This window comes from Diospyros lotus, chromosome 7 (genome assembly GCF_014633365.1).
Source record: "Diospyros lotus cultivar Yz01 chromosome 7, ASM1463336v1, whole genome shotgun sequence".
NCBI classification, from domain to species: Eukaryota; Viridiplantae; Streptophyta; class Magnoliopsida; order Ericales; family Ebenaceae; genus Diospyros; species Diospyros lotus.
Window position 1 is genome coordinate 27,094,378 of NC_068344.1, and position 230,576 is coordinate 27,324,953.

Below are 230,576 nucleotides of genomic sequence, written 5' to 3' on the forward strand. Positions count from 1 at the left end.
AAATATAAAATTAATTTATAAAATGTAAAATATTAAAATATTAATTTATAAAATATAAATTTTTATTTATAGATATAGAAATTAAATTCTAAACATATAAATTCATATATTTTATGTGCATAAAATATAAAATAAAGTATATATACATGTAAACTAATATATATATAAATTTATAAATTATCAAAAAATTTATTCATTCAATAATAAAAAAATAAATTTAGCCATGGCAAAATTTTAGAAAATGTATTAAAAAATTAAAAATATATATTAACTCTTCTTTTTATTTTTTAATCAATTAATTTATTCCATTATTTTTTTATTTATTATTAAAATTTTAATTTAATTTTTTAAATAATAACCCACACAATTGGTAATAAAGAACCACTACAAATGTTATATAATAATTAACTATAAGATCGAGACTAATAAATTTTGTAATATTTTTTCCATCACAATAATAAAATATGAATAAAACTTTAAAAATTTGACTTTTGTTTAATATTAAGATATTTTGTCATAAAATATTAATGCCAAATTTTTGGTGTCAATATTGATTGGAAATATTGAAAAATAATAAAATAATATTTATTTTTTGGTAATTTTAAATTTTAATTAAAAATATTATTTTTAAAAATTTTAATAAAATAATATTTTTAATTATTATTAAAAAATTTAGAATTAAGATAAAAAATTAAAATAACCTTAATATTACAATCCCAGCTGAGCTATATATAGCTAGGGTGAGCAAATAAATAAATTTGTATATTAAACCAATTTATATATTAAAATTTTAAGTTATTATTATATTAATTAAGTTTACAAATCTACGAAGGTGGCCATCACATGTTACTTTTTAATTAATTTAATAAATTTTAAATATTAATTAATAAATATAAACTTTTAAAATAAATATTAAATATAGAATATTATTAATTTTTTAAAATAAATACAAATCTTCTTTTTATTTTTAATCAATTAATTGATTTCAAAATTTTTAAAAATATATATTTATTTCAGTTTAACTAGAATGACAAAAAAACAATGATTGCAGCTCATCTATCAGAATTATATGCTAACTTTTCTAACCATATATCCAAAGTTATACAACATCTAAGAAAATAATTATAGAATATTCAAGGGGTACAACTTCCTTACAGAATCTACAAATCAATAATTTAATTCACTCACGTTAATAACTTTAGATTTCGTCGATGCTCAGTATTAATGATGGTTGTCGAATACAATGTATCCAAGTTCATCGATATCATCTAGGAATGACCACTGACTGCTCCTAGTTTCGACTGGGTAAAGTTGTGAACTAGTTTCTTAAAAATAAGGGAACGACACATTTTCTTCTTGGATGACTGGGTTTTGGGTAGATCTAGGTGGATTTAGCTAGATCTGGGTACTGGGTAGATCTAGGTACTAGGCAGATCTGGGTGGCGGGGTGGATCTGGGTGGTTGTCAACGTGGATATGGGTGGCGGGTGCGGATCTAGAAGTTGGTGGATCTGGAAGGCGAGCAGATGCGAGTCTGGGTGGTTGTCGACACGGGTCTGGGCGATACCAATGAATAACTGCAAAACCAGGAAAATATAGAAACTCACCGTGATCTGGAAGACGGAGCCGGTGGATTTGGAAACCAGTGGCGGGTGAGGATCTGGGTGGCCGCAGACACGGGTCTGGGCAGCACCAACGACGGTGGCGGGTGTAGATCTGGAAGGCAGTGACGACAAAGAGACAGATTTGAAGGCAGCGATGGATCTGGAAGATGGATCTAAAGGCATATTTGCAGCTCGAGCAGGCTTGAAGGTAATGCAGATCTAGAAGATGGTGCTGCACGATTTGGAAGGGCACAATAAATCAAAATTAGAAACTCACACAATTGGTAATAAAAAAACACTACATTGCAAAATTAGATAGTTGAAGGGCACAATAAATCAAAATTAGAGTTAAAAAAGGTGTCACATAGCTAAAATGACAAAGTTCATAAGTATTTTTATGCTTTAAACAAAAAAAATAAATAAAAAAACATATACATTGTAAAATTATTAACTAAAAAACAATGATATGCAAAAAAAAAAATGTTATGCAAAAAATATATTGGTGTAAAATATTTTTGTTATATATATATATGCATATGTATGTATCTAAACATATTGGTGTAAAATATTTTAATTGTAAAGATAGTGGAGATGAATATTGAATGGGACCGGCCATGGTGATTAACCAGAATATTTTGTTATTAGGGGTGTATAATATTTTGTCACAATATTTAATTATATAAGATGTAATTACAAAATTTATTTATTTAATAATAAAAAATATATATTAATGCTAGGGACCACTGAAAAAATACAATTAGAATAATATAGAATGGATATATGTATATAATAATAATAACAATAATAATGTGTATTAATATTCTTAATTATCGCCAAATTTATTTATTTAATAATAAAAAAAATAAATTTAGCCTTGGCAAAATTTTAGAAAATGTATAAAAAAAATTAAAAATATATATTAACTCTTCTTTTTAATTTTTAATCAATTAATTTATTTCAATTAATAAACAAACACTACAAATGTTCATATATAATTATAGTAAACCATGAGTTGTAGGAGTACTTAAAAACCCATAAACTTAAAACACTCCCTTAAACTGATATGACTAGAGAACAAGTTAACAAACACTACAAATGTTTATCCTTGGGTCAGTCGATTCAAATTGGATAGGACAAAAAAGAATAAAAAAAAGATATATTTATTATTTATTATTCATTTATTATTTATTTATTTAAATTAAAGATTATATATTATTTTCTTTAAAATCCGAATAACTTTTCGGATTTTCCTCAGCACGTCTCCAAACAGCTTTCTGAAATTTGCTACGTGAGTTTAGATGCTATCGCGGAATTGCTGCACACAACCAGATGCTTTACTTTTGGTTGTCTCTCTCTCTCAATCTATTACTTGTGTAATTTCATCTCCAGCGTCTCTTAGGCTCGTTCCAACCCTCGCTCTGTCTCTCCCGTTTGTCGCTTGCAAGTATTACTCCGATCTACAAAAAGGTAAGTCTCGCACCCATCTATGATGTATTCATATATATGTATTATTTGGTTTGACTGAAATTTTAAGCTTAGATCGATGAAGATTCATATATATGTATTATTTAGGTTTGACTGAAATTTTTATCCTTTCTCATTTTCTTTAGAAACAACTAGAAGATCATGTCAAGAATCGGTTTTCCATGCGGTGCTTGCAAGTACTTGAGAAGAAGATGTATCGAAGGGTGCATCTTTGCCCCTTATTTCTACAATGAAACAAGAAATACTGATTTTGAAGTTATCCACAAAGTTTTTGGTTCCAAAAATGCCTTCAATCTCCTGAGCCATCTTCTAGTAAAAGATCGCAATGAGGCTGTTGCTACAATGATATATGAGGCTCAAGCTAGGATTTAAGATCCAACTTACGACTGTGTATCTGAAATTCTTATCCTCCAACAGTAGGTATGATGAACCCTAAATCCTTAATCTTTTTGAGTTCTGGACTTAATTTGCTAATTATGTATTTTTTTTTTAGGTTATCAATCTGCAAATTTATCGAGCATTTTTGAAGGAGTTTGTAGACTCTTATGCAAACTTTCAACATGTTCAAAATCAAATTCCCCCAGAAACCAATCCTATTCCAGAACTGGATCCGAGCATCGCCGAAGATATTGATGAACTTGGACCAGTTGTGTTCGACAGACATCAGCATTGAGCATTATGAAGATAAATTAGATTTGAGGATTATATAATGATATTGTACCCTTTGAATATTTTATAATTTCTTTCTCAGATGATATGTAATATTGGATCTATGGTCGGATTGATTAACGAGTACATATCTTACGAATGTGTTGCAATTTAAGTATTTTGAGAGATAATTGATATTAGGCATTTTTCTATCCTAGTTGATATTAAGTATCTTGAAGGAGAGAAGACAAAGGATGAAGGAGAGAAAAAGTAGAAGAAATTTATCAAATTAAATATGGTCATGTTATTAATCAATCTAAAATTTAAATATATTATTTTTATTTAATTGATAATAATTTATCAATTGAATATATATATAATATATTTACTTTCGTTGTTTACAAGTTTTGCCTCGTTAATTTGAAATATAATAATTTAAATTATTCTATTATCACATTTTAAATGATCACAATAAGTTATTATTTAAATTATTTAATAAATATCATAATTTAAATTATATATGTCAAGGCCTCTTTTAATATATATATATATGTGTGTGTGTGTAGAATCATCCTCGCTTAGTGAGACAAAAAAATAATAAAAAGAATTATTATAATTAGTGATATAAAAATAATAAAAAGAATCATCCTCACTTATTTTTAATATTTTTAATTAATATTATTATATATTATATATATGTATAGAGACGAATTTTTCGAAATTACTTTTTATATTATTACTTTTTATTTTTTTTTATTATGGAGGATTGCACAATCACTTGGCCCCATCCACTCATTCCTTTTTGAGCATGGCATTGGATGTTCCAACATCAAGTGTACGTTTGCATCTTACTAGGCATAAAAAATAATAATATAATAAAATAATAATTGCATATTACTAGGCATAAAAAATAATAATATAATAAAATAATAATTGCATCTTACTAGACATAAAAAATAATAATATAATAAAATAATAATTAGACTTTATCAAAAAGAGGCAAAGACACTGCAACAAGGACATCATTGCCAAACTTAAACCCATTCATTTTTGTAATAAAATAATATCTAACTAAGTTGTGGCGGGAGAGAATATTTAGTTTAGGGTTTTCTACCCCCTTTATCTTTCTCCTTCTCTCTCTTTCTCTGAACTCACTCTCGTCCATCTGCCTTTGCCTCTGTTTGCAACGCCCCATTTTTCGAGCGCGTTATAACTCAGGACAATTCTGGGATAATTTTTTTTTTATACTACTAAAACTAAGACTAAACCATATCATTGCTCTTATACATCCTAAAATTTTCATTCATTTATCTCCAAGAAGAATTATTATAAACATTAAATGCGAAAGCTAGAATCGAACCTAATATCATAACATTAATAAAAAATCAGCTCTTACATCATGAGAACATAAATTTCTCAACATGACTTAATCATAAGTTCTCAACTAACATTAATTCTAAATAAGGTTTTACATCATCAGTTCTCAAATATTTAAAATTCGAAGTAGCAGAACTTAAATACATGAGCAACATAACATACGTTCAACTGATCATACAACTCATCATGCACTTTGCTAAGTGCCATTACATGCCTCATTTATCTTCGTTTCTGCTACTATTTTCATCTGAAACTTTTGAATATTTCAGGGGTAAATCCTAAGTTAGATGATGAATCATCTAAGTAAGGATACAAAACATTTAATGCTCATGTATGTATGCAATGCATATAACATCATAACTCTCATGTTTAGGTCGACTGCACCATAAAATTACCTGCCATTTTTCCAGTCTCCCTGCCAGATCGAGGTGTATGGGTGCACCCTTGGCAAAGTAACAGAGCCAGTACCTAATCCTAAACCCATGCAATGTATGACCGTGAATCTCATCATGCTCATATGCATATTTCATAAATCAAACATGTAAATGCAATCTATATGACATACTCACATCAAGGCACAACAACATGATAAAATCATTTACGTAAAATCAGGTCTTGGATCGAACCACTTACAAACCAAGTATTTTCATAAAACTAAATTCAGTTGGGAAGTACCACTTACAAATTATTTTCATAAACTAAATCCAGTTGAATAGTATCACTTACCATGCAAAAAGATAATTTTTCCCCTAGCGTAATTTTGCCTCAAAATTTGCGTTGGACTTCCAATTGTACTCAATTATGAACCTTGGCGTACCTTGGGCATCATAATTATTTAAAAAAAAAAATCAGATTTCTAATTTTCTTCAATTTTTTTAATTTCTCCCATTTCCTCCTATTATTTCCTCAAGATTATGAAATAAATACTTTCTCATAAAATTTTCTCAATAATTCCTAAAACAATATTCCTAAGCCCCATAAATTTCCTCATAATTTTCAGAATCCACGTTCTATTTATTTCTTATTTTCTCTTTGATTTTCAAATATCTATTGTCTCAAAAATCCATAATAAATACTAATCATGCATTTCTCTTCCAATTTCATCATTAAAAATTCTAAAATATCATTCTCATATTTCTGAAATTTTTTAAGATAACTCACATTCCCGCGGAGCGATTCGGTATTATTTTATATTGCGATGAAGTCTCGATTTGCGCATCCAACAATGTCTTCTACTACAAATTTTAACACAAACTACTAAATCCAGCCTATAGGATTTTTCTAGGAATTTTTTGGTATTTCTCTCTCTCTATTTTTTTTTCTTTCTCTTTTTCAAATCTCTTTCTTACTCTCAAATCTTTCTTTCAATCTTTCTTCTTCTAATTTAACTCCTCAAATCTTTCAAGTTTCCTCTATTTATAGGAGGTTGAATTAAGTTTAACATAATTGTAGTGACCCATTATCTTTAATTATTTTGTCACATTTCTTAATTATTTTTCACTAAAAATCCTTAATTATTTATCCACACCTTATTTTGTCTTCCACATTTTTTAATTATTTCACCCATTATTTTTGATTAATTGTCCACACTTTACTTTGTCTCCCACATTTCTCAATTATTTCACTTATCATTTTTAATTATTTTGTCATCTTTCTTAATTATTTTCCACTAAATCTCACTCATAATCTTTAATTATTTGTCCACACCTTACTTTGTTTCCAACATTTCTTAATTATTTCACTCATTATCTTTGATTATTTGTCCACATCTTAATTTGTCTCCCACATTTCTCAATTATTTCACCCATCATCTTTAATTATTTTGTCATATTTCTTAATTATTTTTCACTAAATCTCACTCATAATCTTTAATTATTTGTCCACACCCTACTTTGTCTCCAACATTTCTTAATTATTTCACTCATTATCTTTGATTATTTGTCCACACCTTAATTTGTTTCCAACATTTCTCAATTATTTCACCTACTATCTTTAATTATTTTGTCACCTTAATTATTTTTCACTAAATCTTCTTCTAAATAGATTATTCTTTTATTTAATTCATTAATTTTAAACCTATTTTCCTAGCCTACTAATTAGCCCATTTACTTAGCCTTTTATTTTTTTCAACTTAGCCCACTAACTCTAAGCCCATTTACTTAATCTTTATTTTTTCAATTTAACCCACTAACTCTAAACCCATTTACTTAGTCTTTATTTTTCCAACTTAGCCCACTAACTCTAAACCCATTAATTTTTTTTTTCAATTATAATCTCTAATTGATGTTAAAAATATTTTAAATACAAAATTAATTATTATTATTCTCAAAATGCTAGGATATTACACTGTTCTTCTTCCTTCAACTTTGTTAACCAATTTCAGGTATTCTTCTATTTTCCTATCTTTTATGTATTTTAATATTGTTTGCAAGCCATGAGATTATATACCTAATGCTCTGATAATGGTTCTAAAGTAGATTATGAGATTAGATCTCTAAGCCTCTGATTATTCGGAGTTGAATTTTATTTTTTTCTTGTGTATTATGCCAACCATTGAAGCTCATTTATCTGCTTTTATTTTGATGTTTTAGAAAGTCACGACTTATATAATTTCACTATAATTTCATTACTCTACATTTTAGTTTCTAAAATTCTGCATTAGATCATGCTTGTGAAAAAAATCTTAATGTTGTCAAGTCATGTATATATTCTACAACGATTATTTGATGATGATGAAGTTTAATATTTAACTAATAAATATTATTACTCTGAGCTAAATAATTGGTGAGCTACCCATTAAGACTTTATATTCTTGTACTCATGCTTTCTGCCCAAGTCTTCAATTCGCCCCTGAATTTGGGATAAACCATATTAAATTAAAATTTAGAACATTACCTTTTCACAGTGACAAACATATTGTCTCTCTCCATGGATGTGCAAGTGCTTCCTTAGAGTTTAACTTTTTGGACTTGATTCCATTAAATTTAAATTAAGTGACCCTGTCTATCTGCTAGTCGTGCAGGCTGGGTATAAAAGTGGAATAAAATATTAAATTTTAATGTAGATGATATGAGCGTTATGATGGGGGTGGCTAGATCCAAGAGTGCATTTATAAAATTGATATTATTTAGTCATTTAATTTGAAGGAATAAAACATTATTTCTTTATATATTTTTATTTTTTATATATTGACATATTACTAAATTTATATAATTAACTCTAATTAAAATAAGCTAACTTTTCATTTGGAAATAGGCATTGCTGAGAATCTTCTCGCCAGGGCCATGGCATTAATATATTTTAATATTAATAACAATGAGAACATTAATAGAATTGATAATTTAATATTAAAAGAATTGAAAAAAGAATGAAAAAGGCTAGTGAGGGGATGGGCTTAGACTTATGATCATTACCATACAAAATTGAGCTTGTGATTCTTACTATACAAAAGAATTATGATCTTGTGATCATTACCATATAAAATTAAAAGAAATAATAAACTAAAGGTGTGATAGGGGCTAAATGCATGCTGGCTCTCAAATAACGAATGAATATCTACTAACATCCACTAACACATGTTAAATTAATTAAATATTTAAATCATAAAATTAAATAATAATATATTTATAATACATGTTCTCTGTTAGTGATATTAAATTTTTGTAACTTAATAAATTAAATTATTCGATCAATGTTCATCATTTAATGCTATGTTTTACTGTATTATTTTAAAACAGATAAATTACATATTTGAAAAAAATAAATTTTAAGTTTTCATTAACATTTTTTTCACTCCATTACTAATTGAATTATAAACCCAAAGTGTTGTAATTCTCAAGACTACAGCCAATGAAGGAGAAAAATCAATAATTAACAAAGAACATGTATTATAAATATATTATTATTTAGTTTTATGATCTAAATATTTAATTAATTTGATGTGTTTAATTAATGAGATAGATAGGGAGTGCTCGTGAGAGCAAGACAGGGAAATGTTGGTTGAACTAATAACTAAATCAACACAAGTAATTATTTTGGCTTCTAAGATAAGTTGGCCACATTAACCATAGGGGTTGAGAGTTTCGATGAGGGCTAAGAATTTATGCGAATCTATTGCAGATCATGGATGTACGTGAGCAACGGGCATGGATGTATAACAGAGTGGCACCTAATCGCCGAAGGCTAACAAATGAGTTCATATGTGGAGTTAAGAGTTTCATACATTATATATGTGCCCGATCACAGTTCACGCGGGATAATGAGACCTTAAGGTGTCGATGTAGAAAATTCCTAAGTGTGGATGATGTGACATTGCATCGTTATCAGAAGGGATTCATAGCCCATTACTATTATTGGACATGCCATGGGGAAGAAGAGCCCCCCATGGAATCCCAAGTGCGAACGGAGGTTAGTGCATATAATGAAGTATAAGGGGTTTCTGAGGATAATCCAAATGCATATGATGCAATGGTGATGGATGCTGCAGGTCCTTCTGTTAGATCCCATATTTTGGAGAACGAAGAAGAAAAGCCCAATATAGATGCGCAAGACTTCTATGAAATGTTGGATAATGCAAGAACACCTATATATGATGGTTGCACTACTCACACCGAACTTTCTACAGCGATGAGGATGCTTAGCATTAAGGCTGATTTCAACTTACCTGAGCAATGCTATAATGCTTGGGTGCAACTAATAAATGAGTTGATGCCCGAAGGCAACCGAATGCCCAAGGACTTTTACAGACAAGGAAGATGGTTTCTAAGTTGGGCCTCGGGTTCCAAAAGATCGATTGTTGTGTTAATATGTGTATGCTCTATTTCAAGGATGATACTGATGCAATCAAGTGCAAGTTTTGTCATATCCCACGATATACAAGCCACAAGGTAGGACCTGGGAGGCGAAAGGATGTTCCAATTAAACGGATGTGGTATTTACCTATAACACCCAGGCTTCAAAGGCTTTACGCATCGAAGACAACAGCTAGGGAGATGAGATGTGTAACATCCCGTTCGAGCGATAGGTAGATCCGGAACAACTTACCCTAATGGGCCTACACGAACTTCCCAGGGGGGTCACCCATCCCTGGATTACCCCAGGTCAAGCACGCTTAACTTGGGAGTTCTTTGCCAACATTCAGCCCAAAAGGTATCCAGCTGGTGTTGTTTCCTTTCTTACACTATCCTCGATATATATTAACTTCTCTGGGCTCTCGGGGTATTACATTCTCCCCCCCTTAAGCACATGACGTCCCCGTCATGCGACCTTACAACCGGTCCCAGATCTCTCCCCCCTTGCATGGCCGATGTGGGATTCGCCTAAGGTGCCTACATGCACCCCCCATAGGGGCCTCACGCCCCCCTCGGGACTCAGCCTCCTCGCTGAGGTTTGCCCCACCACCGCGCTCAGAGGCTCGAGGGTCGGCTCTGATACCATTTGTAACATCCCGCATCGAGCGATAGGAAGGACCGGAACAACTTACCCTGATGGGCCTACATGAACTTCCCAGGGGGGTCACCCATCATTGGATTGCCCCAGGTCAAGCACGCTTAACTTGGGAGTTCTTTGCCAACATTCAGCCCAAAAGGTATCCAGCTGGTGTTGTTTCCTTTCTTACACTATCCTCGATATATACTAACTTCTCTGGGCTCTCGGGGTATTATAAGATGGCACTATGAAAACCCACGGGAGCCAGGAGTGTTGTCTCACCCATCTGATGGAGAAGCATGGAAACACTTCGATAATGTGCATCCTAATTTTGCTTGTGAACCACGCAATGTCAGGCTTGGGTTGTGTGCTGATGGCTTTACACCTTTTGGTCAATCTGAAAAAACCTATTCATGTTGGCCTGTGATTGTCACTCTTTATAATCTTCCTCCATGGATGTGCATGCGACAAGAGTATTTGTTTCTTACAATAATCATCCCTGGTCCTCACAATCCAAAATAAAAAATAGATGTGTTCTTACAACCTCTCATAGACAAGTTAAAAATGTTATGGGATATTGGCATGCCAACATATGATATTTCACTAAAACAAAACTTTCAGATGAGGGTTACATTGATGTGGACTATTAATGACTTTCTCACCTATAACATGTTATCAGGTTGGATGACTGCAGGTAAGTTAGCATGCCCGTATTGCATGGAGAATTCAAAAGCATTCACACTAAAGCATGGTCGGAAGACATCATTTTTTGATTGTCATCGAATATTTTTGCCCATGAATTAGCTGTTTCGAAGGAACCGAGATGCTTTTGTTAAGAATAAGGTTGAGAAGGGTGGGCCTCCACCACGTTTGAGCGGTGATGACATGTGGGGTCGAGTTTGGGCATTGCTAGAAATAATTGAAACAGGTCTAATTCGCACCCAAGGCTACGGGACATACCACAATTAGACAAGGAAAAGCATTTTTTGGGAGTTGTCATATTGAAAACAAATCTCATTCACCACAATTTGGATGTAATGCATATTGAGAAGAACGCATTTGATAATGTTTTTAATATCGTGATGGTTGTCAAGGGCAAGACAAAGGACAACATTAAGGCTATGATGGACATAAAAGAGTATTGTCGACGTAGGGAACTTGAGTTAGTGGCACAAGGCAATGGCAAGTACTTAAAGCCAAAGGCCATATATGCTCTTAACGTGGAACAAATGAGAGCAGTGTGCGAATGGGTATATCAATTAAAACTTCCTGATGGGTATGCATTTGATTTGGCTCGTTGTGTAGACATGCAAGAAGCAAAGTTGCATGGCATGAAAAGCCATGATTGTCATGTTTTCATGGAACGCCTCCTCCCAATTGCACTAAGAGCACTCCCAGACCCTATATGGAAGCCTCTAGCAGAGTTGAGTCAATTCTTTACGGAATTGTGTTCTTCAAGTCTTAGGATCGATAAGCTGGAAATAATGGAGGAAAACATTAAGATAACCATTTGCAAGCTGGAGCAAATTTTTCCACCCGGGTTCTTTAACTCAATGGAGCACTTACCTATACATCTAGCTTATGAGGTACGTGTTGGTGGTCCAGTGCACTATCTTTGCATGTATCCATTTGAGAGGTAATTACATTAACAACATTACACAATATTATTTTTATGTGACCTATAAACTTGAGTTTATGTATTTTTATTTACCCAATAGGTTTTTACACACATTAAAGCGTAAAGTTAAAAATAAGGCACGTGTGGAGAGTTCCATTTGGAGGCATACATCATAGAAGATACCTCTACTTTTTGTTCACATTACTTTGGACTTGATGTACAATCAAGGATCAGACGAGGTCCACGAAATGATTATGGTATTGACCTATTGCCAGATCATTCAATTTTTTCCATCTTCAATCATTCTGGTCAACCATCAGGTGCATATAAAGATCGATTATTGGATGATCGAGAAATAGATCGCGCCACATTGTATGTTCTTCTAAACTGTGACGAGGTCCAGCCATACATTAAGTAAGTAATCACTCATATCCTTGGTATTACAAACTTTAGGTTCCTCATTTGCATGTATGATTAACATGGCCTCTATAAACATAGTTTATTTGTGGATTCTATTAAAGCAGATGCACCACACATGACTGAAATTGATGTAGATAAAAGGATAGAGATTGATTTCTCCAAATGGTTCAAGGAATACGTAAGTCTATCTTAAATTACTAAACGTATTGTCATTGCAAATATAAGAATTATGCCATGTATTTCATATGCACAGGTGCATGATCCAACTAATGAGATTAATGATTAACAAATACGTGACATGTCATGGGGGCCCTTGAGAATGGTGCGCACATGGCCTATGTATATCATTAATGGGTACAAGTTTCACACAGATTCATGGAGTCAAGGCAAGTCAACAAGAAACAACGGAGTTTGCACTAGAGGGTCAGTATACGGACAACCCGAAGATGACTATTATGGTATACTTCAAGAGGTAATCCAATTGGAATACCCAAGATTACCAATCAAATAAGTGGTATTGTTTAATTGCACATGGTTTGACCCGACCCCTAGACGTGGGACTCGAATACATCATCAATATGGAATAGTTGAGGTTCGAGCTAACAGGAGGTACAATCGGTATGATCCTTTTATACTTGCCTCTCAAGCGCATCAGGTATATTATGCTCCATATCCATCCCAACAATGAAATTTGGTAGACTGGTGGGTGGTCATTCGAGTTAAGGCTAGGAGCACAGTTCACGCCCCAACTATCGAGAGATCAAGGGATGCATATCAGGCAAATGAGGAAATGCCAGTGCAGCCGACTGTAGTTGGAGACGAACAACTTGACACCCTTAGAAATGAAGTTGGTGAATTTGAATGGGTGGATGAGTACTCCTTCAATCAGAACCTTGTTGCGGGTGATGAACAACTAAATGATGAAGAAGTCGAAGATGAGAACGAAGTTGAGGATGAAGATGAAGACGAAGAGGAAGAGGAGTATAACGATGAGCAGTCAGAGGACACAGAATAGCTACATAAGTGATAGTGAAAAACTGCAATCTTATCCTTACATTTAATCTATTAATTCAAAAACATAATTTTAAAAACGAGTTCATGGATATAATATAAACCATTGTTCTACATGATAAATCATATTTTATTTTGAAAGTATTTAAAAGTTGTTATCACATACCTACTAACTGTTCTTTGCCTTATATGATAGAATATGACATACAGAGGCCAGTCTATGCAATGTCACCAGTTCAGACACAGTGATGGCGAGGACCACATTGGTACATCCTTCACCCTATCTTTAGCTTATTTATTACTTTGCATGTCGAACTTTTCACAATCACTTTTTTTTTTTTACAGGAGGACATTCATCTCCGTCGACAAAGATGAGATTTGATTCCCCTAGCCCACAGACACCCCACCCCAGCTATGACGGGCCTTCTTCCACGCCCACGGCTACCCCTCAAAACCGTCACATGATATGTCTGTTGGGTTCCTCGTAAGTATTCCTTATTTTACTAATAAATTTTTACTTTAACAAAGAAATTTTCATTTTAGCACATGAGTTCACAAACATGTCTTTTAACAGATTTGATAACAATTTGTGCAAACGAGATATTTCCCGAATAATCCAAAGTAAGTTTGAGGGGCCGTACCCAAGTTGGAAAAGACAAACCTTGAGGTTAGAGAAATGTGGTTTAGCGAATTTAAAGTAATGTGTTGCTTTAGTACATGAGTTCACAAATATGGTTTGCTTTATTAATGTCTAAATTTAATTTGGTTTGGAATCAAGTGAATGATATGGTTATGGCTTGTAAAAAAGTTATTCATATTCACAATAAAACAACACTCTTGTCATTAGTAGTATAGATTTAATAATATATCTTCATACTGTTGGTAGTATGCAATATTTGAATATTTTTTTATTATCTGTATCTATGTTTTTTCTAATTCTTATATCCATTTTTTTATGCCTGACTGTTTCAGTGCTTAGAAACATATTCTATTCAAGAATTTTTCTTAGCATGTGTATTATATGAGTGAATTGGAACATTAATTTTTTTTAGCACATATTCTTGCTTTAATTTTGTTTTTTTTTTTTTTTTGTAACTTCTATTTTATCTTAACATTACAGAAGAACTGGTCCTGGGATAGTGAATTGGAACATCAAATCAGGATTAATTTTGAAAAGACTGCTTCCGACCGTATGACGGACATATTATTTCGTATTCGTAAAGATTTGACTAAAAAATCAGGTTGGATGTGTCCGTCTGTATTTGAAGCCCTAAAAGAGTATTGAAATTTTGCAGAATTTAAAGACAAGTCTAAAAAGGCAAAGAAAAATCGAGCTTCAGATGTCGGGGGCAGTATGCATACTTGTGGTTCCATTCCTATGTCGGAGCATAAGAAAAGACTGGTACTATTTGATATTTTTTATTATTTTTATTTTACTTAATTATTTTTTAAGAAACAACATTTTTTGCATAAACACATTTTTTTTCCTTTATAGTCTAAATAATTTGGTCGCCCACCCACACAGACTGAGTTGTTTCTCACAACACATAGAAAGAGAGATAGTTCAGGATTTGTTGATAGGAGGTTCAAGAATACTTATGTAAGTATACATTATTTGTGTCTTTTTATATTCTTCTATTATGGTTAACTGACCTTTTGATAATAAAACTTTTTTCATATATCTATGATGCTTGCAGGCTGACTTCCAAACGCGACAACAAGAAGCATTATCACAAGCATCGACATTTGGCCAACAAGAAGATAATGACGCTATCCAGCCCTCGCATCCAGTTATTAATGAGAGATCAATATGGTTGGAGGTTGAGGGTGGCAAGAAAAAGGGTCGCATCTATGGGATGGGGTTAGAAGCGTATGCCATTCCTGGTTCTTACTACCTACCACCACCACTACCGCCATCGCCGTCATCGAGCTCATTGGCAGAACAAATTCAAGAAGCTGTTAGGATAGCTATTGAACCCTTGAAGGTAGGTTGCCTCCCCTGCCGCCGTCTTCATCATCACCGCCCCCGGATCCTTCGAATCATTAAAAAGATCCGTTATTTGTATAGATGATAGAATTTATTATGTTTTTTATTATTTATGGATGTGTTATTAGTATGGATGATAGATTTTATGATGTATTTTTAATATTTATGGATAATGTGTATTACTCTATAGATTTATTGTATGGTATGAATGACTTTTTTTAGTTCGTACATGTGTTTATCATGTTGAATTTTAAATTTTTTTAAAAGAAAATTAAATTATTATTTTTTAATTATATTTAAATTTGACCCAAATTTAGAGACGGAAAAATCAATATCAAAATCCCTTTTAAAAATCGACAGAATGGAAAAATCCGTCTCAAATTTGAGAAGGATTTTTCCATCTCTAAATTCCTCTTAAAAATCGACAGAATGGAAAAATTCGTCTCAAATTTGAGAGGAATTTTTTCGTCTCTAAATTTCTCTTAAAAATCGACAGAATGGAAAAATCCATCTCAAATTTGAGAGGGATTTTTTCGTCTCTAAATTCCAGATAGATTTAGAGATGAAAAAATCTATCTCACAACCCCTCTCAAAATTGAGACGGATTTCGAGACAAAAAAATTGGTCTCAAATTTGAAACAAAACAAATCCATCTCAAATTTGAGATGAAAAATCTGTCTAAAAATCCTCTCAAATTTGAGACGGATTTCAAGACTGAAAAATATGTCTCAAATTTGAGATTGGAAAATCCATCTCAAAATCTCTTTCAAATTTGAGACAGATTTCAAGACGAAAAAATCCATCTCAAATTTGAGATGAAAAAATTCATCTCTAAATCTGTGTCAAATTTGAGATAGAAAATCCGTCTCATATCCCTCTAAAATTTTAGACGGAAAAAATCCGTCTCTAAATCCTTTTCAAATTTGAGATGAAAATGGTAGTCTTAAAATCCTTCTCAAATTTGAGACGAAAAAATCTGTCTCAAATCAATCTCAAAATTTGTGAGAAGCATTTTTGCGATAGACCAAAATCCGTTTCAAACCAAAAATTCATCTCAAAATTCGTCTCTAAACAACTGTTTTCTTATAGTGATAGTGGCAATTGAACAAGCATTTAGTGTGTGAAAGAGTATTAATCTCCTAAATCGATTGAGACACAAGTTTATGTGGATGATTGGATCAAAGTAAAACTTAGACAATAAGAGATAATTGATAATAATAATAATAAAGATTTATATGATATTACAAATGAAAATACAATAACCGATATTTTTGAAAATAATTCTAATTAAGATAAGGCAGTTACAAATTCAAATGATAAGTGACTTACGTGAGTTTAAATTCTTTTAAATCTCAAAAGATACATAAATAACTTAATTTATATAAATTAAATGACTTGATTTATATAAATTAAGTCCATATCCTTTTTTATTTTTTTCTATTAAAAACTAAAGAATTTGATATATAATATGTTATAATATATTATAATTTCGATTTAAATCAACTTGAATCAGAACTGAAATCACTGGAAAACTGAAACCGAACCGTTCACTGTCTATTTAGTTTTGGTTCCAGAATTATGGTTAGGACTACTAATGTTTTTAAAAAGGGACTATAATAATAAAAGAAAGAAAGTCAATGCATTCTCCAAGAGAGGCCAACGCGGATCATTGCAGCTAATTTGAGGGATTTTAACACCACACTAGTGGTGGTGTTTATGTGTGGGATATATAACTATATAACAACCAAGTATACTAAGACACACATGACCTAAATCACTTAAGAGCTTGTTTGGCTTATTCCTTTTTTCAGTAGCTTTTAAGTTGTTGACTTTTTAAATTATGTAAAGCTTAAAAATTAAGTAACGTTTAAAGTGATAATGTATTTAGATAAATATGTTTTTAAGTTATTAGTTAATAGTTATGTGTTCGGTTTGAAATAACTAATAAGATATCAGAATTTAATAAAAAGACGAAATAAATATGTTAAATAATACAAATAAAATTAATATTAATATAAATATATATGTTAACATATATATATAATGAATGGAATCATAGAGGGATGAAGAAGACGACGACGAGAGGAGGTGGCAATAGAGACAATAGACGGCGGGCTGAGGTGACAGCTGGGGCGAAGGGGTTAGCGATGGCGATGGCAACGGACGACGGTGCGACGAGAGATGGGTCTGGAGGCAGCGTGATTTGAGAAATAACAGAGGGATGAAAAATGATATAAGTTGAAAATATGTATTTTGTTTGAGGGTAAATGCGCAATTTAATCCTTCAACGCAATAAACTCCTAGTAGCCTTTTTGGAAAAATTGAGGGAAGCTTTTGCCAAACATTGGTGAATGAGCTTTTAATCTATATAGCGTTTAAGGGGTTGGATGTTATTAAATATTTCAAAAAATAAGTTATATAGCTTATAAATTAAATTAAGCTTATAAGCGATCAAATTGGTAAGCCAAAGACCCTCTTATCTCAGAAGAAGAGATTAGAATAAATTCTAATTTTACATTGATTTTAATTAAGGGATACAATTGGATCAGGTGGGTTCTCATATGACATATGGTATCTTGGTGGAAAGTAAATATCACAATCAAATATGCCTCCTTAACCACGTGTAAAAGAGGGCGTGATAATAGTTCCATCTCCTCCCTTTGTCCTTCCCGATCTCTCCCTCCTCTCTTGTCATGCGTCGTCTCACTATTATCTAATATCTCCTCTCTCTTTTTTGCATCTTCCAAACCAACAAATAAAATCAAAGGAAGAACATCATTCAAGTGTCCAAATCAACATAAGCAAAGCTACTCTGAGCCATGATCAATATCAATATGCTCCTACATTATCAAAATATTTCTTGTATAAATATTTCAGAATAAGCCTAAAGAAATAATTGTGGAATCAACCCACCAAAAAGTGAGAGAACTGCAACTCTAACGTAGGATACACATGTGAAAGCAACAAATTTATCACACTCACTGTTGGCGAGCAAGCGGGGTAAAATCACATAACAAAGTATATCATAATAAATGAGCATTAATGAAGAACACAAGTAAAATAAAACACACCTTGCAGTTAATAAACTGGTGTTGCAATATATGCATGGTCCTTCTGGGGAAGAAATAAGGCGGACCTAACACAAGTTACACACCTCAATAGTTTGACCTGATTTATGCTAACTGGTGTCTAATTTATGGCATTTGAAAGGAGACCAAACTCATACAAGTACCATCTTCTACTTTCCTGTCGAACGTCATTTAAAGCAACTCCATGTGAGAATTAAGGAACAAGATCCATGCAGTCAGTCCAACAAAATGTGTATCTCTATGAAAAGGTTGATTTGTTGAATCATCTTGAATATGCAGGTGAATGAGGTTCTAAGAAAGGAGTGACAATCCCATAAACCAACGAGAAGATTTTTTTTTCTTTTTCTTGGTTAAGTCAAGTAAGAAGATTTTTCGACACTACATGCTTGATGGAAAGAAACAATATGAAAGGTCATGAATGATGTTTGGGCAAGCAGATTGTATACACTATTCATGATATATAATCAAAATAGATTTTTGGCATGCACTCAAGAAAAAACAAATACTATATATTGACAACAAAATGGCCTAAAGATAAACACAAAGATATGTTTTCAAAATGCACTCGTATCCCAAAATGAACTGTCTTCTTCTATTGTCATTGTCAAGCAATAAACATAAAGATCCCTGCATCCATGACCAAAATTGACAACCAAACGGCATTCATCCAATAAAATAAAAACAAAGTAAATTATGATAAAAGTCATTGTATACTTATTTCAAATACTAATCTGAGAATTGACCTCTCCAAGGATTTGTTTTCAAATACTAATTTGAGACCAAAAACGTAGAACTACAATGTCTGGTTTATTAGAAACTTATAATTTAAGAAAATTCCTTTTATGGTTTCATTCATTGTAATATATGCATATCAGTACATGTCTAATCCACTCACCATATTTTGAAACAATAGGTACCACATTCTGGTATCCAAGCAATTTGTGCTCCACACAGCAGAGACAAGAGTGCCAACCCCAACTTTAAAACATAATACGAACTTATGAAATCATGTATGGATTAACATATTTTCACATAACTTATATAATCCTTCTGTGGTCTTCTCGGTGTTTGATCTGATGAAGAAAGCTAAAGTAGTCCACAAACATAAATAGAAATAATTAAGTAAATAAAAAATCTTATTAATCAAAAGAATTCAGATGACAAATATCACACAGTAAAATGATACGAGTGGCTAGGATGTATAGTTTTACCGTCCCAGAAGAAAGGACGTGGGTAACACCGTGTGCGGTGACGGCAACCCTTTGACTGCGAGACACCCACCCCTCGTCAAAATAGAGTTATAGGATAGGGAGGGAGGAGGGAGACAGAGGCATAGAGAGAGATAGAGAGAGACTTACCAGGAGACACGTCAACAACGAGAAGATCTCAGCAGACACGCCAACAGCGAGAAGATCTCAGCAGACACGTCAACAGTGAGAAGATCTCTTGGTCATCTGACCGAGCAGACGGGAGAAGGGTCGTTCTACACGAGAGAAGGTAAGCATGGCAAGTAGTAGTAGTAGTAGCTAAAGGCAAGGCGCGCATATCGACTCTTCGATTGAAACGACATCGTTTTCGTCAAATTCCCGGTGTTTTCCTTTCCAATGCCGGTGACGGCGTTTACAAAGCACCAGCAATCGACAATGTTTAACTTCTGTAGCGGGCGTTTAAAAATGTCGTTAACTACGGAAACCACGTCGTTTTACTTCCCGTGTTAATGTGTGTCCATGACCAAAAAAGGTGTCATTTTGGTCATCGCAATCAGCAGCATTTTTCTCGTATTTCCACAACAATTGTAAACATTTTACCTTAAGCTCCAAGATTGAGTATTTTAAAGTCAAGATTAGGAATTTCGTTTCACACGAAAATTTTAAAGTCAAGATTGGAAAATTTTTCCTATTTGTGATGGATAATATAAAATTTATTTGATGCAGCAAATTGAGAGAGGCATGGCCCTATTAAGGGGACCCACACACCCACCCCGTAAACTCACGTCTAACATGGATAACATAATATTATTTCATATTACTAATTTATATTTCTTTCACTTACATAAATATATTTGTCTTGTCTTTAAATAAAATACTTTATGGGCTATAGATTAAGGTGGACTATTATGATATTTCAAGTTTTATTAAAATTAAAATTATTCTTTATTTTTAATTTTAATTTATTTTGAAATTAATTTTTTATTTATAAATTTCATCATTAGTCAATCCCAAAATGAAAGAAAGAAAAAATTTAATCTCACCTAGTGTGTTGCATCTATTCCTTTAAATTGCAACTAAAATCAAATTATAATTGGATTGTAATTTGACTTCGAAAGCAACAACCCTTTTTGTTTAATTTGGATTGTTCTTCGAATTAAGGTCTTCAGTTTCATAAAAAGGCCAAGGGGGATCAACACCTTTTGGATTTAATTTAAAAGGGAACAATTATTTTTGTCTTTTAGCAAATTTTCTTCATCTCCTATCTTAAAAGAGCAAAATCAATATTGTTATTGTAATCTCCTTATTTTAAGTGTATAATAATTAAGGAGACGAGATTATTGAATATTAGAAGGTGAAGTTGTCAAACTTCTTATACTAAGATATTATCTCTAAGAGACAGAAATTACTCTTAAGCACAATTCTATGCGACCAAATGATTTATAATACCTTGCTTTTCTGGGCATGCCATAAACTTGGTAATTCGAGCTTCTTTTTTGTTAATTACACTTTTAACTTGAAGGTTTCTCAAAATTCTCCTTTTTACTCACTTAAAATAACAATATTAGATAAACAAGATGAAGACAAATAATTAAAGTCTAGCACGAAATGTAGTCTACTTCGAGGCTATGACTTCTCAGTTCGAGATAATCACTACAACAAAAACAAGCATTAACGACAAAAAATTAGCGACAACATTAGTTTTGGTCGTTAATGTAGTATTATTAACGACTAAATATAAATCCCGTCGTTATTAGATAACTTTTAACGACAGGCAAAATAAGTTGTCGTTAATATACCATTTTCCCGTCGTTAATAACTAAAATTTTTAATTTGAACTATAAAATAATAATAAAAAATTACTAAAATTTAACTAAAACTTATATAAGCATTTCTTAATATAATTATATTTTTCTATAAATGCATAAATATAATTATTAAACTATAATAATTGAGCATTAGTTATTTATTGATAATATTATATATTAAAAAAATATGAACATATTAAAAAGAATACAATTTATCAAACTAATTTATTATAATTATTATATTTATTTATAATATAATTTTATTTTTAAATAATTATTAATTTAATACAATCATTTAAATTATTTGATCAATTATCATAATCTTAAATTATTTTATTTTTATCAATCAAATAATTATTAATATTATTTTTATAAATTATTATAATTTTTATTAATTAACAATTCAATATTTAAAAAAAAATAAAACAAAATATTTGGCAGAAATTGCCCTGCCTTTTCCCCCTGCGCATTCCCAAATCTCTTTCCCCCCAATCCCTAATTCCCAAATCTCTTTCCCCTACACTCCCCCCGCCTCCCTCTATTGCTTCTGCTACCTCAACGCCTCCGCCTCCGTCTCCAACTCCATCGAGGGCTCTTCTCCGCTGCCTCCGCTTCCTCAGCGCACTCGTCTCTCCAGGTTTCTCTCTCTCTCTCTCTCTCTCACCCTGTATATATATATATATATGTAGATGTATCTATGCGCCCCATCATTATGCACATATATGTATTATATATATAATCTTAATATTATACCAGATCTTCTGTTTCGCTGCACTACTTACTGTCTACTGAAGTAAACAAACAAACAAAAGATCAAAGTGGCTTCGTGCATGAAACTCTTCAGTCTCCATCCTCATCAGAGCTCAGGGAACCCAAAGAAAAGATGCAAAAATAATAGATGCTAATTCTCCATCACTAAAATTAATGCTTAACGAGCGGTCCTCATGTTAGGAAAATCGCATTCTAACGGAATTCTTATACTAATATTATTATCACCATACTTCTATGGTAAATTCCTTCTTCATTTGATTACTAATTATGAGCCATTTCCTCTCTCTGTTCTACATCAATTTGCATTATATTAGCCAATTGACTCCAGTAGATACGTTGTGTCCCTTGGTTACTCAAGTAGCAAATATCTATATATATATGTATCATTCTTAAGTCTCTTTGAAATTTTTGGATAAAGAATTAACTTTATTTTTTTTATTAATCATGTTTGATTGATCTTCATAGAATAATTGATTCAAATACTATATTAAATTATTAATCACCATCTTAATTAAAAATTAATTTATTAAATAAAAAATTAACTTAATTTTTATATTATTAATTTTACTCTATTCATATATTAACATATGAAAGTATTATTTTCTATACAAATTCAGAAAATGTAAAATTGAATGCCAATACTATAGATATGCTAGTCACAAAAAGACTCTTGTGGATTATTATTCTAAAGGGCATGCAGAAAAAGGAAGTAATGTTTGATTGGAAAAATGGATGCTCTCAACACACACACACGTATATGCTTTATATTTGATTTGGCTGTGCAAAGAATGCAGGCTTAGTCACTTAGCTATCAGACATTCTCTGTGAGGTCATGAGTTTCACAAGTTAAATGATATATATAATTTAACATAAAAAAAATTATATATAAATAAAATAATAAGTTTAATTGTCCACTGTTAAACAACTTTGCTGACTGTTTCAAATATATATATATATATATATGGGGGTAAATGTAATGAATAAGGAATAAAAATTTTGCATGATAGCATCCTTCAATTATTTAATCCTTTAATATTTTTACTTAATGCAGACGTAAACAAATATATGCATATATATGTAGGTATATAAGTCAGTGAACTGCCAATATTGAAGTTCAAATATACTGATGCCTCTCGATTTATTCTTTTTAAATGAAAACTAAACCTAAGACAAGTTGCATGCAGTGATTGTCTGGACACATGGACAGATTGTGGCCTTTATTCTCGTTTTATAGAAATGATCATGAGTGAAAGCACTCTTTGGTTAGAAACTTACTATTGTTGTAATTTGTTGGAGGTTTTATTTTACTTTTAGTTGTTGCAATTCATTTTTTTTCTTCCCCTGTTGCTGTTCCTTTACTGCTCAGAATTGAAACCTAAATGCCTTGATAGTTTTACAGTTCATGGAATTGACCTTAATTTGATCATCACCATGTTCACTTGAACTGTCCTCAGTTCGTCAGCTTTAGTGAGTTTAGCTGTTCCAAAGTTTTTAAGTCGACTTCTATCCCAACCTCAACGTTGGTTTGCCATTCCGTGTGAGAACTTAATTCCCAAACCAAAATTGTTTTGAAAGATAGCTCCCCGAACCATGCTGTTTATTGAAGTATTGTTTCCCAAACACAGTTTCGACCTGGACACGGGTTTGAAAGATCAAATGCATTTGGCTGATGAGTTAAAAGTAACTGAGCTTAGGAAACAAATTTTCAAACCAAAAATCCCTTCTAAAACATTTGCTATTTTTATCATGGTGGAGGATATGAGAAGGTGTACCTTGTCGTACTAGATAAAATATATTTTGTGTAAGCTTCCATGCTTCCTTTTTCTCGTCTTTAAACTTCTAGTGTGTCCCCCTATGTCTCTCATTTTATATTTTTTCATCATGTTTAGCTTTGTCCTAACACGACACATGTTTCAACTAGGTTGTTCTAGATGTTGTCCTTGTTAAGGTACTTGTTTTGAAACTGGTGACTTTTCCTCAGTTTAGGCAAGACAAGTTCTTGGGTCTGTTACTGTTTACTACACCACATGCCTTTTTAGAAATCATCAAGAGAGACATACTTGGAATCATCTAGGATAATAGTATGCCAACAAATTTAACTGTCTATTCTTATGCTAACAAATGAATTATTATTCTTAATCTTCATATTTATATCTGAAATTTATTTTATCGGCAATCCTAAAGCATAATGCCATGTTTACTTATTTGTCTGCATAATTATCTGGCATCTTAAGTTGTTTTAGATTTGCATGAGAAAAAGTTTGCAAGAATCTGTATTGCAAAAAGAAATCTCTGGGCCTTTTGCTTTAAGTATCCTAAATTTAAGAGTAGTGGGTGGTACACATTAGGAGTTTCACTTAGGATTTGTTATTCTGTATTTAGACCTTTCATCTACTTTGCCAGCTTAGAAAACGGATGTTTATACTTACTAAGCTGATATATCATTGCATTTCAAGTTAATCGTCTGTCTTTTTCTTTGGTAGTTGATAAGTATCATTATTATCTAAAGGTAAAGGAATTCCCTGCTCATACTGCTAGTGTTAATTATCTTTGCTTTGACACAGGAGGTGAATATGTTGGAAGCTGTTCAGACAATGGATTTGTTATAAGAAACAACCTTTACACTGATGAGAGGATAAAATTTGAATATAATCATCCAATAAAGGCAATTGCTTTAGATCCACAGATTATGCAAAAAAAAATCTTCTAGAGGATTTGAAGAATTGAATTGGCTACCGTGACCAGGTTTTTTCTAAATGCCTAGTTTGTCTCTCATTTAGAAGGATCCAATTAAAAGTTCTTTCTAAATTTTTTGGTTCCTGACTTGATAAATTTATTTGGTCTCCAGGTTCTACACTCTGGTGAAGGCCCAGTTCATGCAGTGAAGTGGCAAACAAATCTCATTGTATATTTTTGAATAGTATATATAATTGTCAAAGTGTTATTTTTAGTTGAACATATTTTTTGGTGTAATTTGTTGGCAATTAACATTTATATATATACTACTTTTGGTGTATAAATGCTAATTGATAATGATTACTTTGGTGTTATTTGAATGGCATGTTTAATTTTATGAGTTTTATTCCAATTTGATATGGATAATGATATATAGGTTTGGTGGTTTATATCAAAACAAGATATTTTTATCATTGATGACTAGTAATTGTTTTCATATTATTAAAAAAATTAAAAAATAATAATAATAATTTTTTAACGATAGGAATCATCTCGTCGCTAATTGTTTACATTATTAACGAGAGGAAATTTTGTCATTATTGGTTTGTGTTTTGATAATTAAAAAGTTATTTTTAACGACAGGAATTATACGGTCGTTAATTGTTTAGACTATTAACGACGGGAAATATTGTCGTTATTAGGTTATAATTTGGTAGTTAATAATTATTTTTAACGACGGGAATCATATGGTCGTTAATACAATTAACGACGGGTTTATCATTCCCGTCGTGAAAGACTTTTATCCTCGGAGGCAATAACAACAACCGACGACAGGAAAATTCTCGTCGTTAATACTTTTTAACGACCAGAAATCAACTTTTAACGACTGATTTTCCCGTCGTTAAAACCCGTTTTTCTTGTAGTGAATAGATATGGGCTTTATGTCTTTATAAGAATTGAGGTGAACTAGACAAACGAAGGCATATTTATTTCACAAAAGAAATATGTGAGATATTTTGAAGAAATTTAAGATGGAGGCATGCAAACCAATTTTAACACTAGTTGAAGAAAGGTTGAAACTTATGAAATATGGTAGTAGTGAATTGGTTGATGTAACCAATTTTAGAATGCTTGTTGAAAGCTTGAGGTATTTAATGGCAACGAGGCCTGACATTGTTTACAAAGTCGGAATTATAAGCAGATTTATGGATTCACCACGACAATCTCATTGGCAAGCTGCAAAATGTATCTTGAGATATATTAAAGGTACACTTGATGGGATTTTCTACTCAAATATTAACAAAGTGGAACTTGTTAGGTATATAAATAGTGATTCGGCATGTAACATTAAAAATCGAAAGAGAACTTTAGGTTGCGTTCTCTTTACTGTTTTCAAGTTATTTTTAATTTTTAATTTTTTAAAATAATGAAAACATGTTCTCTTTATTATTTTTAAAAATATATTTTTGAAAATAAAAAAAAATCTATTGTCAAACAATAGACATAAAGATCCCTGCATCCATGACCAAAATTGACAACCAAATGGCATTCATCCAATTAAATAAAATAAAAAGTAAATTATGATAAAGATGAATGGATGGTTATTTCAAATACTAATCTTAGAATTGGCCTCTCCAAGGATTTGTTTTCAAATACTAATTTGAGACCAAAAACGTACGTAGAACTATATACAATGTCTGGTTCATTAGAAACTTATATAATTTAAGAAAATTCCTTTATGGTTTCATTCATTGTAATATGCATATCAGTACTACATGTCTAATCCACTCACCATTTTTGAAATAATGGGTACCACATTCTGGTATCCAAGCAATTTGTGCTCCACGTATATAGCAGAGACAAGAGTGCCAAACCCCAACTTTAAAACATATTATGAACATATGAAATCATGTATATATGGATTAACATTTTGTCACATAACTTAATTATATAATCCTTTTGTGGTCTTCTCGGTGTTTGATCTGATGAAGAAAACTGAAGTAGTCCACAAACATAAATAGAATTAACTAAGTACATAAAAAATCCTATATATTAACCAAAAGAATTCAGATAACAAGTATCACACAGTAAAATGATACGAGTGGCTAGGATGTATATATAGTCTTACCGTCCCAGAACAAAAGACTGCGAGACACAAATAGAGTTATAGGATAGGGAGGGAGACAGAGGCATAGAGAGAGAGAGAGAGACTCGCCAGGAGACACATCAACAGCGAGAAGATCTCAGCAGACACGTCAACAGCGAGACACATCAACAGGGAGAGGATCTCAGCAGACGCGTCAACTGCGAGAAGATCTCTTGGTCGTTTGACCGAGCGGACGGGGGGGGAGGGTCGTTCTACACGGGAGAAGTCAAGCATGGCAAGTAGCAGTAGTAGTAATTAACGGCAAGGCGTGCAAATCGACTCTAAGATTGAAACGACGCCGTTTTCTTCAAATTCCCGGTGTTTTCCTTTCCAGTGCCGGCGGCGGCGTTTACAAAGGCCGGGAAATGGACAACGTTTAACTTCTGTAGCGGGCGTTTAAAAATGTCGTTAACTACGGAAACCACGTCGTTTTACTTCCCGTGTTAATGTATGTCCATGACCAAAAAAGGTGTCATTTTGGTCATCGCAATCAGCAGCGTTTTTCTCGTATTTCCACAACAATTGTAAACATTTTACCTTAAGCTCCAAGATTGAGTATTTTAAAGTCAAGATTAGGAATTTCGTTTCACACGAAAATTTTCTATTTATTTGTGTCGGTAATATAAAATTTATCTGACACAAATAAATTGACTCCCACGACAAACTCTCGTCCAGTAACATACTGTTGCTCGACACGAACAAAATAACAACTCTATTATTTTACATAAATAACTTATATTTATCATCTTTAAATAAAATATTTTATGGGTATAAATTAAGGTGGACTATTATGATACTTCAAATGTTATTAAAATTAAAATTATTTTTTATTTTTAATTTTAATTTGTTGTGAAATTAATTTTTTATTTATAAATTTCATCATTAGTCAATCCCAAAATAAAAAAAAAATAAAAATTTAATCTCACCAAGTGTGTTGCGTCTATTCCTCTAAATTGCAACTGAAATCAAATTATAATTGGATTGTAATTTGACTTCAAAAGCAACAACCCTTCTTATTTAATTTGGATTGTTCTTCTAATTAAATAGTCTTCAGTTTCATAAAAAGGCCAACGGAAGCAACTCCTTTCGGCTTTAATTTAATAGGGAACAATTGTTTTTGTCTTTTAGTAATTTTTCTTCATCTTCTATCTTAAAAGAGTAAAGTCAATATTATTACTGTAATCTTATTACTTTTACATATATAATTAAGGAGACGAGATTATTGAATATTAGAAAGTGAAGTTGTTAAATTTCTTGTAGTGAGATATTATCTCCAAGAGACTGAAATCACTCTTAAGCACAATTCAATACACATCTCGACCAAATGATTTATAATGCCTTATTTTTCTAGACATGTCATAAACTTGGTAATTGGAGCTTTTTTTTTTTGTTAATTACACTTTAACCTGAAGGTTTCTCAAAATTCTCCTGTTAACTAACTTAAAATAACAATATTAGATAAACAAGATAAAGACAAATAATCAAAATCTAGCACGAAATGTAGTCTACTTTGAGTCTAATATAAAATACAAACTCTTAATATATATATATATATCTCATTGCTGACTTCAAATAACACTATAAATTTGTATAAGATACAATAAAAAAAATAGTACAAATTTAAAAAAACGAAATTATAAACATGCAATTGATATGAAACTCAAGAAGCAAATTGTAATCTTCATGTTTTGTTCATTAGTTAATACCTTCATTTGCAAATTATCAGTCACATTTACACACACACACACATATATATATATTTTGTAGAAGAAAATACATTTAACAATTGATAATATGTTTTTTTTTTTCTTTTTTATTTCCTTTTCCCTGCATGTGGACCCACGCATGGGTCGGTTGGCACATCGGCTACATGGGCCCAACAACCCCCTCCTTTGGTTATCTTTTTTGATGTACTCTTCATTATAGCGATTTATAATAATCAATCGATTTTTGATGTCTTATTCTTAATTAATTACCTATTTTTAAGAACATCATGATTATATGATAGGTGCAATATTACTCGGTGTTTTTCACTACAAAACATTGATGCTTATAACAATAACATCTCACTAATTCTTGTAGTGGTCTTACTTTAGAGTTTATAATTTAGTGATTTTACTTCCAATTCCCTACTCTTTTAGAGTTAATATTAGTAATAGATTGATTTGCCCAATTGGCAAAGAAAATTTTAATATATCAATTTCTAAAATTCAGCATTCCCTCACCGCACAGCATCAAGAATTAATTCTTAACACTTCAGAAATCAGAAAAAACAAAAAGGAAAAGAAAAGAAAAGAATGAAACTTTGTAAATCTCTATATACACTTTAATACAGTACTTTTCTTTCTTTCTTTCTATAGTAATATTAGTCTATGCTCTCTTGTGTCTCTGCTGTAAAGCCGTTTCCGAATAAACAGCCTTCGATTTCGGCGATCTCTCCCGGTGCCGGTGGACGTCGTGAAGGCTGCCGCCTGCCGGTTTCTGGTGCGAGCCCTCTTTCTTAGACCCCTTCTGCCCTTCATGAAGAGGCGGCGTGACGACCGTGTAAACAAACGGTCCGAAAGGGAAGTCCTCGAGGTCCTTGAGAGGCTCCAACGTCTCGATGACGGAGCTCATCGTCGGTCGGAACTTCGGGCGGTGGCTAAGGCACTGGTAGGCCAGCGCTGCCGCCATCTGCGCCCCCGGTCTCAGAGTACTGGCCTTCCAGTCTCGGGTCCATTATTCTGGCGAGCTTCCTTGGATCCTTCAGCTGAGACCGCGCCCACTCCGCCAGGTTTTGCTCTCTGTGCGGCCGGCTTTTGTCCACCGACCGCCGGCCGGTTAGAAGCTCCAACAGCACCACTCCAAAGCTGTATACGTCGCTCGCAGCTGTCAAGTGACCTGCAAAATGATGCATAATGTCAAGTTGGCATTCACGAACTCCAATTCTTTGAGGAGACAGGGGTAGCATAGAGGGGTTATAGCTTCAACTAATAACTGTTCAAAAACTATATCTTGTTAAGATTTCTAGTTTTGTTCATCTTTTTGTTGATCCGATATTAAAAATTTAGAATGCAAAATTAAAGAGCTTACCAGTCATGATGTATTCAGGAGCAGCGTAGCCTTGGGTGCCCATGATTCGGGTAGAAACATGAGTGTCGTCGCCCTCCGGGCCGTCCGTAGCCAACCCGAAATCCGACAATTTGGCAGTGTAATCCTGGACACAATCAAAACAACCATAATCTCAGCAAGTATACGTAATATTGAAGCTAGTTCGTAATCATAGATAGAGATAATCAGGAATATGTATCTGATGAGAACAGAAGCTAGCTAATTACCGAGTCCAGCAGGATGTTTGAAGCTTTAAAATCTCTGAATATAACGGGCTTTTCGGCCTCGTGAAGGAAGGCCAGGCCTTGGGCAGCTCCCAGAGCTATTTTGATCCTTGTTGACCATGGAAGCGACGCTGTAAATCCTGTAAAAAGAAAGAGACAAATATGAGTTTATATGAAGATTTTTCGAGAATTTAATTAAAAAGTATATAAATTTATTCAATATATCTATGTATATATATATTATAATTATTATAAAGATATATAGCGATTTTGATATTTATTGGTAAAAAGAAAATAAATTATTTGAATACCGTTAGGTCACGGAAGAGTGGCGCAGTTGGATACCACTGGCTACCCAACACAACTCGTGGGGTGGAAAAGAATTAAGATCCTTTCCAGGTTTACTAATATTATATTATTTATTCTGACACTTGTACTTTAATTACAGATTAATTCCAACTAATTAAAGTTCTTTCAGCCTAAAACTGGGCTGACCCAGTTGTGTGAATGATCCGAAAAGAGAATTGGTGTTCGTGTGAAAATTATTGACTACAGGAGTTTATAATTAAAAATATATTGGAGAGTTAATTCTTGCTTCTAATCTAATTAATTAATCCATGAATGTTCACCGAGCACATAAATTTTATATGAATACTTTTGGATTGAATTTTGATTGCATACCACTAACATCAATAAAATAATATTTCTTATAAACCACTCCACTTTCATAACCAAAAAAAGAAAAAGTTAAAAGATGGTGATAGCAATTTTAGAATATTATAATTAAGCCAGCATACTAAATATTGTTTTTCTTTACTTTTATCAATAAAAAATCATTACTAGGTACTATTTTTCTAGCCCATATTAGATGAATTTACCATGTTAAATGGTCAAGGAAGCCCAATTTCATGAGGTGACAGGACGCCAAATGGGTAAAATTCGGGCAAATTAGGAAAATTTTCACGCGGGACTGATTACACAATATACTTTAACTAGAACTCACAAATTAAGGGCATATGTGAATGTGAATGAAAGACACAACTCAACTTACTTCTAAAGAGTTGATTTTCCAAGCTCCCTCGAGGCATGTATTCATAGACCAGAAGTCTGTGTTCATCCTCACAACAATATCCAATTAGCTTCACCAGATGCTGATGCCTCAGTTGCCCAAGAAATATCACCTCTGTCTGTTGAAAATTCGACCACTTTTAAGGTTTGAAGATTTTCCATGAAAATTAAGAAAGAAGTAAGAAAGTTCAAGCCAAACAGTAGCTACGTACCAGCCATTCCCGGTGGCCCTGAGAGCCGCCCAAGTCCAAGAGCTTGACGGCGACGGGCTGAGCCTTGAGACCGTGTCGGAGCTTGTCATCAATGAACCCCTTGTGGACCGGCCCGAACCCGCCTTCACCGATAAAATTACTCGACGAGAAGTTCTGGGTTATGACCCGCAGCTCCGCCATGGTAAACGAATAAAGGTTCGATCCGACCAGGGAGTTGGACAGCTCCTCCGACAGCGTCGTCGACGTGCTACTCAAATCCGACATCGACAGCCTCTGGAAAGACGTCTGCTTGGACACGGGCGCCGACTTCTTCCGCTTGGCAGAGCGGTTCTCCACCATGCAGCAGCTCGGCATGATCGCCCTCCATCTCATCAGATTCTGCACCGTCATTTCCTATGTTCCCTTTGATTTCTGTGTGCGATGTTTGTGCTTAGGAGAGACACCCTTCGGGACACTTAAATATGGAATGGGATGGGAAAGAAGAAGAAGAAGAAGAAGTCTTCCAGAAGGCATAGAAAGAGGTCTGCAACTCCTCCTACTAAGACTTCGTAGCCAAGGCCTTTTTAAATTGCATTGCCGTGTTTCCGTCCGAACAGCATCGTCTTCTTTTTAAAATTATTATTAATTTAATCCGAAATATGGATTAGTGGGTAAATGGGCTTTTTAAGTCTACAAATTTAGTTGAATTGGAAAATGACTTGTCTACCCTCCCTCTTGACTTTGATTTTAAAATTTGGGAAAACAAATGTTGTTGTTTCCATACCTTCTCTAGACTTTTCGACACGTCCAGGCGGCCGCAACCCGGAAAGCATATGGCTGTTTTCCGGGCTATTAAAACCTTTTGACGGCCAGCCAGTCCGCCCGCCTCCAGATTTTCCAATCTGCTTACCTATTTCCCGGAAACTGATCATTTTCCCGAGAAAATTATTAGCCTACTTGATGACGCTCGCGCACGGAGAGAGCTAGCTGTAAAATATACGAAAGACCCATCCGTAAACGTTTTTTTACTTCAAAATCATGCAATAAAATTTGATTTTATTCATGGACCAGACCCTACAAGATAGTGGTTATTGTCCCCAGCGTGTCTTGAGGCGATGAAATTATAATTTTATCCTTATTTATTATGCAATTGACATAAATATATTATTATAATTTCACCTTGTTGAGTTGCCAAAATTCGGGTCATTTTTAATTCGATTTTGGTTAAAAAGGATTAATCTGGGCAACGTGTCTTGGATTTGTTAATGGGAGTGGAAAACGAGAGGAAACCCGGTTTGGTTTTTTCTGTTTAGGATAGAGTCAGAGGGCGATTTGGTCAAATTAACTTTACACTAGTTAAGGAAGGGGTTGGCTGGCTCGCAATAAATACAGATTCGCATTTAGCTTCTAGAAGATGTTGAGCTCACCCAATAGCAAATTGAGAAAAAATAATTAATTAAATAACGATCATCTACCAACCCCCCCAATATATATATTATTATTACTCTAAATTCTAAATGTGGGCCGATTCACTATCATCATGGTCCTGGTGCATCTAAGGCCGGACAATCGGAACGGTCCGTGTGACACCATCATCCGACGTGGGAATCTCATGGTTCCATGAATACCTCTACTTTGGGGTATGTATCCTAACTCGTTCACTGGATCCCAAGTTACACGTGAGACTATATATAATTAATTTGGGTTATTTTAATAAAACTTTTTGTGTTTTAAAAACATTTTTCATTTTTTTGTTGGTTTGTTCGTTTTTTTTATAGGAATAAGAATCTCTTCAGCTACTAATGTTGTTAAAAAAATATAAATAAGTTAGCATTTAAATTTTATGTGAGTTGAATGGTGAATCTTACTCGCTAAATCTCGACACTCAGCCCACGGTCCAATCTTGGTCTGACCCTAATCTTGACCTTGCATTAACTTGCAACAACATCATTATCGCTACACGCTGGGTATCCTACGCCCGCTTTAAATCCCATCATTAATGGAGATCTCATTTTTATTAATGACAAATCTCATTTATATTTAATAAGGTCCTATTGGCACCATGCTACCTTCAAGAAGTCTTATCGACGTCAAATATTCAGTCTCATTACCCTATAACGCACGATGCACACATGTATGAGGGCATCTCATCATTTTATATAAATCAGTTCTTTTTAAGAGCTAATGTATATTTTTTTTTAACCTATCGATACTCTACTAATTTACTTTTTTACTTACTTGAGCGTTAGACTACTTGCAAGTGCTAATCATCCCTCAGAGTCCATTTCTTACCGTCGCAAGGTCACATCCAACCACCCTCCTTGGGCCAAAAGGAACAAAAGGGGTCTCATTACAAATTATCCAAATCATAGTCAGTTTGATTATAACTTATCTTACTCTTTTAAGATCTTATTAATTACTAATGCAAACATTAAAGGTACACTTTTAGATTATATGAAGTATCCTTACAAATAACCCAAGACGTGAAGAAAGGTCTGCAATTTATTCTATTTAGGAGTACAAATAACTAATGAGTAGTAATCCTCTATTATACTTATGGACCCCCTCACATCATAAAATTTAGGAATTTAAATTCAACAATTTAGCGACCACTTAGGTGCTGGCTTCTGGAAGCCATGGCCACGACATTTTTTAGTCTTGAGTGTTAGTTTTTTGATAATTCAGTCGAGTTTAGCTTCTAATGGAATTTATCTAGAAACCAAGTTATTATAACATATAAAGAAAGAAAAAGAGATTAATTAAGTAGTGGTATGGGGATATTTTTGTCAAAGAAGGAGTAGTAAGGTAGGTTGGGTGGAGCCACATCTGAGGAGAGGAAATGTCAACGGGGTTGCATCGTCATTTGTCATTGACATTAGGGACAAAGGCAGGACGGTTTCAAACAACATACATACAGAGATACAGTCATGAATATTTTCGATTTCTTGGTGCCAAAGGAAATCATTAATTAGTTGTTTATTAGTATTAGAATTAGAGTTTTCCATTAAGTATACATACATATATATTAGTTAATCCCTTCACCCCCCCCAACACACAGCCAAGTCAAATGATTGAGTGTTGTCGATTACTTGTTCACAAAACAGGGGAGTGATTATTATTAGATCCGTATCCTATTTTTATTTTTAAACCATATAAAGAGATGAAATAGTCCTCCTGAACCAGCAAGAGGTATTATATTCACATTTGCTATTATCAATAGATATATATGTGTGTGTAAAAAGATATTTTATGTTGAAAAGAGGGTCAGCACTGTAATGTTAATTTGACAATATTTCACGTGTGATTGCTTGTCAAAATAGTACTGTTTAAAGTTTGGCACTGCCAATTTTTTAAAAATGTTTTAATTTTTAACACCGTGACAAAATTCGAGTAACTGAGTTTTTCACGTTTCAGTAACAGCAGCAGTTAACTAGCCATTATTATCGTTCGTTGGGGTGTACATTGAATACATTTATGAATATGGGCTAAGTTAGGGAAAGACCTATTTAGCCATTAGGAGTAGGTGGATGATGTATCTTGGTCTTTGGGGAACAGCAGCCGGAGGGGGCTGCTAGCTGCTGCTGCTGCTGCTGCTGCTAACCCCAGGCTTGAAATTGAAATGATCAACCAGGGCAGTTAGCGATGCCACAGCCATCGTCTTTCACCAACAACTCTGATCTATTTTAAACTTCGAGAGCACGTTTAATTACAACGTCTGTCGGCTTCCCTTCTGTCGTTTTGTTACCTTAAAGTCATCAAACCCAAACAAATGATAGGTTGAGTGATCATTAGGACAGTCAAATCAACTTATCAATTTGATTAACGAAGTTCCCAGAAGCCCAGTATTGTCTACACGTCTGCTAAATTTGGTCACAAACTGTGTATTGGAGCTCAAACCAAGTTAAATTATTCGGCTACTAGGAATGTTTTATTCCAATTTAAAACATAAATAAGTTGTAATTTATTGACAATTTAATCTTTAACTCTTTCAAGCTCAACCTTGCACTCTTATATTGTTTGCCAATTTTTTTTTCCCTTCAATTTGGCTTTTATTTATTTATTTATTTATTCAAGGTATTCAAGCTTCGCTTGGCTAATTATGATAAGAGCGACATTCTCCCTTAGTTCATCTTCTGGATAAATTCAGATGCGATCACAATTTATACACACTAAGATTTGACTTTCTCGTGGACCCCACCTTTATATCGTGTGAATGAGTTATATGGCACACCATAACTCTATCTTCATGTGAACACTACAAATATTTGAACTTCCAATTTTTTGTTATTCTCCTTATACTTTACTACTGTGCCATATCCGTAGGAGCAAATTTACTACTTCTTCATTCCCTTGTTACGTGCTCTAAAGGTACAAAATAAGAAAATCTTGATAATTTCTTATATATGCTAAGTTTTTCAATTAATTTTTTCATCAAATTTATTTAAACTCCTTTTATTGTATACTGTATTTTCAATCAATCAAGATGACGCGTAATTGAGTTGTATTTAATTAATGTATTGATTAGAGTAATATTAGAAATCGTGATTGATGATGTGTGTCGCATCTTCATTGAAAGAAGTACTAGACAAATAAAATAATTATACATAATTTTTATATTCTCCTTCAATGAGGAGACGCCACTAACTAATAACACTGTATCAATCGTGACTCCTAACATTATTTTACTAATTAAGATACTTAAATACATGACGAAAAGTAGAGGATAATCAATATATATCAATAAATAAATTAAGAATACGTGTTTGAACCTTAATAAATGTCATTTTTAATTTCACAAAAAAAAAAAAAAAAAAAGGTAAAGCCATTTGGCTTGACTTCAGATACTTTCCAGATTAAATTAACGCGGGAGGCAAAGAAAACCATTAGCATTTTGCATTTGAAGGGTCAAAGATATTGGATGAACAAACTTCCATCAAACAACAACTACCTCACCTTCCCGCGTTCGAATTCTACCAAACACCTAGAAAATTTTGAAGGGACTTTGGTGTTTGGATTGACACGCGGAGCTCCGTTGCCCAATGCTCAGTATCTAACCTTAACAACACTGCCAATATGGCAATATCCCTTTTTTTAATTTTTTTATTTTTATTAATCTAAGCTTACACTCAATTAATTCTTATACACATTCAGAATAGACGTTGGAGAAGCAACTGCCCTTCCCATGGACTCCCATTTACATCACACGGTCAGAATCCCTGAAAAGGCAACAAGATGTGTTATGACCTTATTTTCACAAGAATTTAAACCCACAATGCCCTTATTAACAATAAGGATATTGTTCGGGAAGCGACAATATCTTTATTATTATTATTATTATTATTATTGTTTGGTTCATGAGAAAATGAGAGAGATGGGGCGACAGTATCAATGTTTGATAAAAAAAAAATCCTTTTACGTGAAGATAAAAAAAAAAAAAAGATTCCCGGCTGCACTAATTTGTAATTTTTACGAGGCCTCCTATTTCGTCGGCAAACTGCACGTGTTTGATAATTTGGATGGTGCGAGGAAGAATGAATCTCTTACTATTATTGTCTCTGGGTAGTGTACTGTAGGCATATATATATATATATATATATATGCTCTATTTATGGACGGAAAAAGAATTTTACAATGCCAAGTTTGACTGCCCCAGTAAAAAGTGTGAAGAAGTTGACCGATTAAAATTAAGGAGGAATTTTAATTATTTTATTTTTTTAAAAATTATATTGATCAGTCCAGTGTTTCTTTTTTTTAAAAAAATATCAATGACTTTTCTTGAAATTAATTATCACGTGGTATATAACTACTAACGGCAATTAATTTTTTTAAAAAAAAATAAAATATTTTTTTCTTCTCTCTTAAAAAAATAAAAATGAATTTAAAAAATTAATAGTTGACGGCCAACATTAGGAACCTAGATTAGATCCAAGAGCTTCGAGGAACCCAGATCAAATATGGGCTCCAAAGTAATAGGAGAATGAGATATAATACACTTATTATCAATGAAGGATTATTGTTATTACTATCGTCATCGTCAGTGTTATTCTAAATTAATAGAGAATAAAGATACAGTTACAAAAAAAGAGAGAGAAATTAGTTCAAACTCTAGAATTGTGGCTTACCAATGTAGCTGGAGGAAAGAGAGACAAAGAGAGTTATAATTTGAGTCCATTAAAACTTAGAGATCTAGATTTAATTCAAACTTAAATCACGCACAAAAAGAGAGAAAGTTATTGCGTTAACAACAACGACGACCACCAACATCAATGGTAGTGACGAAGATGAGGGCAACTTTTTTCTTCTTTTATCGATCTCCTTTGAATCTACAATTTGGATTCCAAAGAACCTATTTGGCCACGATGGTTAAAGGGTGTGGTGGTTGATAATGAAAGGTTAAACCAGAATAGTAATAAGAGGATAACAAAGCAAAATGAAATGGAGATGAGAAAAGAAGAGAGAGCAATATTTTATATATAAATATCAAGTTAATGTACTCTTTAACGGTGAAGAATGTCAGCTTTATTTATTTATTTATTTATTTGATAACTTAAGTTTTGAGTTTCACCCGACTAGTTCTAGAGACGGGTAACCTTCCCCCAAGTTCATCCGTAGAATAAACTTGAACGTGGTCACAATTTATATACATATAGTGCAGAATATTCAGTTCACACATTCAAACGAGACAATGTCACCACAAAAATTTGATTTTTAATATTGCTCGTGAAATTTCACATGCTTTACTGCTAAATCATATCTATCGGGACAAGTCAGTATTATTTTAAAAATACAAGAATTGATAATATAATTTAAACAGTTCTCAAAAATAATTTATGAAATTTAGCTTTCTTCTTATCATTGCTCCTCTCATGCCTCCTCATCACCACTGAGATTATAATCAGTAAAAAGTCAAATCATCAAAAATTTTAAAATACAAAAATAACCTAATGATATTGAGGTGGCAACACAAAAACAGTAAAACAAAATGAGTATTTTATAAAAGGTGTGATTAACGTTCCTCCAAGTCAAATGAATGGTGTGCATGTGCCCCCACCCCCACACCATGCATCATTCATGAGTTTTCCTACTGATCTTTCATTGAGTTCATTTTATTGAGTTTTAATCCACCTACACATCAATTATATTTAGTGAATATATCATAAAAATATATTTACTTTTATGTGAAATGAGGATTTACAATTTATAATTTTATAGATAATAATTTAAAATTATAAATTATACTGTTCAACACAAACAATAATAATTACACCCCTTGTGTCAGAATTACGTTGTCCGACGCGAGCAATATAATATTTCTATTAATTCTTATTTTAATTAGTGTAAAAAAAGTTAAATTAAAAAAAAACATATTCTATACATATTGAATTGAACCTATATTGGAGTCGTGAACGAGTTTATTTTTATACGAGTCTAGATTAATGATATGGGAGGCCGAGCTCAATTTATTTATTAAACTAAGTCTAAAATAAAACTCAATTTTATTTATTTAACTAAATGAATGAGTAATTGTTGGAACCTTAAAATCATTGTCGCAAAAGTATATATGTTTGCCATAAATATAGATCAAAATAGTAAGAATTTTATAACCCATGTGAAACATCAAACATCACTAAATTACCTGAGCTGATGCCAACACGAATCTTCTTTAATTTTCAAGGGGAAAATGGGGGGTGCATGTACGTAGAGACATATGAATCAATCATTCTTTTGGAAACTTCAGCATAAAGGCAATTGTATCCATGTGCATGCATTTAGATTTAGTTGCATCGGCGACAAATTTCAAATATTTGGGGTCCCCCACCTTTGATCTTTGGGTCAATAGTCACCTGTACCCACGAAGGGTGTTCTGGTGGCCCAATCACTCCTCTCTATGCCAACCAGCAAGAATTTAACATTTCAATCTAAAATTCCAACATAAATATCTTCCCTGACGAGACCCACCAACCGTGTGTTTGCATCATTCAAAGAAGCTGAGAGAAAAAGAACAAAAAACTTCACACGTAATTCTCAAAAATTGTGGTAAACCACGAATACAGTTTATTCATGGTTTAGTTATTTAATATGAAATAAACTTTATCCTATAAAAGCGGTGACAAATATTTAAAAAATTATGTTTTTAATATGAGATAAATTGTGTTATCGGTTTATTTAGGATGAAATAAAATCCACCTTAATTTGTAAAAATGGTAACAAATTTCGAATAAATCGAAGGCATAATTTGAAAAAAATCATTCTAAAGCCATTTGTTCCTGATTCTCCTATAAAATGGAACAAAACAAAGCATTAAAAAGATAAAGTTTACTAATAATAAGTAACTTTTCATTTTACAAATATGTGTTGAATTATGTTCAGTTTTATATAAAATCAAATTTTCTTATCTTTTGAGATGCAAGGAAAAGAAAATAATGAAAACAAAAAGAACAAGAGCATATGATAATAGGTATTGCTTTTGATTGAAAGTTCGACTGAGAGATTTTTTTTAGGATTGCAGTTGAAAGATTTACAATAAAAAATAAACTTATAGTCTTAAAATCTATGAGATTTTCAAGAAGAAACGATAAAAATTGAGAAGAACAAAATTAGAAATAATGGAAAGAGAAAACGTAAAAATTGAAATAATGGAAATAGATAATGTAAAAATTAGGAAGAGAAAATGTAAAATTGAGAACAATAGTAAGAGAGAATGTAAAAATTGGAAAAACAAAATGTTATAAATTAATTGTTAGACAAATTAATTCTTGAGTTGAGTGTCCGTGTATCTGTGTTAAATTTGGATTGAAAGTTAGATTTTATTTTGGATTCAAATTTTTTTAATACAATATTTATTATTAAATATATATATATATTTTAAAATTTTGGGACCTGCATAAATGCGAGGCCTTAGGCGGCCGCCTAGATGACTTCATAGTTGAGTTGGCCTAGATGACTTCATAGTTGAGTTGGCTCTCTTTATATGAGTTATATGTATTTTCAGCTCACATGAAACAAGCTGGACTCGACCCTGCAAGCCAGCTTAATCACCTGAAGCTCAACAGACCCATGGTTAAGATAGTCAGTTCCAGGTCACACGTCGCCTAACTTCGAGCTCAGATCGCAGGACTAAGCAGGTTTTAAATGAGCTCCCAGCGACGCTCTTAGTTCGCAAATCGAGACCAATCATCTCGTAGACCGCAGGACCAATCGGCTCATAAACCGGCCATTCAGCTCGCATAAGCGAGAAGATCATGGAATAATGATGAGCTAGACATCATTCTAGATAGACCGTTCGGGCCCAATCTGGTCTTTCTCTCAGCCCATGACGGTCTCATCCTGACCCTATACCAGCCTGCAACAACATTATTGCAGCTCTACTAGGTATTCGTGCACCCGCCTCAGATCCCATCCACATTAATGAGGGATCAGTCAACGCTATGCTGCCACCTGGGAAACCTCATAGGTGCCGGTATACAGTCTCATCACCTACAAAAGCACAAGACATGTGGAGATGACATCTCCTCTTTCTATATTTAGCTGGTTCTCTTCAGAGCCAAGGTACGCCCTTACTCTTTGACTGGCTAATACTCAGCTTAACCTCTTACTTATTGGGGCGTCAGAGTGCTTGCAAGGGCCGGCCACCGGAGCTTTGACCGAACCATCCACATCCACTTGGTAGGTCATCTCTTTTCCCTTTTTGCATTCATTTCTCAAAACGGGCAAAACGAATCACGGTCGACCAAATCCAAAAGTCGACATTTTGGCGCTTGAAGGAGGGCGGCCCGTTCTGATCGATAGCGATGCCGAGAGGAAGAAACACCAAAAGTTCTGAAGTGGTAACCAATTAACTTGGAAACCATGTTAATCAACTTCCGGAAGTTCTGCCAGTTGGGAGCGCAGTCACGACTGCTGCAACTACTTATGTACCCCCACTGGTTGGAGCCGCCCCTGCCATTCCCGTGTGGGTTCCCAGTCAATCTGCAGGCCCCTACCCCAGAACGGAGGTGATACAGGCCTATTAAGAGCGTCAAGAAGTGCTAGAGGGTATAGTCATGTAGCTTATTGATACCGTTAAGACGTTGGCCCAAACGCAAGTTCGCGTAGCCCAAATGCAGGTAGAGGCCACGCTACCCCGGCAATGTGGGAATCCACCTCGAGGAGAAAGCTCGGTCAGGGTTAGCCCAGGTTGTGCCACATATCAACTTGTGAGACCCTAAGAATAGGAGGCGCCGTATGACACGAGATCGCTATTCGCCAGAGCAAACCAGCATACGGGAGAAGCGATCTCGTATTGGGCAATCTATGGATCAGGACCCCACCGTGGAAGAACTACTGCAGAGGGTCCAACAGCTGGAGGCAAGATACGAGATTCATGATCAGAGGGAAGGTCGCGAAGAGAGGACCCCACTCTCTAGGGAAATTGAATTGGAGCCTCTTCCTCGCAAATTCAAGACCCCCAAAGTCCCTCAATACAACGGGGATGGCGATCCATATGACCACCTGGATGCTTTCAACATCCAGATGGATCTTCAGACTTCAAGTTCACTGGTAAAGTGCCGCGTCTTCCCTGCGACCTTGGGAGATATACCTCGGACCTGGCTAAGGAGTCTCCGTCCTCGCAGCATCTGTAGCTGGGAGGAGTGTTAGAGAAAGTTTATAAGTCAATACAGGTCGCTTAGGAGGCAGCTTGCCCCGACTTGTCATCTCGCTACAGTGTTCCAGCGGCCAAGTGAATCCTTGAAGGATTACATTGAGAGGTTCAGGCATGAAGTCAATACTGTTGATAACCCATCGGATGAAAGTACTTTGATTGCGATATCTGCGAGGCTCCGAAAGGATGGGAAGCTCTATGAGAGCATCTACAGATCCCCCGTGAGGGACCTGGGCGAGTTCTATGAACGAGTTATGAATGAGGTCAGATGGGAGGAGACCTTTTGCTCAAGGAATTTGGATGACCAAAAGAATGAGATTGGAAGCACCACCCATAGCAAGAAGAGTGACAATGGCAATGATGATCAAGTCGCTGAGAACTTGGGGAACGAGCCAGGTTACGAGCGACCTGCACACCAAGGTCGCTATGAGAACTATAGTATCTTGTCCAATACTTAGGATAAGATCTTCGCTACTGAAAAGGACGAGGAGGATTCTGGGAGGTCTAATCCCATAAGGATGCAATCGGGGTTTACCATAACGAAGTGGGTCACAACACCTCCGAGTGTTGGGCATTGAAGGACGCAATTGGGGACTTGATCAGGAGAGGTCGCTTGCATGATTATGTGGTGTGACCAGAAAACTAGAAGCCTCAGCAATCGGCTCAACCAGAGCCCCATCGAGCTCCCGAGCAGGATTGAGCACCTGCGATCACATGAGGGTGGCTACCATCAACAGCGGGTTACGAAGATTACAACAGGAGGATTTGAGTTCGATGCTATAACGTCAGTGATACCGAGCCGCGCCTTATCCTTCATGGAGCTCAAAAGGCCAGCAACCGAACACTAGGTCCGAACTGCAAAAGCCTCCATATTATCAAACAAAGCCTAGGAAACGGAGCGTATCGCTTGGCAAATATGGATAGGCCTATTCATCCACTTACTTGGAATGCGAAGCACCTCTGTCTTTACTCCCAATGAGCGTAACTGATTCTTACTTATGCTCCAAACTTCTTGTTGCAGTTAATTTTCATAATTCTGATTGGAATCTATGAATTTTCATTCATTGCACCTTATTCTTATTGGAATTCGATTGAATATCTTTGAACATGGGGGCTGAGAGACCATGGTTTGCGAGCTGAAGCCCATTCCTCTTAGCCTCCGTGCTATGGTTTGCGGCTTATCTGAGCATTCATTTTGGTCCTCCCCCATGTCGTGGTGTGCGAGCTGAGAACAATTCATGTTGAATTAAAGTCATGGTTTGGAACCTACTGAGAAACCACCTCCATTAATAAATCTCGAGTTAAGGGTTCACTAGCTGGGGTCCTTTCATCTTGACTCAAGTCATGGTTTGCAAGCTACTTGGGTGTTTCCTCTCGACTCATTAAACTTTCAGAAAGCCATGGTATGTTAGTTGGGATCACAGCATGATCTACTTGGACATATAGCTTGGCGACGCAAGTCCAAGCATGATATGTTAGTTGGGATCACAGCATGATCTGCCTGGACATATAGCTTGGCAATGCAGATTAATTTTAACAGAATACAACTCTATCAAGTTCTCTACAGAGCCATGGTATGTTAGCTAAGTTCGCGATGCGATCTATCTGGACATATATCTTAGCAAGGTCTTCAATATGATCCATATGTTATTTCATCATGTTATGCTCTTGCTCATCACAAAGTTATAGTCCACAATCTGCTGGACGTGTAGCACGAGATGGCATGATCTGTAGCTATTGGGCAGAAGTCGGGTAGATCGAGAAATCGCATAACCCGCTTCAACCAACATGCATCACCTCTCAGTCCGCAAATCGCACTAAGAGCTGAGGGGGCAATGTTATATGTATTTTCTACTAGCATGAAGCGGGTTGGACTTGACCCTGGAAGCTGGCCCAATCACCCGAAGCCCAACAGGCCCATGGTCGAGGTCATCAATTCTAGGTCGCACGTCACCTAACTTCGAGCTCAGATTACAGGACCAAGTAGGCTTTAAAAGAGCTCTCAGCGATGCTCTCAATTCGCATATTGAGACCAATCATCTTGCAGACCGCAGAACCAATCTGCTAGTAGACCAGCTATTCAGCTCGCATGAGTGAGAAGAGCACGGAATAATAATGGGCTAGACATCATTATGGTTGGACCGTCTGGGCCTAATCTGGCATCTCTCCTGGCCCATCTCTTAGCCCATGACGATCTCATCCTAGCCCTATATACCAGCCTGCAACAACATTATTGCAGCCTCTACTGAGTATTCGTGCGTCCGTCTCAGATTCCATCCACATTAATGAAGGATCAATCAACGCTATGTTGCCACCTGGGAAACCTCACTGGCACCAGTATATAGTCCCATCACCTGCAAAAGCACAAGATATGTGGAGATGACATCTCCTCCTCCTATATTTAGTTGGCCGGCAGAGCTTTGACCGAACCATCCATATCCACTTGGTGCGTTCTCTCTTTTCCCTTTTCGTATTCATTTCTCAGAATGGGCAAAACGAATAACGGTTGACCAAATTTAAACATCGACAATATGATTTTTAATTTTTACTTTATTTATTAATTTAAAAATATCTCTAAAAGATGTGTCGGGAGCAAAAAAATACCTAAGCAACTAAGTCATTCAAAAATATTTTTAAATTATAAGAATTTAAAAATATGTTTGAATGAGACATTCAAACAAAGAAAAATAAAAGAGGAGCCAAAGAACTTTCTAAAACATTTTAAGCCACAAATTGCCAAACCTTGAGGTTAGGATGTAATTTACATAAAAGAAAATTATTCATTAAGGTGATTATAAAAAGGGAAAAAAATTGCATTTTGTTAGGCCGTTAATAAGTCATTGGCCGTACGTTTGCTTGCTACCCGCCAATTAATGACCTCATTTCTTGCTCATTACTGCTACTAGAGCATTCGAGAACATGCATGCTTTTCAAAAATAGAACAATGCTAGCTACTGTCATTCAAACAAAGTGTATATATTGAGAAGCCACCCTTTTGATTGGTTTAATATACTATATACATTAAAAAATAATTAATTACTAAATGTTCCACGATAATTAATAGTCAGTAAATGCATGCTTTTAGAAATTAGAAATAAATTCAAAAGAGGAGTCCGCAGTCAGCAAGGGATGCTTATGCTTGCACGGAAGCGAGGGAGGTGGTGAGGTGACTGATGGATGGATAGTGACGAGCTCGTAAACAAAAAAAAGTATGAAGAAATGTAACCACCAAACCAAACCATCCCATCCCATCCCATCACAGCTCACGCCGCGCGTCACTTTGACAATTACGTACGAGTATTCCAAAATCCGTGGGGCTCAATTTAACCGCGCTCTAAATTGACTTTTCAAGTTCACGACTACTGGTTGGAAGCCTCCTGCCATATTTTCCAAATTTATTATATTCGATACTTCTTCTTATTATTTGAATATAATAATAATTTTATTTAATTAAAAATATTATTACCAAGGTGATAAGGAAACAATCAAATGGTGTGAGAAAATTTCTATATAAACACTCTGATGTTTAATTCAAATACTAAAAATGATAAAAATTATATTAAAATAAATATTAGATACGTACTTTTCTTAATTTGATTGGAATTAAGATTATGTTAAAATAAAAATTATATTAAAATAAAAATTATATTAAATATAAGATTTTTATCAATAACGTTTATCCTTATTTTTCTTAATTTGATTGGAATTAAGATTATGACATTTTGAAATCTACTAGGATTAGAATTTTTTATGGATAATAACTTGTTCTTTTCTTAGTTATTCGAAGAAATCTTTGAATGTTAAAATTATTTAGTTTGTGCGTTTGTATATACCCATTACGTATGAAAAATTTACGTCTTTTAGTTTAAAAAGTTATTTTGAGCTTTTGGACTTTTTTGATATTTTAATGGACTTTTGCCTATGAATAACACTTATAATGTTTCTAAAAATAATTTATTCTTTTTACAAATTTGTTTATATTGTGTTAAAATTTATTAAGAATCAATTAAAGTTTATGAGACTTGAATTTAAAATTTTTAGCTCGTCTATTTTACCATTTCCTCCTTAGGTGTACAACTTATTAATTTTTATGGACATTAACATTTACGATCTTCTTTTTAATGTTTAAGATTTAGAGTTTAAAATTTAGTAGTTATACCCATAGTCTTTATATTTAGTTTATAAAAAATCTCCTATAATTTAATCTTTCAATTTAGATTTAATATTTGACATTTAAAAAAAATTGTAATTTTGACATCATAAATATTAATTTAAAATCATATAAAATGATCCACGTAGATTATACTCAAAATTAAATCAAGCTCACTAAATCACTTTTATTTTTAATTTTATCTAAACCCATCACTACCTTTAACAAGACGCAACGTATCTTGGTTGAAAAAATATATTGGGTTTATAAACCCAAAGAACTAACGGTAATGTGACAACTTGTGATTAATTGCTAAAAATTAAAATTAAAATATTAAAAATATTTACTAAATTGAATAAAATTCGGAAGCAAGCGGGTTAGTTCAACTTTTTCCAAGGAGGCAACGCCAAAATGGAAATGAACGACTTTGATTAAGCCTCTCAAGATAAAAGTGAATAAATTATATATTTTGAGGTGTGTAAATAGTTAGTTTAATTATTAAATTGATCGAAATTTATTAATTAATTAAACTTAATTGAAGAGAAAAACAGAATTAATTGATTAATTTGAAAAATCGAATCCAAACTATATGAGTATAACTGAATCGATTAAATTAAAAAAATATATAAAATTAAATAAAAAATTTTATTTTATAAATATCAAAATAATATCATTTTAAAATTTGTTTGAATCAGTTAGTTCAAATTTTTTTAATTAAAAAATATAAAACTAAATTTTTAAAAAAATTTAACTAAATTAAATTGGTATAAAAAAAATCAAAATGAACCAACGAATTTAATCAATTTAATTTAAGTAGTTCGGATAAACTAAATTTTTGCCCGCCCTTGCGTACACCACACAAAAATTGGGAATCTCCATGCCGGGGACCCACCAAACCCGATTCTGTTATATAAAAACGCAATCTTCTCTCCCCCCCGTTCTCTCAACTCAGGCCCACACACGGAGAGAGAGAGAGTGAATCATTATCAGATGGATCGCAATTTCTTCCTCGGCCTGTTACTCGTCCTCTTCATCGCCGTCCGATCATCGGCGTCGACCTTCGACGACGAGAATCCCATTCGGACAGTCGTATCGGACGCTTTTCGCGACTTCGAGTCCTCTGTGCTCGAAGTCGTCGGCCAGAGCCGTCGCGCTCTCGCCTTTGCTCGCTTCGCCCACAGGTGAAGATCCGTTTTCCGCCGTCCGATCAACTTGATTTTCCATCTGATCGCTCTCACTCTGAACCTTTTTCAGGTATGGGAAGAGGTATGAGACGGCCGAAGAAACCAAACTGCGGTTCGGGATTTTCTCAGAGAACTTGAAGCTCATCAGATCGCACAACAAAAAAGGCCTTTCCTACACTCTTGGAGTCAACGGTAAGTCACTTTCTGCCTTTTTTGCCTATCCAAGTACATCTATACATAAACAAAGTATATGCATCTTTTGCGTACTTGCTTGTTGGTTGCTGGAATTGAGTATCTGCTCTTGTGGCTTAAAAGCTTTTTAATTGAAGTTTTCTGTTAGTTTGTCCGTCTGACCTTTGCTTTTTTCGGAGTATGATCAATGAAAGCTTTAGCTCTTTAATTTTAAAAAAAATAAGTATGTCAATTTTTGGAAATGAGTTGGTTCCGAATTCTGGAACAAGTTATAAATTAGCCTAAGCTTCTTGGAAGTTGGTTGTGATGATTTTCCAAAAAAATTTTGTAGGACGGTAATTCATCCTTTGATGGATCCTCTTAGATTAGTTGTTAAGCCTTTTCTTCATTTGCTAATTGGCCCAATTGAGCGTTAGACTATCTCATATTTTTATATTTTTTTCAATTCTTTCCATCTGTTGTTTTATTTTTTCGATCCATTTGTAAGTGAAGAGACCTGACGTAATCTTATGAATTTGGTTCACATGTTCCAGGTTCATATTAAGAAAGAAATATAAACACATCAGTATTAACAGAAGGATACAAATAAGCTTTTGTGCATATGTACACGTTTCCTGTTTGAGGATATACGGTAATTTTCTTTAAGCATGACCTGTTTAGTAACCTTAAAGAAGACATGGCTATAGATAGAGATGATTGATGAGATAGATTCCATGTGGCTAATCCCACCTTGTAGGATTAAGGCTTAATATGTTGTCAGTTGTTTTCCATGATATAAATGTCTCACATGTTCTAAATTACCATTAAAATTTAAAAAAATAAAATAACATAAAGAACACATTAACAGGCAAAGTATATCTAAATTTTAAAAATTAAACATCATAGGCTCAAACTTGGTAGTGAGGAGGAGGATATCTAAAGATTAAACAATTATTTTAGACAGAAAATCCCATACCTAAACAGGTAAAATAGGATTGTATGCAAGTATAATAACTTGATTATCACGTTAATGGTGAAAAATCAGCTTTTGAAGGGTTCATAGATGTATATGTGGCATGTAACTTGATGGCAAATTATGCACGTTAGGTTGCTTTTTTACTTTTGCATAAGAAGTTGTTTTATGGAAATTTAAGTTGCAGAAGTATGTTGCTTTGTCAATTACAGAAGAGAGTTAAGTGACCACGTGTTTTCAAGAGGGTTGGGGGGAGAAAGATTTGTGGTAGGCATTTTCCATGTTAGGTCTAGCCCTATACTTTTTTTCTAAATTTGGCTTAAAAGGTATAGATGAGAGCACAAAGACCTATCTAAGTGATTGAGGTATAAAGCAAACCAAATCCAATTTAAAATTGTAGAAGGAATTGATGTTTGATTAGCTGTCGTACAATATTCTTTGTTATGATGTTATTGTATTGAATTAATGTAACTATTATAGTTGTGTTTCTGTTATAGTTGTTATAAGCAGCGTTAAAGTTGTTAGGCAGTTAGTCGCATTTGTTGTTCAAGTTAGCTAAGCTACAATTCATTTCATGTATTGATTCATTTTTCTAAGGCAATAAAGATTTAGTGAGGTTCTCTTTCATCTCTCGCGTTTTCCGTCTTTGTTCATCGTGAAGCTCTTGCTTCATGGTATCAGAGTTCTAGAATTGCGTTGATGGCCTCTAATCCTAAATTCAGTTCTTCTTCCTCTCTGTCATCGGCCCCACAGTCCGACTTCTCAGTAGTGGCGAAAGCATTTAACTTCATACCGATCAAGCTAGATTTTGGCAACTACCTATTCTGGAAGGCACAGATCTTGGCCACAATTAGGGCTTTTGATCTTCTGCCTTTCATCAACAAGTTTCTACCACCTTCGAAGTACGTCTCTAATCTAGCCACCTCCAATTCTGAGTCTCAGGTAGTCAATCCTGAGTACCTCAATTGGATTAGGTCAGATCGATTGTTGCTAGGTTAGCTATTTTCTACGATAGAGAAAGAAGTTCTTGTACAACTGATTCATTGTGAATCATTTGTCGAGGTATGGAATGTTCTTGAAAATCTTTATTCTCAACAAACTGTTGCTAAGTCATTTCAATTAAAGCAACAATTAAGATCTATAAAGATGAAGATCTTTCTGTCAATGATTATGTTTTGAAAATTAAGACCATAGGACATGCCCTAGCGGTTATTGGAGAACCTCTAAACAATAAAGATTTGTTGATGGCTATTCTCAACAGGTTAGACAATGATTATGAGACTGTCATTAGTCTCATTACTTATTAGATGGATGAAATAAACATAGAGAAGGTGCAATATCTTTTATTGATGCATGAACAAAGACTTGCTACAAAGAATATGTCTAGTTCGTCTGTGCTTAATTTCGATTCTGGTTCATTGTCGTCTATGCATGTTAATGTTGCCTCTCAGTGGTCTAGAAATGGAAATGGCTCTAATAGAGGAGGTTTTGTTTCATGTGGAGGTGGTTATATGCATAGAGGAAGAAGAGGTCATGGCAGGTCTATGGGTAGGAGAATCTATTGTTAGTTGTGTGGTAAGCCTGATCATTTTGTGGACAAATGCTATCATAGGTTTGATGGACATTTTCCATGTACTTCAAATCAACAAGCAGAGGTGGTAACATGTTGCAGTTTGATCCACAGGCCTTTATAGCTACTCCCAATGAGTCTAATGAAGCTTTCTTGATTGAAATAGGGTCTGTACCAGGGGCTCACTATGGCTATTTGCCCCAACCTTCAGAAACACAATCTCAATCCTCTTCCTTCTTGTCCTATCATGGGGAACTTTCTTGGTTTGTAGATTCAGGAGCCACAAACCACATTACTTCCAGCCTTAGCAACCTTTCTCTTCACTCTCCATACAATGGCAGTGACAAAGTTGCCATGGGTAATGGTAAGAAACTTTCTATCTCTAATGTTGGACTTAGTCAATTGTATACCCAAATGACTCCCACTTCCATCATTTCTTTACCTAACGTTCTTCATATTCCTAATATGAAGAAAAATCTTATTAGTGTTTCTCAGTTTACTAGGGATCATAATGTGATTGCTGAGTTTCATTCTGATTCTTGTTTGATTAAGGACAAGGATTTAAGGTTGGTGCTACTTTAAGGAATTCTTAAAGATGGGTTCTACCAGTTGGCTCCAGCATTTGCTCATGCTGTATCCAAGGCTGTTTCCTCTGCCAAGCCCAAAACTTTTGCTATTATTGTCCCTACCTCTTTGAATAAATGTAAAGGACATAGTCTGTCCTCTTCTAATATGTCTTCTAGTATAAATGTAGCCCATGTTAGTAGTGTGTGTTAGCAATGGCATGTCAGATTAGGGCATCTTTCTTTTCATATACTTTAGTTCATTTTGAATAAAATCAAAATTCCTTGTTCCACTTCTAGTCTTTCCTTTTGTGATTTTTGCAAAATGGGAAAATTACATTAGCTACCTTTTGCTAATTGTAAAATCACAGCAAAGAAGCCTTTAGAGTTGGTTTATTCAAATTTGTGGAGTCCTTCTCCTGTCATTTCTACTGAGGGGTATTGATATTATATTATTTTTGTTGATGCTTACACTAGGTATACATAGCTATATCCCTTGAAACTAAAATTTGATGCCTTGACCCATTTTAAAACCTTCCACAAATTCGCTGAATTACAGTATCAATCCAAACTTAAGGCTCTACAAACTGATAATGGTGAAGAATTTAAAGCCTTTTTCCCATATTTTCATACCTATGGCATTCAGCCTTGGTTACTTGCCCTTATACACACCAACAAAATGGTGTAGTTGAAAGAAAATATCGACATGTAGCTGAGATGTGTCTTACATTATTAGCTTATGCTCATATGTCCTTGAAATGTTGGGTAGAAGCATTTCAAACTACTGTCTATACCATAAACCTATTGCTCGCCTCACCTCTTAAGTTTTAGTCCCCTTTTGAACTTCTTTACTACTAACAACCCAATTATCTGCAACTTCAGCCCTTTGGATGTGCTTGTTTTCCTTATCTTAGACTCTATAACAAGCACAAATTCAATTTTCATTCTACCAAGTGTGTGTTTCTTGGTCATAGCCATGTTCAAGCTGGATATAAGTGTTTGTATCCATCGGGAAGAGTCTATGTGTCTAGACATGTGCAGTTTAATCCAGAGGAGGACCCCTTTCCTCTTTTGTTGTTTCCAACTCTTGCTTTTCTTGTCACTCCCAGACAACATCTAACATTCCTTCCACTATGTTTCTTTATTCTCTTCCTTCCTTCTCTTCTACTTCTTCTTTTCCTCAAGTAGCACAACCCTCTATCCCCACCTTATCTCCTTCTATTTCTGCTGATTTTTCTTCTTTTACTTATCCCTTGCCTACTAACTCTGATCAACAACCAATTCCACCCAAGTTACCCAAACATAAAGCAGCACCAGCTCCTTCCATTCATCCTATGGTCACCAGATCCAAATCTAAGTAGCTTGTTGTCACCTCTTCTCATGCCTTAGTGAGTTCCCTAGAACCCAATTTTGTTCATGAAGCTCTCTTAGATTTTAATTGGGTTAGAGCTATGGAAGAGGAATTTTCTGCATTGCAACATAATCATATATGGGAACTTGTTCCCTTTTCTTCAGATATGAATCTAATTGGATGTAAGTGGGTGTTTAGAGTTAAGTATAATTTTGATGGGTCAATTCTCAAGCATAAGGCTCGGTTAGTAGCTATGGGTTTCCTTCAAACTCCTAGGATTGACTATGTAGAAACATTTAGTCCTGTTATCAAGGCTCCTACTATTCAGGTATTGTTTTTCGTGGTTGTTACTTTTGGCTGGGATATTCAGCAAGTTGATGTTAACAATGCTTTTCTTAATGGTGATGTAACTGAAAAGGTGTTCATGTCACAGCCTGAAGGCTTTGTGAGTTCCCAATTTCCTTCTCATGTTTGTAGATTGAAAAAGTCCCTTTATGGTCGGTCTTAAACAAGCTCCTCGAGCTTGGTACACAAAACTAAGGCCTGCCTGCCTTGCAAGATTAGGGCTTCATAAGAGTTGTTTTTGATGCTTCTCTATTTATTAAAAGAACCTCCAAGTATGTGTTATTTATTTTGGTGTATATGGATGATATTCTTGTTACAGGGTTTGATTCTATAGCTCTTCAAGCATGTATTCAGGATTTGGATACTCGTTTTGCCCTCAAGACTCTAGGATCTGTCAATTACTTCCTAGGATTTAAAGCTTATAGAGACTCCACTGGTATATATCTCACTCAATCCAAATAGACTTTGGATTTATTGAAAAAGGTAGCAATGTAAGATTGCAAGCCCTATGCTACCCTAATGTATCTGGGCGTTTCATTGACTGATGAGGGTGATTTATTTTCTGAGCCATCTCTTTATAGAACCATCATTGGTTCTCTTCAGTATTTGATATATACTCGGCCATATATAGCATTTGTGGTGAATAAGTTGAGTCAATTTTTGTCCTCTCTAAAATTGCAACATTGGTTAGCTTGCAAACGGTTGCTTCGGTATCTTAAGGGGACTGTTGGTCTAGGTCTGTTGTTTGCTCCTTCCCCTAGTGATTTGTCTTTTAACTGTTTATACTGATTCTGATCATGCGGGCTGTAAGGTCATTAAAAGGTCTACCAATGGGTTATGTGCCTTTCTTGGCAAGAACTTATTAGTTTGGGGGTCAAGAAAACAATCTGTGGTGGACAGATTTGTTGGCGAAGCTGAATATAGGGCTATAGCACAGGGGTGATTGAGGTTTTGTGGCTCAAGTCTTTTTTTTTTGAGTTAGGTTATTCATGTGCTCATACTCCAATTCTATGGTGTAATAACCTAACAGCCAAAAGTATAACTGAGAATCCAGTTTTTCATTCTCGTACCAAGTACATTGAGATTGATGTGCGTTTTGTTCGGGAGAAAGTAGAGAATGGTGATGTTGAAAATAGATATGTTCCTACTCTTCATCAAGTGACTGACATTTTTATTAAAGGATTGTCAAAGGACAGATTTTTGTTCCTATGTAACAAGCTTGGTCTCAAGCTGTCACCTATGTATCACAGCCATGTTGCCACTCCAGACAAGCTAGAGATCAATTATTTTCCATCTGCCATGGAGCCTTATTTGAGGGGGAATGTAGAAGGAATTGATGTTTAATCAGCTGAAGTACAGTATTCTTTGTTATGCTGTTATTGTATTAAATCAATGTAACTGTTATAGTTGTGTTTCTGTTATAGTTGTTATAAGCAGTGTTAAAGTTGTTAGGCGGTTAGTCGCATTTGTTGTTCAAGTTAAGCTAAGTATAAATACTTAGCTACACTTCATTTCCTGTATTGGTTCATTTTTCTGAGGCGATAAAGATTTAGCGAGGTTCTCTTTCATCTCTTGTGTTTTCCTTCTTTGTTTATCGTGAAGCTTTTGCTTCAAAAATTGCTCTATGCATTTATGAGAAAATGAATAAACCACAAACCACTAGTATGAGTGAAATTGATGCTCAACAGATAGCAAAATTTTGTAACAGAAAAATAATTGGGATTTTCTGTTAGATATTTTGAGTTTATTGATCTCAGAAATCATTGTCATCATTATCCTATGGATCATTGTGTTGTAATTTTTACCCAACGTACTCAACACAAAAAATCACATATATGTTGGTGCATCCATGGGTTTATGATATTTACTTGCTCATTACAAAGAATCATAATACATTTATAGACCACTTGTAAAACCCCACTAAGACATTGGGCTATAGATACAGACCAGTTGTTTTAGTGCTGCTGATGTTATTAGTTATGGTTCCTTCTTATTGATTGATTCTTTATATCTTGTCAAATAGAATTTGCTGATTGGACCTGGGAAGAGTTTCGCAAACATAGGTTAGGTGCTGCACAAAACTGTTCTGCCACAACGAAGGGCAATCACAAGCTGACTGATGAAGTCCTTCCTGAAACGGTACTATTTGTCTTCTCCTCCTCCTGGGAGAATTCTTCCGGTGTGGTGCTTGGTGCATTTGGTACAAAGTTGTGTTATGCATTGAATCAGGCTATTGAAAAATGTAATCAGATTACTACAACTTTCAACCAAGAAACCCTTAATATTTTAGCTGCAATGATTTATAATTTCCCAACTTCTACAAAGATTCATGTGCGAAATGTTCATTTATTTACAAGAAGTACAATTTGAACTCCTCCTATACAAAGTTGTTGCACGTGCATAAAACATTACTCAGGACAAATATATATAGATACAGGACATCAATAACAGTCTAAATATTTACCTTTGAAGCAGCTAAAAAAAAAGTTTATTCTTCTTTCTTTTATTTAAAAAAAGAAAATAAAACAAATCTATTTATTATTGCTTATATTTAATTATTTATCTTACTTGAACCAAATATACTATTTATTGAAGAATATTGTTTGGGGATCTGTAAACATCTGTAAGTCAGAATTATAATTTATTTCTTGATTATTATGGCACGATTCTACAACATAACCAATATCTTATATGTGTTTCTGATTATAGAAAGACTGGAGAGAGACCGGAATAGTCAGCCCAGTCAAGAATCAAGGTCATTGCGGATCATGCTGGACATTCAGGTTGGAAGAAAGATCAGAATAATCAAATTTGCAGTGAAAAGAAACAATTTGTAACCTTTACTATGGCCCAACTAATTGCTCTTTTGCAGCACTACTGGCTCTCTAGAGGCAGCATACAAGCAGTCATTTGGAAAGGGAATCTCTCTATCCGAGCAGCAGCTTGTGGACTGTGCAGGTGCTTTTAATAACTTTGGCTGCAATGGTGGGTTGCCATCCCAGGCCTTTGAGTACATCAAATACAATGGGGGCCTTGACACTGAGGAAGCATACCCTTACTCTGGAAAAGATGGTGAATGCAAATTTTCTTCTGAAAATGTTGGTGTCCAAGTTCTTGATTCTGTCAACATTACCCTGGTAAGATTATGTCTATTTTTTCTTCAATTTGAAAGTAACTTGGCATTACAAGAAATTTGTTGATGTCTATAAGTAGAGTTGATCAAACTTGATTTCTGTAGATTTTGCATGTGGCCTTATTATTGCTTGTTCTGACTTGTTGAGATGGATCTAAACCCATTCAATATGACTATGCCTGTCTGACCAATGCCAGCTTGACCTTCCTGTTTAAGCCCAATGGCTCGGTTCCTTTGCTAATATAATGATGAATTTTGGTTCATTGACCTATCACCAACTATTTCTCGGTATAACTTAGCATCTTTAGATTGTGGACCTTATCATCAATTACTGAATCTGCTGAAGCACATGGTATTGACCTTCCAGTGTAGCACTTTAAATTCCCAAGCTGAGATGACTTCAAAAATTTTGTGCAGGGCGCTGAAGATGAACTAAAACATGCTGTAGCTTTTGTAAGGCCCGTAAGTGTTGCATTTGAGGTTGTGAGTGGTTTCCGCTTATACAAGAGTGGAGTTTACACCAGCAACAAATGTGGCAGTTCTCCCATGGTTAGTGTTTTATTTCTAATATAATATGCTTCATTATGTGGATGAGAGATGAATGAAGATTTCTCAAAATACTAAAGTTATAGTGAAAACATCTTGGTAAAGTCCCTTGATGGCATGCTACTAAGGGCTTAACTTCACCAACCTCTATTAGACCTTAAAAACTAAAATTAGGGATAAAAAATGGTTCAAAGACCACAAATAAGAAAAGAAAAGAAAGAAGGGATAGAGACGAGAGGCCATGACCAGATTATTATCTAAACATTTAGTATATTAGTGGTTATTTTTTAGAGTAACAATAATTTATGCGACTGCAAGAGAAATAGGGATTTGGCAAATCCTGAAAGGCATTTATCATCAAGAAGTTTATGTATTAATGGGCCAAAAGGAGCTTATTTATGTTTTTTGATAGTTATACATTTCCTCTTGTCCTCATGGATATAATTTGCCATGAACTTTTCCAGGGAATCTACCTCCTAATTGGCTAAATCCACTGTCATCCAACCTTTTCTCTGTTCAAGTGGGATCTTAAATTGTTATGTTAATTTATGCAATTAAGGTTCATACAAGCACATATTGTTATGCTCATATTTTCATAATGCAAGTCATCATGCATGGGCATGGCAACCAGAAGCATACACTCCTACGTTGCCAAAGCGGTTCTCTGCCATTAATTCAATTTACGATGCCTTGGCAGGACGTGAACCATGCCGTGGTTGCTGTCGGGTATGGAGTTGAAAATGGCATATCGTATTGGCTTATTAAGAATTCATGGGGAGCAGACTGGGGTGACAATGGCTACTTCAAAATGGAGATGGGCAAAAACATGTGTGGTAAGTTTCGATGCTAATTTTGGACTGTCTCTTTGTTATGCACATTTTAGAATCAGCCCAGTCTGTCCTCATTTTTTTTTTTGGCCATCAATGAGAACCCGCACTAACACCCTTTGGGTGTGCACTGGGTAAACTCTTGCGTAATAGCTCACATATAGAAATCTGTGTGTGGGCTCGTTACCAGAGAGGTTTGAACATGGTCGCAGAAGAGACCACTCTAGCCTTTTAATTATGACCAGTTCAACCCTTAGATCTATATTTGGCATTTTGTGGGTTAATAAATGACTCATAAATTACAAAGAAATTAGTTTCTGTTGAAAACTTGATGAATGCCCTTTTCCTTTTACTTAAGAGGTGAATGAGAAAGTAGCAATTTAACATGGTCTCAAGTCCTGCCCGCAATGCCCTAGTTAGTAATACTGAAAATTGATTGCAGGTGTTGCAACTTGTGCATCGTACCCCATTGTTGCCTAGCTAAAGAATGGAGCTCTTCTTACGTTGAAAGATTTCTGGTATAAATCGTCTGGCTTTATCTAGGATATAGTAGGTAATCATCCATGTATCAGAAGGGTCAGGTTACAGTGATTGAAGTTCAGCTGGCTTGATGTAGAAAATAAGAACCTAGCAACTATTCCTTGAACTGGTAAACTTTATTGTATACAGATGACCCTCTTGTAAAATTCCTATGTGAATGCTTTATGCTGAATAAATTGTCAATCCAACACTGGACCAGTGGGGTTCATAAGTTTATATATGGTGGAGATCAAGCGTTTCAATTATTTGACAACCTTTGTTTATTTGTTTTTGATAATAGAAGAAAATAATTTGGAATGACAAAGTTGAGCAATAAAGTAGTAATATATGCAAAATATAGACTTAACATACTTAAGAATGTCATGACAGATGTGTGAATATGCAGGAAAATACAAAATAGAAATATGTTTTTTATATATATAATTATTGGATTATGTGAAACAAGAGTTAATTTATGAAGTGAAAAGTGATTTTTATTGGAGATATGGATTATGAGACATGATTAAAATAATTTAATTATATAAAAAAAGATTAATATAGACTCAAGTCTATAATGAAAAGAAAAGGTGGAAATTTTTTAAATATGATACCAGTTATAAGAGTTTTATAAAAAAATAAAATTGTAAATGGAAATAAAGATAAATTAAAATTTATATAATTAAACCTGCAATTAAGACTTTATATTAGTATAATGAAAGAGAATTAACTATGCGAAGGCACTGGAATAATTTTAATAAAAAATTAATATAGTTTCAAAGGGGGAACCCGAACCGCTGCTTTATCAAGATTCTGGAATATGAGCTTCCTAGAGTGTTGCTTCTATTTATTTATTTATTGTTGACTTTTATATATTTCATTGGATTTAAAAGAGCTGAGAGCATGGTTTGAGTTTTGATGCGAAAGGAAAGGAAATGAAATCTTACACCTTTTAAGGTTTTTTGCTTATACGCCCCTTAAACTTTTATTTTTGCTAGATTAATCTCTAAATTCTTTTAAAATGACAAAATGACCAAGAACCGACATTAACTAAACTAAATTAAGTTAAAATTTATCCCGAATATCTATTTAAATTAAGTGAAATTTAATATAAAATTGAAACTAAAATATTAAAAAATATTAGCTATGGTTGATTGAAATTCATAGTCCATGGTTGGCCCCCTTCCATCTTTCTCTCACTTACTATGTTTAAGGGTATTTCAAAAAATAAAAACTTTAATTCATTCAATCCAAACATAACATAGCGTAATAATTAATAAAGAAAGCGGAGGTTTGGTGGAGAATGAGGGGAAGGCAATTGAGAGGCAGAAAAGGCATAGTAATAAATAGTATGTGTATTTAAAAATGAAAGCGGCTTAAACGCCACAACAACTACAAGTGAGAAACCAAGAAGCCGCCACAACTACCAAGTGCGTTGCGCATAGTGTAATGCCCAAATTAATCAATAATTAATTAAGGGGGGCGGGGGGTGGTGTCTAGTGGTGGTGGTGGAGCATGACAACAGTGCGACACCGTCAACTTAATTACCTAAGGATGCTAAATACAAACGACGTCATTGCACCCCACTAATTGAGGCACTCTGGTGGATCTCGGGTTGGTGGGTTTAGGGCTGAGCAAAACATCGATTTAATCGATTAAATCGAACTGAATCAGCCGATTCAGTCAATTTGGTTTGATTATTAGTGGTGGGTGGTTCGGGTTCGGTTAGTGTTAAGGAAATTTTTTGAATAATCGGTTCGGTTCGATTATTTGGGAAAAGATATTCGAAAAATCGAACCGACCCGAGCTACCTAATAGGCTCCAAGAAAATTAACCTCTGTGTGCTGCTACCCCCCCCCCCCCCATCTAGGGGTGTGCATTCCTTTCTTCTTCCTTTTTGGCATCACTCACACTCACCCGATACCGATAGCCCGCTCGAGCCGAGAGAGACCGCCTCACCCGTCGTCAACCTTCACCTCGCCCTCACCGTCGGAGCCGCCGAATGCATTCGTCGTCGTCGGTTTCTCCCTCACCCAACACCCAGCCAGTCCCCCCTCACTCGTTGTCGAAACATCAACCCTAGCCCTAGGTCATTGGCGGCCAACCCTCAGCTCACCATCGTCGTTAGACCCAAACGCCTTCAAGCCCCTTCACCGTCGGCTTCTTCAATCTTCCCCACCCAACACCCAGCCCCTCCACTTGATAACCTGATACACAGCCACCCCCCCGATCGTCGAAGCATTGACCCTAGCCCTAGGTCACCGGCTAACCTTCACCTCGCCCTCGCCGTCAGACCCAAACACCTTCACCTGATAGTCCGAGACCCAGCCCACCCCCCATCCTATTGGACACGATAGCAAACCCTAAGCCCATTTCACCCTCATCAGTCCTCACCTCCTCATTATCAAGGACTCAAGGCGTCAACAATCTAGTTGGTTTCGGGCTTTCGACAACTTAGGAGTGAACAATCTTGCGGGTATCGCCGTCATAGATTTGAGAAGGTAATATGATTTCAGTAACTTAATCGTCGTGTGGTTTTGATTTTAATGTTCGATCTGGTTGGTTTCCCTTGTTGTTTGTTTACTCTTTCGATACTTTGATTTGGCTTTGCGAATTCGTTGTTTCTCTTTGGTGATTTGGTTCGTTGTTTTTGTTTTGTGTTTTATGTTTTGATTTCATCATTTCAAATTTGGTTCTGTTTTGTGATTTGCTATTTGTTTAACCTATAGATACATTCCATGTAATAGCTATTGGTTTTCTTCTATTTTTTGCAATCAGAACAGAAAAACCCAAAAAAGGGAAAATATAACTGGGTATTGTTATTTTTAAGCATTGTTCTTTGATTGTGACTATGACGCTACGTTTTCTTTTTCTAATATTATTGATTGTAATGTAACAGGATACTATGACTTCATTCAAAATGGCGTCAACATCCTCATCTTGCAATGTAAGTAAATCAAATCATATAAAATTCCCATATGATTTGATTTTCTACAAGTTTGATTGGCAAACTGTAGTTTTTTAAAATGAAATTAAAGGCTGAAAGAGAATGTTACTTAATTGTTAAGATCTTACTTAGATTATCATATATGTTTTATTTATGATTGTGTTGTGTTTATTGTTTGGATGTGTTTAAATTAGATTTGGATTTAAGACGAATTTGTTAGGTTTAACGACGCCTTAGATTCCTTTTCCAACTATGTGTCATCATTCTTTAAATACAAATTAATTACTTACAATTGTATTAAATTTAGATGGCTAGAGAAGAAGACAACGGTCCCACCACAAACATCCCTATGAATGATGATGATAGTTCAAGGCCTACACCAATAGTATCATCAAGCCAACCTCAAGATGATAGAGGTGCAACATCACTAGGAAAGTCTAAGAGAAAAGTAATAAGATCTAGGTTAGATGTATGGGATCACTTTACCAAATTTGTAAGTGATGAGGGTCAGATTAAAGGAAAATGCAACTATTGTTCTAGGGAGTTCAACTGTGATAAAAAAAAAAATGGGATAACAACTTTAAGGAATCATATGGAAACTTGTAAGAAACACCCTCATGCTATAGAATCTCGTCAAATGAAATTACATTTGCAATCATCTACAACCGGGGGGGGGGTGAGAGAGAGGGTGGTGATAATATTGGTGTAGTGGTGAATTGAAAATTTGATCAAGTGCTCGCAAGAAAGGCTTTAGGTCATATGCTGATAGTAGATGAGTTGCCTTTCAAGTTTGTTGAGTGTGAGGGGTTTCAACACTTCGTGAATGTTATTTGTCCAAAATTTCGGTTTCCTTCACGTTGGACTATAGCTTGTGATTGTTTTGAGTTATTCAATGAAGAGAGGTTGAACATGATGAATGAGTTAAAAAATTCTTGTCAAAGAGTCTGCTTAATCATTGACACGTGGACCTCCATTCAAAGGATGAATTATATGTGCTTAACGACACACTATATTGACAATACTTGGACGTTAAAGAAAAAAATCATAAACTTTTGTCCAATATGTAGTCATAAGGGTGATGCCATTGCTAAGGCAATTGAGAGATGTTTGATGGGATGAAAACTCAATAGAGTTTTTACTTTGACAATGGATAATGCTAGTTCAAATGATGTTGTTGCGGGTAATTTCAAGAAAAAAATGGCAAAATGGGATGCTAGAATTATGAATGGACAATTTTTGCATATGAGGTGTGTGGCTCACATAATAAATCTAGTTGTACAACATGGGTTGAAAGATCTAAATGATTCAATAACAAGGGTTAGGGATGCGGTGAGATATGTTAGACAATCCCCAGCAAGATTGAGAAAATTCAAACAATGTGCTGAACTGAAAAAAATTGAATATAAGGGCTTGTTATCATTGGATGTTACAACTAGATGGAATTTCACTTACTTGATGTTAGAAATTGCTCAAAAGTTTGAGAGGGCTTTTGAGAGATTTGATGAGGAAGATCCTTGTTTTTAACTTGATCTTAATACAAGTAATTGGAATAATGATTTGCATCAAGTTATTATTATATATGGGAGACTTAAGGCAGAAGATTGGACAAATGTCAGAATGTTTGTCAAAGTGTTGAAACATTTTTATGAGCTAACTTTGCGAGTATCGAGTAACAAATATGTCACCTTCAACACATTTTTCCATGAGTTTAGTAAAATGCATTGTCTCTTACAAGGGTGGCTGGAGAGTGACGATTTTGAAATGGTGGAAATGGCTATAAAAATAAAGGAAAAATTCAATAAATATTGGGGGGATCCGCACAAAACAAGTCACCTAATTTACATTGTTGTGGTGCTTGATCCTAGGTACAAGTTAGAGTATATGGAATATGTACTAAAAGAGATGTATCCGGGTGAGAGAGGTGCAGGTGTAATTTTGTTATTAAAAAATGCCCTACAAGCTTTGTACGAGGAATATAAAAAAAAGTTAGGATCTCAAGGTGATGATGGAGAGTCATCTGGAGTGTCTACTCCAATTGTTGGGGCGGATGATGAGGACGACTCAGAAAATTTATTTTTTTCTCGCTTCAAAAAACACAAATGTAGCAGTGGTAGTGGTTCTATAAATATGCCTTTAGAATTAGATAAGTATTTTAGTGAAATGTGTGAGCCTCTAAGTAAAGACTTTAATATCTTGAAATGGTGGAAAGCAAATTGTCATCGATTTCCTATTTTATCTTCTATGGCTCGGGATGTATTGGCAATTCCAGTTTCTACTGTTGCATTCGAGTCTGCATTCAGTACTGGAGGTCGAATACTTGATCCATTTAGAAGTTCTCTATCTCTTAAAGTGGTTGAAAGTTTGATTTGTACGCAAGATTGGCTTCGATCGTCTACCATGCCAATGAGTGTTGAAGAAGATTTGGATCATGTTGATCAACTTGAAGAAAGTAAAATAAGTTGAGTTTTACTCTTTTTTTAAATTTACTTAAATTTTAGTTCAATACTTTGAAATTAACTAATTCATTTTGCGTATTGATTTTAGAATTGACAAGATTACCTTAGACAACAACAGTAGCACGACTTTCAAATCCAATATGGAAATATAGATTTTTGAAGATCTCGTGCATTTGTAAGTAATAAGTATATATATTTTCTACTATCTAGTTTATGTTTTCAAATATCTAATTGTTTATGTTTTCAATTATTGTTTATGTTATTTTGCATTTTGGTCTGAATTATTGGATTGGATTCTTGTTTCAGCAGCACTATATCTTGGCGATGGGCTTCTAGTTTTAGGCTTCAACACTACATCTTGGCATTGTGGTCGGAATGTCTGGTTTGGATTCTTGTTTGGCACTATATCTTTTATTTTTGTATTGCTTTAACTATGAATGAATGCATATTGATATTTCAGCTGAATTGTGCAGCTATGCGGTGAATGAATGAATGAATGCATGGTGATGTTTTTGCTGTACTGGAGTAAGTGAGTGAATGAATGAATGAATGAATGCGGTACTGAATTGTTAATTTGTTTTGTTGTGTAGCTCTAACTATGAGTGAATGCATGGTGATGTTTTTGTTGGTGTTATCTTTATTTGCTAGAATTTTTGTTCATGAATTGGTGTTAGCCTTTGTTGGTGTTAATTTGCTGGAATTTTCCTTCATGAATCATTATCAGGTGAAAGTTTTTTCTAGAGTGTTATAATGTGAAACTATCTATTAAATATTTCTGGGGTGTTATTATTTTTTCTGGAGTGTTAGCCTTGATAACTATATTGAATATCTTTTATTTCTGGAGTGTTTTTTTCTAGATTTAATTTTGGAGACTGGATACTGGAGTGTTTTTTCTTGAATCCAATTCCAATGGTTTTGTTATAATGTGAAATAGAACTATAGTAAACTTTAGAGAGTGTTGTTTTTCATGAATCCAATTTTTGGAGTGATTTATTGAATATTTCTGGAGTGTTATTGTTTTGTTATAATGAATTTGGTTAGTTTTGTTATAATGAATATGTTCCCAAGTATTTGTTAATTCAAATCTTATATTAGAAATATTTGTGTGTCATCTCCTAATCCATTGCCTTGTTAGTGTCATGCGGACAATAGAAGTTATCGCCTAACCTCAATCAAGTTGTATTCAGTTCAATTTTTGTATTGTTTTTCAGTTTAATCATTGGTTCGATTAGTCGGTTAATTCGATTTGATTTTTGAGTTGTTTTATCGGTTCGGTTAGTTAAAAGTCTAAATCAATTAATTCGATTTCGATTATTTTAGTTAGTATATTTAGGCGGTTTGGTTCGATTCAATTAATTTTATATAGACAGTTTGGTTCGATTATATCCTAATGCACACCTCTAAGTGGGTTGGTTGACGGTGGACCCGGACTGAGACACCCATTAGAAGGTTAATTTGTCCACGTGGTCTGTATACACTTGATTATTACTAATTATTACAAGACACGCAGTTCATGTTCATGAACCACAGTCAGTCGAGTCAGCGGTCAAAGTGCTCATCCGTTTCAAACATTTCGCCTGTCATTGTCAGTCAAAGGATCCACAATCAACTTTTCTTTTTCCTGCCCAAACACCTGTAAAAAAATAAAAATAAAATAACTTAGTAATAATATAGTGGAAATATAGATGTCTGTCGTTAGTTACTGCTTTCTGGGATGTGTCGTTTAGGCCGGCCAAGTTTCATTAGTATTGTTTAATTTAGGTGGTCTTTAGAATGGCAGGTAAGCTCAATTAAGGTTAGATATGGCATGTATAATTTCGTAATTGTAAAATAGGTACTCCATGTTACACTTTGGTAGTCCGCGTCAAAGGTGGAACCTGATAAATATAAATATTGTTATAAGGGCTCAATAATTAACACACACACACATATATATATATGCCTAATGGAAAAAACTGAAAGTTAAAAGGGGAGACATGGGGGCTATTATACATGCCCAATGCTTCAATGGTCACGCATGCGTCCACCCCACTAACCAAAGTCTTCTAAATTTTGCTCTTGAGCTAGCTCTGTGAACTTGATTTGATGTGAAATTATCAATAGCAAGCCCGATCCCATGCTTTCTTTCCACTGTTTTATATCTCCATCACTGTCGATATGGGATCATCATCTAATTATATTAATTAATTACCTCAAAATATCATATATATATATATATAATCGAGTGAAACCCTAATGGTTGATGATTTATTTCGTGAATTCATGTAATTGCACTACAAGAATTTTGACTTTTAGTGGCGGCCAAAATCGTCGCTAAAAGCATAAAAACTCATCACTAAAACTAATCGTCGCTAAAAGCATAAAAACTCATCACTAAAAGTTTTAGTGGCCACTGAATTGATCACCACAAGCTATCATTAAAAAGTCTGTCACAAATAGTATTAGTGGCGATTATTAGCTGGCCGTCACTAAAAATACATTTTTAGTGGCAACCGAATGTGACGGTCCCAAAAAAATTTTTAGTCCACCACTAATGTCATTTTTTGTAACAGTTATGGCCGTCACAAGTAATCACTCTTTAGTGACGGTCACAAGTGACGGTCATTGTTAATTATCTTTTATGAGGGCCATTGTTGTTACAAGTAATGAATTTTTTGTGACGGCTTTGCTGGTTGTCACAAATGATAAGATTTTAGTGATAATTTTGGCCGCACAAAATGAACGTTTTTTAGTGACCACATTATATTGGTTGTCACAAAAAATGTTTGACAAATATTTTTAGTGAGAGTCATAGTTGCCACAAAAAGTGATTTTTATAAAATTTTCCCACAACCCACAACTTGTTTTTTATATTTTAAACCATTTACATTGTCATAAAAAAAAATCTAACAATTTACATTCACATTGTCATAAAAAAAAAGACATCTAGCATTTTACATTTACATTTAAGTATATATCTAGTCAAACAATTAAGTCTAGTCAATTGTTATTTCTAATCCTTCTTGTCCTAACATTTTCCATAAAAGTTTCAAAAATTGATTGGCTTTCTTTGACTTGGTTCAATTCTGTCGACAACACTTCATTTTTCTCTTTCAAAAGTTGTATTTCATTTTTCAAACCATTATTATATTGTCGCATTTTTTGTAATGAGCTCACGACGAGATGAAATATTTCCAAGGACAGAAGAAGGAGTTGGTCCGAGTCCATACCCACAAATACGTCTATATCTTTCTCTTCCTATTACTTTAGAGAAAATTTCATTTTCATCAATAGCTTGAGAATGTTCTTTCTCAGCTCTTTGGGTTACTAATTACTAAAGATTGAATTTTGTCCTGAAATTTGATAATAAATAAAATTGATATGTTATAATATAATACTAAAATATATATCACAATAACAACATAAACTGCTAAAAAAAAATTTATCACTATTTCTTTTGACGTGGAATCAACCATTGACCCTTTTTTTTTTTTTTGTGTCATCTTAAACATTTCCCATGCAGGCGGTTTGTGTCCTAATATTTCAGCTTGTATTAAATAGACAAGTTAATCAATAAAAAAAAAAATTGTTAATGAGAAAGATGTATAAATGACTTAAATTATACTGTTCAGCTCTAACTTGAGTAAAACTCCTAGTGCCTGTAGTTTTAATTATTGTTTGTTTTGATCGATTAGACTTATTATGAGCACAAACAACCTATATGTAAGACCAAATACAATAATCATGTTTTAATTTAAATAATTAAAATGACTTATGCATAAAAAAATAAAGAGTATAGAATACCTGAAACTCATGTGAGCTCAACCAAGTGACAAATTATCTCCATTGTTCTTGGTCGATTGTTGTTGAAGCAAGCTTAATTCGATCATCATTATTGTCATATGTATCATAATAGTCAGCCTTCAACCTATATCTATGGTTTGCAAAAACCCTTCCCATCTTTCCCGTGGTAGTACCAATTAACGTAATTCTTAACTATTCCATACCTAACTAGATGAAACTTGACATCATCTTGATAAAAAAAATATGTATTGTTGCATTGCACACAAGAATACCGAATTTTTCCATCTATGCGTGGGTTTCTGAACGCGAATTCAAGGAAATCATTAACTCCATTTAAGTATTGGTCACAAAGTCAATCATCCAACTCTTATCCATCACACTAATTAAATATAAATATTAATAAAAGAATTAATATTCCTATTCAAAAAACTAATAAAGGAAACTACAACAAATGTAAGGTACAAGCTTAATGTAAAATTTATAAAAGTTGTTAAACATCCATTAGACAATCTAAACATAATGGACAAATAAATACATAAATTAAGGTAATCTCCCATCACCTGGAGGGAGTGATAAAATCCCCATCACTCACAGGATATATACATACACAATGTTAATGTACATATATATATATTCATTGTTCTATATTTATAAATAATTAGGGTGATCTCTCACCACTCGGAGGGAGTGATAAAATCCTCATCATTCACGAAATATGTACATACACAATATTAATATACATATATATATATATTCACTATTCCATATCTATATATATAAAAGTTGTTAAGCATGCAGGTCCCACATTTTTAGTGGCCCACATGATCGGTTGTCACAATTATACCATCTTTAGTGGCCATAAATTGTAATCGTCACAAATAAAAAGATTTTGAGTGGCCAATTTTTTCGACCGCTACTAAATAAGTCTTTTCAATGACATAAGTTTTTTGGCCACCACTAATAGTTATATTTGTGACGAATATCTTCTGACCGTCACTAAAAATAGCCATTAATTAAAAGTCACTTTTCTTGCCGTGTTGGTTTCTTTTGATGATCAACAAAGGGCAAGTTAGGCGTGCTCATTCTAGTCCCAAATCTGGCAAACAAAACTCCAACCCAAAGACACGTATAGGCAGAAATTAGTTTAGTCTCATTTGTGGCTTTGGCTATATATATATATATATATATATATATATATGACACTCAATAAAAAAATTGTCTTTTACAGAGAGATTGCGATCGGAGGTAATATACAGTATTTTTGGCTTTAAAGTGTTTGTCTAGTTAAAGAAAATAATAAAAAAAAAAGAACCAAGTATTTTGGCCTTTATAACATGTATATATATAGTCACTACACTAGCTAGGTATAATAATAATAATATTATTATTATTATTATTATCTGGTTCTAAATCATTTAACTTTTTGTAAGACTAGTTTGATGATAGATTAGAACATCATCGACCGTGGGAGAACAACGATGTTACAGAAGAATCCAACAGCTACGTACTGGTTCTTGATTGATTGCAACCTGACTAAATAAAATCATAAATCATCACATGTAGAATGACAAAGACACCACAAACAAGACAAAGCTCGTTAGTGGATGAATGAGTGAAGAAGGTGGAGTCTAAATTGTGTCCATTTTCGTCAACCCCAACATCGCACCGAATGGTAGGACCATCATTTCGGGCCGGTAGGCCCGCCGGCGTGAGAACAACCCGCACGTTCGTCGACCGGACCCACAAACTAGCTAATTGTATAAATACCCACAAACTTGGATTGGAACCCATTCATATATATCAGAGCCACCCACCGGAAGATTCAGTTCAATGGCCGCCCCCTGTATTTCCATCATCCTCTTCTTCTTCTTCTTCTTCTTCTTGTTCTTCTCCACCGGCGCATCTCCGGTGTCCACGTTCTACGACGTCAGCAGCATCGTCGGTACCAGTCCTCATGCCCTGTCCTTCGCCCGCTTCGTTCACAAGTAACCTTTTCTTTTTTTGGTCTCTAGCCTCACTTATTGCACGGAGAGTTCACTTCAAAATTATTTAAGATAAATTAATGCACCAAAGTTTTCATTTACTTATTACTCTTGTATGAACGTTTTCTGCTATTTTTTATGCTCCTACTCTTAATTACGTTAAGGAAGTTAAATCGTAGATTAAGTTTTCGACTCTTGCGTAGGGTGAGAATCGAACTCACAACTCACCGAATTGACATCTACATATTGTTTATCCGACTGTTCAACTGATATCCCGAGAGCTTTATTTAATACTCTTACTTCTTGATAAGGAGAGTGCTGTAATTAATTAATTTTATAAATTTTAAGAACTAAATATATAAGTAAAATTTAAAATTTAAAAATGTTGAAGCTTAATAATCAAAATTCAAAGAATACATAGTGAATTTACTCAAATACGTAGGAAGGTCTCAAGCAGTTACCTTTTTTTAATTCCCTAGATATTTTTAATCTGGCAAAGAGATGTCTAAGAAAAAGAAGTAAATAATTATTTTAAAATAATAGAATGCTGGCAAAGTTACGAAGCTCTCTCTCACCGGCCGGCGGCTTTGGAAAATTTTCAGGCACGGAAAAGGCTACAAGACGGCGGAGGAAACGAAGCTGCGGTTCTCCATTTTCTCGGAGAACTTGAAGCTCATCTCATCACACAACAAAAAGGGACTCCCTTACATTCTTGACGTCAATAGTAAGTCCATGCACTGGCGGACAGTGCATGGAGGTCACCACTTTTCTTGAACTATATTATTATATATGTTCCGCCTATCATATAATTATTGAAACCAATAATTAATTAATTAATTAAAACAGGGTTTGCCGACTGGACCTGGGAAGAGTTCCAGAAAAACAAGCTGGGAGCTGCTCAAACCTTTTCTGCCACCGTTAAAGGCAACCACAAGCTCCAAACTGATGATCAAGATCTTCCTGAAACGGTAATTTTCCTGTTTTCTTTGTTCTTTTTAACTTCGATTCATTTATTAATATTATTGCATCTATATATATTCGAAAAAAAAAACACCAAACAAAATAGCTACCTTACCTGCTAGCTGCTTTTTAACTACAGAAAGACTGGAGAGAAGAAGGAATCGTGAGCCCAGTGAAAGATCAAGGCTCCTGTGGATCTTGCTGGACTTTCAGGTGATCAGATATAAATCATAAAATCGAACCAAAATTAGAAGATTCAATTATTTAAATAAATATATCATGTTCAGAACACTGCGTCTTCTGTATTTTTTATTTTTCCTTAAAAGTAAGATCCATCATTATACCATTGAGAAACATATAGAGTAGGAGCAACAACGTAGACTCACTCAAAAAATTTTAAATTTTAAGATTCGGAGTTATAAGCAGCGACTGTGATGGTTAATTGATCTGTTAATATTTTTAAGCAAATGAATAATAAGATTATATGTATATATGTGTGTGTGTGTATGTATTGGGCACAGTTCAACAGGGGCTCTGGAGGCAGCATACAAGCAGGCACATGGGAAGGACGTGTCCCTATCGGAGCAGCAGCTAGTGGACTGCGCCGGAGCATTCGACAACGCCGGCTGCGACGGTGGCTTGCCGTCGCATGCTTTTGAGTACATAAAATACAACGGCGGCCTGGAAACTTCGGAAGCTTACCCTTACACAGGAGCGAGTGGTGGCTCATGCAAATTTTCCTCCGAGAATGTTGCTGTCAAAGTCATCGATTCTGTCAACATTGCTCAGGTCCCAACCCAAACCCACCTCTTTCGGATTAGAAATTAATAATAATAATAATAAGAGAGTAATTAAATGCCTTGCCAAACAAAAATAAAATAAAAGGTTAATTTTATTAATACGGGGATTAGTTGATATTTTAAAAATAACATTAATCTTTCTTACACACTTTTAAAAAATTAGCATTCTCTTTGTTTTTCAATTTTCAATTTTGAATTTTGAATTCATTTTCAGTTTTCTGTTTTAATAATCTGTTTTTAGAAAATTGAAAACGCGTTCTCTTTGTCATTTTGAAAAACTATTTTTCAAAATAAAAAATTAGAAAACGCGTTCTTTTTGAAATTTTGAAAATATTTTTTTAATGATATTTTATTCAATAAATTTGATTATTAAGTAAATTATAAATATTTAATGTTAATATATTATTAAAAAAATATATACATTTTAAAGTTAATGAATTTTGTAATATTTTTTTCCATTACAATAATAAAATATAAATAAATAAATAAATAGATGTATTTTGAGTTTAGAGTTTGTTTTGAATGAAAACACTCAAAACAACTTTTTGTTATTTTGAGTTTTCTTTACAATTTTTTTTTTTTGTTTTCAAAAATGCATTTTTAAAAACAGTAAAGAGAACGTGTTTTCATTATTTTAGAAAACTGAAAACTAAAAATGACTTGAAAACAGCAAAGAGAATTCTCTTTATTGTTTTCAAGTTATTTTTAGTTTTCAATTTTTTAAAATAATGAAAACGTGTTCTCTTTATTGTTTTTAAAAATATATTTTTGAAAACAAAAAAAAAATTATAAAGAAAACTCAAAACAGCAAAAAGTTGTTTTGAGTGTTTTCATCCAAAACAAACTCAAAACTTAAAACACATTTATTTATTCATATTTTATTATTATAATAAAAAAATTACAAAATTCATTAATTTTAAAATGTAGATATTTTTTTAATAATGTATAAATATTAAATATTTTTAATTTACTGAATAATCAAATTTATTGAATAAAATATCATTAAAAATTATTTTCAAAATTTCAAAGAGAACGCGTTTTCTAATTTTCTGTTTTAAAAAATAGTTTTTTAAAATGACAAAAAGAATGCATTTTCAATTTTCTAAAAACAGACTACCAAAATAGAAAATTAAAAATTGAAAAGTAAAGAAAACGCAGCCTAAGTCTTGCTTTTTGTCTCCTCTCACTACTATCCTCTTTAATATTTATATTATAATCTAAACATATTGCATAGTTTTAAAAATATTTTTGAGTTATGGTGGCCAGGGTCATGCCTTCCATAGATAGGGGTTGGGTTCGCTCATGGTGGTGGTTAAAAATAAAGGGTTACATCACTATAACTTGAATCCATTCCCAATGCAATGCAATATTGCTAGCTCCATCTCTCACGATAAACCCCAACATCACTGCAGAAATTTAAGGAGAGAGTAAATGAAGGGTAATTTAGATGTTCTTATTTTAAAATAACTTAATATTAAATAATTATACGTATTTAGTTAGATCAAATATTATGCAATAATTAAATAGATGAGATCATCATAGTTAATAAATCAACACCTAACATTTATGCACAATTTTTGAATTTTGTCATTGAATCTCTCTCAAACAACATATGTGTCTCTATCACTAATAACTTTTAGGGACAAACATATGCTGTCATAATAAATAACGTTTTAGTGACATCAAATAGTAATAATTCGATCGGTCTCTTGGACACAAATTTTCTATTATGAAGTTTGATCCCATGCAATTGAAAGTTCTAGATGACGAAAGATTTTGTCAGCAAAGAGAGAGTTGATCATCAAGAAAGGAAAGGATTTTAGGGATGGAGTGTTTGTGCGTGTGTGTATATATATATATATATATATGATATTATGGTAGCTTTCTGATGAGTTCTCGAGCTGAGAGTTTGAGAAAATTAATTAATTAATTAATGCATGGGATGCTGAGCGCAGGGAGATGAAAATGAGCTAAAGCATGCCGTAGCATTTGTTCGGCCGGTGACCGTCCTGTTTCAGGTTGTCGAGGATTTTCGATTCCTCGGCGATGGAGTTTACACCAGTAATAAGTGCGGCAAAACTTCTCAGGTGAGCTTGTTCGCTTTTGCGTAATAATAATATTAACTATTATTTTTAAAAATGATAGTTAAAATGCAATGCAATGAATATATATCTTATTTTAAGATAATGATATATATATATTTACTATATTTTATTTATTTATAATATCTAAATACTCTTATTAATTAGTAATAAAGCTTGGCGGATATTAATTAATTGGGGGTGTGCATATTATTGGGTGCGTAGGATGTGAACCATGCAGTTCTGGCAGTGGGGTATGGAGTGAAGGACAATATGCCCTATTGGCTCATTAAGAACTCATGGGGAGTAGATTGGGGAGACAAGGGCTACTTCAAAATGGAGATGGGCAAAAACATGTGTGGTATATCTCTCTCTCTCTCTCTCTCTCTCTCTCTCTCCTATATTATATATAACAATAACTTGCCTCTTGTTTTGCATTATTTGAATAAAATGATATTTACCATCTATACACATGGTGAAATGTGAAAAAAAATATAAGATAAATTGGACCATAAACCATACTTATCCAACAATGCAAATGAAAAGGCTAATGATATTTAGGCCCCACTTGATAATAACATCACTTGGTAACTGTTATACGTATTTTTCGAATTACTTCTTATGGACTAGGCTCAACCCTACAGGCTGGCCTATTCGCCTAAGGCCCAGTAGGCTCCAAGCTAAGTTTGTTGGAGCAGGCTTAAGCATCACTGAAACCCGAGCTCGAATCGCGGGGCCAAGCAAGTCCCAGGCGATGCTTCCAACAAGCTTCCAATGACTCTTCCAATTCACTAGCTTAACTGATCAGCTCGCATAACAAGAAGACCACAAACCAGATAACAGTGGTAGACTAGGTGTTGTCCCAGCTGGGCCATCCAGGCCCAACCTGTTCCCATCTTCTCGACCCATTTGTTTGGCCCATGACGGTCCCATCCTGGCCCTTGCAATAACATCATTGTAACCACTTCTGAATTTTTGCACGCCTACCTCAAATCCTATCCTCATTCATGACGGATCCCATTCACATTAATAAGGGTCCTATCAGCACCTTGCTGTCGCCTGGGTGCCTCCGCCAACGCCAGATATTTTATCCCATCACCTGCAGACGTATGACACATGTAGGAGGATATCTCATCCACCTATATATCGGCCATCTCTCTTGAGAACCACGGTATGCTCTCTCTGCCAACTTGCTGTACTCTGCATCTTTTTACTCGCTTACTTACTTGAGCGTCGGAGTATTTTGCAGGGGCCAATCGGCCGACGAATCAATAAACCAAATCACACCATATACCATTCTCTCTTTCGGATTGATTACATCAGTGCGGGCTAACGAATCACGGTCGACCAATCCCGAATGTCGATATTTTGGCGCTAGAGGAAGGGCGCTCTGATCAGTACCAATGCCGATGGCGAGAAACACAAGAAATTTTGAAGTGATGACTAACCATACCAATCAACCACAGGAAGTTCTGCCAGGGGGGCATAGTTGTATCTACTTTTGTACCCTCGTTGGTCGGATCCATCCCTGGAGTTCCCGCACGGTTTCCCTGCTAATCTGTGGTCCCTACCCTTGGGTTAGAGGCAATGCAGGACTAGCAACAACATCAAGAAGCATTGGAAGGTACCGTCATGCAGCTCGCTGATGCGGTCAAGGCACTGGCCCAAACACAAGTGTAAGAAGCCTAGATGCAAGCAGAAGCCATGCCATTTGCAGGTGCCCCTCAGGCTTTGTGTGGAAGGCTTCCCCCAGACGGAAGAGAAGCCAGAAAAAAGCTGCGACGGGCTAGATCATCCCGTTCCTCCAACTTGCAATCTCAAAGATTGGAAGAACGTCGATGCTATATCAACGAATAGGAAGTGCACCTTACTAACCGGGGAATAAGGGTGAATCCTTACGGAGGTCACCATGAAAAGGACTATGAAGGAAGCTGATGACGCGGATACCTACATCGAGGGGATGTCTCTGTCAGAGTCAACCCGAGTAGAGCCACCCACCACAGCTCGCCAGGTTATGAAAATAAGAGGCGACCTCCTCCACGAGCTTGCTATTTCCTGGAGCCTGATCCCGCATGGGAGAGGCGATCTCTTGTAGGACCATCCATAAACCAAAACCCCACGGTGGAGGAACTATTACGGAGGATCCAACAATTGGAAATAAGACATAAGACACATGATCAAAGAGAGGGTCGTTAAGAGAGGGCCCTATTCTCTAGAGAAATTGAGCTAGAGCCTCTCCTTTTCAGGTTCAAGGTCCCCAGCGTCCCTCAGTACAATGGGGATAGCGACCCATATGACTACTTGGATTCTTTCAACGTCCAGATGGACTTGCAAACTTTTAGCTCGTTGGCAAATGCCGATCCTTCCGATCCTTCCCTGCTACCTTGGGAGACATATCTTGGGCATGGTTAAGAAGGCTTCATCCTCGCAGTATCTGTAGTTGGTAGGAGTGTTAGAGGAAATTCATCAACCAATACAGATCGCTCCGGAGGCAGCTCGCCCCAACATGTCACTTTGCTACGATGTTCCAGCGGTCTAGTGAATCCTTGAAAGACTACATAGAGAGATTCAGACGTGAAGTCAATAATGTGGAAAACCCCTCGGACGAGAGTATCTTGACCGCAATCTCTGCCGGACTTCGAAAGAATGGAAAGCTCTATGAGAGCATCTATAAGTCCCCCGTAGGGGACCTGGGCGAGTTTTACGAGCAAGCTGCGAGGGAGGTTATATGGGAGAAAGCTTTTGGCTCGAAAAAACCCAGCAATCAAAGAAAATGGGGAGAAGGCACCAGTCAGAACAAGAAAAGAAGTAATGGCGACTATCATAAAGAAGACCAAAGGCAGAATACCAATGATCAGGTCGCCAAAAAGGCCAGGAATGAGTAAGGAAGGGAGCGATCTCCATGCTGAGGTTGATATGAGGATTATAATGTCCTATCTGACTCTTAGGATAGGATTTTCGCCACTGAAAGGAATAAGGAGGACTTTGGGAGACCTAACCCCATAAGGACTCCCAACAAGTTCAGAAACAAGGATAAATTCTGCGCCTACCACAATGAGACGGGGCACATCACCTCCAAATGTTGGGCATTGAAGGACACGATTAAAGAACTAATCAAAAGGGGTCGGGTGCATGACTATGTGGTGTGGACAAAAGACTAGCAGCCCTAGCAATCAGCCCAACTAAGTCCTCGTCAAGCTCCTAAGCCATACCAAACACCTACAATAAGAACTATTTTCACCATTCATGGAGGGCCTCATATTGCAAGGACTTCTAACAGGTCCCACGAACGTTATGTTTTAGAGGCCGGTCACCTTATGCTCGCTAGATATGGTGAACAAGGAGGACCATCCAAGAAAGCCAGGATAGACTCAGACGATATTGCCCAAGGAAAATTTTAAAGACGTGCACTAGCCACATAATGATGCCTTAGTGGTTCGAACTCGAATTGGTAATGTGGAGGTACGAAGGATTATGGTAGACATGGGTAGTTTAGTAAACGTTATGTATAGGGGATGTTTTGACTAGATGGAATTGGGGTCAAATCAGCTGATAGCATCCCTGGAGCCGCTCTATGGTTTCACTGGCGACGTAGTAATACCAATAGGACGTATCAAACTCCCCTTCACGGTTGGGGATTCAGATTTTCAGGCCACAGCAATGGTAGACTTCCTTGTCATCAATAGCCCCTCCACATACAACGTCGTCATGAGGAGGCTTGCCTTGAATGACTAGAATCTGTTTGTTTCAACTAGAGTCTTGGCAATCAAGTTCCTAACTCCGAATGGGACTGGATGTGTAAGGGGCAAGCAGTATTCGGCAAGACGTTGCTATGAGGAGGCATTGAAAATAGGGCTCAATGGAAAGAAAATCAATATAGTCTCTAGAAGGGAGGTGCGGATCACCAGTTGTAATACCCCATATTACAAAGTGTCAAGTAAGTTCGAGGAAGTAAAAATCAATTTGAGAATTTAGTTAAGTAATTGTCGAATCGATGGAAGGGAGTACCCTAAAATGTAAATATCTAAAGAAAAATGTATGTTATTGACGAGTGTCTTGAGACAAGATTTAGAACACTGAAAGCAATCGGAATAGAGACAATTTCTCGGTATAACTAATGTTAGCCTGAAAAATTGAATGATCATAAGGGATGTAATACTTGAGATTTTTAGATTCAGATACTTGAGAAAATAGGATATTTCAAGGGATTGTGGATGTTTGGAGACAAGTTCAATTTCTAAGTCAGGGGCAAAATCGTAATTTTTGAGATTCGGGTAAAAGTGTAATTTACCTAAAAATCAGGGATATTAGCGTAATTAACCCTTTATCCAGTGACTAAAATGCAATTAAAAATTAGCCTGGGACCATGTTGAAAAGGGTCTAATTGCAATTACCCAAAAAGTTTGGGCCAAAGTGTAACTCTTGAAACTTTTTTTCTATGGGCATTTGAGAGATTCAGGAAAAGTCTCATAATGACGCTAAAGATAAGATAAAGACCCATGATGATGTTAGAGAAAAGATGAAGGCTCATAATGACTTTAGAAATAAGATAAAGACTCATGATGAAGTTAGAGATAAGATAAGATTTGAAACAATTACAGAAAATCTTAGAAGATTTACAATGATTGCAAAAGATCTTATAAGATTTTGGAATGATTATATAATATCTTAGAAGATTTGGAATGATTGCAGAAGATTTGGAATTATTGTAGAAGATCTTAGAAGATTTGAAATGATTGAAAAAGATTTTGGAAGATTTGAAATAATTAAGGAATATTGTATTATAATGTGACTGACTTGGTGGCCTATAAATAGGGTGTTCATGGTTAGGATTCTCTCATTCGAAATCGTGACAAATTCGAGCTAGACGAAAGTGTTTCGGGTTTAGTGGATAAAGGGCTTTTAAAGCATACGCAAGGCATCACAAGCGTAGAGCATTTGGGCAGCGCGTGAGGGCTCGTAAGGAAGTGGTTTGGTCAAAAGACTTGAGGAGTTGCACGAAAATCGAGGTTGGGCACACGATTCGAGGTGTTTTGAGTTTCGTTCAAGGTGAGTGTTCACCCTAAAAACTTGGTGTTTGTGTTACTTAAATGTGTTGTGATTTCATGTAAAATGGTTTTGTTGCATGCAAACGGTAACCGGTGACTGTTGGTTTTATGAGGGAGGTTCGTCCCTAAATGTTTTATATTTGTGCATTGCATTTTATAAAATGTTGTTTATATGATCCATTGATTTGTGAAATGTGGTATAGTTTTGTGTTTTATGTTGTTCATATGGAATGTCAACCTAAATGTTGTCTGGATAGTGTAGGCATAATTCTCCAAGGGTGTGACAGAATAATAGGGGTATCTTGTGTTGGTGTGCATGCCTGGATAGTCATCTTGGTTTTCGTGCCAAGCCGTTTGGTCAGGGAAGTTGCACTAGGATGATTAGGTGGTCCATATGCGATTTGAGTTGGGACTGGGTAATGGTTTCTAGATGCTTAGAGTGGGAACGTAATCTCCGACGTAAATGTGGCGAGCTGGGTTCTGCGTTGATGTGACCCTCCTAGGTCGGGAGTGGTAACGATTGTTCCTGAGATATTGGGGAGATGCGTTGACCTTTCCCCTCTTAAGCTAGAACCGCATCGTGTCGATGTGTCGGTATGGTGGTAGGGTTAAGTGTTGTGGGATTCTCTTGGGCTAGGGATTGCCGAGATGTGTTGGTTTAATTGATGTCTTGCATACATTCATGAAAATGTGTTTTTGAACTCTCACTTAGATGATTCATCATCTAATATGGACTTTGTCCCTGTAATATTCAAATGTTCCAGATGAAGGCAACGGTGCGAAGGGAAAAGGGATTGCTGAGGAGTGACGGCAATTAGTGGATAGTATATCATATGTCGTTTTCAATTATGTTGTTTATTTTGATGACGTCATGTAAAATGTTGGTTCGGTTTTATGATATAAAGTGATTTCGGTTATGTTCAATTGAGGTTTCGATCTAGCTTCCGCATTTGAGGTGATTTACCTGTCTTAGTTTATTAATGTTTCTAAGTTAATATACTGAGAAGGTATAATGGGGTCTTCGAAGAATCAGTTTTTGAGTTGAGTTTTCGTTGGAAAAAAATATTTTCCTGGAATCTTACGTTACCTAACGCTCTGGGAGAGTGGGGTGTTACACCAGTGACAAAGGGCTCAGTCACGACCTGGACCCGCGCGAGGTGGACTGTGACCGAGCTGTCAGCCCGGCAGATAAGCTGGAAGACATTGTGGTCCCTCAAGGTAAAGTCTCAACTGATTGATTTTCTTAAAGCTAATTTAGACTTATTCGCCTAGAACCATAAAGATATAGTGGGAATAAACCAAAACGTGATGCTATATCGACTCAATATTGATTCCAACCGTAAGCCAATTCGCCAGAAGAGGAGACCTATGACGGCTAAGCGTCACATGACCTTGAAAGAAGTGGTAAACAAACTCTTGGACAACAAATTTATCAGGGAGGCCCATTATTTGACTTGGGTGGCGAACCCGGTCCTTGTGAAGAAAAAGAATGAAAAATGGAGGACATGCGTCGACTTCACAGATTTGAACAAGGCCTCCCCAGAATTAACCAGTTTGTGGATGCAACGACTGGCCACCAGTTTTTCAGCTTCATAGATGCCTATTCGGAGTACAACCAGATTCCTATGAACCCCGAAGAGGAGGAGCATACATCATTTGTCACGGACCGAGGGCTATACTGCTACAAGGTGATTCCCTTTGGACTAAGTAATGTAGGAGTAACATACTAGCGGCTAGTTAATATGATGTTCGGAGATCTAATTAGAAAAATCATGGAGATATACGTGGATGATATGTTGGTAAAGTCGGGGAAGGTTGCCAACCACCTCTGCGACCTAGAGGAGGCATTCCAAGTTCTGAGGAAGTACTAGATGAAATTGAATCCGCTCAAATGCTCATTCGATGTAGCTTTTGAGACATTTTTGGGCTTCATGGTGAATGAAAGAGGGATCGAAGCCAACCCCGAGAAGATTCGATCTTTGCTTGACATGCTATCACCTACCAAGATAAAGGAAGTGCAAAGCCTTAACGACCAGATCGTTGCCCTCAGCAGGTTTGTCTCCAAAGCCTCTGATAAGTCCATTCCATTCTTTAATGTCTTGAAGCAGATGAAGAATTTTCGATGGATGGAGGAATGTGAAAATGCTTTCCAGCAACTAAAGGAATATATGGGACATGCTCCCCTCATGTTAAAACCAAAGGAAGGAGAGGAGTTGATCGTCTACTTAGGAGTGTCTAAGTACCCTATCAGCGTGGCACTAGTGCGAGAAAAAGACCGGGTGTAGTACCCAGTGTATTATGTGAGTCACTGACTACTAGATTCTGAAACAAGGTACACCCTCATGGAGAGGCTCGCCTATTCCTTAGTGGTCGCTTCAATGAAGCTACGCTCCTATTTCCAAGCCCATCAGATTAGCATATTGATCAAGTACCCACTGAAGTAGATATTGTAGAATCCCGACTCGTACGGTCGTTTACTCAAGTGGGCTATTGAGCTCGCTCAGTTCGACATAGAATACAAACCAAGGTCGGCCATCAAAGGGCAAGTGCTGGTAGATTTCATTGAGGAGTTCGTGGGCCCAGTGGAGGAGGAGCCCTTCTCTTCAGTGATTTCGGTTTGGGGGTTATTTGTGGATGGGTCCTCCAGTGAGCACGGATTTAGTGCTGGTATACTTTTGATAAGCCCGGAGGGACACAAGATCCCTTTTGCGTTAAGATTTGGGTTCAAGGCAACCAACAATGAGGTTGAGTATGAGGCGTTGTTGGTAGGTTTACGTTTGGCAAGAGAAGTGAAGGCAGAACGGTTAGTAGTTTTCAGCGATTCCCAGCTTGTAGTCTATTAAATACAAGGGGAATATCAAGCAAAGGGCCCAAAGATGGTAGCCTACCTCTAGAAAGTTCAGGGACTAATTTGCCTCTTTGAGGAGTTCAAGTTGAATCAAGTGCCAAGAAGTCAGAACTCTCATGCCGATGCCCTCGCTCGCTCGGCATCAGTAGGAGATGCAGACTCCTTGGGAGCTATTCCCGTGGAGTTCCTGGCAGTGCTGAGCATGGAAGGACAAGGTGAGATGTTAGCAATCGAGCTGAGGTCGGATTCATGGATGAAACCCATTGTTAACTATTTGCAAGAAGAAAAATTACCAGGTGACAAGTTAGAAGCACGACGTACAAGAGCTAGAAAAGCCAGATACTGTGTTCACAATGACATGCTTTACAAAATGGGGGTCTTACCCCCATTGTTGAGATGCATTGATGAGCTTGATTGTCGGGCAGTTCTCATAGAAATCCACGCAGGTCACTACGGCAATCATGCTGAGGGGGTATCATTGGCTCAAAAGGCACTTCACCAAGGATTTTACTAGCCTACCATGAAACAAGACGCTAAAAATCTAGTGAAGAGGTGCGACACATGCCAAAGATTTGCAAAGATACCACGAGTTCCACGCACCTATCTGCAACAGATGAGTAGCTCATGGCCTTTCGCTATGTGGGGTATCGACTTGATCGGGCCATTTCCTACAGCTCGTGATGGATGCAAGCATGCCATAGTCGCTGTTGATTACTTCACCAAATGGGCGGAAGCAAAGGAGCTAGCGCAGATATCCACGACAAAGGTAGAAAAGTTTGTGTGGAGCAATATTACTTGCAGGTTTGGAGTCCCCCAACAGATAGTCAAGGACAATGGTGTAGTACCCTAAGAGCCCAGATAAGTTAGTATATATCGAGAATAGTGTAAGAAAGGAAACAACACCAGCTGAATGCTTTTTGGGCTGAATGTAGGCAAAGAACTTCCAAGTTAAGCATGCTTGACCTGGGGTAATCCAAGGATGGGTGACCCCCCTGGGAAGTTCGCGTAGGCTCATCAGGGTAAGTTGTCTTGGACCTTCCTATCGCTCGATGAGGGATGTTATAGGTGGTATCAGAGCCTACTCTTGGCAAAGGCGATCCGATGAGGGCGGGGAGTGGCGCCGGGGTTCGAGGGCCTGTACAAGGAGCGGCTTCTGGCAAGCTTCTAGGATGGCAGCCCCCAAGGGGAGAAAATCTGGGACCAATTGTAAGGTCGCATGACGAGGACGTCATGTGTTCAAGGGGGGGAGAATGTAGTACCCCAAGAGCCCAGATAAGTTAGTATATATCGAGAATAGTGTAAGAAATGAAACAACACCAACTGAATACCTTTTGGGCTGAATGTAGGCAAAGAACTCCCAAGTTAAGCGTGCTTGACCTGGGGTAATCCAAGGATGGGTGACCCCCCTGGGAAGTTCGTGTAGGCCCATCATGGTAAGTTGTCCCGGACCTTCCTATCGCTCGATACGGGATGTTACAAATGGTACCCAGTTTACCAGCGAACAGTTTGTCAAGTTCTGTAAATCGTTGGAGATCTGAAAGAGCTTCACGGCCGTGGATTACCCCCAAGCCAACAAACAAGTTGAGGCTGTCAACAAAATAATCAAACATATATTGAAGATAAAGTTGGAAACCAGAAAAGGCGTCTTGGTGAACCAGTTGCAAACAGTGCTGTGGGCCTATTAAACCACAGCTCGCATAACTACAGGAGAAACTTCTTTCTGTATGGTTTATGGGTCTGAAGCAATGATCCTGATGGAGAATGAAGTAATTAGTCAGCATAGAGCCACCTTTGACCCTGAGGACAACGATTAGCTATTGGCCACAAACCTCGATTTGCTTGAGGAGGCAAGGGAGCTAGCTCGTATAAGAATGACGACCTATCAATAGTGGGTAGCAAGATATTACAACAGGAGAGTTCGAGTTTGGTGCTACAAAGTCGGTGACTTTGTGCTACGCCTTGTTCTTCTTGGAGCTCGCAAGGCCAGCGACGGGACATTAGGCCCAAACTGGGAAGGCCCCTATATTATCAAAGAAAACCCTAGCAACGGAGCATACCACTTGGCCGGCATGGATGGAGCTATTCTCCCAAGAGCTTGGAACGCAGAACACTTCAGACCGTGTTTCCTATAAGTGAACATCCTCTCTTTCATGTGATATCGACTATTGTTTGATGTCTTATTTCCGCTCACATTACTTCATTAATGAATTTAGTATATTAATGTCTTATTTACTATTGAAATTTTATTACATCCATATTTTTGTTTGTTAAAAATAAGAGGCAAGAAGTAAATCTGGGTACAAGTGCTATAGTTTGCGAGTTGGGGCCCATTCAACTTGACCTACGCGCCATGGTTTGAGGCTTATTTGAGCATTCACCTTAGTCCTAGCCTTAGGCCATGGTTTACGAGTTGAGAACCATTCATCTTAACTTAATGTCATGGTTTGGAACTTATTGAGCAACCATTTCTATAAAATTACTACGAGCCAGGTTTCACTAGCTGGGGTCCTTTTATCTTGACTTAAGTCATGGTCTACAACCCACCTAGGTGTTTTTCCCTTCTCAGTTCATTTAAAACTTATAAAATCCATGGTATGTTAGCTGAGATCGCAAGACGATTTACCTATACGTATACCTTGACGAAGCCTTAAAAAGGATCCAGATATTATCCTCTCAAAATAAGTTACCTAAGGTTTGTCTTAATTTGCCTAAAGTAGGGAAGATCACATCTTACTGGATACGCATTTATGGTTATTATGTCCATTATCAATGACCTATTTTAAACTTGTTTATCTGCGAATTGGGAATTCTTTGGATCTATCTGGACTTATCACTCTCAAATCATATTCTTGAAGACTTATTCTAAGTTATACCTTCGAGATTATACAGATGCACAAAAACTTCCTTAAGCTCATTTCAAATTATATCGTGAAGATTGGTTCATTTATCTTTCCAAGACTTTGACAAAAGGCAAGATTGATTGTCTTAAGTTTGTGAGGAAATTTAAAGCAAAAGACATGGGTTCAGAAAAATATTCCATTGAATGTGCATTTGTGTTTACAAAGCAATGCGAAAAAAAAAAAACAAAACAAAAAAGGCCTAGCTAAGGGGAGCAGCAGCTTCAGCAGGTTGGACTTCGAAAGCTTCGACTTCAGCGACAGCTTCTGTGGCTTCAACGGACTGAACCTCGGTGTTGGCAACTGGTGGAACGGCCGCAATTAAATCCAGCAGGGTGGACACCTCGACATTTTCAGAAGCTTCAGCCACATATTTTTCACCTCCTTGATGGCTTGCTCCCCGAAGAAGGAGATATCAATCTCGAGATGGTTCAACCAGAGAGTGTAAAGGAACGTCGAGCATGTGTCAGACTTGGTTCCTTGCATATTGAATCTATCCAAGCTTCCACCTCCGCCTTGATATCATTGATGGACCTATTCACGATCTGTTAGCATCAGTCAGCTTGATCGTTGGCATGTTTTCGCTCGTCTTTGACTTTCTCCAGCTTCGCCTTGACCGATTTCAACCTTTTAACACACATTTTTGTAACACCCGCATCGAGCGACAGGAAGGACAGGGACAACTTACCCTGATGGCCTATGCGAACTTCCCAGGGGGGTCACCCATCCTTGAATTACCCCAGGTCAAGATCGCTTAACTTGGGATTTCTTTGTCTGCATTCAGTCTAAAAGATATCCAGTCGGTGTTGTTTCCTTCCTTAATTATTCTCGATATATACTACCCTTCTCTGGGCTCTTGGGGTATTACACACATCGTGTTATCATTATGGGGCCCATAGCTGTGGGTCAGCTCTCTACTATCGCTCTTCAACGACCAGCAGCCCCACCGCAGCTGAGAGCTGACTAGTAGCTGTGGGCCCCATGATGATGACATGATGTGTGTAATACCCCAAAAGCTCATAGAATGGTAGTATATATCGAGAATAAGTAAAGAATGAAATAACACTAGCTAAATACCTTTTGAGCTGAATGCAGGCAAAAAACTCTCAAGTTAAGCGTGCTTAACCTGGGGTAATCCAATGATAGGTGACCCCCCTGGGAAGTTTGTGTAAGCCTATCAGGGTAAGTTGTCCCAGTCCTTACTATTGCTCGATACGGGGTGTTACAAAAATGTGTGTCAACATTTGGCACCGTCTGTGGGAAAACCCTGGGCCCTAGCCCTAAAAACCACCCTCTATCACCCCTGAGATGGTCCGCACCCACTAGCGCCACCACACTTAGGGGAGGGAGGGTTGGAGGTGGTGCTGTAAGTATCGGTTCTCGATCCCACTCTAGGCAACCATTGAGGGGCTCATAAGTGCGGTGGGGCTCCTGGTCATTAAAGAGCAATAGTTGAGAGCTGACCAGCAACTGTGGGCCCCATGATGATGACATGATGTGTGTAATACCCTAAGAGCCCAGAGAATGATAGTATATATTGAGAATAAGTAAGGAAGGAAACAACACCAGCTGTATATCTTTTGGGCTGAATGCAAGCAAAAAACTCCCAAATTAAGCGTGCTTGACCTAGGGTAATCCAAGGATGGGTGACCCCTCTAGGAAGTTCATGTAGGCCCAATAGGGTAAGTTGTCCTGGTCTTTTCTATCGCTTGATGCGGGGTGTTACAAAAATGTGTGTCAACATTTGGTGTCATTTGTGAGAAAAGCCTGGGCCCTGGCCCTAAAAACCACCCTCTGTCAACCCTGAGATGGTCCTCGCCCACGAGCGCCACCACACTTAAGGGGGGAGGGTTGGAGGTGGTGTTGTAAGCATCGGTTCTCGATCCCATATCAGGTTGCCCAGAGGACAACCACTGAGGGGCTCATAAGTGTGGTATGGCTCCTGGTTGTTGAAGAGCGATAGTTGAGAGTTGACCCGCAGCTGCGGGCCCCATGATGATGACACGATGTGTATAATACCCCAAGAACCCAGAGAAGGGTAGTATATATCGAAAATAAGTAAGGAATGAAACAACACCAGCTGAATACCTTTTGGGCTGAATGTAGGTAAATAACTCTCAAGTTAAGCATGCTTGACCTGAGGTAATCCAAGGATGGGTGACCCCCTTAGGAAGTTCGCGTAGGCTCATCAGGGTAAGTTGTTCCGATTCTTCCTATCGCTCGATGCAGGGTGTTACAAAAATGTGTGTTAACACAACCTGTCTGGGGCCCTCCTCAGCTCCTCCTTAGCCTTATTTAGCTCGCTAGTAAGCTTGGAGTTGGCAAATTCCCACATGTTCTTCTCCCGACGGAGCTCTTCCTCATAGTCTTTATTTCTCTGTTGCGCATTGCGCAGATCCGCTTCAAGGCCTTCCACGACCTTTCGGAGCTCGACAAGCTGGGACTCCTTCTCTTTCTCAAGTTTTTGTACCTCGCTCTTGAAGGAAACGGATGCTGCCTGGATCCGCCCCTCGTAATCCTGCTCCAGTTTCCCGGCCTTCAAAGTAGCAAGAGAAGTCTGCAAGACACAAAGGGTTAACTCGATAGAAGTAACGAAGCCAGGGAATAAAATGGGACTTACAAAGAAATTATGGAGAGCTATGTAGCCGAATAGAGCGGTCCCTTTCACCTCATCTCGATCCAAGGTTCGGGTGTACGTGCCTATGAGTTCGGGCATTTCGTCCATGAGGGTATGAAAGTAAACTGATCTAGGGGACAAGAGCTCTCTGTTCCTGTTGGGATCGTTGCTCTTGTCGTGACTGTTGTTGCCATTGGGGTTTCTGTTGTTGGTGGTGGTGTTGAGGAGGGTGCAAGTTTGGCTATTGTTATTCTGACCTCTCGCCTCGCGAGCTTGAGCTCAGAATCACGGACAAAGCAACGCCCGATCTGGTCCCGAATCTCTTTGGCATGGTAAGGTTGAGATCCACCATATCTTCGACTTGACTTTCTTCCCCCCTGTTGCTACTCAACTCAAGGAATTTCGCACCCAGAACCCCGATGTGATTCCCTTTATGATCTCGACGTTGAGAGGGGGCACAAGATCATGTTCTCTGAGCAGCTCGTCTGTAAGCTCGAGATCATCTGAACCTAACCCCGCAACAACAATCTTGTTAAGGATGCCGATCTCGTTGGTTGACAAAATTGGCCTCTCGTTCCCAAAATCTACATCACAGGATGAGGACGTCAAGGCATATATATATGAAAAGTAAAAGAGCCCCATTTGAGCTGATATGCTCTTACCTGGGGTCAATGCAAAGGTGAGGCTTTTGAGTGACGAAAGAGAAGGCCAAGAAGCGAAGAACCAACTGGACTTATAGTCGCCCATGTTGGATTTTTCCTTCGCTCTGACCTGAGGAATGATGGCCTTGTATTGAGAAAGACGAGCTTCTAGATAGTACAAGCTGTCCTTGGCATTTTTAAAAGAAAAAAGAAACTTTACTAGTTTTGGTGATGAGGGAGGAAGTTTGTTCCTAAGAAATAAGACGGTTAGGGAAATGAGTTGGGTATACGAATTTGGTGTCAATTGAAAAGGTGCGAGCTTGACCTCTTTCAAGAGGTTAAGAAGGTATGGAGCTACGGGGAACCTAAACCCAGACTCAAGGTGTTGGGGGCTAATAGCTATGAAGCCAGGTGGTGGATAGACTGCGTGAGAGCTCAGGGCGGGGATATACACTCAGCAGTTGATTGGAAAACGAAACTGCTAAGTACAAGTCCCCACCTCAGGGAACTTGGCTTTGGAGGGGAATCTTTTAAAAACCTCTCGTCCTTTGCTCTCTTCGGCGACCTCCATAGCTCGAGAGCTCGCTCCCTTAATGTTTTGTATCTCCATCACAAGACAATCTTCAAAATTCGAAGTATCGTCCTCTCCTATGATATGTTTGTTGCGCTTTTGACCCGAGTTCTCTTAAATAGTGTCGAACATCTACAAAAGAGGAAAAGAACAGTTAGGCTGCAACTTGCGAGCCAAACCAAAAAAAAAAAAAAAAAAAACCTAAAGATGCTTCATGTTGAGAAAGTCATGCGCTGTGCAATGAGGTGTCGCTTAAGGCGACGGGGGCTGCGACTACAAGCCCGACATTTCCATGGAAGACTAACCCTAAGGACATTGAGCCCAAAGGCCTAGAGATCACCTAACGAGCCAATCCTGATCGGTCCCCCAGAGAATAGAGGCAATACTGACAAAATTGAAAAAAGCCGATGAAACATTGACGGCCAACCGACGATAGACGACCTAACGAAAGAAGGAGACGAAGGTCATAACAAACTTACCAATCACCGAATCTCCAGCCGATGTGAAAGCTTGGGGCAGACTTGCACCTGAGCGGCTATGACCGGAAGAAGCTTCGAAAGTTTAGAAATGAGGATGGAAACAAAAGCAAGAAAATTCGAAATGACGTGAAGAGGGAAATAGTAAGCGTTTTCCCTGCCATTTATACCTTTAGCTCGATCAATCCCAGCCATCGGATCAAAATGGCTCATGGTATGCTCTGCATCCACCAACCGCACAATAGCTCACAAGTCTCGCAGGTATAATCATGCACAGTAATGGGGGAATGTGCGCATTAAATGCGCCACAGACAAGACGTGCTATATAAAACGACGTGATTTGAAGCGATTCGGCAAAAGCCTGAAAGGTAGATTAACAGCTAGAATAGCTAGCACATGTCAACTCCCAGTCTGAAGATCGTATTGCGAGCTGGGGGGTTTTTGTTATACGTATTTTCTGAATTACTTCTTATGGACTGGGCTCAACCTTACAGGCCAGCCAAATCACCTAAGGCCCAGTAGGCTCCAAGCTGAGCTCGTCGAAGCAGGCTTACGCATCACTGAAACCCGAGGTTGAATCGCGGGGCCAAGCGAGCTCCAGGCAATGCTTCCAGCGAGCTCCCAGCGACTCTTCCAGTTTGCTAGCCTAACTGATAAGCTCGCATAACAAGAAGACCACAAACCAGAGAACAGTGGTGGACTAGGTGTTGTCCCATCTAGGTCATCCAGGCCCAACCTGTTCCCATCTTCTCGGCCTATTTGTTTGGCCCATGCTGGTCCTATCCTGGCCCTTGCAACAACATCATTACAACCACTTCTAGATTTATGTGCGCCCACCTCAAATTCCATCCTCATTAATGGCGGATCCCATCCATATTAATGAGGGTCCTGTCGGCACCTTACCGCACTTGGGCGTCTCCGCCGGCACCAGATATTTTATCCCATCACTTGCAGACGTAAAATGCATGCAGGAGGATATCTCCTCCTCCTATATATCAGCTAGCTTTCTTGAGAACCATGGTATGCTCTCTCTGCCAACTTGCTGATACTCTGCATATTTTTACTCGCTTACTTACTTGAGCATCGGAGTATTTTGTAGGGGCCAATCGACTGACAGATCAATAAACCAAATCACACCATATACCATTCTCCCTTTCAGATTGATTACATCAATGCGGGCTAACGAATCATGGTCGACCAATTTTGAATGTCGACAATAACATAACATTACAATAAATTTCAAAGATTAAAAGTTCAAAATAAATTTGAAATAAAAAGAAAAAGAAAAATTGTTAATACTTTTCAAGTCATTCATCTTTCTTTTTGTTTTTTTCTTGTTAATCCAAAATCCTCGAACCTAATTAATTAATCTGCCTTTATATTGATTGCAGGCGTTGCAACGTGTGCATCATACCCCATGGTTGCTTAATGATCCTTCATGACAAAATAATCACTACAGCTATTGGTACCCCCCCCCCCCAAAAAAAAAAAAAGGATGACTTTATAGCAAAGTATCGCCTTTGCTTGTTTGAACCTCTTCTTATTATCTCACGTTGTACTAATGCTTGATTTACTAATAAAAATCAAGCGTCTACTTTACCATTAGCTTTTCCTATAATAATAATAGCTAAAGTTTACAATAGTTTCGCTATTGCTCGCATGGTCTTTCTATAATATATATACATATATATGCCATACGGTTCATTTATTTAACTGCAGACAGATGAAACTAATCAAAGATTGTCCTTGAAAAAGGTAGGTGTTTTAAGGAATATGCTTAAACTGGTCCCTTAGTGTTTACCACATATTCACCATCATTAAGACTTCCTCGCCACTTGCCTTCATACCATTCTGTCAAAACTTACACATCATATCTCTAAGCGAAAGCCACACAAGACAAACTACTTAAAAAACATCTTTTGCATCAAGAAGCCTCTGATCTAGAGAAACAAAAACGCTGATTGAATGATACAAAACAAGAAGGCTTATTGAGAACTTAAGCTGGTTAACCCTCTTCCCATATATCGTCCTCCTCGTCTCTTGATGCATCAGCTTGAACATTTAGGTCACTCACCTTGTAACTTTCACCCGTGTTGCCTGTAGTAACCAAGCCAAACATTGAACGGTTAATGGTCAATTGAAGCTTTAAAAAGCACAAGATGCCATAACAAAAATAGGGCTACATCCATGTTCAGCTCAAGAAGAAAGAGCTCACTGCACTATTTCGTGTAGGGTTACAATCACAATACTTACAAACTATACGTCAATGGTTCCTCTAACAAAAATGGCCTCAGAATCATCAAATACAGATTAGAAGAAAACCCTAAGAACCACAGATTACAACAAGAACATAAAGCTACAAGAATGAAAGCTTTGCTGACCACTACGAAAAACCCTTCTCTGATTGTTCTCCCTCTTTCTCTTCCTTTCTCTGATTTTCCTTCTACTTAACATCCTGAGGCACTGTAGAATATATATGAGGTTTGAGCAGTTGAGATTTGATCCGATAAAGGCAACATCGACAGCCATGAAGAGATCGTATAACACGATTAACAGAAATACCAAAGGACAAAGAAAAATGACATCGGGCAGAGGTGTTATCCTGATGGTTTCCAAGTGGCCATCCATTAGCCATCCAAAATGAGCAATTGAGGTTGCCAACTTTACCCTCCATCAAGATGTCGCCGTTTTTTATGCTTCAGTCACAACACTCCTGTTGTCTCTTGGTAGCTTCCTCTTGCTCCCGTTGCCTCTAAAGTAAAGCGACATAATATGCTTTAACATATTCATCTTGTACACAATCAGAGTGAAAACAAAATCAGAAACCCACTTGACTTCAATGGATACCAAAAAAGGAACTAAAGAATTTATCTCTGGGAATGAGCCTATATATTCTTCACATAATATTTTTCAATTATCAACTTTTTTTCATCTGATAACTGTAGAGATGCTGAAGTCCCCACCATCTTCATCTCCTCCTTGGCCTCCCCACGCTGCTCTCTTGTAAGGTTCATCCCTTACTTGATCATCCAATGAGGCAAAACTTTCATGGAAGAACTTGCGTTCTCGGATTTAATGTCTCCTTTTTCATCAACACCAGAAAATGCAACTTCAACCTGCCAAGAAACAATCACAAATGTATACTTTTTCCAAATAATCTAATTAATACTAAATACTTGTATTTTTTTTTCATTGTCACTAAAAACTAATGGCATGAATTTCTAATTGTAATTGAAAAGCCTCAATTTATCCTCCACTAGTCCTAAACCATGCATTTCAACTTGAAAATACACGTCCTTAACAACCTGTATATATGCTTCACCGACTCCATTGTTTCTCCATCATCTTTCACAAGATTTCTATAGACTTCGACATACATTTTTGCAATTCAATAAAATATCGTACACAAATCTTTGTTTATCTATAAACCTTTCCATTGGACATCTTAGGAAGTAGATAGCTCACTTGTCAAAAAGTATCTTCAGCCAAGTATTCACAATTTGTAAAGACTGCATCTAAGCAGAGCACTTCATAATGTGAAAAAGGCTAAAATTGCATTCGCATGATTGGGCCTAATGTGAGTGATTTTTTATTGCAAGTGACCTTTTTAAGTTCTGTAACATAAGAACCTTTTAAGAGTGAATCAACCATGTTCTTGCAAGATGTAAATCAAGCACCTTTAATCAAGCATTCTCTCATCAAAATAGCCTTGGTCTACAAGAACCTAAAAAGCGGAGCAATAACTAATCTCCACCATCAAACACATTAACAAGTCCAAAGAGTATGGACATAGTCAAATGCTAGTATCTTCAATCCCATTTCACACATTAATGACGTGAATACCAGAAAATTGGAGGCTAGTACTACATGCTTGCTTACATAAAAGTACAAGTAGTAGACTGCTTGCAGATTTAGTCCAGGTCCTAACTGAGATGCAGACTAAAGAAGATGCAAGTCCTAGCTATGACATCCACAAGAAACCCATAATTTATTAATAAGAAGTTTTACACTTTGGATGGCAAGTAAAGAACAATAAAAAAAATCAAATAGTAGTGATGACAACAAATGATATTATAAGATGCCCATGTTACCATGACAGGGTACAAAGGAACTTTTGTAAACCAGTCCGCCCCTTTTCCCCATCGGAAAAAAAAAAGAAAAACAAAAAAATGAAATAAGAAATAAAAAATAAGGTAAAAACTTAAGGGCCTATTCAATTATAGAAAACATTTTCTAATTTTTAACTCCAATTATAGATAACTTACGGAGAATTGTCTGGAGGCATGATGCTAATTCCAATGTTGTTCAGTGATCAAATAGCCCATCGCAACAATTGAGGGGCTACCACAACCAATAAAGCAATTGTGGGGTGAGAAAGAAGGGAAGAGAAAATAGAAAGGAAATTGTATTCTCAAATTCTAAAATGAGATCTCAAAATTATACAATGAGGTCTGTTGAGTTTATATACTACTCAACAGAAACTCATAACAAGCTAAGAAGCAACTGATGTTTGTTATAACATAACAGAACTAACAAGTCTTGCAGAGATCTGAAAGTAGAACTGTTAACTATTAAAAACAATAGTACAGTTTATCTTCTTTTCTTCTCCTCTTATTTGTACACAACAAGAACTAGGATTATCCTTAACATTCCCCCTCAATGACACCTAGTTGCTTGTGTAAAAGCATTTTGCTCTGCTTGCTCTTGTGTCATAGAATTCTTTAAAAGAAATTGAGAAGTCTTCAAACACAATTTGTTAGGAGAGAGAAAAATCTCTCTCTAGATGAACCCTTTGTGAAAATATCAGTTGTACGATGCTCAGAGTGCTCGTATTTGAAATCAACATCACCATTCTCCATCTTTTCTTTGACAAATTGGATATCAATGTCAATATGTTTGGTCTGAGAATGAAAAATAGGATTTTCAGCTATACTCTTAACTGTTGTATCACTAAATAACTAGTAAAGTGGAAAAAGAATATCCAAGCTCAGTAAATAAGGTCTTCAACCATAAGACTTCTATAACCACTTGAGCTAAAGCTCTGTATTCAGCTTTCCCAACTGACTTGGCTATTACTGACTATTTCTTAGAACTCCAAACAAGAAGATTATTACCCAAATAGACACACAACCCATTGGTAGACTTTTGGTGACTTTACAACCAGCATAATTTGCATCTGTAAATATCGCAATAGTCAAAGAAGGTGGAGTGAATCCAAGACCAAACCAAACGTGCCTTCTAGATATCTTAGGAGTCTTTTACAAGCCTACCAGTGTTGCTATTTTGGAGCCACAAGAAATTAAGCCTGCTCACTGTAAAAAGTAAAGTCTGGAGTGAACCAGTCAGCTTTCTGTACAAGGCAGGACTAGGGAAAAATCATCATCATCGGTAAATTGAGAACCAAGGGTAAAAGATGTAGGACAAGGTTTACAATTTTCCATGCCAGCTGTGAGTAATAAATTAGTGGTATTCTTGGCTTGAGTGAGATACAAGCCTATAGAGTCATGAAAAGCTTCAAATCCCAAGAAATAGTTGGCTGAACCAATATTTTTTAAAGCAAAGGAAGTATCAAGATCATGAACAAAGGACTGGAGAATTTTAGGATCTAACCCAGTAATCAGAATATCATCCACATAGACTAAAAGAAGTAATACTTTTGACTGCACCCTTTTAATGAATAGAGAAGCATTAGATATTGCATTATGAAAACCCTAAAACTTGAGAGTTGTCTTAAATTTGGTAGTCCACGCCCTGGGGGCTTGTTTGAGACCATAAAGTGACGACATAAGCCTACACACATAAGAAGAATACTTAGATCTTCAAACCCCTCAGGTTGTGACATATAGACCTTTTCTGTTACATCTCCATTAAGAAAAGCATTGTTAACTGTAAAGAATTTAATAAATTTTTCATCTATGTCATATATGTACAATGTGAGTCCTCTTATAAAGGAGAAGAATACAATCTAGGAAACATAGATCATACACAATAGGAAAGATACATATATATAGATCTTGGGAAAGTTTCTAAGTTTGATTTAGGTAAGGAATATCCTAAACAGATTTGGGAAGCTTCTAATCATTCACACGCCATCTATCTCCATAACTCACAGGAAACTAACACTCCCCTTCAAGCTGGAGAATGTATATTTAACATTCACAGCTTGCTTAATAAATCCTCAAACCCTTTAGTCAGCATATCATCCACTTGCTCCTCAAAATGAAACACAGGGTAAATGAATTAGACCAGCCTCCAACTTCTCCTTTATGAAGTTCCGGTCTATTTGTCTCTGTGTTTTGTCTTGTCATGCTGGACAAGATTGTGGGTAATGCTAATAGCAGATTGGTTATCACACCATAACCTAATTGAACCCTTTACTTTGATCCTTAAATCTTCTAGGATAATTTTCTAAATTCTACCTCTGCACTTGATCTTGCTACAACACTATTTTTTGCTCCTCCTAGACACCAAATTTCCACCTAGGAAGATACAATAGCCACTTGTTGATCTCCGATCTGAAATAGATCTCGCATAGTCTACATCTAAAAAACCTTTGATATCCAACTCATTCCATCATTTCTTTACCTAATGTTCTTCATATTCCTAATATGAAGAAAAATCTTATTAGTGTTTCTTACCTTACTAGGGATCATAATGTGATTGCTGAGTTTCATTCTAGTTCTTGTTTGATTAAGGATAAGGATTCAGGGCTGTTGCTACTTCAAGGAATTCTTAAAGATGGGCTCTACCAGCTAGCTCCAACATTTGCTCATGCTATATCCAAGGTTATTTCCTCTACCAAGCCTAAAACTTTTGCTGCTAGTGTCCCTTCCTCTTTGAATAAATGTAAAAGACATAGTTTGTCCTTTTATAATGTCTTCTAGCATAAATATAGCCCATGTTAACTAGGAGTGTTCAAAAAAATCGTTGCACTGCGGAAACCAGCCAAACCGAACCAAACCAAATCGAATCGATCGATTTTTTTTTGGCGGTCGAAAACGGTTTGGATCCTATCCAAACCGCGCGATTTGCGGTTTGGACAGTTGGCGGTTCGGTTTTAAACTGAACCGCCCAAGAAAATTATAAAAAAATTATTATTATAAAAATCTAATAATTGGCAGCCACATCCTATTTAGTTTTTACACTATTTTGTCTTTATTTTTTGCTCTTATTTATTTACATTTAATTGTCTTTATTTATCAATATTTGTGTCTTTATTTACCATTTTTAAATATCTTTTTTAGTGATTTTAAGTAGCATTTCAAACCGCGGTAAACCGCACCAAACCAGACCGCATTTGCGGTCTGGTTTGGTGCAGTTTGGTCGAACCCAAACCAGATCGCGGTCTGGTTTGGTTGAAAAACCGCACTACCAGTTTAGCGTGCTAAAATGACCGGTCAAACCGCACCGTGAACACCCCTAATGTTAACAGTGTGTGTCAGTAATGGCATGCCAGATTAGGGCATCCTTCTTTTCATGTACTTTAGTTCGTTTTGAATAGAATCAAAATTCCTTGTTCTAGTTCTAGTCTTTCCTTTTTGTGATTCTTGCAAAGTGGGAAAATTACATCAGCTACCTTTTGCTAATTGTAAAATCACAAAAATGAAGCCTTTAGAGTTGGTTTATTCAGATTTATGGGGTCCTTCTCCTATCATTTCTACTGAGGGGTATCGGTATCGATATTATATTATTTTTGTTAATGCTTAAACCAGGTATACATGGCTATATCCCTTGAAACTAAAATTTGATGCCTTGACCATTTTTAAAACCTTCCACAAATTCGCAGAATTACAGTATCAATCCAAACTTAAGGCTCTACAAACTGATAACGGTGAAGAATTTAAATCTTTTTTGCCTTATCTTCATACCTATGGCATTCAGCCTCGATTTACTTGCCCTTATACACACTAACAAAATGGTGTAGCTAAAAGAAAACATCGACATATAACTGACTCATGCTCATATGCCCTTGAAATGTTGGGTAGAAGCATTGTCTACACCATAAACCTATTGCCAGACTCACCTCTTAAGTTTCAGTCCCCTTTTGAACTTCTTTACCACAAACAACCCAATTATCTGCAACTGCAGCCCTTTGGATGTGTTTGCTTTCTTTATCTTAGACCCTATAACAAGCATAAATTCAATTTTCATTCTACCAAGTGTGTATTTCTTAGTTATAGCCATGTTCAAGTTGGATATAAGTGTTTGTATCCATCGGGAAGAGTCTATATGTTTAGACATGTGCAGTTGAATCTAGAGGAGGACCCTTTTCCTCTTTTGTTTCCAACTCCTGCTTCTTCTTGTCACTCCCAGAAAACATCTAGCAGTCCTTCCACTATGTTTCTTTATTCTCTTCCTTCTTTATCTTCTACTTCTTCTTATTTTCCTCAAGTAACACAACCCTCTATCCTCATCGTATCTCCTCTTATTTCTGCTGATTCTTCTTCTTTTTCTTATCCCTTGCCTACTAACTCTGATCAGCAGCCAATTCCACATAAGTTACCTAAACATAAAGCTGCACCAGCTCCTTCCATTCATCCTATGGTCACCAGATCCAAGTCTAAGCAGCTAGTTGTCACCTCGTCTCATGCCTTAGTGAGTTCCCTAGAACCCAATTTTGTCCATGAAGCTCTCTTATATTTTAATTGGGTTAGAGCTATGGAAGAGGAATTTTCTGCATTGCAATGTAATCATACATAGGAACTTATTTCCTTTTCTTTAGATATGAATCTAATTGGATGCAAGTGGGTGTTTAGAGTTAAGTATAATTCTTATGAATCAATTCAAAAGCATAAGGCTCGGTTAGTAGCTAAGGGTTTCCTCCAAACTCGTAGTATTGACTATGCAGAAACATTTAGTCCTGCTATCAAGGCTCCTACTATTTGGGTATTGTTTTTCGTGGTTGCTACTTTTGGCTGGGATATTTAGCAAGTTGATATTAACAATGCTCTTCTTAATGGTGATCTAAATGAAGAGGTGTTCATGTCACAGCCTAAAGGCTTTGTGAGTTGCCAATTTCCTTCTCATGTTTGTAGATTGAAAAAGTCCCTTTATGGTCGGTCTTAAACAAACTCCTCGAACTTGGTACATAAAACTAAGGTTTGCCTTGCAAGATTAGGGCTTCAAAAGAGCTGTTTTTTATGCTTCTCTATTTATTAAAAGAACCTCCAAGTATGTGTTGTTTATTTTGGTGTATGTGGATGATATTCTTATTACGGGGTTTGATTCTATAGCTCTTCAAGCATGTATTCAGGATTTGGATACTTGTTTTGACCTCAAGACTCTAGGATCTGTCAATTACTTCCTAGGATTTGAAGCTTATAGAGACTCCACTGGTATATATCTCACTCAAACCAAATAGACTTTGGATTTATTGAAAAAGGCAGCAATGTAAGATTGCAAGCCCTCTGCCACCCCAATGAATTTGGGTGTTTCATTAACTAATGAGGGTGATTTATTTTCTGAGCCATCTCTCTATAGAACCATCATTGGTTCGCTTCAGTATTTGATTTATACTTGGCCATATATAACATTTGTGTTGAATAAGTTGAGTTAATTTTTGTCCTCTCCAAAATTGCAACATTGGTTAGCTTGCAAACAGTTGCTTCAGTATCTTAAGGGGATTGTTGGTCTAGGCTTGTTGTTTGCTCCTTCCTCTAGTGATTTGTCTTTAACTGTTTATACTGATGATGCTAATCATGCGGGCTGTAAGGTCATTAAAAGGTCTACCAATGGGTTATGTGTCTTTCTTGGCAAGAATTGATTGGTTTGGGGGGTCAAGGAAACAATCTGTGGTGGTCAGATTTGTTGGCAAAGTTGAATATAGGGTTGTAGCACGGGGGGTGACTGAGGTTTTGTGGCTCAAGTCTCTGTTTTCTGAGTTAGGTTATCCATGTGCTCGTACTCTAATTCTATGGTGTGATAACCTAGCAGCCAAAAGTATAATTGAGAATCCGATTTTTCATTCTTGTACCAAGCACATTGACATTGATGTGCATTTTGTTCGGGAGAAGTAGAAAATGGTGATGTTGAAATTAGATATGTTCCTACTCTTCATCAAGTGATTGATATTTTTATTAAAGGATTGTCAAAGGACAGATTTTTGTTCCTATGTAACAAGCTTGGTCTCAAGTTGTCACCTATATGCATCACAATCATGTTGCCACTCCAGACAAGCTAAAGATCAATTCTTTGTCATTTGCCATGGAGCCTGATTTGAGGGGGAATGTAGAAGGAATTGATGTTTGATCAACTGCCGTACAGTATTCTTTGTTATGCTGTTATTGTATTGAATCAATGTAACTGCTATAGTTGTGTTTCTGTTATAGTTGTTATAAGCAGTCTTAAAGTTGTTAGGTGGTTAGTTGCATTTGTTGTTCAAGTTAGCTAAGTATAAATACTTAGCTATCCTTCATTTCCTATATTGGTTCATTTTTATGAGGCAATAAAGATTTAGCGAGGTTCTCTTCCATCTCTCGTGTTTTCCTTCTTTGTTTATCGTGAAACTCTTCTATGCATTTATGAGAAGATGAAAAAACCACAAACCACTAGTATGAGAGAAATTGATGCTCGACAGATAGCAAAATTTTGTAACAGAAAAATAATTGGGATTTTCTTTTAGATATTTGGAGTCTATTGATCTCAGAAATCATAGTCATCATTATCCTATGGATCATTGTGTTGTAATTTTTACCCAACACACTCAACACAAAAAATCACATATATGTTGGTGCATCCATGGGTTTATGATATTTACTTTGCTCATTACAAAGAATCATAATACATTTATAGACCACTTGTAAAACCACACTAAGACATTGGGCTATAGATACAGACCAGTTGTTTTAGTGCTGCTGATGTTATTAGTTATGGTTCCTTCTTATTGATTGATTATTTATATATTGTCAAATAGAATTTTCTGATTGGACCTGGGAAGAGTTTGGCAAACATAGGTTAGGTGCTGCACAAAGATTCATGCACGAAATGTTCATTTCTTTACAAGAAGTACAATTTGAACTCCTCCTATACAAAGTTGTTGCACGTGTATAAAACATTACTTAGGACAAATATATAAAGATACAGGACATCAATAACAGTCTAATTATTTACCTTTGAAGCAGCTAAAAAAAAGGTTTATACTTCTTTCTTTTATTTAAAAACAGAAAAGAAAACAAATCTATTTATTATTGCTTATATTTAATTATTTATCTTACCTGAACCAAATATACTATTTAATGAAGAATATTGTTTGGGGATCTGTAAACATCTGTAAGTCACAATTATAATTTATTTCTTGATTATTATGGCACGATTCTACAACATAGCCAATATCTTATATGTGTTTCTGATTATAGAAAGACTGGAGAGAGACCGGAATGGTCAGCCCAGTCAAGAATCAAGGTCATTGTGGATCATGCTGGACATTCAGGTTGGAAGAAAGATCAGAACAATCAAATTTGCAGTGAAAAGAAACAATTTGTAACCATTACTATGGCCCAACTAATTGCTCTTTTGCAGCACTACTGGCGCTCTAGAGGCAGCATACAAGCAGGCATTTGGAAAGGGAATCTCTCTATCCGAGCAGCAGCTTGTGGACTGTGCAGGTGCTTTTAACAACTTTGGCTGCAATGGGGGGTTGCCATCCCAAGCCTTTGAGTACATCAAATACAATGGGGGCCTTGACACTGAGGAAGCATACCCTGACACTGGAAAAGATGGTGAATGCAAATTTTCTTCTGAAAATGTTGGTGTTCAAGTTCTTGATTCTGTCAACATTACCCTGGTAAGATTTATGTATATTTTTTCTTCAATTTGAAAGTAACTTGGCATTACAAGAAATTTGTTGGTGTCTATAAGTAGAGTTGATCAAACTTGATTTCTGTAGATTTTGCATGTGGCCTTATTATTGCTTGTTCTGACTTGTTGAGATGGATCTAAACCCGTTCAATATGACTATGCCTGTCTAACCAATGCCAGCTTGACCTTCCTGTTTAAACCCAATGGCTCGGGTCCTTTGCTAATATAATGATCAATTTTGGTTCATTGACCTATCACCAACTATTTCTCTGTATAACTTAGCATCTTTAGATTGTGGACCTTATCACCAATTACTGAATCTGCTGAAGCACATGGTATTGACCTTCCAGTGTAGCACTTTAAATTCCCAAGCTGAGATGACTTCAAAAATTTTGTGCAGGGCGCTGAAGATGAACTAAAACATGCTGTAGTTTTTGTAAGGCCCGTAAGTGTTGCATTTGAGGCGGTGAGTGGTTTCCGCTTATACAAGAGTGGAGTTTACACCAGCAACAAATGTGGCAGTTCTCCCATGGTTAGTATTTTATTTCTAATATAATATGCTTCATTATGTGGATGAGAGATGAATGAAGATTTCTCAAAATACTAAAGTTATAGTGAAAACATCTTGGTAAAGTCCCTTGACGGCATGCTACTAAGGGCTTAACTTCATCAACCTCTATTTGACCTTAAAAACTAAAATTAGGGATAAAAAATGGTTCAAAGACCACAAATTGGAAAAGAAAAGAAAGAAGGGATAGAGACGAGAGGCTATGACCAGATTATTATCTAAACATTTTGTATATTAGTGGTTATTTTTTAGAGTAACAATAATTATGCGACTGCAAGAGAAATACGGATTTGACAAATCCTGAAAGGCATTTATCATCAACAATTTTATGTATTAATGGGCCAAAAGGAGCTTATTTATGTTTTTTGATAGTTATACATTTCCTCTTGTCCTCATGGATATAATTTGCCATGAACTTTTCCAGGGAATCTACCTCCTAATTGGCTAAATCCACTGTCATCCAACCTTTTCTCTGTTCAAGTGGGATCTTAAATTGTTATGTTAATTTATGCAATTAAGGTTCATACAAGCACATATTCTTATGCTCATATTTTCATAATACAAGTCATCATGCATGGGCATGGCACCCAGAAGCATACACTCCTACGTTGCCAAAGTGGTTCTCTGCCATTATTTCAATTTACCATACCTTGGCAGGATGTGAACCATGCTGTGGTTGCTGTCGGGTATGGAATTGAAAATGGCATGTCGTATTGGCTTATTAAGAATTCATGGGGAGCAGACTGGGGTGACAATGGCTACTTCAAAATGGAGATGGGCAAAAACATGTGTGGTAAGTTTCTATGCTAATTTTGGACTGTCTCTTTGTTATGCACATTTTAGAATCAGCCCAGTCTGTCCTCACTTTTTTTTTGGCCATCAATGGGAACCCGCACTAACACCCTTTGGGTGTGCACTGGGTAAACTCTTGCATAATAGCTCACATATAGAAATCTGTGTGTGGGCTCGTTACCAGAGAGGTTTGAACATGGTCGCAGAAGAGACCACTCTAGCCTTTTATGACCAGTTCAACCCTTAGATCTATATTTGGCATTTTCTGGGTTAATAAATGACTCATAAATTACAAGGAAATTGTTTCTGTCGAAAACTTGGATAAATGTCCTTTTCCTTTTACTTAAGAGGTGAATGAGAAAGTAGCAATTTAACATGGTCTCAAGTCCTGCCCGCAATGCCCTAGTTAGTAATACTGAAAATTGATTGCAGGTGTTGCAACTTGCGCATCGTACCCCATTGTGGCCTAAAGAGCTGAGAGCATGGATTTATATATTTCATTGGATTTAAAAGAGCTGAGAGCATGGTTTGGAGTTTTGATGCGAAAGGAAAGGAAAGGAAAGGAATGCAATTTGGAATGTTAGTTTATTTTTATATGAACTTGGTTTATTTATGTAAAGCAGATTAATATATATTACAATAATTTGGGTTGGGTAATACATGAAATCTAACTACAGATTTATTTAATCATATAATAATAATATAAGAAAAGGAGATAACAGTTGTATTTTAATGTCTCAAAACATTTACACTTGCAGAGGGTTCATTGTGAATTCTAAGTGCCTTCCCATTTTACACAGCTACCTGGTCCAAGTTTTTCTACTGAATAACAGAGTCCAATATGCTATAGAATATAGATACAAGATAGACAAAAAGGATTAAATTCTTTTTTTTTCCCTGATAAATTGACGGAACTTTACTTATTTTATTTCCAACACTTTTTTGAATTTTAAAATTCACCAATCACTCTTTAAATTTTTCAAAATTAGACACAACACTCCATCCATTATTATTGTCATTAAGTGAATTAATCTTGCACCTTTTAACTTTAGGTCTTTTGCTTATTTTCAAAATGTTGGTTCTTTTATTTTTATTAGATTAATCTCAAAATTCTTTTCAAATGACAAAAGGACCCCTGTATAAGAACCGACATTAACTAAACTAAATTAAGTTAAAATTCACCCCGAATATCTATTTAAATTAAGTGAAATTTAATATAAAATCAAAACCAAAATATTAAAAAATATTAGCTATGGTTGATTTAAATTCATAGTCCATGGTTGGCCTCCTTCCATCTTTCTCTCACTTATTATGTTCAAGGGTATTTTAAAAAATAAAACTTTAAATAGTATGTGTATTTAAAAAAGAAAGCGGCTTAAACGCCACAACAACTACAAGTGAGAAACCAAGAAGCCGCCGCCACAAACTACCAAGTGCGTTGCGCATAATGTCAGTAATGCCCAAATTAATCAATAATTAATTAAGGGGGGGCGGGGGGTGGTGTCTAGTGGTGGTGGTGGAGCATGACAACAGTGTGACACCGTCAACTTAATTACCTAAGGATGCTAAATTCAAACGACGTCATTGCACCCCACTAATTGAGGCACTCTGGTGGGTTGGTCGACGGTAGGCTCGGACTGAGACACCCATTAGAAGGTTAATTTGTCCACGTGGTCTGTATACACTTGATTATTACTAATTATTACAAGACACGCAGTTCATGTTCATGAACCACAGTCAGTCAGTCAGCGGTCAAAGTGCTCATCCGTTTCAAACATTTCGCCTCCTGGCATTCTCAGTCAAAGGATCCACAATCAACTTTTCTTTTTCCTGCCCAAACACGTGTAAAAAATAAAAAATAAAATAACTTAGTAATAATATAGTGCAAATATGGATGTCTGTCGTTAGTTACTGCTTTCTGGGCTGTGTTTTTTAGGTCGGCCAAGTTTCATTAGTATTGTTTAATTTAGGTGGTCTTTAGAATGGCAGGCAAGCTCAATTAAGGTTAGATATGGCATGTATAATTTCGTAATTGTTAAATAGGTACTCCATGTTACACTTTGGTAGTCCGCGTCAAAGGTGGAACCTGATAAATATAAATATTGTTATAAGGGCTCAATAATTAACACACATATATATATGCCTAACGCCTAATGGAAAAAACTGAAAGTTAAAAGGGGAGACATGGGGCTATTATATATGCCCAATGGTTCAATGGTCACGCATGCGTCCACCCCACTAACCAAAGTCTTCTAAATTTTGCTCTTTAGCTCTGTGAACTTTGATGTGAAATTATCAATAGCAAGCCCGATCCCATGCTTTCTTTCCACTGTTTCATATCTCCATCACTGCCGATATGGGAACATCATCTAATTATATTACCTCAAAATATCATATATATATATATATATAATCGAGTGAAACCCTAATGGTTGATGATTATACATGTAATTGGTTTCTTTTGATGACCAACAAAGAGCAAGTTAGGCGTGCTCATTCTAGTCCCAAATCTGGCAAACAAAACTCCAACCCAAACACACGTATAGGCAGAAATTAGTTTAGCCTTATTTGTGGCTTTGGCTATATATATATATATATATATGACACTCAATAAAGAAATTGTCTTTTACAGAGAGATTGCTATCGGAGGTAATATACAATATTTTTGGCTTTAAAGTGTTGGCTAGTTAAAGAAAAAAAAAAACAAAAGATCCAAGTATTTTTGCCTTTATAACATGTATATAGTCACTTCACTAGGTATAATAATAATAATAATAATATCTGGCTCTTAAATCATTTAACTTTTTGTAAGACTAGTTTGATGATAGATTAGATCATCATCGATCGTGGGAGAACAACGATGTTACGGAAGAATCCAACAGCTACTGGTCCTTGATTGATTGCACACTGGCTAAATAAAATCATAAATCACATGCAATCCTCCGAGCACAACAAATATATAAATATATATATATATATATATATATAGAGAGAGAGAGAGAGAGAGAATTTTAACCTTAAAAAACCGATCCTAACCGGGACAGAGATGGAGAGTGACAAAGACGCCACAAACAAGACAAAGCTCGTTAGTGGATGAATGAGTGAAGAAGGTGGAGTCTAAATTGTGTTTATTTTCGTCAACCCCAACATCGCACCAAATCGGAATATGGCACCATCATTTCGGGCCGGTAGGCCCGCCGGCGTGAGAACAACCCGCACGCTCGTCGACCGGACCCACAAACTAATTGTATAAATACCCACAAACTTGGATTGGAACCCATTCATATATATCAGAGCCACCCACCAGAAGATTCAGTTCAATGGCCGCCCCCTGTATTTCCATCGTCCTCTTCCTCTTCTTCTTCTTCTTCTTCTTCTCTACCGGCGCATCTCCGGCGTCCACGTTCTACGACGTCAGGAGCATTGTCGGTACCAGTCCTCATGCCCTCTCCTTCGCCCGCTTCGTTTACAAGTAACCTTTTTCTTTTTTTTGGTCTCTAGCCTCATTTATTGCACGGAGAGTTCACTTACTTTAAAAATATTTAAGATAAATTAATGTATCAAAGTTTTCATTTATTTAATACTCTTGGTATGACTGTTTTCATGCAATTTCTGGTGTTCGTACTCTCGTTTATATTAAAAAAATTAAATTGTAAGTTGAACCTTTTATCCTTACACTAAACAATGATCGAACTCACAACCCATCAAATTGGTACTGACATATTACTCATCTAATTGCTAAACTTATGCCCAAAGACTTTATTTAATGTTCTTAGTTCTTGATAAGGAGAGTGTCGTGACTAATTAATTTTATAAATTTTAAAAATTAAATATATAAGTAAAATTTAAAATTTAAAAATGTTGAAGCTTAATAATCAAAATTCAAAGAATAGATAGTGAATTTACTCAAATACGTAGGATGGTCTCAAGCAGTTACCTTTTTTTAATTCCCTAGATATTTTTAATCTGGCAAAGAGATGTCTAAGAAAAAGAAGTAAATAATTATTTTAAAATAATAGAGTGCTGGCAAAGTCACGAAGCTCTCTCTCACCGGCCGGCGGCTTTGGAAAATTTTCAGGCACGGAAAAGGCTACGAGACGGCGGAGGAAACGAAGCTGCGGTTCTCCATTTTCTCGGAGAACTTGAAGCTCATCTCATCGCACAACAAAAAGGGCCTCCCTTACACTCTTGCCGTCAATCGTAAGTCCAACTAAGCACCTTTGTGATTAATAGAGATGGATGATTCCAGCTCTAGTAATTTGATGGACCAGTGATTCGCACTAATTTGATTGTACTGGCGGACAGTGCATGGAGGTCACCACTTTTCTTGAACTATATTATTATATATATATATATATATATATATGTTCTGCCTATCATATAATTATTGAAACCAATAATTAATTAATTAATTAAAACAGGGTTTGCCGACTGGACCTGGGAAGAGTTCCAGAAAAACAAGCTGGGAGCTGCTCAAACCTGTTCTGCCACCGTTAAAGGCAACCACAAGCTCCAAACTGATGATCAAGATCTTCCTGAAACGGTAATTTTCATGTTTTCTTTGTTCTTTTTAACTTCGATTCATTTATTAATATTATTGCATCTATATATATTCGAAAAAAAAAACACCAAACAAAATAGCTACCTTACCTGCTAGCTGCTTTTTAACAACAGAAAGACTGGAGAGAAGAAGGAATCGTGAGCCCAGTGAAAGATCAAGGCTCCTGTGGATCTTGCTGGACTTTCAGGTGATCAGATATAAATCATAAAATCGAACCAAAATTAGAAGATTCAATTATTTAAATAAATATATCATGTTCAGAACACTGCGTCTTCCGTATTTTTTGTGTTTCCTTAAAAGTAAGATCCATCATTATACCATTGAGAAACATATAGAGTAGGAGCAACAACGTAGACTCACTCAAAAAATTAAATTTTAAGATTCGGAGTTATAACCAGGCGACTGTGATGGTTAATTTATCTGTTAATATTTTTAAGCAAATGAATAATAAGATTATATGTATATGTGTGTGTGTGTATGTATTGGGCACAGTTCAACAGGGGCTCTGGAGGCAGCATACAAGCAGGCACATGGGAAGGACGTGTCCCTATCGGAGCAGCAACTAGTGGACTGCGCCGGAGCATTCGACAACGCCGGCTGCGATGGTGGCTTGCCGTCGCATGCTTTTGAGTACATAAAATACAACGGCGGCCTGGAAACTTCGGAAGCTTACCCTTACACAGGAGCGAGTGGTGGCTCATGCAAATTTTCCTCCGAGAATGTTGCTGTCAAAGTCATCGATTCTGTCAACATTACTCAGGTCCCAACCCAAACCCACCTCTTTCGGATTAGAAATTAATAATAATAATAATAATAATAATAATAAGAGAGGAATTAAATGCCTTTGCCAAACAAAAATAAAATAAAAAGGTAAATTTTATTAATATGGGGATTAGTTAGTTGATATTTTAAAAATAACATTAATCTTTCTTACACACTTTTGAAAAATTAAGTCTTGCGTTTTGTCTCCTCTCACTACTATCCTCTTTAATATTTATATTATATATAATCTAAACATACAAGTACAATGTATCACTAATAACTTTTAGGGACAAACATATGTTGTTTATTTGTTTAGGGATAAACATATTTATTTATCACTAATAAATAACGTTTTAGTGCCATCAAATAGTAATAACTAGATCGGTCTCTTGGAAACAAATTTTCTATTATAAAGTTTGATCTCATGCAATTGAAAGTTCTAGACGACGAAAGATTTTGCTTGCAAAGAGAGAGTTGATCATCAAGAAAGGAAGAGATTTTAGGGATGGAGAGTTTGTATATATATACATATATATGATATGATGGCAGCTTTCTAATGAGTTCTCGAGCTAAGAGTTTGAGAAAATTAACTAATTAATTAATATATAGGATGCTGCACGCAGGGAGATGAAAATGAGTTAAAGCATGCCGTAGCATTTGTCCGGCCGGTGACCGTCGCGTTTCAGGTTGCCGACGATTTCCGATTCCTCAGCGACGGAGTTTACACTAGCAATAAGTGCGGCAAAACTTCTCAGGTAAGCTTGTTCGCTTTTGCGTAATAATAATATTACCTATTATTTTTAAAAATGATGGTTAAAATGCAATGCAATGAATATATATCTTATTTTAAGATAGTTATATATATATTTACTATATTTTATTTATTTATAATATCTAAATACTCTTATTAATTAGTAATAGAGCTTGGCGGATATTAATTAATTGGGGGTGTGCATATTATTGGGTGCATAGGATGTGAACCATGCAGTTCTGGCAGTGGGGTATGGAGTGAAGAACAATATGCCCTATTGGCTCATTAAGAACTCATGGGGAGCAGATTGGGGAGACAAGGGCTACTTCAGAATGGAGATGGGCAAAAACATGTGCGGTATGTGTCTCTCTCTCTCTCTCTCCCCCCCTATATTATATATAACAATAACTTGCCTCTTGTTTTGCATTATTTGAATAAAATGATATTTACCATCTGTACACATGGTGAAATGTGAAAAAAAAAATATAAGATAAATTGGACCATAAACCATACTTATCAAACAGTGCAAATGAAAAGGCTAATGGTATTTAGGCCCCACTTGATAGCATAACACTACAATAAATTTCAAAGATTAAGACTTCAAAATAAATTTGAAATAGAAAGAAAAAATAAATTGTTAATACTTTTTCAAGTCATTCATCTTTCTTTTGGTTTTTTCCTTTGTTAATCCAAAATCCTCCAACCTAATTAATTAAACTGCCTTTATATTGATTACAGGTGTTGCGACGTGTGCATCATACCCCGTGGTTGCTTAATGATCCTTCATGACAAAACAATTACTACAGCTGTTAGTACCCAAAAAAAAAAAAAAAAAAAAAGAGAAGACTTCATATCAGAGTATCGCCTTTGCTTGTTTGAACCTCCTATTATCTCACGTTGTACTAATGCTTGATTTATTAATAACAATCAAGCGCCTACTTTACCATTAGCTTTTCCTATAGTAATATAATAATAATAGCTAAAGTTTACAATAGTTTCGCTGTTACTCTCATGGTCTTTCTATAATATATATATATATATATGCCATACAGTTCATTCATTAAACTGCAGACAGATGAAACTAATCAAAGATTGTCCTTGAAAAAGGTAAGTGTTTAAAGGAACATGCTTAAACTGCTCCCTTAGTGTTTACCACATATACACCATCCTTAAGACTTCCTCGCCACTTGCCTTCATACCATTCTGTCAAGACTTACACATCATATCTCTAAGCGAAAGCCACACAAGACGAACTACTTAAAACATCTTTTGCATCAAGAAGCCTCCGATCTAGAGAAACAAAAACGCTGATTGAATGATACAAAACAAGAAGGCTCGCTGAGAACTTTAGCTGGTCAACCCTCTTCCCATATATCGTCCTCCTCGTCTCCTGATGCATCAGCTTGAACATTTAGGTCGCTCACCTTGTAACTTTCACCCGTATTGCCTGTAAGTAACCAAGCCAAACACTGAACGGTTAATGATCAATTGAAGCTCTAAATTGCACAGGATGCCATAACAAAAATTTGCTCAGGGGCTTCAAGGAGCTTGCAAATAATCAGAAAAGGCATGTTCCCAGATTTTCAAACATATTTAGCATCAATCACAAACGTTTTCAATGCACATTTCATAAGTCATGAAACAATAATGGTTAGTCAATAACGAGAGCTTACTGAGCCAAGAAAAAAAAAAAAAAAAAGAGCTGACATATAAAAAGATGAGAAAAATATTGCGGTAATTGTATTTTCCAAAACCAGATTTAAGATGCTCAGGCAACATTTTCCAAATGCTAATTAAATATACAAAGCAGAGCAATAAGCGTTGAAATCTACCTGCAGGGGCAGCCTCCTCCCAAATATCTTCATCTCCCTCATTTTCATCACGTTTGGACTTCATGCCAACTTGACGCTCAGAGGTGCCGTAAACGCCATTCAAAATGTCATTGTTTGAAAACTCCTGTTGTCTCTTGGCAGCTTCATCTTGCTCCCGTTGCCTCTGAAGTAAAGCGGCATAATAGGCTTTAACATATTCATCCTGTGCAATATCAGGGGGTGAAAACAAAATCAGAAACACACCCGACTTCAATGGATACCAAAAAAGGAACTAAAGAATTTATCTCTGGGAACGAGCCTGTATATTCTTCACATCATCTTTTTCAGTTATCGACTTTTTTTCATCTGATAACTGTAGAGATGCTGAAGTCCCCACCATCTTCATCTCCTCCTTGGCCTCCCCACGCTGCTCTCTTGTAAGGTTCATCCCTTGCTTAATCATCCAAGGAGGCAAAACTTTCATGGGAGAACTTGCGTTCTCAGATTTAATATCTCCTTTTTCATCAACACCAGAAAACGCAACTTCAACCTGCCAAGAAACAATCACAAATGTATACTTTTTCCAAATAATCTAATTAATACTAAATACTTGTATTTTTTTTTTCATTGTCACTAAAAACTAATGGCAGGAATTTCTAATTGTAATTGAAAAGCCTCAACTTATCCTCCACTAGTCCTAAACCATGCATTTCAACTTGAAAATGCATGTCCTTAACAACCTGTATATATGCATCACCCACTCCGTTGTTTCTCCATCATCTTCCACAAGATTTCTATAGACTTCGACATACATTTTTGCAATTCCATAAAATATCATACACAAATCTTTGTTTATCTATAAACCTTTCCATTGGACATCTCAAGAAGTAGATAGCTCACGTGTCAAAAAGTATATTCAGCCAAGAATTCACAATTTGTAAAGATTGCATCTCAACAGAGCACTTCATAATGTGAAAAAGGCTAAAATAGCATCCGTATGATTGGGCCTAATGTGAGTGGTTTTTTTATTGCAGGTGACCTTTTTAAGTTCTGTAACATAAGAACCTTTTAAGAGTGAATCAACCCTGTTCTTGCAAGATGTAAATCAAGCACTTTTAATCAAGCATTCTCTCATCAAAATAGCCTTGGTCTACAAGAACCTATAAAGCGGAGCAATAACTAATCTCCACCATCAAACACATTAACAAGTACAAAAGAGTATGGACATAGTCAAATGCTAGTATCTTCAATCCCATTTCACACATTAATGACGTGCATGCCAGAAAATTGGAGGCTACTACATGCTTGCTTGCATAAAAGTACAAGCAGTAGACAGTTTGCAGAGTTAGTCCAGATCCTAACTGAGATGCAGACTAGAGAAGATGCAAGTCCTAGCTATGACATCCAGAAGAAACCCATAATTTATTAATGAGAAGTTTTACGATGGCAAGTAAAGAACAATAAACAAAATCAAATAGTAGTGATGACAACAAATGATATTATAAGATGCCCGTGTTGCCATGACAGGGTACAGAGGAATTTTTGTAAACCCAGTCCTCCCCCCCCCCCCCCCACCCCCCCCAAAAAAAATGAAAAACAAAAAAAAGAAATAAGAAATAAAAAAACAAGGTAAAAACTTAAGGGCCTATTGAATTATAGAAAACATTTTCTAATTTTTAACTCCAATTAGAAAATAGAAAACTCAATTTTCTAATTTTTTTAACTTTAAAAACATAAAAAAAATATATTTTCTTAATTTTCTAAAAATGAATGGTATTACCATTTGTAAAATGTTAGAGCATGTTTAGTTGCAAAATTGGAGTTGAAAATTAAAAAATGTTTTCTAGAACTGAGCAGGACCTAACATTCTTTCAATTTTTCTCCCTCTCTTAACAACAGAAGGGAAATAAAAGAGTTACCTTTGTCTCCCCAACAAATGGCATGGGTGTTCCAAAGCCAAGACCATGAGAAGATTTAGAGGAATCATTAGCACTAGAATCGCCACCAGTAGCACGTCCAGCAGCATTGGCTCGAAGTTCCCAAGCATGGAGATTTCCAAATTCAGGAACTGGTAAATCTCTCACTCTGTTTAGTTGATCCATTAGTGGTTTAAGCTGTTCCTGCATTCATCAAAAATGTGCTAGGGACTTAAATGTGAAGTTCCACTCACTTAAATCAAGACAACATGACAATAAAGCAGTATACTTCTAAATTTAATAACCTTTTGATTTGAGATAGGTTACTGGTTAAAATAAATCTTATAAGAGATGAGATGGGAGTGGTTCATTTATATAATCCTGAGGATGCTCGACAATATGCCTTAATACCCAAGAAGAGAATTTTACGCTATGGTGAAAGGAGAATTGTCTGGAAGCATGATGCTAATTCCAATGTTGTTTGGTGATCAAATAGCCCATCGCAGCAGTCAAGGGGCAACCACAACCAATAAAGCAATTGTGGGGTGAGAAAGAAGGGAAAAGAAAATAGAAAGGAAATTGTATTCTCAAATTCTGAAATGAGATCTCAAAATTATACAATGAGGTCTGTTGAGTTTATATACTACTCAACAGAAACTCATAACAAACTAAGAAGCAACTGCTGTTTGTTATAACAGAATAGAACTAACAAGTCTTGCAGAGATCTGAAAGTAGAACTGTTGACTATTAAAAACAATAGTACAGTTTCTCTTCTTTTCTTCTCCTCTTATTTGTACACAGCAAGAACTAGGATTATCCTTAACATTCCCCCTCAATGACACCTAGTTGCTTGAGTAGAAGCATTTTGCTCTGCTTGCTCTTGTGTCACAGAATTCTTTAAAAGAAATTGAGAAGTCTTCAAACACAATTTGTTAGGAGAGAGAAAAATCTCTCTCTAGATGAAACCTTTGTGAAAATATCAGTTGTACGATGCTCAGAGTGCTCGTATCTGAAATCAACATCACCATTCTCCACCTTTTCTCTGACAAATTGGATATCAATGTCAATATGTTTGGTCTGAGAATGAAAAATAGGATTTTCAGCTATACTCTTAGCTGCTGTATCACTAAAGAACTAGTGAACTGGAAAAAGAATATCCAAGCTCAGTAAATAAAGACTTCAGCCATAAGATTTCTATAACCACTTGAGCTAAAGCTCTGTATTCAGCTTTCCCAACTGACCTGGCTACTACTGACTATTTCTTAGAACTCCAAACAAGCAGATTATTACCCAAATACACACAACCCACTGGTAGATTTCTGGTGACTTTTTACAACCAGCATGATCTACATCTGTAAATACAGCAACAGTCAAAGAAGTGGAATGAATACAAGACCCAAACCAAGCGTGCCTTCTAGTTATCTTAGGAGTCTTTTACAAGCCTGCCAGTGTTGCTATTTTGGAGCCACAAGAAACTAAGCCTGCTCACTGTAAAAGTAAAGTCTGAAGTGAACCAATCAGCTTTCTGTAAAAGGCAGGACTAGGGAAAAAATCATCATCAGTAAATTGAGAACCAAGGGTAAAAGGTGTAGGACAAGGTTTACAATTTTCCATGCCAGCTTTGAGTAATAAATCAGTGGTATTCTTGGCTCAAGTGAGATATGAGCCTGTAGAGTCAAGAAAAGCTTCAAATCCCAAGAAATAGTTGGCTGAATCAAGAGTTTTTAAAGCAAAGGAAGTATCAAGATCATGAACGAAGGACTGGAGAATTTTAGGATCTGACCCAGTAATCAAAATATCATCCACATAGACTAAAAGAAGTAATACTTCTGACTGCACCCTTTTAATGAACAGAGAAGTATCAGATACTGCATTATGAAAACCCTAAGACATGAGAGTTGTCTTAAATTTGGTATTCCATGCCCTAGGGGCTTGTTTGAGACCATAAAGTGACGAAATAAGCCTACACACATAAGAAGAATACTTAGATCTTCAAACCCCTCAGGTTGTGACATATAGACCTTTTTTGTTACATCTCCATTAAGAAAAGCATTGTTTACTGTAAAGAATTGAATAAATTTTTCATCTATGTCATATGTACACTGTGAGTCCTCTTATAGAGGAGGAGAATACAATCTAGGAAACATAAATCATACATAATAGGAAAGATACATATATACAAATCTTAGCAGTGTTCAAAAATGCGCTAGGCGCTAGTCGGGCGCCAGGTTGAGGCCTAGGTGGCACCTAGAAAAAATGATTTAAAAAAAAAAAATATTTTGATGTAATTTGATATTATTTTTAGGTAAATCAAAGTTGAAAACACAAATGAAATAATTTGACTTTCTGTTTTCTTCTATTTTTTTTTTCTTGAGTATTGGATAATTGACATTGAAATTAAATTAAAAATTTAAAACAAACAACTAAGAATTGAAATTGCATGTTGCAAGCAGCAAGTAGCAATGCAAGCTTGCTGCTCCTAGCTGCATGCTGCAGCAAGCAGCAAGCAGAGAGAGAAAACGACCCGAGACAAACAAGTGCAGCAGAAGAACAGCCAAGAGATGAGATTGGCGGTGACGAGAAAGAACCAAGAGACGAGATCAGCGGCGACGGCGAGAGAGAGAGAGAGAAACGACCTGAGACGAACAACCAGAGAGAGAAAGGGTAAAGGAAAATAGAGAAGGGAAAGGGGAAATAGAGAAGGGAAAGGCCGCGCACGACCTAGGCGGCTAGGCGTCGTTGTGGCCCAATTAATCGGGCCCAGCGCCTAGGGATGCCGAGCAGCCCTTAATTGCGGCGGCCACTAGGCCGCATTTTCGAACACTGGATCTTAGGAAAGTTTCCAAGTCTGATTTAGGCAAGGAATATCCTAAACAGATTTGGGAAGCTTCTAATCATTCACACCCCATCCATCTCCATAACTCAGGAGAAGCTAACACTCCCCCTCAAACAGGAGAACGTATATCTAACATTCCCAGCTTGCTTGATAAATCCTCAAACCCTTTAGTTAGCACATAATCCACTTGCTCCTCAAATGAAACATAGGGTAAATGAATTAGACCAGCCTCCAACTTCTCCTCTTCTCTATGTCTTGTCCTGTCATGCTGGACAGAATTGTGGGCAATGCTAATAGCAAATTGATTATCACACCATAGCCCAATTGAACCCTTTACTTTGATCCTTAAATCTTCTAGGATAATTCTCAGCCACTATACCTCACATAGGCCAAGAGTCATAGCTCTAAATTCTGTCTCTGCACTTAATTCTACTACAACACTATTTCTTGCTCCTCTAATATACCAAATTTCTACCTAGGAAGACACAATAGCCACTTGTTGATCTCCTATCTGAAATAGATCCCGCATAGTCTGTATCTGAAAAACCTTTGTTATCCAACTCATTCCTTGTTTTGAATAAAATTCCCTTACTCGGAGTAGCCTTTAAATAGCTTAAGATCTTCCCCACTGCTTGCATGTGCTCCTAAGTTGGGCAGTGCATAAATTGGCTCACTAGGCTAATTGCAAAAATAATGCCAGGTCTAGTGTAGGAAAGATATATTAGCCGGCCAACTAACCGTTGGTATCTTCCCTTGTCCATTGGTTTGCTACCCGAGTTGTCCCATTGCTGCTTGTTCGGTTCAATTGGGATCTTGGACCCTTTTCCACCAGCTAACCATGTTTCAGCCAATAAATCCAACACATATTTCCTTTGAGAGAGAAATATCCCAACTTTAGAATAGGCCACTTCAATTCCTGGAAAATACTTGAGGATACTGAGGTCTTTGATCTCAAATTCTTTAGCTAATCTTTCCTTGAGACTCCTCTACTCTTCTTCATAATTTCCTACGACAATTATGTCATCCACATACACCAAAAGAGTTGTCATTTTCTTTCCCCTTGAGTGTCTTATGAAAAAGGTGTGATCTCCTATGCTTTGTCTATAGCCCATGACTTTCATAGCTTTAGAGAACCTACCAAACCAGGCTCTCGAGGACTGCTCAAGTCCATATAAAGCCTTCTTGAGTCTGCAAACCTTCCATGCATCTCCTTGAAATCCTGGTAGCAACTCCATAAAAACTTCCTCCTCCAAGTCCCCATGGAGGAATGCATTCTTTACATCCAGCTACTGTAGATTCCATCCAAAGTAGGCTGCCAATGAGAGAAGAATCCACACAGTAGTCATCTTTGCCACAAGGGCAAATATCTCAAGATAGTCAATACCATAGGATTGAATGTAGCCCTTGGCTACCAATCTGGCCTTGTACCTATCTAGCGTCCCATCCGCCTTATACTTCACATTAAAAACCCACCTGCAACCAACAGGAGTGATTCCCTTAGGTCTAGGCACTAGATCCCAAGTATGGTTCTTCTTTAATGCCCTCATCTTCTCCAACATAGCTTGCCTCCAATTATGATCTTTAGGGCCTCATTGGTTGTATTAGGAATCACAATTGAATTTAAAGATATCAGGAAACTTTTGTGCTGTTGAGAGAGTCGATGGTAGGACAGAAAATTGGTTAAGGGGTGTTGGGTGCAACTTCTAACCCCCTTTCTAACTGCAATAGGTAGGTTTAAGTCATCGAAAATAGGTTTAACTGAAGCTGGGGTTATAGGATATGTGAGGCTCATACCTTGAATAGGACCTGATGTTGGTGCATGCTGAGTTTCCTGATTGGGCTGCCTTCTTTTGAATACATAAGGGGAGCCCTTATATCTTACTGGAGATGGGAGCCTTTGTGTGGTTGCTTGGGGTAGGTTAAGAGGAGGTTGAGGAAGAGGGTTGGAACAAGGAATGGAACATGGTTGCTGATTAGTTCTTGAAGGAGAAGAAGGAGAAGAACGAGATGGCTCTAGGTTAGGGAAGAGGATGTCATCATTACTGTGGTCACCATAGAGGATCTCCCCTTGGTGACCAGGCTGGGAGGAACCAAAAAAAGGGGTAGATTCAACAAAAGTGACATCCTTAGGCCCATACACCTTCGTGTGGAAGGACGGTAACACTTATACCCTTTTTTAGTAGAAAAATACCCAAGAAACACACACTTGACTACCCTAGGATCAAGCTTATCTCGGTGTTGTTTAGAAATGTGTACAAATGAGAGACAACCAAACACTCTAAGGGGCAAAGGAGTGTGTAACCCGAAATCAAGGAAGTGAGCTAAGAGGCATTGAATTGGGCTCTGCTGATGTAGCACTTTAGGGGGCACTCAGTTAATGAGGTAAGCTGCTATAAGAACAGCTTCTCCCTAGAAGGTTTTAGGCACGTGATGGTGATGAAGTAGGGCACGAGCCACATTGAGGAGATGTCTCATATTCCTTTCAACTACTCCATTTTGTTGAGGAATATCTATATAAGAAGATTCATGGACAATCCCCTCTTGTTGAAAGAACTGAAGCAAGTGATTATTGAAGTAATCTCTTGCATTATCAGTTCTCAACCTCTGGATAAGGGAACCAAATTGGTTAGCAATCATTTTGCAAAAAGTTGGTAGGACTGTTCCAATAGCTGCTTTATCTTTTAACAAGGAAACCCAAGTCATGCGGGTACAATCATCGATGAATGAGATAAACCAATGAGCCCCAAAATAATTAAGAATTTTGCAAGATCCCCACACATCAGAGTAAATTAAGGAAAAAGGTATAGAATGAATATTATTGCTAAGTGGGTAGGAAACACGATATTGTTTAGAAAGAACACATACATCGCAGTGAAACTCACTAGGATCTTTAGTACTAAACATAGTAGGAAACATGGTTTATAAAAGAGTAAACGAATGATGACCAAAACGGAAGTGATGCATCTAGATGTCCTTATGAGCTAAGGTAGCATGTGATGAGCAACTTGCAGCTGGTCCCCATTAGGATAATAGCCCTCCCTCATCAGATAGGCTAGGAATGACATGAGCTGAAACTCACACATATTAGGGGAAAAAACAGCATGACAATTCAAGTCTTTAGTGAGCTAATGGATAGAGATGAGATTGGCTGATAAATTAGGTACATGCAACGCTAGTTTAACAGGAAGATTAGGGCTAAGGATAACACTGCCATGACCAGTGATAGGTACTGAGGTTCCATTAGCAATTGTAATTCGTTTAGAGGTTTCAAGAGGCTGATAGGTGGTAAAAACATGGGGGTTAGGTGTCATATGATTTGTTGTTCCTGAATCTAATATCCAAATGTCATTCCTAGCACCTTTTGAGGTAGTAAAGAATGCGGAGTGTAGGCAATTACCTAGAGTTCCTTGATGCACGAGTGAGCAGGCCCCATCCTGTATAGTCTTTAGGAAAGACTTGAGTTTGTGAATCTTATCAGCATTCAGTTGAGTAAAATCAAAGCTTGTGATGGACTCTGTCTTATCAATTGATCCCCCCTTCCTCCTATCCCTTGTGAGATAGATAGACCTGGTTCTTTGTGGCCAGGTTCTTGAAGCTTCCACTTCAACTTGGGACTGCTTCCTTCCCATGAAGTTTGAAACAAGTATCTCAGCAAACCCTTCGGAGGTAGACTCACTAAGCATAGCTACCCTCCGATTGTCTTCACTTCTAACCATTGCAAACACCTCATTAAAGGAAGGAACTAAGCATAGCCTGGTTCCTTCTCCTTTATTTTTGCTTTCTACTACACCATTCTGAGCAGGGGTATCAACACACTGGTTCGATGTATGATCCCTTGATTCGGGAGATAGTCTTGGAAAGCAGCATCCTTATACTCTAAGCCATTATCACTTCTAAGGACTTGAATTTTTGTATTAAATTGAGTAGTTACCATCTTGTAAAAGGACTTGAAATAGTGACCAATGTCACAACTCATGGGTAGTTAGAAGGGCATTATTGTAATAAGGTTGTAGTAGTTAGTAGGAGGTATTTTGTGAGTTGTTAGGAGCACATGGGTGCTATTTTTCAGATTTCATTTACTATTGAATAGCTTATAAATAGGCCCTAAAATGTAAAGAAAGGCATGTTGATGAAAGAGTAGATTCTTATCTCCCCTCTCTCTCTCTCTCTCTCTCTCTCTCTCTCTCTTGATTTCTCTCCCCCTCCTTTAATTCTATCATTCAGTTTCTCTCCCTAATTCCAATCACAACCCTAGTTAACCCTAGGAATGTGACAAATGGTATCAGAGCTAGTTCTTCCTCGGCTATGATTTTTGATAAATTCGTATCAGCTTGGTTCGAAATCAAGAAGAAGCAAGCAGATCTTAGCTTGAACTTGTAGGTGGAGTCCATTGTGAGAAGCAGATTCCTCCGATTCCTTTGCTCGTTGATTTCCGAACCTTAGGCGGTAGAAATCGATCAATTGTTAGGCAATCCTTAGCGGCAACGGAATTAATTGAACTTTTAAGAGCCGATTCCAGAAATAGCAGAGAGTTGACAGAGCAAGGATCCGACTTGGTTATTGATCTCCAACGGTGACTGATGTTGGCGATTAGGTGAAGCAATTCCAGTAAATTACGAAATCGAGCCATTGGTCGCGAACCATGGTCAGTGATTGGGTGAGAAGGAGGAGTTAGGGGAAGCGATTGTTGAATCTGCAACAATTGTGAGCAAAGCCAATTCCGGCCAGCGGCAACAGAGATGGTGGTGTTCGACGGTGCTTTCGGAGACGCCTAGAGTAGCTCCGGTTGATTGGAACTTGCAGGCAAATTAAACTTCCTTAATTCCAACAGGCCTGGTGATTGTCGGTACTTCAGGTGAGCAAAATTCAGTGGATAATTGAAGTAGAGGTGACTGAGGCGAAAAGGAACAGCACCGACGATTCTTGGCAAGTTGTGAAGACTGTCAGTGATTGGGCAAGAAGAACGAATCGAAGCAGATCTAAATCTGAGTGGATTCAATGAGGTGAAGTAGGAGGTGAAGCGGAATTCAGATCGAAAAACGGATTGGAGCGAACAGCCCGAATTTGGAAGGTGAATTCAGAGCCATTGATTGGAGACGGAAGAGAACAAGCAAGGCCGGGACAATCATGCATTTGTAGCAATCGTGGCCAGTTGCAAGCAACTCCAGCAATCGGCAATTGCTATAGAACTTGGAACGAATTGAACTCAGGTCAATTCAGTTCCAGCGATTACGACAGAGAATTGCCTCTTGGCTTGAAAATCTAGAAGGTATTGATCGGTCAAGGAAAGTGTGCATGTGACCAAGTCTACGATGGGCGATTACTAGCAGTGTTTCCGATCTAAGCTTAAAGGAATTCTGGATCAGATTATTAGCAACGACAGGCGCAACATACTTTGGCTACTGCAGTTGCAGTTCAAGAAGGCGATTCCCCTTAATTGCAACACAGTAGCTGAGAACTAGAATCAAAGCACGTCTAAAGCAGCTGACCCAAGAGGCGAATTCCTTTTATCAGTTATATACTCAGAATTGTGACGCAGCGGAGGCGTGGTGGTTTAGGCGATACAGGCTTAAGTGGATCTTGAGTAGGGCGAGAAGTGCTGCCACTGTATGTGACTGAGTTGCGACGACAGGTGCAATCAAAAACAGTCTAGAGGAGAATTCTGCAAGCAGCGATTCTCAATTGACTTGATTTCAATTGTGATTCTCAACTCAGATTGGGAAGTGGTGAGAAGTGAAACTGCGCAATTAGAGCCATTGCAATCACTATCGGAATTTGGAGAATTTGATTTAGAGCATGTTCAGCAGCAAGAATTGAGGTTGCTGAACTAAAAGCAACCATTGCAGGGCTAAATTAGATTTCGGGGATTAAGGATTGCTGAATTTTAATACAAGGAGGAGTTTCCGAATGGATCCTTAGAGGTTGATCGAGAGGCTGTTACAGAGTGCAATTTCAAGAAATTGAACTGAAGAGATGGTCGAAGGACTAATTGCTGCAACAAAGGAAATTAAGGACCTCCGTAGGCAGCTAGACCATTTGTTGATCCTATGTTCACATAAATTTCAGACTACTAACCGGACTTTATCAACCTCAATTCCAAATGTTGGTTTGCCTACTATTGTTCCATTGGCTATTTCGGTGTTTGATAAGGATAGGCCAAAATGGTGGATCCAACAATGTGAACGGGTGTTCTACCAACACCAAGTAGCTAAAAAGGAGAAGGTAAAAATGGCTACAGCTAATCTAAGTGGAATTCCATACGTGTGGTTCCAGAATTGGAGCTGGGGAAGGGTGGAATTGAGCTGGTCGCAGTTTGTAATTGGCTTGTGTAACCGGTTTGGAGAAAGGACCAAAACCTATATTACCAATGGAGCTTCTAAGGCTGTTAAGCTGAAGATGCAAGAAGCTGATGAGGAAGAAAAAGAAGCAGAAGAAGGGATTGAAGAATTGGGGGATGGCAGTCCAACAATGGGCAACATCTCAAGCACCCCCGCTAGTACTGAGAATTCAGATGCTAAAACCCTCAATATGACACCGTTGGAGAAGGTAACTGTTGAGGATGAAGCTAAGATGTTTGCTAGCAATCCGGGAGCCAAAGATCTTGGAGTGGAAACGACCACAACAACCTTAGATTGTGGAGATCTTAAATCTATTTCTCTTGAAGGAATAGGAATGGAAGGAGTTGCTAAATTACCTACTATGGATCAAGTAACTCCAACTGAGAAATCAATCAATTGGGAGGAAACTTGTGCCTTAATCGAAGTGGATAACCAATGGAGGACAATTCAAGAATGGTTAGAGGTTAAGGGAGGATGCTTGCATAAAATTGATTACACTAAAACCTTCTAGCAGTATGTTTCTGATTTTGAGCAATAGAGGATGCAGAAGGATAAAGTGAAACAAGATGAAAGGAAGAAAAGGAAGGGATTCTTTGTTGAAGGGACCGAGACCCTTGTTGTTTTGCTTACTCATGTTTCCATTGGTGTGGCAGCAAGACATACTGTTGTTGCTGTTGAGGAGAAATAAAAAAGAAAGCAAAAGAGAAGGGAAAAACAAGATAAAAAGAAGGAAAAGCGAAGAAGAAACTAATGGGTAAAGACGGGCATTGGATGAAGAAACAATGGCTTGGTTGTAATAAGTTTCTTGGGGACAAGAAACCTTTCAAGGGAAGGGGAATGTCACAACTCATGGGTAGTTAGAAGGGCATTATTGTAATAAGGTTGTAGTAGTTAGTAGGAGGTATTTTGTGAGTTGTTAGGAGCACATGGGTGCTATTTTCCAGATTTCATTTACTATTGAATAGCTTATAAATAGGGCTTAAAATGTAGAGAAAAACATGTTGATGAAGGAGTAGATTCTTATCTCCCTAATTCTCTCTCCCTCTCGTTTCCTCTCTAATCTCTCTCTTTTGATTTCTCTCTCCCTCCTTTAATTATATCATTCAGTTTCTCTCCCTAATTCCAATCACAACCCTAGTTAACCCTAGGAATGTGAACCAACTTCACTTTTATGTGTCATAAAGTAAACCCAAGTTGTTCAACTAAAGCAATCTATAAAGGTCATAAACCACCTATATCCAGTGAGTGTTTTAACCCTACTAGGTCCCCAAACATCTAAATAGACAATCATGAAAGGCTTAGTGTTAGAAGACGAGCAGTTCTCTTACTTTCCTAATATGCAGATTTCCTAATAGTGTTGGTTTCATAATGGTGTTTGTATTTATAGTCTGATTTGATTGTATTAGCAGCTGTGTAATTTGTTTCTTTTTCTGCAAATATTTCCTAATCTAGTTTAGAAAACTATCTAATTAGAAACCTTCCTAATTACGCTTAGGAAACTGCCTATACGAAAGATAGGGGGGGGGGGGGGGGGGGGGGGTGTGTGTGTGTGTGTGTGTTACTGTAACTTCATTAGAATGAATAAGATTGGTTTTTCATTCTTCTTGACACTTAGTACTCCTCCTTTTATTGATTGTAGAGTAAGTACTTCTTGTGTGTTTACCAAACTCACAAGCTTAACAAAATACACTGGTATTACTACATTGTTTACTCAAACTAGGAATAATCTTCCCTATCACTGAAAAAGAAGGATAACCTAATCTTTGATGCCACTGCATTAGCTCCTTCTCAGCTGAGGTCAGTTGGTTAACTTTTAGGGCTTGGTTTTCAGGCTAAGAGAATGATTTATTGTCCAGCAAGTACAAGCCATCAACCAGTCTACCAAAGCCAATCATTTTCCGTGTGCTCACTGTCAGATCCTCAGATTTGACAACGGATCAATCAGGAAGGATTAAGAGTTAAGAGAGAATTTTGGAGGGAGAGTTCAGATGGAAGGGAGGGAGACAGCAAGAAAGAGGGAGAATGTTTGAGGGAAAGGGAGAGAAAGATAATAGAAAGTGAGAGAGAGATAACAGAAAAGATTCAATTCATTTCTCAACATGTCATTCCTCCTCTAGCTATGACTTATTTATAGCCTAGCAATAAATCTGTCCAGAATGTACAATCCGGTAAAGCACAACCACTTAACAACAAAGTACAAGCAATACAAGTAGCAAGCATAAGAAAAGAAATACAATGACTCTGACTCTTCTGCCCCTAGGGATGTGAAAACACAATGGGTAGGGAGAAAAGTAATTTTACAATTTAGGGAATTTGTGATAGAACTTACAGATAACAAGTTATTTGAAAAATTAGGAACATGAAGACTAGATGACAGTTTGAGGTTTTTGTTGCAGTTAATAGTCCCTTTTTCCAAAAACAGGAGAGAGTAACATGTGCAATTCTAACATTTTCCCTGCCCAAACATGGGGTATAGGTCAAGTAGGGATTAGATAATCCAGTCATATGCGTTAAAGCCCCAAAATCTATGATCCAGGTCGGTTGTTCTACAAAATTTGAGGAATAGAATGATGTAACAATAACTTGAGTAGGAGCGCTACCAACTGTACCTGCTTGGGTATAGTGTGATGTAGAAGTGATGCTTGAGTCCATCTTCATCTTAGTCATCAACTGCTTTATGAAAACAAGTTCTTCTCTTTAGAGACTAGTTTTTTCAGGTTATGATTGTGGATCCCCTTCAGTTTGGACAATTTTTGACATATGAACTTGATGATGTCCCTCTTGCCTTTTTTCCTTTCCCTTAGTAGGTCTGCCATGTAAAGACCAACAAGTATCCTTTGTATGCCTAGGTTTTCCACAATATTCACACCTCAGTAGATTCATACTAATACTCCGGTGGTAGGTAGAGGTTCTGTCAAGTGATGGATTCACCATCATGACTGATCTATTTGTTTCAGCAGGCTGGAGCATAACACTCCTCTTGCTCTCTTCTTGGTGAACATAAGAATAAGCCTGCTTCAAGGTGGGAAAAGGCTCTCTACCTAAGATCTAAACCTTTATTTGGTCAAACTCTATGTTGAGTTGTATATAATGGCGGCTGCTATGTTTGTTATATTACTCCTAGGGTTAGCTTTAAGTCAGGTCCCGAGGCCTGTTTAGTATTTGTATATATAGGTATACCATCTATTAGTTCAATACACTGAAATTTTCTCCCACAAGGGTTCTCTCTCTCTCTCTCTCACACACACACACACAGAGACACACACAGTTCACATGGTATCAGAGCCTCTGGGAGAAAAAAACCTAAATTTTTCCTATTTTCTCTCTCTCCTCCCTCTCTTTCTCTCTCCTCATTGGCGCCGTTTTGAGATCAATTGACAATTATAAATACATATATATATATATACATATTGAGATCATGTTGAGATCAATTGGGATGAGGATTGCAAGTAGAACGGGCTGGGAATCCTCATCCCATATTGATCTCATCATCGCTCTCTTGTCAATCCTCATCCAAAAATGCAAAAAACATACATATATATATATATATATATATTGTTTTGGATAACTAGTGGGCCAAACACTAGACACTGCCAACCACTAAGGAAACTCTTTGAAATTCAATGAATCCAAAAAATGCAACCAAAAAGTGGTATGACTAGTGGGACCAAACACCAGACACTACCAACCACTACGGAAACTCAAAATCAATCTTAAATAAGGACATTGTATGGATAGTATGGGCAATGATGACGTGTTTGCTGGTATAGAGTATATATGTAGTGGGATGAATATGGCTAATGGGAATTGGAATTATAAGATGCCCATGGGCAAATACGGTTAAATTTGTGGAAATAGGTGTACAAAAAAACCTAAGAACAAGAGTAAATTAACACAAGGTTTTACACCCTCTATGGTTCAAGCAAATGAACCATGGGTTCACTTCAAACATGAATTTTGTCTTGGGACTTCTTAAAATTGCGAGAAAAAGTTTGATTCCATTTTGTTGCTGGGGGATCCACTCTCAAATAAGTCATACTTCATCCCATGTTCAAAAACTTTGGATGTGACACATTGCTAAGATGTTCTTCAAAGAAACGGTGAGATTGCATGGAGTTTCAACTCCTATTGTTTCTAGTAGAGAAGAAAAATGTGGGGCAACTTTGGAGAATTTTGTGGAGGAAATTGGAAACTCAACTGAAACATTCCCACACTTGTCATCCACAAACAGATGGTCATATACAAAAGCAATCAACGGAAGTTGGTGAAACATGCTGAGATGTCTTGCTGGAGAAAATGTGGAAATGAGGGATTTTGTTGTACCACAAGCTGAATTTTCTGATAATATTTCAGTCAAAGTTAAACCTCAACATGTCCTTGACTGAGTGCCAGTGTTATTAAAGGCGCGCCTAGGCGCAAGGCGCACCCTTGATGCCTGGAATGCTCCTGCTCGGGCGCAGACCAGCCAGGCACCTAGGCCCTCAGGCACAGCCTTGGGCTTAAAAGCGCCTGGCTTTTTTAACTATTTTTTATTGTTTAAGTGTATTGCTGTAATTTTTAATAGAATTCTAATAGAAAAGGAAACTCTTCAAATTCCAATTCTAGTTACAACTAAATACTAATTGGAATTGGTATTTAGTTATTGGAATTGATACTTTGTTTATTGCTGTAATTTTTAATAGAATCCTAATAGGAAAAGGGAACTTTTCATATTCCAATTCCAATTATAACTAAATACTAATTAGAATTGGTATTTTGTTTATTACTGTAATTTTTAATAGAATCCTAATAGGAAAAAAAAACTTTTCAGATTCCAATTCCAATTATTACTAAATAAAAAATAAATCAAAAGAAAAAAAAATAACAGCTGAAATTTACAGGTATGTAACTTGTTTTAATTTTTTTCTAGTTAGTATATGTTGAATTTTTTAATTTTCTTGATAATATACTTGTGAATATATTATTAGAAGTCAAGATTTATTGTATGTCTTATTCTTCAACTAGGACATATTTTTTTTAGTTAGTAAGCGCCTAATTCCACCAGGCGTGCGCCTCATCTTGCGCCTTGCACCCCAGGCTACAACACCCTTGTGCACCTTAGTGCCCATTGGGCCTTTAATAACACTGATGAGTGATGAGTGCTTTACAACACGAAGCTAAAGTGATGGCAGGGAGGCTCTTGCTGAACATGGTCAGCAGATCCACAAAGAGGTTAGAGCAACTTTAATTGACAGTAATGATGCTTATTCTTCAATTGCCCAATCAGTGCCATTAAGTGGAGGAATTTGATGAGGGAGATATTCGACTTGAGCATTTGAGATAAAAAAAGGTTTTCCAAAGGTCCTTATCACATACTGAAGTTATATAAATTGGGGCCATGTAAGGTAAAGAAGAAAATCAGCTCTAATGCCTATCTAATAGAGTTGCCATCTGATTTACAAATCAGCCCAATTTTAATTGTAATGCTTCTGACTTGTTCGCTTGTATGGGATTTTATGATGATGTGACTAAAATCAAAGATCAAGTGCAACAGTTACCAAAACAACATACGTTAAATAACCCAGATTATTTATAATAATCTCAATTCAACATTAGATAGGCATTGAAGAACAACCTAAGACAAGCCTTTTGACAGCCATTGAATTTCATGTTAAAAGAACAACATACGTTTCCTCAAGCTTAGTTTAAATAACCCTGCTTATTGAATCCATATACAAAACCATCCCCATACCATTACATTTGTTTGTACACATTAACTACACAAAATTATAGAAGATACAACAGGTCCTAATAGTAAGGTAGTATGATAGGATTTGCATACTTAATCTCCAAGATAATGAAATTGTCCATCCTAGTACGAAAGATTAAAAAAATGGGAGAAGTAGTAGGAGGGAAAAAAAAAAAGAACAGACCTCCATCTTCTGAAGCATGTCCTTCAGCTTTTCACGACGGCGCCTCCTTGCATTGTCATCTCCATCTCCCATTTCTTGGGCAGCTAATTTGTCACTCTCCGCCACGAGCTCCCCATTGCAATGCTCGCAATGGAAGTTTTCATCATCAAAAGAAACTAGTCGTAGTGCATCCAACGCATTATATCTGGACATTTAACATTGGGAGACTCCTCAAGATTTTATCTAAAGCATATAAATATGAAAACTTCAAAACCAGTAGCAGCAACAAGAAAACCTTTTGCCACAGTTAGGACATATATATTCCTGAACCGTGTTCTTGTTCTCCAGTTCATCTTTTAGCTTTTTCTTCATCCGTTGCGCTCTGTATCTCACAACATCGTAAATCTGGCAAGCATATGCAAACCAGGTTATTGATTGGTTAAGTAATGATGGGCAGTGAGGTTCATTTAAGGTTAAGATCATCAACTTCATAATTGTATTCATAATGTTAAATACTATATACATATATATGCAAAAAGAAAAGGCACCCTTATGATCTAGGAACAACAGGGTTAAATTTTACACATTTATCATCTTAATTTTGCATGCAGTATAAAATAATGAAATTCAACAAAGAGCTGAAGGAAGGGTTTAAATTAGATATGACTATCTAAAATAAAAGGGCATAACTAAACAGATAAAGTAGCACAAATCTAGATATATTCATGTCATGGATATGAAGGACAAACCTGTGCATAATCTAGACAACAATAAGAGTGCGTGTGGAGCTTAATCTTCTCTTCTCCCTCACGTCCGTTCTGCTGACCATCAGCTGTGGCAGCGATTGCAGCACTATATATTTTTGCACCTTTTGCAGTCTGGACAAAAATAACATATAATAAATAACATAATGAATTCAAAAATTAGGTTTTCTCACCTGTTCTAAATTCCAATCTCAACTCAGCAGTAATAATAAGAAAATCAGATTTTAACAAAAAAAAGTCAGAATAACATAATGAATCCTCACAACTGTACATTAATGAGACTGAATTGAGAACTGAAAAACATTGGTAATGAATTTATGGAATTGTTTGAAAATAACATTCACTTCAGACTTTTCTTTCATTGGGTAAACCTAACAAACCCAAGTATGGTCATCTACAAAAGTGACGAACCATCGTCCTCCAATTAAATTAGGTACTCTAGATGGGTCCCATACATCGCTATGTATAAGATGAAAGGGAGTAGGTGGTTTATAGGGGTGAGGAGGAGGATGTGTTCTAGGTCGCTTTGCCAAAACACAACGTTCAGAATAAGACAAAGGAGGATCTTTATTGATGAATAACTGAGGATACAAATGTTTCTATCAAGAATGATTGGAGAATCAATTCAATCTTATTTCCCTTGAAGGGATCACTGAATTTATGTACAAGACTGCCTATCAAACAAGGAAGTTTCCAAATCAGAATAGGAAGTTTCCCAATTCAGAATTGGAAACCTATACAAATTAGGATACAATCAATTTAGAATAGAATCACAGCAATCTACCTTCTAGAAGATATAAAATACATCTTTTGGAAAGAAAAAACTAATCATGTGATGTCTTGTCCGAGAACAAGGACAAGATATGTTACTTATCTTTGACACTCGCCCTCAAGATTGTGAATGAATGTCATGCATTCCAATCTAGCTTATCAACCCTTGACACACAGCTACAAGCAAACCCTTAGTCAACACATCTGCCAATTGATCACTTGAGGATATATATGGGGTACAAATTAGGCTACTATCCAATTTTTCTTTAATGAAATGCCTATCCACTTCAACATGTTTTGTTCGGTCATGTTGAACAGGATTGTGAGCAATACTTATACCTGATTTATTGTTACAGTAGAGTGTCATAGGAGTTGTCCATTTTATTCTAAGATCATCCAATAATATTTTAAGCCATAATAACTCACACATCCCTAGAGCCATTGATCTGAACTCTGCTTCAGCACTTGACCGAGCCACCATATTTTGATTTCTGCTTCTCCAAGTCACAAGATTACCCCTTAGAAATGTGCAATAACTGGATGCAGACCTCTTATCCACCATAGATCCAACATAATCAGTATCTGTGTAAGTCTCAAGAAACATAGTTTCTCCTTTCTTAAATAGAATACCTTTTCCAGGGGTTCCCTTCAAATAGTGTAAAATCCTACACACTGCCTTTAGATGAGTTTCTTTTAGGTTGTGCATGAATTGCCTAACCACACTTATTGTAGGCAATGTCTAGTCGAGTATGAGCTAGATAAATGAGCCTCCCAACCAATCTTTGATATGATCCTTTATCTACTACACCATCTTCCGACAACTCCCCTAACCAGTGATTAGGTTCAATTGGAGTGCCAACTGCCTTACTTCCCAACATTCCTATTTTAGCAAGTGGGTTTAATATGTACTTTTGTTGGGAGATAAAGATTCCTTCCTTAGAATGAGCCACTTCTATGCCAAAAAAAACTTTAATCTTCCCAATTCTTTAATTAGACATTCTCTCAATTTTCTCATGCTACCTTCATCATTTCTAGTGACTACAATGTCATCTACATATACTAACAACACTGTCACTCCTCTTGTAGCCGAGTGGTGAACGAACAAGGTATGATCCCCTTGGCTTTGGCTGTATCCCATACCAAGCATCACCTTTGTAAAACGGCCAAACTAGGCTCTTGGGGACTGTTTCAATCCATATAGGGCCTTTTTTAATTTGCACACTACTTTTTCCTTGGTTGGTAAACCAAAACCAGGTGGTAAGTCCATATAAATCTCCTTTTCCAAATGCCCATATAAATGCGACTAATTATCTCCTAAACTATGGAAACATATTTATAAGTTTGAATTAAGAGATTTGCTGGAGTTATCTTCTTCACACTGCTTTATCTCTTTATCCTCTAATCAACCTTATGACTTATCTCCTTGAATTTCTCTTATCTCTTTTATCTCCTTATTTTCAACATAAGAGATAAACCTGATCCTCTATTTTAGTCATCCCAATAAGAGGTAACTTCAACCAGTATCTTCAAGGAATAGACGAGCACAAAAATTCAATGGATTTGCATGTCTAACCAACTAGCAGAACCAATACAAAATGATGCACTCACAGGTAGAAAGCAACAAAAACACAAACTAAACATTAAGTATGACATTTTTTATGCTTTTATTGGTAACAAATTTGAGAAAATAATTTGATGTTGTTTGAACAGAGTTTACAAATAAGAACTTTAAATAGAATCAATGTTGAAAATTCCAAATACGCCGAGTATCAGCATATATATATATATATCCCTTAGGTTCCTTGCTCCCTATGTGCTATTGACAGGGAAAGAAGAACATGCAATAGAAGGAAGGGTGATATGCCTTACAAACAACAGAAAATTTGGATATGGACCAAACCCAAGTGGCGAATCCAAGTCAGATTTATAAATAGAGCACTTGGGTTAAAATGCATACCGAAGTGGGTGAAAATGCACAACCCAAAAGCAAAACCAACAAAGGAAGAATAAAATAAAAAGAGCAAGGCAATGACCGAGTGGCCACTTGGTCAAGAAGGACAAAGTGCACGTGCAACATCCAAATTAACTAATTCCAATTGCCATGTTTCAACTCACTTGCATTATTTTATTCTTCCAACTTCACTTGCGTCACTTGAATCTTCCAAATTCACTTGGATTATAAAATTCCAATTAATTAATTGAAGTTGTAGAGCTTGGAGATCAATTAATTAATGAGAAGCTTGGCAATTGAAGTTGTACAGCTTAGAAATCAATTAATTAATTGTAGTGGAGCTTGGAGATCAATTGAAGACTTGGAATCACTTAAGTGGCCGACAAGAGTGCAATCCATGAAGTGCAAGTCCAATTTACCACTCAGTCACAAATGCCTCCACACCTAGAAGCCTCCCTCATAGCCAACAGACCTTCTCAGGGCGTTCCTCAAACCGAATATGCTAAGAATATTCCAAGATTATGCGGAATATGCCCAAAATATGCCACCTGGGAAACCCGAGATGGCTGACATGTGTCCCCCTCACCCTTCTCTATAAATAGGAGGCCCGCCTCTTCGCTCAAGTACACTCACTTTGATACTCAAAATCCATTTTTGCGCTCAAGCACTCAAAAACTAACTTAAGCATCAAAGGATTTGCGCGAGAACAACCTCCCGCGCCACTAACTATTTGTTCGTCTTGGCAGGTCTCTCGGTCATCCAGAGCCTCTCAATCATTTAGTACCTCTCGATCATCAAAGGCCTCTCGTTCATCAGCAAGTCATCCTTTCTCCAGGCCACTTGATCAGTTGGCCTCCTAATCATTCGCCTCAAAGTCTCCTGATCATTCTTGCACACGGACATCAAAATCACCTTTCCCATGTTACAAATTCATTGTTGTATTGTGGCAACAACAAAGAGATACCGATGAAACATAACCCTAAATAGCATATGAAAAACAAGAACCAGTACATCCAAGAAATCACCAATGTGTTCAATAGACAAGCCACCTCCACAAAAAAATCACTTCAGATACACGGAGTTCTATTATCATGTTTAACATATTTCTACACTACTATACTAAATGTTCCCATAATCACCCCAACAAATCTCTTTTTTGAGCAAAATAGATAACAAGAAGAACCATACCAATGATTCTATTTAATGTTTCAATTGTCATCAAATGATAAAATTGAATTGTTGCATAGATTTGATATCATTAACTCTCCCATGGTAAGCCAAGGAAGGAGAAGAAATAAAGAGATAGCAATATCAGGGAAAAGCCTTTGCACTACCTAACAAAAGAAAGGAGATCCTTATTTAAGTAACATTAAGTTCAGGGGACCATCCTAAGTCCTATCTTAGCGATCAAGATGTCATCGGAAGATACTCCTAAGTAAAATATCAGAAATAGGCCAGGTGCATAAAACAGAGGGCTAAAGAATCATTAGAAATGGAAGAGAACATTCGAGATTCAAATTAGACAATAGTGAAAAAACTAATGAACAAGATGCCAATATTGTCCAGAGAACCAACAATTGTAACATGATAGTAAAGATGTGAACCAACTGTTATGGTCTATTGCAAGGCATGGGACTTGTCCCACATTGAAAGTTCAGTCTTCTGGTGTGGGATTTATAATCTCTTGGGCACCCTCCCCTTAACAACTAACTTTTGAGGGTGAGGTCTACCCGAGAGTTGTAACACCAACATGGGAAGAAAAAGGGGGTGGAACACAGAGATTATTTAAACAAGTTTATTTTCCAAATAACTTATTAGAAAACACCACCACCACTTGGGTACATGAATTCTAAATCTCCAGCCATCTCTATCCATGGTTGGATATTCTATATGGCCATTATATCATATGTCATGTCTAAGGGTTTCCCATTAAATTTTCTTTGGTCTTCCTCTCCCTTTTTAGATACAAATTTCCTCAATTTCATCCACTCAACTCACAGGTGCTTCTATCAATCTTCTTCACACGTCTAGATCAATGTAATTGTGGCTCTCACATCTTACCTTCAATAAGCGTCACTCCAATCTTATTATGTATCATCTCATTTTTTATTTTGTCTTTTCTTATATGATCCTACATTCACTATAACATATATTGCATATGTTAGCATTTAATTGCCCAACATTTTGAGCTATTCAACAAAGATGGCTTATATTTGCCTGGTAAAACTTCCATTTTAGATTTTGAGAAATTTTATGATCGCATAAAGGATTGGATGCATTTCTCCACTTTAACAATCATGTCTTAATTATCGGAGTAACAAACTCTATGATCCCCCTTTCTTTTTGAACAACTTATCCAAGATATCAAAATTTATCTTTTTTCAAGATAACTTCATCTCCAAGTCTAAAAATAACATGATCCACACTTCTATTTTTACTAATTCACATTTCACATTACACATACTCAATTTTGACCTACTTAATTTAAACCTATCAGCTCCCTAAGGATCTGACGAGCAATTCTTGATCAATAGGTTGATCGAGGAAGGAAGTGAGAGGGAATCGAGAGAGAAATTAGGGGGGGAGAGACAGAAATGAGGGAGAGAGAGAGAGAGAATAGAGAGAGAATATTCAGATAATTTGTTATGGATTTTCATATTTGTCCGTGCAGAGGGATCAGCTATATATATAGCTGGATCCTAACCTCCCATGTGTAGGTAACCACTTACAAGACTGGGAATGTACAAGTTGCCAAAGTAACAACAAACTTTGTACAACTCCCTATAGCATATTCTACTAATTTGCTACTTTTCCTTCCTATTACATTTAATTACTATATCGCCCCCCTACCATGCGAATACATGACAAAACCTTTCAATTCTCTAATGTTTCTCCATACTTCAAGTTCATTATACATGCATATTTTTGTCTCAACCACTCAAACAATACTCCTTCCATTTCTCCTCCATCACCTCCTCATTTTTAGGATCTTGTGATTGTGTTACGCATTTCACTTGGCTGAAATCCCTTATCTTTCTTCCCTTCATTTAGTCAACATAAATTTTCATGACCTCCTCATTTTTAGGATCTTGTGATTTTGTGTTACGCATTTCACTTGGCTGAAATCCCTTATCTTTCTTCCCTTCGTTTAGTCAACATAAATTTTCATGACCTCCTCATTTTTAGGATCTTGTGATTTTGTGTTATGTATTTCACTTGGCTAAAATCCCTTATCTTTCTTCCCCTTGCTTATTCAACATAAATTTCCATGACCTTTTGACTTTCCTTTACTAACTTGTAACACCCCTACCCATTCTAACCATGTACAAGCTAGACAACAATCATGATTTTTAATACTATTTGAAATTCAGATGAACCACGTTGGGGGGTGGGGGCCATTGACCAACTAGATAAAGCCCAGGCTTGCTTACGAAAAGTCAAAATGGAAGCAAATCAATTTAGAGTGAATGGGTACTCTGAGATAGAGTGAGAAAAATTGAATTTGATTAATTCAACTTATAAGACTTCGTAATATTTAGAAAATTACAAAAAAGAAACCATTCATTTCGAACAACAAATTGCAATTAGTCCGAGTATAATTATAATTGTGGCCACCGATTATGCTCTTTTAAAAATAAAGAGAATAATCATAGCCACCAACACCTAAGAGATAGACCCAAGGAACATAGTCAAAGTATTTTTCTTCTAGGCCTATGTGAGTATCTAGTAGGCATTCAATGCCACTTGGGTAGGAAGGTTAGGGTCCTTCTCGACATTTCCTAAGATTTCCAAGTTGGAAAGAGCACTCCCCTTGTAAGTTTTCCTCATTTTTTGCATAACTGATGTTCATTCCCTCTGTTACTTGACCGCAACAGCGAACGGTGTGAGACTTTCGATCAACTAGGTAAAACTCCAAGGAGCAGACATGTAAGTTCCTAGTGGTCCAAACTTTCTAATTATATTGATAAAAAGCACGCAATACACTTATGATAAGCATCTGACAAGTTTGTCATGCATGAACCTTCAAAGGTCAAATGGAGAATGAAATTGGGTTCTATGTTGACTACAAAAGAAATTATTTACTTAGAGCACAAAGAGAAACCTAAATTGACAACTAGCAACTGATATGCAGAAAAAGAGTGGATACAATTATGATTCACCAAATAACATGACCCCAATGACCTTAAAGAAAACTGCAAACTTTTGATGTCTTAATGTGATTAAGCCTGAAATTTGCACTATATGAATGTTTTATGGGGTATTAGAATCAAATATGTGAAGTATAAATATGAACAAAATATATAACTGACCTCTTTCCTGTGGTCCCTGGTGACTAGCTTTTCTTCTTCAAAAAAGCGCAAAGTCCGACGAAGTTGTTTTGAATGCAGCTTCAAGTCCTTTGCCAAATCATCCTCTCTGACCCACTGACGCCTAAATCCAATTAAATAAATTTATCTTAAATCCTTAACCAATAAATCAAAAGGGAAAAAGTACATTCTATCCCCCCCCCCCCCCCAAAAAAAAAAAAAAAAAACACCATGAAACACACATTAGAAAAATAAAGCAATTATTGGCTGAGGTTTTCGTATCCTTTGGGTGTGTCTGTGTGTGTGAAGATGGGGAGCAACATCTACAATAAGGAACATGATCCAAAACTTCCTAGACTCCTCCAGATTATGATATCATCATACTTTTCAGAAAACGTTAGGAGTTTAAACTTGCTCATTGCATCAGAGCAGATGGCTTGATGCAACATTCTCACACCAATAATTAACAAAAGGAATCCAATCCAAAGTAGGTTCAAATAAATAAATACATTGAGCCTTATGGCTTCAACTAAGTCTAGGAAAAGAAAAAAATAATAAGTTGAGGCAAAGAAAAAATAACAATATGCTCTTAACTTGAAACAATAAATTATAGGTCAAACATATATAACTGGCTGTTGTGGAAAAAGCCTTTCCCTATGATTGCATTAACTAGTTTTAACAATTCGTAACTATTACCCTATATTAGATTAAAAAGAGATATCAGAGGAATCAAGTCACCAACTCCAATCCTGCCCCCCACCTCTACACCTAGCCTTATTCTCCTCCATCTTCATTTGGTTTGTTGGCGAAACCCCCCCAACTACCCATATCCCAAACTTCTTTATTTTTCTTCATCCTTGTGTATCCATGTTCTATGGGTTGATTTCAGAATATCAACTATGTGATGGAACAGAATCATATCGATTAACTTCATTCAATGCCATTCCATGAAACTTTTCCATATGAAGATGGTGTTGGAACTTAACAAGGGCATTTAGTGTGAAATTTTGCCACATTGTTCTTTTGCATGAATTTGTAGTCAATATGAGCTCTAAAAGTCAATTTGTATTATGAATGCTATGGCACTAACCCCAACTTAGTTAGGATAAAGTGAAAGTATGATCATGATGATGTAGAAAATCATCAGCCAAGCCAGATCTAGCTTTGCTGATAGCTTCTTCTTCTTCAACTAGCTTCACAAAAGATGAAGAAAATCTAGTTTCTGAGTGAGCCAGTGAACTCTCAGCCATAAGAAGAATAAGAAAGGTGATAAAAAAAACCAATTTTTTTCTATGTTAGGGCATTTTTTTGCAATATCAACTAAATTATTATACATTCAGTGTTTAAAAAACTGGACCAGGCAAAGCCAGACACAAGATGGAAGGTTTGCGGGGAGCCAAAATTTTAATATTCGAAAAATCATGCCTTAGGATAGTCTTGTCAGGACCCTAGGTTTCAAATCTAGGGTTTCTAGTTCGCAATCATGGAAGAAGAAGAAGAAGAAGAGAAAGAGAGAGAGAGAGAGAGAGAGAGAGAGAGAGAAATAGAAAATGGATAGAGAGAAAATGAGAGAACTTGAGACAATTCATCCATAATGTCTTGGTACAAAGTGGCAGAGCCTTATATATTGCTATCCATAACAGTTAATTAGTTACATTGTAATAGATTCTTCTAACAGCTTATTACAATTGTAACATATTCTACTAACAGCTTATTACAGTTGCAGTAGTTTGTTACAACTATTGTAATTGTAACAATTGCAGTTAAAACAAGTTCAACTGCTTTCTGCTACTCCTATCTCCTAATTCTGTTGATCATGACATTTCCCTTCCCTTCAAAATTTTCTTGTCCTCAAGAAAATCAAAGAAGATAAGCAACTCGAGGAAATTGACCTAGAAGACCAGGCAGATATTCCCAAGTATTGTTATCCGGATGCAAATGGGACCATTGAACGAGTACTTGAATAAGTGAAACTTGGTTTCAGCAGATGCATCTAGAATATGGCATCCACTATTAATTCTTGTAGTTTCACCTTTTCTGCACCCTGTTTAACTGTTGCAGGTCGTAACATCTTCACTGTTGGCCTAAGTTCTTCACTAAGGCCAATTATAAAACTCAAAACAAAATATGCTTATGAAAGAGAGGGGTTGGTAATGATCATTAGTGATTTCAGTTCTTCAAACCTGATTTGATATTCCAAAAACATTCCAACCTGTCTCAACTTGTTAAATTCTTCTATAACATCAGTCATATTTCTATCACCACAACAAAAATCCTCCACAAAACCTGTCCATTAACAATCATCTCGTAATCTGATCCATCCTTGAAACCAAGTATCCTCAACATCATTCAAATAAGTAAAGGCTAAAGTAATTCTCTGTTGATCCGGAATATTATACAAGGTAAAGAGCATATGACATCACCTAATCTACTAGCTAGGGTCTTAACAATCAAACATTGGTATTTCTAGCTTTGGCAATGGAAAGTAAGGTTGATTAGATGTAGCCTGTACCTCCTACCTCCTTTCTACCGCTCTTTCAACTACATTTTCTCCAATTACAGCAGGTTCAATTTCTAGCTCCAAAGAACCAGCTGCCCTAGGAATTGTTCCATTTCCTTGTAGGATTGGATCAGATTGTTCCTTAGGAGGAAAATCATTTGGAAGACACATCCAAAGCAGTTTGGAGAACATATGCATGAAGCCATCCAGTCTTCTTGCTAATCCATCCTTGAAAGCCTCAAATTTCCTATCCAACACAAGGATCGCATCATGATTTTGGTTAGATCCAGATTCCAGCGAGTCTACTCATGCTTGGAGATCAGAAACAGTTGCATTCACTTGTTGCAGTTGAGCCTCGAATTGCTTAATCCAAGTTCCATCTGCCATGGCGATTTTCTAAGAGAGACTGAATCAGTGGTCTAGGACTTTCTCTGATACCAAATTGTCAGGGCCCTAGGTTTTGAATCTAGGGTTTCTAGTTGGCAGTCGTGGAAGAAGAGAGAGAGAGAAATTAGGGAAAAAATAGAGAGGGAAACAGAGAATGGATAAAAAGAACATGAGAGAACTTGAAATCAATTCATTTATAATGTCTTGGTACAAAGTGGCATAACCTTATATATTACTATCTACAACAATTAATTGGACATTGTAACAAAATCTACTAATAGCTTACTACAATTGTAACAGATTCTACTAACAGCTTATTACAGTTGTGGTAGTTTGTTATAACTACTGTACCTACAATAATTGCAGTTGAAACAACTTCAACTGCTTCCCACTATCTCTTATCTCCTAATTCTATTGATCATGACAAGTCTCTTAACATGTCCAGGTGTAAAAGTCTCCTAAGCTTTCATAGGATTTTGACTTTAATTTGGGGTTTTTTTTTTTTTGGGGGGGGGGGGGGGGGGGCGGCGCCAACATAGGTCTACCCCTACTAGGAATCTAGCCAAAAAGGGGAGAGGTTTACAGCCCATTTGGAACCAATTCTAAAGCAAAAAAGAATTCTAATTCCATAGTTTTAATGATTCCAACACAATTGGAATCTAATTTTTTAATATTTTTAATAAAACACTAAAAATTATAATTGAATTCCAAATTTTATGTTTGGAACCAATATGGGGTAGGAGTTAAATGAGTAGTTTGACCACATTACCCTTCACAACTCAATCAAAATAAGAAGTTAATATATAACATTAAATAATTGATTTTAGTTTTTAAATCTTTTCCATGGTATCAATAATGTTGAGTTGTATATTGAGATGATTGCTATGTTTGTATATTACACCTAAGGTTAGTTTTATGTAAGGGCCTGAGGCCTATGGCCCATTTAGTATTTGTATATATAGATGTATTAGTTTAATACACGAAAATTTTCTCCAACCACAATTTTCTCTCTCTCTCTCTCTCTCTCTCTCTCTCTCTCACTAATTTCACATGGTATCAGAGTCACTATACAAACCCTAACCCAACCCTAGTTTTAGACGTCACCGCCACCATTGCCACCGCATTTCAAGTCGCCAATGATAGCTGACGCTTATTGCGTTGTCGAACACTCCCGCTTCCCATCGCCATCGAGTACCTGAGAAGATGAAGGGGTCTCCTGCCAAATCTGAAACCGTCGGCCTTCTGCCATCAGCCTTTTCGACCAACGATTGCCCGAGCCACTGCCACCATCCGCCAGCCTCAAATCAACCCAACCCCGAAGCTCCGCCGCCGCCACGAGTCTACACGGGCCTCTTGTCAAAACAGTTCACAGAGAGGTTTTTTGCCCTAATCACTCTCTCTGATGCTTCGGCCGCAATGTTGTCACCACAGTTGGACTGGTCTCACTCAGTCTGTCCCGATCTCGATGGTTTCATCATCGTCCGCCGCCATCCATAGTAGTCAAAGCTCCAGCAAGCCTCTGCCACTCCATTTTTCTGTTGTTTTGATTATCTAGCCTTTCTTTTTGGCTTATTTTAACCCTTTTTGTCTTAGATCTTTTGATCTTGTAGGGCTCCCTTTGATCCAACAACCTGTCAAGTACTAGTAAATTTGGATCCTTCTCTAGTATCCTGTTTCCCTCACCAGCAATTGCTACTGAGAAGTTAATAAGCAGTTTCAATTATATCTCTAGGTCTAAGGCGGTTGAACTATGGTGTACGATCAAGGTTTGAAGGATCATCTGAACACCAAGTATGAGGAAGTGACAACAGATAATACTAAGCGGATGAAAGTTGATGCTCTATTGTGCAGTCTCCTGTGGCAATCGATTGATCCTTCCCTTCACCCAATCTATTCCAACTATACCACTTGCTTTGAATTGTGGGCTCAGACCAAGGCTCTCTATACAAATGACATCCAACACCTATATTTAGTGGTGTCTAATCTGACTAACTTGAGACAACAGGGTTTAACTCTTCCCGATTTTCTTGGTCGGATGGCTTCTATTAAGGCTAAATATAACTCCCTTTTACCTGCTAGTAAGACTGCAACAGAGAATCTTGCTCAAAGAGATAAGTTTTTCATGGTCTGTACTCTTGTTGCTATTGGTCCTAAGCTTGCTCTTGTTCGTGACCAGATCTTTGCCAGTCCCATTGTCCCTACGATGAATGAAGTGTATTCCCGTCTTCTCCGAGTTTCCTCTGTTCCTACAGTAACTACCTCTTTCACAAGTGATAATTCAATCATGGCTTTGCAAGTTCAGAGTAGTGGAGAACAAGGAGGAGATCGTGATGGTAATCGGGGATAACACCCTAAGGGTAACTACTGTCACAAGTGGGGGCATACTAAGGAACAGTTATAAGCTGCATGGTCACCCTCCTCATGCTAATGTTGCTTATGTTGATTGTTCCCGGTCTGAGTCTTTTGATGGACAACCACATAACTCTTTACTTCTCAGTGGGCTAACTATGAAGAGTATCTCAAGTATAAGACATCCCAACACTCCTCACCCACAGTTGCCTCTATCACCCACTCCGATGACTCCAGTGTCCGTCTCGCTCGGTCATCCTTTTTAGGACCGTGGGTCCTGAACTCATGTGCTTCTAACCATATATCTGATAATTCTCATTTGTTCTCTCATTTTACTAGTTATGCATCTTTACCTTATGTAACTTTAGTCAATGGTTCCAAAACAGTTGCTAAAGCTGTCAGCCCTACCAAACCCTTACCTTCTCTGCCTTTAGATTTTGTCATTTATCTTCTTCGTTGTCCTTTTAATCTTGTATATGTCAGTATAGTGACATGTGCCTTAAATTGTTATATCACCTTTAATGACAATTTTGTTACTATCCTGGATCACAATACGAGACAAATGATTGGCATCGGATGTGAGTCGCAGGATCTCTATCACCTCAACATTCTTACTTCTCCTGTTGCTTGCTCGGTGACTGAGTCTCCTACTCTTCTCCACAACCGTTTGGGACATCCTAGGTTGGCCAAGTTTCAGAAGATGGTTCCCAATCTGTCTAGTTTGTCATTTTTTCATTGTGAATCTTATCGACTTGGAAAACAGTCTACAACTTCTTTTCCAAAGTGTGTCAATATTCAGGTTGGGTCCCCGTTTGCTTTAGTTCATTCTGATGTTTGCGGTCCTAGTCGTGTTGTGTCTGTTTTGAGTTTTCAATACCTTGTAACATTCATCAACGATTATTCCTGTTGCACTTGGTTATATTTAATGAAAAATCGTTATGAGTTATTCTCAATATTTGAATCTTTTCGTGCTAAAATCAAAATGTTTTTTCATACATTTGTTCAAGTATTGCGTAGTGGCAATGCCCTTGAATATTTTCTTACCCCCTTTACTACATTTATGTCTTCTCGGGGGATTTTACATCAGTCGTCATGTGTCTATACACCACAACAGAATGGGGATGTTGAGCATAAAAATAGACATTTGATTGAAAATGCTCACACCCTTTGTTGTGTCATTTGTACTAAATTAGAAGGTTTAATGTAATCAAATAGTTTTTTGTAATGCTGCAAGTGTATGTCTTTTCTGTTGTATAGTTAGAATAATATCACTACTAGAAGGTATGTTTCTAAAAGGGTGGCTGACCGAATAATTTAGTTAGTTCTTTTCGGTCAACCGGTCAGTTCTGTTATTGCGTTGTAACTCACGCCCCTATAGCTTATAAATAAGGATCGTGGGATGGGGAGGAAAAATCAGTGTTGTGCACTTCATTCTGAGAAGGGTTTTTTCTCAGTTTCTATCTTGTGTTTGGGATTGAGTGAGAGGTTGAGAGAAAGGCCGAGTATAGTCTTGTAATCTCGGAATTCTGCTAGCTTTCAAGGTATATGGGCTAGGTAAAATTAAGGTTCTCTTTGTAATCATCCTAAAGGTGTTTCAAGTTAGTGGAATGAGAGGTGCAACAGCAATCTGGACGTAGGTCTTATTTTGAGATCGAACCAAAATAAATCTTCATGTGTTCTTACTGTTTTCTTTCCTTCTTGATTGTTTTATCTATATTGTTTGAGTTCTCGGGTGTGGGAGCACCTAGGATGAGCTATTTGAGTTGAGAGAATCCGTGGGAGTGTTGTGTTCTACTCTAACACCTTTCTTTTACACCATCATGTTCCCTTTCGTTTTTGGGCTAATGTTATCCTCAGTGCTTGCTATCTCATTAACAAGATGCTTTCCTCTATTCTTCAACATGAGATTCCACACTCTCTCTTGTTTCCTAATCACCTATTATATGTTTTTTCTCCCTGTGTCTTTGTTTACACATACTTTGTCCATAACGTCTCCTAGTCGGGATAAATTGTCTGCTCGGTCCATCAAGTGCATTTTTCTTCGGTACTACCCGCTTCAAAAGGGTTATAAGTGTTACTCTCCTGACACCCGATGCTATTTTCTTTCTGTTGGTGTTACATTTTTTGAGTCATCTCCTTTCAACTCTTCGCCCCATTCCAACTGTTATCCCATTTTGAGGTCTTACCTAATCCATCTAGTCCTCCTGTTCCTATTCTACCGATTCCCTCTTCTATCCCATTACAGGTTTATCATTGGCGCTCTCAAACTCGATCTCATGCTAGTCTTGACATTGTTACTGAGCATTCTCTAGCTTCTTCTATTGCACCAGCGACACCTGCTGACTCACATCCTGCTCCAGTGTCTCCACCTACCACTGCCCTACCTCCTAAAGATTAGTTTCCCATTTCCATTCAAAAAGGTACCTGTTCTATTCACAATCCTCATTCAATTTATAATTTTCTTAGTTATCATCGTCTGTCTTCCCCTTTTAGTGCTTTTGTTTCTTCCTTATCCTCTATTTCTATTCCCAAGACTGTTAGTGAGCCACTTTCTAATCTGAGGTGGCGACAAGCAATGGTAGATGAGATGACTAATTTGCATTTCAATAGTACTTTGGATTTGGTTCCATTACCCCCAGGGAAATCTTTTGTCGATTGTCAATGGATCTATACTGTCAAGATTGGTCCTGATAAGTAGGTTAATCAGCTTAAGGCCCGTTTGGTTGCAAAGGAGTACACTCAAGTTTATGGTCTTGACTATGGTGACACTTTTTCCCCTGTGGCTAAAATGTCTTCTATGCCTTTGTTTCTCTCTTTCGCCGCTATGCACCACTGGTCGTTGTATCAGCTAAACATTAAGAATGCATTTTTACACGATGAGCTTTAAGAGGAGATTTATATGAAGCACATAGTTCTGAAAGGCACAAGGCGCAAAGGGTCCTGGAGCCTGAGGCGCAAAGCGCACAAGACGAGGCGCGCCTCTGCGAAGCGAGGTGTACCTTTTAGAAAAAAAACTCAAAATCTTGTAAAATCATAAAAAACTATCAAATTATCAATAATAACACATGCATATCATTAATGATTCATTATCTTCAAATTCTAAACTAACATCATCAAAGTTGATTCATTCATCATGCAAATTCTAAACTAGAAACATCATCAAAATTCAAACTTAAAGTCTCAAACTCAAACAAGTACCAATCATCATGTAAAGTTCTAAACAAACATATAAACACGACAAGTCCACAATCAATAAAGAAGTTTTAATCAATCATCATCAAGGAGACCATCAACATCAAGGTCAATATTTTCATCATCCCCTTCAATCAAGAAAATGTTTTCATTTTGAAAACTATCTCCCGGTATTTTGATAACTAATATTCATTGTTGTTAAAATGATTTTTAATGAATTTTTCAAGAAATAGTAGGTATGTATTTTGGGGGTGGTAAAATCACTAAATCCTAAGTTTATACTAAAATCAAAATTCTATTTTCTTATTCTTATGAATTTTGATTTTTTCGATATTTTTATTGAATCCAAATGGAGGGTACTTTCATATTTATATTTATGTATTAAAGTAAATGAAAGGTAAAATATAAATAAAAAAAAATGTGGACATTTTAATTAAAACCTAGGTTTTAAGTAAATGTGGACATTTTAAGTAAATGTAAATATGTTATAATGTATACATGTTGGAACTGAGAAGAGGGGAGGAATTGGGTTGCCTAGATTTTAACTAAAACCTAGGTTTCATACTTAGGTTTCATGAGGCGTGCCTCTTGCCTCGACACCTCACCGTGCAAGGCGCGCGCCTCACTGAAATCGCCTCGCCTCAGCCCAAGCGAGGCGCTGAACTGGCGCCTTAAGGCGCCTTGTGCCTAGGCACGCCTTTAACAACTATGATGAAGCAACCTCCTAGGTTTGTTGCTCAAGGGGAGTCTGATTTGATTTGTAAACTCTGTCGCTCACTATATGGGTTGAAACAGTCTCTGCGTGCCTAGTTTGGTTGCTTCAGTGCTATTATTTAGGAATTTGGTATGACTCGCAATGAGAGTGATCATTCGATTTTCTACAAACATGCATCACAAGGTAGGCGTATATACTTGATAGTCTATGTAGATGATATTGTCAATACAGGTGATGATCAAGATGGTATTGTTCAGCTAAAGAAACATCTTTTCCATCATTTTCAAACTAAGGACTTCAGGTTGCTTAAGTACTTTCTTAGCATAAAAGTTGCTCAGTCCAGTTCTGGTGTAGTTATCTCTCAAAGAAAGTATGTGTTAGACATTCAGGAAAAAATTGGGATGCTTGATTTTAACCTATAGATTCTCTTATGGACCCTAATGTAAAGCTTTTACCAGGACAGAGGGAGCTTCCCACAAATCCTGGGAGATACCGCAAGCTGGTTGAAAAACTTAATTATCTCACTATCACTTGGCCTAACATTTCTTTCTCAGTCAATGTTGTCAGTCAGTTTTTACAATCTCCTTGTGATAGCCACTGGGATGCAGTTGTCCAAACTATCAGGGATATTAAGGGAGCTCCAAGTAAAGGACTATTGTATGAGGACAGATGTCATACTAGGGTAGTCAGATATTTTGACGTTGATTGGACAGGTTCTCCATCTGATAGACAATCTACTTCAGGATATTGTGTTCAAGTTGGTGAAAACCTAGTATCTTGGAAAAATAAAAAGTAGGATGTTGTTAAAAGGCCGAGCGCAAAAGCAAAATATAGTGCTATGGCCTTGGCAACATGTGAATTTATCTGGTTAAACAATTGTTTCAGGAACTCAAGTTTGGAGAGATATCACAGATGAAGTTAATTTGCGATAATCAAGTTGCATTACATATTGCCTCCAATCTAATCTATCATGAGAGGACCAAACATATCGAGATAGATTGTCACTTCATCCGAGAGAATATTTTATTTGGTTGTATTACCACATATTTTGTCAATTCAAATTATCATTTAGCAGATATCTTTACTAGATCTCTTAGGGGTCCTCGAATTGGGTATATTTGTAAAAAACTTAGTGCATATGATATATATGCTCCAGCTTGAGGGAGAGTGTTGAATTGTATATAGAGATGATTGTTATGTTTGTATATTACACTTAGGGTTACCTTTATGTCAGGGCCTAAAGCCCATGGCCCAAAGCCCATAGCCCATTTAGTATTTGTATATATAGGTGTTCTGTTTATTAGTTTAATACACGAAAATTTTCTCCAACTAGGGTTTTCTCTCTCTCTTACTAAGTTCCCAAATAACAATGAGTTACATATTCTAATATTATAGAAAAACTTTAAATAAGATCTTAAGGACCAAACATAAGATTATGTTGCTATCACATCTATAACTTATGTTGTTGCCTAACAACAACAATAAATTTATAATGCGGGAAAGTGAGATGCAAGTGGCCCAACAAGTTGGGTATGAGTCTTATGAACTAAGTGACCCAACAAGTTGGGTATGAGTCTGAGTGACCCAACGAGTTGGTTCATGAGAGAGGTTGGAAGTGACGAGTGACCTAAAGTAACCGAGAGACCTACAAAGAAAAAAGCATTAGGGGCGCAAGTGAGGTCACCCATCGACCCTCCAATACTTAAGTCAGTCTATGAATGAGTTGAGAGCAAAAAGAGAGCTTTGAGTGTCGTGGTGAGTGTACCTTGAATGAGGGGGCGACCCTCCTATTTATAGAGGAGAAAGAGGCTAACAAAAAAGTGTGACCCATGTTTCATTGCAAGCATCTCGAATGGACTTTGACCGAGTCTCACGACCTCCCGAGAGGGTCTCTCACATGGCTTGGTTAAAGCTTGGCATGGCACTCCCGGTTATAACCGAGAAACCCGAGTCTCGGTTATTGGCAAGGCTTGATGGAGCCTTGAATTTCCACGAGGCTTGGACACCTCACAGCCTAATAGCTGCATGATTTGTGGTTTGGTATGGCTTAAGGTGGCATCCCTCTTAGTTATTGGCCTTTGGCAGGGCTCGAATGTCTTGGTCATGGGTTTGTTTGAGTCGCATGGTACGTGGTTAGTGGCTACCAAATGGTGGGGGTGGGCGTGGGATTATAACCTAGTGACTCTCAAGGTCACTCAGTTGTAACCAAGTGACTAAATGGTCCATATGCCTTGTGCCTTGTGATGCATATGCCTTGCCTCTTCATGCCTTGTGCCATGCCTTCATTTGTCTTTGTCATTGTGCATAGCACTCACTCGGTTGTGGCTTGCGCATGGTTGCATCACCCGCATGGCCCTTGGCCTCATCACATGGCCAAGGGTCTTCTTCTTACACGGGATGTCTTGATGCCCACATGGAATGGCTCAAAGGCGAGTGAGTTTGGTATGTGCACAATTAACTGCAATCAAAAGGGGAAGGGGGGGGGGGGGGAGGGGGTCACTCCGTTATAACCGAGTGACCCACTAGGTCACTCAGTTCTTGTAGCCTGCTTAAGTCTTGCAATGCTTCACGCAGCCCATGTGTTCAAGTCACTTCCAATAGACCAAGTGACCCTCAATTGGTCATCCCCAAGCCACTTCCTTGGCCCAACATTAATTTCCAGCACCTTTCCATTGCTTGGCCTACCCTCATGGGTTGTAAACCCATTTTATTGTATTCAAGCTGACCATTGGGCATAACAACTTCTTTATCATCAAAAATGTTATAACAAAAAAAGATAGCAACTAAAATAATGCTAAAAATATGAGTTTTAAGAATTTCACTACAATTTCGGATTAATTGTAAATAGCAATCACAAACTTATATAATTCAAAATTACAACTTCTACCACTTAGGTCTAGCAATACAAATTTATTTGTAATATAAAGTTTGTTAAGATCAAGGGTGTGTAAATAAAATTTTGATGATAACAAAAATAGTTTTATGATATAAATATTTTTTATTAACCTCTTGTAAGTGAAAGATATGTTTTGATGATAACAAAATTATTTGTCTGTTAGAGAGATATTTTATCAAACTCATTGTGCTGAAAAATTGTGTGTTGAAATGCCTAAGTATCTTAGGACGACTGAAGTTTATCTTAGGTCGACCTAAGGCATATTGTTTAAATCTCATCGTATGCCATTTCGATCGACTGAAATTGGCCAAAATGTTGGCCTCATTTCTTAGGTCGACCTAAGCTTCGACCAAAGTTGTGACTTTGGTCACTGGAGAACTTCGATCGACTGAAGTTCAATAGTTATTTTTGAATGTTATGATTTCTGCATGTTTTTTTATTGCTCACGAAGTGTATAATTTTTCAAATTTATTTTTGTCTTGTTCCTCAAAGTCATATATTGATTCTCTCTTGTTGATTATATAATCTATTGCTAGAGAATAATGTTTCTTCAGCGCTCACAAATTGACTCTTGTGTAGAAATCTCTTAGCTATGTTCTAAGTTGTCAATAGATACTAGCTGGAGCTGAAAATTCAAAAGATTTCTTCTGAAATTTAAAGGTTGTTTCATCCTTTCTATGTAATAGCTATTTTCACTGATATTATGTATAAATAGAAGGAGAGTATGAAGGAAAGAAATATACAAACAGAGAAATACAATATAGCGAACAAACTTGACAGAAGCATTCAAACAAGGGTGAGAAGGTTCAAGTGTTACAGGTCTGTTGGCTGGTGAAATTCTCAAATTGTTGGTAACTTGTTTGAGTTTGGTTTTGTTGTAAGTTTGTTATTGTTACTCACCTTTTGTGAGGAGATTGTATTTGCTAGTTGTGTGCTAGTGGCTCTTACTTAAGGCAAGAGATTGTATGTTTGATCTAGCTTCATTTAAAAGCAAGTGTTGGTTCTAGCTCCAATTAAAAGCTAGAGTTGATTCTCTCTAATGGAACCACAAGCTAAGGCTTGAGAGCCTCAAGCTTAGTCTTGAGAGAGGCCTAAACTCTTTAAAGAGCTGAACCTCTATAAAAATTCTCTTGTTCCTTGTGGTTGATTGTTTTAAATTTTCATATACTTGCTCAATCACATTTTATTTAGATCACAAAAATCAAGAGTTTTCAACAGGAGCAAAATTTATTAATATTCGAAAAACCCAATTCAACCCCCCCCCCCCCCCTTGGGTATTTATCTGGGCAGCAAAGGTCATAAGGCTCAAGCGTGGACATCATATAAATAATCTAACAAAATAAACAGGTCTGATGAAACAAATCTAACAAAGTTGAAATTATTGATAATCACACTAATGAGTTATATGAAAGAATTAAAGATAAAACACTGGTAATAAAAAAATACAAAAAATTAAACAACAGAAAAATTTAAATTACATTGCAAATAAAGAACCTTCATACCATCGTGCATACCCTTTAGATAGGCTCTTGGTTGTCTCAACAGTATCACAATTATGGAAAAGGGAAGGAGAAAGAGAATGACATGGAAAGAAAAAAAAAAGATAGAAAATAATATAAATATTTTAACTAGAATGCAAAAGGGTATTTGTGGAAATAAAATAAATAAATAAATAAGGGGGAAGAATAGAAATATTATAAACAGAATGGAAAAGGGTATTTGTGAAATAAAATAAATAAATAAGTGGGGGATGAGAATTCCAATTTTTTATTTGACAATTCCGACCAACTTTGATTGGAATTCAAATTACAGATTTTGAGGGTAAACAGAATTACAATTCCTACACTTTTTTTTATTCCAGACACAAGAATTCATTAAAACTCTGGAATTGGAATTCCAATTCCGGAGATCAAGGTCAAATCAGAATGTATTTTTAGTATATAAATAAATATATAATAATTAAATTATAATATAGAAACAAAAAAATAGAATTTATCACATAATTTAAATCACAAAACTAGATAAAAGATTTTAATTTTATGTTTAGGTTAATATAACTCCAAGTTAAACCAGACCACCCACATGTCACATGTAAAGTGGTTTTTCTCCAAGTGTCTAATCAATATATCTACATTAAGGAAATAAAATACATTTTCTGTCAAAACATCTTCTATTTCCAAGAAAATACAACTCTCTCCCTGTCAAAAGGCATTTACAGCTCTCTATCAAAGCATTTTCTCTTCCCAAGAAATACAGCTAACCCTCCCCAAAAAGGCCTCTCAAATTGTCTTCCTCCCTCACACATATTTGGCTTTCCATTTGATCATAAACAAGCTCTCCAACTGCCCATCTTGGCAGACAACGCAATGGTAGATCTAGCAGCGAAAGCAAGAACAAACACGGGAGCTTGCAGCTTGTTTATTTATTTACTTTTTTGTTTTCTTTGGCTGTTTGTTTGATTCTGTGGCTTCCTTTCATGAAGCTATTACACATTCAATGCCAAACGAGAAAAGCATTGAATTCCATTGGCCACGCAACTTCTTTCTAATTTTCTTCTTTTTCTTCTGAGCAGGCATAATTTTCTCCCTGAAGTGAATGGCATTGGGCCATCTCCCTTCTTTCTCTGCATATATTGTATCGGCAAAACCAGGATGGCTCAGTCAGTTTCTGGTTGAACCGCCCAATTCAAAAAACAGCGGGCCAATTTTTTGCCAGCTGCTTTTTTCGGAAAAACCAAACAGGACCAGCAGCCAATTCCCAGTTTTCCTGACGGAACCGACCAGTCTGATCTGATTTTGATAACACTGATGTAGACTAGATAAAAATAAAATATATATATATATATCATGCAGCAAAAACATAAAATAAAATTTGTATCAAATACAATGTGCAGTTATTTTAAAATTAAAAAAACAAAAGTTAACAAAAATGTTCAATTTTTTATTTTTTCAAACAAAACAAAAACAAAAACAAAATTGAACATGATAAATAAAAATAAAAACTAAAGGCTGTGTCAAAGAACCCCTAAGTGTGCTATTCAGTTGTAGAAAAGAAGCCTTATTTTCTAAAATGTAGGAAATAAAAATTTAGAAATCATGGTCAAATCAGAGAATTTTCTAGATAAAAAATAAAAGACTTCATTTTTCAATTTTTCACATTTATACCACGAGAGATTTCCCGGCGTTCCAAATAGGAAAAATAAGAATTTTAAAATTGACTAATAATATTAGAAATATCAACAATATTAGGGTTATAAAAAGTGAAAACATCAACAAATAGTAAATTTGACTAATAATCATGGTTGTCAAAGGCACGAGGAGACCATGCACAAGGTTGGGGGAGAGCTTTATGCATGCAAGGTGCACATTTATTCAAATTGCTTATAAAATACTTATATACCAATATTTTCAATATGGGCCTATAAAGAGGTAACAAATTCATAAAATCATGAATGAGAATATGCTATAATAACAACTAATTTTATTATAGAAGAATAATTAGTTTTTTTTTTGCAATTAGTTTCTTCTAATTGAAAAAATAAATTATAAGAAAGAAAAAAACTGCAACATAATGGACTGAAAAAAATATTTAGAGAAAAATAATTAGTTTTGTCTAATTGCAAAAGAAATTAGAAGAAAAAAATAACAGCAGAACACACAGTGAAAAATAATTAGTTTCTTAAAAAATAAACTATTAGAAAGGAAAAAATAAACCATTTTTGCTAATTAAAAAAATCAAACTTTTGAAAAAAATATATATATAGAAGTTACTGAAAACAAAGAAATAGAAAAGAAAAGCAAATGACTAGAAGGGAAAAAAAAAAAAATCAAACTTCTAAAATTGAAAGATGCAAGCTACCATGTGATCTCACAGAAATAACAAAGAGCTAGAAAGAAACAACAGAAATATTCAATGCATAAAAAACCTCACACAAGGAGCACTGAAAAACAACAACAAAAAAAGAACAGAAGGAATTACAAAATAGGTGTTGGATGCTGGTCAGCTGCCACCAGTAAGGCTTCCGGAGGAAAGAGGTAGCCGAATCACGTGCACACATGTGCCAGCTACACTAATATCAAGAAACTAAATCTATGATACGAAACAAAGGTAGAGTGTTTCAGTTAAAACAAAAACAAGCTTCTTTAGACAAAAGGTGCATGAGGCTCACGTGTGAGAGTCACACACCTCATGCACCTTAGCAGCGTCTTCTGAATGGGGCTGCACCTCCATAGTGTAGAGGCGCACAGAACTTATCTTCTGTAGGCTTCTCCCCTAGACACACCTTTGTCAACTATGTTAATAATAACTAGTATAGAGATTAACAATAACAATATCAATATGATAAAATTACAAAAAAAATTAAAATATGTAATTAATAGATTAAATGATTATCATTAATATTGTAATTAGTAATATTGTGAATACTGTGTTGGTAATATTAATCTTATATTATCAATCTAAATTATTCATAATTTTAACATTAAAATATTATTAATAAATTACTATTATCATCATATGAACAATATTGTAGACATTATATTGATTGTATTAATGTGATAATAGCAATATAATTATTATTATGTCCATATTATAATAATATTACTAAGGACAAGATATATATATATCCTTCCCCTCCCCATGAGATCCCAACTTTTTTTCCTCATCCCCATTAAGCTTTTTTCTGTCTTTGAATCTTCAACCTAGCAAAAATAAATAAATAAATAAATAAAACAACTGAAAACAGATTTAATATTACCATTTTTAACAGTTTTTGAAATAAGAAAATAGTTCTCCACATTTGAAAATAGTAACACTTTCCCAAAATTTTTTATAGAAAAGGAAAATTAGAGAGTAAGTACAAAATTGGAGATAAAAAACTGAAAATATTTTCTGTAACTAAACAACCCCTAAAGTTTCTATTATATTCATTCCAAATCCAGCAAAAACAGAAATCTTAAAAAACCAATTAAAATGAGTTCAGATTTATTAAATACTCCTACAGTATCCAAATGGAAACAAATGGGATTGTGAATTGTTCAACATCCCACAGAACCTATAAAAAGTTTAGTATTACTAGGAAAAGGTAAAAATACCTGGTCAGAGCATCAAGTACCACCACAGCAATTCCTCTATTATCACTCCTCCCAGTTTTTGGTTGATTTTCCCCTTTTGTTGTGATATCATCATAAAAAGCCCTTGCTGTTAGCTTCACTAACCTACAACAGCAAGAATCCCATACCCATTGCCAACAACATAATCAAAATCAAATAGCAGCACAACACAGAACAAATTTGAATCAAATACTTAATATACCGGTTGAATGGTTCGATGCTCATGCTGTGGGAATTAATCTCTGCACATAACCATAAAGAAAATCTGCAAAATTTGGTGAGAACTGCATCAACACAGAGAACCACTGATGAGCTCTGACGAAATGCTATAAATTTGATTTTGCACACTCTCCCCTACCTCAACCAAAAAAGAATATCAGCAGAAAAAACATTTGACTGACAAAATATAACAAAACCTTTTAATTGGGGATCCAGCCACCAAATAATGAGTGGGGAATGATAACGGTGTCCAGCATCTATGCAACAATTCCCAGAATTACCACTTATCTCTGTTTTTCAATCTGCAGGGAGAGAGATCATAGAAGATATGAATTAGGATCAGGCCTCAATTCCAACTGGATGTCAAGCACATATTTTAAATCTCAATTTATGTTTTGGACCAGAGCTTTTAGAAATTGAAATCAAGGGTGCCTAAAACATCATTCCGGCTGTTAAACCTTATCAATCTTGTTCCTATCATTTGAAATCATTTTTATAGCTCAAATCAGCCTCTCACTAACAAGAAAGAAACCTAGAGGTCACACACCACTGCTACATTTATACCAAGCATATATCAAACAAGTAAAAAATTCTATATAGAATTTCTAAGGACCAGAGCGAGGAAAGCGCATGCGCGTGCGAGAGAGAGAGAGAGAGTCATACCTAGTCAACGATGGAGGGAAGTAATCCACGAGACAACTCTAAATAAATCTTGTTTGCAAAGAAGCATTTATCATGCTTTCTATTTCACACAGAATTATTTGTTGGACATGTAAAATTGACATAACTGCAGGGCAATGCTTAATTTTTAAATCCATCTTCATTCCACAAATCCTACCTTCAATACGATCTGACTAGAATATGGAACTGTGAATGCAAGAAACTCCAACACCCTACTACCTTCTTGTTGTGATAAAGGAATATCTTCTATTTTTTCTTGACCATTCAGCTATAGTTGAAACAGTAAGACCAACAAAAATTAGCCTCAAATGGCACTAGATGTACTACCTTGTGATGCCCGTAGACTTTTTTTGCACTAGTTGTATTACCTTTTGAAGTAAAGCTTCTAGTCTTTTGAAGAGCTTTGCACTCTCAGACAAGTATGCCATATACAACTTCCAAAGACTGAACAATATGGTCTCCTGAGCAAACTTGGCATTTGCAGAGTCTGCTATATACAACTTTTAAATGCTCTAAAGAAAACTACATGTAATCAACAAAATCTCTTAATTACATATAATTTTGAAAGTACCTGTACCTCTTCACATTTGATAACTCTCTGAATCATCTTTTTTTACAAAAGAAACAGAAAGTACATAATCTTACATAGCAGCTTGGAAACAAATGGAAGAGAAAATGCCCTGGCAGCCTCTTTGGTCCTTCATTTCACCCAACTAGAGATTCTATAAATTTTTGAAACTTGGCACACATATTTTTCATCATTTTGGGGGTATATTCCTATTTTTTTAAAACTTTCTAACATTGATTCAAAGACCAAAATCCCCAAGGACTGTCTACTGGAACAATTCCAATTTTAGCAGAGAAACATGCTCTAGCTGGCTACATTGAGCCCTCATTTTACTCCTAGCCAGATTTTTAATTTTTTGAGACTTTTTATCCTTGTTATAAACATTTTTGGGAGTCAACACCTACTTTTTCATTTTTTTTTTCTCAACTGGTAAAAGGATAAAAGGGCCTCTGGAAGTAGCTGCTAGAAACAGCCTCTTCAAAAAACATGGAAATATAGGTTTCTCCCTCAATTGGCTATCAATCACGGCTTAAATGATTTTTCTTTACTCTGAATATTTGCATGCTACTTCTCCAGGGCCTTTAGGTTGCATCCCCATTTTCCAGATTTTCCAAAAATGTTTTGAGCCTTCAAAAGCTCCTTGTACAATCTAGGCTTCCATAGAATTTGTTTATTATGCCAAAATGCCCAAATCAAACATGATATAAACCAAACAAATGATTTTTCCTTAATACAAAACCTTACTTGCAACTCTAAAATGATTTTGGGAATCAGATGCTATTTTTACAATTTTTTCTCAAGTCATCAAAGCTGCTTTTTGGATGTATGCCTTGCTAAAGCTCATTTTGAACTAAAACTCCCTCTCATGTTGCAAAAACCTTCAAAACAGGTTTTCTCAATATGAAACTTTAACTCTAAAACAATATCTGAGAGTTGTATGCTATTAGTGTAGATCCTTTCCAAGACTATGCAACCCTTTTTTGATCTATGTTGATGTTTTGCCCGAGTTAGTATGCTGAAAGTTTAGAAGAAATCAGATGAGGCTATGATGATGATCAGATGACAGTTAGTGTGCAGGATATATTTGTAATTAACTGTAAATATTAGGGATAGTTTAGACTTTGTAATAGTCGGTTATGTCCCTAGGTAGGTCTGCCCTTTTAGTTTATAAATATGAGGGAAAGGAGATCTGTTATGATCATCAATCATTAAATCATTTCATTCTCTTGTTCAAGTGCAGTGAGAAAAGAGAGAGAGTTGTGATCAGTATAGTTCTTGGAGTCTTTTGAGAATTGTACTCAAGTTTAAAGAGAGGACGAGTGATTCCTTGTAGAGATTTCTTACATTCTTAAAGAATTGTTCTCTCGATGGAGTTGCTGGATGTAGTGTTATTTCTACAGCATGAACCAAGGTAAATTGGCGTGCAAAGACTTGTGGTTTGATCTTCTGTTCTATTTTAATTCTGTCGATTCTTTTACTTTCTGTTTTGTGCATGTATTGTGATTGATTCGGTGAGTATTGAGTGAGTAATTGGGCTTCGGTTTTAACAATCTGGTATCAGAGCTTAAGTCACTCAATCAAGAACCATCAAGAAACCTTAGAAACTTATAGAATAACTGTCTACCATGGCTTCTGTGGCCCCTGTTGCTCGATAAGATATTGAAAAGTTTGATGGCACTAACGATTTTGGACTTTGGAGGATAAAGATGAAAGCCTTGATGGAAAACCTAGGGTTAAAAGAAGCCTTAGAACCCCAAAAACCATTTCCTAAGTCACTACTAATGAACAAAGATTAGAAGCAAATAATCGCAAGCAAGAAATCTGTGAAAAGGCTTTCAATACCCTAATCTTGAGTCTAGGGGACAAAGTCCCAAGAGAGGTGTCTAAAATGGAAACTGTTGAGGCATTGTGGTCTAAATTAGAAAGCCTATATATGACTAAGTCTCTCATGAGTAGGTTATATTTGAAAGCTAAGTTCTTTACTCTCAAAATGAAAGAAGGGCAAAAGCTCCAAAACCACATTGATGATTTTAACAATTTATGCCTTGATTTGGAAAACTTAAATATATCATATGAAGAGGAGGATAAGGCCCTAATTCTGCTACATTCATTGCCTAAGTCATATGAGCATTTTGCATACATTCTAAAGCATGGTAGGGACACCATATCTTTAGATGATGTTATAAGTGCCCTCAATTCTAAAGATTTGAGGCAGAAAGTAGAAACGAAAAAATCTGTTGGGGACAGTGTTATTAAAGGCCCAAGCCACACAAGGGTCTTGGAGCTTGAGGCACAAGACAAGACGCGAACCTGGTGGTAGGCGCAAGATAATAAAAAAAATAAAATAAAAATATATGTCCTAGTTGAAGAAAAAGGTATAAAATAGGTCATAACTTCTAATAATATTTTAACAAACATGTTATAAAAAAAATATAAAATTCAACATATGCTAACTATGATATTTCCATGCTGGATTTTTTCTCCTACCAGCAGAGCTACTATCAAGATTAGGATTAATAGTGTTGGATGACATTTTAAATTTTTTATTCTTGCAAGATTCACAATATGTCAACAACAATACCACTCTAAAAACCATCTTAAGAAAAACAAAGAGATAATACTCAAACTCCAACAAGTACCAATCATCATGCAAAGTTCTAAACAAACACATAAACACTACAAGTCCACAATCAATAAACACTACAAGTCCACAATCAAGAAAATGATTTCTTTTTTAAAAATGTTATTTTTCTAAGTCTGAAAGATTAGCCCATTATAAGGAGACATATAAGAAAATGTTTTAATTTTGAAAAACTATTTCCCGGTATTTTGATAGCTAATCTTCATTGTTGTTAAAATGATTTTTAATGAATTTTTAAGAAATAGTAGGTATGTATTTTTGGAGTGGTAAAATCGCTAAATCCCAAGTTTGTACTAAAACTAAAATTATATTTTTTTATTATTATGGATTTTGATTTTTTAGATATTTTTATTGAATCCAAATGGGGGGTACTTTCTTATTTACATTTATGTATTAAAGTAAATGGAATGTAAAATATAAATTAAAGAAAATGTAGACATTTACTTAAACTAAAGAAATGTAAATATGTTGTAATGTATACATGCTGGAACCGAGAGAGGGGAGGCTGGAACCGAGAATGGCAGCTAGTTTATTTAAGTATAATTTGAATTAGGATTAGATTTTGATTAAAATATAGCAAGAAATCAATTCCAATTTAATATTTTCTTAAAATCTGAAAACTAATACTGAAATAAACCGGGCGTAGCCTTGGCACGCCTAAGTCCAAGGCTGCACCTGAGGACCTGGGTGCGCCCAAGCGCGTCTAGGCAGATCTCGCCCGCCTAATTTGTTGCTAGGCGCCAGGCTTGCGCCTGGTATCAAGGCGTGCCTAGGCGCGCCTTTAATAACACTGGCTGGGGATACCCTTACAACCAGATATAGATCTAAGAAAAGAGACACTAAGGCTAAGGGGAAGTCTCGATCAAAGTCTAGAAATGGTAAGAAAAACTTTACATGTTTTCACTGCCATGAGGAAGGGCATATAAAGAAAAATTGCCCAAAGAAAAAGCAAGACATTTTAGATAAAGGTAAACCAGAATTCTCAAACTCTATATATGATTTTGACTATGATAGTTCGGATGCTCTTGTGGTATCAAGACATTCGGATAAAAAGGCGTGGGTATTAGATTCCGATTGTTCTTTCCATATGTCACCCCATATAGAATGGTTCTTGAATTATAGAGACATAAGTGGGGGGAAGGTTTTATTAGGAAACAACCAAGAGTGTAGTATAAAGGGAATTGGGGACAATAAGCTTAAGATGTTTGATGGGTCAATTAGGATCCTGTCATCAGTAAGATATGTCCCTGACCTAAAGAGGAATCCGATTTCCCTAGGGAAGCTAGCTAAGAGTGGCTATAATTATAGTGGCCATGGTGATGTTCTCAAGGTAGCTAGAGGATCACTTGTATGTATGAAAGTAGACCTTAAAAATGGAATATTTGTTATGATAGCTTCCCCATTATGTGGGGATGTGGCTATAGGGGAAGATAAGACCTATGAGCACACAAAGCTATGGCATATTAGGATGGCTCGTAGGAGTATCCAATGGCTTAGAAAACTAGTTAGCCAAGGGATTTTAAGCTTCAGTAAGGTAACAGATTTAGACACATGCGAATCATATATCTATGGAAAATCTGTGAAAGTAAAGTTCCCTAAGAAGGCACTCCATACCTCTAAAGGCCCACTTGAATATGTCCATTCGGACTTATGGGGCACTAGTCAAACTCTAACTCATGGTGGAGCAAGGTATTTCCTTTCTATAATAGATGACTACTCTAGAATGGTTTGGGTCATTGTTTTGAAATCCAAAGATAATACCTTTGATGCATTTAAGACCTGAAAAACTTTGATTGAAAACCAAAATGGTGTAAAATTGAAGGTCATTAGGACTGATAACGGCCTCGAATTTTGTAATAAGGAATTCACCTGTCACGGCCCAAGGGTTAATTAGAAGGGCTATGCTATATTTCCTTTACTTTAATTGTTGCATTTATATTCCAGCTATCAATTCTGTTAGAATTAGAAAGGCCATATGTGAGACCTTAGGAAAAGAACAAAATAGTTTGTTGTAACTACTAGAGGAGAGGATGATCTACTGCATTCACACCCACACCAAGCACCTATATGTATTCATCCCATTCCATGGGAGAAGGCATGCAAAAATTTGAATGAAAGAAACTCTCATTTCTCTCTAAGATTTCTCTCCAATCTCCCTCAAGTTTCTTCCCCCTTTCTCTCAATATCTCTCCCTCTTTCTACTGATTTCCCCCTTCCTACAATCCTAATTTCTTCCCCAAATTTCTATCACAACCCTAACTAACCCTAGGGTTGTGACATCACCATATTATGTAAAGAGAATGGTATTCAAAGGCACCTTACTGCCCCCGATAACCCCAAGCAAAATGGGTTAGCCGAGCGCATGAACAGGACCCTCCTTGAGAGGGTGAGATGTATGCTATTTCATGTTAGGCTTCCAAAAACATTTTAGGGAGAGGCACCTTACTGCCCTCGGTCACCTTCATCAACCATAGAGTTTAATAAACCGGTCACCTTCATCAGCCATAGATTTTAAGACACTTTATGAAATGTGGAATAATCATAAGCCAAACCTAAATTATCTAAGGGTGTTTGGGTGTATAACTTATGCTCGAGAAAACAAGGTAAATTAGAACCTAGGGCAAAGACGTGTATGTTTATCGGTTATCCATCATGGGTTAAAGGGTATAAGTTGTGGAATTTAGAAGAAGAAATGCCTAGAACCATGGTAAGTAGAGATATAACCTTTGATGAGAATTCATTTATCGATCAAGACAAAGAGAATTGAGGATAGGAAAGGGAAGGCAAAAGCTATAAACTTTGAACAACAGCAACAAGATGATGTTGTTGTATATGATACTCTCTTGGAACCTATTCAAGACCAGCCAAGTGTTGGTGAAGGATCCTCAAGCCGAAATAGCCTTGACAGATCTATAGATATGAGGGATTCATCAAATTATGATGAAGAACAGCACATGAATAGTCCTGGTTCATCAAGTACAGTAGGAGATTTAATTGAAGAAAGATATGTAGGCAGAGATAGGCCAAGAAGAATCAGTAGGCCACCAGTAAGATATGGTTTCTCTAATTTGGTAGCATATGCACTGCTAAGTGCAAATGAGATGGTTGGAGAAGAGCCTCAGTCCTATGAAAAGGCTGTAAACTCAAAGGAATCTCATAAATGGCAGGCTGCCATGGAAGCTGAGATGGAATCCTTGAGAAAGAATGAGACTTGGGTGTTAGTAGATAGGCCCTTGGGAAAAAGAATAGTAGATTGTAGGTGGTTATGTAAGATAAAAGGAGCTGGAGATAGCCTTAAGCCTATGTATAAAGCTAGGCTAGTAGCAAGGGGTTTTACCCAAGTAGCAAGGGTAGATTTCAACAAAGTGTTCTCTCTGGTTGTGAGACACACTTCCATAAGAATCCTGCTAGCTATGACAGCCCATCTAGACCTTTGCCTAGAGCAAATGGATGTTACCACCGCATTTCTCCAATGCGAGTTAGAAGAAGAAATTCTAATGGATCAACCTAGAGGTTTTGAAATTAGGGAAAAAGAGAACAAGGTTTGCTTGTTGAAAAAGTCCTTAGATGGACTAAAATAGTCTTAAAACAGTCTCCTAAGCAATGGTACAAGAAATTTGATTCTTTTATGATAAGTTAAGGGTATATAAGAAGCTCATTCGATTGTTGTGTCTACCTTAGGCATGTTTCCACTAAAATAGCAATCTACCAATTGTTATATGTAGATGACAGGCTTATAGCAAGTCATTTACCAGCCGAAATCCAAAGTCTAAAGCTGAAACTTAGGTCAGCCTTTGAGATGAAAGAGCTAAGTGAGGCTAAGAAAATTTTAGGAATGGAAACTACTCGGGATAGACATAACAGAATCCTCCAACTATCCCAAAAAGCCTATATAGAGAAAATCATGAGGAAATTTCATATGTTGGATGCAAAAGTAGTAAATATACCCTTTGCATAACATTTCAAGTTATCGCATGCCCAATCTCCATCAAATGAAGAGAACTTAAGAGAAATGGAGAGAATTCTCTATTCTAATGTTGTTGGCAGCCTTATGTATGCTATGGTGTGTTCTAGGCCGGACTTAGCCCATGCCATGAGTGTGGTGAGTAGATTCATGGCTAATCTGGGAAAGGAATATTTGACAGCTGTAAAGTGGGTGTTTAGATACCTAAAGGGGTCAATTAATAAAGTTTTTGTCTATGGTGGAGCTAAGGAATTAGAAGAACCGAGCATTATAGGTTATACTGATGCAGATTATGCATCAGACCTAGATAGGAGAAGATCTACCATCGGCTATGTGTTTCAAATATGGAACTCTACAATTAGTTGGAAGACTAACCTTCAACCGGTTGTGGCATTATCAACCACTGAATCAGTATATATAACTGTAACCAAAGCTGTTAAAGAGTCATTGTGGTTGAAAGGTTTGGTTAGTGAGCTAGAAAATAATGTGAAGGTTATTCTAAAGTCTAACAACCAAAGCGCTATACACTTAGCTAAAAATCAAAGCCACCATGAGAGGACTAAACATATTGACATTAGGTACCATTTTATAAGAGAAATTCTTGAGAAGGAGATTGATCTTATTAAAGTTGCAAGAAATGCTAATGCAGCTGGCATGTTCACTAAAGTTGTGCCCATGTCCAAATTACATCATTGTTTAAGGTTGTTACAATTTTATGTTGTTTGATTGATCATTTTTCAGGGTATCCAGGGAGAGCAGAATAAGAATGATAAAGTTCCAGGTTTACTCGAGGCAAAATGGTGGAGATTTGTTGATATTTTGCTCTAGTTAGTATGCTAGAAGTTTAGAAGAAATCAGAGGAGACTATGATGATGATCGGATGACAATTAGTGTGCAAGATACATCTATAATTAACTATAAATATTAGGGGTAGTTTAGACTTTGTAATAGTCGATTATGTCCCTAGGTAAGTCTGCCCTTTTAGTTTATAAATATGAGAGCAAGGGGATCTGTTATAATCATCAATTATTAAATAATTTCATTCTCTTGTTCGAGTGCAGTGAGAAAAGAGAGAGAGCTGTGATCAGTATAGCTTTTTGAGTCTTTTGAGAATTGTACTCGAATGAAAAGAGAGGGCGAGTGATTCCTTGCACAGATTTCTTACATTCTTAGTGAATTGTTCTCTCGGTGGAGTTGCTGGATGTAGTGCCAATTCTATGGAATGAACTAGGGTAAATCAACGTGCAAAGACTTGTGGTTTGATCTTCTGTTCAATTTTAATTGTGTCGATTCTTTTACTTTCTATTTTGTGCATGTATTGTGATTGATTCGGTGAGTATTGAGTGAGTAATTAGGCTTCGGTTTTAACAGTCTATAACCACTTTTGGCATGAAACTGTTTTGAAACTTTTCATCTACTAACTTTTTAGTAGGAATATGAATGAGTCGAGATGAGGGCACGGATTGTCATCTTTGTCCCCAAATCCAAATCTAAACTTGATCAAGGGTAGAACCCTAACCCTATCCCCACAGGAGGATCCCTACAAGGAACCCATTCCCTAATTTACCTACCTAAACCCACCCTGAACTAAATACATTTGAAACTTTACCCGAACATGTAATCAAAATCAAAATAATAAGAAATTGCAACATCTTAATTAAGATATCTATAATTAAGATTAAAACATCTAACAAAAATTATGATTGCAAAAATTAGACCTTAAAATAAAAACGATGTAGTTTTAATGTATTTCAATCCTTGACAAACTTAATAAAAACTTGCTAAAAAGTTGAAATATAAATAATGGAATTCAAAATGTTAATATCTAAATAATGCATAATATAGATGTTGGTTTTGATTTCGTTGTAATCGTTGTAAATCTCTGTAAATCCATTGTGTATCATTTTAGTTGATTGACTAGGGTGAAGCCCTGCCGTGATTAGAATCTGTTTTGAATATGAACACGTATATGCTATCTCGCGTATTTTGTGTGTGTGTTGTGTTTTTGCAGTTCATTTCATTTTTGTTCTATTTCATTTTCTTGGATCTTGGTACTGTCATGGATGTGTGTGGATTGATCACAAGTTTAACAAGTGGTATCAGAGCCACTCGAGGGACTCAAGATCCCGATCGCATCTCTAAAGATCCAAAGCAGATCAAGATCAGAGAATCACGAAGGCGGAACGAAGGCAATCGAAAGAACAGAAGGTCACAACACACAAGGAGATCAATGTCATGAACCTAGGGTTCATAACAGGCTGAAATGGACAATCGGAAAGATCCAATTGAATTAAGGTCAAGAGCAGAATGTATTAGAGGGAAAACTGAAGAAGAATCGGGGAGAAATTAGAGAGAATTGAGGGAGAGCAGAAGAGAGAAATGAGAGGGAGATTTGAGAGAATTCTTAGAGAGAGAATGAGAGTTTTCAATTATCAATTCAAGCATATCTTCTCCTCTTACAATGGGGCATTTATATAGGCACAGTAGCTAGTTAACTAATCTCTAACAACCTCCTAACAGCACATGGGCATTTATATAGGTATAGTAGCAAGTTAACTAATCTCTAACAACCTCCTAACAGCACCCATGTGCTTCTAACAACTTGTAAAAATATCCTAACAACCCATTACAATCCTATTACAATAATACCCTTCTATTATTCCTTGGGTCATGACAATCAGAGACTACAATTGGCTTCCGACTCTGTAAGTGCATCATATCCTTTTGTGCCCTAACCTCTCATTGTGTTCTTGAGTGCGATTGTGTTGGTTTATTTTCACTTCTTTAGTTTCAATTTTGGTTATCTCTCTCGTTTTTTGTTACTATCATTGTTGTTTCCGTTTACTGTCGCGTTTCTTTGTGGTTTATTGCAAGATTCATTGGGGATTGAAGTGCAATTACTCCCTGTTGTAAGTGTGAATCACTTGATTGTGTGGGAGAAATTGGTGAGGTTGATTGCGTGTTATTGCTCGGTGTATTTGGAGCATTGTAATCTGATCTTTGTACTATTCTTGAGATTTTCTTTGAAACCTAGTTAGGGTTATAAGGATTTCAACAAGATTTTTTCTTATTCCCGATCCACTTTTTTTGTTGATTCCTTTTCTTTTGCTATTCGTGTTCCATGTACGTCGTTCGTCTAGTGTTGTTCTTGTTCCATTTTTCGGTTTTTTTTTTTCGATTATGTGTTGTTGTTGTTTCTTTGTTGTTCCTTGCAAGAACCAAACCAAAGATGGCACCTATAAAAGTGGAGCTCGAAAAGTTTGACGGCCACAGGGACTTCCACATGTGTCAAAAAAAGATGAAGGTCGTGTTGGTCCAACACCGATGTACGAAGGCCTTGACAGAATGAAAGGAAGGAAAGAAAGAAAAGGAGACACCAAAGGCAATGACTGATCAGGAGAGGCAAGACATGGACAAACTAGCGTTCAGCCTCCTTATACTCAATCTCTCCGACAATGTCCCTAGGCAAGTAAATGAAGAAGAAATTGCAACAAATATATGGTCTAAACTAGAATCCCTTTACAAGACCAAGTCCTTTTCAAATAAAATATATCTTAAAGAACAGCTTTTGGGTTTTAAGATGGATCCTTCAAAAACCTTAGAAGAAAATTTAGATGATTTCAAAGTTATCACCACAAAGTTAGCAAATATAGATGAGAAAATTTCTGATGAAAACAAGCAATTATCCTATTAAATTCTCTGCCAGATGAATATAAAGACATGAAAACTGCAATCAAATATGGTAGGAATTCCCCTACATTAGATGATGTCTTAGTGGCTTTAAAGTCTAGGGATTTAGACGTCAAGAAAGATAGTAAATTAAATTTTGGTGTAGGCCTTCATGTTAAAGGGAAACCTGATCGTAATCCTTAATTTAGAGGTAAGAGCGTGTCTAGATCTCAACCTAGGAGCAGAGGAAATTTAAGGGCAGTGACTTGTTGGTTTTGTAAGAAAGAAGGCCATCTTAGAAAAAATTGTCCTTCAAAACAAAAGGATTATAGGCAAGAAAATGTAAATCTCTCATATGGATATGAGAGTGGAGAAGGGCTAACCATTTTAGAAGATTTGGCATAAAAGATTAGGGCGCATAGGTTTAAGAGGGCTACAAGAGTTAAGCAAGTAAGGCATTTTGGATTTCAAAAGGGATTACTAATCTAGAGTTTTGTGAATCCTGTGTTATGGGTAAATCCCATAGTGCAGTTTGCTTCCTCTGTTTTTTGGGTTCTCCCCCGGTTCCCTTCCCTCTTTCTAGGGCCCAATATTTTCTTTCTTTGTTGATGATTATTCTAGAAAGATTTGGGTATACTTCCTTAGGTATAAAAGTGAAGCTTTTGAGAAATTTAAGGAATGAAAATCTTAGTTGAATATCAAACAGGAAAGAGGATTAAAGTTTTAAGAAATGATAATCGGCCTAGAAATTAATATGCCTAATCTCATAGAATTAGGCAAACCTAAACAAACTGATAATTTTCAATTTTGAGGTGGAAATGTGTAAATCTCAAGGTGGAACCTTAGGAAATACCATGTCTAATGATAGCCCTAGTATCAGCTCTGATGCCCTGATCATAGTAGGCTCGATAGAGTTAGATGATCTTGTTGCCTTTAGTGAGGCCTATAATCGCTAAGTTTATCCCAAGTCATAAGTTTGAGCAAGCATTATTTTTGCTCAATGTGCTCCCGTCGTAGCTGGGAGAGTTACAGGGTATCTATTCAAATCCAACATCAATCCATTCTTGAATCAAGGTGGAATTTGTTGATTTGTGATTCAAAATAAATTGATAAATCTTCATTTGGATGTTACTTCATTTGCATGTGGGTCATGTGGCATTTGGCTTTATTATTATCTTGATTAGCTGGATAAATTGTGGACCGTTGATCATCATTTTAAAACCCTTGATCCAAGGGCTGCTATCAAAAGCCCCTTTGTATATAAGGTTTCTTGGTTGTTAAGAGTGTTGTCTCGAGTAATCCAGATTATTGGCAATAAGAATGAATCAGAATTTAGAGGATATAAATAGGCAGTGACCAACTTATCTATAGAATTAAGATGGGGGTTAAAACCGATAATGTCTATACTGGTTATAAGGTTCCTGGAAGTTAACGTCATATCTTCTATAAATAGGATAGTGGTCTAGGCATAGGCGATGTATCATTCTCACGAGAAAGTGAAAGAGGAAAGATTGTGTAATAGAATAGTCCTTTGTAATCTTGAAGGCTTGTAATCGTGAGGGACTGTACTAATCGCATTTTGGTAATCAAAAGAAGACTGCTCTCAGGAGGTTTTAGAGGCTGGATATAGGGTTGTCCTAAGGGGCAATCTGAACCAGGATAAAGGCTTTGTGTTCTTCTGTGGTTTGATTTAATTTCTGTCAATTTTCATTCTAGTTTTCTTTCATATCGATTTGATCTTTGTATTCGTTCAAACTATGAGTGTGTGCACTTGTGAGGTAGTGAATTTCGTCTAAATAAACTAATTCTAAGTGTTCCCAAGATAACATTGGCATTCCAATCAAAATAATGCACACGATCAGAAGCTCATTACGCGCGCGCGAGAGAGAGAGAGAGAGAAGCTGTAGCGGACGAAATTGGAGATCCAACACGACAATCAGGTACTAGTACTGTTCTTGCATGATTTTTTCATGGGATTAAGAGTGTAAGATGTGTAGATGATTTTATTTGAGAGTGTTGTAATCACTAGTTCTTTTAGCGTTGTAATCTCTCGGTTTGTATCATCTTCTTGGTTTTGATTGTTGTAATCGTTGTAAATCTCTATGAATCCATTGTCTATCATTCTAGTGAATTGACTAAGGTAAAGCCCTGTCATGATTAGGATTTGTTTTGGATCTAAACACATATATGTTGTCTCACGTGTTCTGTGTGTGTGTTGTGTTTTTGTGGTTCATTTCATTTTTGTTCTATTTCATTTTCTTGGATCTTGGTACTGTCACGGATGTGTGTGGATTGATCATAGGTTTAACAATAGATATACAAGTTCAAGTTCAGGGCAGATACAAATGGCCCTCCCTACTTTTTAGTATGTAAAGCCCCTCAAACTTTTTTATTTTTTACTTGCAACTTTGGCAAAACTTTTCCTACCCATTGAGGGGTGACTTGACCATTTTCAGCAGAAAAATTCTCCCAAAAAACGAAAATGATGGTCTAGACCCCTTGGACCTAAATGAGCAATTTAATGGCATTCCTGCTGTGGTGTTCACAACTGATTCAAAGTTGCTGGTGCAAAAAGAAAAAGGCAAAAAAATTACCTAAACAGGAATGTCAAGAATGTCCAAACAGCTATGTTAAACAATCATTTCCTATCTCTAAGACAAGCAATAGAGCATGCACAACATCCTGAGATCTGGTAATCTGCACATGAGCTTGTTCAAAATTGATTCACATTCTCATTCTTGGCCCCATCCCTGTATCCATCCCATATAGGTATTTCACTAACCCACCCACCCCCCCCCCAAAAAAAAAAAAAAAACAATCCCCATACCACGTGGGTAATGGGTACCCATAGCCTGTAGTTTTCATTCAAAGAAATTTATAGTTTAAATATAACAAATTTTTTAGGTGATTTTTTAGTTTCATTTACTGATTATAGAGAATCAAGTAACCAATCTAATATAATTTCTATCACAAAATGAAGGCAAGAAGAAAAACCATCAATGACTTGAAAAACCAGCAAGAATTTACCAAAAAAATTCAGAGACCAAGCCAGCAGTTGGGTTCATATTGATTTCAGAATGCCAAGGGAATTGGGCAGATGGTGGGTTCATATTAATTTCAGAAAATGTGCTTTCAACGAGAGAATGCTTTGAATCAGTAATAATCCACCAAAAAAATCCCGACAACAATATACTAACTCCACCAAAACAAAGAAAACAAGATATGCGTAGGGACGGCAAGAACGGATATGAACAGAGGTTAAGGCTCCAAAGAAAGTTTCTTAGCACTCACAGAAAAGAGAATAACAACGGAGAATGACAGGACTGACAAACAGCTCCACCCCATGGTGAAGGACCGATGAACAAATAAACCGAAGAGAGAAGCGATGGCAGATCAACAAACAACACCAGCTTATGTTTGGGGTTTTGGCTTCTAATCAATAATCGATTTGGAAGAAAGGCAAAGGCAACAGGTGTTTAGGGTTTCGATTTCAGGTAGTGTATCTGTTTAGGGGTTGGGTAACCTATTGAGAGAAATCAACACCGATAACAAATTTTCAGTGTCTTTATTCACATAATAACAAAACTGGAAAATAATAACATCAACAATAACCAAAGGCCCATATAAATTCCAGACCATGCACTGCTTGATAAAAGAGGGTACAGGTAGGGTTGCAAGCTCGGCTCGGCAAATCTGAGCTCAGGCTCGAGCTCGGTTAACATAGTCCAAACTCGAGCTCGGCTTGAGCTTGGCTCGGGCTCGACTCGTCAATTCAGTTGACGAGACGAGCCTGGGCTCGCCACCATGCTCGAGCTCGGGGTCGAGTTCGAAGGAACAGAAGATTTCACAGTAGGACATTTCAGCTTTCTTAGGGTTTCTAAGGAACAAAACAGGATCAAATTCTGTGTCGAATCAAACACACACTGTCCAAAAAGATTGAGGAACACTTGCACAAATGACGAGCAGTTGATTACACATAATAAATTGAAGATTAATGGAAGAGAAGTGTTACCAATGTGCAGAGTGGACGGATTGAAGAAGAAGAAACCTCTCTCTCTTTCTCTCTCTGAGACGGCGAGGCGGCGAGAGGAGCGACGCAGCGGCGAGTCGGCGAGGCGGCGAAGAGTACGACGGGGATAACTGCCTTCGGCTGAGCGACCAACGTCGCTTCACTGGAAATCACAATCGGCAGAATGGGGGAGGAAATCACAGGTTGACAACACAACTGGGTCAAATTGGCCCCTAAATTTTGGGCAATGTGATTTCTTAATAATGTAAATTAATAACGGTAATTGAAAAGTTTTATAATTAAATATATTATAATATAATTCTTATTTTTTTTTATGATCATACAAATAGATCTTCTTAATTGTGAAACTATTAGAAAAACTTTATAAACAAATATATAATTGTTATTAAATTAATACATGGTGTAGTGAAAATAATTTAATTTATTTTTAATATATCAAGCAAAATAGGCTAATAAAATTTAATTTGTATTGGTAAATGTTTGTATGTTAAATAATATATTTATAAAATATATATCTAATATATTATATATACATATATTATTATATTTAATTACAAACTTCTAATCGAGTTTGTTCCGAGCCAGCTTGCGAGCTAATGAGCAAATTTTTACTAAGATTAAAGTCGACTTATTTATCTTAATGAACGAACTTAAACGAATTTTTATTGAACTGAGTCCGAACGATTCGGCTCATTTATAACCCTAGATACGAGTACTAAAGTGTTACAGGTAAATAAAATGAAAAATAAAAATATAAAATAAATTAATCATCAGTTTAGCTAACAACATAATTGAGAGAAACTCATTCACACATTTCCAATAAAGAGAGATTTGGAAAGTGATAGAAAGAGAAGAGGGACTAGGGTTTCTAAATGTATGAACTTATTGTTGTTGTATAAACTAAGTGTCGATGAATGGGAGATAAAAAGACAAGAAGTTGATTGCACAACGAAGAATGGTTGTAATTTTAAAATGCAAATCACGCTCAAAACTTTCGAAGTTTAGTAAAAAAATACAAAATCTCTTGAGTTATTATAAATGACAGATAACTCTTTTATTTGAGTAAACTCACTTAAAAATAGGTCAAACAAAACCTATCTTTTTTTATGCCTATGTCAATCTAGAGAGCTCCAATTTTGAACTTTGAAGTAGTGGGTTTGATTTTCAGCAAATCTTACCCACCTACGTAGAGTTCAAACAATTTCAGATTGAAATTTGAAATTCTTGAAATGTCACGAATCCAAAAATTATGAGTGTGACCAACATTGATTTCAATGCTAGGATGACCCTAACCCTTTAGACCAGCAAGTCACTTATTCCAAGTTATCCATCATATTACCAAATACAATTGATATAATATAAAACCAATATCCAACATCAAAATTACATTTAAATCCAATTGTCTTAACTAGAACAAAAATGCATTTAACAATGAGAAAAATAAATTCAATTATTTTAATGAGAACAAAAATTCATTTAACTATAAGAAAAATAAATGCAAAATTTGAGATTTGCCTCTAGATGCCAGCATATCCACATGGAGCATGTCTAAGAGGAAGATATACCCAAAACTCATCATGACGCTAACCGACTTAACCAAACGCACTACTTCAATGGGATAAAACCTAAAAAAATGTTAAATATAATTATATGGACCCACAAGTAACAAAAGGATGCCATGACCACTACGAATAAATGTAAAATACATGTCATTTGTAACAATTAACAAAAAAAGGTGTGCGTATCATCTGCAACCAAACTACCGCGTATAAAATATTCCATTAGTCAACTCGATCAAATTTCCATTTTCACAAAGGAGTATATAACAAAACTCTTTAAACGACAATTACTCATAACCACATATAAAACATAAATGTAACACTCTAAAATAAAATAAAGTAATTTTAAAAATTTTAAGAATTTTTTAAGTGATTATGAAGCAGTTTAGAAAACTAAAAGTTAGTGTAATAAATCGAATCTACTAAAGGGAGTACTCCAAAACTCAGATCCTTAGAAAAAAGACATGACATTGACGAGCATCTCGAGACGAAATTTATGACTGAAATAAATTAAAATGAAGACAATTTTAGGTACAATTAAAATTTAGTCCGAAAAATTGAATAATAGTAAGGGACTTTCAAAAAATTAACAGAACCTTGAGAGGGATTCGATTTTATATAACAATCAACCCTGATGACAATAGGACAAAAACATACATATTAAATAACTTTAAGTTATTAATTTTAAGATTTTAGTATTTTAATAAAAAAAATTAATATTTGAAGATGTAATTGCAATGTGCAAAGGTTAAAGTGAGATTAAGAACCTAATTTATAGATTTATATGTAATTTTTATAATTTTAATTATATAATAAATTATGTGTAAATATATATATACATGTGAGTGTATATACAGAGAAACTATGGGTGGGTATATCTGAGATACAATGGGCTATCTTGGTGCCCAAGGCTCGTGTGTGTGTGTGTGTGTGTATGGGAGGAAATGAAGAATTAGGGAGAGCAGGGATCGAGTGAGAAAGATAGCTGGCCGGTCGATGGTTGGTTAGAGGTGGCTGGTGGCAGTTGAAGGCGCTGATCAGCCTGAAGCGGCAACGGCGAAGCAGTGGCCAGTAGTAGAGGCGACCAATGGCAGCGGCCGTGCAACACCTAGGGGCAGCCAGCGACGCCATCGATGGCCGGAGGCCATGGAAGCAGCTACAAGCTGTTGTGCAGCTACGGCCTTGACAGTGATATCGAGCAAGGGCGACAGTGACGGCGGAGCTATGTGACTGATGGAGGCCCGCAGTGGCGTGCGATGGCGCACGATAGCTGTGGGCAGCGGAGCCAGGCAGCAGCGGCCGGCGGTGGCGTGTGCAGTGGCTGGGCGTGAGTAAGAAGAAGAAGAAGAAGAAGAAGAAGAAGAAGAAATAAAGAAGAAAGATAAAAAAATGAGAAAATTTGGGAAAAAGGAAAAAATGGTTAGAATTTTTTTTAATATTATTCCTGAGACTCAAGGTGCGTACCGAAAACTCAAGAGTGCATTTTGGGTGCAAGGTTGAAGATAAGAAAGTAACGCTAGCATAGACATTTTATCATTTTGTATTTCGATTTTGTTAAGATATAAAAATTTAATTATCTTCAATTATTTTCATGTTATTGAGTATGTGGAAATGAGCCAATGATTAATTATCTTCAATTATTTTCATGATATTGAGTATGTGGAAATAAGCCAATGATTAATTATCTTCAATTATTTTCATGATATTGAGTATGTGGAAATGAGCCAATGATTCGTTGAATAAATGGCTATGGGATTATTAAGGAAAATAGAGGAAAAGTAAATAAAATATTGAATTTCTTGAATAAATTTGATGGGTAGGAAACATCAGGGCATTAAATGATAGGATCATTAGAAATTGTCACAAATTTCGAGAGTTAACGAGAATTTTAAGGTGAGCGATTTTTCCTAACTTGAAATGACTTTATGTAAGAGTTATTTTCCAAAATAATATGCAAATATTTTAATTGTCATGTGTTATGATATCTCATACATTTAGAAATGCATTCATATAATGTGTTGTGAGGCATATGTACATTCCTAATATTTCTTGGAATGCATCGCACATGGAATTATGATATTGTTAATCTATCATGGATGTTTGAAGCACATCACGTCTTTTGAAATAGGGTCGCATAAATGATAATTAGCATGAAATGAAAGATGATGCATTTTGCACTTGACATGTCATGCATGAAATTTTATTAAATAAAATCTCACTTAGATGATTCAACATCTAACTTGGACTATGCTCCTAGATATTCAAACTTTCCAGTTGGGGCTTGCAGCGAAGATAAGGAAATGGTTGAGATGTAATGACACAAGATGTTGTGGGTTTAGCAGGTTGTCCCTGTATTTTGCTTATTCATGAAGATTCGAATAAGTTTTAGGCATATTAAGAAACTTATGTTCCATTTCACGAATAGTCTTGCAAAATAAAATAATGTTATGTAATACGAATTATATTTGAGAAATGATCAAATAATACCGTTATGATTTTATGCTATTTTGAGGTTTGATCCTTAGTTTATGTTTATGATTATTCTTATTCGAGACAAATGAATGATCGTTCGGAATTTTGAGAGTTTTGTGTTATGTTGGAATAATCTAATCTAGAATTTCCTAAATTATAATACGTTTGAAAAAGTGAGGGATTACAATAAAGGATTAAGACAACGTATTAACACATTTAATAGATGCAAGAGATTGGGGTCTCTAAACATATTATACATTCATTGTACCATGGCTCACAAATCCCTCTTGTAAGTGTTGTAAGCATTTAGGGTTTTCATTAAATAATTTCACATGCAACTATAGATAACATTATGCTTTAGAACCATTGGATTCAAAAAGTTGTTAAGCAAATGCAAATAACACAGTAAAAACATCATACACAACTTTCAAAGTTCTTTGTTTATCATCTTGATGGATTTAAAATAAATTTTCATCTACGAAAACAATAGTTCACTTAGCAAAAGACATATTAAACAAAAGAGACATTTTTATATGAGTTCAAATAAGCAATTGAACACAATATAAGACGTAAATTTTTCACAACTAACAAAAGTACATGCATAGCAAGTAAAATAATTCACCTAGCAAAGTCATTTCTAGGCTAACTCTTTACTACTTTATTTAAATCTTTCAAAATCATCAGAATGACACTGTATCATAATCAAAACACATTGGTTTATCAGTAATCACAAAATCAAGGAGCACATATGCAATCGAACTAGGTAAAGCAGGATTAGGATGATAGAGCAATTAAGTCTAGATCATTACGAACTCATCTTCTTAAGTTTGCAATTCTCATATTGAAATTATCATGTATATTTATTATATACTTGTAGCATATTTTGTTTGGATTGCTTGAAAATTTTGTCCATATATTCACTAAATTCAAGTGGTGGGTTAAGGATTAATGCAAAATTGTCAAAAGTTTAAAGTCCAATTCATAATTTCAAAAAATTAAGGGCTAATTCATAATTTTCAAAACTTATGGGCAAACTCACAATCTTATAAACTTATGGGCCCGTATTTAGAATTTTAAAAACCTTAAGCCCCACATTATCTTCTAAAATACCTTAAAACCCTAAAACTTAATTAGCATAATACCCAAATGGCCCATTTGTTGGAAAACAAAAAAAATACAACCATGGTGACGTCAATATTGGCGGCCGATGTTTTAGATTATCAGAACATATTATTGGATTCCCCAAATCGTGGTGCCTAACATATCCACAAATTAAAGTAATCCAACCCTCCAACTTGCATAGACCTAAAATTAATTTTCGATTATCATATTGTCACCGACCAACATAGGCCAGTGATTCTAACAATGGGGATCGATCATTGGATTATCTGAACTGCAATGGTTCATATATCCAAAAATCAAATCACTTTAATAGTTAGATTTTTCTAGATATATAAGTTATTTTTTTTATCACAAAATCTCGTTTTTGGTATCGCACCATTGATCACCATCCATGACAAATTTTAACGATCAAAATGGCCTATCAAAATCACCTTAACTTTGGAACCCACGTATCCAAAAATTAAAATGATTTAAAAGTTGAATCTTTGTGTATACATACTTATTGATCTAGAAACTAAAAAGTCGCTAGAAACCTTTCCAACGACACTTGAAAATGACCATGGCAAAGGTAGTTGTGGCCTAAGGTAGTGGTCAGAGTTGGTAATTTTGTTGGGGTCGATGGTAGTATTCGTCGTAGAATGAGATATTGCAAAATGGAACAAGGCTAGTTTGATGACTAGGTTTTGGTGGGGAATAGATCAAAACATATTATGTGCTTATTTCCAAAATTATTTTGAGCACCCCAAATCATTTCTAATTTCTTTTTACCTTCAACTAGTTTTTTTTAGAGATTCCTTTAAATCCAAATTTTGTTTAAATAGATTTTTTTCATCAATAAAAACCTTTTTCTCACTAATCCAATATTTTTTTTATTCTTTTAATGAATTCACTTCTTCATCTAATGTTTTTAATTTCTTCTTTAGAGCATTATTTTTCAAACTAATTTTCTCAAACTCACTCATAACATTATTAAATGCATCATGTAATTCATTAAGAGTATAATTAGCAATTGCAATATTAGAATGGGAAGTTACCTCTTTTTCTATATTAGTCACGAGGCATAGGTTGGCCATTTCCATATCTTGGGATTCATCACTTGAAAAGAAGGCATTCTCACTCCATATTGTTAAAGCTTTCTTCTTCACTTTCTTATCTTTAGTCTTCAACAAAGGACATTCAGTCCTTACATGACCAACTTATTGCACTCATAATATCAAATTTCTTTAAAATTATCTTCTTTTTGTTCTTTGTCTTTCTTAAAGTTTCTTATTTAATTAAATCTACCCCTTTTCATAAATCTACTAAATCTCCTAGCAAGCATAACAAAATCCTCACATTTACTATTTTGAGAATCTTGGTCTTCTTTCTCTACTTTAATTGCAACATTTTCATTTTTCTTTGACTTATCTATATCGTTTATTTTTATCATAATTTCATGAGTCATTAATGATCCTAATAAATCATCAAATGATAAAATATCTAAATTTTTGGATTCAATTATAGCTATAAGTTTAAGATCCCAAGCTCTAGGAAGATTTCTTAGAACTTTTCTTATTTTTTCACTATTTGTGTAGGTTTTCCCTAAAGACTCTAGACCTGTGACTATATCATTAAACCTAGTAAACATCTCCTTTATATATTCATTTTCTTTCATAGAAAATAACTCATAATCATAAATAAGTAAATTGATTTTTGTTTTTTTTTTATCTGCTTGGTACTTTCATGTGTTACCTCTAGTTTGTCCTATATTTCCTCTGCGATTTTGCAAGTTGATATGCAATTGAATTTTTTGGGGCAAAAGAGCACAAATCAAGGTATTCATTACCTTTGCGTTGATCTCCATATTCCTCTTTTCCTCTACCATCCAAGTATGCATTTCTCCTCATCGACCAATTTAACTTCCTTCTTGATAACTTGCATAATGCTGGAATCCCACATGAGATAAATTTACATTCTTTTCTTCAAACAGTTATAGTTTGTACAATCAAACGAGGGTGAACGAGTAGTGCTTTGACCCTTAAATTGCGATGAACTAGCAAAGTGTGCCATGTGTAGATCTTTTAGCCTAGGTTCTTAGCCCTTAAAAAAAATTGGAACCTTACTATGATACCAATTGATAGAAGCGTATAACAATGGCACCAATATCCAAGAGGTGGGTGAATTGGATAATTTAAAATTTTAATTGATCTTAAAAATTCTTTTTTATGGAAAATGAGATTTTGATGCAAGTGAAAATGATTTGCTAAGCACAGTAAATGAAATGAAGATTAAAAGCAATTGAGGGACACAACGATGTATAGTGGTTCGACTTGAACCAAGCCTAATCCACTCCCTTAACTCCTCGTTAAGAAATTTAAAAACAATTTACTATAATTTTCACATCACTCCAAATAGGCCATGTAACAACAACCTAGGAATGTATAACCTCTTGTTGAGACAAGTAAGCACTTTAGCTATAAGCTAGGTATTACAAATCTCTTACTTAAACAAGCAATCCTTCTAGCTATAAATAAATTAGAGAATGATACAATAGAAGAGAAGATCTAAGAGACAAAACTCTGAGTTGCAAATTCTTCTCAAAAATGAATGCAAGGCTTGAAAATAAATTTTACAAAGTGAATGCAAAGCCTTGAAGAGAAAAATGAATGGAACAATCAAGCACAAAATGAATGAGCACTTGAGAACTTATAATATGATCACTTGTGTGTCTTGAATCATCCATCTGTCATCAATTTGTAGTGCTTGACAAGATATTGCAAGAACATACTCGTTGGTAGTGGGAAGAGCACTTTGGATGAGCGGATGAACTAGCTGTTTAACTATTTGCGATACAAATGGTCCACAGATTCAAGTAATTGGTTGACTGATTAGCTCAAAAATTTAAACAACGGCCGATAGTTGAAACAAGGCGGTCAACCATTTTAAAGAATGGTCAACAGTTCCTGATGCAGAAGCGATCGATAACAAACTACTAAGAGCACACATTTCATCCAATTGACAACCTATGAGAGCCGATCGACAGCAACGAACAAAGCGTCGACCGTTCCTTAGAACCAATCGACAATTTGTATTTTGTTGTTTTAAAAACTTTGCTCCATTTTCTCCAACGTTTAAAATCAATTTTTGAGAGAAGCATTTTTTGAGATATGTTTGAGACAAATTATTTTGTTTTTTCGAACTCCATTAAGAAATAACTTGTTTGTGAAGAATATGAAATTTCATTTTGGCTTGAAATTTATTTTTGTTTGAGACAAGATATTTTCCATAACTTGATTTAAGATATCATATAAGACTAATTGTTTTTCAATATATATCAAATCAAAAATAACAGTTTTTCATCATCAGAACCAAAACAACACCATGTGCAATTCTAAACATGTTTCCTTGGATGAGCAATCCACCCTCTCTAACACAAGGGACCAAGTCAATCAACGTTTCAAGTTACAATGGAACACTATAAGAAGTTTATATGCTTGTTAAGCTTATTTGTAGGTGATGGGTGTCGTAATGGGTTTACAAAGTGGAAATAAACAATCTCACTGCTATGAACTAGTTACTTAGAAAAGCAACAAGTAGAAGGGAGCAAAGAGAAGCATAAGGGTTTCTTAGGAAGGAGAAGAACAAAACAACCAAAAGAATGAGTGAGAGTAAAAATAGCAAACCCTAAATTTCTCTTATTCTTTTTCTTTCTATTTCAAAACCCTAATCTCCTTATTAGTTGTAAATCAGCCAAAATTGATTAGGAAAAAAGAGAGAAAAATGGAAAAAGATAAGAGATACGCCATCTACATGTCGTCCTTGCTCCCATGTCACCCTTTTGCATGCTCAACATTCCCTATTGTAAAAAACAAGAAAATATCTCGAATTTGAATCTCGCTATTAGAAATGGTTAACAATTTTTTAGGATAGCTAATCAGTTAATATTGATTCAACAAGTAATGGTCGACTGATTCAAAACCGGCAGACAGCTTTTATTCCCTTATCTCAACTTTCACTTAATTGCATTTAGATCCGCCATTAACTATTAATCGTCTTCATTAACTCATTAACTCTTAGAGAGCGTTTGGTACAAGAAAATTTTTTAGATTACTGGGAATGTTAGATTAGAAATCTACATTGTCATGTTTGGTACAAAATTTTTTAAAAAGAATCCTGTGAAAATAGCATTCCCATGATTTATTTTTAATCAACTTTTCCATAAAAAGATTTTCATAGAAGGATTGGGAATCTTGGATTCCCATGGACTAGAGAAAGTTTTTAACAAATAAAAAGACTAAAACACTCATTACTCTCTTATATAAACATATATATTATGTGCACACACACATACATAATGTGTAAAAAAAAAAAGACATTTTTTTACTTCCTAAAGAGGTTGTGGGTCCTAATATTTTATATACTAAAAGGAATTTATCATTTTTAAATAAAAAATCAAATAAGGGTAATTTTTAAAAAATAGCATGGATTCCTATGAATGTTGCATTTAAACCAAACATAGAAATATCAAATTTTCAGAAAAGAATACCCAACATTTTTGAGAATGTTTAAAGCTAACCAAACATATAATTGTATAAATCTTGTGAATCAAAGATTTCCAAGAGCATTCTTAGAAATCAAAAATCACAAGAATCTAAAAACTTTTCCTATACCAAACACCCCGTTAAAGAAACTGAGACCCTCGTTAACTCTTAACGGCATGCAAGTTAACTCTTAACAATTGTTCTCATTGATTAAACTAATTCCGTTAACTCTTAATAACGTCGTTTATCATTAACTCTTAATGATGATCAATAATTAATTACAATGATACATCATTAATCCAATACCATACTTGGATTTGCATTTGACATTCTAGGCTCATCACTGGGTAGTAATCGGGACACGTCAACAAGTTTAACGTCGATCAAACAATTCAATCTACAACGAGGATTTATTCATTTCTTCAATGTATCTTAAAAGGTCATGAGTGACAACTAGCATTATGTCAAGACGATCCTATTAGTACTGAAGTCATAACTTCAAGTGAACCTATTAAGGCATTCAATTCCTATGTACTATAATCCTTCTACTGAATAACATCCCGATCGAATAAGAGTCATGAACTGATCAAACTCACAGAAGTTGATAACTATGCCAAGATCTATCTTGGTGTGATTGAGATGACATTTCGAAACTCTTTCTAATATTGAAAACTCATTCCCGATCACATGCACCCTGGTTAAGGGTTTAAACAATCACAAACCATAACTGATCGCATAGGATGCTCATTTCACGCTAAAAGTAAATGGATCTTATTAGCAATCACATGCCTCCATATGTTATTGTATATAAACCGCATGAAATGATGGATGCCTTAGTTCCCCGAAAGTTGATTTTCACCTAATTATCTCAGGATAGAAGGGAGAAATCAGAAGTGTAAAGACACTTTGGCAAATATGTTTTTGATTTCTTCAAAAATCCCCAAATGAGGCAGATCAAAGCCTTATATAGTAGGCTATCTCTGACTCTATGAATGGTAAGTGCATGAATGCAGAAATGTAATCGAAGCATCTACATGAATACTAGAATTAAAGAAAATATATCAATGCTGAAATAAAAGAACAATTAAAGGATCAATTAAAAAAGATAGATCAAGTGAACTGATTTGTGTTGTTGGTCTTCTCTCTCTGATGGGCTTCACGAGTTGGGCTTGTTGGATTGGGCCTAGTCTTGTGGGCTTTATCTTGCTGGGTTGGGCTGGGCTTCTATGGATAAATTGTGGGCTGAGATCAAAATTGGGGTCTGAAATGGCACATGCTGGCCTAGCTGGTCCACTGGTTGGTAGGCTGAGGCCCCAACTGGCGCAGCATACTTCTCATCGTTATCGGGTTGCCTCAAATTATAGCCAATTGAGCCAATGCTCGGGCTGTTGTTCGAGCCCGATGTGTCCTGAACCTCAAGGGCTGAGACTCGAGATCCTAACACATTCCCACCTCAATATTCGGGCAATTCCGCGCAACGACAAATCTTTGACGTCAACATACAAGACAATTGTGTTGCCTCCGATTTAAGGACTAGTAACATAATCGAAGGCTATAACAAATCATTAATCATCTTTAGCCATGTGATTTGTTATTCGCATCACATTTAGTAGATGTTCAACTTAATATCTATCTACATGTCTATCATTTTCATCTCATGAATTATGGTACGTGACTCATTATTTTTTAATATTAACATCTCATCAAATGTAGTAACTCATGTGTCAGCCTGAGATCGATTAATCATATTCCTCTTATAATAAATCTAAAAATTGGAAATTAATTTAAAAAATCCTAAATTAAAATTTTGTTGGCATATATTCTTAACAACTTAAACATAAGATCTTTATTAGAAAATATAGAGAATCATTCATATACAAATTTAAAAATATATGAATGAAGATATGACAATAAAATATGAAAATATAATTTATTAAATTTATAAGATATACATCATTAATCCCAATTTATATATGTTATTCACCATTTAAATATAGTATTAAGAGATTAACAGCCTCTAGGTGGTAGCCCTGAGGCCTTGAGTCATGCGGAGGCAAGCCGCCTTGAGCCCCATCTTTTTGGACAGATTGGGTTTAGTTTTGGGCCTTTTAATATCTTTCATATTTATCTATTTGTTTACAGGCACAGAGTTTACAATTTTTAAATGATATATTACTAAAGCAGTACCTATTTTTGGTTTAACAATCCACAAGAAAAGGAAGTTACATGTTGCTTAAAAATATTAGTATTAATATTTCGTATAACGTAAATAATGTAATATATAATACAAATAATATAAATGATGTATATGTAAAAAGTCTTTACATAAATACATAATATATTTTTCATATACACAATACACCATTTGTATTATATATCACATCTTTTATATTATATAATATAACGATACTCAGATACCATACAACATTAGAATTTTCCCCAAATATCATACTGCTCGAGACTGTAAACCCCAACCTTCTAGCTAAAACCCATTTTCGGGTTCAGCCTCATTACTTTGAAAATCTCAATGGCAAGACCAAAGAACTTAGACTTGGTTCTTTACCTCTATGGTGTTTAATAAAAGAGCATCAATTACAATGCTCTACACAGAGTATTAGGTCACTACTCTTACAAAAAATAAGAGAAAGAATCAAGGGATGGGAACTAAAATCTTGATCAGAGATCATCATTCTTCTTCGCAGGAAGACCCAAAATCTTTGCCAGTTCCCCACTTTCATAGGCTTCAACAGTATCTGTAACCAACAACATTTAACATTATTCAGAATCCGGAGTGAAATTGAGATCAACAATTAGGGAAGCCAACTAAAAGGGTTGGTTAATACCATCCGATCCTCCAATGTGTTTTCCATTGACGAACACTTGTGGTACAGTACGCCTTCCAACAATCTCACCCAAGGCATTCTGAATGTTCCAGCCATCATCTGTGAAGACCCCCCCCCCAAAAAAAACCTTGTTTTAAGGAAGTTGATCAGGGAAATAAAACTAGAGCTTCTGTGCATGTCAGTTTCATTTCATTAGAACAGTCAAATTTAGGTGATGCTATACAATAGATGTATTTGTAAACCAACCTCTCTCGTCAAGTTCAATTACATGTGGTACTTGTTTCAACTCTTTAAAGACAGATTTTGCCCTCCGACAGTACCTGGAAAGCATAGCATAGTGGCAGAACACGTTATAATCAACTATTTGTCCATCTCAAAAGCTTGAAGACAATCAAAGGAAAGTACAGAAAATTGTGAAATTGAAAACAAGTTGCTTACTGCAAGCAATAGCCATTGTTGTAGTCACAAGTGTCAGAATTTAGCATTGAAAACAAACCACGATCAAATCATCAAACACACAAACAAACACAAAAGATTTACGTAGAAAACCCAACTTGGAAAAACCATAGGCAAAAAAAAAAATAAATAAACCCAAAATATCATTAAGATGATATTACAACAATAATTTCAAGATATTGGACACATATTTATAAATCTACCACTTATCTATAAATGTATATAAGAAAAGATTTAAACAAATTATATTCAAATATGAATTCTAGACAAACTATCTGTTGGGATGTAACCCACATAGAAGTCTAGAATTCATGTAGCCAACCCCACATAGTGGGATAACAGCTGGATATGTTGTTATTGTTGTTGTATATCCTAATCAGAAGATAGTCTTCAAAAGATAAATTTTCATTAGTAGATGTATCTCAATTATAGTTAAATTTAAATTTTGAACCACAATTTTCACAAACTCTACTTTGACACGAAATTCAAATATAAAATTATTCATAATTATTACTTTCAACAAAAATCACAGAGAACTAATCTCTCTAATGAATACCAACCAAATCCACACAACACTCATTGCAGTCAACATCTTCAGCCATACTCAAAACATAGACAATAAGATCAACTTCAACATGCCTTTGGGGGAGTTTAATATTTCTTCTAAGTATGTCTTTTGCAATACAATATTCTAATGGATCAATATTTTCTTTTGGTCTTGACTTAATCTGAGGAGTGGATTCAGATTTATGGCTATTATCAATTTCAAGATCAAGATCCACCAACATATCAGAGTTATGTTGACCTATAGGGTTAGATTCTTTCAGAAATGAACCAGGAAGCATAGCAATTTCATCAAATATAACATTTCAGCTAATTATACCTTTAAATGCTTATGGATCCCATAATTTATAGCCTTTAACACCAGATTTATAACTAAGGAAGACACACCTTTTAGACCTTGGTTCCAATTTTCTATCATCAACATGCGCAAATGTAGAACATCCAAAAAATTTTAAATCAAACTAATTTATAGCAGTACTAGACCATACTTCTTTCAGAGCTTTCTTATTAGTTGTCGTGGAAAGAGACCAATTAATCAAAAAACATGCAATGTTTGCGGCCTCAGCCCAGAATAACTTAGGTAAACCAGAATTAGACAGCATATAATATACGTTTTCCATCAAAATTCTGTTCATCCGCTCAACTACACAATTTTGCTATGGTATACCTAAAATCGTTAAATGCCTTAGAAATCATTTTTTCTTGTAGAAATCATTAAATTCATTTGAACAAAATTCTAAACCAGTATCAATACAAAGTCGCTTAATTTGTCTTTTAGTTTGTTTTTCAATCATAGTCTTCCACTGTTTAAAAATAGCAAATACATCATTATTCTATTTCAAAAAGAATATCCAAACTTTTCTAGAAAAGTCAATATATATCTAGCACTTCCTTTAGAAGAGTACTCTGGCAGGACCCCAAAGATCAGAATGGACATAATCCAATATTCCTTTTGTGTTATGAATGTCTTTATTGAATTTGACTTATTTTTGTTTGTCAAAAACACAATGTTCACAAAACTCCAATTTTCTAGTACTTTACCCTTTTAGAAGTCTACTTCTACGTAATTCAATCATACCCATTTCAGTTATATGTCCAAAACACATATAACACAATTTAGTGATATTAGCATCTGACAAAGAAGTAGTAGTAATAGCAGTATCACCTGGAATAGTAGAACCTTGCAAACATATAATCTTTCATACTACTTTTACCTTTCATCACAATAAGAGCACCTTTACTAATCTTAATGACTCCACTTTCATCAATGAACTTATTCCCATTTAAATCAAGAGTACTCAAAGAGATAAGATTTCTTTTAAGGTCAGGAACGTGCCTGACATCAGTTAAAGTTATAACAATCCCATCAAACATCTTAATTTTAATTGTTCCAATGTCAGTAATTTTACAAGAAGAATTGTTTCTCATCAACACATCACCAGTACTCAAAGTTTTATATGTCGAAAATCAATCACTATTAGGAGACATCAAACGTGTATAATGTGTCAAGATCCAATTTTCACAAGGCTTGGTAATTTCATTAGTTACCACTAAAAGTTCCCCACACTACTATTATTTTCAACAACACTAGTTTCACCTGAAGTCTTTAATTGTTTTCCTTTCTGGACAAATTCTTGTTTCTTAAGTTTGTTTTGTAGCTTAAAACACTCATTTTTTATGTGTCTTTTCTTTTTACAATAGTTAAAGATTTTATCTTTATTTCTAAATTTGGATCTACATTTTCCTTTGCCACCTGAATTTCTATCATGTGTTCTCTCTCTAATCGACCATCTCCCTGATTTTTTGAATTTTCCAATAATCACTTATCAACTTTCTCTTTCGAGAACAAAGCATCATAAACTTCATATAAGTTGAGAGTGTCACGACTATAGAGTATAGTGTCTCTAAAAGTTGAATACGAGGCCGGTAGAATACATAACAAAATTAAGCCCAAATCTTCATCATTATATTTAACCTCCATGCTTTCCAAATCAAAAACAATTTCCTTAAAAGCTGTTAAATAGTTTTCAATAGAAGTACCTTCTATCATTCAATGGAAACATAATATTTGTTTTAGATGCAATTTACTGGTCAAGCTTTTAGTCATACACAGCTGTTCCAGTTTCAACCATAGAGTAAAAAGAATTTTTTCTTTCAAAACATCCTGCAAAATTTAATTCGATAAATGCAGATGTATTTGAAATAAGACTTTATGATCCTTGCGTTGTTTTTCTTCAATACTCCATGATTGTGACATTTTATCAAATCCCAAAAGTGCATAATCTAAATCCATTTGTGCAAGAATTGCACGCATTTTAACCTATCATAATAAGAATCTAATATTCTGATTCAACAATGGAATATCATATTTCAAGATTGTTGTTGTCAATATCAAGTAACCCCAAATAATGTCAAACGATTGATAAAGAAAAGCCCAATAGAAAACAGACCAACATAGCATATATAAGCAACAAATCTTGGCGAGACAGATCTAGATCTCTCAGATATGGGCTGGACATATCTAGAATGGGTTGAATGGACCTTGGATGGATTAGATTTGGGCAGAGAAGGCAATCAATGACAATGGTGGAAGTTCAGGAGTCGTTGATGGTGGCTATGACAAAGACTCAAGGAGCCGACAGTCAATGATAATGGTAGAAGAAGCAGTCGTCGGTGGCGAATGAGCGGTTGAAGATTGCAATGCAAGGGGGGTGAGTTCAGACAGTCGGATGCAATGACGAAGGAGATGAACGGAGAACACGTGTCGATCGAAAGAGGCATGGGAACAAGTGATCGAACGTTCGCCTGTGGTCGATGGCAACTAGCGAAGGACTATTGGCAACATCAGACAAGGGCTAACGAGGACGATAGCAGCGGCGACGATAACGACTTCAAACCCTAGCTAAAGAGGATGATGAAGGACTGCAGATCAAATGATTAAGATTGAAAGTTGTTGATGGTTTGATCTAACGACTTTGATATTAGTTTGTAAGGATTTAGGACCGAAAACAAATCACGATCAAACCATCAAACACACAAACAAACACAAAAGATTTACGTGCAAAACCCAACTTGGGAAAACCCATGTGCAAGAAGAACAAAAATATCATTAAGATGATATTGCTACAATAATTCCAAAGTGTTGAGCACCTGTTTATAAATCTACCACTCATCTATAGATGTATACAAAACATAATTTAAACAAATCCATATTCTAATTAGAAGATGAGTCTTGAAGAAAATAAATCTTTATTTGTAAATGTATCCCAATCATAGTCAAATTTGAATTTCGAGGCACAATTATCACAATAAGAGAAGAAATTTGATCGACAAAAGTCAGACAAGGGATAAAGCTAAAAAAAGATCTCTATTTGATTCAATGCTGAAAAAAATGATAAAATAAGATGAAGCTAAGAGGATGTTTCTGTCTTCAAGATTTTATGTAACTACTTAATACAATTTGCATGATTTTGAGTTCAATATAATGGCTTGGTTGGTTGGTAATGGGATGATGGGAGCCTTCTTGTCTTTGATTATAAAGAGAGATCATTATGACAGTTGCTCTAAATGGATAAGAATGAGTAGAGCATTGTTTTTGCAATGCCTTGAATAATTTAAACCCAAAATTAGCAAAAATTAGGTGAACAGGAGTAAAGGCAAGACCAAGTATGAAATGAGAGGGGGAAAATAACTCGAGGACAAAAATGGCCATTTCACACCCTCAAACTAGATAAGAGTCAAAGAGGTCTGAAATGTCCAAGAATGACCTATGGAGACCTAAAGGAAGTATAGAGGCTTAATTTTTGGGGCTAAAATGTGATGAAGAAAGCTCCAAATAGGGTCAACACTATAAACATAATAGAGTTTTCACTTTGATCATGGTGATGAAACTCCCAAGGTGGAAGAAAATGGCTGACAACTAAATTTACTGTTGACAGTTTGTCAAAAATTGCTGACAAGAGGAGGAACAAGAGGAGGAAACAGCCTACAATTTGGTCAAGTTTTAGGAAACTGGGTTAAGTTGCAAGTGGAGATTTTGGGAGAAATTATAGGCTTGCCTAATTGGGCTATATTATCCTATGTGGTGTGTGGCCAAGGTGTTGAAAAGGCCCAAAATCAAAATGGGACCAAACTCTTATAAGGTTATCATTTTCAATCCAAAAAGAATGGAAGCCTAAGAATGTGTATTGATGCAGCTGGGCGGCAGGGGGAAGAGAGAAGGACATCCTGGCAAAATACTTCTATAAGGTTCTATAAGGTACCCACTTGGCAGCCGCTGAGCAGGGGAGTAATTGCCCTTACAGATTAATCCTAGAAAGCCTTGTGTAGCAGCCTAGTAGGGAGAGAAGAATATACCTGCAACAGAAGTTGCTAGGATATATTCAGCAGGGCACAAGAGAGAGAAAGAATACTTTCTTCTTGTGTGAGTTTCATTCATCTGTGAAAAAAAAGAAAGAGAGGGAAAGCAGACTAAATCATTTCTACAGTTGCTGACCTCAGTGACTACAATCCTGGAAAAGGCTTGTTGAGATTGGCCAAAGAAGCATACCATAGGACTAGTGAGGATAAAAGCTGAGGAACAGGGAAAAATTAGAGGTACTTGCCGAAAGTCCTGATGGAATTAACTGAGTCTGAGGTTGAAACCACCCTACAGAACCTGCTAAAACCAGCAACTGATCAAGGTAAGAGATCCATTACCATGCCTGTTGTATTGTTAATTGGCAGTTTGTCACTACATTTCATTGCATGTCCCTAGCACACTGCCCTTGTTGCATTGTCTAGCCTAATGTTTGTTGTGGGTGTTCACTAGCTCACCATAAGTGTGAGAAATATCATTGTGAACTATGAAGCATGTAGAGAGGCAAGAGGCTAGCCCATTCATGAAATATGCACCTGATGTGCACTAGCACGTTCTGAGTATGTATGTTTGCGTGCATGGGTATGCATGTGCCAATGGCATGGGATTTCTTGTTGAGCTTCATAGCTCATGTGACATTCATCCTCACACAGATTAGCAGTTGAAGGGTGAGTATTTCAAGAAGTTGAAGCTCAGGGAAAGAAGTTCCTCAATGTTCTTTTTCTTTTTAATGCCCCCAGTATTAAATGTGATTAGTTTCAGCATGCTGCGCAATGTGGAGAGCATGAAAAGTTTGATGCATCCAGATGTTTCACAAGAAATACACTATGGACATAATATTTCAATATAGTGATGTCAAGAGTTTTCTAAGGGCTTAAAGAGAAATGAAGTAATGTCTAGGTAAATAATGGCTACAAACTTAGATGGGCACTGAAGGAAGGATCAGTAATTCAGACCAAACTTAACTATGAACTAAGAAAGGAACAAGAACTAAGGTACCTGATTGGAAATATGATTTGACTTTTATTGATTTAGACTTTTGATTTGTAGCATTTTTAGCAAGATTTGATTAGGATTAATATTCAGTAAGATTTGTTATTTTTAGACAGATTTGATTAGGTTTTATATTTAGAAAGATTTGCTATTAGAAAGATTTTTACCTCTTTGCTGTTGCACATCATATTTGGTATCAAAGCATTCTTTAAATGTTTTGCACAAGTACCTAAGTGTTTGATTGAACCAAAAAGAGGTGAATAAACAGGATAAAACCCTTAGCCTATGTCTGGACGGGAGGTACGGAGGGGGAGGGGACAGAAGGGGAAGGGAGACCTTTTGTCTTGTTTGGATGGATGTTTCATAATGGAAGGGGAGGGTACATGATACTCTCCCATCCCCTTCCGTACCCTTGTTTCCCTAACACCGATTTGGGGTGTAAGGAGGGGAAAAGAAATATATTCATAAATATGGTTATTATTTTTACTATCTTACTCTTGCTATTTTTGTACTTATTTATTTATTTTGAAAGTAAAAATTCTTTTTCAACTGTTTCATTCCCTTCCATTCTCTACCCCAGACAAAGTAAAATTATATTACATTCATTTACGTTTCATTCTTTCCAAACAATGGAAGGGTAATAAACTTTATGTTACTCCCTTTACCTTTACGTTTCGTTCCAATATGTAGCATTCCATTCTCTACCCCACCACTCTCCCAAACATGGCGTTAGTGATGTGTGACAATGCAGAATATGTCCATTGATGCATGACGAATGGTTGACAGTCAGTAGTTAAGTGATCAAAATCATAGGAGAATAAGCACTAAAGACTAGCAGATCCTATGGGACTGTCAACAGAAACCACCAAACAGTCGACAGTCAACTTAACATGGTCGACAGGCAGTAGCCAAACCTGCAAGAGATTTTACATCAAAACTGTTGACCAGAATTGGATGTTTGCAACAGGAGTTCTTTAAGTTGTCTGATATAGGAAGCAGGTCAACTTGCTTAATGGGGAATGAGAACTATTGATAAGATGAGTAAATCTGTCAACAGTGACTCCTGAGGTCTTAAAAAATGGAATTGGAAGAAATTGAGTAAGAATCTAAGACCCATTGGATTCAAGCATAAAGTAAAGGTCCAAAGATTAAGTAGTTAGACCATGAATTAAAGAAATGGGTTACGCCAGTTGAATATTAATTGCAAGATGGATCCAATTGGGTGGGTCAATTTAATGGATTTACTTTAAACTGGGGCAATTCCACACACACCTAGATAAATCAGGAACAAATTATGATTAAAAATCTAGTTGTGAAATAAAGAGTTTGAGTCCTCTTGTGATTTCTCATAAAAGGATCATGGGATTAGATACCAAAAGGGCAACTCACATTGGTGGTCAGCTATAATGACTCAATATGCTTGGCAATATGAAGATGTTTAAAAATTTTTCCATATAAGGTCCTAGCATTGAATATTATTGTCCTATAAATTCTAGAATTTATATAACCAACCCCACCCAATGTGATAACGGCTTAGTATCATTATTGTCAGTTTTGAGCAGAGCCGAAGCCACCATACAAAACAATTATTGATTAGGGAGACAATACCAGGTTTGACACCCCATCCAAAAACCTAGTTATCAAGCCCCATGTTAGTAGGAACAGGGACAAGAACACAATATGCCGTGTGTTCTAAGATGTGATATGATAGGACAAGGTCATTTCCCTTTAGTAGTTCGACACTCAATATAATAATACAATATATACAATGACAATTTGGTATATCTTTTAGTTTGATTTGTTGCACTATCGGCACCACATCTTTTTACATAATCAATACTAAATTGTCATCAGCCATACTTTTCATATCTTAAATGACAGTGTCGCAAATTTTCGTAACATGCTTGTGTAAAAATTCTGCATTCAACTAAAATTAAACTCTATATTTTTTTTTCTTGTTTTACAACCACTAGATTTAAATTTATTGTACTTAGACTGTTCCTCCTAAAGAACTTTTGAACAAAACAAAATACAAACAGGAACTCCCTAAGTTCAACATTTTGAAACCAAAAAGTGTACTATTTTCTAGATCTAGTTAATTTGTTATGCTATAAATGTTCCATTGTAGCATTGTCCACTCTAGGTTGTTGATTTAATATCCCCATGTGTTCTCAAACGATTAAAGAGTACATATATCGGCCGAGTCAGCATCCAATTTGAAATCCATTGTCCAGACATGCTACCTATAAATGAAGATCAGGATACTGATAAAAATAACAAAAAGATAAACAATGTACCCTTAAATTTGTTTGGTTAATCGGGAAAAATAATCTGCACAACGAAATTTGGGGGAAATGGCATCCAACAATTTCAGATCTAAATTAAAAGCACACAAATTGTTAAATAGTATTTCTATCAGATCGAACAGTTGTAAAAGTTGAAGGAAAGAGAGCATTACGGGCAGTAGGACTTGGAGAATATAACGATGGAGTGGGAAGAGATGGCCTTCTCGACGAAGTCAACTGAGGACGAACCACCTTCAGCCGATAAAGATGGGCAGAATAAGGTTAAGATCGTCGTCGTCGTAGCCAGCCAAAGAAAGATAACCCCGCCGTGGTTCCCCATGTTGCAGTTCCACTCCGCGCTCGCTTCTGCAAGAGTAACAGTCCGTTTGGATAGGAGGAAGGTAACTGGGAAGCCACACATGGGTAGCGTGAAGCGCTTGAGACTTGACTATGCTTTCTTTTTTTCTTTTCTTTTTTAATTAAAAACGAATTGCTCATAAAAAAAAACCTAATTTTTAAATTTTATAAATACTTTTATAATTTTCAAAAATTAATGATAATTCTTTAAAACATATTACTAATTTTTTGAATATAAAAACTTTTTTGTACAAGTAGTATTATTATTTCCGATTAACCTTACCGCCTTTAAAGAAAGTTCCTTTTTAAATATTACTATTTAAAAAAATATACTATGCATGCCAGACTATTTTGCAAAAATAAATTAATATTCTCCGTCACATATTAGATTTGTTGTTTTATTCTTTATTTTAGTTTTAATAGTAAAAAACAATAGTATTTTTTGCACTGATAAGTTGATTAAAATGTTTCTATAATAGGTAGGTGCAGCTAAGTAATTTTATAAGTCTTATGAGCACCTAATTGAAATTAAATTTTACATCATGAAAATTTATATCAATCTAATGTCAAAAATTTTATTCTCAAATTTCTTGATAGCATTTGCAAAAATAAAGTGGTATTCTCCTCGTGTTTTAATTTGAATTTTGAATTTTAAATTTTAATTTTAATTTATTTTTAATTTATATTTTGACTATCTGTTATAAGATTACTAAAAACGCATTTTTTTATCATTTTGAAAAATTATTTTACAAGACTGAAAATTGAAAACACATTCACTTTGGAATGTTGAGAAAAATTATTTTATAATCTTTTATTCAATAAATATGATTATTCATTAAATTAAAACAAATTAATGTTAGTATATTATTAAATAATATTTACATTTTGAAGTTGGTAAATTTGTAATATTTTTTTTCGTTACAAACAAAAAAAATACAAACAAGAAAAAAATTAACTTTGACAAAAAATAAAAAATATAAATTAAAGATAAACTCAATAAGTAACACTAATAACAAAAAATGCAACACTAATGGGACATGGGATACTGGCCCAATTCAAAGTCAAGCATAGTTATTTTCATTCAATTGGATTGGGCTCCCAAAATCTATCTTATTTGTTTTATTTCAAACACACCACACAACACAAGGAGGATTAATCCTCAAGCTTGTCTTACAACAATCCAAGAACATAAACTCTAAAATGGTAGCTGGTAGCACCAAATGAAAGAATGAAGTGAAAAGTATTGTCTCAAGAATGACAACAAGAATATTTCTCTAAATAATTCAAAAGTAAGATAGTCTTGAAAAAAGAAATTTCTCCTCAAAACTTGAATTCATGATTTGTAATTAATATTTATTGTATTAATAATTTATATTTTGTAATTTGTATTAATAATTTAAATCTTTCAATTGCTTTGAAATAATTAGTAATAAAATTTTTCCCCAAAACTTGCATTAATGATTTGCATTTAGTATTTATTGCATCAATAATTTATATTTTGTAATTTGCATTAATAATTTAAAATTTTCAATTGTTTTGAAATAATATGTACTAATTATTGTAAAATTAATAATGAATTTTAAATAAACGAGTTTTTCAATGCTAATCATGAGTTTTCCAATATATTATTATGTGAATATTAAATATTTAATTAATCCATCAATCAATAAAAAATAAATACTACTTATGAGGAATATAAATAGATATTTAAACTATTAATTAAGTCACAGAAAATTATTCATTTATATAAAATTCTATCTTTATATAATATAATATAAATATTATATATTATAGTAGAATAGTATAATATATAGTAGAATAGTATGTAAATATTTTTTCCCTCCAAAAATTTGCCAAACTATTTTTTACATCTAAAATTTGTATTAAACTTGCATAAATTTTTCAATGCTATTAATTAATCAAAAAATAAATATTTTCTGTTAGATCTTCTCATCAATTAATCCGTCAATCAATCAAAAATAAATCTAAGTCACGAAAATTATTCATTAAATAAAATTTTATCTTTATATAATATAATAATATATAATATATTATATTAAAATAGAATAGTTTGCAAATTTTTGTTTCCTCCAAAAATCTACCAAGCTATTTTTTGCCTATAAAATTTCTATTAAATTTGCATGGGTTTTATGAGAAATATTAATAAACAACTTAAACTATTAATTAAGTCATAGAAAATTGTCCATTTATTTAAAATATTATCTTTATAACTTTATTCTATATATATTTATATAATATTAAAATATCATAGCCTTGAAAATGTGATATCTTAACAAATTCATAAAAAATCATTTAAGGTTGTCAAATGCTAGGGTTTTTCAATACTAATTAATATTTAAGGTATCACATTTTTAAGATTATGGAAGAAATCAAAATTCTTATTTTTAAAATTTTGTTATTATTGAAAAAACTTATTCTTACTCATATTTAAGAGTTTTAATTTATATTTATAATTATAATATAATAAATAGAAAATAACGAAAGTTTTTGAGTGAATATATTATAGATTTTATAATATTTATTTATAAATAAATATAATATAATAAATAAAAAAATTATAATTATTTTGTCAAGTGGCCTACTTAATGTGTTAATTATTCTTTAGCACATTGAATGGCAGTACATTAAATTAAAAGTGTTTTCTATTAATATATTAAATAGCGAATAATTAATTAAAAATTAACAAAATTATAATTATCAATTCTGTTAAAATTATTTAAAATAACAAATTTATTTTTTTATTTTTAAATTAAATTCTCCTGTGTATCACACAGGTTTACCACTAGTCAGAAATAGATCCATACAAGACACAAAATTACATTCAAAAGAACCACCAATAAGAATCCCATCAATCATACCAACAATCACCAAATTAGAAAAAAAAAAATACAAAAGCATACTTATTTCCTCACAATAACATATTCATAGATTCAAATTTAACCATCAAATTAGAAAAAAAAAAAAAATACATAATCCTCCAAGTAGTACAAGGGCTTCAGCGTAAAAAGAATGAGACGCATAAGGAAGTGACCGACGGCATAGGCGAAGACGAGGCACGACAGATCTAGGTTTCTAGTCACGGGGTGATAGCCATGGCAAGTGCGTCGCCTGACCAACAAGGGAGAGAGAAAGGAAGAGACAGATGACTTTGGTCTGGAAGAAAAAAGGAAGAGCAAAACCGTGGCTCGTGCCGGAGATGGGCGTGGGAGGTACGTCATTGACCAATAAGGAAGAGATAGATGACTCCAATATGAAATAGAGAAGGAAGAGAGACAACAGCTTGGAACAAAGATGGTCGTGAAAGGTGCATTGTTGGCCAAGAAGGAAGAGAGAAAGGAAGCAAGGAAGAGAAAATAGAGAGAGAAAAGGCAGCAAGAGATGGCTCATTGGATTTGGAAGAGATAAGACGCAACAGTGAGCGTTTTGGCTTTTAACCATGTTTTGGCTAAAAATAGTCAAAAATAATTCTTTATTATTTTGAATTTTCTTTATAAAAAAATTTATTATTTTCGAAAATACATTTTTAAAAACAACAAAAAGAACATGTTTTTAGTGTTTTAAAAAATTAAAAACTCAAAACAAGTTAAAAATAGTAAATAAAATGTAGTCTAAGTTTTTATATCAAAAGAATCATTTAAAATTGACTCATTAAAATTGATTTTGAAACACTTAAAAAATGAAACTAAATTTTTAAAATGCAAAGTCAAACTCATCGCCCAAGAGGAACGGTCAATCACTTTTGCCCTTGTTGTTGATCGATTTTGATAGCCCATTGACCAGTCAAAAGATGACTCTCGACTAATAGTGGTTGACAATCATTGTATAAAAATTGATCGACCGTTTTTAGCTTTGTTGATCGTTTTCAAGTCTCCAATTGACCAATCTCTAACATTATCAATCGTTTTTATCATAAAACATTTTAATTACTATTTTTACATATTATTTATGACTAACAACGACAATGGAATTCAAAGGGTCGGTCTACTTAAAATCATGGTTGTATTTAATATCTAAGTTGACCAAAATTCAATTGTAATAAATGTCAAACCATTCGATGATACGGCTTGAGTGACGTGGCCTGTTTGACTAATGCGTCATATTACACATACATGAAAAAAATGCCTAACTTGTGGTATTTTTATTTAATTTTACAATGAACTTTGAATTTTGTTGTTAGTATGCTGAACTTTGTGGTTAGTTTGAATTTTTAAAATGAACATTCAATATTATAATAATTGTAGTCGTCTGTTGGATTGTACCGTTAAATGTTAAGGTGGACAATTAATGGTGTGGACTAAATTATTAATGTCTAATGTGAATGATGAGTTGAAAACAATAAATACCAATTAAATGGATAATTGAAACTAAGCAAAAAATAACTTGATATATTAAAAATTAAGATGCTGTTATAAAATTAAAATAAAGTAAAAAATTCAGTATTTTTTCAATAATTTACCCTATAATAAATATATACATATGTACACATACAAATATGTAAATATACATATACACAAAGATAAGCCAAATCAAATTTTATATAAATTAAAAATTTTGAAGAAATTTTTAAAAATTAGTCATGACACCGTTTATGACTTACAACTTTTTTATTTTGTCATAAGTAAAGTTTCATTAAAAGTTTAAGAGTTTAAACTGATATTTTAATCTAAAAGACATTTACATCCGGAAATTTCTTTAGGAAAATAATCAATTATTTATAAATGATTCTAATTCTGAAATAATTTTGGAATGTCAAGACAAATATTATCTATAAGAGATAGACACCATCCTTAATAATCTTAACCTTAACTAGACTAGGATTAATTAAAATAAACATCATCTATAAAATATGACAAATGATATGTTACCCAACAGTGGACAACATAGCATTGCTGCTATAAAAATTAGATGTTATCTATAGCAAATCTACTTTCAGCCATAATATAATTAATCAAGATAAGCTTTATTTACAAGAATCTTAATTTAGTTATACTTTAAATCACTCAATATTCATGGGGTGTGCATAAAATCGGTTTAACCTAACCGAATCGAACCGGTCAGTTCGGTTCGATTATTCATCGTGGGCAGTTCGGGTTCGGTTAGCATTTTGTAAATATTTCAGGTAGTCAGTTCAGTTCTGGTATTTGGACAAAGATAACCGATTAACTGAACCGATCGACCCGCGCAAGTCCAAGACTCCAAGTCCACTGTTATGTGACTTTTCCATTCATTGTTTTCTTCTTCACTTCAGTTCTTCTTACGCAGCACACCCAAACCTGATAGCTTGAGCCGAGACCGCTTCACCCCCACCCGTCGTCAACCTTCACCACGTTGTCATCGTCTTCGACTTCTCCCCCACCCAACACCTAGTCCCCTGCACCCGATAGCCTGAGATTCACCCCTTCCACTTGTCAAATCGAAGCATCGAACGATACGAACCCTAGGTCACTTGTCACCAGCTAACCCTTACCTCGTCGTCGTCGTCCGAGCCGAACATCTTCATCATCAGCTTCTCTTCCATCCAACACCCAGCCATCTGCACCCGATAGCTCGAGACTTAACTTTCCCACTCGTGGTCAAAGCATCAACCCTAGCCTTAGGTCACCGGCTAACCCTTACATCGCCGTCAGACCCAAACGCCTTCAACGTCGGCTTCTCCCCCACCTAACACCCAGCCTCCCTGCACCTGATAGCCTGAGATCCAGCCACCCCTATTCTGTCGAACGCGACAACAAACCCTAAGCCATTTCACCCTTCTTACCTCACCCACCCTCAACGATTTGAGAATGTAATACGATTCGATTTTGGCAACTTAATCGTCGTGTGGTTTTGATTGTCTTTGCGAATTCATTGTTTCTGTTTTGTAATTTGGTTCATAGTATCATAAAGGCTTAAACATTCCATGTATTTACCTGTTCTCTTATCTTTTTAAATAGTTGAAATGGTATAAGATTAATCAACAAAAGACGAAGAGATAAAATTGATATAGGATTAATCATCTCTAATTTATAAAAAGTGCTAAAAGGTATAAATAGATAAGAAATGTGCTATTGAGGACTGCTAATTTAAAATAGAAATGGTTTGTTCTTTTTGTTTAAATTGCAGACCAACTACTTACCTAGTTATACTATTAAATTTGCAGAATAAGCTTTTGCCATCTAAGATATTTCTTAGTTAATTTCATATAATAAGGCAAGATTCACTGGATCCTGCTCTTTGAAGGTTGTTTTGTTGTCAATTTTCTTGATCTCCTAACTATCTGTTAATATTATTGTCTACTCCTTTGAAATGGTTTTGTTTCTTTACGGAATTTGTCGTCCAGAACTTGTGTAGAACTCTATTCCATATTACTTCTTGTCCTATGTTCTCTCTTGTATTTGGGTCATATGTGTGCTTCAACCTCTTTCATTGATGGCAATAATCAAGTGCAGTTTTGTTAGACATTTCTTATTGTCAATTAAAATGAAAAAAAATACCTAACTTTTGATAATCTTTTATTGTTTCTCCTTATCTCGATAGATCAAGTTATATGTGAACTTGAACAACATAAGTGCTGTTAGTTTGGTTTTGAGTTTGGAATTGGAAGGGGACCAAGGGGTGGTGATGGATTAATTGTTTCTCTTTGGTTGATGTGTGATTAGTTTTAGCAGAATTATATACTCATTTCTAGGTGTAGTTTGGTTAAAAAATACAGGTAGTTGGTTAAATTGGTTTTTGTTTATATTCGGTTCAATTTTTGGGTTGTTCTTTCGGTTCGATTTTTGGTTCAGTTAGTTTAAAGTCCAAATCGATTAATTTGATTCGATTTTTGTGCTATTTTTTCGGTTCGATTAGTTTAAAATCTAAATCGGTTAATTCGATTTCGGTTAATGTATCAAGTCGGTTCGGTTATATTCATAAGGGCAGTTCGGTTCAGTTAGCTAAAATGAGGCGGTTCGGTTCGGTTATAACCGAATGCACATCCCTATATATTCTTGTATAAATAAGCAAATACTCATTTTTAAAAAGGGACAAATGCCTCTTATACTAGTTTATATATAGTTTTTTTCATCATACTCAGTGTTTGATTTAATAATTGGAGTATTTGCACGGGAACCTTGTAACGCTCCACTTTTCCAAATACACAACAACGTGAAATATTAGTAGACATCACCTATGGGCGTTATGGAAACCCTTACCAATGGAAGCATTTGGATCAAACCTGAAAGTTTAACGAAAGCTAAATAAAGGGGTTTCCACTAGATTCCTTTATATGAACAGGAAACGCATACAGCTTTCAATAAACCCAAAAGACACAACTCACTACTTGTAGTTATAACTACAACACATGTCCAAGCTAGTGAATAAATCCTCATCATTGCAACTTCCCCATACAACATTTAAAGTGCACTAATTGAGATATTACACCCACACAACCCTTAGTACAACTGTAGGACACCCACACATTTAATACAAGCTCGATCATCCTAGCTGCTATTACAATACATCACTTGAATTACATAATGAAATAAAACCCCAAGCTAGCTGCAAAGCCTAAAGCTAGCCAAGCACCACCCTTTTGCCCTTGCTCGAACTAGAACTTGGAACACCTGGCATTTCTGAGAAATCTGGGACGTTGAATGTCCCAGGGGTATAAAACACCCGAGTTAGATTATTACATCTAAGTGAGTGACTCAGAAAAGGAAAGTACATGCGTGTAAATGCAATAATGCTGTTATGAAATCCACCCCTATGGTAGCAATGCCAGGGTGTTGCAATTACCCCCGCGGTCATCATAGTCATCCATTGGCTCATCGCAAGAGCACGAGTTCTTCCATGATGTCCCAACAACTAGCCACAGTCACCAACATGAACATGATATATGACAAAACAAAAGGAATATGCATAATCACGGGAAAATATGACATGTAAGTCACAAAGGCATGATATGCAAGCCAACACACAAGTGAAGTAACATATGCTCAAAATGCCACAAGACATGCATGAATCACTCACCTTGATCGGTTACCTTAGGAAACACAGTTTACAACGAACGGAATGGGTTTTCTAGCAGTTTTTCTTACTACTTGGCACGAACTTCGAGAAAGACCCCAAAATTCTGTCAAGATTTATTCTCCCTCGACTTTCTCCCTTCTTTTCGACAGCTTTTCCTCTCTCAAACTCCCTTCATTTTCCTCCTTACTTGGTGCCCAAAATGAATAACCCCAAAGCCCTTATTTATAGGAAACTTCGGCGAACCAAATCGCGCCACATGTAGCGTCATCATTCCATCCATGAGCATCCAATTAAAATATGCCCATACAATAAGTCTACCTTGAGATATGAGCCATCACATGTTTAATTTGATTTTCAAGATTCCCCATCATTACATCCCACATGGTTAATTCATTTTCTACATTTTCCATCATTACACCTTTAATTAACAATTAAATCCCACATGGTTAATTGTATTTTCCACATTTTTCATCATTACACTTCAAATCTTATCTCCAAGTAGCCAATAAATGCTTGCCACATGTCCTTAGGAATAAGGTTTGGAGACTTTTTACAAACTTGGAAGCTAAGTAAGCTTTTCCTTAGTCAATCATGCAATGCCATCTCAAAGGATCATTATGAGCCATCATGTTACCTTATCTTATCTTCCAAGTGGCCAATGATTGATTGCCATGTGTCATTGAAGATAAGGTTTCATCATTTCTCCCATGTGCATCCAACCCAAATGTATCACTTGTCTCTTAATTGATTTTAATAGAGTTTGGGATCTAAAGCTACATTTGATTTGAATTTGAAATCCATGATACATTGAAGAGATATTTTTAAGTTTTCAAGAACTACAACTTGGCCCAAGCTTTTTTGGATAATTTGCACTTAGACCCTTGCAACTTGGTCCCCAGACCATTTTTAATTACACTTTTTGATCCCTGAAAAATGGATAAATTACACTTAACACTCTAAGATTTTAGGTAAATTACACTTTTATCCGAACTTCAATATTTATGATTTTGCCACTGGTTTAGAAACTGAACCTTTGCTTCAAGGCTTCTATAATCCCTTGAAAGGACCTTTTTCCAAAGTATTAGAATTTAATAACCTCAGGTATTACATCATATTTGAGTTTAAAAATCTGGAATGTTACAAACCTCCTCGTATTCTCTGATTATTTTATTATTTTTGCAAATTCAGGCGGTTTGACGACAACGTTTTAATTTAAATAAATTTATTATTGTAATCTGGCAAGAACACCTTTAAAGCTTTTGTACTCCACAAATTTTTATTTTTTTTCTCCAAATTAGCTCTGGAATTTTTCCCAAAAGGCCCACACTAATTTAATGAAAAAAAAAAAAAATCAAATGATGCTCAAAACAAAAACCTATAAGGACGTGGTTAGACAATTTACTTATCATAAGTTGGTCATGGTGGGGTGTCGTGACTAACTTTTAAAAAGTTTAATAACTAATTGGACTAATTTTAAAGTTTAGGGAGCGTTCAAGTTAAATAGCAACTAAAGTTTAAAGGCATAAGATCAATTTACCCTTTGTATTTTACTGGTATCAACTATTGTATCCTTTATTTTTTTCACAACTATCTATAGATTTTGCATCTTTTGGCTCCCTCATAATTTGGAGTTTAGCCAGCCTTATTTTGTTGTGTTGTAAACGTTAACAAATAATTCACCCGTGACCAATGATTCCACCATTGTCTTGGTCATTATAGAATTTCTATTGGCAATTTTCTTGGTCATAAAATAAGTAAATTATTTTATTTTTATACGAAGTTAACATTTCATATAATTGGTGTGATCGAATTTTTGCTGCTAGAATTAAAGATTATTATAGGAAGAATGATTATGGATTAAGAGTAAGATATCCGTCCCTAATATAATATATAGGAAGGATAAATTTCATGTATTACCTAGATTTTACGAGCAAGCAAGTCCTTATAAAATTAAAAAAAAAAATCACATATTTTAAAATAATACTAAACAACTATATTAGATTTGCTATATAAATTATAACACTTAATTTTTTAACATATATAAAATTTAATATATATTTTTATATATTTTATGATGCAACTATCAACTCCACCTTGCAATGTCAATGTGCGAGATGTTATGGGTAAATCATATCAACTGTTACAAAATTTTTGTGTCCTTTTTAATTTGGTCATTAAACTTTAATTTCTTACAAAATGATAATAAAATTTTAAAATATTTTACAATATGGTCACTAAAGTGATTTTTGGATAATTTCTCACCAAAATTGCTGACGTGGCAATAGCCATATCATCGCCACATCAGCAATTCCAGCTAAAAATCATCAAAAAATCACTTTAGTGACCACATTGCAAAATATTTTAAAGTTTTGTTATCACCTTGCAAGAAATTGAAGTTTAGTGACCAAATTAAAAAGAACAACAAAGTTTTGTGACATTTGGTGTGATTTACCCGAAATGTTATCGCAAGTAATTAACACTAAATATAAAATTATAAATGTCTTTTAGATGTCAAAATGATATAATAATGTTAACCATTTACGCGTGACTCAATTCAATTCAACATAAGTTCTAAAATAAATAAATAAATAAAACAAAACCACCACGGTTGCCCTTGCTGCAAACAAACATGTTTGCTCAATGAATTCATTAATAAATCAATTAGTAATAATGATTTTATTTTCAAAAAATCTCATTATAGGTAGTCCAATTTTATGAAAAAATATGAAAATGTTTTTTAACATCTTAGGCCTGGTCAAGACCTTTGGGCACTATAAATTTTAAGTCCAATATCAAAATTTAACTTTGAAAGGTAGTATATTCGAATAAAAAAATATAATTCAAGAGATTGGATTCAAATAAAAAATATTCATCATAAAAAACAACCAATGAATTCTAATACAATCATTCATGTGGCTTGATCACACAGATATCCTTTAAATTTGCATTTGATTATTCACGTGGCGTCATTACGAATTTCTACTAACTCTAGAATATTTTTATATAAAGTGTAAATTCAAGAGTTTTGTAGTTTATTAATTACATTATCATTGTATTATTATTATGATCAACTTGATTGTTGTAGGACAAATTAGAAAATAGAACTCAATTATTCTTTTGTAAGTCGAGCAAATTCAAAATTAAGTATAACTAAGAACAATTCAAGATTGGCGTCCGCGAGGAAACATAATCCCAAAAATAATTTAAGGTAAAAAAAGAACTAATAAAAAATACTGTTCTTGGATGAGTCTAATAATGATGGACTTCAATCATTATCAAGTTCTTATTTCAAAACCCTATGGGACACAACAGCTCATGCAAGGGTAGAATAAACATTTTAAAGCCTTAAAACGCAATTTCATCAGGGTTTGGTAATAATGGGATTACTTTTTGCGGGGCACACTCTGGGAAGAAATCATATTGCTCTCATAATAATAAAACCAAAAATATTAATCATATCAAGTATATAACCGTTAGTCGTTGGATTTATGATGGCGGATTTGACTTTTGGATTGGGAGATGAATTGATTGTCAAAATCTCAATCATTAATTAATCAGCTGGACTATGATTATAAGAGCTTGGATTTTGAAATGCACGAATTTGCCTTTGTGGGGAACGGCTTATTCACCAAGCAAAAGAGAACGGCCCATTTTAGGGTACCCCAACAGTAGTGATGTTTTTATTATTTTCAATTATGTTATATATATATATATTATAATGTATTTCTTTTTTAAATTTGTTACTTGTATATATAGCCTTACATATAGATTACCACACAAGATATATTATGATATTTTACATCAAAATATCGTGATATATCATAACAATTTGTTTATCCTTTTCTCTTTCTCTTTCCATTGCTTCAACAGCAGTTTCTCGCCGTCACTGACCCTTTCACTGTTGCATCCTCTCTTTCGCTGTTATTAAGACGCAAAAGGGTCATTGGCAACGAGAAGGAGAATGCAATGACGAGAGCCTAGGCAGTTGCGAGAGGAGGTCGACGGTTAGAGGGTCAGTTGCTGAAGCAAGGAAATGAGAGAGATATATATTTTTGCTATTTTAGTCTTGTGTGTGTCAATTCGTAGGTAAGACTATATGTATAAGTAATAAAATCTTTTTTTTTTCACTTGATAAAATATAAAGAAAGAACTACTAGTACAATAACTTCATTGAGTGTGATTATCAAAATTTATTGTGACCAAAAAATATTTAATTTAAGTCATAATTATTATTAAAAAGACAAATTCATCACCATAATTTTATTAACGTACACAATAATAAAATTTATATCTACAATGTAATCATAATTTACTTCCTATAAGTGAATTTTATATTTAAAATTTAATCTTACTCGCCTGTTGTCATGGTGATAAAAATCTAAGAGCATGGTGTGTAATTAACGATAAGTTGAGAGGCAATTGTAGTGAAACTGGCAACCGAGGCATCGGGTGGGGCCTGGCGATGCCAATTAACTTTTGCTTTTTGTGGCCGACCTTCCTTTTTTGCTTTTTACCAAATTCGCAGTAATATTTCATGCAATAGGTAAAGTGAACACCACCCACGTACATGTCATGGGCCAATAGATTTTGTCACACTCAAATAATGAATTTAAATATTACAAAATTAGGTAAAATAGTACATTTATCAGTTGTCATCAAACTTCATTCATATATTTCTGAAAGCTATAAATGCTTTTGTGAAAAAGTGCTTATAATTTTGTGAAAATATATCATTGGTCATTTGCAAATATACAACTAATTTTTTAAAGTAACATTTGTTAAGATAAGACGGATAAAGAATATTGATATAAGATTAAATATTTTCAGAACCAAGATATAGAATGATCAAGTTGTAAAATATTTCAAAATTTACATTAGACTATTTGTTAATTTTTTTTAAAATTTATTAAGAATTATATTTTTTATATATTTGTTAAATATATTTGATAAGTATCAAAATAAGAGTTTTTTTTTATCAAAATATCCCTATTATAAAATTCATTCAAAACTGTATATTAATATCAATAAAAAATTTATAATTAAAATAGTATTTTATTTTCTAAATTTATGTTAAAAAATAGATTCTAAAAAGACTTGGTAAGTAGAAATAATTATTGATGGAATTACAATAATTATAAATAAGTAATTAAAAATGATCAAAATATATTTTCATAATAGATAATAAAATATAAAATTAAATAAAATAATTTAAAAAATTGGTGAAATGAATTTGTATTAGATAATAAAATATATATGTAGAGAGAAATTTAAGTTTTAAAAATTGATGAAAGGAATAATTTTATTTAAATTTTAAAAATTATCATAACATATGATAATTGAAAAATATTTTAAATGACATTAATTATAAGATTTAAATAAATATTTTTTTAAAAAATTAACCTTATTGTAAAAATAAAACTTAATAAATTTAAATTTTAAAAATATATTAAGTGACATTAATTATCCTACAAGGGGCATATGAGTAATTTAGAATTATTTGTAAAATATTAGATAAATTTATCTATAAAAAGTAAAATAAAAAAATCAAGTGAGTATTTTTTTAGATAAAATCTCTTTTTTATTTCATGTATTGATTAATAAATACTATCTAAATATATAAAAATTATACAAACTGTGTGTACTAATTGGCAATAAGGCTCGGGGTTGGTGGTAAAATAAAAATTCTAAGATTCTTTAAGTCGAAGACTTATATTTGAATACTTATTAAAGTGGTGGCATTTAGGAAATTTCCGTGAAGAGGAAGGGTAAAAATGGCCTCACTGGCCACCCTCGGCTTAACCTTTGCTTTACAAATCTATTGTCTCCAACCGGAGAAACTTTATTTTGCTTTTTCCATTGGGCTTTTCTTTTTTAAATTTCTTTTCGATGCATCATCTGCTCCACTTTGAGTTGAGTTTTGACCGTTACTTTTATCAACGTCTCTCTCTCTCTCTCTCTCTCTCTCTGAACACCAAGCTGCTGCTTCATCATATTTTCGCCACCAAATCCTGGTACGGTTCTTCGCATTCCCACACTCATTCTTTTTCTTGTTCTTCAGTTTGTCAGTAAAATCATGAGTTACCATCAACTGTACATACAGGTTGGTTCTTTCAGCCCCCTTTTCTCTGAATTGTTTGTTTCCTTCAATTCTGTGTATTCTTCAGCGATGAATGAATTTGTTAATTTTGCTTAAAATTGTGTTTCTTTTGCTTCTCCGATATGAAGTTTCCTTCACCGAAAAAATGGTTTCTTTCTTGTGTTTGTTATACAAAGTATTTTGTTTATCTCAGTTAAGTTGGTATATATACTTCTAATTTTCTGATTCTCAAATCTTAAAAACCTAAAATTTCTTGGACGGGTGTTTATTATTTTTCTCTTTCGTCGGATTTATATACGTTCTGATCTTTAATTTCATGTGAAGTTAATTCACCAAAATGGCAAAGGGATTTTCAACCAGTTAATGCTCATATACTCTCTGTCTGGCGAATTCTCCTGTTTTTGGCTGATTTTCTGCCTCTTAGAGATTTGGGTCCCAAACCCTTTTGGTTTCAGAGAGTTGCAGATGATAACAGAAACAGCATTTTTCCTTTCTTATCCAAGAAGAATTTTCAACAGTTGTGAGGCATCTCGAGAGAAATTTCCTAGAATTTTTGGAATTATTTTATCAAAATTGTATTATTAGGTTAGATGTTTCAAGAAAAATTTTCCTATTGCAAGAGAAGTGTTTGTGTGTAAATTCTTTGCGCATGCCATTCCTTTCTTTCTTTCCTTTTCTTTTTTTCTGCTTGGAACTTCACCTTCCTTTACTTCTTACTTATTTTTATTTTAATTTCTCCATCTCCTGAAAGTTCTCATGCATCCTCTTTTTGCATGATTGCCAAGTCCAGTTTTCCCTTTCCTTGGATGGTTGTCTTTGCTTTTTCTTTTTTCTTTCTTTCACTTTCTTTTTCTTCAGTAACTATGAGCCATTTTCCTATGAGACCATTATGCTCTGTATAGTTATAGTTCCAATTTTTAATTTTTATTTTTATGGTTTGGGAATATACGTTAATCTCAAAACATCCCAATTTTAGAAAATAATAAAAAAATATTTTTACTAGTTTCGAAAAATCATTGTCACTGCAACAATGAGAACTACAAGAAAATAAAAGCGTTTACAAAGTTTTCATAAATTTTTGGTTCCATAAACACCAAAAACAAGGAAACTGAGAACACTGAAACCTCAAACGAACAGGTCCTTAACTACTTTGCCCATTGAATTATTGAACACAGCATATGAGAATCTCAGTTTCTTCCTTCTGTTGTTAAGTTCATATGTGGCTTGGGAACTAAGAAAAGTACCCTCATCTTTTCAATTTTTTCCCCTTGTATGAGAGTATATATACCATAAGTTTCTGTTGATCTAGGATTCTAGCTGTTTTACACTTGATACATCAGGCTTAACTTTGGTATTCTCTTTCCTTTTCTATATGTTTGTTGCTTGCTGATAAATTTACAGCTATTAGGCTTGCTTCCCTTGGACAGAGGCAGTTCCTTATAAATCTGGTGTGGGATAGGCAGCATTTCTGTTGTGATTTTCATTTTGATTCAAGCCTGGAACTGTTGAAGGGTTGAGGGAGTGAAAGGAAAAGAGATCCAAGTCAGAAATGGGATGTTCTACATCAAAATTGGATAATGAAGAGGCTGTCCAGCTCTGTAAGGATCGGAAGAGGTTCATTAAACAAGCTGTTGAACATAGGATGCGGTTTGCCTCTGGACATGTTGCCTATATCCAGTCCTTGAAAAGAGTTTCAGCTGCTCTTCGTGATTATGTAGATGGAGATGAGCCCCGTGAGTTCTTATTAGATTCATACAAAACCACCCGACCTATAAAAAAAACTAATACAGGTTTTATCTCGATATCACCGAAGTCTTTCTCAGTAGCACCACTTGAATCTGAAACCAAGTCATCATTGAAAATAAACTATCTAAGATCAGGTGGGAACCCATCAGTTTCTGTTGAGGAGAGACCTCATTCACCAGAAACAGTTCGCATTGAAACCTACTCACCGGTGCATTATTATGAGATTGATCGATTTTTTGCAATGCAATCATCACCAATGAATCCTTTAGTTTTTTCTTATTCCCCCAACAATAGACCCAATATACCTCCTCCTTCACCTCAAACTTCTCAATGGGACTTCTTCTGGAATCCCTTTTCATCACTTGACTTTTATGGGTATCCCACGGGGAGTAATCTTGATCAGACTCTGCTGGATGATGAGATCAGGGGGCTAAGGCAAGTTCGAGAAGAAGAAGGGATCCCCGAATTAGAAGAGGAAACTGAACAGGAAGACTCTGATAAAAATGCAAGTACACCAAAAGAGAGAGCCAATATTAACGTAAACAGTGAAAGAGAAGAAGTTATAGTTGAAGATGTTGATGATGATAATGATGATGGAACAGAAACTGAGCATGAGGTAGGAGGATTGCAATCCCAAGGCGGACAGAGCATTGCAGTTTCAAAAGCACAAAATGCAGGACCGATTAGTAATCAGGCAACTGCAATTGGTGATCGGGAAGAAGATAATAAACAAACGCCTGGTTTTACAGTTTTTGTAAACCGAAGACCTACAAGCATGGCAGAAGTTATCAAGGATCTTGAAGATCAGTTCATGATTGTTTGTAGTGCAGCAAATGAAGTCTCAGCTATATTAGAGGCTAGTAGAGCTCAGTACTCATCAGCCTTAAACGACCTCTCAGGTGGGGAAACTGAATGAGATTTTTTACTCTGCCATTACATTGTTTTTCCCTCTGTTCCATCTAAAGCTTTATAAAAACAACTTATATAATTGTGTTCTGTGTACACTGTGAAATTTACGTAAGACCTGATACTGGAATAGTTAATCTGCCCTCAGGAGAATTTTATAAAACATCTATAATTTTTTAAGAAATGAGAATTTCAGTAAAATTCTTCATCCATTTTTGAAAAGTCCCTCTATTGCACTTAATGTCAACTCTTCAGATATATGACGACAACACGTTGCCTGAAAGTACTACACAAAAATAATCATGACTGCTATTACCTGAAGCTGAATTCTGATTCAGATTTAGGTTTCTTGAGTATCACCAAAATAGAAGTCAGGAGTCAGGACCCATGGTTGGTGGTGCTGACAATTAGCTGTATATATTTATGATGGTTGTGCTGTTATTGCAAGGCTGAATATGATACTGACAACCATCATATTACAAATTTGCATCTTTAAAACTTCATCTTGATTTTCACTAGCTCAATTCCACCGGGTGGGACAGGGCTAAATGAATTTCTAGCTCTCCAATCTTTGCATAGAATTCATGTTGAAAGATCCTGCATCTTTTTCCTGTTGGTTAACCAATTCAAACTTTCTCCTTTGTCGGGGCATGGGACCTTAAACTAGTGCAAAAAAATCATTTGTGTATTTATATTAAGCAGATCCATTTTCTTGCCATAGAAACACTATATATATATATATATATATATTTTCTGTTGGTTACTCTAATGCAACCTTCTAACCTTTGTCAGGGCACGGGGACCTAAAACTATTGTAAGAAAACATTTGTTTATTACCAGCAGAGAAGAATCCATTTTCTTGACATAGAAACACTATATTTATGGTATCTGTAATCCTTTTGCAGGATCTACTCTCCATGATTATAAATTTGACATAAATTTATAGGGCCTAAACTTTGGGATTCTAAATTACATGTTTCTTTCTTTTGCAGCTACTAAACTGCTGAATCCAGTAACTTTGTTCCGATCAGCTTCATCTCGTTCATCATCATCAAGATTATTGATGAACACTACAAGTTCCAAAGAAGAGGGCTATGAAAGTAGTAGTGATATCTCAGAGGAGTCTTGTATGTTTTCAGGCAGTCATCAAACAACACTGGACAGATTATATGCTTGGGAGAAGAAACTCTATGAGGAAGTCAGGGTAAAACATCTAGAACTTTGTTTATAAGCAACTTTTAGAAATGTGGCTTGAGGACTTGCTAAGTTAGTAACCTAGTTATATGGCATGTTAATGGAAAGCAAGTTGAAAATAATTGTATCTTCCAAGAAGACAAGGTCAGTTTCTTTTCTAGAATTCTTTTATTTCTGTCATGTTTTCCAAATGGAGGATAATCTAAATACCATTCAGTGAAGTGATTGTTACCTCTCATGCTAATGTAGATGTCAATTTAAATCTGATCGGTTTTTTAATCCTTAATAGTTGAAATTCTTCGGTTACACATTCTTGTCAGTCTGAAGGGAATCTTCCATCTGTAAGGAAATTTTGTATTGTTGAGACAACTAAGTCTTACAATTTTATTTAAAATCCTCTGCAGGATCTAGTTGGACTCAAATAGCAAAGTACTCAAATGGAAATTTTCCCTCAGAAATGTGGATGGGAACTTTAAAATCAATCACGTATAACTGCATCTCTTTTAGAATTCTTTATATGTGAAAAGCCTAAGAAAACCATAGATTAGTTTTGAAGGTGGACATCTATCTTTATACCATGACAAAACTGTTCAGACTATATAATATTGTACTCTGAGACAAACAAAATATAATACATAGTGCTTGACAATGTTAACATGCTAGTGGTCTTCTCACTGTGAATTCATTTTATTTGGTCGTATACTAATAGGCTGGAGAGAGGGTTCGAATGGCATATGAGAAGAAATGTTTACAACTCAGGAACCAAGATGATAAAGGAGAGGATGCTTCTTCCATGGATAAAACACGAGCAGCCATTAGAGATTTGCATACACAGATAAAGGTTTCAATACACTCAGTTGAAGCGGTTTCAAAGAGGATTGAAACCTTAAGAGATGAAGAATTGCAACCTCAACTTCTGGAATTAGTGCAGGGGTATGTTTTCACTCATCATACTAGATTAAATCATTCAGTTATTGCACAAGCTCATCAGCATGATTCTGGTTGAAATCAAATAGGACAAGGAGAAACTGCATATGCTTCCATATATTAAGATGTAGGAAGTTCACATTAAATAAATTACTATTGCACAGGCTGACAAGTTTTTATCATGAGCAACAGGTTAGGAAAGATGTGGAAAGTGATGGGAGAATGTCATCAATTGCAGAAGCGTACGCTAGATGAGGCCAAACTCTTATTAGCTGGAACACCTTCAAAACTGAAGAAGCACACGGTGTTTTCACCAGCTGAACCTGACAGACTATCCCGTTCAGCTGCCAATCTCGAGACTGAGCTGAGAAACTGGCAGGCCTGTTTCGAGTCGTGGATCACTTCCCAAAGATCCTACGTGTGTGCATTGACAGGTTGGCTCCTCCGTTGCATTCGTTGCGATCCAGATCTGTCAAAGTTACAATCATCTCCTCATTGGTCTGCCGGGACCCCACCCATAGTCGGGATATGCATCCATTGGTCTAGGTTCCTGGATTCCATTCGTGAGGTGCCAGTTCTTGATGGACTGGACTTATTTGCTGCTGGAGTTGGCTCCTTGTATGCACAACAACTAAGGCAAGATTCTCGGCATGGTGCAATTGGATCAAAACGGCTTGGAGGTGGTGCAGGTGGAGGGAACAACATGCAACTTGTGGAGCTCGGCCGGTTGGAAGAGGAGGAGTTTATGAGTGATGAGAAAATGGCAGAAGTTGCCCTGAGGGTGCTGTGTGCTGGAATGTCGGTTGCTGTGAGTTCATTGACACAGTTTGCCATTGCTTCTGCTGAAGGGTATGCTGAACTACTAGTGAAGCAATGGGATAATTGATAAATTTTTTGTTTTGTTGGATAGTCTGGCCATGGCTGTAAATGCAATTGCGATCTGACCTCTTATATATATATATGTAGAGAGAGAGAGAGAGAGAGAGAGAGAGAGATGGTTAGTTGCTTTTTTGTTAATTAATTTGCCATGGTTGTGTATATCATTGTTTGAAGTATCAAGTAATGCTTTCTTCTCCATTGTCATCTAAGTGGTTGTACGCAAAATAAACATTAGATCAATTGTCCAAACCAGTAATAAATCAGTTATTTGATTGAGTGGGAAACCATGGATTTTTACTTTTATGGTGTTTTTTATGTTTTTGCTGTGCTAGAGGGTAAAAAAGGGAAAATGCTATACCCACAAATTAATAATTTTGATAAATAACTATTATAAATTGATATGGATTCATAGCAGTTTTAAGTACATTTAAAATAATTCTATCGCAATTCGTAATATTTTATTTAAAATCAATAGTAAATTGACTTGCTATTATAAATTGAATTATTATTAATTTTAAATAAAATTATTATAAATTCATGTTAGTTTGTGAAGATTGTTTGTCAAATTTATTTATAAATATAGTATTTCTCGTAAGAAATTTTGTTATGAAACTTATAAAATAAATATAAATTTTTGACATAATTGCTCTTGCGCAGTCTTAATAGCTCGTGCCTCGATTTTAGCCGAAAAGATAAATCACGAATATTAAACTTTACTTGACTATGTAAAGCGATGATTGAACCAACCACCCACCATTCCACCATCAATTTAATATATGGCTTCTCCCATCAATTGGCGGCGTGATTTTTCAATTATTACATAATTCCTGCGAATTTGGATTTGAGTCTGCCACTCCCTAATTTACAGGGAAGGAAGATGCCATGGCGAGTGCGAAATGGACAGCTTCCCGCCTCAGAGAAAATCCATGTCTCTCCAGCTGAAACATTCTTGAATCTATTGAAACAATGTATTTCCACCAAGACCTTGCAACAGGTCCACACCCAGATGCTCTTAAATTCCATCCACAAACCCAATTTCCTACTCTCTAAACTCGTCGATTTCCAAGACTTCAACTATGCCTCCCTTCTTTTCTCCCACATCCCCGAACCCAACGACTATGCTTACAATATCATGATTCGTGGTCTTACAACCGCATGGCAGAAGTTCCATCTCGCCTTGAAATTCTATTATCGAATGAAGTTTTCAGGCTTAAAGCCCAATAATTTTACTTACCCGTTTGTGTTTATTGCTTGCGGGAATCTCCTGGCATTAGGCCATGGGCAGGTGGCCCATTCAATGGTTTTGAAGAATGGGTTGGACGATGATGGTCATGTGAGTCATTCGTTGATCACGATGTATGCGAAGTGTGGTAAACTGAATTATGCACGACAGGTGTTCGATGAAATTCGGGTTAGAGATTTGGTGTCCTGGAATTCGATGATATCGGGGTACTCTAAGATGGGTTTTGCAGGAGAAGCGGTGAAGATGTTTGGGATGATGCGGGATGAAGGTTTTGAACCAGATGAGATGACTATAGTGAGTGTTCTTGGGGCATGTGGGGATCTGGGCGATTTGCAAATGGGAAAGTCAGTTGAAGAGTGTGTTGTCAACAATGAGATGGAGATGAACTCTTATATTGGGTCAGCTCTAATTGATATGTATGCTAAATGTGGTGATTTCTCATCGGCCAGGGGGGTCTTTGACCAAATGATAAACAAAGACGTGGTCACCTGGAATGCTATGATTACCGGGCAAGTTCTTATTCTCTATTCAGACTTCGTTTTAGAGTTGTGCCTTGTAGAAAGAAGTAGCTTTGTTTTGGTGGCTAACATTAGCTCACTAAACTTTGTGCTGAGCTGGTCTAGATTCATGTAGAGTTACACTTAAATGGTCAGAGTGGAGAGGAAAAACAAGTTTGAGGAATCAAAAATAAATCCAAGATAAGGATCAAATCACAATACAGTTTCAACTCAAAATCATATTGGAAGACATGGCTAAAGTGCATGAAGTTCAGATAAGGTTATTTACAATAGAAAGCCGTCTAGTCTTGAAAAAGAAATACCTTTTATTGTTTTGAAAGTAGAATGGTAGAGGATTAATTTCAGGCCTGCAGCTTGCTGAAGAACCTAGTGGAATTGTATCTTAGAAGAGAAACATCCAGGGAAACCTGACTAAGATTTTCTCCCTTTTGTTTCTCTGTGCATCCCTTTGTACAATAATCCTCCAAAGCACATCTTAAGCTAAAGAATAGTGGTCTTTGACATTGGCTGAAAGGGGTGAGCAAGGTTACCCTAGTAACTAGAGCTGAGGGATCTCTAACACAACTTTGACCAGCTTGATTATAGTTTTGGTTTGCATTTTAGACTGAAAAGATGACTGTTTTTGTTATTTCCTTGGACATTTTTGTAATATGGACTTCGAAATGATGGCACCTATTAGTTATTTTTGGTTTTCTCTTTCTTTTATATAAGAAAGTTGGCACGAAAATATTATGAGGATATAGTTTATTTATTACATGTGGTAGGTAGGTGAGTGTAGATGCCTTTATGTGGTCCAACCATTCCCTATTACATTGTCCAAAATGATTTTGATATAACAGAACTACCAAAAACTAGTTTTTTCTACCTCGGTTAACATCTTCTTAATCACCTCATTCTCCTACTCCTAGTTGCAATATGATATAAGGGGCTCAATGATTTGGTTTTTATTGTTGAAATGGGAATGTGATCAAAGTCATTTTTGGATTTTAAATCTATTACTTTTTGTTGGTTTCTGCGTGTGATAGGCATGCACAAAATGGATTGGCAGATGAAGCAATCTTGTTATTCAATGCCATGAAAGTTGCTGGGGTTATGCCGGATAAAATCACCTTGACTGGTGTGTTATCTGCTTGTGCATCAATAGGAGCCCTTGACCTTGGAAAGTCTGTTGATGCATATGCTTCAGAAAGAGGCTTACAGCATGATATCTATGTTGCTACTGCCTTAATTGATATGTATGCAAAGTGTGGGAGCATGGACCATGCACTCAGAATTTTCGAAGCAATGCCCCAGAGAAATGAAGTCTCTTGGAATGCCATGATCTCTGCACTTGCCTTTCATGGACAAGCCCAAGAAGCCTTATTGTTATTTAAGAACATGCTAGTGGAAGGTGGGGCTGCTCGTCCTAATGACATTACATTTGTTGCAGTACTTTCTGCATGTGTGCATGCTGGATTGGTTGATGAGGGTAGACGACTATTTAACTTAATGAGCTCGTCTTTTGGTCTGGTCCCAAAAATTGAACATTACTCTTGCATGGTTGATCTTTTGGCACGCGCAGGGCAGCTTTATGAAGCATGGGCCTTCATTCAGAAGATGTCTACACGACCAGATCCCGTCATCTTAGGCACATTGCTTGGTGCCTGCCAGAAACTGAGAAATGTAGACATTGGTGAGAAGGTTATGCGGCTTATTCTTGAAATAGAGCCCTTGAATTCTGGGAACTATGTTATCTCATCAAAGCTATATGCATATTTGAAAAGATGGGATGATTCAGCAAGGATGAGAATGTTGATGAGGCAGAAAGGTGTCACCAAAACACCTGGCTGTAGTTGGATTGAATTGAATGCCGAAGTTCATGAATTTCATGCTGGGCTTTCTTTTCCTCTATACTCAGAAGAGGTTTATGTTGTCATAGAGTTGCTGTATGATGAGATGAAAATGAAAGGTTATACCCCAAATGTTGATCTGTTGTAGTGAAACTAACAGATTATGAGTGAAGCTCGTCAATAACCCAAGGACATGTGTTGATATATTGCATCTAACAGGTTGGTGATCCAAGAATGTATTCTGCAATTATCTGTTTTTTATGATAAAAAGGGGACTTGAGCATATGAAAGTTCATTATACTCTTGCCTCATAACAAATTTTTTGTGATACTTTTGACAAGTCAGAACATTGGGGAAACATATTTGCTGGAAAGAATGGGAACTCAGGAACTTAAGAACTATGGTTTTCTTGAGTCTATTGGGTTATATTATCAGCTTAACATTATTTTGCACAAGAAATCTCCGCCCAAGAAATTTTCCCTGTTAGCCAAAGAGTTTCTTCAAGCCTGTGCATAAGGTCAAGGCTGCAGATATCCTAACATGTTCCTGTGGAGATTGATTCAGTGGGTGGATGGTGATGAGTTGAGATTATTGTTGAAGCCTGCAATCTCGACTTCGACTGGGAGGTGAAATGACCAATAGACCTCAATGATGGCTAGTTGTCAAAGTGGTGAAGTTAACTCATCTCTACCTCAAAAGCTTTGCTGGGCATGAAAGGGTAAGGATGCTCATCGGATAAAGCATATTTTGTTCACAATTTTTCCACTTTATGATGTCTAAAACTAGTTAGTGGCCAATCTGAAGGAACTCAATCCTTTAAACTTGTTTTGATGATCTGATCCTTTAAACTAGAAAGTGGTTGAGGCCCGGGAGTTTCTGACACTCCTATTCTGGCAGCATAGTTTGTTGCTTACACTGAACTCTCTGTCTCTATCTCTGTCTCTGTCTGTCTGTCAGACCTCTCTGTCTCATAAATTCACGTATATGTGTGCAGGCTTCTCAACAGAACAAATCTAGGACTGCGGTAAGAATTTCTGTGGTCGTTCTAGTTGTTCAAATGTTTTGGATGAACGGTGTGGGCTGCAGTAAGAGGTCTCTAGAAGAGATTTCCAAGGTATAGTGTTACTTTTACATCTTTCCATTAATATAAACAAGAATAGTCACCGGATTCAATTTCTAACGTGACCATTAAAAATCATGCATGACATGTTCAATTTGTGGAAATAACTTTAAAGGCCTCTGATCTTGCATGTGAAACCTTTTGGCCCGTTTCCTTACTGGTTCAGATGAAGACCTATCATGATCACAGTGAAAATGAAATGTAAGAAATGAAGAAATTGACATTGATGGGATGCAAATGCCCGAGGACGAAAAATTCAATATGAAATAGTCCCACTTATGCTCATTTATTTTGTTGGGAGTCCTATTGCTTCTTTTTGCTCCGTATGAGCTTTATGAAGAATTATAGGTCCATGTTCGGTGAAACAACTTAAAGTAACCTGTCTCTTTGTTTTCTGAAGATTTAAATCTCAACTTCAATTATGTTGGTGATCTTAATGAGAATCCCATTTACCCTTGGCTAAAAAGATTGCCAAAGTGGTTAGATAAAAACAAATGATTGTTTCATTAAATTAGGTGCCAGATAGAGAGCTTTTAGTTTTTAGTATTCGGTTTTGGTTTTCATTTTGTAGTGCTCAGTTTTCATTTCAGTTAGAAATAAAAATAAGAACTTATTACGTCAAGGCAATTTTGTGTTTATCAAAAAGGTGTATTCTTCTTCCTTAAATAAAAAAAGATGTTGGATGAGTGGAAGAAGAGCAATTTCCAGCAATTTACAAAGGAGATGCTCAAAGTTGTGAAAATTATAGAGAACTCAAGCTAATCTGTAACATCCAAAATTTTATAAGATTTTGGAGTCTTAGTTTTTGAGAAAAGTTGTTAAATGGATACCTAGACGATTAACAAAAAATAAATTTCAAGAATGAAATTCTTTTGAGAGGGTGTGAGTGTAATACTTTAAATTTTACAAAATTTTGTAGTGTTAATTTATGAGGAAAAATCATTGAAATTGATGTGGAACATCTTGCAAGTGTCTATTTGGACCAAAGAGAAGCAAAAGTCAGTTCCAAAGAGTCTGAAAGAAGCTCAATGAGCCCTTTCAGTTTTAGGGTTTTTTTTATATTTTCTACTTTAATTAGAATTTGGTTTTCTATGTTTCCTACTTCAATTAGGATTTGACCTTTTGTTTTTCTTTTCCTATTTAACTAAGATTTCATTTTTTGGTGAATTAAGGTTTAGAATTAATCTATAAATATTCTTGTTCTAAGTATTCCATAGTAGTTTTTGAATAATATCATATTTCTTCTTCTAAATTTGGTTTCGTCCTCTATTTTAATATGAAATTGGTTAACATCGCTTCCTATACCATGTCAGTTGGTATTAGAGTAGGTAAGCTTACCCAGTCCAATGGCTAATGACAACAACAGTGGTAGTCATATTTAGGGTAAATTTAATATATATTTACTGAACTTTAAAAATGTAATTATTTACTCACTAAACTTTAAATTGTTACTACTTGTTTATTGAACTTTGCTCAACGTCAACCATCCATTACCTGTTACATTACCGTTTAATCTTGCAAATGAAAAATGTCCACGTGACTAATGGAATTTAAAGTGGCTAACGAAAAATACTTATGTGGTTAAAGAATTTAACACATACTCACTGAACTTTAAAAATGTAATTACTTACTCACTAAATTTTGGAGTAAATTTTACGTACACTTACTGAATTTTAAAAATGTAACTATTTGCTCACTGAACTTTGGAAACAAGTCACGTGAGAAAATCAAAACCAAAAAACAAATAAAAAGGCCTACTCAGATGGTTCAATTCTGGAAGCAAACCAGAGGTATAAACTCAACCAAAAAAATCACCATAAAAAGGCTTGCTTAGGTGTCTCAATTTTGGAAGCAATGCATATGCAAAAATTCAACGAAGACAACAGATAAAAACATGCTACTCAAATGCATTAATTCTTGAAGCAAACCAACAAGAAAAACTTAAACTAATCAATCATCATCCTTTAACCAATCAACAAATGAAAAAATTGTAGATTTTTTTTATCTCCATTAAGAATAATGAAATTCATAAAGATGTACTCAAAGATTGTTGGTTTTTGACATAGAAGACGATTTTTGTAATCAATTTTTAGCTCTTGGTCTCATTATTGAATACATCTTTGGATTTTATTGTTCTTAATAGAGGTAAAAAAATTATAATTTTTTCATTTGTTGATTGGTTAAAGGATAATAATTGATTAGTTTGAGTTTTTGTTACTAGTTTGTTTCAAGAATTAATGCATTTGAGCAGCCTGTTTTTATCTCTTGTCTTAGTTGAGTTTTTGCATATGCATTACTTCTGGCACCTAAGTAGGCATTTTTATGGTGATTTTTTGGTTGAATTTATGTTTTTAGTTTGCTTCCAGAATTAAACCATCTGAGCATACATTTTTATTTGTTTCTTGGTTTTGGTTTTTCCACGTGATTTGTTTTTAAAGTTTAGTGAGTAAATAATTACATTTTTAAAAGTCAATGAATGTATATTAAATTCTTTAGCCACTCGAGCATTTTTCGTTAGCCACTTCAGATTTCGTTAGCTATGTGGGCATTTTCCGTTCGAACGGAGTGATGGATGGTTAACGTTGAGTAAAGTTTAGTGAACAAGTAGTAACAATTCAAATGTCAGTGATTAAATTGTTATATTTTTAAAATTTAAAAAATATATATTAAATTTATCCTCATATTTATCCTGTTTTTCACGTCTCTTGCCTCAAGCGTTTCCATGGGATGCTACCTGCAGTAACTCTAACACTTCCCCTCTTGTGGACGAGCCTAAATTTAGCCCGCAAGTTGTTATTGATTCCCATATTCATTTAGGTTGCAAAGAGTATTTGGTGCATTGGATGGAATTATCTCCAGCCTAGGCTTCATGGGAAGGTGAGGATATTTTGAAGACCAATTTTCCTTCTTTTGTGCTTGAGGACAAGCATATTTTTAAAGTAGAGGGTGATGCTATGAGCCTTATAGGAGCAAAGCCAGCAAAGCAACTAATCAACCGCTGTGTTGGCCAGCAAAGTAGCTAATCAACCATGTGCGACAGCCAGGCAGCCATATATCTTAGAGGCGCCCTAAAACTAAAAGGGATTACTTGGTTTCCTTATTTAGTTGATTTGTATTTGAAGTCTCCTTAATTGGTTTATTTAGTTAATTAGGAAGTTTTCTTATTTAATGATTCTTGTTAGGAAGTCAACTTATTTGGTTTATTTAGTTAATTAAGAAGTTTCCTTATTTAATAAGTTAGAACTTCCTATTTAGTTATATCAGAGTTATTATAAATACACTACAAAATAAAAATAAAAAATCATAAAATTGTCTTAAATGTTTTAGAGACGAATTTTGGTTTTTCTCTAATCGGCTCGTTGCTAAACAATTAGCGACATATATTTTTGTTCCGTCAAAGAAGGATTTTTTTCCATCTACAAAAAATTTGTATGTAATTTGGTTGTGTAATCGATCACAAAATCAATCAAATTTTACATTTAGGGACGAAATGTTTTCCCTTTTTAATTTAAAGACAAAAATTTCATCTTTAACTTTAGAGATAGACTTAAAAAAAAGATTATTGATCGTTAGCCATCGTCCATGGTAGATTTTGATTATCGGAATTGATTGTTGAAATTTCCTTAGTCTAGTGACTTACATACCCAAAAACTAAAACGATCCAACAGTTCGATCTTAATAAATTTAAAAATTATTTTTTTTTGAAAAAAGAATGATCGTTTCTAGAAGGGCATTGCCAGCCACTGTCCATGGCAAAATTCAACTATCAGAACCGATCATTGGAATGGCTTTAGTTTGGTGACCAACATACTCAAAAACTAAAATGATTCAATGGTCGAATCTTAATAGATCTAACAATTAATTTTTTTTTAAAAAAAATTACTCGTTTTTGGAAGGTCATCATCGGCCACCGTTCATGGTAGATTTTGACGATTGGAACAAATCATCGAAATGGCCTTGGTTTGGTGACTAATATATCCAAAAATCAAAATGATTTAATGATTGAATTTTAATAGATCTAAAAATTACTTTTTTTAAAAAAATTCTACATGTTTTTGGAAGGGCATCGTTGGCCATCATCCATGGTAGATTCCAAGATTGGAATCAATTCTCGAAATCGCCTTGGTTTGGTGACTAACATATCCAAAAATCAGAACGATCCAACGATTGGATCTGAAAATTAAAATCAAAGAACATTAATTACTTAAAATTGGAGAAACTCTAGTTGTTGGTGTCAGAGACAACGATTAGTGGCCAGAGAAGAGAGGAATAGAAGGCAAGTCGACGATTAGTGGCCGCTAGTCAAGGCTAGGGGAGAAGAGAAGAATGAGACACAATGAGAAGGAAAGGAATAGGCAAAGGAAGGCAGAGGACAGGGGGAGAACATAAATGCATATATATATATATATAAAGAGATTTTGATACAAAAAAAATTCAGTCTATGTTCAAATTAGAGATGGAAATCTAATTTTCATCTCTGAATGAAATAACCAGCAGAGATAAAAAAAATTTTGTCTTTAAAGTTAAAGATGAGATTTTTTCGCGAGACGAAATTTTTTTCCCTGTCTCTAAGAATAGGCAAAAATCAAAGACGAGATAATTTGTCTCTAATTCAAAAAAACTTCAGAGAAGGAAATTTTTCTGTCTTTGATTCAAAAAAACTTCAGAGATGGAAATTTTTCCTCAATGAAGGAATTTTTTCGGTCTCTAATATCAGAGACGAAAAATTTTGTCTTTGATTGGGAAAACGTTTAGAGACGAAATTTTTTCGTCACTAATTTCGTCTCTGATTTAAGGATGAAAATTTTTTATCTCTAAAGCAAATTTCAGTTATTTTGGTTATCTATCTCAAAATTCATCTCTAAAACAAATTTTGATTATTTTGGCCATCTGTCTCAAAATCCATATTTGTTAGTGATGGAATGTATTTTCGTCTTTAAAATCCGTCTCTAATTTCATTTTTAAATTTCATATTTAAAAATAAATTTTTTTTTTTGATAGTGATACCTCTACCTTGTTGAAGTTTTGATAAGTAATAAGAATTATTTTTCAACACTTCGTGCAAGAGATTGAGGGGTTCTCTCTAACGAGCCCCCAAGTTTCACAATAGGTAGGAAGGGAAGAACTAACAATGCATCTTCTTCTTGCAAGGAAATCGCTACTAACCTCATTAATTGCCCTTAAACTCGATCTTTTAATAAGTTACTTTACATACTATAAAAACACAATGATTTTAGAGAGAGAATTCTTTTCTATCTCTAATATAAACGAATTTGAAAAAAATAGTTTTATAGACGAATTTAAAGACAAAAATTAGTTGTCTCTAATTTAGAGATGGAATCAAAGACATTTTTTCTGTCTCTATTTTTTTTTTTTTTTGTTGCTCAAAGATGAATTTAAAGACGAGATTTTTTCACAGACAAAATTTTCGTGTTTGTATGTTTTTTGCCAACTAGAGACAAAACTAATTCCGTTTTTGCTCTCAGGAGATGAAACTAATTCTATCTCTACCCACAGAGATGATCCCTCAACTCATATTTTGTCTTTATTTGTACAAAATTAAAAAACATAAAGTAAAAATAATCAAAAGTGAAAACATGCGTGCAATAATAAAATAATTGATATTTTAGAATATAAATAATTGGTGTTTTAGAATATAAAGCATGCGCAATAATAATTGGTATTTTAGAATATAAAATAATTAAAACATATATTTTAAAATTTAAATATAAACAATCTTTCTATTTTAGCATATATGGAAGCATAAGAGTTGAGAGGGAAATTTTTTTCTCTCAACATTATATTGAGGGTTTTTTATTTTATAATAAAATAATTAGTATTTTTACATGTGATAATTTAATAATAATTTGATTGGTCATTGATAAGATCTGAGTCGAACTAAAAGTTGGATTTTATTACGAAGATTAAGAAAGAATAACTTAAATATAAATTGGGGCAATTAAGTAACTGACCGGCTTCATAACTCTATTGCAAAGCAAGCCATGTTAGGGGTCACGCTAGGCTTTAGGTTTGAGTTGTTGGAAAAGCATCATTTTTTAGGAAAAAGGGGAAGCCATGCGCTCAAGTGTGAGCTTCACATTGTGTCATGTGTGGGCTTTGTGGTCGGGTTGCGCGTGCGTTTTTGTTGCTAGACATTGAATATTTCCATCTCTAAGGCTTTTTTTTCTATGAAATTTTTGGTTTTAGCAACAGATTTTTTTCCTTCTCTAATTAACGACGAATTTAAAAATTCGTGGCTAGGTAATTAGCTACGTCCCGTCAAGTGCCGTATTTGTTCCATTCCATTGCTAAAAACTAATTTTTTTTTTTTTGTAATGACATGAGTTATTAAAATATCAAGAGAAATGTTTATGCACACAACATAAATGACACATGAAAATGGTTTTCTAACCCTCAGTAAATGGTTCTATCACTTATCTTTGCACATGCAATTGTGTAGTGTGGACCAAGTTACACTAAGTACAAGAAAGGAGTTTATTGCCTCTAAGGCATAAGTCATAATAATCTGTGATTTGTATTAATAGGTCATGAGTTTGATTCCTTGTCCTGCACAGTGAGACAAAGTCTCCACCTACAATTTAACTTCTCTATCGAAATTAAAGGCATGAGTGACGGGAGACCTCGCAAGGGTGGTAATCCTAAAAAAGAAGTTTGTTGAGTGAAAGAGAAATGATTTTTGAATATGAAATGTGGATAGATGCTTTATTTAGTGTTGGTTACACATTATAAGTTTATATTCTTATAAACTTTTTAACTTCATAAGTTTCATTTTGGTAAGGTTTGTATGAAAATGAATCCTGATGTAGACCATTAAAAGGTTGAAATGTAAGTTAACTTTGTCATGAACGTTTGAGATGAGAAACTGACTTATGCTTATGTTTATCGACACTTGCTGTTTTGGCTAAAATGGGGTTCCTAATGTATGATTATTTCTTTATTTATATTTTTTTCAAAAATTAGGATGTGTAGCCAAATTTTTTGGCACAAAAATAATTGAAAAAATAATTTTTCCACATTTAGTTATGAATTCTCTTATAAAACTTGTTCGAACAGTCTAAAACGGAACACAGCTATGAAGTAGTCTATTTTGACGACTTCTTGGGAGAAGTAGACAACATATTAAATTACACAAAAATCTTAGGCAATGGGTAAGGAAGTGTAGTTTCTAGCATACCTGATTTCACGTCTGTTTGATTCTGTAAAAAAAGATATGCCCAATTTGGTAACGATTGTGTGGTATAATCGTTCAGTTATAGATTGATTGAGTTTGAGTCAGATTTAGGAAAATTAAACCTTAATAAAATCAAATAAAATTTGGATATGTTGTAACCCATTGAGTGAGTTTTCTGACAGTGCATGACTCGCTCGAAAAGACAAAGATTTGGTCAGCTACCCAAGATATAGAAGTGGGCCATAGTAAGAGCAAAATTGTAAACAATCAATTTTGTATAAATTTTGATTGGTAAAAATTTATGAGTTTTCTAGTTGTATAATTTTTGTAAATTAATATGAAGGTATGGATATATTATATGGATTTGATCCCGGTGAGTTGTCCAGTATCAATCATATGAAAGGAAAACTCCATCTCTTTAGTCTAAGGGTAGGCTAAAGATGACTCAAAGAAGTGTAACATGCTTGAATGAGTAAGGTCATGAGCCACACTATTCAATTTTGGAAGAGAGTGATTGAGTAAAGATTAAGAAGAGACACCAAGATTGTCTTAAAACTAATTTATTTTCATTCTTGGTAAGTTAAAAATGGAAGCTATATACATGTTGAGCACCTAATGGAAAAATATAGAAATAAACAAAACAATTTACATATGGTGTATTAGTACATATATAGATGTATATAATTGTATTAATGTAGGGATGTTTATGTAAGTTCATGTATATATAACATACTCAACATAGCATATGGTCAAATTGATTAAAAATCTTTCTACATGGTGTTTATAGATTTTGAAAAGCTTATCACAAAATTCCTAGTGAGGTCATACGAGGGTTTAGGGAGGAAATGAATTCAAATTACTTATAACATTTATCATGGAGCATTTATTACAACGGGATCACATTTAGGATTTGCATTAAACCCTTACGTACCCATTTGCCCTATTAATGGATGAATTGACTAAAAATTTCTAGATAAAGATGTCTTGGTATATGCCATTTGCAAATGACATTATGTTGATGGATGAGATAAAAGAAGTTGTAAATATTGTAACTTAGGATATGAATTAAGGAACGCATTAGAATCAAGAGATTTTACATTGAGTGAAAATTAAATATATAGAATATGAGTTTAGTAAAACTACAAATGTGAAAGATATTATGGTAAAATTTGAAGTTCAAGTCATACCAAAAAAAAAAAAAAAAATCAGTTCATATATATCTTGAATCAATTATCTAACAAGGTGGGGATTAGTGTGGATGTTTCCATGAAATTAAGATAAAGATGGCTAAAATAGAGAAGTGCGTCAAGTATTTTATGTGATAGTATGGTTTTGCTAAAGGTAAAAAGACAATTTTATAAGACAATAGGACCATCTTTATTGTATACCACAGAATGTTAGACAATGAAGCACTAATATGTGTAAAATATGAGCAAAACTAATATAAAGATGCTAAAATGATGTAGGGCTATATAAGAAACGAGAAAATTAGAAACGAGGTTATTTGTAAGAAGGTTGAAATAACTCTTACTGAAGATAAGATGTTTGAAATATGATTAAGATGGTTTGGTTATATGTGAAAATGACTAATAGAAACTTTTATCTAGAGAGTGGATATAATAGAACAAGTATTTAGCAAAAAAAGTAGAGCAAGACCAAGAAAAAAAATGGTGAGAGAAAGTTGAGTATAATTTGAGTCATAAGCCTCTTGTAGAACATAAAATTATAAATAAAAATGGCTAATAAAGTAGAATTTATGTAAGTGTAACTGATCCCATATAGAAAAATAAAAACTTTGTGTATTATTCTTCCTTGTTCTTACCCTCCTCTCTAGTCTCGACTGCCAGTGGGAGTTGTTGGACTGGCAGATTTGGTCTGGAAGTCGTAGAAAATGTAAAAAAAATTGGAGGAGGAGAGTAAGAAAAGAGAAAGGAGATGAGAAATAGAGAGAAGAGAAGAAAACTAGGAGAGTTTACCCAAAGAGGGGGCGGTTGGTGAGTTTGCTGGTCATCAGATTTGTGGGAGAGGAGAGTGGGAGAGAAGGAAATATAACTAAAGTGTAATGGAAGTGTCGAAACACCTTTTTGGTGTTTTTTAATTTTTTTTTTCAAATTTTTTGATTTAGTACAAATGAAAACGAGCAATCAAACACTATTTTTTTAATTTTATTTTTAACATTTTGGAAACGGAAATTGAAAATGGAAGCCCAACCAAACGGCCCTTGGTTCTAATTTAATAGACATACGCTTGCTCTTGAATCTAGCTAAATGTGTTCTACGCAATTCTTACTTAATAAACATCTAACAAACTTGTGACCAACAACAATTACTAGTGTTAATTTCACTAGGTATGGCAGGTGTATACATTTTAGATCTCCAATGATCATTAGTTTAGAACTCACATGTTTTGATTTGACGAGTTTTACGTTAGTTATCAGCTCCCTAACACAATCCTCTTTAATTTGAGCTTCAGAGTGACTATAAATAAGAATCCACGTGTTGTTCAAAAAAAGAAGAAGGTGGAGACAAAAGGAGAGGTCGGTAATATATATATATATATATATATATAAAGAGAGAGAGAGAGAGAGAGTATATCCAATTGCTAGGTTACAGTAGCATGCATGCTAGGTTTTGAGGAAATTAAGTTGTTCAAAAGCATTGCCGGAGACAGACAGTACTCAGAAGTTTTTTCAGTATCTTTTTATTTAATTTGGCTTTAAATAGCATTGGTTTATGTAATAGAAATTTCTACCTGTTATGTGAAAGGTTCATGTCCATGTAATGTTAGCAATTATATCTGCCTGCAGAATAAATGATCCTCTAATAGCTGCTGCCTTCAGAACATGTTTCGATGTCCCAATATGCTTATAGAAAAATTCATATTTCAAGTTCTTGCAGCAGTCATTAGAAGCAGACATTGCATTGCTAAAGGATGGATCCCTGCAGGCATACTAACTAAGCAAGACTTGGGGAAACGCCATGCATGTATTGTGAATTAATACTTAAGAATCGTCTGGGCTTCGGCAGTTCCATTTTCAGTAAGACTGAAAATGTGTATGGAAGTGTGATAATATGACAGACAAGCACAATTCTACCTTCGTCAGTTGATTGGGCATTCCAATCGATTATCCATTTTTGTTTTGCATGTGTGAACCAAAATAAATGCTTAAGTGGCGAAATCAAAAAAGAATTTTAGTCTGGACCAAATTATAAAAATTATAATTATTTATAATAATATATATAAAAAAATAAAAAAAAGTCAGCTGGGGCCTTGGCCCCAGCTAGCCAAAACGCGGCTCCGCCACTTTGTTGCCACTTTGTTACACATTTTGTGTTATCAATAGGTGTCATTACAAGTGGTAATTCCATTTTCTCTTGTATAATCATTGCATGTTTTCTTGATATTTTTTATTTAGTTATGACAATATTTTATTCTTGTTGGTACTTAATTGTCTAGTATAGTATATGGTGCCACTCAATAATTTGATAAAATTTTTGTTTTCTATTCAAAGGGATTCTTTATTTGATAATCTGTATCTTTCTAGATAAGTGGTGGAAGATATCTAAATTGATGTCATTTTCTACAATAATGTGATCTTCAAGTCTTATAGTAATATATTATGCACCTTAATATTTTTGTTAAATTTAAGTTTTATATATCTTTTTTTTTTTTTGTGTGGATAAAGAAAGGGATTTCAAGCTTTGTTTGACTAATTAATTTGCCTACAAATATAAACACATTAACGCTTATGATATGGATAAGTAAAATTTCATTCAAAGAGTAACCTTGTAACTTCAAAATTGAGGATCTAACTCTTTATTCTTCTCACTTTGGTGTTTACAAGTTAAGTGTGAATTTAGCATTTAAATCTAAATGCCAATGAGATAACCCTAATTTATTTTTTGTTGCCCTTGAGGTATTACAATGTGTAGCTAAGAGGGTTCTACGATAATGAAATTACTCAAATTTGAAATTAAAGAATACAAAAATATTATCAAAGAGCCCTAATTGGTCCCTTGCCACAGTTAGTTAGCTAGCTATTTGTCTAATGATAAACTTGTACTTTAGGAGTGTTTTAGGCATTGACATATTTTTTATATCTCTTTGATGTATCTGCCTCAAATATCTATAAATAGAGGGCTAGGGTAGTCACTTGGGACATCATTCATTTTTTGATTGTGTACGAGTGTAGTGAAAACGAGAGAGGAAACGCTGGAACAGTTAGTTCTTTGTAATCTCTATTGAGAATTGTACTCGTGAGTGAGAGAATGGGGAATTCTTTGTACTGATTTCTGATTTCTAGTGGATTGCTCTTGGGATTGAAGAGGTTGGATGTAGGATTGCTCACAACAATCTGAACCAAGATATATCTTTGTCTTCTTGTGTGTGTTGCATATTCTTGCCTTATCTTCTCATTTCGATTGTGGGTTGAATCTCTGTGTGTGTGAGTGTGTTTTGGTCTTTAATTGAGGATTGCCAGTGCTCCCAAATCTAACAAATTAGTTTTAGAGTCGGGTCACTCATCAAGAATCTCCAAGAACCTTTAGAAATCGATAGAAATATTTGCAAGAATGACTTCTACAGCATCTGTCACACGATATGATATTGAAAAGTTTGATGATCTAAATGATTTTGGCCTTTGGAAGATGAAAATGAGAGCCCTTATTGGAAATCTTGGATAAGAAAAAGCCCTCGATGGAGAGTCTAAGATGCCTAAGACATACTCAGCAGCAAAGAAAAAGGAAATAGGAAAGAAAGCCTTTAATAGCCTAATCCTTATCCTAGCTAGGAGATAAAGTGCTGTGAGAAGTCTCTAAGATGAAGACTACAGTCGAGTTATGGTTAAAATTGGAGAATTTATATGATTAAATCCTTGTCAAGTAGGTTGTATCTAAAGGCAAAATTATTTACATTAAAGATGCATGAGGAGCAGAAACGACATGGTCACATAGATGACTTCAATAATTAAGTTGTGTCTTGATCTAGAGAACATAAAAGTCAAGTATGATGATGAAGATAAAGGCCTAGTATTTTTGTATTATTTACCAAAATCCTATGAAACCTTTGTAGACATCCTTAAACATGATCGGGATACCTTAACTCTTGATGATGCAATAGGGGCATTGAACTCCAAAGAGTTACAACAGAAAGTTAAGGGCAAGAATACTACAGGAGACGTTCTTGCAGTGAGGTTAAGATATGAGAAAATGGACCTTAGGAGTAGGGGTAGGTCTCGGTCCAAATCTAGAAATGGTAAGAAAGTTATTAAATGCTTTCACAGCCATGAAGAAAGACATATCAAGAAGCATTGCCTTAAAAGAAAGAAGGAATTCCAAGCATTGCCTTAAAATCAATCCTTAAATTTCAAACTCTATTTGTGAGTTTGGCTATGATAGTATTGATGCATGAGTTGTCTCAAGCAATTCGGATAAAGAGGGTCAGGTTTTAGACTCGGGTTGTTCCTTTCACATGTCACCCCATAGAGAGCAATTTCTAAACTATAGAGATAATGGTGGTGGAAAGGTTTTATTAGGAAACAACCAAGAGTGTAATACAAAAGGGAATAGGGGACATTATTAAAATCAATATGTATGATGGAACTATTAGGACATTAACATCTATTAGGTATGTCCCGAAATTAAAGAGAAACCTAATTTCCCTAGGAGAATTGGATAAAAATGGCTATACCTATAGGGATGATAGTGGAGTTCTCAAGGTAACAAGGGGATCACTTATATGTATGAAGGTAGTTCTTGAAAATGGAATATATGTGCTGCAAGCATCCACTTTATGTGGTGATGTTGCTATAGGTGAAAATAAGACCTATGAGCACACAAAGTTATGGCATTTTAAGATGGCACATATAAGTGAACAAGGACTTAGAGAATTATCCAATCAAGGGATATTAGGTGCTGGAAATATTTCAGATTTGGATACATATGAATCTTGTATTTTTGAAAAATCTATTAAGGTTAAATTCCCTAAGAAATCCATCCATTCCTCAAAAGCCCCTTTAGAATACATCCATTTGGATTTATGGGGCCCTAGTCAAACCTTATCACATGGAAGTGCTAGGTATTTATTATCCATAATAGATGACTACTCTAGGATGGTTTAGGTTTATGTGTTGAAGTTAACAGATTATACTTTTGATACTTTTAAAACCTAAAAAACCATGATAGAAAACTAAAAGGGTATGAAAATAAAGATCATTAGAACTGATAATGGCTAGAGTTTTGCAACAAGGATTTTACCCAATTGTGTAAAGATAGTGGCATAGTTAGGCACCTAACATCCCCTAAAAATCCTAAGCAAAATGGCCTAGTAGAAAGAATGAATAGGACCTTTCTTGAGATGGTCAGGTATATATTATTCCATGCTAGGCTATCTAAAGAATTTTGGGTATAAGCTATATCTCTTGTAACCTATGCAATAAATAAATCACCCTCGTTCACCTAAGAATGTTTGGCTGCAATAGGATTCAAAACACCTTATGAGATGTGGAATAAGCATAAGCCTAGCCTAGTTCACCTAAGAATGTTTGGGTGTATAGCTTATACTCGTGTAAAACAATGTAAATTAGAACCTAGAGCCAAAAGATGTATATTTGTTAGTTATCCTTAGGGGTTAAGGGGTACAAGTTATGGAATTTGGAAAAATGAATGCCTAAGACTATAGTGAGTAGGGATGTAATTTTTTATGAGAAGTCTTACATTAAGGATGATAAGATAGAGGATCATAAAGATGGGAAAGGAAAGGTCAAAGCTTTTGAAATATAATAGAAACAATAAGACCATGATGCTACCTTAGATAGTCCCATAGACTTGGCAGCAGAGCAACATAGTGATGGTGCAGGATCTCCTACCTTAGATAGCTATCAGCAATCTGATGATGTTGATTCTTCAAGTTATGATAGAGATCAGCACACTGATAGTGCTGGTTCCTCTAGTTCAAGCAGTAATCCTAGCCTTGGAAGATACAATGTAGACCGGGATAGGCAAATTAGAGTAAGTAGACCACTAGTGAGATATAGATTCTTTGATTTGGTGGCTTATGCACTGTCAAGTGTAGTAGAAATGGCTGGAGAAGAACATATTCATCTGAAGAAGCTATAAGATATAGAGACTCTAAGAAATGGCAATAAATGGTGGTAGGCTATAAATGGTTGTGTAGAATAAAATAAAGGGCAGGCAGTGACCAAAAACTTAGGTACAAAGTTAGGTTAGTAACAATAGGAGGATTTACCCAAGTTGTTGGGGTAGACTTTAATGAAGTCTTATTAACGGTTGTGAGGCACACTTCTATAAGAATTTTATTTGTTATGATTGCCCACTTAGACCTAAGCTTATAACAGATGGATGTAACCATTGCATTCCTTCATGGTGAATTAGAGAAGGATATTCTAATGGAGTAACCAAAAGAATTTGAAGTTAGGGGTAAAATGGAGCAATTATGCTTGCCGAAAAAGTCCTTATATGGGCTTAAACAGTCCCTTAGGCAGTCGTGTAGAAAATTCGATACATTCATGCTAAACCAAAGATTCAAGAGAAGTTCTTTTGATTGATATGCTTATACCTTAGGCATATTTAAGCTAAAATCTCTATATATCTCTTTCTTTATGTAGATGACATGTTGATTGCAAGTCAATCACATGAGGAAATTAAAAGTTTAAAATTGATGTTATGTTCAACCTTTGAGATTAAAGAGTTAGGAAAGGCGAAGAAGATTTTAGGGATAAAAATATCTAGGGATAGGTAGAAAAAAATGGTTCAACTATCTCAAAAGTCCTATCTTGAGAAGCTAATTAGGAAATTCCACATGCTTGATGCAAAGGAAATAAACATTCCTTTTGCTCAGCATTTCAAGTTATCCCATATGCAATCACCAAGTGATGAAGAGAGCATGATAGAAATGAGCAAAATTCCCTATTCAAGTGTTATAGAAAGCCCCATGTATTGTATGGTGTGCACTAGGCCGGATTTAACACATGTTATGAGTGTAATAAGTAGGTTTATGGCTAATCTGGGAAAAAATCATTGAACGATTGTTTAGTGGGTCATTAGATACCTAAAAGGATGAATTGATATGGTTTTAGTTTATGGTGGAGCTAGTATAAAAGACAGGCCTAACATTTTAGAGTTTATTGATGCTGATTATGCAACAGGTTTAGATAAAAGAATGTTATCTATCGAGTGTGTTTTCAAGCTATGGAATGCTACCATCAATTGAAAAATAAATTTACAATCGATGGTGGCTCTTTCAATCAGCGAGGCCGAGTATATAGTTGTTACAAAAGCTATAAAAAAAGGCCTATGGTTGAAAGGCTTAGTAAATGAACTATTAAGGAAAAATATTAATTTTTATCTTAAAGTGTGATAGCCACAGTGTTACACACTTGGCTAAAAATCAAACACACTATGAAAGAACTAAGCATATTAATGTAAGGTATCACTTTATTAGAGAAGTACTTGAAAGAAAGAGGAAAATGAGGCTGATATGTTCACTAAGGTAGTTTCCTTGTCTAAATTGCACCATTATCTAAGGATTTTACAGGTTTCTTGTGTTAAATGAATGATCAGTTTTGTTTTATAGGTCCTAAAGAAAAGCAATTGATGGAATTAGGTTTTGGATGTTACTCATGTAAAATGGTAGAAATTTATTATGTTTTGCATCGAGTATAGAAGGTCTAGAAGAACTGAAAAGAGTCTTGATTGGTCCCTTGCGACAGTCAGTTAGTTAGTTATTTGTCTAACGGTAACTTGTATTTCAGGGGTATTTTAGGTAAAACATATCTTTTATATCTCCTTAACCTATCCGTCTTAAATATCTATAAATAAAGGGTTGGGGCAATGGCTTGGGACATCAATCATTTATTCATTCTCTGCTTGTGTACAATTGCAATGAAAACGAGAGAGAAAAGGCTAGAGCAGTTAGTTTTGTGTAATCTCTATTGAGAATTGTACTCGTGAATGAGAAAGGGACTCTTTGTATTGATTTCTAATTTCTAGTGGATTGCTCTCGGAATTGAATAGGTTGGATCTATGATTACTTACAGTAATTTGAACCATGATATATTTTTGTCTTCTTGTGTGATTTGCGTATTCTTACCTTATCTTTTTAATTCTGTTCTTGTTTCATTTCTGTTGTGGGTTGAATCCATGTGTGTGTGGGTGTGTTTTGGTGAGGAGTGCTAGTGCTCTCAAATCTAATAAAATCAAAGAAAATTAAAAGAAAATTTGATATTTGAAATAAGTCTTTTAACTTAATTTTCACGTTTATTAACACGTTTGTTTGAATGGGTATCTTTAATATTTGTATAAAAACTCAATTTATTTATTTTGAAAATAAAGAGTATAATTATCACTTTATTTTTATTATTTTATTGTATCACCCTTTTCTATTATCCATCCAAATAAACTGATTTTTTTTTTAATTTGGTTTTGAAAACAAAGTATGGTCCTTTATGTATGTATTGTGTGCAGTTCCACTTCAGTTCCAGACAAAATCAGTGCGCAAAATAATGAGGTCAAATTAATCATAATGCGATGATTTGTCCATCATCTCGCGTGTCGCGTCCACTTGAACAACACACATATATACAATTACAGGGCCACGTCTTTGCCCATGCCCAACACCACCACTGGCATTATTCCACTTCCGACACCTACCAATAATAGTTGTACGACCCCCCCGACTATTTACAGTTAACTTGCCAAAAATGGACAGAGAATAAGAAAGCTTAAACCTGTCAAACATAAGATTAATTCGACGGGTATATATCGAATAGCAGCAGCAAAATGGGCAGGTCGTTGTCATTTTGACGTGGGCTTCCAATTAATTATATACTTAATCAAAGGGCACTAGTAGAGTAGTGGTTGCATTGCATGCATGCCAGGGTTACTAGTGTGCGTGCGGTGGATTGCTGACACACGTGCACTAAACGCGGCTCATGCAGCCTTGGTTTCGTGGTGTCTTATGAGGTGACAAATGGCGCCCATTAACATTCCATCCACTGCCACCACCATCAGTGATTCACTCCCCATTCCGCCCCCGGCCCTCCCTCTTGCCCCCTTACATTTGGTGCCCTCCTTGTCTCCTCCTTATCAGTGGAACTTGCCTTTACTCTCTCTCTCTCTCTCAAGCCCCACCAAATCTCTACTTTCGTCTTGAAATTAAAGAGCAAGCCACCAGCGCGCATGCACCATCGCATTCTAGCCACAAGATCAGTATGTGTGTTGGCTCCACCATTAATTTCTTTCTTCTCGCACCTGTCACGTTTTGTAAAGCGATCTCCTGGACAAAGACTCTTGAGAGATGGTTGTATATATTTGTATAGAATATATATTTTTTTAATTTTTAATAAAATAAACTACTCTTTTAAAATTCGAACCTATTCTTCTAATCACAAAAAGAGAAACACTTGGTCTCTGACTTGCCATTAGGATTAATTACTAATGGGAGGTGGGCGTGCACAAAATGTGCATTTAGTTAATTAGGAAGGGATCAGATAAAACAAATGTCAATGTGGTGATTACACGACACCTTCCCATGCATAATTATAATGCTAAGCTTTTGCTTTGTGGAAAAGGAACAATGCATTACAGACCCCTTTTTAGAGTAGGCTTTTCATCTTCATTAAGTTCAGATCCCAAAAGAGAGCAATAAAGGCCACAAAGACTTAAAAATTAGCTTAAATAAAAATTTGTAGAGTGAATTTTGATA

General features: G+C 35.4%; 8 protein-coding genes and 1 long non-coding RNA gene across 19 annotated transcripts; 6 read left to right on the forward strand and 3 right to left on the reverse strand.

Moving 5' to 3' along the window:
* Positions 1-29,564: 29,564 nt before the first annotated feature.
* On the reverse strand, positions 29,565-32,414 carry LOC127807006 (serine/threonine-protein kinase RIPK-like). Its single transcript, XM_052344666.1, is given in 6 exon segments — positions 29,565-29,956; positions 29,958-30,154; positions 30,347-30,470; positions 30,592-30,728; positions 31,640-31,775; positions 31,869-32,414. Coding segments are annotated over 6 exon segments (1,296 nt in total). The 5' UTR covers positions 32,259-32,414; the 3' UTR covers positions 29,565-29,644.
* Positions 32,415-47,572: 15,158 nt separating this feature from the next.
* LOC127806095 (thiol protease aleurain-like) lies at positions 47,573-58,087 on the forward strand. Its single transcript, XM_052343110.1, has 8 exons — positions 47,573-47,820; positions 47,894-48,015; positions 54,820-54,935; positions 55,506-55,579; positions 55,669-55,933; positions 56,347-56,478; positions 57,173-57,308; positions 57,745-58,087. The coding sequence occupies exons 1-8, from the start codon at positions 47,630-47,632 to the stop codon at positions 57,780-57,782; spliced, it is 1,074 nt and encodes a 357-aa protein (XP_052199070.1). The 5' UTR covers positions 47,573-47,629; the 3' UTR covers positions 57,783-58,087.
* A 2,592-nt stretch (positions 58,088-60,679) lies between these two features.
* LOC127806097 (uncharacterized) lies at positions 60,680-63,911 on the forward strand. Of its 2 annotated transcripts, none has more exons than XR_008024344.1 (4): positions 60,680-60,765; positions 63,143-63,223; positions 63,310-63,396; positions 63,528-63,911. It is a non-coding gene; the product is annotated as an uncharacterized LOC127806097 (long non-coding RNA). The 2 variants fall into 2 exon arrangements; XR_008024343.1 differs by having other exon boundaries at positions 63,531-63,911.
* Positions 63,912-68,809: 4,898 nt separating this feature from the next.
* LOC127806092 (thiol protease aleurain-like) lies at positions 68,810-101,815 on the forward strand. Of its 2 annotated transcripts, XM_052343105.1 has the most exons (12): positions 68,810-68,989; positions 69,589-69,710; positions 69,833-69,954; positions 70,086-70,159; positions 70,468-70,735; positions 72,702-72,833; positions 73,053-73,188; positions 99,284-99,353; positions 99,443-99,707; positions 100,122-100,253; positions 100,947-101,082; positions 101,514-101,815. In XM_052343105.1, exons 1-12 carry the CDS (start codon positions 68,835-68,837, stop codon positions 101,549-101,551), a joined length of 1,650 nt encoding a protein of 549 aa, XP_052199065.1. In that variant the 5' UTR covers positions 68,810-68,834; the 3' UTR covers positions 101,552-101,815. The 2 variants fall into 2 exon arrangements, with proteins under 2 accessions (XP_052199065.1, XP_052199066.1); XM_052343106.1 differs by lacking the exons at positions 99,284-99,353; positions 99,443-99,707; positions 100,122-100,253; positions 100,947-101,082; positions 101,514-101,815 and adding an exon at positions 89,317-89,576.
* Positions 101,816-104,354: 2,539 nt separating this feature from the next.
* On the forward strand, positions 104,355-108,149 carry LOC127806096 (pro-cathepsin H-like). The gene is made up of 8 exons (XM_052343111.1): positions 104,355-104,553; positions 105,160-105,281; positions 105,503-105,624; positions 105,756-105,829; positions 106,135-106,402; positions 107,028-107,159; positions 107,377-107,512; positions 107,894-108,149. The coding sequence occupies exons 1-8, from the start codon at positions 104,402-104,404 to the stop codon at positions 107,929-107,931; spliced, it is 1,044 nt and encodes a 347-aa protein (XP_052199071.1). The 5' UTR covers positions 104,355-104,401; the 3' UTR covers positions 107,932-108,149.
* Positions 108,150-108,229: 80 nt separating this feature from the next.
* Positions 108,230-166,878, reverse strand: LOC127806094 (transcription initiation factor IIE subunit alpha-like). 2 transcript variants are annotated; one of them, XM_052343108.1, is made up of 12 exons: positions 166,645-166,878; positions 151,307-151,411; positions 151,093-151,174; positions 150,873-150,995; positions 133,744-133,864; positions 126,697-126,825; positions 126,243-126,352; positions 125,969-126,152; positions 110,886-111,086; positions 109,286-109,516; positions 108,988-109,189; positions 108,230-108,602 (listed from the first exon to the last, which is right to left on the reverse strand). In XM_052343108.1, exons 3-12 carry the CDS (start codon positions 151,113-151,115, stop codon positions 108,511-108,513), a joined length of 1,416 nt encoding a protein of 471 aa, XP_052199068.1. In that variant the 5' UTR covers positions 151,116-151,174; positions 151,307-151,411; positions 166,645-166,878; the 3' UTR covers positions 108,230-108,510. The 2 variants fall into 2 exon arrangements, with proteins under 2 accessions (XP_052199068.1, XP_052199067.1); XM_052343107.1 differs by having other exon boundaries at positions 151,093-151,155; positions 166,645-166,877.
* An 11,921-nt stretch (positions 166,879-178,799) lies between these two features.
* Positions 178,800-188,270, reverse strand: LOC127805754 (glutaredoxin-C4). The gene is made up of 4 exons (XM_052342516.1): positions 188,007-188,270; positions 179,425-179,498; positions 179,179-179,277; positions 178,800-179,088 (listed from the first exon to the last, which is right to left on the reverse strand). The coding sequence occupies exons 1-4, from the start codon at positions 188,252-188,254 to the stop codon at positions 179,012-179,014; spliced, it is 498 nt and encodes a 165-aa protein (XP_052198476.1). The 5' UTR covers positions 188,255-188,270; the 3' UTR covers positions 178,800-179,011.
* Positions 188,271-202,069: 13,799 nt separating this feature from the next.
* Positions 202,070-208,229, forward strand: LOC127806927 (protein ALTERED PHOSPHATE STARVATION RESPONSE 1-like). 6 transcript variants are annotated; one of them, XM_052344529.1, is made up of 5 exons: positions 202,070-202,214; positions 203,702-204,945; positions 205,945-206,156; positions 206,856-207,079; positions 207,266-208,229. In XM_052344529.1, exons 2-5 carry the CDS (start codon positions 203,850-203,852, stop codon positions 207,957-207,959), a joined length of 2,226 nt encoding a protein of 741 aa, XP_052200489.1. In that variant the 5' UTR covers positions 202,070-202,214; positions 203,702-203,849; the 3' UTR covers positions 207,960-208,229. The 6 variants fall into 6 exon arrangements, with proteins under 6 accessions (XP_052200489.1, XP_052200490.1, XP_052200491.1 ...); XM_052344530.1 differs by having other exon boundaries at positions 202,093-202,214; positions 203,709-204,945; XM_052344531.1 differs by having other exon boundaries at positions 202,109-202,214; positions 203,728-204,945.
* A 429-nt stretch (positions 208,230-208,658) lies between these two features.
* On the forward strand, positions 208,659-215,761 carry LOC127805494 (pentatricopeptide repeat-containing protein At2g34400). Of its 3 annotated transcripts, none has more exons than XM_052342253.1 (4): positions 208,659-209,704; positions 210,739-212,260; positions 212,537-212,656; positions 215,480-215,761. In XM_052342253.1, the coding sequence occupies exons 1-2, from the start codon at positions 208,830-208,832 to the stop codon at positions 211,688-211,690; spliced, it is 1,827 nt and encodes a 608-aa protein (XP_052198213.1). In that variant the 5' UTR covers positions 208,659-208,829; the 3' UTR covers positions 211,691-212,260; positions 212,537-212,656; positions 215,480-215,761. The 3 variants fall into 3 exon arrangements, with proteins under 3 accessions (XP_052198213.1, XP_052198214.1, XP_052198212.1); XM_052342254.1 differs by lacking the exon at positions 215,480-215,761 and having other exon boundaries at positions 210,739-211,761; positions 211,888-212,260; positions 212,537-215,045; XM_052342252.1 differs by lacking the exon at positions 215,480-215,761 and having other exon boundaries at positions 212,537-215,043.
* Positions 215,762-230,576: the final 14,815 nt, after the last annotated feature.

Bases quoted from the DNA above. Each gene is read 5' to 3' on its own strand.
- LOC127806095 (XM_052343110.1), top strand. From the start codon at position 47,630: ATGGATCGCAATTTCTTCCTCGGCCTGTTACTCGTCCTCTTCATCGCC. The intron at 55,580-55,668 runs GTTGGAAGAAAG...GCTCTTTTGCAG, and splicing joins GGATCATGCTGGACATTCAG to CACTACTGGCTCTCTAGAGG. The intron at 56,479-57,172 runs GTTAGTGTTTTA...ATGCCTTGGCAG, and splicing joins AATGTGGCAGTTCTCCCATG to GACGTGAACCATGCCGTGGT.
- LOC127805494 (XM_052342253.1), top strand. From the start codon at position 208,830: ATGCCATGGCGAGTGCGAAATGGACAGCTTCCCGCCTCAGAGAAAATC. The intron at 209,705-210,738 runs GCAAGTTCTTAT...TGCGTGTGATAG, and splicing joins TGGAATGCTATGATTACCGG to GCATGCACAAAATGGATTGG.
- LOC127806927 (XM_052344529.1), top strand. From the start codon at position 203,850: ATGGGATGTTCTACATCAAAATTGGATAATGAAGAGGCTGTCCAGCTC. The intron at 206,157-206,855 runs GTAAAACATCTA...GTATACTAATAG, and splicing joins AACTCTATGAGGAAGTCAGG to GCTGGAGAGAGGGTTCGAAT. The intron at 207,080-207,265 runs GTATGTTTTCAC...CATGAGCAACAG, and splicing joins CTTCTGGAATTAGTGCAGGG to GTTAGGAAAGATGTGGAAAG.
- LOC127806096 (XM_052343111.1), top strand. From the start codon at position 104,402: ATGGCCGCCCCCTGTATTTCCATCGTCCTCTTCCTCTTCTTCTTCTTC. The intron at 104,554-105,159 runs GTAACCTTTTTC...GAAAATTTTCAG, and splicing joins TTCGCCCGCTTCGTTTACAA to GCACGGAAAAGGCTACGAGA. The intron at 107,160-107,376 runs GTAAGCTTGTTC...TTGGGTGCATAG, and splicing joins AGTGCGGCAAAACTTCTCAG to GATGTGAACCATGCAGTTCT.
- LOC127806092 (XM_052343105.1), top strand. From the start codon at position 68,835: ATGGCCGCCCCCTGTATTTCCATCATCCTCTTCTTCTTCTTCTTCTTC. The intron at 73,189-99,283 runs GTATATCTCTCT...GATTATAGAAAG, and splicing joins GATGGGCAAAAACATGTGTG to ACTGGAGAGAGACCGGAATG. The intron at 99,708-100,121 runs GTAAGATTTATG...AATTTTGTGCAG, and splicing joins ATTCTGTCAACATTACCCTG to GGCGCTGAAGATGAACTAAA.
- LOC127806094 (XM_052343108.1), bottom strand. From the start codon at position 151,115: ATGAGCATCGAACCATTCAACCG. The intron at 111,087-125,968 runs GTCTGTTCTTTT...TGATGAATGCAG, and splicing joins ACATGCTTCAGAAGATGGAG to GAACAGCTTAAACCACTAAT. The intron at 108,603-108,987 runs GTAGATTTCAAC...GGTTACTTACAG, and splicing joins GGAGGAGGCTGCCCCTGCAG to GCAATACGGGTGAAAGTTAC.
- LOC127805754 (XM_052342516.1), bottom strand. From the start codon at position 188,254: ATGTGTGGCTTCCCAGTTACCTTCCTCCTATCCAAACGGACTGTTACT. The intron at 179,278-179,424 runs GTTGGTTTACAA...GGGTCTTCACAG, and splicing joins AATTGAACTTGACGAGAGAG to ATGATGGCTGGAACATTCAG. The intron at 179,089-179,178 runs GTATTAACCAAC...TGTTGGTTACAG, and splicing joins ACACATTGGAGGATCGGATG to ATACTGTTGAAGCCTATGAA.